The sequence below is a fragment of the Podarcis cretensis genome, assembly GCF_951804945.1.
Source record: "Podarcis cretensis genome assembly, chromosome: 4".
NCBI lineage: Eukaryota > Metazoa > Chordata > Lepidosauria > Squamata > Lacertidae > Podarcis > Podarcis cretensis.
Genome location: NC_137173.1, coordinates 30,474,340 through 30,762,697, shown reverse-complemented (window position 1 = coordinate 30,762,697; position 288,358 = coordinate 30,474,340). Strand labels below are relative to the sequence as shown.

At 42.3% G+C, this 288,358-nt stretch overlaps 1 protein-coding gene and 1 long non-coding RNA gene across 2 annotated transcripts in view; one reads left to right on the top strand and one right to left on the bottom strand.

Annotated features, from left to right (window-relative positions):
* Nucleotides 1–87,883: 87,883 nt before the first annotated feature.
* On the bottom strand, nucleotides 87,884–255,111 carry IGSF11 (immunoglobulin superfamily member 11). Its single transcript, XM_079973922.1, has 7 exons — nucleotides 254,919–255,111; nucleotides 102,769–102,932; nucleotides 98,843–99,050; nucleotides 96,260–96,415; nucleotides 93,798–93,920; nucleotides 91,834–91,984; nucleotides 87,884–90,719 (listed from the first exon to the last, which is right to left on the bottom strand). The coding sequence occupies exons 1-7, from the start codon at nucleotides 254,986–254,988 to the stop codon at nucleotides 90,278–90,280; spliced, it is 1,314 nt and encodes a 437-aa protein (XP_079830048.1). The 5' UTR covers nucleotides 254,989–255,111; the 3' UTR covers nucleotides 87,884–90,277.
* Nucleotides 255,112–280,752: 25,641 nt separating this feature from the next.
* LOC307215197 overlaps nucleotides 280,753–288,358 on the top strand; it is a 20,358-nt gene continuing 12,752 nt past the window's right edge. Inside the window, exon 1 of the long non-coding RNA XR_013838372.1 lies at nucleotides 280,753–280,838. This is a non-coding gene — a long non-coding RNA (uncharacterized lncRNA). The remainder of the gene's footprint in view (nucleotides 280,839–288,358) is intronic.

Here is a 288,358-nt window from a genome sequence, read left to right as displayed (position 1 = left end):
TATGGATGGACAAAAAGAAGAAAAGTGTAATTGGCATTAATCCTAGAGAATGCCCTGAAGGTGGAGAACTGTTTTACTCTGATATCACTAGTTATATTCTTCATTTCTATAGTATTGGGCGGGGAAGGACGGACAGATTTTGGCCTTTCAAATTTCAGCAGTGCCCAAAATTCAGCACCCCTTCCCAGCTCTCACCTTCCGTTGTGACACCCAGTGAGGTGGAACTGCTTACATTGCCCTAAATTTGCACCCAACACTACTGCAGCTTTCAAAAGACTGTTACTCAGAGTACTTTTCTCTGCCTATAATCCTAAAATGTGTGCATGGATGTGGCTGGGAAATCATTGAAGATATGTCTTTGGTAGGAAAGAGCAGGTGTCCTTCCTATCCGTTTCATTATTATTTTTCCCTGTGTTGGCTTTGCCCTTTATTCCGCACCACCTGCTTTCTGGTTTAACTTTAGGAATTTTAAAAATTAATTTTGGAGTTGGCTTCATATGTGCAGTTGGCTGAGGTTTTTGGTTCTCTTTAACCCCACCCCAATTTACATGTGACACCTATAGTGAAACAACTACAGCAAAAAACGGCAAGAAGCTGCCAAATAGGTCCTACCTTCCAAAAGCAAAATGAAACAAAAGAGCTTCCAGCACACCATGGGAGGGGGAGCCAAGTTAACAGTGCCCACTCCAAGAGATCGTTCCAAAGCTAGAGGGACATCTAAGGAGCTCCACTTCTTATGGACATCAACCTAGCCTCCAGCTTGTACCATAACTGCATCAGCACATTATGAACAGCCTGAAGCATCCTGGTTCCAGATGTGTAGTGCCAGACTATTGAACTTTAGATAGTGATGGGGGGCCTGTTGCCCTTCATATGTTGCTTGACTACATCTCCCATCATCCCTGATCACTACATTATGTTGACTGGGGCAGATGGGAGAACAAAAATAGCCCTCCTGGATTAGTCCAGAGGCACTTCTAGCCCAACACTCTATTGTCACAGCAGCCAACCAGATGCCTATAGGAAGCCTGGGAAGAGTGAAACAGTACTCTCCCCACTTGCAATTCCCAGAAACTTGTATTCATAAGCATCAATATCTGGAGGACCACTGGTTCCCTACCTTTGATTTAGAGCTTTATACATTTAAAAAAGCACTTCTAATTGGATTTGAAATCACACAGGCAGGAAAATAAGAACCTATTAAATACATTGTCAGAGCTGCCTCCAGGTCCCAGCTCACAGAGGACCAACGCTAGGCTGTAGTTATGTACAAAAGTCTTTATTGAGGTTCAGTTTCCATTTTAAAGCCGCAGCGCGCAGCTCTACGTCTCGACCTTAGACCGGCGAAGTCCCGTCTGAGTCTCCGCCCCTTCCACACCAGTTTAACACTCTCGCTTTGCTCCACCTCTTCCTAAGTTCCTTTCTCCTCTGGGCCCTCCTGCCCGCTAGGGTTTCATCCTTTCTGGACTCCTCTGACGCTGACCCTGATGATTCTTCCCCCTCCTTCCGGCGGGCTTTAGGACCTGGTTCCCTATCCGGGCTACCTTCTGTGCCGCTCGCCTGTACATTTGAACTTGGCGCGCGCGCCCAGCCTGCAACTTTCCTCTTGACCGTTCCCTCGCTCTCCGATGGAGGCGTGGCCAACCCTGACTCATCTTCTCTCGCTGGTGGTGCATATGTGGGCTCTGATACCTGGGATTCCTCCCCCCCACTACGCTCTGGTGGGGAAGCTGGTCCTGATTTCCAACTGCTGCTCTGGGAGTCCCCGCTGGCCCCTTGCTTCTGGGGTGTCCCCCTTGGGTCCCCCCTTGCCCTGCCCATCGGCGCCCCCTTCTGTGAATCTTCCGATTCGCTGGAGAGGCTCATGGAATCTATCGGGCTGCTGTCATCTTCTCCTACGCTGCCCTCGGATTGCTCCCCCTCGCTCTCCATCTCCTCTCCTCCCTGCGCTCCCGCTGAGTCCCTGACATACATATATGTCATATACAGACACTCAGGGTGATTCACAATAAGAATTTAAAATAAAATATAATTACATAATTAAAATACTAAAAAAAACCCCAAAAAATAACAATTAAAGTAAAAAAACACACCAAAAAAAACCTCCATCCGAATTTGCCATAACTTCAAAACCCACATAAAGGATTACTCAATTACAGCATTTGAAATATACTTTACCTTCCCCCTCAGCACTAAACAATTTGGTGTCTGAAGGGAAAAAATAAAAATACCTTAACCCGCCACTTGAAAGAGAACAACGTGGATGCCGGGCAAACTTCCCTGGGGAGGGAATTATGCAACAGAGGCACTGCCAATTAAAAATGGGGGGGAAATAAAAACCCACCTCACTCTATGAGCCTCCCCTCCATGCACTGAAATCATGCTTTGAATTCCATCTTATGTCAGTCCCCACAAAAAAAGCTGAGCATTCTCGGTTGCTGCTCTGGGGCTTTGGAACGCTCTCCTGCAAGCTGTTCATTTGGCTGCATCTCACATCATGTTCTAGGAGCAGATAAACATTATTTTGTGTCATTCTGCTTTTGGAAGTTGCACCCAACTTGATGGTCTTCTGCTGCTTGGAGCTTCGGTTGTATGCTTTTGTGTGCTCATTTAAAAGTTTGATACCAAGAGTTTCTTTTCACCAAGGCTGCTCCAAGACATTGTGCCCCCTTCTCCCAAATCCGTATATGGAGGACCAGAGGATTTAACAATCAATCCCTTTATCTAGGGAAATGTGGGAATACTGGTCTCCTAACAACTCTCAGCACCCTTAATAAACTTCAGCTCTCAGAATTATTCAGGGGAAGCTGGTATCATAGTGCGTCAAACATGTGGCATGACTGTGGCCTCAGCGTTGCCCTTGTATAACTCAGCAGGGATGGGGATAGAACTAGAATTAGCTGGCTCCACTTGTCATTAGCTTCCACCTACACTTGGTGTCCCTGCATTCTGCCCTACTTGTCTCAGTGGTCACCAGCCACCACTAGGGTGTATAGTTAAGAGCTCCACGTAGCTCAAGACCTTCCAAGTGTCCCTGTTTTCCAGGATTTAGAGAAGCTGTACCAGTTTCTGATTTCATCCAGGAATGTCCCACTTATCCTTAAGATGGCCCTATTTTCATCGGAGAAATATTGGAAGGTATGGAGTTATCTGACCCCCGAGCTGCCCGGAGGCAATCCTGTATAGGGAAGGTTTTTTAAAAAAAACTGTTTAATGTTTTATTATGTTTTATATATGTTGGAGTGGAAGACAGGAATGCCTGGCGTGCTCTGGTCCATGGGGTCACGAAGAGTCGGACATGACTAAATGACTAAACAAGAACAACAATATGTTTGAAGCCACCAAGAGTGGCTGTGGCAACCCAGTAAGATGTGTAGGGTATACATAGTAAAATTATCATTATGGAATGGGACGTCCCTATTTTCATCGGAGAAATCTTGGAGGGTGTGTAGCTCTGATCTCCAAACATAGAGGAATGGCCAGGGGGGTCAAAAGGAATAGCTGGGGAGGGGGTGCTATTACTATTGCTGTCCAGCATCTACTGCCTGAAGTGATGAGCAGACTTTTCCTGGTGGTAAGGCTGGCCCTACTTGAACTGTTTTGGGAGCAGTTGCTAAAAAGCCATTTGCAGATTTGGCAGTTTGCATCTGCTTTCCTGGGTGTTTAATTTTATTGCGTAGGCTGCTGCCATACTTTGGTGTCTTATAGTATGCTATCGAACTGCATTTTTGTTTTAAATGAAACTGTACATTTGTTATTTCAGTAAACATCTTGGGAAGGCTCTAGCCTTCAAAGGGAGCTTAGAAATGTCTGGAATAAATAAGACACACAGCAAAGATTAAAGAAATAAATGACAGTGCAACAAGGAATCAGGATGTGGCCCTCCTTTTGCAACAGTTTCATCATTATGTTTGCCTTTGTGTGCATTGGAAGAGGGAATGAGGAGGAGGAAAGAAACTGCAACAAGCTCTGCATATGTATCAGTCTCTCAAACTTTAGAATTAAGAAAGGAGGAAAAAGAAGGGTGAATTGCTAATGTATCAGCACTATTCCACAAACAAGGTCTGATAACTTGGAACCCCAAAACCCATGGATAAACTCAGCAGGGGAGAGATCGGCTAGCATCCCAATTCTTTGGATAGTTTCAGCAGCCAAACAACAAATCTGAGACATATGTTTGTCAGAGCAGTTTCCATTCAGTTTGCCAGGAAGGCCTCCAACTAGTAGTTTGGCAGACATTACTCTTTTTTGCCTCTCTCCTTTTTTTGTTTTTGTTTTTTTGTTAGTTATTTCTTGTTTATTCATTTCAGCGATATGCCATAACAATAAGCCACATTACAAAGATTGGCCTCTTCAGCCATTTTCCAGCTGCTTAATCCCTATGCATATATTATTCAGGAACAGAAAAGCAACAAAAGAAATCGCCCCAACCACATATGAGGTACTGCTTTGGTGTTGCTATAGAATTATTTTTGTAGTTTACATTTGCTGCTTGCCCTACCTTTGGGCATAGGTGATGCACAGTTTATGAAGGATTTATACCATAACCCTACCTTACATTGTATATTGTATTTGGGGATAAAGGACACTCTAGCCCTTAGCAGTTAACTGCACCTGTGAGTAGCAAGATTAATGTCGTTTGTTTCTGTAGGCCTTCCAAGCATATAGCTTTTGTGTCAATCCTTCCCAAGGCATCCAGAATTCTGTGTATCCCTTCAAAAGGCTTGCCAAGAGTGAGTGCAAGTTATCATTTTCACCAACACTCTAAACACACACCAGAACATCTGCAGTTCGCGAAAACTAGGCCAAAGACATTGTCCATGTATAATATATGTGTGTTTGTAACTAAAGCAGGGCCTGTTCAAGGGTTAGAAATGAGCTCAGAGTGAAGCATCGTGGGAAAAGTGGTCCCCAAGGAACATCTGCACAGATGGTGATGGGCAGCTCTGCAAGTGATGGACAACTGCCATCCTCGCAACGCATCACCTGAACCCTGCAACCTAGCTTGGTACATTATAGCACTGGTCCTGGTAACGGAAAGAAGGATTTGTGTTTCTTGCCAGATCACTTCATTTGGAATGTAAAGGTAAAGGTAAAGGTACCCCTGCCCGTACGGGCCAGTCTTGACAGACTCTGGGGTTGTGCGCCCATCTCACTTAAGAGGCCGGGGGCCAGCACTGTCCGGAGACACTTCCGGGTCACGTGGCCAGCGTGACGAAGCTGCTCTGGTGAGCTGGCACCAGCGCAGCACACGGAAATGCCGTTTACCTTCCTGCTATAAAGCGGTACCTATTTATCTACTTGCACTTAAGGGTGCTTTCGAACTGCTAGGTGGGCAGGAGCTGGGACTGAAAGACGGCAGCTCACCCCGCCACGGGGATTCGAACCGCCAACCATGCGGAATGTGTGGGTCTGCTTTTCTAACTAATACTTGTTATGTGAAAGTTTTCTCATCTGTAGAAAACTTGACTTCACCATGCCCCTTCCCTGAGACAGTGAATGGATTGCAGTAGACCTTGACAGCCAATTAACCTCAATATAGTATTTCCTGGCAGATTTCCTCTTCTTGTTGATTGGTACAAGGGATGTTTAATGAAAATAACAAAAAAGGTACTCAAAAGGTTGTCATAGTGAGCCTCCTCAAGGCATGAAGGCAAGATTTTAGCTTCTCAAGTATAGGAACAATTTTGTTAAAAAGGGGGGGGGGGTAAAAACAACTTTGTAGTGTCTTCCCTCTTCACCCAGCAATGAAGCCACAGTCATCAAAAGTTTAGCAAACATATATAGCTAACTATAGACCCTCCGACTGTCCCAATAAATCAGGGTATCCCATTTTTGGAGGCCGTATTCTCCGGGGCCATATTCTCTGCGGGTGGCGCTGTGGGTAAAATCTCAGTGCCTAGGGCTTGCCGATCTCATGGTCGGCGGTTCGAATCCCCGCGGCGGGGTGAGCTCCCATCTTTCGGTCCCAGCTCCTGCCCACCTAGCAGTTCAAAAGGACCCTTAAGTGCAAGTAGATAAATAGGTACCGCTTTATAGCGGGAAGGTAAACGGCATTTCTGTGTGCTGCGCTGGTGCTGGCTTGCCAGAGCAGCTTCGTCACGCTGGCCACGTGACCCAGAAGTGTCTCCGGACAGCGCTGGCCCCCGGCCTCTTAAGTGAGATGGGCGCACAACCTTAGAGTCGGACACGACTGGCCCATATGGGCAGGGGTACCTTTACCCTTACCTTATTCTCACGTGATAGCATGACACCCAAAAACTTGTGAGAGCATGGTGCCCCAAAGCATGCTTTCCTGCAAGCAACAGACAGCCGTTCATTGTTATTTTTTAAGTGAGGTCTTTTATTTTTAAAGAAAACCGTGTGGATTTTCTTTTTTCTTTTTAGGTAAAAGGAAGGGGTTCCCTTAGAAAACATTATCAGTTGTGGGGGCGTTTTAATGCAAAAAACATTTATTCAAAAGTTAGGATACAGTTACAAAATCAGTAAGCGTACTGATCTCAGTCACTTGGGAGCAAGCCTCTCTTGTTTCTTACACTTCAATTAAAACTCGGAGAAATCTCCTCTGGCAGGGCACAGATCAGGGAGCACAGGCACCCAGACCACTGGAGAAATGTTTAATGGGCAGAAAAACACACGTACTGCCCATGGACAACAATAAAGATCAACCCTGCAGCCACCAGAATTTGGAAGACATCTAACGCAACCTGAGAACAAAGGAGAAAAGCAAAAGCTTCTTTCTTGCAGGAGAAGAAAGCTTTTGAGAAATTGGAGGGCAGGTTTTGGCCCAGCACTCATTTTAACCATTGCTTTCCACACCTCTCATTCAAGGCTAGGCGTAACCACCAAATAGCTCTTTAGTGTGGGAGGAGGAAGGAAAGCATGGAGGGCTGTTCTTCCTTGCAGGTCCCTGCTGCTTCTTGGCTCCATGCCTCAGTGAGTAGCCCAAGCTCCCCACCTTGCTCCATATGCACAGAAAATTACCCCCATGCTGTGGCCTCTTGACAAAACCGTCAACAGCAGCTACTAATGGGCCACCTAATGGCCATTTAATGGGACTAGTAAAGCTAATAGATTTTTAAAGATAATATTCATAATAATAGCTGGAGCGAAGCCTGCTGAAGAGGCATGAGGGCTGGCAGGGCCTGCCCTCTTGGAGTGAGCTCGCTGAACCATGCCTCCACTGTGACCTGCACAGGAAGCAAACCTGCTTTGCAGACCTTGGATGGTGTAAATGGAATAATGAGGCATTGTTTCCATGCCGAATCTTTCTTCCAGAGAGTTTAGTGCCAGCTGCTGATGGCCCAGCACTGCATACAGGCTTACAGTCCCTATATATTATGGACCGTGCCTGTTTTCTTATTGCTTCCTTGGTTAATCACAATCCACATCTTCTTCTTTTTTACTTCTTATTATGCCTTGTTCAAGTTGTTCGGCTGTGAGTTTCCCAGAGGTCATACTTTGGGGTCCAGCAAAATTTCAGAGCAGGGATTAGAAACACAATAGGGGGCTCAGGCAGCAATCTTTAGCATGAGGAGTGAGGTGCTAATGAGTTTGCCTCTGTTTTCATCCATGAGATCTTGGGATAGGGGATTAACACAACAGGCAACCTTGTTGCTCTCAGACCTAGCTCCTGCGAAACAACCAGAGAAGCCAGCTGTTCCCATTCAGCTGACTCAAATAACTCAGGGGCAGAGTGAGGTGCTGCTGTGAGTGAACTTGGGTGCAGCAAGAGCATGGTCAGATTAGCTAGATACACTTCAAGGGGTTAGCTCTCCTGAAGAAACTGTGTGGCTTGGCTCTATAGCATACCCTGCAACATTTCTTCGATGAAAATAGGGACGTCCCATTCCATAATGATAATTTTACTATTTATACCCCACACATCTTATTGGGTTGGCCCAGAACTCTGGGCAGCTTCCAACATATTAAAAAAAAATTAAAAAAATTAAACATTTTTAAAACTTCCCTATACTGGATTGCCTTCAGATGGCTCTGGGGTTGGACAACTCCATCCCCTCCAACATTTCTCCAATGGAAATAGGGACATCCTAAGGAAAAGTGGGACATTCCAGGATGAAATCCGAAAACAGGGTGGTTTCTCTAAATTAGAGACATCCCTGGAAAAGAGGGGCACTTGGAGGGTCTGCTATAGCTACCAGCTCCTTGGGTACTTTCATGACACTCACCTGCTTGTTCCTTTGTATGGTACACTATAGTCAATGTACAGGTAATGCTATGACTAGTCACCGTCAGCCGTGGTTTTAACAGGGGGAGATGGTGGCTACTCGGTTGGTAACTGACTTTTTGTTTATTTCCCCCCATCATATCTACACACACATGTACACACAAATGTTATGCTCCTGTGATTCCTTGTTTTCTTAATATTGTTTTATCTTTTGTAAACTGCTTTGCAGTTTCTTTTACCATAGCTAAATAATAAATAAGTAAATGGTCTCTTTTTCAACAGAAGCACTTGGAACAAAAATATGGAAAGGCTTTGTGGTTCCAGGGGAAACAGTACAATGGCCAGGATCTCACACAAACATCACTTCTCCAGAAAACCTCCATATTCAGCACTCACATTGATTTGCTTTCACAAAGCTTACAAAGTGGTTAAATTGTGGCTGGTCTTTACTGCATATTTATTCAGATTTGTTTATATGGTGGTTATGGGGCAATGAGCATTGCATCTTTATTTGCTTGTGGGTGTTTACATGTCTTTCCATTAATCATTTGTTCATCCCGTACTTTTCATCGCATCTCCCTGTCACTTTCCAAACTTCAAAGTCCAGTTGTGTGTTTTTTTAAGGGAATTTGTTGTGCTAAATTGACAGGGATCTTTGATTGTGCAAACTCAACATTCTAGTACATGCTTGACTCCTTCCTGCCAAATACTGACAGTCTGGAGGCACCGTACACTTTCTATGTAGGATAGTCTGAAGTGATGCAGTACATTTTACCACCTCATTCTTCTACATGTACAGTGGTACCTCGGGTTAAGTACTTAATTTGTTCTGGAGGTCCGTTCTTAACCTGAGACTGTTCTTAGCCTGAAGCACCACTTTAGCTAATGGGGCCTCCTGCTGCTGCCACGCCACTGGAGCACGATTTCTGTTCTCATCCTGAAGCAAAGTTCTTAATCCAAGGTACTATTTCTGGGTTAGCGGAGTCTGTAACCTGAAGCATATGTAACCTGAGGTACCACTGTATAGGCCAAACTATTTGGATCAAGTTCTTAGGTAGCCTGGTACATATTAAGTTAGCGTTAGACAACAAGTGAGACCTACAACAAAGTGTTGTAGTATGGAGTGTTCCTGAATTAAGCTGGCTATTATCAGCATTAGCTGGAATTCTGCTCATTAATATGATGCACATTTATGTGTGTTTACCATAACATGGTGGCTTTTTTGGAGTTGAAGGTCTGACATAAAACTCTCCTTTCCTAGACAGTTAATCAATCTCATTTCTCTTGTGATTAGACCCACATTTCAGCTCACTACACCACCAATTTCTCCTCACTCAGAAGATTAATAAAGCAAGTTTGGGGAGGGCTTGGGGAAGTATAAACCAAGCTAGAAATTTGAGATATGGCTTATATCAACAATTAACGGGCTGAAGCATAATTCAATTAGAAATTAAATTGGAGGAAAAAAACCCATAATAATAAAAGGGTGATTTGCGTGTTGATTAAAGTGAAAACATGCAGTCATTAGCCTGTATTTAAATCTTATTAGCTGGGAGGTTGAGCAGTGCCTTACCATTAACCTGCCGTGTGCCTGCTGAGAGTCTGTCTTTCTCTGGCTGCTTAAATGGTTTCCATGTGCTTGAGACAGGTGCAAAGAGCCAAGATCTGTGCATGTCACAAATGAGTTAGGTAGGCAGATGCTTGGAATTGCATAATCCTCAAAACACGGCATCCCCGTAGTGTTTTGCAAACCTGATATTTATGTGTCATCTCAGTTTTGATAGGGAAATTGCAGCATGCTAAAAAAATTGCTAAAAGCCCTGCTTTTATGCACTCTGCTATGATACCATGAGTGATCAAGCTTCTACAGCCCAAAAACGACTTCAAAAATTTCCAGAGAAAGGTGCTCAGTCAAGTTGAGAGAAACCTGGCTATTGTTGCTTTTGAATCACATTTTGTAGGCCATCTCTTTGCCCCCCCATAGCCTCATGTGTATTACCTGGGCTTTCCCATTTTGTCCTCACAGCAACTATGTAAAGTCGGCTGGACTAATGGACAAGGACTAAGGAGGAGCTGAAGTAGTTCAGATTAATAGCAATGTAGAGCCACTGCCATCACATTCTTTTTTTATATATAATATTTATTAAATTTTAGTTTAACAATAAAATACATAGGTAATAACACAATCTTTTCCAAAATCCACATTTCATATTCATCTTTGGACTTCCTCACAACCCTTGTTCCTGCTTTCTAAGCTCATAAATTTTACCAGCAAATTATTAACTTGGTTTAATTCATATAATATAATTTTTCAATATTAATATCTCAAATTTTAAAATTTAACAAACTCTTATTGACACTTAATTAAAAAAATGTTACTTATCCAAAATTTATCTTTTCATCTTCCAATTAAATTTAAATTTGTATTCTTTTCAACTAGTTTGTTGAAGCCATGTTTTTGCTAATCTTACATCTTTCTTAACAATCATACAATTTACAATATTTTTGTAGATAGTCCTTGAATTTCTTCCAATCTTCCTCCACCAGTTCTTCTCCCAGGTCTCGGATTCTGCCCGTCATCTCCGCCAATTCCATATAGTCTATCAGTTGCATCTGCCATTCTTCCAGTGTGGGTAATTCTTGAGTTTTCCAGCTTTTAGCGATGAGTATCCTTGCTGCTGTTGTAGCGTACATAAAAAAGGTTCGATCTTTCTTTTGCACACTCTGACCAACAATGCCCAAGAGAAAGGCCTCTGGTTTCTTAGGGAAGGTATACTTAAATACCTTTTTCAGTTCATTATAAATCATTTCCCAGAAAACCTTCACTCTAGGGCAAGTCCACCAGAGGTGAAAGAATGTTCCTTCAGCTTCTTTACACTTCCAACATTTATTATCAGACACATGGTATATCTTTGCAAGCTTGACTGGGGTCATGTACCACCTGTAAATCATTTTCATAATATTTTCTTTCAAGGCATTACATGCCGTGAATCTCAAACCTGTGGTCCATAACTTTTCCCAGTCAGCAAACATGATGTTGTACCCTATGTCCTGTGCCCATTTTATCATGGCTGATTTGACCGTTTCATCCTGTGTGTTCCATTTTAACAGCAAATTATACATTCTTGAAAGTATCTTAGAGCTGGGTTCTAACAGTTCTGTTTCTAACTTTGATTTTTCCTCCTGGAATCCTACCTTTTTGTCCAACTTAAAAACTTCTTTAATCTGAGCATAATGTAGCCAATCTCGCACTTTATCTTTTATTTTCTCCATACTCTGCAACCTCCAGTTATCTCCATCTTTTTCTATTATTTCCCAATATTTCAGCCATTTGGCCTCCATATTGAGTTTTTTCAAGGCCTTAGCCTCCATTGGTGATAACCACCTTGGGGTCTTGTTTTCCAATAAGTCTTTATATTTCAACCAGACATTAAATACTGCTTTTCTGACAACATGGTTCTTGAAGTTCTTATGTATTTTAGCCTTTTCATACCACAGATATGCATGCCACCCAAACGCATTGTTGAATCCTTCCAAATCTAAAACATCAGTGTTCTCAAGTAGTAGCCAGTCTTTCAACCAGCAGAAAGCTGCTGATTCATAATACAAGCCACTGCCATCACATTCTGAGGGGATAATGATAGGTGAAAGCACTCTGAGAGTGGAAAGTCATCTGCACTATATGTTTAAAGCAGTATCATACTGCTATAAACAGTCATGTCTCTCCCAAAGAATCATGGGAACTGTAGTTTGTTAAGTGTGATGGGAGTTGTTGGGAGACCCCTATTCCCTTCACAGAGCTGCAATTTCTAGAGTAGTTTAACAATCAATTCCTCTTCATGTGGAGCTCTGCAACTGTAGCTCTGCTGGGAGGGAATAACAGCTTTCAGCACACTTAACAGACAACAGCTCCCAGAATTCATTGGGGAAAGCCATGACTGTTTAAAGTGGTATCATAGGGTTATGTGTGGTATCAATGTGGCACAGTAGTACTCTTGTAGAACTTAGCATCAACAGGCCAGCCCTATTATTGTTGTGGCTCTTGTTCTTCTGGATTACCTGTTTATTGAGCATTCACCCTTTGTCTGCACAATGTTTGTGGGAAGGTTAGACTACATTTGCTATGCATCGAACACTTGTTCTGATTGGTTTGTGGGGAGGTTAGATGACATTGTACTAAACACACACAAAACCACCACATTTCCCCATCACTTTCATTATCACAATAAGTCCAATTTGGGTTAGAGGAGCAGGATTTTTGCAAAGTTCCAAGTCTACTTGAATCGCACAATTTCAATTTGTCAGTATATGCAGTTTAATTCCATCTGAAAATAGTGTCCATATGAAAGCACCCTCTTTCTACCACAAGCTACTCTTGCCTTGGGAAAGCTGGTTGGAATAACTTCCCACACCCCCAAATGAGTGTACTCCCAACACCTTCATTATATTGGTCAAGTCCCCCATCAAAAGTAAGATTCTCTTTTTAGGTGTCATTATTATTATTATTATTATTATTATTATTATTATTATCATTATCATTATCATTATTTGAATTTATATACCGCCCTATACCCAGAGGTCTCAGGGTGGTTCACAGAGAAGATCAACATAAAAAACCACAATATATATAATCAAAATAAAAACAACAACCCAATGACATCCCCATGAAAAGAGCCACATTTTAAAAGGGCACCGGATGTCAATCAGATCAACCAAAGGCCTGTTTAAAAAGGAACGTTTTTGCTTGGTGCCAAAAGGTGCATAATGAAGACGCCAGGCGAACTTCCCTGGGGAGAGCATTCCACAGATGGGGAGCCACTGCAGAGAAGGCCCGTTCTCGTGTTGCCACCCTCCTGACCTCTCGAGGGGGAGGCATGCGAAGAAGGGCCTCAGAAGGCCCAGATGATCTCGGGGTCCAGATAGGTTCGTATGGAAAGAGGCGGTCCTTGAGGTATTGTAGTCCTGCGTTGTTTAAGGCTTTTTACGTCAAAACCAGCACTTTGAATTGGGCCGGAAACTCATTGGTAGCCATTGCAGTCAGACCATGATCTGTGTAATATGCTCAAACCATCTTGCTCCAGTGAGCAACCTGGCCACTAAATTCTGCACTAGCTGAACTTTCTGAACCGTATTTAGATGCAGCCCTACATATAATGCATTGCAGTAATCTAACCTTGAGGTTACCAGGGCATAGACAACAGTAGTTAGGCTATCCCTGTCCAGATAGGGGCATAGCTGGGCCACCAGCCAAAGCTGATGGAAGGCACTCCAGGCCACTGAGGCCACCTGAGCCTCGAGTGACAGCAAAGGATCCAGGAGTACCCCCAAGCTACGAACCTGCTCCTTCAGGGGAAGTGTAACCCCATCAAGAGCAGGCGACTTCTCACCCACCCAGTCTAGGGAATCATCCACTAACAGTGCCTTAGTCTTATCTGGATTGAGTTTCAGTTTGTTGGCTTTCATCCAGTCCATTACTGAGGCAAGACGCTGGTCCAGCACTTCCACTGCCTCAGCTGCAAATGAAAAGGAGAAATAGAGCTAAGTGTCACCAGCATATTTCTGACAACATACTCCAAACCTCTGGATAACCCCACCCAGCGGTTTCAAGTAGGTGTTCAACAACATGGGGGATAGGATTGAGCTTTTCAGAACCCCACACTGAAGATTTCATGGTGCTGAAAAGCACTCCCCAACTAACATTCTCTGGGAACGACCCTCCAAGTAGGCCTGGGATCACTACAAAGCGGTGCCACCCAACCCTAGTTCAGAGAGTTGCTCCATGGTCGATGGTGTCTTCTCTTGCATTCAGAAGAGTTGCCTTCCCCTATTTTACAACTGTGCAGGAGCACAGCTCAATCTGTCTCTCGATAAAGAGAGAATAATAATAGCTCTTTGTCGGCTCGTGTTCATGCCATTTGTCTCTTTTTGTTTTAATATATTCCCTCTTCCCTCCTCTGTGGAGTGTGTCCCTACACAAGAGCATTAGATCAGATTTTTAGATCAAATTATCCTTCTGCTGCATAAAACCATCTGTAATTATTCCCCTATAACCACAACTTTAAATTGCTACTGAACACAACAAACAAGCCATTTTCATGCATCTACCAAAGAAGATTAAACGGCAAGCTAATATCTGAGGCTTGCAACTTTGCACATGGATATATTATGTTAAAAACGACTTTAACTGTTTTGACTGGAATAGGATCAGTCCTTATGGTCTCAACACGAGGGTGATGGGAAATGGAATATTCTTATTTGATCCACTCTTGGGGGGGGGTGGATAATGAGAGAGATGTTGAGCTAATCTCTCTGGTACGAGATGGGCAATGGGGTCAACAGTGAGATGAGAGTGAAGCCCTGTAGTTGCAAGCTAGTTTTTAAAAAAATTAAAGGGTTTTGAGGAGCCTACATTTAGGATGTTAACTAAGATATGAGCCCTGCTTGATCAGTCCAAAGGTCCATGTAGTCCAACATCTGATGGAAAGCCCTCAACGTGAGCACAAGAGCACTCTCCCTTCATGTGATTCTCATCTGAGGCATACTGTCTCCAACAGCAGAGGGTAGAACTTAGGCATTATGGCCAGTTTCCCTATATTCACTGCTCCTGCCTTGCAGCAGCTCCCACTTCCAAGCCTTTCCTAGGACCATGGATTTCAGGGAACAGGAAAGGGAAGGCAGGCAGGAACTTCCTTTTGCAGGAGCATTCTTGCTCAGGGACCTCATTGGATGCAACCTATTATTTATTAATTATTTTATTTTACTTGAAATTATTTTACTTTGTCACCTTTGTCCTTCCTGGCTCTGTCAACCAGTGACCCAAGATTGCTCAGTGAAGGCAATCTTCACTGAGGGTGAGCGGGTGGGAAGCTCTCAAAGCAAAATGGCTGTGAGCTCCAGAGGATGCAGCCTTATATAGGATTTCCCCTCCCTTCTTCAAGGGCTCATGGGACAGTTTTTTCCCATGAAGGAGTCCAATGAACAACTCTTACTGTCAAGCAACATGAGGTTGGCTGATGAACTCTATTGAGCAACTAGCATCAAGGTTGGTGTCAGAACCTGGCATCCATAGGCAGCTGTCAGGGCCCCAGTATCTAACAAGACTCACAGATGAAGCCTGTTCTGGTATCAAAATTTTAAATGTAGTTCCGGGTTGTTGTTGTTTAATCATTTAGTCGTGTCCGACTCTTCGTGACCCCATGGACCAGAGAACGCCAGGCACTCCTGTCTTCCACTGCCTCCCGCAGTTTGGTCAAACTCATGCTGGTAGCTTTGAGTACACCGTCCAACCATCTCGTCCTCTGTCATCCCCTTCTCCTTGTGCCCTCCATCTTTCCCAGCATCAGGGTCTTTTCCAGGCAGTCTTCTCTTCTCAAAGTATTGGAGCCTCAGCTTCAGGATCTGTCCTTCCAGTGAACACTCAGGGCTGATTTCCTTAAGAATGTATAGGTTTGATCTTTTTGCAGTCCATGGGACTCTCAAGAGTCTCCTCCAGCACCATAATTCAAAAGCATCAATTCCTCAGCAATCAGCCTTCTTTATGGTCCAGCTGTCACTTTCATACATCACTACTGGGAAAACCATAGCTTTAACTATAAGGACCCTTGTCAGCAAGGTGATGTCTCTGCTTTTTAAGATGCTGTCTAGGTTTGTTATCGCTTTTCTCCCAAGAAGCTGTCGTCTGTTAATTTCATGACTGTGGGTACTGGTTCTAACTCCCAATTAATTTCTCACATTGTTCTTGACAAAGCATTGCTCTGGCATTGTGTGGGAGTTTGAAAGGGACCACAAAATGTGGAGATGGTCCTGATTGGCACCTGAAATTGATGCAACTGGCTGATAAATTGTGCCAGCCAATGGTGGTCATTGAAGTCACAAAATACCAGGAAATTTATCTCATGCTTGCTCTTTTGAAGGGAATGTGACTGATAACTAGACATGAGCTTAATCCAGGCCGTTCAGCCTTATTTAAAGGAAAACACTGCCTTGCTTTCCTTGCAGGATATAGTAAAAGCCAATTCAGAGTTTTTATCATTGTATGGTGAAATCTTCTGTCATCTACAGGGATCCAATGTGTGACTGGATCTGTAACCTTCATGGTTTCAGTAGCTGTGTAGCAGCCGCTGTGTTGAGCAGAGCTCACATAAACACTTTCAGAAAAACACAGCTCCAGGGGAGAAGTGCTCAGAGTCACCAGATGGATGGGAAAACACTGGTTTATGACTCATTCTTTATTCGTGAAATGTATACACTGCTTTTCAACTTTGTGATACCAAAGTAGTGTACAATTAAGACAATTTAATAAAAACATTTTTGTTTGAAATGAATATTTAAATAAAAACCCCAGCCTTCTTCCTCTTCCTCTTCTTCTTCTTCTTCTTCTTCTTCTTCTTAGTATTATTATTATGATAGAAGAAAAAAGAGAGCAAGAACAACAGGGAATCACAAATGTTATGAAAAAGTTTAATATTCCCCAAGGGAGAACAGAATGGAATGCCTCTTGTTGTTGTTTAGTCGTTTAGTCATGTCCGACTCTTCGTGACCCCATGGACCAGAGCACACCAGGCACTCGGGTCTTCCACTGCCTCCCACAATTTATCTCCTTCATGGATCACTGCCTTGTTGTGGCGAAGGGGCTTGAATAACTCAGAGAAGCTATGACCTATGCCGTGCAGGGCCACCCAAGACCGATAAGTCATAGTGGAGAGTTTTGACTAAAGGTGATCCACCTGGAGCAGGAACTGGCAAGCCACTCCAGTATCCCTGCCAAGAAAACTCCATGGACAAAAACAACAGGAATGGTTCTCACTTGTTAAACAAATGACCATTAAAAGGATTATTGAAAAATATTTAGCCAGGGCTAAACTTACCTGTTCGAGTTTTTGCAGTTCTTTTCAGGAAGGCAATTCCATGACCGGGGAAGCCACAATGCAAACCTAGTAGCCATCCATCGTCTTTCAGAAAGGTTTGCACAAGTGGGTTATTTAGAAGGGTCTCCTCAGATGATACTAGAGTTTGCTGTGGGAAATAAGGTCCTGGTGATGGGGGGAGGGGAGGGGTTCACTTTCTTGCATTAGATATCAATCTTCTTGGCATTTGGACTGTGGAGTTCTGCACTATAGCTACTTAAAAGTGTTCCTTTGAAAGCAATATTTCACATGAAGATGATGCGAGAAACAATGACGAAACAACGTGATGGTAGGTTTCTTTTTATTGCTACAAACGAACAAAACAACTTTTTGGACCTGAAAGGAAAAACTACTGCTATTTCATTAGAGATATAGCGTTTGTTAACTATTGATCACCTGCTGGAATTCTCTGAGGTAGGGAAAGCATGGGACGAAGAATATTTTCTCTAAATGATTCATTGCAAGGAACATAGGAACTGTACATTATTTTTTATTTGCTTGGGTTTTGCTGATAACTGTAGAAATATCTACTGTACAAACAAGAACTAGTAAATACACATAAAGGTCGTCTTTCTGGGGACGGAACCTTGTTCTGAAACCTAACTGTCCATGTTGCCCAATATTTGCCTTCTATTTACACGAGCAGAAATTGCAGTTTGTTTGTCACAAATAACAGTTTCTGGAATGGGCAGGTGTCTGTTTCCAGACCATGCTAGGTGGAAAGTATATATGTGATCACTTTGGATAAAGGGCAATATACAAATGAAAGAAATACATATTAATACAACTTAATAGCAAAGATTTTTCAAACATACGTATGCCTGCTGTGCTATCACCCTGTTATCTATGTGGTTCAGAAGAAATAATACATGGGTATGTGATCACTTAGAGTACAGAAGCGCATGGTTTCAGTTTGATGTTAGCCAGTGTGGTGTAGTGGTTAAGAGCGGTAGACTCATAATCTGGTGAACCGGGTTCATGTCTCCGCTCCTCCACATGCAGCTGCTGGGTGACCTTGGGCTAGTTACACTTCTCTGAAGTCTCTCAGCCCAACTCACCTCACAGAGTGTTTGTTGTGGCGGACGAAGGGAAAGGAGAATGTTAGCTGCTTTGAGACTCCTTCGGATAGCGATAAAGCAGGATATCAAATCCAAACTCTTCTTCTTCTTCTTACTGGTTACTTTGGCCCTTCTCTGCACCTTTTCCACATTTACAATATCTTTTTTGAAATGTGGCAACCAGAACTGCACACTATGCAGTATTCCAAATGGGGTGGCACTACAGACATATGTATATATAAGCATTGTCATACTGTATCAGTGGGTGGCGCTGTGGTCAGCTTAAGCCTCTTGAGCTTGCCGATCGGAAGGTTGGCTGTTCGAATCCCCACAACAGGGTGAGCTCCACTTGCTCTTTCCCAGCTCCTGCCAACCTAGCAGTTCTAAAGCACACCAGTGCAAGTAGATAAATTGGTACTGCTGCAGTGGGAAGGTAAATGGTGTTTCCATGCAGTCTGGCTTCCATCACGGTGTCCCGTTGCACCAGAAGCGGTTTAGTCATGCTGGCCACATGACCCGGAAAGCTGTCTGTGGACAAACGCTGGCTCCCTTAGCCTGAAGTGAGATGAGTGCCACAACCCCATAGTCGCCTTTGACTGGCTTTAACCGTCCAGGGTTCCTTTACCTTTTCAATATACCTTTATTAGTAGTCTTATTTTTGATCCCTCCAAGTTATCCCTAACATGAAGGACTTAATGGAGACAGACAGCCCATGAAGAGGAGGAAACTAATGCAATTCCTAAACTAGGGGGAGTTTGGCAGCTTTTGCAAGAGGAATCTTGCGGATTCTGAGCAAAGGGTCCGGACTCAGGATCAGAGTTAGTGGTCTCCCTTAACAACTGGCTCAGGGTCTCCTTGTCTGTAGATGCAGTAGCTTCCCCAGGTGCATCCTTTGAAGGACTTTGAAGCTGGAAAACTGTTTGCATGAAACAGCCTTAAAAAATTGATTTTTCACATAACTAGCCTCCTGATTCAATAAAAACGTCCAGCATCATTTGAAAGTTTCAGTGCAAGAATTTTAATAGGCAGACATTTCAGCTCAGCACTGAACATCTTATAAAAAAAATAAAACACTATTTATATAAGATCGGCAATGCAAAATGCATATGCACGTAAGCCTCAGTCACACTAAAACATGTGATTTGTGTATTTAAAAATATTTTCCCTCCACAATGAAGTTGCTCAAAGCATCTTAGAAATATAAAAAGAGCAGTGTTCCTATCACTGAAACATAAATGATGGAACTAAAGCAGCGAACAAAAAAACAAAATGAGGACACAAAGAGATACTCACAATTAATGTATTAAGCAGCAGCATGATCCAATCTTGCTTTAAAAGGAACGTTTTCAATTGCTGGTGGATCACAAATAAAGAGAGGGGAAAACTAACCAAATACGTGGTACCCCCATAGAGAAAGTTGCCACCAATCTTGCCTCATAAGGCTTTGGAACACAGGATGCAAGACAGGGGCAGCATCTGATCTTAAAGGGCAAGCAGAATAAGCATAAGAGATGGTTCTTCAAGTTCAGTATCTCAAGTTGTTTAGTGCTTTGTAGGTAATACCCAGCACCTTAAATTGCACTTGGAAATGTACTGGAAGCCAGTGCAGCTGATCCAATAAAGAGGGGAAGGAGCACATCATCCCAACACTTTGTCTTGATCAATCTTTCAGGGGCAGAATTTCAATCGTTATTTCAGAGATTTTTTTCCCCAAGGGCAGACCCACACAGAGTGCATTGCAGTAGTCCAGTTGAGATGTAACTAATGCATGGATGTGCACCTACAGTTTTCACCTTGCACATGATGTGGAAAGGGGTGTGTGTGTGAAAAATCCTACTTCCTTCAGTATGAAACCTAAATCTGAAGTGCTTTGTGAGCTGGCTTTTGTCCAGAGATCATCTGGAATTGTCTTGTACAATACTGTGCTTACAGAAAGAATCCTGCGCACTCATATCATCACCCTGCCAGAGGACCAGGCACTCTATGTGCGAATGTTCTGTGCATGAAAACAATGTGAGTCCAATGAGCCAGCCCAGGAGAACATTTCCTAGCACACAGACTCACTACATTTAATATACAGCCTCTGCCTCAGGCCATTTCTGAAACTGCAGAAAATTGGAAGTGAACCAGTTAGTTTTGAATTATGATTTTTACCATAATTTAATTTACATAAAAGAGCAAAAGTGTGTTTTCTATTTTCCCCATCATTACTAAACCTTACCCTTGATCCATTAGCTTGTGAATGGCATTCTTATATTTGTTTCATGAGCATTTCATTTTATACCAATGTGTTCGTTTTAGTAAACACCTTTAGTAACTATTTCGGGATATAAGATAAATTAGGCTAAATATAAAACATCCTTTCCTTCTCTGCCGTTCAAAAAATGAATGTGTCTGATAGCTATTTCAAGCAGCATATGACTGCCTTTCATTATCTAAGTATTTATTTCCTAAACAAGTTAAAAAACACAGATAAAAGAATGTGGATCTTTCAATTACTCAGCTGTGAAGGCAGATCTGAATAGATGGCTCTCTTACCCTCGCCTTTATGGGATAAGATGAACATCATAAAAAAATGAGTGTTGCTTATATTATTAGAAGCTCAACTAGGAAAATTCCAAGATACTTGTGCAAAATAAATATATAAAGGTTGTCTGTGGGGTTTGATGTGGAATGAGAAGAAGCTAACACTTTTATGGGGAAATGTACTGACCATTGAGAGACACAAGGCTTATTTGCTAAATTTTAAGCTATAATATATTGTAATTATGCCTGCTTAATAGCTGTTTAATAGAAAAGCACCCCTGGTTTGTATTTAAAAAAAAAAAAAAAAAAAAAAAAACACCACCACACACATTATAATAGATGAAGAGAGGAATGTTTCTCTCCTTCTACTGTGACTTACAAATGCAGGTCATATTATTTTCTTAAGACAGAATCGCCCAGCACTTCTTAGCATGGCACAGATGTAGAAATCGGATGTATCCAACAAGCCTAAGCCCCACCGCCATTTTAAGTATTTCATCCAATATTTTGGCTCCAAAATGTTCATTTTGCCTGAAAGAGATATACTGGTGGTTCTTGGGGTCTCAATTTTCAGCGGTGCTGTGTGCAACGCCAAAAACTGGTGCCCCACTACCGCACACCTTCAATTCTACATAATCATCAAGGAACCCCCTTTAGTGCCCCCGCGGCTCTATGCCCAGTGTAACTGAGCCAGTGCTCCCCTATATCCGCCTTTGGGTATACTAAGCAAATGCTTAATCACAAAGGGCAAGAAGGCAAGTGTAAAATGGCTGGCCTCCATTAACATAGACCATTTGAGGGCTCCCGCCCCCTATTCTGAAAGCTCCAGAATATCCACCTATCCGAATGAAGACATACCTACGTGATTTGTGTCATGAACCTGGAATTGGATTGCATGTCTTCAGGAGATGAGGGCAAGGACTCTGAAGCAGAAAGGGAAGGGCACGCAGGGTCAGCCACTAGACATGTCAACAACAAAACCTTGAACTTGGCTTTGTAGCTACTTGGTGCAACTTGTGTAAAGTTCTTTGCCACACTGACACACTCCAGCAGCTGCATTTTGCACTACCTGCAACTTCTGAATCAGCTGCAATGGTAGCGCCTCATATTGCACATCACAGTAGGATCATCATGAGTTTACCAACCATCATGAGTTTACCACCAGGGCAGGACTATCCCTGTCCAGGAATGGTCATAGTTGGCTCACCAAGGAAAGTTCCTAATGGGCATTCAGAGCCACTGAAGTCACATTAGCTCACAGTACAGGGGTGCCAACTTGAATAAAATATTGGGGGGCAGGTAACCCCTGCCCTGCATAATCAATCACAAGGTATGGTGCTCACACACCATTTGAATGGCAATGTCTTGTTAAGCAGGGCATTTTCACTTTATTTTTCTATCTCTTTTCCTTCTGGTGGGGTGTTCTGCCCGTAGTATGCTTAGTGTTAAGGTTTAGACATATTATAAGTTGTTGTAAGTTTAAGTTAAGTTTGCTGCAACTGGATTTCTTATGGACGGTGCAATCCTGAATATATTTATTTGTGACCATTATGCTCATTTGCCTTCAATAGCAGTAAAGTTCTGCTGGGTGAAATACAATTGCCTCTGGTCTATTTTTGGGGGGAATCCTGCAATGTGCTTAAGTTGTTACTCTGCTAACTATACATCAGGGTCCTGCTCTGTATCAATATTGAGTAGAATTCCATGACATGCCCAACTTGAGGGGGGGCAGCCCTCTTAAATATATTATTGGAGGAGCTAAAGAGACCTCAACACCTAGGAGCTGGCCCTGGTAATAGTGATGGATCTAGGAGTCTCCCCAGACAATGAACCTGTTTCCTTCAGAGGGAGTTCAAGCCCACCCTGAGCAGCTAGCAACCCAATTACTGGACCAGCGAACTGCCCATCCACATAAGCTCCATTTTGTCAGGATTCTGTTGTTGTTCGTGTCTTCATTACAGAAAACCCTGTTTTTAAAGGTGGTGCACCGTAACTCTTGGCTAAAGATCCTAATGTGTTCTTTGAGAATATTTGTGTACCACACATATGTAGATAAAGAAATGTGGCAACAAAAGACACACTGTTTTGTATCTAGGGCCTTCTAAGTGACACCCAGGCTAAGCAAGACTCATAAACCAATTATGTGGAATGACTGGATATACTGTGGGATTTTGTCTATTAAACAGCTATTGGGAAATTAACAATATAATCCCTTTTCTTGATTAAATAAAAAATCTGGAGAAAAATAAAACAGGACCAGCTAGAACATGTAACTGCCTGTTAATTGGGGTCTCATAAAATTGGAATATATGATCCACTTTATCTTTTAATATTGTGTAGATTACGTCAACCAATATCTACTATATTCCATTTTCCCTACAGCTTGCTTATTTAAAGCTAAGCTATTGTAAATGCAGTAAAATAAAGATTCCGTTTGTAGTGTTGGCCTTATAATTTCAGAAGTGTTAGAGCTCTGTATTGTTCAGTCCATCCATAATGCATTTTTAATATGTTAAAGTCACCACCTTCTCCCCCTAATTACTAGTAGTGTATTTGAGGGGGCAGAAATGGAGGGGGGAATTCTTTGACTTTGGGAGGGTGGTGGAGGAGGAGAATTGGGATACAAGAAGTCAGCAATTTCCATTCCAACCTGTATTCATCACAATTAGAGCTTTTCCTGTTTCATTGCGGTTCACATACCACCAAATACTATGTCATTCACCTCGTTGTCCATGCTATTTTACATAATTTAAATAAATTAATGGCATAATCAGCTCCACACCATTCATTTCAATGTAAAGAAATGCTAAAACAATATTTTAAAAGTCATTAATTATATATTGTTTGCAGATTAAAGCTGCAAAAACCACTTCCGGAACTATAGTGGGATATAGTGGAAATAGAGCGCTCATTTCCATGTTATTTACAAGCAGATTTTTTAATGGAATCAAATAACATGGAAATGAGCACTAAACTTGTGCTATATTCCTCTATAGTTCCATGAGTGGTTTTTATATCATGTGAAAGCTCAGGGTAAGAGGAAAGTGTATACCTGAAGGAGTGTCTCCACCAGCATCATTCAGCCCAGATACTGAGGTCCAGCTCTGAGGGCCTTCTGACAGTCCCCTCACTGCAAAAAGAGAGGTTACAGGGAACCAGGCAGAAGGCCTTGTCGGTAGTGGCACCCGCCCTGTGGAACGCCCTCCCACCAGACCTCAAAGAGATAACAATAATGTGACTTTCTGTAGACATCTGAAGGCAGCCCCTATTGGGAAGCTTTTAAAATTTGGTGTATTGTTTGTTCTTTCATACTCTGTTGGAAGCCACTCAGAGCGGCTGGGGCAACCTAGTCAGGTGCAGGGGCACCAACTATAGGAGGAAAGCTTCAGCCCCCTCAATATTTCTGGGCAGTGGGGTTTGCCCCCACCCCCAATATTAAGGGGATAGCCATCCCCTGCTCCCCCCAGGTGAGCACTGGTGCACCGGGCAGGGGCGGGATGCACAGAGGGCGATTTTCACCCTCCATGCTCCCTGCCGTTGACAGGCAAGCACTGGCACATCAGGTGGGCAGGATGGGGCAGATCACGTGACGCCAGGGCCCCTCAATGTGGGGGGCAAGTTGGCACCCTTGGTCAGATGGGTGGGGCACAAGTAATAAATTGTCACTGTTAGTGACTGCCGTGTGAATGCAGCCAACAACAGGAATGAATACTGATCATATTCACTTGACTGATTTCTATTCCTGAACATAAACAAACACATGAACTGCATCAGTTTCGACTTCTGTGTCCACTTCATGCAGAATCCTCTGATACCCCTAGTGGAGGAGTAGGTATTTCTGCATGCTTTCCTGGCTGTTTCTAGAAGAACCCCAGCCCAACCAAGAAGTGAAATGCTACCATGGACGAAGCTGGGTTGCTTAGCCAGTTTCAGCCTTTCTTACTTCCTCTAGGGGTTTCTGTGCATATATTGCTGCATGTCTGTGATGAGAAGACATCAGGACACTTTAGGTACAGGTACAAGTCCCAGAGGGGAAAGGAGCCCACAGAAATAACCTGTTCTGACCTCTTGTTTAAACAAGTGCAACCCAAAGCACATTAAAAAATACTCTTTAATCCTCGCAACACCCTCTGTGAGATCAATAATGGTATAATCACTTGACAGAGGGGCTAACTAGCTGAAACACTCAGCTCAAGGAGTAATTTTGCAGATCCTGACTCCTGAGGTGAATTTTGCAGATCTGTCTAATTTACCTCAGAAATCGAAACAGGACTCATCCTGAATAGACATCACTTTCTCACTACACCAATCAAGCTCCATTTTTCCCTAGGAAACAACAAGGAAAATGAGCTTCAAACAGATATGCAGTCTTACACTGGTTGCTTGGCTGAGGTATTCAGCTCAAACAAATTTTGTGGGTTTCATGAGTGGGGTAAAAACACCGCCTGAATATTATATTAATCTTCAAAGGGAAGGAGGGCTTATTTAAAGATATTTGGTGTCGCCTTCATAAGTACCAGGTGACTTTAGGTTATTTTTCCTTGATCCTTGTCTTTTTTGTTTGACAGCATGTAGTGCTTCTCTGGTCACACTGTTGCTGAATTACTGGAGCACATGGAACTAGGGGAAGTGCTTAAAAATTCATTTTGTGAATCATTCAAAAGAGTTTTTTCAGTGTTCTCCACAAAATTGAAGCAAACCCATACGTCCTGATTCTATTCTAGCTCAGTTTTTTCTGGACTTTCACATCTCTAGCAATATCTCTGTCTCTTTTTAATGTGGGATAACCAGCCTCATATAATCAACATGCTTAAGTCTAATGAATGTATGAAGGGGTTAATGTACAGAGTAATCTGTCTTGCCAGGCTTTGGGATCCTAGGTGTATATCTGTGGGTTTGGAACGGGTGCTCACTGCATGAGGAAACTGCAACGGGTCTGCCCTACTACCAGAAAGCAGCAGGAGGCAGGTAACTTCAGGTAACTATCTGACAGTCAAGATAGATCAACAACTCAGAATAGGCCAGGAATGACTAAGGTTTCAACTAGTTCCCACTCATCTGTGGAGGGAACCATACCCAGAGAGGTGAAGACAGTTTCTATTACATAACAGACTCATCCCTTAAAGAGACAAGCTGCACACACTACACCAGACAGGGACACGGGTGGCGCTGTGGTCTAAACCACTGAGCTTCTTGGGCTTGCCGATCAGAAAGTCGGCAGTTTGAATCCCCGTGACAGGATGAGCTCCCATTGCTCTGTCCCAGCTCCTGTCAACTTAGCAGTTTGAAAGCACACCTGTGCAAGTAGATAAATTGGTACTGCTGCAGTCGGAAGGTAAACGGCGTTTCTGTGTGCTCTGGTTTCCGTCACAGTGTTCTGTTGCACCAGAAGTGGTTTAGTCATGCTGGCCACATGACCCGGAAAGCTGTCTGTGGACAAACGCCGACTCCCTCAGCCTGAAAGCGAGATGAGCGCTGCAACCCCATAGTCACCTTTGACTGGACTTAACTGTCCAGGGATCCTTTACCTTTTTTTACTACACTGGACAGTTGGCAGCCATTTTCTGGCACTCCAGCATAACATAGCTTCACATATGTTTTACAGTGATGTGGTCCTTGCCTGGTAGAAACAGGATAGGCTTGATCATGAGTTTTCTGAGGGGAATTGTTGGTCGCTGTACAGTGAATGACAGGCAGAGATGAAAGATGGACCTGAGCTCTGGCGCTTGGGATATAACCTGCCCACCAGATGCATGTCATTCACTGAATATATATGATAGCATTACTAGTAATAACAAGCAGTAGAACTGAGAAGGACACAAGAGTTAGTCTTCTGCTCCCAGTTAGCAATGATTTATTCTTGGATTTTGCAGCAATGATCTATTGTATGCCCCCTTTCCCCTCCCCAAGCTGTAATTTCGTCTCCTTTAAAATTAGAGTAATTGCTCTGAACCTTTCCTTACAAATGGCTGCGAGATTTTCATTATTAATGTTTCATTATAATCAAGGGTAGCCAAAGTTTCATTAGATTCTGACTGCTAGACAGCACACCCCAACCACAGATGGAGGTTTTGTATTCCCAGTGGGACTTCTTTTATATGAAAGCATTTGGTGAGGGTCACCGTCTCTCCCCCCACCCCACCCCCAAGCAAGATTAGATGTTCACAGAATGGGGCGGGGGGGGGGGGAGGCTGTCTCACATCTGTGCCAATATGTAACAGGCTTTCGTATTATGACAGCAAAGGTGGTTTCATAAATAATAAGAACAAGCACCTGTTGTGAATAATGTCATTTGTGGGAATGTAAGCACCCTGTCGCAGGGACGCAGGTGGCGCTGTGGGTTAAAGCCTCAGCGCCTAGGACTTGCCGATCGAAAGGTCGGCGGTTCGAATCCCTGCGGCGGGGTGCGCTCCCGCTGCTCGGTCCCAGCGCCTGCCAACCTAGCAGCTCGAAAGCACCTCCGGGTGCAAGTAGATAAATAGGGACCGCTTACCAGCGGGAAGGTAAACGGCGTTTCCGTGTGCGGCTCTGGCTCTGGCTCTGGCTCTGGCTCTGGCCAGAGCAGCGATGTCACGCTGGCCACGTGACCCGGAAGTGTCTCCGGACAGCGCTGGCCCCTGGCCTCTTAAGTGAGATGGGCGCACAACCCCAGAGTCTGTCAAGACTGGCCCGTACGGGCAGGGGTACCTTTACCTTTACCTTTTTAAGCACCCTGTGGATGTTGTGTAATATGACAGAAGTAAAAGAGAAGGGGGTGCAGAAAATAAAGTAAATGTGAACAGAGAAGCTGTGGAAGTGTGCTTGTGGAACATCTGAGACTCCTAATATGGTACTCAAAAGAGAAATGAAGTTCTAAACCTTTTTCTGAATCACATCAATGTATGGTCCAAAAAAGGACTTGCAGCATGTCTCTCAACTCTCACACCTACAGTTCCCAAAGTGTGCTAACTCTGTATTTGTCTACAAGGTGACAGCAGCAGCAGCAGCAGTGATGGAGAACAGGGAGAAGGTAGCAGCTCAAGACTTGAAAACCCTCCCCCCCACCCCACTTTTCAAGAGCTATCATGTGCAGGTAAGTAAAGGCAAGGATGATTGGGAGGCGAGTAGCAAGAGGATGTTTATGTCTTCAGCTGCTTGGGTTGTCTCAGGAAATCAGATGATTTGTTTCCAGGAAGGTTTGGGATTTACAAAAAATAAAAAAATAAAAAAAAATTGGAAGCCTGCGATTTTTCACTCATCTCTGTTTATTAGTAAGGGCCATGCTAGATTTTTCAGCTTCTGGGAAATTGGAATACTATGGACCTACCTCCTAAAGAGCAATCAGCAAATCAAAATAGTCCTGCAGAGGAGAGTTCTCTAACTGAAATGATTTGGAAACCAACTTCTCTTGGGGGGAAAGCTGATTCCTTTTGGGGCAGCTAGCTCAAAAGCTAGGCTTTGTGGTACTGATGCAATCCACAGTGGTAGTCAGTTTCAGAAACAAGACTAGGTTAGAGTGGGAGTATATAGTGTATTACAGCACCACCATGTGGTTAAGTCATATATATTTATTGTGGTCATTTAAAGTAAATCGTGTTTAACTCCTTGAAGGGCAGGTGCCATAGTAATACAGTGGTACCTCGGGTTAAGAACTTAATTCGTTCCAGAGGTCCGTTCTTAACCTGAAACTGTTCTTAACCTGAGGTACCACTTTAGCTAATGGGGCCTCCCGCTGCTGCCACACAGCTGCTGTGCGATTTCTGTTCTCATCCTGAAGCAAAGTTCCTAACCTGAGGTACTGTTTCTAGGTTAGCCGAGTCTGTAACTTGAAGAGTATGTAAACTGAAGTGTCTGTAACCTGAGGTACCACTGTAAAGGAGAAGGTCCTTTATTGCAAAAGTTAAGCACAATCAAAATATTCAGTAGCTACAAAACTCTGGGAAGAGTGAAATCACAGAGGGAATGGAAGATGGATTATAAAAATGCTAAAGAGTGTGTGCAGGATTAGTTCAAGTAATTTGAATGCTGTAAAACGTGCTCAGTTGTGTTGTTGTTGCTGACGTTCTATTGGTAAGAAGTGTAGCTCAGTGGCAGAGCCACTGCTTGGAATGCAGACAGTCCCAGTTTCAATCCCTAGCGTGATGCCTCCCTTCCCATCGGAGCAGCCCCAATCCCATTCCTACTTGTGTGCAAGCAGGAGGGGGTGGGGATCCCTCAGCTGGGAAGCGAGGCTTCACACTGCCTTTTGGAGCAGCCCCATCCCAACTCCTACTTGCGTGCAAACAGGAGCGGGGCAGGGCTGGGTGGAGATCTCTCAGTTAAGCAACGGGAAGCCTCCCTTCCCAGCTGAGGGATCCCCTTAGTTGCTGGGGTCAGGGGAGGTGGAGGCAGCCAGAAGCTGCATCTTAGAGCCCCTGCACCACCATCATATGGGGACTTCCGAGCAGCTCCTGAAGCCAGCCAGAGACAACTGCTCCGGGCTGCTGAGACTGCGTTTCCCAGGGACATTAGATGAAATCCGGGGACATTCCGGGGATGGAATTTGTCCGGGGATTTATTCACAAATCCAGGGACTGTCCCCGGGAAACAGGGACATCTGGTAACCCTATGGCGAAGATTTTGCCCACCAATGGAAACTGTGGTTGAGTTTGATAGCAGTGCAGTAGCATGGGAGACTATTATTATGCTATATTATTCAATGATTGTTCATTCATTTCCTATTTATTACCCATATATCCCTCCTGACAGATACTGGCAAGTCTCCCTAGTGCTCCCTCTTGCTGCACTCGGATTCTGCTCAAGGGAGGACCTCAAATAGTATCCAAGTTCGAGCCTTGGGAGAATTTAGCAGAAATTTTAAAAGCATTCTAGTGTGCTCTGGCAGATTTGCTTGTGCAACAGGGATACATATAGGCTAGAAGAAAGGATTTGGAGAGTATAGGAGCCCTTCTTTCAGCCTTCAGAAAATGTAAGTAAGGTAGAACATTGTACCACTGAGAGTTTGGGAGGCGCAGACAGTTAGGGCCAAATGTTGCCCAAGATGCTCTAAAATGAACAGTGGTGTGTGTGTGTGTGTGTGTGTGTGTGTGTGTGTGTGTGTTACAAGCAGGGCATTTTTCAGTTGGAACTCCTCAGAACTCAGTTCTGGCACCTCTCTGGTGAGCACCATTGCCATCACAAGAGAGCAACAGAGGCATTCATTGTGAGTTCCAGCACCTCTTTTTCTAGAAAATAGCACTGGTTACATTGATATTTGCGCATGAAATGTTCCTGGAAGTTTGTGAATGTATGGGCAGATTTCTGAAGATGTAGAGTACTGAAGAGAGGTCTACATGCAGAGACCTAACCATGCGATGACTATACATCTTTGTTTTACTGTTCCAATTATCCAAGAAGTGGCCATGAGTTGCAGTGTTTGTGTGACCACCTTGGAGAAGCAGTCACCCATTCTGAACTGGCATCACCTACTCAAGATACCAGATCTATAACCTTCCATTAATTAACCAAATAACTCTTCTTTCTGTGCCCAGACTTGTTTGGGAGTCATGGGAAACAGGCCATCGTTTTGTGTTTCAGACCAGGGTATTCCTGTCCAGAACTCCTCCTTCTCTACTGCCATGATTATTAAATACTTTTTAGTTCTTATCTAGAACTGTTAAGTTGTGGGTGAACAGCGATTCTTCAAACAGCTCTTGTTTATTCACAGGCCAGAACAGGACTGAACTGAAGGGTTCGGCCAACCTGCTTATATAGAGCTCCACTAGAACGTAACAGTAACCACTTTCTGTAACTATCCAATCACTGAACGTCACTTTCAATCCCTTATTTGTATATGTGGACCTGAGTGAAAACTATCTACAATATCCCCCTGCTGGCCCAGGGTGAGAACTTCAGTACGTAACAAGAACCATCCTTCTACCAGATCACTGGGTGAGCTCCGAATCTCATAGCGTTGGTCAAGGTTCCTTAGGACTGGTTGAGAGTTAGTTAAAAGGAGAATGAAGAAGCAAAGATTATGATGGTGATACTATATTTATGAATGCCAATAGCCCAGTGCCAGGAGGGCCTAAGGATTCCCCTGCTGGGGATGACCTTTTCATCTGATACCCTCCCTTCAGGGGGCTAACCTTAGTCATTGAGCTTTCTCTGCTTGGAATTGGACTCCCTCTGTGGTTTAAAGCCCTGGAAATTATTTCAAGTGGTTGTAAGCAAATCTATTGTGTCTATCTGATGAATCCCCAGAGATAGTGCAAATGCGAGGAGGGGGGAGTCGAGGGGGAGAAGGAACCTCTCCCTGCGGAGTGGTGGAGGCCCTAACAGTGATGTTTAGATAGCTCCATGGGAAGAAAATCTTCCTCACAGCAGAATATTTTCCCCTGAAACAAAACCATGGTAGGCAATTTCCATTTTCCATTTAAAATAAATAAATGGCTCGATGCCGCTGCACTCGGCAATCCTTTTCATTGTTGTCTCCTAAAGATCCATGTCAGCTGGTAGCAAGCAGTTGGTGGCAGGGTGGTATTGCTCCATAATTAACCTCCTTCCCTGAAACATTACTGCATATAAAACAATTATATTTAACAGTCCAGAGCCCAGTTAAACCTAATTTAGAGGACAGGAATGCTGTTGATTTAACTAATTACGGGCACTCCCTGTGTACTGAATTAAGGTTGTTTTGTTTTTAATATTAGTCGGTAACTCTGTGGCTATAATATAAACCAATTATTTAATAAATTTTCCAATTAACAAGGGTATACAAAAATAACAAAGAGCCTAGAAAAACGCAGTCAAATTATTGGATGTGGAATTAGGTATACCTCAATAAAACTGACTGTATCCGGTTGGAAATCCCATCCCAGTCATTACTATGTGTTGGCTATGAGTGAGTTGTTATTGTTCAGGGTGGGTGAATCCATAACATGCCATATTTCTCTCTGCATTACTTGATCATCCATTGATCATCCAGTACCATTTGATGATAATACCAACACAAATGTCAGAAATGGATATACAGATTGGCCTTATAGTAAGTCAACTGGTCTACCTAGCCCAATGCTATCTACTCCCAACTAGCAGTAACTCAGGCAAAGGTATTTCAACTTCCTGCTTTTAAAAAGGAATGTTAAGAGATAGACAGGCCACTTGTTCATCTCCAACTTCTCACCTCGTTTTAGCTCAGCCAGAGCATGAGATTCTTAATCTGAGGGTCGTAGGTTCAAGCCCCACATTGGGCAAAAGATTCATGCTTTGCACAGGGTTGGACTAGATGACCCTTGGCATCTCTTTCAACTCTACAATTCTATGATTTAATAATTGTGCAGATTATTAAATAATAATTTGGCAGGTGCAACATCTCGTGCAGGCTGAGGAAACTGAGACCTCCCGAGGTCCAACTTTCTAGTAAGGCTGCAGCAGAATCACCCTGTTTACCCAAAGAAAGACTGGAACCTTTATGAAGTGAACACTCACAACAGCTCAACACACACACCCAGCACCCACTGTAAAAAATTTAGGGAAAGGTGCTATGGCACTTACTTAAAAAAAAAAGGTAAAGGACCCCTGGATGGTTAAGTCCAGTCAAAGGTAACTATGGGGTATGGCGCTCATCTTGCTTCAGGCTGAGGGAGACAGATTTCCAGGTCATGCGGCCAGCATGACTAAACCGCTTCTGGCGCAATGGAACACCATGATGAAAGCCACAGCGCATGGAAACGCCGTTTACCTTCCCACCACAGCAGTACCTATTTATCTACTTGCACTGGTGTGCTTTCTATAAATGTACTTACTATAGTGCCCCCTGCTGCTGCTGACACACACACCCTTCTCTGCCTGACCAAAAGGCCCAGGAGCATAACTGAGGTAGCAAGGGAAACTGGTGTTGACGAATGCTCCCAGGCTCTGGCAGAATGCTTTTTCCTATTAGAGACACTGAATGGGAGAGCAAGCCCAGGGTTTCCTGGCAGCACTCTGCCAGTATTTGTATCATTCTGGAAAGCCTTCCCCACCTCACCAAAGGTAGAACTGATATTTACAGTCCCATCAGTGGTGGGAAAAGGTGCTCCCAGGGGACATGATTATTTCCTGCCATCTTCCTCCACTATATTCTCCCAAATAAGTTACTGGGCCATGAGGGCCAAAGGAAGGAGCAGAGGTGGTACTTACTGGATCAATGCCTTTTCAAGCAAGCATTCAAACAAGGGCAGTCATTTTTATGATGGCCACCCACTACGAATGTTGGTGCCACTCTTGTATCATAGCAACTGTTTAGAAAAATCTTTGATGCATTTCCTGAATCAAAATATACACAGAGACTGTTTACAATCAAGTGATGGGCACTGGAGAGAACACCCGGTCACGTCCCTCTTCAACGAAATACAATAAAAATCTACATTTGGCAACAGTTGCTTCTGTTACAAATGAACTGCTGGAGATGAAAGCTTGTGACTTCCGTTACGCTCATTTAAGTTTACAAATAGTCTTAGCAGAATCTGGATTCAATCCATATTAATATAATGCAGGAGCTAAAACAACTATACAAGGACAGTTACCGTAAATTGAATCAGGTTGGTTTTCGAACCTGAAGTTCAACCATTGGTGTTTCCCAAGGTAGTTACATCTGTTTGCTTATAATGCTTACATTGTCTGTTTTATAGTAAGGGAAGGCAACATGTGGACAGCATTGGGGGAAGGGGCTGCTTGCTGCTGCTGAGCTGTTTTGAAACTCTGGCCACTGAATTATGCTGCAGGCTCACATCGTTTCTAGAGGCATGCCACATTTCCAGCAAGATTATGTACAACTCGTGGAATAAGAGATAGGAGAACTGCATCAGAGAAAAACCTCTCATTGGCTGATGGTACCCCGAGGGCAGGACACTGTTGCCTAGCAACCTTTCGCTGGCATCATCACGGATGCGTTGAAATCCTTCAGATGTATACCATATGCAACCATATGCATATGTCTGAGCGAAATCCACTGTCCTGGGGAATTCTGACACATGCACACCCCCAATTCGGTGCTCATTTCCTCCAAGTCCCACTTACGTTAGCCTCTTCCAGAGGAATATGCAAAACTCAGGCTAGTTCCTTACTCTCTTGCTCAGGGTTTTGCAAGCATTATTTCCCCAACACTGCACAGAGTACAACCATATCCCAGAGTCATCTGCATTCACAATGAAGGTCCGCTTGGGATCTCTAAATGCCCTCATTCAGTAGACTACCCAGAGCCCTGCTTCTACCCTCAGCAACACACATCAACCTAAACAAAGGTCACTGCTAAACCTACGCTGACCTTGTAGCTTCCTTCTCCATTACAGTTAAACTTTCGAAAATGACTATTAGTTTGCACAAAGTATAGATAGAATGGGCATAACAGTTCCTGATTTTCTTGCTGTTGCCACAGTACATCCCACTTGATAAAGGCCATTCAGAAAGTTTCAGAAGAAACTGAGCTTTGGCACTTAACACCGCAGAACACCGGTCTGGAATGACCTACATTGGCTCCCAGTACATTTCCAAGCACAATTCAAAGTGTTGGTGCTGACCTTTAAAGCCCTAAATGGCCTCAGCCCAGTATACCTGGAGGAGTGTCTCCACCCCCATCGTTCAACCCAGACACTGAGGTACAGCGCCGAGGGCCTTCTGGCAGCTTCCTCACTGCAAGAAGCGAGGTTACAGGAAACCAGGCAGAGGGCCTTCTCAGTAGTGGCACCTGCCCTGTGGAATACCCTCCCACTCTCAAGGAAATAAACAACTATCTGACTTTTAGAAGACATCTGAAGGCAGCCCAGTTTAGGGAAGTTTTTAATGTCTGATGTTTTATTGTATTTTTACTATTTTGTTGGAAGCCACCCAGAGAGGCTGGGGAAACCCAGCCAGATGGGTGGAGTATAAATAAAGTAGTAGTAGTAGTAGTAGTAGTAGTAGTAGTAGTAGTGTTTTTCCTATGGCTGGGATTGAGCCATCGCTAGGGTGCATCAGCAGCTGTGGCATGAAACCTGAAAGATGTGCTCAAGCAGTGTCTGATATTGTGCTGCGAATACACTTACCATCAGGCGCATCATTTTGATTGCAGCATTCTGCATCGTCATAGGGTACGGGTCACTGACATTTACAGGCCCACCTGCTCGCCTCAGGCACACACATACGCACCCACCCCAAAGAGACAGACAGAGAAAAAGCTTGTGCACACCTATTTTGCTTCCCCAATGGATCTGGGTAAAAATTGGATCTTGTAGAATTAATACAAGCCTTCAAACCTGCATAGAGCTAAAAGAGGAAATGGGAAATCGTGTCGCTCTTCCAGCCTCCTCCTTCACCTTCACAGGTAATCACCATCACCACCGCATGACAAAGGCAGCAGTGGGTTTGGGGTGCATCTCAGAGGCTTTGTGGGTGCCAGAGCAGATGTCAATGGTCCCATTGCACCCACAGCCACCAAGCCTGGCAACTCTTGTCTTAGGGGATGGTCTTCAGGTGCAAATTTAAGCAGCTTTGCTGAAGCTAAGCAGGAATGGGGTTAGGGGTTGCTCCAGTAAATTATTCCAAGGAACAAGCTGTCCATGGTTTAGAAAGAAATGAGGAGGGAAGCGAAGGAGTGGGAAAGATAAAGCAGAGGATGTGCTGAAGAGAAGTCGGCAAGAGAGAGGAAAACATTAATGATGGACAGAACTTGTGTGTTTAAGTGTGCATTATTTATGAGCACAATTTCAGCTGATATGCATTCCTGTCCGAGCAGAGCAAGCGAGAAGAAGGAGTGCTTGGTTATTTTTAGTGTGAATGTGTACTTGTTCCTCTAATGTTGTTAGTATCCAGATTTGAATGCCATATGTGCTTCTTGCAAACCAGCCAAAGATCTAAGCATCAGACAACTGCCACTTGAACACCACTTTTTTCCCCCCTTCTGAAATCTCTGGGGCAACATTAGTGTGGGCGGGAGACAGAGATCCCAAGAAAATACGTGCCAAATCACCATAGAGAATTGATGTTGTTCAGCATTATGGAGAAAGCATAAGGGAGTTTTGTGCGAGTAACTCAGGGTTGGTATTGACTTTCTGCCATGTGCTTCAGGACAAAAATATGCACTTGAAAGGCCATTCTCCCATTACACAATGCATGCTTCTTTGTGCAAGGCTGAATTGCTATGCAGGAAAAAGGCTGATATGGCAGAAGGAGCCCCTCTGCCAGTATAGCCTAATGGTTAATGGCTGAACTATGAACCAACCAACCCCCCTGCCAGGGCATATCCCAGTGGTAGCATATCTGCTTTGCAAGCAGAAGGTCCCGGGTTCAGTCTCCAGGAAGAGCTAGGAATGCCCCTGTCGGAAACCCTGGAGATCCTCTGCCAGACAGTGTGGACTGTCCAGAACTAGATAGACCAAGGGACTTTCTCAATATAAAGCAGTTTCCTATGCTCCTATGTTGCTGCTGCTATGGAGCTCCTAAGCAGCTGCTATCCCTTGCCAAGTTAGGAATGGGGAAATCTGTCAATTTTGATTTCTTTCACTTTCTAATTTTTTTTTAATAAGTCAGGGCTTTGCATTTTCACACCAGCTTGCATTTTTTAAAAAGTCCTCTTGAAAAATCATCAGCGTTTTAGTACAAATTTCTCTTAATATGCACATATTTGTATGCAATTTAACCTAATTTAGCCTAATATATGCATTTTTGCATATAGAGTTGCATAGAGTTCCAGAAAAACATCTACTTCTGCTTCATTGACTACGCAAAAGCATTTGACTGTGTCGACCACAGCAAACTATGGCAAGTTCTTAAAGAAATGGGAGTGCCTGATCACCTCATCTGTCTCCTGAGAAATCTCTATGTGGAACAAAAAGCTACAGTTAGAACTTGATATGGAATAACTGATTGGTTCAAAAAGAGTACAGCAAGGCTGTATATTGTCTCCCTGCTTATTTAACTTATATGAAGAATTCATCATGCAAAAGGCTAAACTGCATGAATCCCAAGCCGAAATTAAGATTGCCAGAAGAAATTTCAACAACCTTAGATATGCTGATGACACAACCTTGATGGCAGAAAGTGAGGAGGAATTAAAGAACCTTTTAATGAGGGTGAAAGAGGAGAGCATAAAATATGGTCTGAAGCTCAACATCAAAAAACTAAGATCATGGCCACTGGGTCCATCACCTCCTGGCAAATAGAAGGGGAAGAAATGGAGGCAGTGAGATATTTTACTTTCTTAGGTTCCATGATCACTGCAGATGGTGACAGCAGTCATGAAATTAAAAGACGCCTGCTTCTTGGGAGAAAAGCAATGATAAACCTAAACAGCATCTTAAAAAGCAGAGACATCACCTTGCCGAAAAAGGTCCATATAGTTAAAGCTATGGTTTTCCCAGTAGTGATGTATGGAAGTGAGAGCTGGACCATAAAGAAGCCTGATCGCCGAAGAATTGATGCTTTTGAATTATGGTGCTGGAGGAGACTCTTGAGAGTCCCATGGACTGCAAGAAGATCAAACCTATCCATTCATCAGGAAATCAGCCCTGAGTGCTCACTGGAAGGACAGATCCTGAAGCTGAGACTCCAATACTTTGGCCACCTCATGAGAAGAGAAGACTCCCTGGAAAAGACCCTGATGTTGGGAAAGATAGAGGGCACAAGGAGAAGGGGACAACAGAGGACGAGATGGTTGGACAGTGTTCTCGAAGCTACGAACATGAGCCTGACCAAACTGTGGGAGGCAGTGGAAGACAGGAGTGCCTGGCATGTTCTGGTCCATGGGGTCACAAAGAGTCAGACACAACTAAACGACTAAACAACAACAACATCATACATTTTTGCACTCGTTACTTGGTTGAAGAACTGCATTGCAACATTCAGAAATACATGAATTTTGCAGTGTGGCTGTGTTTAAGTTCATGTGAAAAGTGGAAAATTTGATTGATTTGGCTTTAAATGCAAATTTCTCCCCACATTCCAAGTCACCATCAGCAAAATGTGGGTAATAATAATACTGACCTACAGATATATAGTTGTGAGCATTACTGAGACCTGGGTTACATGGCATGGCATACTGGACTCGATGCAGCTACCCAGATACCTGTGGAAAACATATAATGCCATTGCTTCTTGTGGTGAATTTCCCTGTCACTGCCCTGCCATCTGCAAACCCTGGAGTAGGGAAACTCATGTGGTAACTAGAACGTATTTACTTCTTGCTACTCCAGAGGGCGGAAGCCAAACCACCGGTTCAAATTGAGAGAAAGGGGATTTCAATTAAACCTTCAGAAGAACTTCCTGATTTGATGGTGGAACAAACAGGTTGCCTCATAAGATGGTGGGCTCTCCTTCATTAAAGGTTTTTAAGCAGATGGCCACTTATCAGGAATGCTTTACAGTGGATTTACCAAATCAGCAGGGGTTCGGACTAAGTTATCTTTGAAATCTATTTTACTTTCATAGACCTAACTTCCCATAAGGGAATGGGGGTGGGAGGAGAACTTGACACAGCAAGTGCCCTTTTCAGCATTGTCTCTGAAGCGCAATGCGCAGCCTGGTTCTAAGGTAACATTTCTGAAACACTTTGAATATGCTAAAGCACTGTATAAATGTTAAGGGCTGAAGGTACTCTTATCTCTAGCAATATGCTTTCAAGGCTGCCCATTCATGTTCAACCATTTAATGAGTTTTCATTTCAGTAGGTAGCATTTCCCCACTAAATCAGTCCATGTGTAGAGAATGACAGTGATTGAAGAGATCATTATGCACATTCTTTGGAAATGCAACCGAATTAAAAAAGCCAAACCCAGAATTCTCTTGATCATGCAGCTCTTCAACGAATTAGTTTTTAAGAGAGCCTAGATCCTTTTGGCTGAGGACATTTCCAGCACCTAGGTTCTCATAGGACCAAGCAACATGTGATGTGGAAGACAGATCCACGATTGGATTGCATGGTGTTTTTGCTTGTAATGTAGGTGCTGATTACCTAGAAGTCAGGGAACAGTTTTGAATGGAAGCAATGGTACTGGTGGAGAGGGGGAAATTTCAATGGGGAAGATGGAGTCAACCCTTCTCCCTTTCCCAGCTCAATTTGCAACTGGTGGAAGTATCAGGCAGAGGGCCTTCTCAGTAGTGGCGCCTGCCCTGTGGAATGCCCTCCCAGCAGATGTCAAGGCAGTAAATAACTATTTTACTTTTAAAAGACAACTGAAGGCGGCCCTGTTTAGGGAAGTTTTTAATGTCTGACGCTGTATTGTTTTTAATATTCGGTTGGAAGTCACCCAGAGTGGCTGGGGAAACCCAGCCAGATGGGCGGGGTATAAATAATAAATTATTATTATTATTATTATTATTATTATTATTATTATTATTATTATCAAAGTAAAAAGAATAGCACTGAGAGATCCAATCATAAACTTCCCCGTATAACATGTGGTTTGGCCCCTATGCATTTTATGGCCACTTAACAGCATGGAGTTCCACAATGAATACATTTTGTCAGTGGGTTCAACATGCAGCTGGCTTGGAAAGTGTTTCTGTTTCTTGCCATTGAAAAAACTGTTGTGCAGATTGGCTCTGGACAGCACTGCTCTTGCTATCTAGACATTCTCTCTCCACGGTGCACTCCTCATCATAGGAGGGGAGAGTTCGTACAAACAGGGGAGATTTCACCTGTATTTAATGTCAGAAGTCTGCATAGGTCTGCAAAATGCTGCAGCTAGATATTGCAGACACTTTGAATGGAGGTGAGAGGAAATGTGCCAAAGGCATATATACACAAGGCTCCCCACAGACCTGTGCTGCAGCAATTTCTCAAATACTGTTCCCCTGACTTTTAACCCCTCTACCCCTACCCCTTCCATGGCAAGGGAAAAAGCCTCAAGCATATAGGAAGATTGGGCTGGAAAAGAGAAATAACCCTGGAGGAGGATTAATTGCTTGTTTTGGAATGAAGTAACTGAGCAAAAACGGCAACTGGAAATCTCTCCCGCCCCCTCTCTCATATACTCCCACCACATGGCATAGACAGAGAGAGAGAGAGAGAGAGAGAGAGAGAGAGAGAGAGAGAGAGATTCAACATTCTTTCTGGATGTTTTGATAAGGCCCTTTCTTGTTTCTTTTCACCCGCGAGCGAACATGATTTGATTCCCTCCCTCCACCCCCTGCTTTCCATTCCTCGTTCCCTCCCTGGTTTGAGGTGGGCATTCAGGGTTGACTTCTATCTGTTCAATTCAATCTCCCTGCCTGTTCATTTTCTACATAATTCTCCTCACACACTCTCCCTTCAGCCAAATGATTTTCTTCTTTTTCTTCTTCTAATCTACCTTGTATTTTTAAGTTGTCTTGGTATTTGTTAGGCTTCGGGCTCTAAGCCTGTTCCCTTCCCCCCTCATGTTTTTCATATCCTTCGTGTGCTTCACTTGAAAACTGGAGATAGATGCTAACATTTTACTGCTTCAATTCCAGCGTTGCTGCCTTCACATTTGGCCTTCTGCTTAGCATCCTAATTAATTAGTAACAGCTTTCAAGAAATGCACAAGGTCTCAGAAGAAGCAAGGTATGAGCTGATATAGAGCCATTGTCTGCAAGGGCCTGCTGACCACCTCAGGGATATTTCAAGGTCTTTTTTCCAAATTGCCAGCTTTCATTCATTTTCTCATAAATAGCCCTTTTAATTATGGGGGTGCAAGGGAACAAAAGATGACAGCACCATTCAGTAAGAAGCAATTTTGCTTCTACCTTCCTGTGCCCAGTCCAGTCAGTGAAAAGCAATAGCCAACAAGTTCAAGTTGCTAATTTTTTAATTGAATTTTGTATTAGCATTTTATTATGTAACCCTGTGCAGTAACCCTGTATGCTTAGATGACAGTGGGGACATAGATATTTGCTGGAGTGCAGACATTATTTGAAGGCCAGATATTTCCTTTGTCTGCCAGTCTCAGAACAGTTCCAAAGCATAGGTTTGGATGGTCAGCCATTCTCTGCAACCCATAACATGCTTTAGTCTTCATCGAAATTTTTGGATATCATGATGGGACAATGGCCCCCAGTGACACTGTCTTAACAAAACCTGTCTTGTTCCCTTTCCCCTCCAGATTGGATTTAGAAGGGACCAGATGCATTTTGGGTGTTCTCCATCAACAGAATTAAACCACTGATATGTTTGGTCTCAAATATTTTTGGATCAGCTTCTTGATCCAGCATTAATCTATCTCATTTTCCCCGTCCTAGTTTCTTCTGCCCTGTTGATCATGCTCTTCTGAATTGGTATTCTTGTCACAGGCTTTATCCCACCAGGTCTCTGAAAAGCCAACTAAATCATCATTGTTTTCATGCATGAGAACATCTAGTTCTTCCTACTCAGTTATTTTCCCAACTTCTTTTGTCGAGGTAGCTAGGCAGTATTTTAAAGCCTAGCTTCTCTCGTTCTTTAATGTCATTTCTCTTTCAGATGCAGTATCCTTTTGCATTTTCCTATTATAAACATAATTCATTCAGTTGCCTCCTTCAGAATCCAACATATAAAGACTTCTTGCACTTTGCAGGCCTAGTAAATGCTACAGAGCCAACTATTTAATACTTTCAACAAATTGGATGTTGGTGTTGCATGCAGAAAACATCTCAGAAATAGTTGTCAGGTGGGTTGAATTTCTTTTTCATCATTAATGAATATCTTCACTTCAAATAGATGTCATACTTCTAGCCTTTATGTTTACTGAAATAATGCTGAAAAATGTAAGCTCATTACAAAAATAGGACCAGGGGACCCACACACTAAAGGTCTGGCAGTCTAATATAATGGTGAAAAGAGGTGTAACCTACCCAGTTTATTTCATCATTGGGGAACTGTAGGTCTGGCGTGCTTTTGTGAAGCAGGATATGGGTTCTCATTAGATAGGTAAACACTGTTTAGAGAGTTGCATGTTAAGAGTAAAAGTCACAAACCCTTATTTGCCATTAGAAGAAGGTGGGCACTAGATGTCAAAACTTTATAGGGTGTAAGAGGATAGATCTCTGCTCCGAGAAGCTTGCAGTCTAAAATTCTGCAAACACACAAAACAACAACAGAGAAAGGGGGAGGGAAGTGGAGGCAGGAGCAAAGTCCCCCCCCCCCCCCATGTATCCTTTTTTTATTACACATTCATGATTATTTCTGGGCATTTACACACAATCCCAATACCTGCAAAAAAGAAATTAGGGTAGTCACACTATTTCATTTTCAACCAGTGCATGCATTTCATGTTGAATCCCTTTTGTCAGATGCAGGAGGAGACAGTTAATGTGAGTATATTATATTCAGTTATGGGGTATCAGAGTTTTTAGGGGCTAACCAGGCTAGGATAGCAGGCTTGTGGGTTTTTGTGGGTTTTTGGATGTCTGATGTAGATTTTTTCAATTTTGTTGTTCTGTATGGGACAATGACAATAAAGATTATCGTACAGGAAGCCGGTGTAAGAAGGAAGAAGAGGGTGAGGGAGGCAGGCACAGAAAACATCAGAATTTGATTCAGTCAGATTGTTCCCTCTCCCCGGCCAACTTCATGTTACATCATTTGCTTTAGTCTGTTAAAATCGTAATCCACCTTGGGTGCCTTGGGCAACTGGTGATGGTGTAGTGTAGTATAGGGGTGGCTGAAATAAGACAAGGCCCTCCCCCAAGTAACTGGACAAGGAAGCTTCATCTTAGGTACAATTGGTTTCCAAAACACCATGAACATGTTGAGGATGTCAGGGAAGTGTTTGAAGGATACAAATTGTCTCTGTAAACCTATAATCTAACTCGTAGCATTCCCTCTCTTGCAATAACCTTCAGTCTGCTGTCAGCCAAACTGCCCTTTTTCATCAACATAAATTTGATCCTCTTTCCTTCACTATTCTTCATTTCAACTTACTTCAGAACCCAAGGTCCCTTTAACTATTTACAACTTGTTGATGATTCTAATATGGTCAACCATGAACAAGTTATTTTTTGACTACTTTCATTTTCCACACATCTCGTATTACAGGGGTTGTTTTTTTTTAAGACTGTGGAAGAACACATTTGTCCTCTCAACAGTCTTCACTATTGGTAACAGACTAGCTACAGCTTGTGTGGTAGCAATCGTTGGGACTGGTCACATCTTAAATGTTGTTATCCATAAGAGCACAATATTGTTATCCACTCCCCCTTCTCCATACGTGCATCAGAGTCCATCACTCTGACAATCCTCAGCCCTAGATTTAAGGTAACACACAATGTGTCCAAACTTCCATCCATTATCTAGTGATTCTGTGGGGGGAAAGGCTATTTTGAAGACATTTGTTAACGCCTATACAAAGTTGAGACTTGAAACATAAAGAGCAATGAATTAATTCAGCCTTGTACTGGGGGGGGGGACTTGAAGTAATAGTCAATGCATTTTCCATGTGTCGCTTTATTATTATTATAGAGCGTAATCACACATAAATCCCCAGCGTATGCTGTACAAGTTATAAATAAGCCTCACCAAAAAAAATAATAATTTCTCAAGGTGAAACTAAGGTTATAGATATATCCCAGTGCTTGAGTGTGTTTGATTGCATAATACTTTGCAAGAACATTTGCTTTGAACAAGAAATTAGAAATTCAAGATACAGCAAGTTAAATTTTCAAACTCAGGTTTGTGAAGCTACTCTAACACTAGTTCACAATGAACCCTGAACTTTCCCTTATTAGGATGCACTTTTGGGGTGCACTTTTTAAAAAAAACAACAACTTTTAATATATGTCATTCATAACATTTCATACCTATTGGAGAACCACAGTGTTATTGTTTGGATAAGGAGGCTGTTTGTAGAGATACCAGTGAAACTTAACATTGAAATGCATTTGTTTATTTAAAAATGAAAGAACCTAGGTGTTTCCCCTTTGAATGTGCTTCAGAGTCCCTTGAAATGCCCATGGATTTCTGAGTCAGCAGACAAGTGGGAAGGGTTCGCAAAGGTGCAAAGTGTGGGGAAAACGCTAGCTTTAAACATCATCTGCAAGAAGCTATCTTGCATAAGCTATATTGGGATGAATAAGATCTATGTAGGAGCATAGTAGGGTATGAGGTTTTCATGATGAATTGTTCCCAGTGGTAGGAACTATGAGAAAACTTCCGAACGTGGCTCAGAATGTAAATCCAATATCCAACATTATTAGCACCATAGAGAGGAACTGGTTCAAAGAAGGGGGGAAAGATTAATAAGCAAATGGAAAGTCTTTCGCTTAAAAGTAGATAAACGATATGAGGGGAGGGCATGGTAAAAGGCTGATGGGACAGTGGACTCTCCTATTAACTCTCATGTGTCATCCAGAACCTATGGGCTCTGGATGGCACATGAGTGTTTCACAGGGAAGCAAAAGGAAACACAGCTCCCACAGATCCCACAATTAACCTAATGGAATGTATTGGCAAGGGAATTTGTGGCAGTCAGTAGAGGTAATTATATGGAAAGTAATTATATGGAAAAACAGGTTGTGATCAAATATCTACTGTATGAAAAACCAAAGTTTTTCCAAATGAATTCGAACTTTAATTTCTAAAATCCCTGGTAGAGGACAAGGATCCTGAGATCATGTTAAGGGTAGCCAAATTCTGTGCGATTGCCATAAAACTTAGGGAACAAGCTGTGCTATGATAATGATTAAGGTTTTAAATGATAATTTTAGGTAATATGTTAATGACAAAGTTTTCATTTATATATTTTTTAACTGTTGCTATAGCTCTATTGTCCCTATTATACCTAATTGCAAATTCAAATGTATCCCTATCGTGTTTTATAACTTCCTTGATATTGTATGTGGGCTGGAACTGGTCTGTGACCAAAATAATAAAATTCAAAGTTTGGTGAGATTGAAAAAAATAATCTTTGAACAGCATGCCACATCACTTTTGGAATTCTGCTTTCATTTTTTAAGAAGTAGCATGCCATTGGGCATGTGAGTCTTCTGTTTGTTTTTTTTAATAATTTTTTTATTAGATTTTCACATTTTACACACACACACAAAACAAAAACAAAAACAAAAACAAAACATGTATGATTTCATATTCTTACTTTCTTTACCCCCTTTCCCTGACTTCCCCCCACCCCCTCTTCATACATCCCAATTCCAATAATTAATTCAGCAAGTTCTTATCTCCCATCTTTAACATATTATTGTTATTTTGGAACTTAGCTCTTTTTACTTATCCACATTTAACTTATCCAATTCTATTATAAACATTAAATCCTTTTTCTAAGGTCGACCTAATTTCCCTTCCAAGAATTTCTCCCTTCATATATTAATTAATTATATGTCATAATGGCCAAATACAAAAAAAATTGAAATTCTATTCTCCCCTCCCTCCCTACCCCGGTTTCCATCCCTTCCCAAGCAGATGTCCCCCAAAACAGTTCCTAGCCCGGATTCCTCACATCCGAGGCCTTCAAGTCTCTGTCAGTCTCTCTCTGCCGATTTTGTTGATAACCCTTTTTGTTGGTCCTCGGGTCTCGAAGGAGTTCTGTCACAGTCACATCAAATTTTCTTCCATCCAGAATGCTTAAAAGTAGTTGCTGCAAAAGGTCAGCTGATCTCCCATATTCAAAGAGGAAGTCCCAATCATATTTCTTTATTCTTTTAAATTCCAATATTCCAGGGACTCCAGGGACTTCCTCCTTCATCTTTCTCATCTTTCGCAGATTTGTAGTCCGAAGATCTTCTTCTTTATTTCCTGACAATATAGGCTTCTGATTGGTATTTTCCTGTAATTTTTTCACTCCTTCTTTCCTCTCCACCAATTCCAAAAACACCTCTTCTGGTTCAGCTGCAGATTCTTTATCAGTCAAATCCTTTATGCATTCAGCAGAGTTGTTTGTTTTAAAGTTCAAGGTCATAAGTTCTTTATTCATAGCCGTACTCTGCTCTTGCAGGGTTCCCACGAGAAAAAACATTTTTTCTATCTCTGCCAGTAATTTTCCCTCTGCAGCCATTGTAATGTCTCTAGTTCCCCCTAGGGGGATTCCAATTACTTGATAGTCCTTTTTCCAACAGTCCGTTACTTGTTGTTTATAGCTACGTTGTTTCCAACCACCTCAATTCAAATGCAACACTTTTGCAACACTTTTAATTCAGAGAGTCATTAAATAACAAAGTTCTTACCTTTAGCCGCCCGTTTGACAGCTCCTTTGACAGCTGTCAAACTCCTTATTCTTTTTCCTCCGGCTCACACACAGGACGCTCCCGGGTTCGGGGGGGGGGGGGTTTACACAAAAACTTCCAAAATTCCTCACTTTCTCTCCAGCACAAGACTTCTTCTGTCAAATTCTTGGAAGTATCTTTTATCTGACACCAAAAACAGTACTCTCCACCTTAGTTCTCCGATCCTTGCTTTAGATCGTTTGTAGGTAGGGGGGGTGCGGACTTCCCTTTAGCACATCCCCCGGTTGTACCGAATTCAAAGGTATAAATTTTAAAGTCCAGATTCCATTCTACTCACGGGTTGTTCTTTTTCCAGTCCGAATTTTGGGGAAAAAGTCCGCGCTCTCCGGCCATGGCTGCGCTCCACTGAAGTAGCAGTCTACTCACAGCACCACGCCACTCCCCGTACCCTCTCCGTAGCCTTTAAAAAGGCTCTTCGTGGGTCGGGGAAGGCGCTTAAAGGTGCCCGCCGAGTCACCAAGTCCGCAGGCTTCCGCGCCTGCGGTTTCTAAGGGTCCCCGCGTCGCCGGCGCGGCAAGACCCGTCTTCAGCAGAGCCGATTCCCTCCGGAGCTCGGAGGGAATCCGCCATTAGCCGATCGCGCTAACCCGGAAGTCCCGGGCATGTGAGTCTTCTGTTCCAGACCTGCAAACCAGACATTCTTGGGTGCCCTAAAATAGTGATGCAATTCTTTGGATTCTCCCCCCTGCGATGCAGAATTTAAAGGGAGAGAAGGCACAGAGAGACACCACTGATTCTCTTTTGTAAATCTGTTTATAAACAACCCTCTCCTCATTGAAAGAGCAGACAAGCAATGCATTGAACAGATATCAGTGGCACAAAGGCATCTTTGAAGGACACCCTCTTCACTCGTGTATCAGTGATTTAGCAGCATAAAACACAAGGAACATGCTGGAAATTCCTCACTACAGTGTGACAAAAGATTGCCACTTCTGAAAGACAATGCATTTTCCCCCAGGGTGCTTCCTAATGGAGCGTTAAGGGTATGATAGGCTGGTTCAGTACGCCAGGCACCTTCAAATTCTGTGGAAACTGCCCATCCACACGATTGGTGCATATGGTAGCAGTGGGGGAAAGTCAGCAAAGCAAGCCATGTGGCTTTTATCTTTGCTATAGTCAAGCCAGAGGTTTCCATGCACGTATCTCTCCATCCTCCACTCAGGCAAGCAAGAGGCATTGTTGCAGTTCAAAAGCACATTCCAGTCAGGCAAAACCATGCCAAGAAAGTGTGGAGCAGGGCTGGTGTTTGGTTGGCCTGGGGATAAAGTGGGGCAGTAGCATACACAGCACAGCTGGTCTGGGTGATACCTGCAGTCCCTTCTAAATTTGTGCGGCATCTGTAAGAGGAAACCAGCCAAACCACTTCCTTTCTTAAGGTAACTGCCCTAGCTGGCCAGTTAAGTACTGCAATTTACAAATCCAAATTGCTCAGAACACATTAGTGAACCTTGTATCAGTGATGAGTTCTGAGGAAGACGCCACACAGGGGGTTAAGATGATTTTGTTATGCAAGTCCAAGGCTGAAACAGTCAAATGAAGGCTGAACAAACACAAGATTTTGTAAAAGCTCAGGAGATACGCTGGTGGTATGTGCAAGTAGGTTTTACAGATTAAAAGAGCCCAATGGGCCCTATGATATAAAATTCCAACTATTTTCTCCAGGTTTGTGCATACTGCAAGTTCTATATAACAGAAGCCTGACAAACACAAGCACAAAATTTCACTTGTTATCTCATTTTTGTGATAACAACTAATGCACAAGAATGCAGAGCACAAACCCGAAGATACAATATGTTCTAAAACAGAATGCTTCCTTAATAAGGCACTGATGTAATTGAAAGAATTCATATCTTAATGCATTCTACATTAGATCTTTGGCCCAGTGGCATACTTGCATTCTTGTGAGTGGAATTTTAAAAGGGGGCTGCGATAAGAACATACGGTATCAGAGCATTTTTATTCATTGGCATTGTATGATACAGTGAAACATATCCCATATAAAAAGGGAGCCATTCTGTGGGCTGGGCTGGAAAAGCTGTGTTTTCGTATTTCTTTCCATCTCTTCCGCTAGAAGTTAAAAAGCATGGAAAGACAGCTAATGCTGAGAGAGGGTGAAACCGCTTCAGGAAAGAATATGAATGGTAGACATTAGAATTTCATAAGCCAGGTTAACCCCGCAGGGCTGAGAGAAGCAAAAACAACATATTCTGAATAAACATGAAATGGAAATCGCACAGTGATCAAGGGAGTGTGAATTTATCTTGGAGGCTACCACATGGATGGGTGTGAGATGCCATCAAGAAAATACTGTCAGGCCTAGGGAAGAGCAAATCCTCAAAACCCTTGACCTCAGAAACATATGGCTTTACCATATGAGCTTAAGAATTGCTCCAAGGATTGCCAGTGCACTGTTATAAACACTGTATGCAGAGCCACTAAAGAAAAATGGTTACACACCAAAAACAACAACACAGAATGCTAAAACTGTACTTGTCATTTCCCCAGTGAAGATAATGAATCAGGCGTCACATAATAACCAGTACCCAGACTTCGGATGTTGTGATAGGTCGTGAGCATTTTGATCAATAGTTTCCTTGTGAATACATGTGAAGTGTTCAAAATACTTAACATCAGGACAGAGTTGAAACCATGAATTGTTTGGGGAGAACCGTTTTAGCAGTATTGATAGATCCTCACCCTTTTGACAGTTTTTCAGCAAGGCCTGTGAAAGTGTTTGCTTGTTCAATTACCTGTTGTTCTCTCTCTGAACTGCCCTCATTGGCCCTCAATGAGAAATCACATAGCCAAATCTGATTTGCCACACGATATGGCTACTTTGAGCTATTCACTTCGTGATTCCCAGTTAGCTGGACTCCTAATCCCAGGCAACTTGTGTAGCATTGCCCTCTCAGTTTGTTTCATTTCCCTTCAATTATGCAATTAACTGGGAAAATGTGATTGGTTACATGGCATCAATGGGTGGAGTGGGTTTTAGGGGAGGAAGAGTAACTCTGGTGGGTAACTACTCCTCCTGGGGTAGTTTGTCCACCTTTGCTCCCCACCCTGCACTCAGCTCTCACCTGTGGCTCCTAGAAGCTGTCAGCATGCGACAGTGGCCGTGCCCCAGGAAACAGCTTTGACTGACCAGCTAAACCCTGGATGCAAAGACAGGCTCTGGCGGATTGAGCTGATGAGACCAATAGTGGGTCCAGCGGTCAAGAAGGCAGTTTCTGCATGGGCTGTAGAGGGAAGTGAGGGGTAGATGGGGCTCATCAACTTGGGAAGGTAGCCCATCTAGGAGAAGGAAAACTCTAACTTGCGACTATGCTCATTTGTGAGAAAGGCTTTGGGAGTAAGACGATTGGTCTTTTATGCCTCCTTCCAGCAATTCCTGTAGCTATTCTGGCATCAGATCTATTGTTCTGCTTTCCTTTGAGGCTGAGAGGCTGAGAGGAGGGTCTTGTTGTCTGAGCAGCCCAGGCACACTGCCCAGGCTTCATCCCCAGAGAGCTCACTGTGAGACAGCAGTTATGAGTTACTGGTCTCTGCAGCCACAGCAGGTGCTGTGATTCTCCAACAGTTTGGCTTCACACACAGAGGTGCACTCCATTTTCTCCTGGAAAAAGACAGGTGCCAACAATATTGCATTGTGACATAATCCTGTTCCCTGTATTCAGAAACCTTTTATGAATATACAAAGCCCAGAACAAAATATCTTTCTCCAATAGTCAGTTAATCTTTGGTTCTTAATTTTTTTATGATTTTTATTTTATGGTTTTAGGTATTATTGTTGTCAACCACTGTGATTTTTTGTGAATAGTTGTACATAATTTTTTTATATAAAGAAAATAAATAAATGAAATGTAATCCATAACAGAATGGGATTGTTCATGTGGTTAATCTAAAAGAAAAAAGAAGCAATAATAAGGCTTTGAAAATTGCCCCGAACAAAGTCATAAACTTAAAGGACCATAACACTACCAGCATATTTTTCTAACCTCCAGAACAAATGATTCAAGAGTGATCTATCTGCCTGAATAAATAATCTGTTTTTGAGCCTTAATCTCGTGAGTGGTGAATAATTTGTGATGGAGTGAATATGGACAGACACCTGAGTCCATAATGACAATGGGCCAATTTTAAAAAGTGATGTACAGAGCTGATTCATTTGACTACCAGTACCAAAGTTATATACATCAGGCTCAAAAATAAAATAAAATAGACTTGTTCTGTGTAACTATACAGATTTGGAAGAAAGGAAAGTTTATGGAGAACTAGCTAAGAAGGGATATATCAGAAAGGCTATTATGGCACAACTCTTTATTCTTAACAGCGCTCATGTATATGTAATACCTGTAGATACATCTACAGTATCTCTCTTATAAACACATTCTGTGAACTGTCACAAGCTTTGGATCTTGCATAGAAGCATGGGCAAAAAACATGTAAGCTGTTCACATGTTCTCTGTTTATACCCCTTGTATAAAAATCCAAAGCTGAATTTTCTGGCAAAGAAGGGAAGGCATTCTTGTGTTCACCTCTCAAATTTCCCCAGGAGGTGTGTAATGGTGATGGCTCTAAGCATCCTCATTGTTATTCTAAAGCCAACGGCTTTATACAACAAGCCAACGGTCAAGAGCTGGAAGCCACCGGAATTGGGACTGTGTATCTTAAAAGTCTGAACTTGACTATAAACAATGTTTATTTGGTTCCAGAGTTGAAGTACAATCTGCTCAGCGTTTCGCAGATTGCCAAGAAGGGACTAAAACTGTCCTATGATGATCAACACTGCGAGATCTACAAAGATGGAGAGTTGTATCTTTCTGCCAAAGAGAAAGATGGACTGTATTTGTTGACTTTTGATCAAAGTGATTACATGGAATGTAATTCTTGTGATTCTAACATGATTTCTTTTGCAGGTGTAGCCAAGAAGAACGCCAAGCAGGTCACCTCAAGGGTCGACAGGGCATTTCAGCGGGTGTATGCTGATGTGATTGGTCCTTTAGCACCATCTAGAGGCAATGCAAAGTATTACCTAATATGTGTTGATTCTTTTACAGGTTTTGTCTGGATTTATCTTTTGGAGAGACCGAAAGAAGCCTTAGAAAGGTTTAAAGAGTTTTGTGACAAGGATAAAAATATGCATGATGCTGACATAAATTGTCTTTGCACAGATGAGAAGCCAATTTTTCTCTTACAGGATTTCCAGAGGTTCCTGAAGAAGAAAGGGATAAGACACAAAATTGCAGCTTCCGAAGAAGCTTGGAACAGATGTGTCTGTGTTAGAGTGAACAAAGAATTGCAAAAGGGAATGTATGCGCAATTGCTTAGTTCGCATCTGCCACATGAGTACTGGGCTGCGTCGCTAATGTCATATTGTTACACGTGGTTGAGAAAGGTTTCAAAAGACTTGGGATGTTCTCCTTTTGAGAAACTGTTCCACAGAAAACCTTCTGTTGCCCATTTCAAGGTTTTTGGGTCTCATGTGAGGACAGAAGCTCCGGGTGGAGTAAAGAATGCCAGAGGCATTTTTGTGGGTTATGAAAAGGGTCTCTACAGAGTAATTTTGTCTGAATCTGGTAAGGTGATTCTCACAAAATTTCTAGAGAGTGCTCCTGAACAGGAGCGAGTGATTGTTCACACATTTCCCACAGGTGATGATGATGATTCTGATGATGATGATGTTGATTTTATTGAGTTCAGTAGTACTGATGATGACAGCGATAGCTCAGACAGCTCAGTTGTCACAGTCATTGAGAAGAAATCTCACACAATGACTAGACCCTCAGAAGAGGAGGATGAACCACTGATTAAGCTTAGTACTGGTTCTTCAGAGAGTTCAGAGGCTGAACCAGAAAGCAAGGGAGAGCAGCACCTCTTACGTAGGTCTGAGAGAGCAACGAAGGGTGGTATTCAAAAGAGTTTGCCAACCAAGCTATTGCATGTGTTGCTGTTGTAAACGACCAAGGTCAAATTGAAGCTGTGTCTGAGTCAGAGACAAAGGCACAACAGAGAGTTGCTAACCAAGGTAATGCAGATGCACTCATTCCTTGGAAGTCACACAACCAGAGAGGTACATTGGTAAAACCAGTGGCGTGTAGTTCCAAGGGTGGAACTGAAACAACAGGGGAGTGTTATAAGTATAACAACTGTTTGTTTTCTTCTCTGGATGACGCTTTGCTCGCAGCACGCATTGATGCTTTAGGGGGAGTATGTTATTCTAAAGCAGCAATGCTGCAGCAAGCAAAGGCTCTAGCAGCTCAGTCAGCTGCTTGTGGCTGCAAAGCCAGACAGGAAGTATGTGACTGTTGCCATGGAAACAAAGGGGCAGTCCATTCTGTACTGAGCACCGGATGTTAGCTCAGTGTGTGTGTCATATGACCTGTACAGGATGTACATGGGTGGAGTTTGGAGTTTCTCTCTGTTTGTTGAAGAGAGCGGACATCTTTCACTGTATGACTGCTGAAGACAGGAATAAAAGCAATGTAGATACATTTCTGTCTGAGTCTGATTCCCCTCCCTGGGGATATGCAGGGAGCAGGGAGGAGGAGAAGCAGTTGGTGTGTTTTTCTCACAGCCTGAGGAAAATCGCCGGAACGGACCTCGTGTGTTTTTCCTGCCGGGAGTCGCCGGAGGGAGGTCAAAAGAATTCAGCCGGTGCCTGGAGAGATAGGCACATACCTCTGACCGAGCCTGAATTCTAACACTCATCCCCTTCAATTTCATTTGCTTGCATAGCACTTTGAAGGGAAGGTTCCGGTCTTTGCACTATTAGGTCATGTTCAGAACCCTTGGTCATATTTTGGAATCAAAATAAGTTATGATGAGGTAACATTTTTGCTCCCCATAATGCACTGAAGACTTCTGTGCAAGCATGGTGGAGGCCAGAACGGCCATTACTGAATCCACCACAAAACTTTGGTGGAACTTTGGAGTGCTACCTAGTATGTGCATTGATCCATCTTTTTCCCACAAAAAGGCTGTATCTAAAGACCTGGAGATGTTCAACAGGAGGGGACTTTGTCTTCATATCTGATTGTGGACTGGACTCATCACATTTAATGGCAAATTATCAAATCTACACTTTTCAAAACAATATGCAAAGCAAAATACAACCATTGTTGTAAATTCATACTTACCTGTATTTTGTGACGCAGTTCTCCAACCAATGTTTGCAAAAATGCATGTATTGGGTAAAAGCCTGTGTACAGATGCATGTATTCGTGAAAAATAATATACAAAACTGCATTGGGGGAAAAATGCTTGCAAGAATGTGTGCATTCATCAAAACAACAAACACAAATATGTTTATTAGCAGAAATTCTCACTAAAATGCTGGTGGATTTTCAAGAAGTTTTTTGAAAATCACAAATTGCTGCAGAAATGTGGAGAACTGGCTTTAGTATTGGGAAAAAATGGGAAACCTGGAGAATAGAAATTGACAGATCTCTCCTTCCCTGCTGGCTTGCCATGAATGGCAACAGGATGCTGCACTATATGGCCTCTGGTGCTTATGGTCTTCTGTGTGCATAAAAATATTTGCTTTGTAGAAAAGGAGAGAGGAGAGCAAAGTTTTACATATTTAAGTGGTTTCCTCTAAATAAATTAACAAGCAAACAAGAAGGAAGGAAAGTATGTGTGTGTGCTGGGGGAGCAATGGGGGGGGGGAGAATTCCTTGAAGCAGACACAGAGAAAAAGAGCCCAACCTGTTTGTTTTCCCACTAAAAAAAGTTATAACGTTGGAACATCACACTGTATTTTAAACCTTTGGAGCCTGCAGTGACAAGAGATAGAGGACATGTTCAGATGTTTCATTTTTGCCACTGGCTTTTTTCCCTATTGTTCCGTTACCTTATGATACATTTTCTGGCTCTCTTATGATCTATTTCTGACTGTGTCAATGTGATGCATATTTATGCTAAATGTAGCTTTATCTCATACATGCATTTTTGCATAAACATATTTTACTTGCCTGTTAGAAGAACATTTGCTCCTGGAAAACTGTATAATATACTGATTGTTTTGTATCTGTGATGTGCCCTCTCTCCGCTGTTCATTACACATGCTGAAAAAGCAGTACAAATATTTAGTTAACAATGAGGGAGCTCTTTGCCCATAGCCCACCAGTCACCAAAAATTTTATTGTTGATATCTTTAGATGAAATCTCATGTAGAGAATAAAGATACCAGGAACACATGCTGGATGAAATCCTACATGGCCAGACTCAACTACCGATTTATGGTGCACTGTTAAACTAATTGCTCACCTCCCCAAATAGCCCCAAACTACCTTTCCCTCCTCTATTTGTGACCATTTACAAATTAAAGATGCCCAAGAGAGCCTTAGAGAACAATATCTTGGCCTGTGAGTCGGTCGAGCATCTAATTCTCTGCTATAACCACAGTATGGCCAGCAATGAATGATAAATAAATGAATTATACATTTGAGATGATGCATGGAAATAGCATAGGAAGTGAAACTGTGACATTTCTAAGCAGACAATGGGAAAAGTCCAGCAGGTTAAACTTCCTTCTTCTATATATCTTTGTAGAAGAAGGTTGTTGCTTTTCTTGTGACAAACACTACTTCTCTGGTACACTCTGGCCATAACACCTTATTAGGGTTTAAGCACCATATTAAGTGTGGTTTTGCACTGTGACTGCATGTTTTAGCCGTTAGGTGGTGCTGAACTGGTCTGATTCGATAAGAGGTGACTTCCTTTGTTCCCATGCACAGGAACACATACACAGGACCTGTGGAAGTATGTTACATGATTCACTTCAACTGTGGAAGCCACCTTCACTGCCAGATAAAGCCCTTCTGGATCATGTTGGCTTGAACACTGAAGCCCCATAAATCACTGGACTGGGGAGAGAACTCTTGAAAACCAAGAGTGAAAGCTAAACAGAACTATTTATTTCAATGCCTCCATATTGAACTGGATTGTACCCTGGAATACCACACCTTGCTTAGTAACTGATTGTGCCCCTTTTCAGGGAAAAATAATTCCCACATACCTTGCAAGTGTCTCAGTTTTCCAGGGAAGGTCCCAGAATGACAAAAGACATCGCAGCTTCTGATTTGACCCCAGAAGGTCCCTATTTCCCGCACCGCTGCTGCTGCCATAGAGCTTGGGGAGGAGTACGAGCTGGTACTTGTTTTTATAGAATAAAATAATTTTATTTTATACAATAAAACTGGGATTAAGTTGTTTCCTCAGGAAATTGAAGGGTGTGTGTGTGTTATGTCCTGTTGGTGTGGTGCTGGTCACCTTTCTTCTGTTAGGAAATTACCTGGGGGGAACGGACGACAAAAAATGGGGAGTCAAGGAGTTTCATTTGTGGGGGAATGTGAAATGTCCCTATTTTCAGCTGAGGAATGTTGGAGGGTATGTTCCCATGCCATATTGATAAGGCCACATCCTTTGTGCTAATTAATCCAAAATAAATGGTATCTTGGGGCATCACACCCACAAATCTGCAACAGTAACTAGAAACCTTGTTCACTTAGGAATGTTTTATGTATTGCTGGTATTCCACACACACAAAAATCTGTCTAGCTCTCTAAAGTTGTCATTTCAGATTTGGGATCCTGTACACATGCTTTCTGTCAGATGACATTTCCCATCATTAATAGGAATACTGATGGCTCTGTTACTTAACAGCTGTGCTGAGATAACAAAGGAGGTTTTTTCTCCCCTATGAATGATGGAAGCACAAAGGGCCGACTCAATCAGATTGGAAGTGAGGAGGCCTTTTGAGACTATTCTTGTGGGATTCAGGGGCAGAAGTATTGTGAAGATAGAGCTATAGATTTAATTGCTGTTAATTGATGTGGTTATGTGGAGGGTATTGATGTGTTTTGTTGCTAAGTAGTGCGTTCTTTCCATGCCCCATCCTCCTTGCTGCAGCAAACTCAGAATTATCCAGCAGATATATAGGTGTTAACGTTATTCTACTTTACTTGGAGGCTGTTGAGATAATATTTTACTTATACAGCTCTCACTGCACCTCACCTGCCATTTATTTGGGACTCTTTTCCACATAAAAATAATGTAGCAGAACCGCAATACGGTCATCCGAAGACACATTCTAAACCCATTTATTTGTAGAAAATGGCAGTATTTAATTTCCCTAAAAAGAGATGGGCCCTGTGATTGGTGAACTGTAAGCCAAATTTTGTTTTGTTTGTGTTTATTGTTCTTCTGTGGAACCCCCCCCCCCCCAATAAAATACATATTTTTAAAAAAAGAAAAAAGAGATGGACTCCATATCTGAAAACTTAATCTCATAATTTGTAAACTCTTTTTAATCATTCTTTATATGTGACACCTTTCCATCACTCCCTAAAACTCCTCCCCCCCCCCAGTCCTTCCGAAGCAATCTCAGACTTCTTCATCTAGTCACTCATTGCTCCACCCTCTTCATTCCTCTATGTGTTCTAGGAGACCAGGGTGGAGGGAAGTTGGTCGCAGCAGGAGGGGGAGACTCCCAGGCTACTTCAGCAGCCTGCCCCAATCTCCAGACTCCACTTCTGTATCTGATTCTGGACTTCTCTCTGCCGCAGCCTCTCCCTGCTCACTAAACCCTGTTACCTTTTCAGCTTCCAACACCTCCTCCTCCCATTCTGCTCCTTCTTCCTGCTCTGACCACGCATTGTTGTCCCACACCAATCCCCTGGGTCTGAGCCTTCCTCCCCTGGAGTTTCACTTGGGGGTTCCTCAGCTGATGCCTTCCACCACTCCTCAGCATCCAGCCAGTCCATGACAACACATCTTGTTCCTATGGAATGAAGATATAGAGCTGGGTGGCACCGGGTAGCAGACTCCTTGGTGACTGCACTCATGGCCTCATATAAATGTTAAATACCATGAGGGGCAAGATGGAACCCCATGAGACCCACAGCTTTATTGTCATGGGGCAAATTCTATGCCCCAGAAACGGCCTTGCCGACAGAAACAGATCCACCAGGTTGCAAACATTCAACAGGCAGCCCAGGAAACCTAGAACATTTGAATGATTTTCTTCAAAATATTTAGTATTCAGAAGTTTGGGGCATTTATAGCAGGATTCAACACATAGCATGTGTATGTTGTTCAATATCGTAATCATTATAATGTTCTCACTTACAAAATTTAGTACATGCCAGAAAAGCTGTGAAATTCAGTTGCAGAGCAAGACAGCTGGCCTGCTACTGCACCAACAGAATGGCAGTAGCTAAATGCATCTTCAAAGGCGGGGGGAGGGGAGAGGCAGCAATATATTTTTTCTCTCTCTACATGAGGTTTTAAGTCTTTCCTCTGGTAATTAACACAAACATATAAAAGGCCATTTGTGTAGGAAGGAAAAAATATTATCCAAATCCCAAGCAGGCAATGGCACAATGGGGCAGAGTGGTTGGAGCCACTTTCTCATCTGCAGTCCCATCAGTCAGCCTGGAGAAGATATGGAAGGTGGGGGCAGGCAAACCACTACAGCAGCCTGGAGCTGGTAGAGCAATCAAACCCAGGGATGAAAATGACAAAGGGCTTTAAAGGTCAAAACCAGCACCTTAAACCTGACCCTATAATCCACCAGGAGCCAGTGCATCTTCTTCTGCCTTTAAGCAAACCACAGGCTAAAGAAGATTTGGAGATGGAAGACTATGCAAGTTGTCTTCTGTTTGTTGGTGAAAAGGTAGGATAAGCAGTAGTAATATACCGTATTTTTCCATGTATTGGGCGAGGTTTTTTGGCTCAAATTTCACGTCAAAAAACTGGGGTCGTCCAATACACAGATAGTGACATGGTGGAGGGGAGAAGCGGCGTGCCACCAGCCATTCGGTTGATGGGAGCGTGGCTTCCTCCTATGCCGCACCCTCCAGGGGATGTTTCCTGCCTGCAGCTGCATGGTGGAGAAAAGCTGTGCGCTGCCAGCCAGCTCTTTGGTGGGAGCGCAAATTCACCCAATGCCACTGCACAAGTGCGCGGCGGCATCGGGGGAAGTTGCGCTCCTGCAAACCTGATGGCTGGAGGGAGCGCAACTTCCCCGGTCTAGAGAGTGTTTCCTGCCCACAGCTGTGGGGGGGGGGGAGGCTCAACAACTTTGGACCATCTCCCCTCATTTTCTTAAAATTTAGTCCCCCAAAATTGGGGGGGGGTTTCCTTATACAAGGGGTGTCTTATAGACAGAAAAGTACGGTACTTAAGAATCTATTTATTTACTGAATTTATTTGGCCGCCCCATAATATAAGTCCTCTAGTTTCTCACAAAGCAAATACAACAAATAAAATACAATATAAAACATTTAAAACAGCTTAAACTTTAGAATCAATTATTTTCTATTCATTTCGGGCAATGCTGTTTTGGGCTTTCAGAAGGTGGTCACACTTCTGTAGCTGATGGGACTTTGAAAAGGGAAAGGCAAACTGTATTCCACCATGACTTGTAAGCATCTTAGAAAAAGAAAGAAAGAATCCAGCCACTTTTAAGGCAGAATAGAGGGCCGCATTTACATCTGAGGGATAATGTAGGACAGAAGAATATTATACTTCTTTGTGCTACTCTCCCAGAAAATGTGGGACAGGTAATTAGTCTATTGAGAATTATATCTAGCAAAGGAGACAGATCTATAACAACGAGCTGTAGTGACAGCAATAATTATATCATAGAAACTGTGTTTTGACCTTCTCTTTATTATTGTGTCTTCTTAATCCATCAAAAGCAAAAGGATTTAGTAGTGTAACAATTTATAGCTTATTTGTTGTTTTCAAAGTCTTCGTAGATTTGTAAAGGCAGCATTGGCTTATTAAAACCATACAAACTCATTGTTTTTGAAAAGTTTCAAGTAAAAAAAAATGAAACTTTTTTAAAGTATCAAACTTCATTAAATGATAAAATCCAGCAAGAGCCAAGGGCAAGGACAGTGGCAGGGACTCTGTTAATTTCTACAACTAACGTCATTTTAACTTGTTGGAAAGATATAGCAGTGGGTATCTGTAACACAATTTTAGTTTGAAGGTTATCCTAAGGACATGAGGCTAAATGACTGTGTGATCTTGTTCTCCAGGAACAAGACAGCAAAAGAGAGAGCACTGACTAGGGATAGGAAACCTGTAGCTCTCCAGATGTTGAGGACTCCATCTCCCATCAGTCCCAACCACTGGCGAAGGAAGAGGCGTGCGGGGGGAGCAGCACGATACTGGTGGGGTGCCATCGTGGCTGCCCCCCACCCACACTGGGAGCCACGCCCCAGGACATGCATCATACCCCTACGGGAGGCGTGCCACACCCCCCAGGACGCGTGCCAGCCCCGCCCCCGCCTGCTCTCCGCCCCCCGGTGCCAGAGCATGAAGCTCCGCCACTGGTCCCAACCAACATATTGGCCTGGGAAGATGGGAGATGTAGTCCAGTAACATTTGGAAAGGAGTTCCCCACACATGAGGTGCGCCATTGCACCTGTTACAACCCACATGTGACAGTCTGTGCCAGGGCTGAGTCTTGGGGCACTGGAGGAGTCTGAGCTAAGTGGTGCAAAGTGATAACCTGGACCTAGTGCATGCTTGAAGGTCCCGGAAGATTCCTATCCAGTCAGCCTGCTCAGCCCTTTCTCCCTTATTTCAGCTCTCAGGGATCGTCCATGATAGATGATGGAAATGCTAGCAGTGGCTATAGCATTAGGCATGGAGGGGGCTGTGCTGTGCCAGGAGATGAACTCTTAACAATCTGCAGGGTTTTAGTGAGGGCAAATTAGCTTTAAGAAATAATGGTAAAGCTCTATGTATTCAGCAACACACTACAGAAATTACTGGTAATCTGATTGACATATGTGTGAGCCTGTTTATCCTCCTTTCTCCCCTTTCTCATATCCTCATTTCTCCGGGAAATATTTCACTGAAGGAGTCACCTGAAGAGCGTCCCCATCCCCATGGCTCATTGTCCATATCCATAGGAACATAAGAAGAGCCAGCTGGATCAGGCCAATTGCCCATCTAGTCCAGTATCCTGTTCTCACAGCGGCCAACCAGATGCCTCTGGGAAACTCTCAAACAGGAACTGAGCCCAAGAGCAGCCTTCCCTCCTGCAGTTTCTAGAAACAGGTATTCAGAAACACATTGCTTTCTGGGAGTGGAGGTAGAGCCACCATGGCTAGTAACCATTGGCATCCTCCATGTATTTGTCTAATCCTTGTTTAAAGACATCCAAGTTGGTGTTCATCACTGCCTCCTACAGGAGCGAGTTCTGTACTTTATGAAGTAGTACTTTATTTTCTCCATCCTGACTTTTCCAGCATCAAGCTTCCTTGGATGTCCCTGAATTCAAGTATTATCAGAGAGAATGGAAAACATTTTTCTATCCACGTTCCCCGTGCCATGCTTGATTTTGTACACTTTGATCCTGTCATCTCTTACTTGCCATTTCCCTAAACTGAAAAACCTCAAATGCTACCTTTCCTCATAGGCATAGCTGTCAACATTTCCCTTTTTTTAAGGGAAATTCCCTTATTCCGAATAAGACTCCTCACAAGAAAAGGGAAAAGTTGACAGCTATGCTCATAGGGGAGTTGCTCAAGCCCCTTGATCATTTTGTTGCCCCTTTCTCAACCATTTCACACCGACATGCACCACCTGTTTACCTTGAATTACATGTGCCATTTTACTGCCCATTCACTTCATTTGGAGAGGATCTCTTGGAGCTCTTTGCAATCTATTTTTGTTTTTAAAAAACTCCCGAACAATTTAGCTTCCTCAGCAAATGCAGCCACCTCACTGCAGCCCCCCTAACTCTATGGGCAAAGTTAAAAGCACAAGTCCCAATACTGATCCTTGGGGGAACGCCACTTTCCACAATCTCTGTCCATTTCTCCTCATTCTTCTTCCTGCTAGTTAAGCAGTTCCTGGTCCCTGCAAAGATCATCCAATAGCACACCCAAGGCAGTTTCTAGAATCATAGAATCATAGAGTTGGAAGAGACCACAAGGGCCATCGAGTCCAACCCCCTGCCAAGCAGGAAACACCATCAGAGCACTCCTGACATATGGTTGTCAAGCCTCTGCTTAAAGATCTCCAAAGAAGGAGACTCCACCACACTCCTTGGCAGCAAATTCCACTGTCGAACAGCTCTTACTGTCAGGAAGTTCTTCCTAATGTTTAGTTCTTTCTAATGTTCTGTTGTCCCAAAAGCAGGCCTGAGGGAATATTGAAACACGACTGCACCTTTGCCCATTCTGCAACTGCAACCCATTGTCTACCTTTCTAACTTGCTATAAATAATAAAAAGTAGTAATGGAAACTTGAGCAGGATGGCTATAGGGGTTTTCTTACCCTAATAAGCCTCTTTTATACATAAAATGATGGTTGGTGAAGAAGTATCTTTTGTGAAGGTATTTCCACATGCTGCAGAACGCTCCGTTTCAAACAATTGCTTTATCCCCACGATAGTGCCTCCTTCCCAGAGACAGAGTGAGGCCAACATGAGAACAAGGCAATCATGTGGAAGCCTGCAAAGCATAGGTCCATCCCACAGTCTCTGTTTAAAGTCTCCAGATTATAATTCATTAGACACACTTTTGGATAACCTTCCACAGTGGTCGGTTCATCATTCGTACAAATTTCCCTCACTGCCAGTTTTATCCTCCCCCCGCCCTCTCCTCCCAACTGCTGCCTCTAGCCCTTGGATCGCGTATGCATTTGCAAAATTAAGGCTGTTTTATGGCTTTCTCCTTTCCCAGTCCCATCGTTTCCCTCTGGCAACTATAGCATTTGATTTGATTGTGTGGAAAAAGGGAACAGAATAAGATTAAAAAGACACAAAATGAAATTCACTTTGAACCAAAGTTATGCAGTTAACTGCTTATTCCCCCCTCGTCCTCCTACTAATGCTTTATGCATTTCTTTCTCTTCTCAGATGGAGGGGTCTGTATTCATTATCTCCTTACAGGCAGCTGTCCAGGACTCTGATCTCTCCAGGTCACTTGCAGCTTGAATCTTATGTAGTGGGGGTTAACACTGCAGTTTTGCTTCATCAGCAAAGTGGACTTAGCAAAACCCAGGTGGTAGAGATGATAAGTTTTGCACACAAGTTGTAGCTCAGCTTTCATATCACCTGAGAATTGCGAGAGCTAATTCCTTGCCCCTGTCCTTTTGCTGAACTGCAGCCTATAGAGGGTTTTTTAAAAAAACCAAAAACTTTCTTACGCTTACTCAGTATTTACCCACTTCTCCAAGAGCAATATACCCCAGGAGTAGCCAATGTTTTGCCCTCCAGATGCTCTGAACTGCAAGTCTCATCAGCCATAGTTATGATGGCCAATGGTCAGGGATGATAGTTGTAGTCCAAAAGATCTGGAGGGCACCATATTGGCTACCCCGGGGTAGAGCCTTCAACTGGGGGCATTTATTGGAGTGGATGGGAAAGGAGAGGCAAAACCTCAAACTGCTGCTCAAAATGTAGCAGTTTATTAATTTGCACAAAACATTTCAATAGCAAGCCTCCTGGTGGAAGGTAAAGGCATTAAGATAAAGTTACCAACTAGGCAGCAGAGTTATGTTTCAGGGCTGACAAAAAGAGCCCCCTTTCAGCATTGTTTGCCCAGTCACTGGAGGAAGGGGCTGCACCACCACATTGCCCCTCCCTTTCTTCTTGCTCTGCATTGGGAGGGGCACTCAACAAATGCACAGTAATGCAACACAGGAAGAAAGAATTTCCAGGCAACTGAGAAGTGCTCCTTCTCTTAACATGTTGAGCTTTCCAACACCAGAGCTGTCCAAACTGTGTGTCACGACACGTTAGTGTGTCAGCTGCAGTGTGTAGGTGTGTCATGCGAATGCTCCCCACACTCCTCCTGGGGCTGGAAAGGGGTTAGTTTAACCAAACTGAATTACTGTGTTGCAAAATGATGCATGTCTAAAAAGTGTGTCACCAACACGAAAAGTTTGGAAAGCTCTGGGCTACACAGTGGCATGAGACGATTTGACTTAGAATTAACATAAATATTCAGTTTTCCTAAGAGTGGGTTGCATGGGGTGCTCTGCTCATGCAATAGGGCTTCCGCTTCCACTCTCCCATGCAAACTCAACATCTGCTCTCATGTCCCCCAACCATCCATGGGAGAGGAGAGTCTGGGTAATTTATATTGTGGTGGAAAGGGGGGGGACTTGTGTAGCTATTGGTTACGCAACATTTTGGTGGGGAAAAGGTGTAACAAGTACTCACTTTTCCAAATTCACACTAAATGTCACCATCTTCATAGTACTGCTAAATATAGGCTGTGGTAATGTAATCACAGAATATAATCTCCAACAAAAACAGCTCCTACAATTTAGCAAATGCCACACGACTGCTGTAGCCACAGCCCTTTTTGCTAATTTTGTTTCAAGATCTTCTGTTCCATGATCTCAGTGATGACAAATCAATTTATATGGCTATTTTAAAGAAAGAAAGAAAGAAAGAAAGAAAGAAAGAAAGAAAGAAAGAGGAAAAAATGAGGACAACATAAATGACTTTTTACTGGAAATGGCACATGTTGGGCTTAAATTGTTTCTGTACATGCCACTTTCCTTCAGCAAATGGCTCTTCCTGGGCACTTTTCCTGCAACACAGCAAACATGAATCCAGAACCTTGGGTGAGGGAAAAGTAAGTTCATGCTTAAGATTAGGGGGAAAAATAAAAACTGGGAGAAACAAAAATGGACAGGTTTCCCCATGCCTACCCAACCAACATAGAATGGAACCGTTATTCATTATGTGAAAAGCTGCTGAATGGTCCAGGAGGAACAACAGAGTCACACTCCTCCCGTCTTTCCCCTGGAGAAGGTCAACAACTAGGACTGCCACAGTCCTGAACTGGCTGGAAGTGAGACTGAATTGTGCCTAGATAACACATACAAACCAGAAATATGAAGAGCAGGTCAGCCACCATTTAGTCAGCCATTTAAGCATGAAAAGGGAAATGAAAACTTTATTTTTGAAAAACCTCTTGTCATGGTTATTTAAATACCTTTATGAGCCCGCCCATAATCTGCTTAGGACTTATTTGCTTTGAAAGACTGAATTGGCAGAGAGCTAAGACAGGCTTTGTGGTTGTGGCCCAGTGTACTGAAACACATTAACTAGGCAAACCTGCCTCATCTCCTCTCTTCAGACTATAGTAGAGAGATGTAAAGCATTTTTATTTACTAGCTTTGTATTAGTTAGATGTTTCTAGTCAGGGTTGAGTGTCTTATTTCTTTGCTCCCAGTGTGGTATTTAAACATTGTGTAATTCATTTTTTAAAAAGTCATAAGGTTGGATGTGCACATAAAGCAGTTTGTATTAGATGGGTGAAATATAAGCTCTTGAACTAAATAAACAGTCCCTGAAAGAATCGGTGCAGAATAGTTCACAATGGGCTTCGGAATATTGAAGAAGTGAACTTATGCTATTCCAGACTTCAAATGCAAAGTCAAAACCTGTGCCACTTGAAGTATGCTGTGAATGTTCAGTTCAGATCATTTTAATAGCATGCTGTGTGTGATGGCTGCCACCTTCCTTGTTGCTAAAGATTGAACTGAGCTTCAGAGCTAAAAGTATGATGTAAAGAGTCTCTTAAAGTTATAGCCGTAAAAGAGACACATCAGCCATGATTCAATCAGAGAACTATATATATGATTAAAAGGCACTGTGCTGAAGGATATTATGGGGTTCCATGCATCTCTTTCTATAAACAGTGTGCTTCCAGTTGCCAGTGCTTAAATAGTTCATGCTCAGATGAGGTGTAGCTCTGAATACTAGATGTAGGGGAACGTTAACAAAGAGGAAATAGATATCACCATCCATACTGTGCCTGTGAGCTTTCTAGAGCAGGGCTTCCCCAAGTGTGGTTCATGGACCATCCACAAGCTACGTTCTGGTTGTTCACAGTGGTGACTCTGCAGAGCAGTGCAGTTACTTTGTGCAAATAATGGCATGGGCAGATGGGTGTGGCTGGGTGCAAAGAACAATGAGGGCAGAAGCTGCTCCTGCAATATCTTTTATCTGGAAATTGTTCCACTGTAAGGAGTTGGGCAACTCTGCTCCTGATAGTCTGCAGTTCACTAGTATTTACATGTTGAAGGAAATAGCTAGTGTTTCCATGTGATAAGGAAACGTCCGTTGTTTTCTGATCTGTGTGCAATTAAAATGCAGTTTATCATCATTGCCCTTCTTTCTTCCAGCTTGTGTGCATTACAAAACAGTGTTTTTGCAAGACCAGACACATCACTTAATCTCTGTGAGTTCAATGTTTGTCGTGCGTATAAGTGGGGAAAGCAAAGGTGCAAGAAGCAGTAAAAGTGGGGGCAAAGGGAATGTTTGTTTATTTAGAAACACATTCCTTAGTCTTCAACCTCTTTGAGTGACTAACATAGGTGGGGGTTTAAGTAAACAATAGCGTAATACAGGCACATCCAACTCCCAAGAGACTGTGATCTACTCCCAATATAAAATAACTGGCAGTGATCTACCCATTGTCATTGGAAGGAGGAGGAGCGTGCATTTCTTAGAAGGGATTGCCCAGAGTTGTTGAGATTTTTTTTGGGGGGGGGACAGAGTTGCTTACCTTTTTGGGGGGGGATGGCGATCTACCTGTTGATCACGGCCAACCGGTCGGACATCGCTGGCGTAATGTATTACATTCTTCATTACATTATCTTTCCATTGATATATAATTTTATGGTATTACTCAAAAATAAAGTGGTGTCATGAGCCATCAAACCTCGGAAATATACTTTCCCCAAAAGGTTTCCATAATTTTGGCCACTAGTGTATGATGGATCACACCTATCCTCATGAAACACACAGTAGCTATTAGGTGGTAACTTTCCCCCAGAAACAAACAAACAAACAAACAAACAAACAAACAAACAAACGCCCATTCCAGAGAACCGTTCGCACAGATCTCCTGAATTACACTTCAACTGTTTCCTGAATGTTCACTTGCCATTGTTTCACTTTGAAATAATCTGTCAGAGGCCCTTATTTATAGAGTGTTAGCTCATTCAAGCTAGGGATGGCCAATGTGGTAGCCATTCTAAGTTTCTTTATCTGAAGGTTTTCCACTAAGCATGACTCGTTTTTGAGGGTGCACATGCATGGGAACATATGTAAGAATTGATCAGAGAAGCCAGCAAGCAGGGGAAATGCATGACTTTTGGTGAAATTTATGACATCAGCTGCCTTCATGGTGTGACATCCAAAGGGGGGGGGGGGAGAACAACTCAGTGGAAAGCCAAGAGGAGAACTCTTTAAATATTTGAAGGCTAATAAGTTAAATGCTAATTGAGAGCCACAATGGTTTCCTCCCCAAGACAGATCACAATTAACATTTAATTTGTTATAAAACATTAAAAAATGCGAAATATCCGAGGGCAGTGAAAATGTCACCCCTTCAAAATTGTCTCTGGACAATGTGTCAAGAGATAAGAGGTCATGACAATAGTGGCAGGTGACTTGCAGAAGTAATCTTGGCAGCATTTTCCATTCAGGGCAGAACTTTGCCCATGGTTGACTAATGCATTAAAAGTGTGAAAAGAGCAGTTCGTGGTTAAATCCATCTGTTGACAGGAAGCAAACAAATCATTTCAGTATTACAGTAGCATTAGTCTGTGTCATAGGAGTAACATTCGTCCCAGCAGATCACATTTGAAAATTGGTGAATGTTCAAACTTGTTTTCTGTTCATTATTATTAAACTTATTATCTGTCCTTAACATCTGGTCCCAGGGCAAGTTACAACCATTTAAAATTCAACTTTTTAAAACAACAACAACTTACAATCGCGGGAATAAGATGGGGTGTCCTGTAAACATATCATAAATATGTGTAATGATTTCTATCTATGTATAGGGTGTTAGGGAGGGATATGTTGTGGAGGATACATTGTGCTCCTTTTGGGGTAGTTTGTCTACCTTTGCACTCATCTCTCACCTGTGACTTGACTCCTACAAGCTGTAAGCATGTGACAGTTGCCACACCTAGGGAAATAACTTCAATTGGCTGGCTAAACCTGGTGAGGGTAGCCAATGGGTGTCAAACCATTGGTGACTTAGGGACTTCCCCTACATGCAAAGACAAGCTCCAGTGGATTGAGTGGATGAGACCAGTAGTGGGCCCAATGGTCAAGAAGGCATGTGCTGTAGAGGGAAATGAGGGGCAGATGGGGTTGTCGACCTGGGAATTTACCCCATCTAGGAGGACGAAAACTCTGACCCTAAAACTCCACTACCTTGTGGCTATACTCATCTGTGAGAAAGGCTTTGGAAGTAAACCCCATGGAAAAATCTATACCCTCTGCCTTGTGGGACATCTTTGGGGCTAAGGAGTAAACCCTACACAAATCCAGAGTGGAGTCCCTAAGATGGTTGGATGGTACCTTGTACACCTCCTTCCAGCAACTTCTGTGGCCAAACTGAAGCTCTGCTTTCCTTTGAATGAGGCCACATCAATGAGGCCAAGAGAGGGGTCTTGTCATCTGGGCAGCCCGGACCTCCATGCACACTGCCTGGGCTTGCACCCTAGGGAGGACATTTCAGTGCTGAAAACACAGAAGTTTGACATCTCTTGAGACAGATAGGTGCCAACAACTGTCAGCATCGCCCTTGAGCCAGTGTCACCAACTGGACTCATGCACTTCAACCCCGACTGGGCTAGGCGAGCTGGGTAGCACTTCCAGAGACCACCAGGTCAAAGTGCTGTGGACTCACAGCTTAGAGTTGTGAGCACCGGATTCACTTCCACAATACAGTCGTCGCACAGCAGAGTATAGCAGAGTCTGGCAGTGTATACACGACTCGGAGAGCAGCTCTGTAGAATATCTCCTTTTATTCTATAATTACAACTATAATACAAAACTATATACAGAGCTAAATAGGTCTAAGCATAAATGAATGCTGCACTGAGTGTCTGCAGCTGCTCTTAGCAGCAACCTTATCTCTACACACGATCTCTAACACTCAGTCTCTCTCTCTCTCTCTGACACACTGACTGACTGACTGACTTGGTGCTGGAGCTGAATAAGTAGAAAGCAGAACACTGCTCCTCCTCTCTGGAGAATCAGCAGACTCGTCAGTAGATTCTTGGATATGGGAGGGGTGAAATCTCCTCAACAACAGTATAGCTATATTTGATATTTTGAATCACTATGAGTTTGTATTGAACTGTATTAATTGTCTGATGAATCTGTTGTGAGTGTTTGCCTTTATTTATATACTAGTGTGATTTTGATTTTATTAAAGTGGTTGTAATGTTCATTACTTTGTCATGCTATTGTTACTGTGAGGTGCTTTGAGCTCAACATTTCTTGGTGGAAAAGTGGATCCCTAACTAACAGGATCAGTGGTCAGGGATGATGGGAATTGTAGCCCAAAACATCAGGAAGGCCAAAGGTGCGGGTGCCTGTATTAAATCCTATAATGGTGGCAACTATGTAATGCAGGACCCAGATGTACCTTTGTGGGTTGGTATGTCCACAAACCAGGAGATTTCACAGAGAATGCCCTCACCTGGACCACCACTACCACCCAAAAAACTTCTGAGTGTGGTGCAACTAACAAGAGGGTCTACTCTGTTTATCTTAACACCTGAGAAGGTAAGGAAGGAGGCAGTTTACAGAAAGATTATTCATATATTTTACAATGTAGCAGAAACACAAATTAATTGAAGGAACAGAAAGCTGCAGTAAGCCATGCATGAATTTCACGGTGCTCTGTACTGAATTCGTTTTTCTCTCTCTCTCTCTTTAATGGAACAATAGGCTATTTCTAATGCATTGGTTCCACTTTGGAAACACACGATTTGTAACTCAAAAGTCCACTGAGGAATTATCATCAGGAGAATTCGAGAAGCATCGCTTACATGTGACAGAATTCAAAATATGTAAGCGTTGATTCTGGTCCCAATATATTCAGATCAAGAAGCTGGCGTTAGGACTCACCCCTTGACGAACATACTGGAGACAAAACTGACAATGGCGTGGCCATGTTTTGTGCTGTATTATACCTTTTCTAATAGCTGTATGTTTTCAGAAAAGTAATGTAAAATACTGATCAGCCCTCTGACATATAAGACTGGGGAAGGGCTGTAGTTTGCATGCCAAAAGTTCCAGGGTCAATCCTGAGTATCTCCACACAGAGCTGCGAAATACCCCAGCTTTAAACCCTGGAGAAGTGATCTCCACCTGTGTAGACAATATTGAGCTAGATGTACCAATGGTCTGTCTCTGTATAAGAAAACTTCCTGTATGCCTAATATAAGCACTTGGAAATGAAAGGGGCCGTTGCTTAGAAGAGCCTTTGTCTTGTGGGTGCATTTGGATGCTGTTAAACTTAAGAGTCAAGTGGATTTCTGCCATAAATACTTGGTGTTCACAAAAGAGTGATCACAAAAGAGTGTGTCTGTTTATTTTTAGGAATTAGGTGCATGCATATAACTGGGAAGGCTAGTGAACAATGAATTCTCCACATAGTTTACCCATGAGCTATTCCTGCTGGATTGTGTTCACAGAAACATTAAGTCTTTGAAGCAACATTTCCACATTTCCACATGGGTGCATGCAGTGCTTTCTTTTCTGGGGGAACGTAGGGGTACGTATACCCCTAAAAATTTTGTGAATCTTTTTGTGACTAAGCCACTTCTGGCGAACCAGAGCAGTGCACGGAAACGCCGTTTACCTTCCCGCTGGAGCTGTACCTATTTATCTACTTGCACTTTGACGTGCTTTCGACTGCTAGGTTGGCAGGAGCAGGGACCGAGCAATGGGAGCTCACTCCGTCGCGGGGATTCGAACTGCTGACATTCTGATCAGCAAGTCCTAGGCTCTGTGGTTTAACCCACAGCGCCACCCACGTCCCTAGACTGATAGCTATAGTCTTGTATACATTAACCTTTTTACGCTCTTTCACTCTTGTATAATGTTCCTAACCCTTCTTTTAGACGTTCTTAGCTTCTTCTGGATTCTAATAGGCTTTTATATATACTTTCTGTTTTAACTACTTTTAGTTTTTTTAAAAAGAAATTAAGATTTTAAATGATTGTACCCCTCCCTCATTATGCTGGTCTACAACCGTAATAAAGATTTGTTGTTATTTTATTTTATTTATGTGGGAGGTTCATGTGTCATGGGGAAAGGGTGGAGAATGATGTCTGTAAGCAAGTGACCTGGGAAATAGTTCTGAAACTGACCACAAGTTGGTAGTGCATAAAACTCAGAGGCTTCCAAGCACAAGCTGTGATTCTCTCCCTCTCTCTCCCCACCCCCCACCCCAGACTGTGTACAGTTTTCCACTTTGAATTGTGCTGATGGATAAGAACACTTAATACTGGGAAATGAAAAAATTCTCCATTGCCCCGGCATTAATTTGCAGGCACTCCATTTGACAAAGGCAGTGGAGCTGGGGTGGAGGGGAAGGGAGGAGTATGATACGCCAAGGAATATGGCCTTGAGTTAGAAAGCACTTTGCAGATTGCTAAGTGTTACCATAAGAGGGTGAAGAATGATTTTAAAGAGGAAGCGAGCAGCAGAATAAGTGAACTCCATAGAAATGATGAACCTATTTACAAATTAATATAATAGCCTGTTTACTAAGTACTGTCTGTACTGTCACTGCTCTGACAATAGTGAAGGGCTTTTATGTGTGGGAGTGGGTGTAAATATGAGTCGTGTTACAAAAGCCAGCTTTTGGTAAACAAATAGCAAATGATTAAGATATACATCTGTGAAACCATAACACAGTAGTAAGTAAACCACAAAACTGTCTGTCTATCTGCAGTGTCTAATATAAAAGAAAACAGTATTTTCATTAAAAAAAAACCAAACAGGGATAAACCACAATTTACAGAGGTCTTGAAGTAAGGCACCACGACCCAGAAGACCCTGTTCTTCATTACTATCCACCTCACTTCAGAAGGTGGGCATTATCTGAATAAAACTTTGGAAGAAGATCTTAAAGGTCAGGCAATATTTTAGGCACCCTGGACTCAAGCCATTTAGGTATTTAAAGGTCAAGGCCAGCACAGTGAGCTGTGTTCAGAAACACAATTGTGTTGCACATGCAAGAGCTCTTCTGTACATTCTTTATTAGTACAGTCAAACACTGGTTCCCAAACACCTCTGTTATCATACGTTTCAGCTCCCAAATGCCGAAAACCTGGAAATAAGTATTCCAGTTTTCTAACATTTTTTGGAAGCCAAACGTCCAACATGGCTTCCACTTGAGTGCAAGAGGCTCTTGCAGGTAATTGGAAGCCGCACCTCAGTTGTCGAACATTTCAAAAGCCAAACTGGCTTCCGGAATGGATTACATTCAACAACCAAAATTTGGCTGTAGTCATGGGCTTGCTGCTGAATTTTGCACCAGCCGTAATTCTGAAGCGCTCTTCAAAAGTAGTTGTACCTACTCCCTGGAACTACAACTCCCATTGTGTCCAGACAGGAGATGTTGTAATCCAACATCTGGGGACTTACTGTATTTTTCGCCCCATAGGACACACCGGCCCATAGAACGCACCAAGTTTTTTTGGGGGGGAAATAAAGAAAAAAAATTGTATTTCCCCCCCAGGCGCTTGTGGGGCCGCCCGCCTGCAGACCAGGACGCGCTGCGCCTCCCAACTGTCCCCGGAGCTTGCGGGGCAGGCAGCGGGGAGAAGCGCTCTTCTCCACGCCGCCCGCCTGCAGATCAGGTCCGGGGACAGCAGGAGGACGCGCTGCACCTCCCCGCTGTCCCCGGAGCTTGCGGGGCTGGCAGCGGGGAGAAGAGCTCTTCTCCCCTCTGCCCGCTTGCAGACCAGGTCCGGGGACAGTGGGAAGACGCGCTGCGCCTCCCCGCTATCCACAGAGCTTGCGGGGCTGGCGGCCGGGAGAAGCACGCGTCTCCCCGCCGTCAGCCTCCAAACCACATCGGGAGACAGCGGGATGGCGGCGTTCCACCTCCCCGCTGTCCCCCAACCTTGTGGGACTGGCGCTGCGGTGCGCACCAACCCCTCTCGCTCTCCAGGCTTCAGCGAAAGCCTGCATTCACCCCATAGGACGCACACGCATTTCCCCTTCATTTTTGGAGGGGAAAAAGTGCATCCTATAGGGCAAAAAATACAGTAAGTTTGTGGAAAGCTGTTCTAGAGAGATAAAAGTTACCCAGGGCCAATATTTTTTAAGGTCATTGGTGCAAACAATCCCAAATCTCACGTGTGCTTGAATTTATACTGGCATTTGCTGTAGTATTTATATCCACAGGTGCCCATAATTTGGACTCCTTTGCTTGTATTCCTCAGTGAAATATTCCTTGCAATATTTTAATGTACTTTACAGAGCTGGACCATTACAGCTGGACCATAAAGAAGGCTGGTCGCCGAAGAATTGATGCTTTTGAATTATGGTGCTGGAGGAGCCTCTTGAGAGTCCCATGGACTGCAAGAAGATCAAACGTATCCATTCTTCAGGAAATCAGCCCTGAGTGCTCACTGGAAGGACAGATCCTGAAGCTGAAACTCCAATACTTTGGCCACTTCATGAGAAGAGAAGACTCCCTGGAAAAGACCCTGATGTTGGGAAAGATGGAGGGCACAAGGAGAAGGGGACGACAGAGGACAAGATGGTTGGACAGTGTTCTCGAAGCTACAAGCATGAGTTTGACCAAACTGTGGGAGGCAGTGGAAGACAGAAGTGCCTGGCGTGCTCTGGTCCACTGGGTCACGAGGAGTTGGACACAACTAAACGACTAAACAACAACAAAACAACTTTACAGAGGGACACATGTGAGTATACATTTTTGCAATAAACCCTGCTGGAGCAGACACTGAGAATAGTACCTCTTCAGTGAGGAACAATTCCCATGTGATGTCTGTATTCCAAGGTTTCATGTGGAACAATGGAAGCACAAAATTGCCCTCCCTGCATTCTTCTAGAAGAGCACCTTTTCTGGAATTGAGCTGTTGAAAGGGCACCCCTATGCAGGGAAAAGGGGTCTCCGCACAGTTCCCATAACTTCAAATTACATCAGCTGACCTTAGTGCAATGCTACCCAGGCACTCAGCATTTCTTTTCAGGAACGAAGAATAAATATTTCCAGCAAGTGCTCTTAACAGGAGTTTGTTTGCCAAGTGATGTTACCTCCTGACTTGCTTACGAGAAAGCATCTTTGTTGTTTAAATGGGAAAGCTGCTAAAAAGAGCTTGCAATCTCTTTCTCTCTGCCTCATCTCATTCATAACCCATCATAGGGCCAGCGCAAGCTGCCTGCTAGTGACAGCTGCTCCTCCTTACCCACCCTTTTGTAGCTGGAAGTAGTACCTGCCCGTGCACCACCTTACTGGATTATTTGCCGTGAGAAGTTGACCAATATTCCATGTCACTCATGCATCTTTGCCAGATGTTCCTTTGTGAAAACCGGTACCCCTAACAGCCTGTACACTGAGCTAAACAGGCCCATAGTTTTGAGCCTCCGAGGTTCCCAACTTGACTGACTTCATAGCATTGTAACGCCTTCCTTCTCTCTGCATTCTCCCTTGGGATTAATCAGGGAAGGAGAAGGTGCAGTAATGAGAGGGAAATGTAGCACCGAAGCAAAAGCACATAACAGAAATAATGTCAGCCAACAGAAGGGTTGTAGCTCAGAGCAGAGCCAAAGGTCCCAGGTTCAATGCCTGGTGTCTCCATGTAGGTCTGGGACATTACTGGACTGAATGCACAGGAACTGTGACTCGGTATGAGGCCGCTACCTATGTGCCTAGAACTCAACGGTAGGGGAGGTGAACAACCTCACAATTCAATGGAAAAGATTTTTCCTCCTTCCCATCAAGCACTATTGCTGACATAAAGGTCTGAATGGGCTGTTCAGAAGGATGAGCGGATGAAATGTCATTAAATTCTTTGCCCAGTGAACAAAATATATAAATTGTGGCAATGCTTTGTTGTTCCTCTCTTTCAGCAGTGGGTATTAGTGTCATACAATTAATACTTAAGTGAAGTACAGAAGTGCTGGAGCACTGAGATCATGAAGTGCCCTGCTTTGATGTCTGAATGAGGAAAGTTAACAAATGAAAGCAATTGAGTAAACTTTGCTGGAGGGGCAAACTTGATTTCAAGTAATTATCCAAGCCTGATCTTGGCATTTAGATTTGCTTGAGACCCAACCTTAATCAGAAGAAAACAACTGTCTAGGGGTAATAAAGCAGAGCCAGTGTCTAATCTGTGCTGAGAAGCAGTAAGAGACATAGAGCTGGCTCCAGAGGCATCCTTTCATGAGGGGAAGGGCTCCTACTGTTCACGGGGAGGATGAAGTCAATGCCAAATTCATGCAGAAGCTAAGAAAGCTACAGTTTAAGGCATCAGGTTATGTAAAGGTAAAGGGACCCCTGACCATTAGGTCCAGTCGTGGCCGACTCTGGGGTTGCGGCGCTCATCTTGCTTTATTGGCCAAGGGAGCCGGCGTACAGCTTCCAGGTCATGTGGCCAGCATGACTAAGCCACTTCTGGCAAACCAGAGCAGCGCACGGAAACGCCATTTACCTTCCCGCCGGAGTGGTACCTATTTATCTACTTGCACTCTGACATGCTTTTGAACTGCTAGGTTGGCAGGAGCTGGGACTGAGCAACGGGAGCTCACCCCATCGCGGGGATTCGAACCAACAACCTTCTGATCGGCAAGCCCTAGGCTCTGTGGTTTAACCCACAGCGAGGGGTCTCTAAAAACTCTTTTCTACAAATTTAGAAACCAGACAACTTTATAGCTTATCATTTGTTGACATGAAGTTTTTGCAGGTGTCAAGAGTCAAGGTGGCAAGACTCATAGCTGAGTGGGAAGGCCATAGATAAGCGGTTGGAGCATCTGTTTTGTATGTAAAGATCCTGGGTTCAATTCCTGGCGTCTCCAGACATGAATGGGAGAGATTGTGGTCTGGAACCCTGGAGAGCCACTGCCAGTCAATATAGAGAGGACTGAGAAGTGAAACTATTTTGAGAGTAACATCAGGGGGAAAATAGAGCACCTCATAGAACACATATTTTTAATGGAATTTGCCGCTACACAGTAAGGTGATAGCCTTGACCCACTAGCTTATAATAAATAATAACAGTAAATTCTATTTATACCCCACCTCGCTGTCCAGAGCCGGGCTCAGGGTGGCTAACAACAGTAAAATTACAGTAAAAACATAAGGGGGGGGGACAAAACACCAATTTAAAATACAGGTTAAAATGTAATTTAAAATGCAGCCTCATCAAAACCATAAGGGGAGGGAAACATAAGGGTCAGACCCGCAGGGCCCTAGTCTCTTGTGACAGAGCATTCCACCAAGTCAGGGCCAGTACTGAAAAGACCCTGGCCCTAGTTGCGACCAATCTAACCACCTTGCAACCTGGGAACTCCAAAATGTTGTCATTTGTGGACCTTAAGGTCCTCAGCGGGGCATACCAGGAGAGGTGGTCCTGTAGGTACATGGGTCCTAGGCTTAGATGCCTTTAAAGGGGGGATTCAACAAATTTGTTGAGGATAAGACTACTGATGTCTGGTAGCCATGAAGGCTATGCTTTGCCAACACAGCTGGAGACCATGTGCTTCTCAGTACCAGTTGCTGGAAACTGCAGGAGGAGACAGTGCTCTTGTGCTCAGGTCCTGCTTGCAGCTTCTTGTGGGCATCTGGTTGGCTACTGTGAGAACATGATATGGAATTCGATGGGCCCCTGGCCTGATCCTGCAGGCCTCTGATGATGATGGCTCTATGCTACATCTAAGCTGAATGGCAGCATGCCACTAAATAGTAATAGTTTCTGGGGAGTGCTACCACTTAAAATGACTTGCTTCTGGGATCATCCCCAAGACATCTGCCTGAGCACTGCAGGAAGCAGGAATCTGGACTCCATGTACCTCCTTTGTTATTGTATTTTTATGCTCCTGTTCAGCAGCTTCTGTTCCACCCCCAAATTGGGGGGAGGGGGGGACCAATTGTTAAGTGTATGCAATACAAATGGATGGGCATCGTTACTCTTTGGAAATGCCCCCCTCTTGACCCAGAGGGACCTTCTCAAGGATCACCCAAGTGTGCAGTGCCCATGATCAGACTTCCGAGACTCTGGATTCAGTGTCATTTCAGGAGCAACAGCATCACTTCCTGAACCCGCTTCCTTTGGCCCCAGTATTACTCAGGGCCTGCTCCCCATGACGTTGACCTTGTAGCAATTCAAGGTCAGAGCTTGAAAGACTGTGATTGTGGAAAGACACCGTGCTCCCCTCTGCACAGGCAAGGGAACAGCTGAAAACCTACCGTTCAGTGGAAAGAAAGGGTTTATTGCTGTCAACCATTTTCCTTCCTTTAGAGCTTTCAACAGTGATAAGCGCTGTGAAAGATTTAGCTTAAATTAGGTTTACAAATAGCCCAGTGAATAGGGAAATGAGCTGCATATGCTGCATGTTAAAGTATCACCGCCACACAGCCTGATGCGACTGGGATTTGGAACATAGCCGGGTCCCAAAGATTAGGTGCAAAATGCTGTCAGTCAGTCAGGAGCAGGTTGGAAGTTACATCTGGCTGCTTCTTGGAGCCTGGCTGAGCACTGCATGGCGAGGGCGACCCCTAGTGGCAATCTCTAGCAGCTGGCCCTGTTCGTTCTGAGAGCTCGGGAAAAATTATGAGCTCAGACCAGAAGTCTTTTATCAACCATGGATGTAGCGTAAGTCTGACTCTGCTAGCAATGTTGGAGCAAGTTGCCAAGGACTCGGAGGACTATGAGAAAGGGTGTGCTCACTGACCACAGACTGGAGTTTAACATGTGTTAAACTCCTGGAGGAATAGTCTGTTAAAATGACAGCCCAAAGTTCTGTGTTGACTACATATATTTATTCTTCTGCCAAAGGAGACCTCAGACACAAACCTTCTATCAACAAGGTAACTTATCTCAGTCTCTGAAACAGACAGACAGAGGAAGGTGCATGGAGTTGTGCATCTATGTATACTACATTGGCTAACATTCAACTAAGATGTCTTACTTGGAGTAGAATGACAGAAATGAATGGGGCTGTCCACGGATTTTTGGGGACCTACTCTTGAATAACATTGAATCTAACCCATTATATAATATTATCAAGAACTAGAAGTCGATCAGAATAGCCATCCCATTTGCAGATGGTGGATGGAGGGGAGACTGATTCAGTTACATGAAGGGCACTGCTTGTCTTCCAAAATGATTTTTGACAGAAGAGAATTGTTATAATGGCTGTGGACGGTATCTCAACATCCTGCCCCTTTTTAATATGGACGGTGCTTACAATGATGATGGGGAAAGCTCTTACTTTCCCTCCCTTTTCCTGTCACTTTGAAAACCTGCCAGTTCCGCTCACGGCTTTGACAACCAGAGTGCCTCTGCGAAGGGTGAGAGTGTGTCCCTTCAAAAAGTACAAAAAAAGGAGAGAAGGTAATTAGACACTGCACCCAACCACCACCAAAAGTTCCCTTCTTCTCAAAATGTTTTTAAAAGGGAATCACTAATACTCTAAGCACCTTCCTGTCCCATCCCTAAGGTGCCACGGACTATGTCATGCTGCCCATTCCTTTCTCCCTGTTTTGGGATTTGACTGAATTGTCCCTACAAATCAGATGAATTTCAAATTTGGGGATGAGCCCTGAGCTTGCCCCCCAAAGGAGCCAAAGATTTGCTTGCGTTTGGGATGAACACATACAAAATCTTCAAGGGTGCTTGAGAAACACCTGCTTCGCCGACATCTTAAGCTTTATCTTCAGCATGAACAGCGTGTGATGATGAGCATCACTTTCCTGCCAATGATGCCAGAACTCTGTTTCTGAGGCTTCTTTGGGTAGGGCTGTGTTTGTCCCAGATCACATCCCCAAGCATTCAGTCAACGGTGCTCATGGTTGGCTGAATGTTCTTGACACCCCTTCTCCTCCTTCCGATGGAGAAGCCACCCAAGGCCATTCCATCTTTGCAAATGCCCTCTTCCTAGAGTTGCAACCTTTGACTGATTAATCAGTTGGTTGATTAGAAACTTTTCATTGATTAAAAAGATGCCCTGCTTAATCAGAGCACGGATATTGTTTTTAATAGGAGTACTAGCAAAAGCTACAGACGGCAACTAGGAACTTAAGAAATTCTCCAGTATCTCCCAATGTGTTCTTCTTCCCATTGTTGACATATATGCAAATTCATGGAAATGTGATTGCCCAATTGACTAAATGTCATGCAATTAAAACACCTGCTTTAAAGAAAACAACAAATTGAGTGACCAGCCCTAATTTTCTCAAAACATTAAATGTGTATAAAATGAGAAGAGGCAAGGTTCTCCACTGCCTCTCCAAAGAAATTCAAGTTATGAAGAATCATTAGAATAAATGTTAAGAGAATCTCAGAATATAGTTTAGAATGATAAAAACTGGCTAAGTAAAATAGAATGCTGCCATGTTCATTACTGAAAGAGTTATGAAGAGGCTGTTTCTAATCATTCTTGGACTATTCAGATTTTGAGGACAGAAGGATCATAGCTAAGAGCTAACAGTTCACTAATCCATACTCCTCCAACTTTTTAGAATATACTCCAGAGTGTCCCATGTGCATATTATAATCCATATTAGGGAGTATAAAAGCAAACTCAAAAGGAAGGAATTTATTCCATGTTAATTTATTCAGTCAGTCATCCAAAATTAAAGATCATCCGAATTTATTATATCCACCAGATGTCTGAACTGTTTTCACTAAGTACAGTCACTGGCCCATCAAGACAAGTTGGTACGAAATTATGTCATTGCCTGCCTACCAGAGGGACTGGACACATTCCAATTTGCTTATAAAATGAAAAGATCGACAGAGGACGCTGTGGCGATTGCCCTCCATGCCGTTCTTGCACATTTGGAGCAGTGGGGGGGTTATGCCAGACTGCTTTTTTTAGATTTCAGCTCGGCATTTAATACCATTCTACCACAACGTCTGATGTCTAAACTGGAAGATCTGGGGCTTCCGTTATCACTTTGTGGGTGGATATTGGACTTTCTGTCAGACCGCCCCCAGAGGGTTCGGTTGGGCCCTTATACTTCTAATACGCTTAAGACTAACACAGGAACACCACAGGGATGCGTACTTAGTCCGCTCCTTTATATTCTCTACATGTACGATTGTGTTGCTGCTCACCCTAGTAATAGGGTTGTCAAATTTGCAGATGACACAACCGTGATTGGGCTCATCTCTGGAAGGGAGGGTGAAACGGACTATAGAGATGAGGTGGAGCGGCTGACAGAGTGGTGCAGAGCTAACAACTTGCTCATAAATACAAGGAAGACAAAGGAGCTTGTGGTGGACTTCAGGAGACAGAAGAGCAATGTCCAGCCACTTTTGATTGATGGGGTCTGTGTGGAGAGGGTAACAACGTTCAGATTTTTGGGTATTGAATTACAAGAGGATTTGCCTTGGAGTGTCAACACAAGGGGGCTTGTGAAGAAGGCGCAGCAGAGACTGTACTTTTTGAGAATCCTAAGGAAAAACCATCTTCCGCAGAAACTGCTGCTTGCCTTCTATCACTGTGCCATTGAGAGCGTGCTCACTTATGGCTTATGTGTGTGGTACGGAAGCTGTACTACCCAGGACAGGATGGGGTTGTGCAGAGTTGTTAAGGCAGCAGAGAGCATTGTTGGCTGCCCACTCTCCACTTTAGAGCAGATTTATGACACAAGGTGCCATAGGAAGGCACTGGACATAGTAAAAGATCCATCGCATCCTGGTCACTGTCTCTTCTAGCTCCTGCCGTCGAGACGGAGATACAGGACGATGAAAACAAGAACGAGCCGTCTCAAGAACAGCTTCTTCTCCAGAGCGATCTCAGCCCTGAATGGGAAACCTGGACTTTGAAAGTCATCTAATCTCCCTTGCTGTATTATACTGTATTGTTTTAATTAGTGTTTTTATAGTTGTTTTGATTTTGTGTGGAGTGCCCTACCTGGGTGGATGGAGCAGCCAAGTAATTTTCGTTGTCCCCGAGAGGGGGCAATGACAATAAAGATATTATTATTATTATTATTATTATTATTATTATTATTATTATTATGATGTTGCGTTTTTTGGGTTGTTATTTTAAAAAATAAGGGTTATGTTTCTAACATTAGGTGAGCAATAGTTTCATTCACATAGGATGGGAATGCATTTCCTCAACTGCTGTGGCAGAATAAGCAATGCAGTAGGAGCAAAGAGATACAATCCTGGCTTTCAGTCTGTTCAGTAGTTTTCAGTCAACTCTGTTTGGTTTTCTTTGTCATCCAGAGTTTCTTGGGATTATCTTTATTACTTCAACTTCCTAGCCACTTATTTTTTAAGAGATAATGGGACATGGTCACAGAGTTTAGGTCTAGAAGAGTGCTCAGCAGTGGTGTAGCCAGAATTCTACATGCAGAATATGCCATCTTTCCCCTTCCCGGACTCCACTGGCAACATATGTAAGTGCTTCTTCAATATATTTCAGCAGATGTATTCAGCATGCTTTGATAGGGCTTCAAGGAACTTTCCATGGTGCTGAAATCATAGCACTGAGATGACACTAAACTGGCAAAAGAGAGTTGATGCCTTGAAGACAGTGCTGGCAATTATAGACCCCCCCCCCCGCAAAAAAAAAAAAATGCTTCTTGGATATCTCGTAAAAAGCAAATCTCATTACTGAGACCAACAACATTACAGTTGTGTTTTGGAACTGTACTGATTTAGCAAGTGATGTTGGTTTGTTTAGTTCAGCTTTTAAAAAGCTAGGTGATGACCAGCCAAATCTATCTAGTTTGGGTTTAATTTTCACTATATCATCATCATCATTCCATTATTTATGTGTTTTCAAATGCTATCTGAACATTGTCTCTGCTTTCTGTTCAGTTCCTTGACGGTGATCATTGCTGTGCAAACCCCCCCCCCCAAAGGGTGATAATAAAAAAAAAATTATTACTGTAGTCACTGAGTTGGGGAGCCCCTGAGCTCTGAAAGTAATTTTGCTGCAGTTTTTCTGAGCTTAAATGATCAAGCCTTTGAGATCCTGCTGAGCTAAAAATGTAGGCAGGGTTTTCCTTTTTTTTAGCAGAGGTGGGCACCATGTTTCCCCTTGCTTGGTACTGTTGGACTCCACCTCCCATCAGCCTAATCCAGCGTAGCCAATGGTCGGGGAAGATGGGAGCTGCAGTCCAGCAAACACCTGAAGGACCCCAGGTTCTCTACCCTTGATTGATATGCCAATTTTAGCCACCCTTCCTCTCCTATTAATAGTAGGGGCTTCTGCCAGTCACATGGACTGGGGGGTGCTGTTCGACTTACATAGATTTTATAGAGTGCTGTCTAAACATCACTGATAATTCCTGAAGTTCCATTATACAAATGGGTGATAATATAATGAATATTCTAGGCAATACACAACAAGTTCAGTGGCGAAGCTACGGAGCCATGGTGGCAATTTCAGCCTTCTGAAACTGGACCCACTGTAATTATTGAACCAAACACATCTTCCTATTACTACAGGATGAAAGCCCAGAAGTCACATATTCCTTCGCCAGATTTTGCGCCACCATGATAGATATTCGTCAGAGGATAGTATACGCTACAATTCAGTCCTAAATTGAAGGCCCATATTGTTAGATCCGTACTTCTGAAGCCCCACCCCATACAGCTGGTCTCTTTTAAATTTTCTTATCAGTTTTTACTCATCCATTGTTTATGCTTAATGAAGTGTTCTATGTATATGTTTTAACCTACGTTTGGTTCTTGCTCCCATTTATTTAATAATTATCCACTTAGATTCATACTGTACTGCTATTTATTTAGATGCTCTGTTTATCCTGGTCTGTGACCGTAATAAAGTAAATTCATTCATTCATGAACCGAGCACACTGTGATTAATGAACCGAAGGCAGCCGTGGCCATTAGCTTAAATGGGTCTGTTGTGAGTAGGACTATGATTCTATGACTAGCACTGAGTACCACCCTAGGATGGTTTTCACAACACTTGTCTCAGGCTGAGCAAGTGCAAGGGGTATTTGCAACTTTGCTTACCTAGAAAATGTAACATATGTTTTCTACATTCTTGTTAACTGTCAGTCACCATGTGGTTGCAGATGTGCCGCTCCTTTTCAAGTAACGTTTCTACTTAATGAACCTTTTATTATATATATATATATATATATATATATATATATATATATATGTCACATCCATATCAAATCCTGAGCATCATCAAAGGGAAAGCTTCATTCAAGTCATTAATGCAGCACAGGTCTGTCTGTAAAAATTGTATCTCTCATTGATGATTGTTCCTCTATCATGGTTGTACACTGGCAATGCATACTGACTGATGTTAAACACCACTGTCAACACACTCTGCTTCAAAGTATTGTGCAGGTTATCCAAGATATAACTAGTTTATTGCTTCTCCAATTTAACCTAACAAAGGTGGCAATGCGGAGATATCTGCCAATATCAGTTGATACAGTGCGGAGTTCTCCCAGCAGATGTCAGCCCAGAGCCGTGGAATAAACTGAATTTGTGACCCAAATCCGGAAGACAGCATAATCCTCAACAGCACCATGTGCTTCCAACATGCACAAACCTTCCTATTAATCAAAGGAAGCCCACCTGCCTCAGACAAACATGCACAGTCATGCTGAATATGGGCAATTTGCAGAGAAAGGGTGCATTCATCAGGACTACAGCATTGCAACAGGTAACCAAGAAAAACAAATGATGTCCGTTTGCAGGTTGGAGATTATTAGCTCTAAACAGAAGCCTCTTAAGCAAATGTTAGATGTAGGTTCATCTGCTTCTTTACATCTGCACACAAAAGCACCTGGTCATGCACCTGCAAATACACCCATGCAAACCTATTCTGTGCTTGGAAGGAGAGTTTGGTGTATGGAGGTTTAAGTCTGCTTTTAGTCTGGTTTTTAGACCAGTAAATGCTCTTAGTCCTGAAAGGTACATATGTATCTAAATAAATTAATGCCAGGTGTATTTGAATACCCACCAATAGTTCTCAAGAAGTGGAATCAAAGGACCATATAATGCAAGTCCCTCCCCCCCCCCTGTATGTGGTCACACATGCCAATTAAGGTCACACATGCTAATTTAATGTATACAGGGTGCAGGACTGTCAGAGATGGCATCCTTCCTATTTCTGTGTACAACCACCAACTATTCTGGCTGGTTCCAGACTGTCACTAATTTGACAGTGGGATTCAATTACATACCAGGAAATTAAAGTGGGTTTGGCCCACTTGTGCAACAAACCGCTTCCAAAAACCACTGGATATTTTGTGGTAACTGAAGTGACAGGAAAGTGTGGGAGAACAATTGCTAGGAACAATGTCCCAGCAAACAAATCAGGACCAATGCTTCATAGTGGATGTCCCAACAAACTGCATGCAAACAAATCAGATTGTCTGGAAGCAAAGGTAAAGGTAAAGTTACCCCTGACTGCCAGGTCCAGTCGTGGACGACTCTGGGGTTGCGGCGCTCATCTTGCTCTATAGGTTGAGGGAGCTGGTGTTTGTCCACAGACATGCTGGTCATGTGGCCAGCATGACTAAGCTGTTTCTGGTGAAACCAGGGCAGCGCACAGAAATGCCGTTTACCTTCCTGCTGGAGTGATACCTATTTATCTACTTGCACTTTGACATGCTTTCGAACTGCTAGGTGGGCAGGAGCTGGGACCAAACAATGGGAGCTCACCCCGTCACAGGGATTCGAACCACCGACCTTCTGATCGGCCAGCTCTAGGCTCAGTGGTTTAGACTATAGCACCACCCGTGTCCCATCTGGAAGCAAACTTGATTTCAAACCCTGGTAATGGGATAGTGTCCTTCAGAGCATCTGAGGAGGCTAGTTCAAGTGCAGGTTATGTGGCACACAAAGATCTGTCAAGTTTCTTTCCTGCAGCTTTGTTCTTTCAGGCAGCTAATTCATTCTGCCTCACTTCAGCACAAATAAGAAATAGAATTTGTGTTGAAGTTTTATTCCAATACATTCGAATCCTGCTTATAAAATTCTGATATGCATACAGAAAGCTGTTGTTTTCAATGATTCTGTCACCCACATGATGTTGCTACACACACACGATATCTATAGTCGAGAAGTTTGAATTCTTATGATATATTTTCTGTAAACTCGCCAAATTCTGTCCTAGTACTATTTTTGCCAAGGCAAAATAGACATGCAGCATATTGTACAATATCTGGTGGCTGTGCAGCTTCAACGCTACTAGTTCCATGGCGCAGAACAGCAAGCAAAGTCCCAGTGAACTGGGATTGCTATGTGTTAATTCTGCTTCAAGACTACGTTGCATGAGTGAAGAAAGATGCAGAGCCAGTATTATATTGAACAATTGAGAAAGCAATGAATGGACTATGAAAACAGACACCTAAGTTGACAACGTTCCATATAAGCAATGGCTTTCCTGTGACAATGTTTTGTTTAGGACTGGGAAACCAAAATAGAAAATGGAATGAATCCCATCAGATTTGCAACAAAGGTGCGCAAATAGCAATTAGCTTCATATGACTCAAGCAAATAAGTTAAGCAGCAGATTGGAGAAGAACAAAATAGAGTCACTGGCAAATGTGACCTGGGGTGCTGGTGGACTTGGCTGGCTTCGGGGGCGGGGGGGGGGGTGTTAAGCCATTCTCATGCTACCCAGTAGGAAAGCCAAGAAGAGGACATGACTTGGAAACCTAAACAGGTGTAAACTATATTCAAACCAATCCAAGCCTGCCTGCTTCCCAATGCTGAAAACTGCATCATGTGATCATGAATTTTTTCTTCCCCAGTCACATGATTTATAACATTTCTTTATATAGCTATTGGGGTAAGAAAGTGTCTCATTCTAAATGTTATACCCCTTGTCCAACTATTACAGTGGTACCTCGGGTTAAGTACTTAATTCGTTCCGGAGGTTCGTTCTTAACCTGAAACTGTTCTTAACCTGAAGCACCACTTTAACTAAGGGGGCCTCCTGCTGCCGGAGTACGATTTCTATTCTCACCTTGAAGCAAAGTTCTTAACCTGAAGCACTATTTCTGGGTTAGCAGAGTCTGTAACCTGAAGTGTATGCAACCTGAAGCGTATGTAACCTGAGGTACCACTGTACTAAAATACAATGAAGAGCTTGTAATTCTGCCCTCATCTTTGCCAAACGGGATTTCAGCAAACGGCTTTTTTTTTTAGCTCTTCCACAATGCAGTTCGTTGCAGGAAGCTGTATGTAAACACCACTTTCCCCCCTTTGTAAGCATGATTTGCTAAGTCCAAATCCACAAGATGACCCTAACAGCGTTGAGAACTAGAAGAATCCTCTACAAGCCCTCAGAACAAACCTCATCTAATCTCTCCTTGATGCTATTTGTATTCCACCCCCACTCCCAGCCCAGCCCAGCCCAGCCCAGCGACAGATTAAAACCTGGCCAACACATTCTCTCCCGCCCTTCCTCTGAATTGGAGCTGGCTTGAGTGGCGTATGCATGTGATTATTTAGATATTCAGTACAAGCTTGAGTTTTCATGTAGACATAACCTCATATTTTAGATTGGATGCAGCTAACCAAGACACAGGACACAGAGCCAGGCTTCACAGATAAATCAGATAAATATCCAAGATACTAGAAAATTCCCCACTCAGCATAAACTTCTATCCTTATGACAGTATTCCGTGATAAAATAATTCAAGGTAGCTGATTTTTCAGGGCTCTTTAGTGATTCCATTCACAGCATATTTGAGGGGGTCGGCCTCCCAGGGTTGATGGGCATTGCTGTTCAAATGGTGTGGGTGCGCCATGTCTTGTGATCAATGATGCAGGGTGGGGCTTACCTGTCCCCTATTTTATTCAAGTTGGCACCCCTGGATGAGTTCTATTAGGGAGAATCTTAAGGGCCAGACTGAGAGGGCTGAGGCTTGACGTTCCCCAATCTGGCACATGTTTTTGAGCACTGAATCCCTAAGAATCTCTCTCTCTCCTTCCCCTTGTATAAAGCAAATCAACATTTGAAGCACCACACGTTCCACAACCCTGCCCCATACAGATACTGCTTAAAGGAAAGTTTGGTTTTCCTTCTCCCTCTTCCTCACCCCCACCCCATTCTGGACATTAATGGTTAAAGGCATCTGTATGCATATAATTAGGGCCCAGAAGGATGGAACTGCCTCACTGGGTACCAAAGGATCTGCAGGACAGTAACAAGGAATGCTAAGTTCCCTGTCTGGGGGATGGCAACCTATTGGCATCGATTCCTGGGAGTTATTCCCTTTCCATTAATTTGTGTGAGAAAACAGGACTTGTGAAGGAATTAGATCAGCAGTGTGGAGTCTCTGGCCCACAGGCCAAATAAAGGGACCTACTTTAGCCCACAACACTGATTTCCCTAAGCCACACCCAACTTACTTATGCCTGACATCCTGTGTGGTGTCAGATGCAGGACTGGTAACAATGCAGCTGTAAAGGACCGGTTGGGACCCTTAAGAAGCACATGCTCAATGGAAATTTTGAAGGAAAGCTTGCAAAAGCTAAACTGCCACATTCATAAAATATTTGGTCTATATACTCTCCTATCATGTCTGTGTCAGCATCTGCTATGGGTGTGCAGGGACTTGGAACTGAACCAGATTTCCTAAGAAGTTTTTAATCTGGCACAGGCTGTATTGATTGCTTGATTTTGCATTGTTTTGATTGCAATGTTATTGTCCTATGTTGTGCGTCACTGGGAACACTTTAATAAAAGAGCAAGTAAGAAACATTAACATCACCACCATATTTGGATGTGCTGAGTGGCACATAGGGCTTGTTCTGCAGAGTATTATTAGTTCATCAACAGCAACATCACCCTGCATATTCAGGAAACAAATATACGTATGATTGGCAGAGTGGAGATGTCTTGCCAAGGAGTGACCAAAACTCGCAGGTGCTTTGCAAAATATTATATGCAAGACATAATATAAATAACAAATGCTCATTCTTCTGAAGCTTGGAGGTTCAGCTTGGGGGTAGAGGAGAGAATCAAGAACTACATTTTGGTGTCGTAACAGTCTGGGCACCCTAATCCAGCATTCTCCCAAACAATGGTCTGATGATGTATTATATAGATCAACTGTTCATTAGAATTCAATAATTGCTCTTCATCTCAAGACGTATTTGCCTAGCTTTACTTGCTTTTAGGAACCAAGCAGAAGTGGTTTTGTTTTTAGCAGAGAGTAATTGTGCCATTTGCCACACTGTTCTGCTGCTGCTTTTAGTTGTCTTCATTGCCTGGTATATTTCCATGCATTGGTTTGATCTCTTCCAAGCAATCTTGATGACCATTTGTTGCACAGGCAAGGTATACAGTATGTGTTGCTGGCAACTACAGGAGGGGAGTGCTCTTGTGGTCGGGTGTCGCTTGCAGGTTTCCTACAGGCATCTGGTTGGCCACTGTGTGAACAGGATGCTGGAGTAGATGGGTCAATGCCTGGTCCAGAAGGGCTATTCTTGTTCTTTGAAGTATGTAAATAAAGAAAACAGTTGAAGTACTGAGGACCAGCCTGATCCTAAACAATCCTGAAGATGTTTACCAGCTCCTGGTCAAAGCACCCTTAACAGACTCTCTTAACTTGGATGGGGCCAGGTGTACAACCCTGGGATTCTTTCATGCTGCCCTCAACCAGCTTGGGTGCTCTGCCCAACGTGAGAATGATGATGGGCAATGGATGCCTGGCTCTCCAAGGCTCACCCTGATGGTACATTGAGATTCCTCCAGAAGGCTCTCATTTGGAGAATAGGAACACAAGAAGCTGCCTTCTAGCAAACCATTGCTGTTTGTCCAGCAACTCCATGGAGTCAACCTTTGCTGCTGGCAGCAGCAAAGCCCTGATCTCAACGGATGCATTTCTGAAGAAACTTCATCCCAGAATACACATTTTTAAAATGCAGTTTGGTATGTTCTGGGAACTGAGGACTGCATTGCAAAATTTGGAAAAAGTGCAAAACCCAAAAGTTGACCACATTTCCAATCTGTATATTAGCCTAGACACAACAAAATTATCTTCCATCCCTAGTGCTGAAGCATGGGAAATAATAACAAAATGCACAGACAACCGTTTCCCCTTTTATACGAATAAAAGTTTTATTGATTTCCCCCCCCCTTTTTTTTAGACAATTAGAAAGAACAAAGAAAGAGGAGAGCGAACAGTCTCATGAAAGGTAGAACCGGGAAGGGCTTTCCGAGCACTGGAGTGTGAGCTGCCGCGGGCAGCATTCCTTGAAAACGTCCTACATTTTTCGTTGTTATAAAAGCAGAGAGTATGTGTGTCTCTGTGTAATTTTACCCCCGCCCTCTATTTTTGCATTGCTGTTTTTTTTTTAAAGCCACTCTTCCACCCCTCCCCTCCCCCCAAAACCCCCAACCTCCAAGTCTGGAAAGGAGAAACCGGCAGTGAGCACATGAGGAGACTGCTCCCTGGGAAATGTGTATAAATTCAGCAGCCCATCTGTCTGCCTGGTGTGCTCGGAAGTCAATGAAGCAAGTTGCGTATGTGTTATGGGGGAGAGGGGCTTAGAGGAGAGGAGGAGTAGAGCATGGTTTGTTTGTTTTTTTCTTTTTTAAAGCAAAGAAGGCACAGAATCTCAGCTAAGCTTCAAACCCAGTGCAACCTGAAGGACTCTCTCTGCAAGGATAGTGTGTGGGTAGAGAAGGAAATATGGCCTGGGCAGGGAGCTCTCCTAGAGGATGCCTCTGTGCCCATCTGGAAGGAAAGTATGAAGTCTGGGTGAGCCGAGTGGAAGCAGAAGAGTAGCAAGAGACCGACCTCTAGCAAACCCCATTTCCAGTGCATGTTGGAAGGTGGGAGGGAGCCTGTGAAACAAGCCACCCCCTTTCATAGTGCTGGGGTGAGATCAGAAAGACGTCTCTCTCTCCTTCTCTCTCTCATTTGTCAGTGCAGAGAAGGAAAGCCTGGTAAGAAGAGCTTCCAAGGGGAGCATTTTCCCGTTAAGGAGATCAGTGTGTCAGCAATACAAATGAGGCAGGTGTGGACAGCGGGACTCAAGTGACATGTCCCTTGGCTCTGCCTCCTCGAGGTATTAGGAAATGGCCCCCCAGCTCTAAGTCTCATCCACGGCATGAAAAGACCCTTGTTTGCTTATTATTATTTTTTTCTTTTCTAAATCCTCAGTTTGAATTAAGGCTACTGAAAATTGCAAGAGTGAAACCTGTCAAGTCGGGTGGACAGGCAGGGGCAAGGAAGCAACAGGGCCTCATGCCAGCCTGCCACAGTGAGGTGCCACGTAAGAGTCAGTCATGCCACAAGGAGGGAAAGGGGGGGCAGCGCTGCCACGAGCCTTCCTTTCTGCTGCTCCCTGCTTTCCCACACTCACTCTGTCTGTCTGTCTGTCTGTCTCTCTCTTTTTCCCTGCTCCCTTTACTATAATAAGCTCCAAAGATCCAAGAAAAGGAAGGTTAAATGTGAAGCCTCAAATGTGTGAATGTTCAACTGGCCATGCAAGCCAGACCCAAACAGCCCTTATGGGGTGGGTGGGGAGGAGACGGACCCTGCCATGCAAACGCCAAAGGCGCTGAAGCCCAGCTCTTTGCAAAATGCCAGCCACACGCCCAGAAAACACAGCACAGCCCTCGAAAAGCAACGGAGGCTTCAGCATTCCAACCACTGTTACTGCCTCCCCCCCATGAATCCCTCCTCTCAACAACAGCGAAGCAGCAGCAGCAGCACATTCTGGCGCCAAGCAGCTTGTTGGGGAACAATGCCGGACTGACTCACAACAGTTTCCATGGAGGTGACAAGGGGTTGCTGGAAGCATCCAAAAAACTAGTGCAAGGTTGGGGCCGGGTGGATGGGGAAGAGAACATCCAGTCTGGGAAAAGGAGAAAGCAGGAGGGGGTGGCAAGAACAAACTAAAGAATAAAATGTAACCCTCAAACCAATTCCCAATCTGCCCCTCCTCCCTTGTCTCGTAATTCTCTCTCTCTCTGTCCCTCTGAGACCAGCTTGGCTTGACCAGCATCTTTCCACTCCCCCCCTCCCAGCTTCATCGTCTGTTTTGAGCCAAGCAGCCAATGTGCCATCCATAAGGCTGTTGAGTAGTCCTCCCTGCTAATGGCCCATCTGCTGACTATGGGGCCCTCTGAACCCCACCTCACTCGCCATCCTTGAGGGGGCCTCATTAGGTAGATCTTAGTAAACCAAGTGTGGCATCGTCCCCCTGTGACGCCTTGTGTGCCCCTCCCTTTGGCCTTGGCACATCCAGCCACAGCTGAGGAGACCCCTGAGATCATAAAAAGGGTTGTGGGAAGCAAGGGGAGGGGACCATCACACACCAGTGGGAGTGACTGGGGTGGGGGAAAGACACAGAGGAGAGGCTTGATGTTCCCCTTCAACGCATTTCAGGGAGGAAGAGGAGGGTCTCTTGTTTTGGCCAGGTCTTCACCCCCACTCGGTGCAACAGGTTCTTGTTTTCCTCAGAACCATGCCCACTTCCTACACCAAAGAGCCGGCTCGGCTCTGCGCCGGCACCATGACCGGCACTGCACCTATCCTTTCCAGCGTTGCCTGGCTCACGGCGTAGGAGCGTGTGTGCTGCGGTCTTGGCTTGCGGCTCACTGAGCCATTGCTTCTGGCCATCTCCTGTGGGGAGGGGGCTGTATTGGTTGTCACCACCAATGTCTTGGGTGGAGGGGGGGCTGGGTGGCCTCCATTGGCATAGACAGGGCGGGCGCTGGTGCTTCCAGAGCGGGTGAAGGGCTGGCGCGCATCGTTGTTGAGGCGAGCAAAGGAGTCTGTGGCATGGTTTGCTTTGGGGTCATTCCAGTACCGGCTGTTGTAGGTGTTGGATGATGTGAGAGTGTCGTTCTCCGAGGATGAAGCATCGCCATGGAATGCTTTTGTGGATGAAGAGCATTTGGGTGGCAGATCATCCTCCCTAGGAAAACAAGAGGCCATTGTTAGCATTGTAGTTGTCCTCCATTCTAAACACACCCATCCCTGGCAGGAACAAAAACACCTTGCACTGGCGCAGCACAAGGAGAAAAGCAAATAACCCACACCATGATGCCATGTTGGCCCAATGATGTGCCCAACTTTGACATCTCCACCTTAAGTCTTACAATCCAATTTTCTGTGCCTTTATCTCAGCATCAGGCTGTTGGGCTTGAGGTCTAACAGAGTACAATGACGAATGACAAGCGACAATAGAATTGAGCAATGCTGGCCATGCACTTCTGGGTGTCTTTTTGGTTTCATTTCCCCTTATCAATGGGGTGTACGTGGGGAACCCCATAAGCACTTGCCTTTGACTCCCACTACTGATCAATTACCAGGAATTGTGTATTTGTTCACATGTCAACACTTGGCAACACCTAAGGAAGAAATTATGGACGGAGCTGGCTTTTATGCCTGTGCCAGGACTCTGGGTGGTCAAGCCACTACTAGTAATGAGAGAATCATGAAAGAAATTAGTGTACGCTAAAATATTATTCTGACAGAGGTAGGAGGAACCTTCCTTGCAGCTCAGCTGGAAAGAAACTATGGCAAAAACTCTGGTATTACTGCTTTGATCCCTATTCATTTACAAAGCCCTCAACAACTTAGGTCTAGGGTACCTCAGGCACCTCAGCCCTTATATCCCAGCTTGATCACGGAAACCATCTGCTGGAGAGCCATTGGTCATTCCCTGAGTTGGCAAGCTCATTTGACAACAGGAAACTGAGCCTTTTGTGTCATCAGCCCAGTGTTGTGGAAAACTCTGCCAACAGAGATTCTGCAGGCACCTTCTGTGCCAACTTTTAAATGCCTGCTAAAAACTTTTCCATTCTATCAGTCTTATGCAGGCAATTCAAAATATATATTTCCATAATAGTTAGCTGATTTCTTATTTTAACTCTTTTTGTATTTTTTTTATTGTGCAGCTATACGTACTTTTTTTGTAAACCACTACAATATATTCTTTAAATAAGTGGTATTTAATTTTTTGTAATAAATGAAGAAGATGACGGGGGAAAGGAAGGGACAGAGTAATATCTTGTCAAAGGCCAAACCTTATCTCATTAGGAATTTCCTCCTCCTCTTCCTCCTTGTGTTTGTTCTTCCAGTAAAAGAGTGTCACAGCCACCACGGTGATGCAGATGATGAGCACCAAGACCCCTGCAGCTGCAGCTCCAGCAATCAGGCCAAAGCTCCGGGGGTGAGCTGTGTGGGACATGGAATACATGAGAAGACGGAGTAGGGAAAAGGTATGGAGCAAGTTCAGCCAAGCCTCAGCAGGTTTTCAGCATCAGGAGAGCCCGGTTTGATATCTCTTGTATCACTCCATCACAAGCTATTGTCCAGTGTGGGACCCCAAGAGACAAGTGGGGCAGAAGCACTATCAGGATGGAGCCTACTACAGCCCATTCAAACAAGACCTCTGCTGCAGCAAGGGGTTAACGTTTTCCCAGGACCAATAATGCTCTGGAGTTTCACAGCTCAGAAATGTGGCAAGTAAGTGCAGCTCAGAGACATCTCCAGATGCTGTCTCATGCGCTCCTCAAATCTTTGTTGCAGCATGGTGGTGGTAGTGGGCAGATATTGTCCCAAATTCTTGCCCCACTGGATGCCTCTGGGCATGTACCTTCCTGAGTGCCTCCTGCTCTAGTTTTGGTGGCATGAAATGGCTCTGTTCGCTCCCAAACACGACCAAGAAGGCCTAGCACTTTTCACATGCCTGAAGGTTGGTGATAGGGTGATGGCTAAAAAAAAAAGAATGACCCCTTAGCCATATCAGAGGCCACAGCTCTGAGAACCAAACTAGCTCTTACAAAGGAGAGCTGTGATTGGGTTTAGTTTTCTTTTGCTGAAGGCAGCTGTGGGGCTTTTCCATCCATTTGGGCTGGGGCCATTGTGTAGGGGAGGGAGTCTACCCATTGTGCTGCAGCCCCATCCAATACGCACCCACACCCACCTGGAGTTGCCATTAGTTGCGAAAGGCATCATGTGCAGATGCAGTGGGCATCTGCAGGGTATCTTCTACATGGTTAATTATCAGCAGTCACCCTCGAAAGTGAAGAAAATTATATCCAGTGATAGATGGGCTCTGAGCTTCCAGTGCAGTGTGAAAAAGCACTGCACTTTCAATACAGTGGGTGGTGGGGGGGGGGGCTCTGGTTATTTTTTGAGTGGGTCCAAATACCTGGTGCAAAGCAGTAGGTTTCATTCCCAAACATGCTCTTTAAAAAGAAGAATCAAGCAGCAGGATCAACCCATTTTCTTTTGCCCTGAGCAAATTCTATTTCCTTTCCTTTTCCAGTATTTGCATCTCAAGCGCCTTAGTTTTGTCATAAGATTTAGGTGTTACTGAAGACATCTATATTTAAGAAGGCTTTCTTAATATAAGTTACCCAGTCACTTATAGAACATTTTTATATCTGTAGAAATCCTTTTGTTGTTTTTGGAATTTGTAAAGATGGTTTTATTGTTTTTAGAGTTTGCCGAAATAATGTTACTATGTTTTATCCTGCTTTTTATCCTGTACAAGACTTTGATGGCTTAATGCTATGAAGTGGTGCATAAATCTGTTAAATAAATAAAAATGAGGTATTTACAGGATTAGCATCTCTTACTCCGGACTACAAATTTCCACACATGCGACGAAGTTTCATGCATTACTAGAAGATGTGCTTCTGCTTTCCCGCTACCTGCTTCAACATAAAAAATGGGGTTCAAGGATCTCATTCATGATGGGGCAAGTGAGCCTGGGGAGAGGCTTCCAAATCTTACTACAAACAAGACTGAGGACTGCTCATTTCTCACATTACTACAGAGACTGGGAAAACAGAAGGAAGACACTCATTCTTTTGCTTTCTCCATGTCTGTGTAATGCATGGGGAGGAAGTTGGGAGGGGCAACATACTGCTCCTGTAAGAAGAACACCCTGCTTGCATCCAACATGGGACTTAACCTCTGACAGGCAATGAGACATGAGGCTGACTTGTGCAAGACAAGTCCCTCATTAAAACTGACTTACATGTAATCACTTGAACCTCAAGAGAACAAGTGCTGCTTCCGATGACATTAGAAGCCACACACTGGTAACGTCCTGATGACACAGTGCTAATATTGCGCAGAATGACTGTACCCTGAACTTGGTCTAGATGGGAAGGAAGGAAAAAACATAAATTAAATTAGAGACGTGGCATGTGGGGGGTGGAGAGAAAGACAGCCATTTCAATGCAGCCTTGAAAAGGCAAATCCAGTAAATCGTAAATTCTATGCAAGACTCTTAAGAGATAAATTAGAAAATAACCTTTAGATGAAAGCATCAGAAACAGACAAGATTAAGGTTTAAGGAGCTTACAGTGGACATTTTCTTCTTAAAGATTATTTTTTTATGTATGTGAAAGCTGAGAATAAGAGAATAAGGCAAGATAACTAGCAAGGGCCATCAACAAGCTAACGCTTGTTCTTACAAGGAACTCAAATGCAGTTGTCAACTACTCAGCTTTTTATCATTCCAGAAGGAAAAAAACATTTTCAGATCCTTAATCAAGAGCCATATCTGATTTTGAGGTCCAAAGTGTAAAACAGTGGGCTGATTTGGGTGTAGTGCTAGAGCATAGCTCAGTACAATGATCCTAGGTGAGTCTCAGGCTTGCACACTCAGCCCTCCCTTCTGATGTGACCACAAGGAGTTCGAAAACTTTTGCTTCTGCTTTAGATTAGCTACAACTTGCCATGTTATCTAAACAAAACAAAACAAAACAAAACAAAACAAAACAAAACAAACAAACAAACAAACAAACTGTGGTTAATTTTAAAATATGGTTTCTAGAAAGAAACCAGCTTCAAATCATAGTTTAAGAAGTTGGCTTGTTTCTGCAAACCATACTTAAAATTAACTGCAGTTCAGGGTTCTGATGAAACAACTGAGCTGTGGCTAATCTGAAATGGAAGTGGAAGTTTATGACCATACTAGAAGAGAAGAGGTAAGGGTTGTGTGGAATCCTGAGGCTCACTGTGACTCATCCTTATAACATTATACTATGCCTTAGTAGTTTAGTGGTATGTGTGAGCTGGACCAGTGAAACATCACATAAATCAATTAAAAACATGAAAGCAATGTAACAAAATAATATTAAACATATCAGCTAAAAGGGGCTGTGTGTGTGTGTGATTGTGGCCACTTTTACCCCCCCCCCCCACATCACTCCTTTTGACATTTTTTCAGGGTGTGTTTGCACAAAAAGGATGAAAGTTCTTACTCACTCTGAGTGATGGAAGGAAACACACTGCCCTCATTTTGAATTGGCTTTGTGATAACATCTTGTGACCCCATGTTCTTCTGATATTATCACCATAGCTACATGAAACCTGATCGTCTAGGATAACTATTCCCAGAAAGAAATAAAATCTACACCAGGACCTATTGACACAGGCAGTGAACAGCAGAAAACAGGCATGAGGACAGCTAAATATTTGAGGAAATATATCTGGAGGCTCATGAATGCTCCCCTTTTGCAACAAAAGTATTTACCTGTGAGCATTCAGCACAACCCTAGGATATAACCCTAGGATATAATGAGTTGGCAAACAGTAATGCAGGTGGCACTGGGGGAACACAATATATCAATTAAATGATTGCTTTACTATATGATGTTTTCAATATAAGATAATATTTCAGCACACCACCAAAGTGCACAATCAATACATGGTTGTTTGTGCATGATCCTATGGCTGCTTCACCCACATGCTCATATTCATTCCACACACTTTGCAAACCACTTTTTTTTTTAGCATCTGTGAACTAGCCTTCACTCACAGACTGGAGTGGAACCATCAGCAGGAATGCAAGAGATGAATATTGGGCTGGCTCATTAATTCAAATCCCTAATAGACATGAAGCATGCATCTCTAAAGTAAGGGTGGCTGAGCTGCAGCACAGTTCTGCAAGCCAACTATTATGGCACAGCATCAGACCTGCACTCAGGCCTGCCTCTTCTGCACTGCACTCCCAGCCTCAACAGGCTAGAGACAAGGCTGCACAACAATAATGGGAGTTGTGGAGACTGGTGTACCCTACAGTGGCACTGCCTCATGCTCTGGAGTGGATTTATGGCACGTTGGGCAGAAAGGTTGACCACCCCTGCTCTAAGGTATGTGTGCTTTTTTAATACTATGATTAGAATTTCCACTAGAGGGCACCCAGTACTCTAAAGGCTCAGTTGCTTTCATTATTTTGGACAGTGTATTTTCTCCCTATTCTTTATTTTTAGTGAGTTTCTGCACTTATCACAGCAACATTATCACTCCCCTCCCTGCTGTGACGTTCTTGGAACTGGTGTTTCCTGCCCTGAAACCCAGGTAGTCCATCAGCAGTTTGGGATAGACCACATAAAGTTGTGACCTTAGTGCCAGCAGAACAAGTGAAGGGAAAATTAGACCAACTCTCTTGGAAAATGCAGTTGTAGGGTGGGGGGATGCAATGATCACCTTGTGTGGCTGTCGGGGGCAGCTTGGGGGCACTGTCCAGTCTTTCCCAGTAATAGGTTGGCCGAGGGATGCCTTCTTCTGAACTGCATGTCAGCGTGATGTCACTGCCAATGTTCAAAGAGCCCTGAATTCTGCAGACTGGGGCAGATGGAGGAACTGCAGGAAGAAAAGATGGCAGAGCAACAGTTAGGTCAGGAACTGCGTTCAACAGAAAAGTGTGACCAGTCAGGACTCTAGGCCCTGGAGGAGGAGGGGTGGGAGAGAAATTCAATTCAGTTCACAACTGAAGGTGAACTTACAGATTTCACATTCCCCCCCCCCCAAAAAAAAAATATCCTTCAAAATTTGCAGCTGTATGGATTTTGTAATGTGGTTCCCCAGCCAAGTAATGTGGTCAAAAATGAAGAGTGCATATACATGCATATTTTAGGGTAAATCACATACAAAAATCCATTGTATTAGGGGAAATTGCAGAAATGTGTATATTATACAAAAGTGCATAAAAATGTTTATGGTAGGATGAATTTGAACACAACTGCTAATTTTCATGGGGACTTTATTTGGGGGTGGGGAAGTTCAAACTGATCGAGAAATGTGGAGAAATGAACTTAAGGATTGGAATAATGGAGTATGGGTAGATTTTTTTTGATTTTTTTAAAAAGAGAGAGAACAAAAAGGCAGGCTGAGAAAACAAAAGATACAGATGGCTTAAGACTAATAGGGGAAGCAACAGGCGAGGTCACCTGCTAAGGCTTTTGTAGCTAGTGAGCCAGCTTAGTCATAACTGCTGACTTAATTGTGGCCATTTTCGATTAGTGTCCTCTACGGGGAAGAACAACATCTGCAGCTCCCCACCAGCTTATACAATAAAGATATCATTAAAACTTTTTGCTTTAAGCCAATTCTGGTAGCAGAATGAAGATGGGAGGTTTCATGTTATTCCTTTTGCAAAATGATAACACAACTGTTGAGAAAAATAAGATACGATAACTTTGGAAACATCAAGTAATTTTTTCAATTAAATATTAGGGACATGATAAAAGTGAACCAGAGACATGCATTCCCTCGTTTCTCCCACTTGTATTTAACACAGCAAGTACTACAACTGCTGTCAGTACTTAAACTGGAATGAGCATGTTTTGCTCAACTGCATAGACTAAGGAATTTTGTGGAAATGGTCAGTAAGCCTCTCCTCCTGTGATGTCAAGTGGTAGTAGTAGTAGTAGTAGTAGTAGTAGTAGTAGTAATAATATCATAAATACTTCAAAATATTGGGCAGAAAGTTGATAAATAGTAGAACTGATCTGAATGTTTGGTGGATTCCAGGGTGCTGTTTTTGAAAGGATTAAGAAGAGAAATCCTTTCTGTAGGTTGGGGCCTAAAGTAATATAGTAATACAAGGTAGTGGTCTGAGGGCTGCTAGCTTACCTCTAAGGAAGTTTTTTAAAAATAATAATAATATGAAAGACACATAAAATCTACCAACTCATATTATTTTACATTTATGAAGTATACACCATAAGTCAAATTACTTTCTTCCTTCTCTATCAATGGCAATGAATTCCCCCTTTAATTGGAAACAAAGGTTTAATGAAGGGAGTAATCCCACCCTAATAAATTGTCTGTTTATGTGAGGAAAGTAAAAGTTGACTGAGGCAAAACAATAAATAAAATAAAAATCCCTAAGGCCCCAGGAACATTTTAGCCCCACTCACTTGACTCTTCTTGGTTTGCCAGGAATCAATCCAGCCCATGGACTGAAAGGCCCTACTCTACTTCATTGGGTTTACAGCCTGGTAAATTGGCCTCCAAGAGTTCCACGTAGGATGAATCACCAGTCAGCAGACCCAAGGACCCATCTGAGCACACCAGGCCCTTTAAAATCTGAGGCTCAGAGCCCAATTCTCAGTCTGTGCCACTTGTCTGAAATGTGAGGTCTCTGACAAACTCCTTCTCCTCTTTCTCCTCATTGCTGTCTTGAACCACGGCCTCTGTCTAATTTAATTTTCGGCTGGCCTCTTAACTCCACAGACCCTGATCTGCCTTCCCTGGAATTCAACCTCACTTGTTTTGGACAGTGCTCCTGTCTCCACCCTCTGGTTTGGATCTTTGCGCACGTCACTCACAGCAGACCCCTGTTAAGTGATGGCAGGAGCAGAAGCTTAAATCTAGAGAGCCAAGGTTTGCTTTATCCCCATGCTAATTAGGCTTCTTTCCCTAAAGGTCACAAAGACACAAAATAGAAATGTCTGCCCGGTGCACCTTCTCCTGTCACCATGTACTACAATGGGAAAAGCCACTTGAGGTGAAATTCTCCTCTGCAAGAATACATCCAGTGCTTTCCGATATTTGTTACAGTATGCGAAGGAGAGGGGAAGTTCCCTTGTTTCGTTTTTAGGCTTACACCCCTGAAGGTCTAATATTCCACCATCTGAAAGTAGTTTTGAACTCACAGAGCCCAACATTTTGTCCCACCTGTGCCATTATGTGGCAGACTAGCTATTTCAAATTTCAAGGAAAACCAGCCTCCTGTTTCAGGCTTTTCATGATTATCAGTGGTCTGGAATAGAGCAAAGCACATACCCAAGACGTTGAGCCCAATGACTCCAATATTCCGGCCACCTCGGTCTGGTAGATTGTTGACCAAACACTGGTAAGTCCCAGTGTCTGACAGCTGGGTATTGTTGATGAAGATGGAGGCACTGGTGGTTGGCATCGTCATTGCAAACCCCACTCGCCCATAAAACTGGGGTGCACCATCAAAAATCTGACCCCCCTGGTAAATAATAACCTGAAAAACAAAGATATGAGACTTCTCCTTAACAAAGCAATGGTTAAAAGAGGACTTGTTCACTCATTATACAGAGGCTTCAGTGTCCTGTGGTTTTAGTGCAATTAAAATACAACAATTGTGTTCTGAGGGTAAGATAAGCCATATGGAGCTCCTGGGTACTTACTACGCACTGCTTCTACTTTTGCTACCATGGAGAAGTATTTGCACAATAGATTTAAAAGATATAGGGGAAACTACAATGAAGTGTTCCCCTAAAGGGAAGAGTCAAGCCTAGTCAATTTTATATGTCTTTCTATTTAGAAGGAGGACACAAAAAGGCTTATAAGCAGGGAGGGAGTTTGCATATTTCCCTCCTCTGCATTTTGGAGTTCTGGAATACATGGTCTCATTTCCAAAGTGGAACTGATGCATTAGGAACCGTTCTCTGTTACTATTTTATATTTGCAAATTTTGTACTGAGTATTGAACATGGTCTGTTCTTTCACATTCACCCACCCACACATAAAAACGATGTGCAGAATGCATTAGGGGAAAATAAAGCGGCTTTTATGCATTTGCATCAAGATTCATTTTTGTGTGCCGTTTTACTGTTTTGCATGTGTTATTTTCCGTTTTGGTAAATCAGCACAAGAAAAAGCAGCAGTATTTACCAACATGTCTGTGTCTGTGTGTGTGTGTGTGTGTGTGTGTGTATGTGTGTATTTCAATTCAAATGTATACGTATTGATTGCTTTGGTCGCCCCGTATGATGACCTCTGTCGAGAGACAAGGGAAATGTGTCCCTGATAATTCATCTCAACCTCTCAGCAGCTTTCAGTACCATCAACCATGGTATCTTTCTGAAGCAACTGCTGAACTAGGGGTGGGTGGCACCGCCTTGCGGTGGTTCCAGTCCTACTTGGATGGTCATTCCTTGAGGGTGTTGCTTGGGGAGTGCTTTTCAGGCCTGTGGAACCTTCAATGTGGGGTTCCGCAGGGCTCAATCCTTTTTTTAAAAAAATAATAATATTTATTCAAATTTTAAAGATTACAAAGAGAAAATTAGAAAAAACAAAAAAGGAAAATACGAACAATTCGAAAAAAGAAAAAAAAGAGAAGAAAAAAAAGCTCAAACTTTTACATAACTTTCTTTCCTTTGCTTATTTCCTTGACCTCCTCACAGCTCCCTTTTTTGTATTCTAGTTCAATTAGATATTTCAGCAAATCCTTTCTAGCTTTGTTTTTATCCTAATAATTTATCTTGATATACTGTAATTTTACATTCTCGTCTTTCTCCAATTAAAAAATCAATTTTTACCTAATCCTTTATATCATTTCTGCTAAAACCACATTACTTCATTCCAACATCCTTCTAACATTCCTTAATTTTGCAATATTTCTGTAAATAAACTTTAAATTTCTTCCACTCTTCTTCCACCAACTCTTCACCTTGGTCTCGGATTCTGCCAGTCATTTCCGCCAGTTCCATATAGTCCATCACTTTCATCTGCCACCGCAGGGCTGAATCCTATCCCCCACGTTGTTCAACATCTACAGGAAACCGCTGGGTGGGGTTATCTGGAGGTTTGGAGTTTGTTGTCAGCAGTATGCTGATGACACTCGGCTCTATTTCTCCTTTACATCTGCAGCTGAGGCAGTGGAAGTGCTGGACCAGCGTCTTGCCTCAGTAATGGACTGGATGAGAGCCAACAAACTGAAACTCAATCCAGGTAAGACTGAGGCACTGCAAGTGGGTGGGAGAACGCCTGCTCTTAATGGGGTTACACTTCCTCTGAAGGAGCAGATTTGTAGCTTGGGGGCACTCCAGGATACTTGAGGCTCAGGTGGCCTCAGTGGCCAGGAGAGCCTTCCACCAGCTTTGGCTGGCGGCTAAGCTACGTCCCTATCTGGACAGGGATAACCTAACTACTGTTGTCTATACTCTGGTAACTTCAAGGTTAGATTACTGCAATGCGTTATACATATGGCTGCCTCTGAAGACAGTTCGGAAACCTCAGCTAGTGCAGAATTCAGCAGCCACGTTGCTCACATGAGCGAGACGGTTTGAGTATATTACACTGATCGTGGTCCGACTGCACTGGCTACCAATTAGGTTCTGGGCCCAAATCCAAGTGCTAGTTTTGACCTATAAAGCCTTAAACAGCTCAAGACCACAATACTTCAAGGACTGCCTCTTTCCATATGAACCTACCCGGACCTTGAGATCATCTTCTGAGGCCCTTCTTCGTGTGCCTCCTCCTTGAGAGGTCTGGAGGGTGGCAACACGAGAACGGGTCTTCACTGTAGTGGCTCTCCCTCTGCGGAATGCTCTCCCCAGGGAAGTTTGTCTGGCACCTTCATTATACACCTTTAGGCACCAAGCAAAAACGTTCCTTTTTAACTGGGTCTTTGGATGATTTGATTGACATCCTATGCCTTTTTAAAATGTGAGTTTTTTTTGGGGGGGGGCTTATATTGTTGTAGTTGCTATTTTGATTATGTATTTTGTAGTTTTATATTTTGATTTTATTCTGTAAAGCATCCTGAGACCTCTGGGTATAGGGTGGTATATAAATTCAATAATAATAATAATAATAATAATAATAATAATAATAATAATAATTAATTTCTTCATGTATTCCAGTGTATTTCAATAACAAGCATAAGCCTGAGTTTGCATTCATTTTAAAAAATGAAACAAAATGAAACAAATTGTCTATAAAATAAGGACCCTTTGTCCCACCTATCTGAAATCTGACAAGTCTGATGTAATCAAAAAAGATGCACAGGCATAGCATAACTGTTCCCTCTCTCCTCCCCCTCCCCCAGAAACCTGCTATTCCAGCAGAATTCAATATAAAGAAATGAGAAAAAACTAGATTTTCAATTGAATTTCATTTTATTTCCTACCAGTAGACTGTAGGCTGTTACTGGAAAGTATCAGAGTTAAAGGAAGTAGAAAATTAGCTGGGCGTCCCATCAAAAGCAAATAGGAATAAGGAAAATAAATAAACAAGTTCCAAATCAGTCATGAAATAGAATGAAAAGCAAATAAATGCACAACTAAACAAAAAAGAATGCAGTGACTAAATTATTCCACCACCAACCCTCTGCATGCCTTTCTCCAGATTTAGGCCCTTTCACCAATCATTCCTGTAATATATCTGATTATCTGAATACTACATCAAGTGAGTTATAAGTCTCTGCTCATGCTCTTACTTCTTAGCAACACCCAGTGGCCTGTTTGGCACCACAAGGCTCAAATCAGAAGTTCCTCATACGGAAGTTCCTCTGTCTGCTGCACTCCTACACCCTAGGGTTTGGGTAGCCAATGCTGTAGTCTCCAGAATTTCCTGGACTCCAACTCCCATTACCTCTGATCATTGGCAATGCTGGATGTGGCTGAACACAGAGAAGATATCCGAAACACCAACAGTCAATGTGTGGGTCTCAGAAACATATGCTACAGAAACTCCCCAGAGCTTCATCAGACACACTTGTAAGATGTCCATTCACACATTACAGCCAAAAAAGGGCATTTGTGGCTATAGTCTGGCTGCTTTCCACATTTTCAGAACGTAATTGGGGAAAACCAGCACAACTGATGCAGCACTAGATTGTAAACCGAAGGGCAAGTCTTCTGTTATTTGCATTGATTTATAAGCCATCTTATGAGCCTATTGTTGCGGGGTTTTTTTGGCCAACTAATTCTGTGTTTCCACCAAGAGTCTGGTACCTGTTCAGGTTGGTTGGCATTGGAGAGTGGCGTGACCATCCAAATGACGTTAAGGTTATTAAGCGCAGCACTGGTGGTAAAAGTACAGGGCAGGACCGCCGTCTGGCCCCGAGCAACTTCAACACTTCTTGTGTTCATAAACACTTCCAGGGGACTCACTAGACCTGTAAAGAAAGAGGCACCAAGGTGACATGCTGCATTTATCCAGGAGACCATTTTTCAACCTTTGCCTGCAATGACATAAATACTTAGTAGGTGCACAAATGCAAGAGTGAGCTTCCCATCTTCCCTGCTGTGACCCTGAACATCCTCACTTCCTCTCCTGTTTTCCCTCCCCTCCCCGCAATGAGGCCACTGCTTTGGCCCACTTTCCAAGACTTTCCACTGTCTGGAGCAATCCAGGACAGTCTGTGGCGCCTCTCTGGCTCTTGGTGTGCAGGAAGCAGGAGGCATATAGAAGACAAAGATTCGTATTGCTAAGCTAAATAGCAGCTGCAGGGCTACAGATGGGGATGGCGCACACAACAACTGCTTCTGACAGGTAAACGTAGGAAAGGTGGCAAGGGAGTATGGAGGAGGAACGTATGCTGAGTTTGCATCTGCTTTTGTTGGGACAGGCTGGTTCTGAGGCACAAATGAATGCAGCACCATAGAAGTGCACAAAGCAAAAGCAAAATGAAAAAAGGAACTGCTCTCAACAAGCTCCTTGTTCTAGCCATGCCTTCCACCACCGCCACCATTTGTTATTTCCAGAGTCTTTAACTAGTGCTGAGCACTTTAGAAGCTTTATAATAATTCACAACAGTTCTTGCCCACAGGCTTACAATCCACTACATTTATTTACACCCCACAACCTATTTGCATTCAGAAATATATTTATCCTAGGGAAGGGCCTTTTTGGTAGTGGCACCTGCCCTGTGAAACACCTTCCCATCAGATGTCAAACAGATAAACAACTACACAACTTTCCAAAGACCTTTGAAAGCAGTCTTGTATCAGGAAGTTTTTTATGTTTGATGTTTTGCTCTTTTTTTCAAACAAACAATTTTTATTAAACTTTTGATTTACAAAAGTACATGCCTTGTCTTTTTTCTGGTTGTAGAATCTTTTTTTACATTTGAAGTGAGTCGTTAGTGTTGTATACAGAATGAAATTGGGGAAGAAGAAGGGGGAAGCTGGGGTGGTGTGGTAACACTTGGTATATATGTGGGATTTTTATTCTCTATCTGTTCATTTATTATATTTCCTTGGAAGTGTTTTTATTATGTTGGAAGTCGGTCAGTGTGGCTGGGGCAACCCAGTCAGATGGGTGGGGTATTATTATTATTATTATCATCATCATCATCATCATCATCATCTTAGCTCAGTAGAACCTTTGCACACAGGTTCAGTCTCAGGCACCCCCAGGTAGAACGGATAATGTATCCAGTCTGAAGCCTTGAACAGCCACAGACAGTCAGTGTAAATATTGCTGAGCTAGATGATCAACTGCCGGACTCCATACAGGGCAACTTCCTATGTTCATATCTTCTGAATCCTAACAGCAGAATTCCCACTAAAAGAACCTTAAATACCTGAGGCCCAAACCAGATGAGACATCAATACCATGCAATTAGCAATAGCTTTTTAAAAAGTAAACTGAAGACATGAATGTCCTCATCCATAATGGGACAATGAGGCAGGGGTGTGTGTCAAAGGGTTAAAAGTCCCCTGCCCTCCCCTGCCAGGGTCCCAATCCAGATTAGCTCCTGTTCCTGCACCTGTAATTTATTCAAAAGCTAACCACACAATCGCTGTGTGATTAACATCTCATCTAGTTTGACCTCAAGTCTACTGATTCTCCAGCCAAGGTGTAATCACCAGCTATTTGCATAAATGTGATTAAATGGCAAACTAGGAGTGAGCAAACTTCTTTCCCATTCAGAATGAGTTGAGACACGTTGGATTATTTATCTGGACTTCTAGGTGAAATCTGAATAGTTTTAGATAGTCAAAACCACCCCCTTGCACTTATAGGTACAGTGGTACCTCACGTTACAGATGCTTCAGGTTACAAACACTTCAGGTTACAGACTCCGCTAACCCAGAAATAGTACCTCGGGTTAAGAACTTTGCTTCAGGATGAGAACAGAAATCGCGCAGCAGTGATGCGGCGGCAGCAGGAGACCCCATTAGCTAAAGTGGTGTTTCAGGTTAAGAACAGTTTCAGGTTAAGAACGGACCTCCAGAACTAATTAAGTTCTTAACCCAAGGTACCACTGTACATATTCCTCAGCCCTAAGTATTAGTGCATACCAATAACATTGTCAGGACACTCCAGTGCCTTGAAGGTTTTGTAATGGAAGCAATCTGAACAGTGTAGATCAGCCTTTCCTCACACATGTATACAACTTAATCTGTGCAGACTTCAGACTCTGCAAAAGCCCTTAACCCATCTGTGCATGTTTGGAAGAATTATTGGAACCATATTCTCCATGCCAGGCCCCAAGTAATCCTAAAATAATCATTTATGTTCAAGAGTGTTCAGGTCCTCTGTGAGTACTGACATAGATCAGGCCCTCCCAGTTGGCCCTGTGGGTCATGCTATGGGGACAGATAGATTTACACTGGATAGGCCACAGCCTTTGCCAAAGCTTCTAAATTCTGATACCCAGAGGCCTCTGCAGTGGTTCATCCTACAAGGCTACTAAGAACTGTGGGATGCTGTAGAGCTGGTCAGCCAAACTGCAGATTCTAGTACAAGCCAATCCCACCCTTGACCCCAAATACCAAAAACTGCTGCCTGTAGCTTCATATTTCACTGTTTTCTTACACAGCTTTCTTTTCTGTGTAAAAAAAGGGGGTATAAATGGCAAAATAGACACACAAGTTTATCCTGTGTGTTTATACCTTATTGATTTATTTCCTCACTTACAGTTATAAATGAACCTTTCATCCTATCGATCCTTGGGCAAGCAACAATAAAATGCCTAACTGAACCAAGGAGGCCAGTGCCACATGAAAACATTTTAAAATACTTATCAACACTTACACATCAACTCTAAAAATACATACACACACACAACATTGATGTGAAGTTGTCCTTAAAGCAATATCCATGTTACAAGTGTATACTTGCTCTCACATGTATGCAGCCGGAACTCATGTACAGTATTTATGTAACAAATGCATGTTGTACCTCCAGCAAAAGATCCTAAACCTTTCAGCAGTGCGTACATGTAAATACATGAATGCTGGCTGCACACATGAATCCAGGTACACATTTGTAACATCCAGTTAACCCACACAAGCAGTAGACTAGGCCACAGCTCATGGAAACATCTCTGGCATAACTATGACCCACAGAAGTGAATGAGGATCCCATTCAGTGCAATGAGGTTGTGCAGAAGTGCCCGGCAGTCAGTATCTTGGTAAGTGAAACTGCCCACATACAGCAGCCACCTTCCTAACCAAATCGCTTAATTAGCCGGTGCATCTCCACTTCCAAAGTTCAGTCTTGGAAACATACCAGCATGCTGCATACACACTCAGAAGAACTCTACTCACTTACATTAGCACCAGGGGAGCAATCTTGCTACGAGTAAGGGGACTAAGCTGCTAACAGCCTGACCAGAGTGGAATCCTTTTTCGTTTGTTTTGTTTTTTGAGGCTCTCTGCAACGCTTTACATTCCAGCCCTGAAGCATCAGGCAGCAAAGTTAATAATAAATGTTGCAATTCCGTTTCTCCTTTGTGTAGGAGAAATGTCTGGCAGATCATTGCTTTGGCTGGGAAACATTTTTTAAAGCCAGCAGAAGCCTTCTATTCCCAGAGCCTTCTTTTAAAGACAAACACACTCACACATAGCCCATAAGAATACCATGTGGTAAGTGAACTATTCTTCAATGTCCTCCTCTCAGGGGGTTTTTTTCCTCCCCAAAAAGATGTCCTGCTTTTACACGAAATGGTTTTGGCAACCAGACCAGGATAGTTCTTGCACAGTGGCACAAAAATTATTGGGACTTAGGTCTCATCCTTACACCAAAGGTTCAGGTAAAAAAAAAAAAAGATTAATAAAAATAACAAAGAAATATGGCCACGACTGCATGAGTGTAGTCTCTGTCTTAAGAGTCCACCACCAAAGGTATTCAGTTGCAGGCATCAATGACATTGACAGAGAAAGGACAGCCAAAGAACAAGAAGGATGTTGTCTGTGCCACAAATCCCTTCTGGCCTATGAATGAGTCAGTCTGCTACTAGGATGCCATCCGCTCCAGAAGGAGCAAAGGGGGCCCTTTCCAAGGACCAAGAAACAAAGCACCAAGGCCAGAGAAAGGGCAGTGACTGTCTTTGAGTTTTTGAAGCTGAGGCACCAGCTCCCTGGGTTGGCTGGAGAGGAATCACTGTATTTGTTATCAGTGTATCGTCTTCTATCCCAAGGTGCCAGGGCTCAGTGGGATCTCCACCAGGACAATACTGGACAGTGCAGAAGTCCAGGGCAGCTGCATCGTATCTGTCAAGGTCAGATAAATCTAAAGCGCAAAAGAAACAATTCAGAGTTCCTCTGTTATGAAGTGAAATTTGTAGTTGTGGTTCTCACCAACAGAGGCTGGATCTGCACAGATAAAAGAAATGCTACAGAAAGAAAGGTTGTAAGAGCTCTTTACTGAAAATCCCACTGGCGACTGATTATAGCTCTACAGGGCCATCTGGTGTCACATGATTATAACACAGTTATAACGATGTATTTGACTAGTGTAGCTGAGTCCAGAGTTGTAGGGTTCCTTAATCATCTATTTATTTAACCAGTTAAAAGTTTTGTGTCAACAGAGTGCAGATGGCCAACTTGGGGAAAGAAAGAAGCCAGGTCCTAGGTTGGATAAACTAAACTCTGGGAACAAAAATGTAAATCACATTTCAGTTCCGGAGTGAGAATGCTGAACAGGGAAGTGGCAGTGGTAAGGGAAGTCCTCTTCTACCAGCATCTAGCCATGACATTTCACTGGCCTTCAACTGGTAAATAACAACAGGGCATTAACAAGCACACTCCCAAGGAATGTGTTCCCTATGAACATCAGACAGTATTAGCATTTAGGCACCCTACTTAAAACCTATCTGTTCACCCAGGCTTTCCCTGAGGTAGGTCTATCTATGATGACGTATGAAGCTAATCTACTGATTTGTAATGAATTCTGTGCTTGCGTTATGAACATAGTTTTATTGTTGATTCAACGTTGATCACTGCCATGATATTTTTTCCTCATGCTGGAAAGATTCCCCCATATATGGAAGATTTCCCCATATATACATGGGGGATATATATATATATATATATATATATATATATATATATATATATGGATAGATATATATAGGCAAGGCAAGAAAGATAAACACAAACACTACTGAATCAGGTGATGACATCACACCGTGAGACAGCTCATGAGGAAACCACAGCAAGTGATAATTAATTAATGGAAAACATTTCAAGACAGAGGGATAGGAAAATGAACTTTTGCCAGAGTCTAAAATTAGTATTCATCTAGGAAAAAAAGCTTTTGGTTTATCTGCTCGTGAATGCCTGTTGGTGAATGTTTCCAAAACTTAGTTCCCAGACCTTAGCAACACCAGCCTGAACTGTTAAGATTTCTCTAACACAGAAAGGACAGCTAATGAGCAGTACAGACCTTGAAGACAATGTTAAGAAAGACTGGAGAGTGAGCAACAATACACTGTGGCATGTGCTGCTGATTGGTATGAAACACAGAGAAAGGCAAAATAATTTTTGGGATGAAGTAAGGCAGTTTCTGTAACAAAAAACCCCCAAACCTCTCAAGAACTGTCAGGTCAGGGTCTGACTTTTACTTCCTGGGCAGCTAAGACCACTAATAATAACAAGGGCACACCCAGACCTTAATTGGTGGCTTTGCTTCATTTAATTTTATTTGGATCCCAACCATCTGTACAGTTGATAGGGCATGCAAATATTTTTTGTCTCATATCACCCCCACAGAGTTTGGTAGTGCTAGGTGACAGTGACTTGCTCAGGATCATAGAGCAAGTATTTTTAAACCATGGTTAAAGTCTAAAATTCTAATCACTGCGTTACACTAGTTCTTTGCATACAACCACCAGTTCACGTGTACTTTCTCCCTGTTGCTCAATGGGATGTTGTGCAGAGCCTCTGCCTTGCATACATCAGATCCTGGTTTAATCTCCAAGAACAGATGAGAAAAAGACTCCTGTCCAAAATCATGGAAAACCACTGCCAGTCAGGGTAGACAATAATGAGCTGGATGGAACAATGGTCCAACTCAATATAAGGTAGTTTCCTATGTGCCTATGGGTGGGTCTATGGCTTGTGCTCTAAGTTACATTAACTTCTGGAAGCTCATAGAATGACAGTTTCATGTCCCCTAAAACCTTCTGGAGGGAGGACCTCTAGAACAACAGAGTGCAAGGGAACAATATGGGAGGGGGTGAAGGGATTGCCTGCAAGGAAAGGGGAATCACCCCAAATGGGTCATAAGCTAAGTTAACTTAAGAAAGTTCAAAGGAAAGTTTCCCATCACTTCTGTCCCTCAGCAGCCCCCAACAATGCACATTCCATGAAGTTTAGGAGGCCCCTCTGATCCTCCAGAGAGACTGTGGGGGTGCTCATAGGGGGAAGAAGAGGATTGCAAACTTTGCTTCCACAAACTTTCTTAAGTTAACTTATTTCAGGATCCAAGCCAAAGAGTTTGTGCACAAATCCTCAAAGGGGGAAAGGAAGTGGAAGCTGGCCAAAGCTGGTCATTTTCCATCAGGCTCAACAGAAAGGAGTTTTAAACAGGGCACCTTGTCAATTTCACCTCTTCCAATCAGTTCAGCTCCAGAGCCAGAAGCCAAAATAGAAGACAGCAATCCAGTACTACACCAGTTTTCTTGGGAGGGAAAGGACTGGAGGACGCTTACCTCTCTGAGGCATAACTCTGTTAGAGATAAGTGAGCAGCCTGGCGCTTGTCGTGAAAATCAATCAAGCCATTTCGGTGTTGAGTGGTGCTCTCAAGGAGCCTGACTGATATAACCCCTTGACATTTGCCATCCTTTCCCCCTTTCCCCAAAGGAAAAAAAAAAAAAAAAAGAATTATCACTGGAGTGGGGAGGGGGCATGGATTTGCAGCCAGAAAAGGGATCCAATGGGCTTCCTCTCCTTCAGGCAAATGACTCTGGCAGCATAATTTGCCGCTGAGGATCATGTAGCCCAGACTTCTCTTTGGTTGCAAATTACCATTGCAGCATTTTTCACACGAGATCATGGAGTTTGTATTTCAAGGTGCTGCAAGAGTCACTTCCCAGAAAAAGGAGAGATACATTAGGTCTCTGCTGTTTTTCCGCTGTCTAGAGCCCTCCACTGATCTAACACGCTTTTTGTCGGAATGCAAAACTGCAGTGTCAGTTGTTAAAGCAGGTATCTAAAGGATCTCCTCCTTTGTTTACATATTGATTTAATAAAGCAAGGAAAAGCCTTAGCTAACATAAGCATCTTTAGAAGTGTGGGGCAGGGGGGTCTGACAGAAAACAAGGGCTGTTGTTATCTTTACAACTCATTGTACATGGTTACATGCCATGTAGCGCTCTAAATAAGCAGACATACGCGACAATTAATGCTCAGAGCCACTCAAGCCTGAGAGGTTCCTCCGCATTGGAGACTGCTCTACCAACAAATGTATTGGCAGCCACATCCATTACCCACAAAGCTGCACTGCTCCCACCTGACACCCCTCTCTTGTAGTTGATAGCATACGTCTGGGCCAGGCAGAAACAAAGCAGAGTAACTGCCTGATTATCAAAGCCCCACTGACCCAGGTTGCTCTGAACTCAGCTGCTGTCTCTGTGAGCAACGATAAAAACAGCATAGCCTCCCTTCTCCGACAGCAGGAAGGAGTCTCTCCATCCTTGCTTGGAGGCCGCTTCCAGAGATAACTGGAGGCCTGTCTACCTTCCTCTCAATGCCAAACTGCCCGTGACAGAGAAGAGGAGGAATTCAGAGCTTAAGACGATAAGATAAATATGCTTAAAATAGTTGTGCCCACAAGATGGGCTTCAGTGATTCTGCTTTATTAAAAGAGTTACTTTCGGCTCCATCCTCGGCCAGCTCTGGCACTGCCCACCCAGCTGGCATGTGCACCCCCACCAGACATGTGGAGAAATGTAGCCCATGCATGCCAACAGAAAGAGTCCCCATCCTTGAGCTGAGAACAGAGGTTCCTTAACTGGAATGCACTGAAGGAAGATATTGGCACATTCTTTTGTGATGTAATGATGCTCACTAACAAGAAGTTGTTCGGATACTGTTATGTGCCTCTGGGCTTTCACTGTCAGCTCTACACAAGTATAGAGCTAGTCAATTACTAGAACAGTATCAATTGTGGGGACAAGAACCCTTTGCAACACACCACACAGACTTTTCAAGGAGGCCGAGAAATTTGCAGAGCTGCCCTCATACCACTCATTACACAGAATGTGGGATCAAAGAATCATGTTATGGTTTGAACTCCGTGAAGCAGGAGGCAGTAAAAGAGTTAAGCACCCATTCCTCATAATTCATCCTTTTCTTTTACTTTTAGCCCAACAGGCACTCTCCCAAGGTTCCCAAACTGCAACTGCATGTACACTTGCTTCTGAGTAAACTGTGCATAGGATTGGGCATCTTCTTTCTATAGAAACCAAATTGCCTCCTCCTGCAATGTTCTTCTAGTTCCAGTATGGTGTAGTAGTTAGAATTTAGGACAAGGACTGAAGAGATCCAAGTTTAAATCTCAATTCATCAAAGAAGGTCACTTCCTTACCTCGGGCCAGCCACTCTCTCTGAGCCTAACCTGCCTTACAAGGTTGCTATGAGAGTAAAATGGCAGGGGGCTGGGGTGGAAAGATGTATGCTGCCTTCAATTTTTTAAAGGAAAGGCGCAAGATAAATATTACAACAGCAGCAATGTTGTCTTCATCCATGGTTAAAAAGAAAAATTGTAAAAATGAAAAGGAAATGTTACCACACAAAATATAGCAATAAAGCAAAGGGAGCAAATTAAGTGTGTAGCTATGTAAATCTGCACACTTGCCTGGTTTATTTAAAGTGCAGAATTTGGATTTTGCTGGCCGCTCTACGTTTATTTGTCAGCCTCATTTGCTCTTGCCCTTCCCCCAGCCTAAACTGTGGTTGCATTTTAGAGGATGATATCCAAGTTGTTTTGTACTATTAGTGAGACTATAAATATAAGAAAGTACACCGATAGGACTAAAAATAGCAACTAGAATGACATTAGCTTGCGTAAAGCTAATCAATCCCCATCAATCTCTGGGGCATGCATTAATCTCCTTCTCCTTGGTATAGCATTGCACAATTAGGTACATTATGGGAGGTTTAATGCTTTTTCTCTGATGCATCTGACAGTGGCCAAGTCTAGAGACTGCTAATTTCTGAAACAGTTAGACCTTGAGGTCCCTGCATTTTCATTTGCCTGCAGAGGAATTTTGGAACAGCTGCATTAGTAAGATTCAGTGACTCTACATGCTTTGGTGCATCAAGGCTGCCAGATACGATGAGGAGCCAGTTCCTAAATACACAGTAGATGATTTCCCCTATCTATTGTACTTATTGTGATAATTCATGACAAAAAAAAAATAAGTCTGCAGCTCATTGGTAGAGCATCGTCTTTGCACGGAAAAAGTTCCAGATTAAATCCAGTCATCTCCAGGAAAGTCTGGGAAGAAACCCTACTTGAAACCCCAGAGAGCTATTTCCAGTCAGTGTAGACAATTCTGAGCTAAAGGGAACAACTGATCTGACTCAGTACAAGCTAGTTTTCTACTGTTCCCATGTCAGTCTTTCTAGCCCAACACAGGCCATGAATGATGCACTCCATGCAGATAGGCTAACTCAGATAATAAGAAGCAAAATCACTCTTGCATAGTAACATCCACAACCAAAGAGTCTGCAACAACATCATCAACATCTCCTCCACTCTGCAGATGAGCAACCTGATGCAAAGGACACCCTGTGATCCAAGCTGAGATTTGAACCCCATATGCCCAACTGCATTCTTCACTCACTCACCTTAATGACCACTACTACCTTCTCAGCCCAGCCCCAAAAGACAGAGTTATGGGAGAGAATGCAGAGCGTCAAGTAAAAATCAGTAACACAGAAGCACAGAGGGCAGAAACCTGATTAAAGTTCCTCTTTGGGATCTGCAGGCAGCAGCAACACTGCTACTGCTCATGCCACTTACTCTCAAACCTCTCCTCCCACCCCCAATTTCTCTGTTTAAATTCATTCAGCAGAGCCAAGTCAGCAAAGATTCACTGCGTTGCGGATCGGTGCCAAGTGCAGTCAGCAGCGGCGGCAGCAGCGGCAGCAGCATGCACTCCTTTGCTGACACAGCAATGCAGACCCTCTGGGGAGATGAAAACTGCCAGTATCTCTGCAGAAGGATGCATCTGCTCGCTCCCAGAATCGGAGGGTCTGCGATAGGAGCCGGGGAATCGAAACAGGTCAGGAAGGCTCTGCCGGGGGGCTTGTTCCTATTTTCTCTTTGCCGAGCCATAAAAAATACATTAATGGCCCAGCAGCCTTGTAAATGATTTATGGTCAGGAGCGTAAATTTTCTCCTCCTCCCTGAAAAAAGGTAGCATGGTGATAAACTGCCTAATAAAGCAAAACGACTCAAGGTGCAAACATAATCAATAATAGATCAGGGGGGAGCGGGGGAAGGACCCCCAAGAGGCGTTTGGAAACATAACCCATGGGGTGTGGGCAAACCGATATGGGGTTACATAGGCTGGAATCGTCTTAAGGTCTGCACATGTGTGCTGGAGTGTAAATAAGGATGACAAAAATGGCAGTGGGACAGATGGGTGAAGGGAAGAATCTGCTTTAGCACTGCTTTAGCTATGTATAGTGCTCTGAGAGCCGACACAGAGAGAAGTATCAATCAAACAAATACACTGTGGTCATTAAGATCTGGGATCTGAACGTTTGCTATCAGGATCCCAACGAGCCTGCAGATTGGGGAAGTAGAAAAGTACTTAGAATTTATTTTTTGTTGCTATATAAATAATCACCAGAGATAATATTATTAATAATAAATCAGTGTTGTATTCCTCCAGTAATAATCACAATAACAACAACAATAATAATAACACCCCCTTCGTGCTCTTCAGAGGTTTAGAAGTATTGCTCAAGGGAAACAAATCAAAATTTGATGCAGTGGCAGGCTGAGTCTCGGAGCCAGGCTCATGGAAGCAGTCTGTAACTTCTGCATGCAATTCATTTGCTGCAACCCCAAATGTAATTTGTGGACTGTAACATTGGCACTCCGGCTCACAGAGAGTACGACTGAGCCTTAAATTCTGATATTCCCTATGAAATTAGTATATTTGCTCCATCTGAACTAATTGTATCCACTCTGCCCTCCATTGAACTTTTGTTTTGTTTTGATGCTCTTTGGCTTTCTTTGGCTCTAGAAGCTGCTGATTTTTCTTGGTGCCAACTCTCTCCTTCTTAGCCCTCACTGTCCTGGCTCCCATTTGTCTCCAGTGCTGCTTTATCTAATTGGCCTCGACAATGTGATTTGGTCTGTTAGTGAACAGGTTCCTTTGGGAGGAAGGATGGCATATAAATGGAATAAATAATAAAATAGTGTACATAATGGCATTATGCAAGATGTCTTGCCATCATTAAAGGGGTGTTCACACAGTGCATTCAACAAAGGCACCCCTCTATCTTTGTACTCAATAGCTGCACATTCATACAGTTAGTCCCATGTAAACTTTAACAAGTGTAGAGCCTGTGTACACAATAGCTGAGCTGTGCAAATCAACAAGTGCACTCTTTCACACAAACATTTGCACACTTGTATGAGTTGGTTTTCGCCTGTATTAAGTGTAACATGAGAACAAGCAATATATCATTGATAAAAACACTTGCGTCACCCTGGAAAGGGGAACCTTCTTCTCTACATGAAGCTACGTTATGTCGTTTTAACTTATGTGTAATAGTGAATGAATCAGACAGTACCTTTGCCGTGAGTAGGAAGATGCTGAAGACTGAATAAAAAAAAACCTTGGAACATGCTTGAATTAGTCATGTCACCCAACTTCTCATTGACCTAGTTTGAACTACAAATTCTGCATACCCCTATAAGTACTACAGTAGCCTGAATCAGATCCCACTGCCCCCAGTTTTCCTGTGGCTCAGACTACAATCCCAAATAAAGTCACTCTCTGGATCATCACCTTGTTGTGGTGAGTGGGTTTGCACGTTCCTGTGATCCTTGTGAGCAAAGCTGTCAGGAGTCTCGTACTCCCAGCAGTGTCGCCCAAAAGGGTAAGGTCAAAGGGGCAAGCTAGACAAAGAATGATCCAAGAAGTCCTCAATGGCAGAACAGGTGGAACAAGCAGTATGCTACAATGGCTGTGAAGGCAGATGAAGGCTGCAGTACATAAAAATCTACCGGTCGTTGTGAGATTGGAATAGAGCCTTACTGTAAAGACTGTGCATTGGTCAGCGTGCACTGATCTTGACACATAAATTTATGCACAGCCATCTTCCAAAAAAAGTCTTCCCAGATAAAGTGGATTTCATAAAGTGGATGGCAGAAGCAGATTTCGGGTATGGAGTCAGAGCCTGTCATACGTCTGATAATGGGGAGCGGGGGGAGCCCATTGCTAGTGCAAATCACTTTTTCTATTCTAGAGGAAGGCTGAGAACTCAAATACAAAGGGCATCTTGTTGTAACCCCTGGGCAGAGGGGCATTTTGAATGCAGAGGAATGTTTTAACTTCATTAACCCAAATGTTTATCAGTGCCAAAGACATATCTTCCTATTAAACACCCTTTGCAAATGAATGCAATCAGAGGGATAGAGATTTTCTGCCAGGAGGACAGAAGTCAACAGCAATTAAACACAAGTAAGTGCCACTTACTGAAACAGTTACTTCAGCCTCTCTCGCTCCCTTCCACCACTTTCCAATTCATTGTTTTTGCATGGTAAATGTTATGTGGGAAACATCCTGCTAAAAACTTGAGTGGAACGTGACGATTCTCAACACCTGATACATTGCTCACCAGACAGAAATAAGATACACATAACCTTATGATTCTATGATATGCTGACTTTGTTACATAAAAAAAAAAAAAAAAATCAAAGTCTAGTCTGAAAGAGAAGGACCAAAGCTCAGTGGCACAGCATCTGCTTTGTTTGCAGAAGGTCTCAGGTTTAATCCCTGGACTCTCCAGGTAGGGTTGGGGGAGAATCCCACCTGAAACCCCGAAGAGCTGCTGCCAGTCAGTGGTCTGACTCAAGGCTGCTTCCTATATTCCTAAAGAGTGTGTGTATATTCTAAACTAATTTGCACATGGCAACAAACTGCCAAAATAAGCACAACTCCACTAGGACTTGCAATTGATTCAGAGATTTTTAGACTGCAGCCCTAGTCACAGTAGGGAGTAAGCAGAACAAACCCTGCAGAAGACTCAAAGATTTAATTTGGCCAAACTGCTGATTTAAATGGGAGCTAGATTTTAATTTGTGCTGGAAAATGTAGCTGATTTAATAAAGTCAATCATTAAAAATGGCAGCCCCATTTGCTAATTGATCCTGCGATGCCTCTTTGCACCACAGAAAGAGCAACTGATTTTCTCTAGAAAGCATGGCATGGGAGACCTCTGACCCTTTACAGGATGGAAAATGGAACAGTACCAAACTGATGGTGAATATTCTAGATCACTTAATGCAGAATAATTATCCTTCGTACCATTAACCATCCTTTCAAACCTGCTAATATATGTTTACTGTAAAGTGAGGTTTTTAATCTATGTTAGTGACTGTGAATATAGAACTAGGACATGGTGGATTAATTAATGCAGAGTATAAAAGTGTGGTCTTGTGTGTGGTGTGTGAGCCATTTACTCCTGCATCACAAGGATGCGATAACACAATCCATCATTCATAATAGTAAGAAGAGTGCAATGCATAACCCATACACCTTAGTGCTAGTCACCTTTGTTCCTGTCAGAACAAATGGGGAAGGGGGTGTAACTCAGAGGCAGAGGATTTATATAACTAGCAGCTGCATGTGCTTTTAAAGATGGGGTGTAAGAAGCCAGTCATTTCCATTCCAAGCAGCCTTTGTCACAATCTGCGCTGCTTCTGTTCCACAGCAGTTTGGTTTCCCCCCAAGTACTGTTCTTTTCGTCTCATTGTCCACTATTTAATGTAATTTATGTAAGTTACAAATTCAATGATGTAATTATTTCCACATCGTTAATTTCAATGCAAAGGCCAGTCATTTCAATGCAAATGAAACACAATTTAAATTGGCGGGGTGTGTGTGTGTGTGTGTTCATCAATTACTGTTCGCAGACTAAAAACAGCAGCAGAAGCAGCAAATATTGATTAGTATTTGCTAGATTTATTTCCTTTTGCAGACATGGGACAAATAAGCAAACACTGGCAATTCCAACTTCTGTTTCCATCTGAATTCTTGGACAATCCTAAGGGGGGCGGGTTAGATGGGTGCATGAACATAACCTGTTGAGAAAATTTGCAGATATCTGACACGCTCCACAGCTTCCATGGATATTCCAAACATGAGCTAGAAAAGAGGGAAACTCCACAGAATAAATGAACAATATTCTAAGGGGGCATGCTTTGCACACAGGTTTCAGGTTCAATCCCCAGATCTCCAAGGAAGGCTGGGAACATCCCATGTCTGAATCCCTGAAGGCTTCTGCCAGTTGGTGCAAACTAGTGATTCTCAAAGGGAGTGGTGTGCCACACGGGTGTGGCAGGAGATGATGGCAAGTGGGATGGGAAGATTCAAGGACAATCAAAGACATATTTAAACATGATGGTATGGTATGTTGTATAGTGTGGTGTGGTAGGGTAGGGTAGAGTATGGTATGGTATCAAACTATTTTTTTTGGGGGGGGGGAGATATACCACCAGCAACAGTATCCATGCCTCACTTCAAGAGCATTGGCTATTATTCTATAATTCTCCATGACATATTTTTGTGATCTGGGATTTCCAACTCTTAACAAATATGAAAGATCAGAAAAAGGAAGGCTTCTTTGTGTTGATGAGGAGAAAAAAGTTTCTATCAAATTAGAACTAATATAAATGAGATTACTAGGCAAAGGCAAGCTCACACCTCTCATTGAGTTGGTATACTTAAGGTACATATGCAACAGGCTTGTTTATCGTTATATTTTGGGAATGATTCACGTTCTTACATAGCTGCATTGCCTTATACTTTCTGGATGTCCCATGATCACATTATAAACTGGTTGTGTTCTATGTTATGAATCAATCACTGCTAGGAGTTGTTTCTTTTTGTTTTCTAGTGTATTTCTTATCAATTTAAAAATTGGTGTGGCGCGAGAGAAAAAAGTGTGAAAAGTCTGAAAGTGTGGCCCAGAGAAAAAAGGTTCAAGAACCACTGGTATAGACAATACTGAGTTAGATGGACAACTGGACTGACACAGTATTAGGCTGCTTCCTACGCTCCTAACTAAAGTGTGAAGAGTAGGAGAAACTCATTCCTGGTCCTCAAAACCAGCCCACTTTGTTTTGTCTCTGCACTTCAGATGTTGACATCCTCTCCACCGGGACACTGTACCAGGCCTCAGGTGGGACTGCTCTCTGCTCCCATTATGACTGTCTGGAAAAACCCAAGCTATCTTAGCGATGACGCAAATGCATGCTCCAGAAATAACAAGGCACCGATATGTTTAAACAAACAACTCTCTCTTCTGAATTATGCATTGTTTTATCACACCCACGTGATAGCACATATAAAAATGAATAAAATGGATTGCATACAATGGTGGCTTTGCCAGCGTTCCAAGTGGTCCCACTTGCACAAGACAGGATACTCCATTTTCTCCAATCCCCCGCCCCACCCATCACTGCACTTCATGCCATTTCTCACTCTATTCCAGAGGGTCATCAAACTTTAGAAGCTGCTTTATGGAAGGGATGGAGGACTTAAATGGAATTGTGGAGGGAAGCTCAGCAAAAATTGGGTACCCTAGCTTCCATGAGTAAATGCACTTTCTGATAAGGCATACAATTCTACAGTGATAAAGATAAAAGAACTATAAATACAAGCTATTTCATAGATGCTCCCCCTCTCATTTTCTTATAAACCATACTATTTTAATGCTGTTTCATGTACTTTAGGCATCATGGCACTATGGTGTATTTTGCATTTTAGCTTATAAACAAACAAACAAACAAACAAACAAACAAACAAACAAACCACTGGCATATAATTAGTATTCATTCTCATAGGTTAACTAATCACCATTTTTGAGTACCCCCCCCCCAACTTCCCATAAAGTAGCATGGCATTCCTTTGCCATCATGGTTTATACATCTAAACTCCATTGTTATCCTAAATGAAAACCTAGATACCATGGGCCACATTTGCCCCACTGCCACCGCCAAAGGAGTTTTGTGGCCTCAGAGACACCCTCAACTTGTCACTTAAAACACACACACACACACACCAGTTTTTTCATCTATAAGATGCCCCCATGTATAAGACGCCCCTGCTTTTTGACATTATTTTTAAAGGGAAAAAGCCTAGTCTTATACACTGAAAAATACGGTAAATGTTTATTGATAGTTGCAATGACTTCCCCACTGTGGTATCCATGACATGAAATGTTTGTAGCCCCCAAGGTCTACATTTAAAACGTTTTAACTGGCCACTTCTGCAGGGACCTTGCTGTGATTCTGTGAAGCCAAAGTATTTTGATTTTACTGAATTGAATAGTGACTAATAAATGATAAAGATGTTTTAAAACAGCACAGGGCATGCATTAAGAGCAGCCCTTCCTGTGGTCCTATCGATGAGGCAAGCTCAGTGCACAGTGACTTAGAGTCAGCACAGGGCCTTCTCTGTGGTGGCACTTGGACTGTGAAACTCCTTTTCCCTGGAGGTACAGATGCTGCCATCATTTACTTTTTAGTTGCTGGCTGAAAACTTACCTATTCAGCCAGTTATTATCTTTTTCTGGGTGCTGATTTAGTGTGTGAAAATTGTTAGCATGCTGTTTTATTGTACTGCAGTTAAATTTTATTTGTTTTATTTATTTTACTGTTTTTAATTGAGCTTTTTGCTTTACTCGTAACCCACTCTGGTATCATCGGCTAATGAAGTCGTATCCTGATACAACTCTGAATAAAATTCAAAGGAACTTTCATTAATGATGGGCAAGACATCTTTCAAGGAAGCTTGTCCACCATTACTGATATGCCCACTGAAAATCCTCAAATAGTGTGCAGTTTCCAGAAAAGGAGAATTGCAGTGCACAGTTTTGTTAAAAACTAGTGGCCTTGATGCCCTTTCACCAGGTATGAGGAACCTGTGGCGGTCTAGATGTTGCTGGACTGCAACTCTCACAATTCCTGACCTTTGTCTCTGCTGTCTGGGACTGGTGGGATTTGGAGTTAAACAACACCTGGAGGGTCACAAATTTCATTTCTAATATCTCTAACTGTGATTCAGTATATTCCTATACTATAGTTTAGATCAGGGATGTCCAACCAGTAGATCCCTGGCTGCTCCTGGTAGATCACGGGATCCTTATCATGTACAAAAAGTTATGGGGGGGAAAGCTTAAAAACTCTGTGTGCAATCCCTCCAAACAAGCTCTACAACTCTGGGCACTTCCCTCCTAAAAAAAAGCTCAACAACTCTGGGCAATCCACCCACCCCACGTATGCTCCTCCTCCCTCCAATGACAATGGGTAGATCACTGCCAGTTTTTTTTTATACAGTAGTACCTCTGGCTGCGAACAGGATCTGTTCCGGAGGCCCATTTGCAACATGAGCAGAACGGTACCTGCGTCTGCGGGTCGCGATTCGCTGCTTCTGCGCATGCACAAGCGGCGAAACCTGGAAGTAATCCTTTCTGGTACTTCTGGAAACGCGCAACCTGAAGCAAACGTAACATGCGGTATGACTGTACTGGCAATAGATCGCAGTCTCTTGGGAGTTGGACATGCCTGGTTTAAATCTACCACAATATAAATACAGGAAATACAATATAAATATAGGAAACAGTCACTTTGACATATAGTGGTACCCCGTTCGTAATAGGAAACCGCTCGTAACATGAGGCACACTTTCTCTAATGGTGACTCCTGCTGCTGCCGTGCCGCCAGAGCGCAACTTCCGCTTGCATCCCAGGGCAAAGGTCGCAACAAGGGGCATCTACTTCCGAGTTAGCGGAGTGCGTAACCCACAGCATTCATAAGGGGGACAGTACGTAACACGAGGTACCACTGTATTAAACGAACAAATTTATGCTGTGTGAATTAATTCAGCACTATCTGCTGCTTAAGTCCTGGCTGAAACTTACATCATATTCCTGCTTCACATCCATAGCCCCTGAGGTTTGCTCTCTTTTCAGCATTCCTGGTGCATCTATTCTATATTTCTCTGTCCCTTCCATCCTCAAGATTATGCAGTTCCTCCAGCTTCTTTTCCTGCTGTTGTTGTTGCTTTATTCATCCTTTACGGTTCTTCTCTATTCTTAACACATCACCTGCCTGTGACCTCAGGTTTGCCTATTTGACCAGAATTCGTGTGTTGTTTTCACAATAACAGCATGACCTGCTTGCCCACTCTCTTCCCTCCATCCAAAAATCCAGAAAAGGCCTGACATTTTTTCCAAGTCTCTTTACACACACCAGTGTAAAACCATTTTTATCATCCTCAAATTCTTAGTTTTAAGACATATTTCTCCTTAATAAGCTCCATAAATGAATAATGCTTGAACTTTCTATTTATACCTGTTATACATCTAAAAGTTATCCCAAAGGACCAGACCATTTTGTTCATATGTTTTCCTCATGACACACGACAAGCCACTAAAATGTCAACTAAATGCTTCAGAAAGTTTTAAAAGAAGGCTACATGAACAGAAGCTTAGGATGGGAACATGTGACCTCATCATACATCTTTAATACACAAAAATGCTTTCAAATATAAGAAACAGGCACAAATGTCTCAACTCATATTTGATTCTATGTATTAAAATATGGTGGTTTATTTAAAATCATTTCTTCCTTACTTTTTTGTTAATGTTCGGTCTTTAGTCAAACATTATTTGCATTGAAAGTTATCAAACCTATATTTTCAGACAAATAAGACTGGGAGCATCTCTGAGAGCTATTTCAGCAAGGCTTGGCTTGTGCTTCATGTTCTGCTTCTCCTATGTGTCTAATGAGTAACTTTTGCAGCTTTTCTGGTGAAGAGATGTGCAATTTCCTAAGGCTGGGGCAGATGGCATATATTGCCTTGTGAAGAATGGAAATGTTCCCCTTTAGACATGGCAAAGCAATGCAGGCACCAGGAAACACAAGTTAGTATGTTTCTCCTTCTTCTGTAGCCTGATGAAGGACTAATGCTAGGAGGATGCATCAAGGGAGGAGCCTGATAGGGCTGCTTTAATGGAATGGGTGAAGCTTCTGTTAAGACTGTCACTGGTGAACATTAAATGGTATCTGATAAAAACAGGCAGAAGATCTGAGTATTCCTATTCCTTTTCTGGTTTGGGAATATCTACAGCAGGGATCTCCTATCTTTTTGGAGTGCATTTGCAATCTAGAGACAAACACACACAAAAGCTGCTCTGGGAGGATACACTGGTTTGGGTTTGTAATCTTTCTCCTATCTTCTTAGATATTCAATCCCAAATCAACTAGGTCTGTTAATCTAGTATGTATGCTATATCAAAACTTGGGATTTCTACTACTATATTATCAATATGGCAAAGTTTGCCAAAAAGCAAAAGTGGGTTGTACACACAAATCTTTATTTCAAATCACCTACAAGACAGAATGTGTGGCTGTCATACAACTTTATCAGTGTATCTTCTGTGTCTTGTGTTATTTCCATAGCCATCAATAGGAATTGGGTGTGTTGAGGACCTGGGCTTGGTTAGGTCCTACATTTGGGACAAACTTAAACTTTATGGAAGGGAAGGCACCCTCCCTTCTAGCTATCCTACAAGTGGGAAACAAAAGTCCTCACTGTTGTCAAATATGGGTGACAACACATCTTACATGTGGCAAGCAGATTCTGGGACTGTGTCATGGCTCAAATAAAGGTCTGCTTGAAAGTATCAAGCACTCCGATGGCTAATCTATAATGTGGATTTACAACCAGTCCTGCTCTGCCCTGTCTTGAAGGCTTAGGGTACAAAGTGAGCTAAACAAAGGAATACATTCTAAATGAAAAAAGGAAATTGCAGTAGAACCTCTATTTCCTTAACATTTCAACTTTGGGAGGAGAGGGAGTGGGAATGGGTTTTTCAGCAAGTTTTTCTCAGTGATATTCCTCAGGGACTCCTTATGCCAATTGCCAAGTAATTAAGGAGGAGAGAACTACAGTAAGCCTTTATAACCCAAAGTAGATGCAGAAAAACAAAGGGAGCTCATTCTGCCTTTACCCATAGCTCGAAATTAAACAAACTGCAATCAGCACATGAACAATATATCTTTTTTTAAAAAAATATCTGTCTCCATTCAAACATGCGGGGGGGGGGGAGGTTAAAATGGAGATATTCCAGCTGAAGGAGATCTATGTGGTAGAATTTGTCAGGCTCTGATTCTCTGCTCCCACAGGAAAGAAGAGAAACATGGTTTCATGACCTGGCCAAGGCAGTGCCAGGGCCAAAAGAATTGGCCGTGAATCGGAGCAAAAGGTATGGGTAGTGAATTGGTTGGGGCATGGGGTTGCTTCAGAAGAGTGGCATGAAAACAAGGCAACATCTGTGCTTGCCGGGAAGGGGCCTGACTTCTTCCTGTAACTGTGTGAAATGCCAAAAGGAGCAAACAATTGAAGCTAGCTAGTGCAACAAGAAAACTGAACCAGCCAAATGACCTGCAAGCTGTGTGCTGGGCCTTAGTACCTTCTGCAAGCGTTCTAGAAATAGTGATGCTTAAATCCTTACCAAAGCAAGGGAATCCTGAGAGAGAGGAATGGCGATAAACCAGACAGTGAGGATTTGGGGGAGGTGGGGGACGCTAAGTTATCAGCAGCCTTTTCATTAACAACCCCGGGGAAAGATCTTGGGAACCTGAAGACTGACCACCATAAGATATGGTGATGGCCAGGAGCTTAGATGGCTTTTTAGAAAGGATCAGCCAAATTTCAGCAGCCACCTACAAATGGCTATTAGCCATGATAAGTAGAAGCTACAACAAACTCTTGCAGTGTGGAATGCGCCTCTTCAGGCCATCCAACCATAGCTTCCTCCAGGATAGTTCCTCTGCCTAATTTTCCATACTCCCTTCCACCAACAGCCAGGCAGCATTCTGAGCATGCTCTTTATGCCATTTTGGTTTTCCCCAGCCTTTAAGAGCCACCCTTTGTAACGTTTTCCTGAAGCCTGCTGACAACTCCATCATGGGTATAGGCTGGTTTCCATAATCCCTGACCATAGGTCATGCTGGCTCAGATGATGAGTCTCTGAGTCCAACAACATCAGGAATGCATCAGGTTGGCTACTCCTGCACCAGATGGATGTTGGATTAATCAGTCAAGGCAGTTCATATGTCCACAGCTGAAGTAGGAGGGAATGGGTCCCATCCCCTGTATGGGAAATTCTCATTTCCCATTCAAAGTGTTTTTCAGAAACAAAAATCCACCTACAGGTTTTCTTACAGCAGGACATTTAGCGTTGTCCAGCTCTGAGCCCTGAAGGGTAAACAGCTTTATTTCTCAAGTCTAGCAAAGAGTAAATTCCTTCACTGGAAACTTTGGATACATGTTAAACTTTAATGTTAAATTTGGGATTAAAAATTCATTCCAAATTCTTACATTTGGAAGGTTTGTAAATGAGTTGCATTATTAAAAATGCAGAATAGCAATGCACTGTAAGCACAAATGCATCTGCCAATCCCGTCCTGCTATGTGGTCAACAGAATGTGCCACCCTCTCAGCCAATGTGTGTAATTTGCAGAATAAATGGAAAGAAGCAGCAGGGAAAGCTTCTAAATGAGAAATCTATCTCCTTGTACATGTCAGAAACCAATGCAAATCTTATTACATTCCTTAGTCAGCACCAACCATGAGAAAGTGGGAGTGTGGAGAATATAGAATTGCAGGATCCACTGCTTTCTTATAGGACTAAAGAGCTTACATGGTGAGACATGTCTTCATGCTCCACTCCCATGAAATGTCTACAAGGAGGTTCTGATCTGAAACTATTAAATCTATGTATGAACACATGCCAGTACGATCACTGTTTTGGTCCGTTATGCCCTCCTGGATATTAACTTCACACCCTGGGATCAGCGATGGTCATGCATGCAGTCTGCATAGCCTTTTCCATTTCAAAGCTGGGAATGAGGTGCATTCCTTACTTAGGATTTTCTCCTTTACTTCTAAAATAGCATCACAAAACTAAACCGACAACTCAGAAGAAAGCCACGCAGTCTCGTTTCTTGCCAAAGCCCTGCCTTCTATGTGTTTCCCAATTAATTTAAATAGAATCATATAACTGGCAAAAGGGGACAAAATGGATATGTGGAATATTTCGCTCTGTTGAAAAGGGTGGAGAAACTCTAGCAATATGGGTAGCTGCATGGGCATATCAGAGCACCTGAACCCCTAAGAAATCTGGATTGGAGAGAGATATTACACACAGAGTAGCTTCACACGCAACACTAAGCCAAACCATAATGAACAAGTGAGGCTGAGGGTTTCCCAAAAGGAGATCGCAGCTGCTGTGTTCCTCCCCCAAGTTTCCTGCTGCAAGCTAAGGCAGTGTTTTGGCATAGTATGTTGCCTGAAACCAGCCTCATGGTTTATCTCTCCCAGACCAACCACAAGCTGCAAACCCAAGCAGCAAGACAAACACAGAGCCCAGGTTCAGGTGATATGCTATCTCAAACCACAGCTTAGTGTGCAGCAGTGCAACAGCAGCAAAATGAGCAACTGTGATCTCTTCTCCATGACCCAGCACATTAATGCATTAAGCCACACCCACCGAAAGTGGTTTGAATTTCCTTTCTCCCTGGCCTGTTTGAGGTCAGCGTCTAGTTACCTTCTGCTCCCTCTTATCACCAAAAAATATAGGGGCATGGTGCTGTGGGTTAAAGCCTCAGCGCCTAGGACTTGCTGATCGAAAGGTCGGCGGTTCGAATCCCTGCGGCGGGGTGCGCTCCCGCTGCTCGGTCCCAGCGCCTGCCAACCTAGCAGTTCGAAAGCACCTCCAGGTGCAAGTAGATAAATAGGGACCGCTTACCAGTGGGAAGGTAAACGGCGTTTCCGTGCGCGGCTCTGGCTCGCCAGAGCAGCGATGTCACGCTGGCCACGTGACCCGGAAGTGTCTCCGGACAGCGCTGGCCCCTGGCCTCTTAAGTGAGATGGGCGCACAACCCCAGAGTCTGTCAAGACTGGCCCGTACGGGCAGGGGTACCTTTACCTTTACCTTTAATCACAACACTGGTTATGACTTTCAAGTGTTTGCTGAAGATTCTTCTTTGCTGTCAGGCGTATGGAGGCAATTACCACACACGCCCCCCCACAAATTGTTGTGAATCATTCTGATTTCCTTTTAAATGAAATTGTGGTATACAAATATTTTTATAAATAAATATAGCAAGCATGTGTTGAAGGGCACTTGCTTTGGAACCCAGGCTGCATGTAGTGGTGTGCCAGTTTATTATATGCCCAGGCTGATTGCTAGTCTTGAAAAGCACATAAAGGATAAACAAACAAAAAATAGCAGAGCAGTTAAACAGCCTCGCTTAGAGTCCATCAGCTCCTCTTCCAACCTCCAAATGCAAACAAGGAATATTTGTATATTTAAAAGCGGTACTGACGTTGAACTACCACTGGAAGCAAGGGCCAGAGCATTGACTTGTGCTTTTAATTGTCTATTTCATGAACATGAGAATCTCATAAAAAGACCTTTTCTAAACTGTACAGAGCTCCAAATGGTGCCCTGGCTCATCCTTTGACAAGATTAGAGAGCAAGGAAATTCCACAAATGAGCAACAGCCCATATTGGTGACCTATGTATCACTGTTGTCAACCAGACAGTATTACAGGACCAAACAGTGACTGAACAATGCCTCTTCCTGACCCAGTCCATCTGCATGGCGGAGAGGGCGGCCAGCATGCCTACACACCCCACTCAATTCGTGTTTCTGCCCCTCTACCAATATCTCTGGAAGGATACTTACACCAAGCCTTAACGTGTCAACACAACATGTGTGGGCTCTGATGGAATGGCCAATGACTACATTTTGTCCATGAGAACAGCATATACAGTACAAGCAAGCTGTATTTGAATATTACAGATACATTTGGATGTCCAGGTAGACTGGAGGCAGGGCAGAAGCACCGAGTACCTCTCTCCATCCAGGCTGTCAAGAGGAATTATCAGAGATCAAGGACACAATCCAGCCAGGCAATGGGAGCTGGGGGACTTAGGGAGCAGAGTCAGTGAGGAGTGTGGCCTAAGAAAGAGGCATGGCCTTTGGAGAGTCCAAAACAGAAGAGAGGGGGCTGTATTTCGTACCCTGGTCCGAGGTTCCCCACCCCTGCTCTCAATTCTGTGAGGCTCTGCCTGTGGCCCAATACTTTCTTCTTTGAGGCACCATATTTTGTTTTGGCTCTCCTGACTTGTTACAGCTCTTCTTCCCCTCACTCCATCCCTTAATACTGCCAACTGAGCCATTTTGTTTGGAAATCAAAATAGCAGGCCTGCTGGCTGACCTGTGAACACATTTTTCAGTTCTATAAAATGATGATTTCCTTTTCTTATCCTACAATACCGTGAAAGGTTACATGCTGTACATCAGCCTTCACCAGCTGGGTGCCCTGCAGATGCTTTGGTCCACAACTCCCAACTGCCATAGATGTTTTATTGGATTCATCACATAATGGCAGAGAGATTCATGAGTGAGTAGATTCATCATATATGGACAGAGAGGAGTTCATGTGGGCTGGACTGATGGGAACTGTAGTCTAAAACATCTGCAAGGCACCTGGTTGCCAAAGGATGGACAACATAAAATTGACCAAGAAGCAGAAACTGTGCTACAGAGATTGTAAAGTCATAGCATAAACAACGGGAGTTTGGTGCAATCGTTAGCAAGAAGCCTACATTTCAGTGTAAACAGTGTGTTGGGCAACAAGTGCACCTGCAAAAGAATAAATTAAATATATATTTCTAGACCATTCAGAAACTAAATTATAGCTTTCTACTGGCAAGTAATCCCGTCAGGTGGGAAATCTAGCAGGAAGGAGAAAGTTTGTTCTGGCAACTCTAACAGTCAATGACAAAGTATCTTTAAGACAAAATGGAACACATGTTAAAGATAAAAACAAAATAAAAAGGGAGGCATCTTCCCCTGATTTATGCACAACAGTGCATACTATATTCCTAAAGTTTAGAATAAAACCTGCATTTAATCTCTTACTTATAAGCAAAGGATTAAAAATAATCCTTTAAAAATTTCTAAAACTTTTTTAAGGTATTCATTTAAGGTGATTTAATCTAAAAATTATGAAACACTTTTATAAAACTTTGAGGCTTATTTAAAAGAGGAGGGAAGGGCAGCAATTCCTAAAGGCTCAAAATTATAGAAGCATTTTTTAAAAAATATAAACAACTTGCACTGAGCTGGATACTAATGAAAGATTGCCTCAAAATGCATATAGCATCTTCAGGGGAGGGATTTTCCTTAAGACCTAAATTTTCTATCCATGCCTGTTGCTCTCACAATAATTATCAGATCCCCCACCTGATGCCCCCTGCATTTTAATCAGAGATGCTTTTAACACAATGCCAAGTGTGATCCTATATGCTACCTATCATAAATGAAATGCTAAATCACAGAAACAGACTTTTTTTGGAGCATCATGAGAGAGCTTTTTCAATGGTGGTTCCTGGATGATGGCATGCCCTCCCCAACAAATCTCACCTGGTGACTACATTAAGATCCTTTCACCACCAAGTTAAGTCAAGACCATTTTATTCTTCCAGGAATTTTGGCTTTTTGCCCTTGGAACAGGCAATTGTATTGGGTTTTTAATGCTGATTATACTGTTTGTGCAAGTTTTTAAGCAGAAAACTGAATGCCTGATTTTTTAGTGGTTTTAACTGAACTCTGTGTGGATCTCCCAGACAAATTTTCCAAATATATGAATGATATCACACCATCATAGCACATTTATATCACAGCGAGGGTGAGAGCAGTCTGGTCTCAACTGCTGACCACAGAGAGAACTGAAAGCCACTGGTAAATTCCACAACTTCTATCCAAGCAAGAACACCAGAAAAGGAAGAGCAGCCTGGACCCATGAAGATATAAATTCCTGGTTTCGGGTCATCTCTTTGTTGTGGTGCTGTCAAACTGATCTTCCTCCCTTACCTTCCACTCCCTTTTGTGTGTCTTTGTAGTTTTTAAGTGCAGGCGATGTGTCTTGTTTCCATTTTTGCATAGTGCTTGCCACTAGCACAATATTAAGCCTTTTAAAATTTTTGATAGATGCAAGCTGTTTGAAGATACTCCCCCCCCCCTCGAAAAGTGGAATGAAACAAGCAATGTGTATAATTCAGAGTATTTACTGCATCGAGGAGCATAGAGAAGGGCTGCACAACAAACAAGTTAACTTCCCAAAGTAAAAAAAAAAGGAGATTAAAAATAGTCAACAAGAAATTGCTGCAAGAATTTGTCCATGCTACACAGGGAACTGACAGTAACTACCAGACCTAGTAATGCTAAAATGAAACCTTATATTTATATATATTCTTTTTTATCCTGTAGGATGCCAAAATGATAACATAGCCTGGCATAAAAATTACAGCATGCAGAATCATAGCTTTTTAAGGCTGAAATGCAGCCTTCCCCGGGGGCTGAACGTGGCAACTCTATAGCAGTGGAAGAGATAAATTAAGAAATATCATATCAAATTGAAAATGGAGAACTACGAGCTGAAAGAAGCCAGACCAGAGTAATATCCTGCCTTTAGAACACACACACACATTCCATTGCATTTTTTAATAACCACAAAAGCCAAGCAATCCTTCCCCCCCCCCCACCCACCCACAGCACACCCGCTGCCTCTGATAACACAGAAGTATTGACTCCACATTTTGGGAGGCCATAGAGGGCAAGATGCCATTAGTGGCTCCTCCTCCCTCCTTGCTATCCCACTTCCCAGTGTATTCTCCCATTATTCATTATTACAAAAAGTGTGATTTCCAGGGGAAAGCGGGTTTGTTTTGCATGAGCATCAAGTCAACTTCAATTGCAGAACTTGAATTTGCCAGTATGCAACTGAATTCCACTTGAATACATAGGCAATGTGGAAGTACTCAGGGTAAACTATGGAATTTGCTCATAGCCACCAGTTTGGATGACATTAAGAGGATATTAGACAAATGCATGAAGGATAACCCTAAGAATAGCTACTAGCCATCAGGGCTGAATACTGCCTCCAGTATCAGAGGAGGAATGTCTCTGATTACCAGTTGCTGGGAACCTGAGAACAAATGGGGCAAAGTGTTTTTTGCAGTTATGTTTTGCTTGCTGGCTTCCCATAGGCATCCAGTTGGCTCCTGTGAAAACAGGATGCTGGACTAGCTGGACCTTTGCTCTGTTCCAGGGCACTCCTTATGTTCTTATGTAGAAGATGCTTAAAAACATGACGAGACCCTGCCCTCCCTCACCACACCACCTCTCCACAATATAAACGCCTCCATTAGTTATTATACATTAATTTTTCCCTGCCTTTCTACCAAGCATATTCAAGGCAGCTTACAACAGTAAAATCAATAAAACCAAATAAACAATGTAATAGCCACAACTTAAATCTAACAACACTAAGATAGACTAGGACAGTATATTAAAACAGTAGCAGCAGTAGTTTATGACGGGCTTTCCTGCACTGGCTTTTCCCAAAGGTGCACTGAGCTTTGGTGTCAGATGTGAACATTTAGAATGCGACCTCTAGTTCAAAACCTGTAAAACCCCAGAGGCATCTCCATATATCCTTGGGCAATCCACCTTCCCCCTGGCATGCACAGTAGGCTAACGACTGGGCTACTTTAAATGAGTTACAGCACTGTTGGGTTGCACAGTGTACGCTCTCACATTATGTGTGTGTTTCCCTTTGCCAGATGGAATAGATGGATGGATTCAATACGCCTGGCAGGGACAGAAGCTCGTGGGGGTTAATTAATGAGCTTTTCTGTATGCCCTGGGCACCATCATGCTAGAACATAAATGAAAATGTCACAAGATGAGCAGGGATTTGTTGTTTTGCTCTAGCAGTATGGCTAAAGATGGGTGCTCCGATAGGGGGGCCTTTTTAGAAGACACATCAGAGAAGGCAGCACAACATGGAGACAGGTACACCTTTAAAAGTTTAGGGAATTGTGGAGCAGAGAACTAATGACAGACCATGAGCAGCATCAGCATGGAGAGTGTGGCCAGATGCAAAATAAAGGGCAGGACTCTTGCACTTTTTACAGCTGTGTAGAAAAGGCAATTCTAGCAGGTGCATGGAAAGTTATATCTTCTGAAACCCTCTTTTTTGCATGACTTTTAAAGTATAGGAATCCTATCATCTTTTTCATCTTTTTGCTTAGCCTTATATTTCACCAAATAAACATACCAAAAAAAAGGTTATTTGTTACACTGGACATGTCAACCGAGCAGCCAATTCATAAACAACGTCACTCATACATTCAAAGTTGATGCATAATGGAAAGAGGCATAGCTCAATGGTAGAGCTCAAGCTTTGCATTCAAGAAGTGGCACAGATTCAATCCCTTGCATCTCCAGGTAAAACTGGAGAAAACCACTGTCTGAACCCTTGGATATCCACAGTCACTCATTTTCGCAAATTGGTCTTCAACAGCTGGGTTCCACTGGGTGACAGCACTACTATCATTCAAATATATGGCTAAAAAGTGTGTTTGGGCTAAAGGCGGGCCCCAGGTATTAAAAGGCTGAACACTGCTGGTGTAAAGGTAAAAGTAAAGGACCCCTGGATGGTTAACTCCAGTCAAAGGTGACTATGGGGTTGCGGCACTCATCTTGCTTTCAGGCCAAGGGAGCCGGCGTTTGTCCACAGACACCTTTCCGGGTCGTGTGGCCAGCATGACTAAACCGCTTCTGGCGCAATGAGACACCTTGACGGAAATGAGAACGCATGGAAACGCCGTTTACCTTCCCGCCACAGCGGTACCTGTTTATCTACTAGCACAGGCATGCTTTCAAACTGCTGGGTTGGCAGGAGCTGGGACAGAGCAAAGGGAGCTTACTCCGTTGCGGGGATTCAAACCGCCAACCTTCTAATCGGCAAGCCCAAGAGGCTCAGTGGTAGACAATACTGAACAAGGCAGATGAGTGGTCTCTGACTTGGTATAAAGCAGGATGCTATGTTTCACAGGAAACAGACATCTGGTATTAATTTTTAAAAACTTTTCTCACCTCAAGGAGCATTTCTCCCTGCTACCTCCTGTCATTTTTCTTAGGTAAAAAGCTGAACCAAAATTTTCAGCTCAGATGTGCTATATACAGAAGATGACAAATATAAATGCACGAGGATCAAGAAATTTGTCTCTGCCAATCTCAGGAACTTGATGACTTCCAGGTATACAAGCCCTGATCTTGAATCTCCCATGCACTCATTCAATCAACTGACATACAGCTTAAGGAGATTTAAAAAAACAAAACAAAACAAAACACCTTGCAACTTTAGTACCTACTTTTTAATTATTTCCTCCTGTATTCCATCTAGCCATGTTTTTGTCACTGTTTTTAGCAGGAATGGGGAGGTGCAAAAGCCAGAAAGATAACAGCAGCATTTTTTATTTTTTAAAAAAACAACAACCACACATGGAAAACTAGAATCTTTAGACACATAATGAAAACCTTTGTGTAAAGGTGTGAACTATATCCTGTTCCCAACCAAATTGGTTTAGCAATCTTGTACTAAAGCCAACTTCTTCCCTTCTTCCTTTGGTTCTCTGCCCCCCCCCCCCCCGCTTTCTCTGCAGAGTTCACGGGTTGAACTATGCTGTTTGGGGGGTCTAATGTCAAGTCTCCTGTGATGTCACTAGCAGTGCAGCTTTAGTATGCTGGGCCAATTGGAAGGCACATGCTAAAGTGAAGGTTATTATTGGCTTATTGCTGCTTCTTTCTGGGATGAAGCCAAGATGCAGGAATTTGCAAAGTTGCTTAACTCAGCGTTTCTCTTCTGGTGGAATGACATCTGTGCACAGGCAGTCTTTCTGTGCTAGGCACCTGTAGCTTCTTGTAAACATACCCTTTAATGTCCTGCAAGGTGCTTTCAAAATGCCACTTTAACCCTATCATCAAGGTGAATACAAGGGGCTGATGGGGTGTTGCAGCTCAGCAACATATGAAGGGCCACAACTTAGTCGTCCCTGCTCTAAGGGCCTCCATATTTGTCATCAGTTCCTTTCAAAAGTGAAAAATCCACTGAAGCAAAGGTGGTCTGATGTTGCCTTGACTGGATGCTAAACCTGGATAATGTAACACACCAATGCAGGCAAAAGAAGAGACTTAAACAGAATAACTCTGTCCTGCACTGAACCTTCTGTAGAGGTAAACAGTGAGGATTTAGTTTTCTGCTGCAAACTGCCTGTTGCCTAAGCACTTTCCAGGAAAACTATGATTGCATCCACTTTGCCTAAAATTGCATGCTTTTTTTGTATGTGTGTCTGTCTTTTAAATAAATATCCTAAAGCACATTTTTTAATTTCCATTTAGATCTCGGATTAATATTTTATTTGTTAATTTGCCTTTAATCTCCTTGTGCCTCATTACCCACTGACTTTCACAGCCTGGAAATAGGACAAGAAGGGCGAAGGGTAGGAACAGACGGAGAGGGTGGGAACGGACGAGAGGGAAACATGGCGAGGGCAGAGAGTATTGTTGACAGCATCTGATCCCCACGATTAATGTATTTCTAAGCAGATTAACCGAATCCCAACTGCTCTGTGCCAGGTCTCTTCCCTAAGCTTCTTGCTCCACCATGTAAACAAAAAAACAAACAAAACAAAACCCTACAAAATATATTACCCTGAACAAAAACCCAACACTGGGGATAGGTCAAAATGTCCATAGTCTATCTACATTTATAGAAGAATCAACCTGAAAAAGGAACTTGTGGCAGGAAAAACTTGCTCCCCAAATTCTATATAAACCAAAATGAAACTCCAGATTTACTAAAAACGAACAACAGCTCCACCCCCACCCACATTTTGCTGATTTTTGCCTAACTCCGTCCATAGCTGTCCGTCTCCAGAAATGGAAGGGAAATGCAGGGAGAGGAACAGAATGGCCCTAGTAGCAGCAGTGGGCAGGCAGGTCCCATGTGCATATGACAGTGAGTGACCTCATTTGGCTTTACTTATCCGTAACCCTCTCCATAGCAACAGCTAGGATGCCGTGGCAGGGGAGGGGAAAGAGCAACAGAAACAACCCGTTAAGGAATCACAGAAACAACAGCTTCCATGAAAAAATAATGAATCACTGACATGCGGAGCCTTGTGTCCTCCTCAATGAAGTATTCAGTCTGAATGCTAATAATAAAGTTATCTGTGCTTTCTATCTTTGTCACACCCCAGTGGGAGTAAGAAAAGAAAAATAGAACTGAGATATGTGTGCATGTAGCGGGGATGGGACCTAAGACCTGGGGCCCAGAAGCAACCTTCCAGTGCTCTCTATCAGGCCCTTGGGTAAGGTTACCAGATTTTTTTTCAATGTTTAGAAGAAATCTGCTTCCCTGCAATGTCCACCCATTAGCTCCAGTCCTGCCACCCATTGAGTTCTGCTGGGCAAAGCAAATGAGCTCAACTAGCAACACGGTTAGAAGGGGATAACCTACCACAAAAGCTTTAGCCCCCACCCCATTATTGTTCCAGATTGTACATTTACTTATTAATGTATAAGCAGAGACATCCCAAGATTACACAATTCTTGCCTCGGTGGTATGGATCTCAGCATCCTTTAATGCTTGCCTCAAATACAAGATAAACATTAAGCTCTCAGAAATTCTTCTGCAGTTTGGAATAGAAAACAAATTTCTGCACATACAAAGAGTGATTTTAGCCTGCATTTAATTTAGTCCAAGTCATGGACAGCAATTACTGGTCACATAAAACTAAGCAAGTGCTCTTCCAAGGTCATGTTTATGACTTCAGAGACCATTGGCCAACCCCAGTGATAGTTAAAAAGAAGTTGTGAATCCCTGGATGTTAGTTATCTGATCAACATTCTTTTAAATGTAGCAAAGGAAGGTCCACTCATCACTGCGTATAAGTGAATGCTTGTGCTTCCCTTGTTAGTGGGGTGAGAAGCGGAGAATTATATGGCTACACTTTGAAACAAAACCTAATTTACACCCATGACACTGCTGGGGGAAATGGTCCCCAATGAAAGGGGGAAGTGCAATGTTTCTGTGTGCAGACAGGCACACAGTGCCCTCCTCAGGTGCCTTGTAATGTCTTCATTCCGTTAGTAACAACAATGAGTACTTTGCTTGTATAACAAGGGTTGATCCAGCTATGGTTGTCCAGCAGTTCAATTCCAATTTGTATCTGTTTCAGGAATACCACTCACCGAGGATTGCAAATTGATCAGCCACAATTGATCTGTATGGTCAATGTTAAGGGATGACGACATAAGCCAACAACATCTGGAGAGCACCATGTTGTCTACCTCAGTCTATATTATAATTGGTACCTCATAGAGACAATTCAGACACCATGGAGGTTGCAATGGTCAACAGCTAAAAAACAAAGATTCCCACGTAGTGGTTTATATACAAGTGTAAACTATTTACCCATTGCTGCACTGTCCTATGGAGCCACAAGCTACTTTGGAGCTGCCCTTTCGGTGGAGCGGCCATAGCTAAATAGTAGTGCACACATTTTGGCCTGCATTTAATTTAGTCCAAGTCATGGACAGCAATTACTGGTGCACACAGTGACAAGTATAATAGGAGAGGGAAACTTGTGCCTGACATCTTGGAGAACCATGGCCAGCCTCAATAGACAGCAGTCAGATGAACCAATGGCTACATGGACCAATAGAATCATAGAATCATAGAGTTGGAAGAGACCACAAGGGCCATCGAGTCCAACCCCCTGCCAAGCAGGAAACACCATCAGAGCACTCCTGACATATGATTGTCAAGCCTCTGCTTAAAGACCTCCAAAGAAGGAGACTCCACCACACTCCTTGACAGCAAATTCCACTGTCGAACAGCTCTTACTGTCAGGAAGTTCTTCCTAATGTTTAGGTGGAATCTTTTTTCTTGTAGTTTGGAACCATTGCTCCGTGTCCGCTTCTCTGGAGCAGCAGAAAACAACCTTTCTCCCTCCTCTATGTGACATCCTTTTATATATTTGAACATGGCTATCATATCACCCCAATAAGTACTTATGGTCCTTGTGTGAAGGCTACCAAAACATTTCAGCTTGGAGATTGAAGAAATGAGTATTACTCCAGCAGAATTACTATGCAGTCTCATTTTGGATTATAAAAATTAATCCTTTCCCTCTCTGAGTATTATTCTCCATTACATTCCTCTCATTAAGTCTGTCTCTGAACAGGAACTGATCAAACATGCTGCCTGGTAGGGCTAGGCGATATATAGATATGTTGTCCAAAACCAGTTTGAAGTTCACATCTTGATAATTGTTTCATAATATTGGACCGGGCAATATATCACGAATCACAACATGTGTAAGAGCTAGGCGATATCTGCAGGGCCTTGTGGTGGCAGCACAATCAGTGGTGGCCTGCGAGTCCTCATGGTGGCAACAGGAGGGGGAAGCAGTAGCAGCGGCAGCCTACATGGCCTTGTGGCAGCAGAAAAAGCAGTGGCAACTTGTGAGGCAGTGACAGGAGCTGGCGGCATTAGTGGTGGCAGCCTGCGAGAACTCACAGCAGTGATGGGAGGTGGTGGCAGTAGCAGCAGTGGCTTGCGAGGCCTTGTGGCGGCAACAGAAGTTGGTGGCAGTAATGGCAGTGACCTGCAGGGCCTCACTGCAGCGACAAAATGAGACAGAAGAAACGTTTGCGGCCTGCAAGGCCTCGTGGTGGTGACGGGAGATGGCAGCAGTAGCAGCAATGGGTCATGGTGGCAATAGTAGTGGCAGCCTGCGAGGCCTCGTGGTGACCCAAGAAGTGGGGCTTGTGAGGCCTTGCCATGCTGGCAAGAAATGGTGGTGGCCTGCAAGTCCTCTTGGCGGTAGTGGGAGGCTGTGGCCAAAGCTGTAGCAGCCTGCCTCAGCAAGGTCTTGCAGGCCACCTCTGCTTTTGTCACCATCTCCTGCTGCCACCGCGACTCACAGGCTGCTGCTGCTACTGCCACCACCATGTCAGGGCCTAGCAAGCCATTGCCAATTTTGCCACCGCCGCAAGGCCTTGCAGGCCACCACTACTGCTGCCACCATGACAAGGCCTCGTAGGCTGCCACTGCCACCCACTGCCATGGCAAGGCTTCACAGGCTGATTATTGTGTCACTGCTGCCAAGCTGCCACTTCTTCTGCCCCCCCCCATTACTGATTCTGTTGCCACCAGACTGCTGCCGCTTCTGCCGCGTAGCAGGCTTGCTGGCAGACTGACAGTCCCAGATTATTTGTATTCAGTACGAATCATCACCAGACTTTGCTGAAAGTGATCATGAGGTGATTGATAATATAATCATTTATCAGTTGTGAGCCCTTAAGTAGTAGCAGTTGTCCTGTTCGCCTCTGCGTAATTCCTTCCTTATTTCAGATAATATTTCACATTATCGTGATATATCAATATATTGTGCTGTTTAGCTGGTGATACATTGCAATATTGAAAACCAGTTATCGTCCAGCCCTACTGCCTGGGAGGAATATAATGAAACCACTACCTGTTAAACACAAAGGCTGCCATCTCCTACTCTAGATTCAGAATGGCAGAAACACAAGCCACCTTTTAAATAAGAGAGCCTTAGCTTACTTCATTCTAAAGTCACTGTTGCCTAATTTTCTCCCATTATAAGGGCAAGAGTAGAGCATGAAGCAGAGGTGATGGTTGAAAACGAGCTTTACAACAAGCTGTCTGTTTCTGTGACAAATCCTCCTTGAGAAGACAACACCATGCAATACATTTGACAATAAAATTATGACATGTTTTTTGTTGTGGTGCACAGCAACCAAAGACTTGGGTTAAACAATAACTTTAAAAAAATCTCTACTAAAATTGTTGTTGGGGCGGGGAAAGAATCAAACTAAATAATTCTTCACAGAGTTAGTTAAGGCTGCAAGGGAAAGATAAGGGTAAGAAAAAGCAAGCAAGCAGATGAGCTGATGCCCTGGAGGGAATAAGAAAGGATTTGCAAATATATTTGGGGGAAAGAAATGCCAGAAAGAAGGTAGGCTCATTAATAAATTAAGATGTGGGTGAAATTAATGATTCAAAAATGGCTAAGATATAGGGCAGCTACTTTAAAAAAAAGTATAATAAGAAAAACAAAGAAGCATAGGATGGATTAGAAGAGATTGTTAAAATATTCTTTTAAAATGTTTGTTTTTATTTCTTACTGTATATTAATTTATGATGTGCCTTCCACATGAGCCTAAAGGTAATGTACATAAAAGCAACTAAAAATAGTTTTTAAAGCAGTACAAAAAACTAACAAGATAGGTTGAAAAATAACACAGAATAAACACCTCTAAGTCCTTTTCTCCCAGCTGGAAAAAGTTGTTAAAAGAAAAAAGTATTCATTTATTTCTAGAAGGTAGAAATAGTGGCCATGTGTCGAATCTCAAACAGTGGTGCTGACTGTTTCACATCATTCAGCCACCTGGTAAATAGCACTATTGGTTTCACCTTTAGTCTCCCTGTGGACCAGTGAAGTGGCTTGTAGTTCCTCTGGTTTTTTAAAAAATGGCTCTGAACTATGCTACTAGAAAAACATAAACTTTGTTGGCAGACCTAGTGTTGTGTACTAGACCTGGTAGGCTCCTGTAAGCAAGTTCTAATGAGTCCTTGATGGAAACATGAGCAGCTACACCCCTAATCCTAACCACGGGGTCAGAAGTGTGACACCCCGCACAGAGAAATCAGCTGGCTTGTTTGGTCACTGAAGCTTGTCCACTCCTCGACTCATTTGCATTTTGTATGCGGTTCAATATCTCTGGGCCTGCCAAGAGTTACAGAGCCAGCAGTGATGAATGAATGGCAAGGTTTCAAAGCCTTTCTCTGTGTAGTTCCGCCTAACGCTCTATAGCATTTATCTCTTTGCTGCTTTGTTGGTGCCTGGAGGATCTCAGATGAATTATGCTCTCTGTTACCCACCACCTCAAAGCTTGAATCTTTCTTGGAGCATCTTGGATAAATGCATTTCTTGCTTAGAGAATCCCATTGCAAGTCCTGTGGTTGTGCTGGAGACCAGCGAAGCTGGGATGGATACCATAAGCTATAAAATGACCACATTCAGCTGAAAGGCATTGTTCACAACTTGTAGAGCATAAGCACAATCCTTCACAAACATCTGCCGAGCAAATTTCTCTGAAATAAATAGGATTTGCATGAAGGCACTACTGTGCTCTTGCACACATTTCCAATTCATTTCAATGGAACTTGCTTGGCTGATTGAATTATTTTGCCCTCATTCAGTTCTGCAGACAGTGTTGTTGGTTGAGTGTACAAAAGTCTGTTACAAAAGGGACAAAACTTGGTGGGAATACATAGCTGTATGGTAAACCTGTAGTAGTAATATCACTCTATGTGTTCATTCTAAAAATTTGGGGAAAGGATGATCCTGACATTCGCATTTATGAAGATTCTTAAGACGGAACTTAAACATAAAGAAAGTATCACATTTCAGATTCAGAATAAAGAAAACTTCTAAACACATTTTCAGCGACCCTGAAGTAAGTAGAAACATATATGGGATCCTTAAAATGTGAATTAACTGGAATTCCCCCCTCTCAAAGAAAAGTCTTGTTATTTAGTATGAAGACTTGGTATGTTGAACTTATTGATGTTATTTTTACAGTAGGATTTAATGGGTCAATGTTGCTTATATGGCCCTCACTGCTGTTAATGCATGCATTGTCCCATATAGACTATAAGCAGAAGCCTTTTTACATAATTTTAGCAAGAAACTTGATGATCTATGGAAGCCAACTTTGGCTGCTCCCTAGGTTCATAAGTTTCAGCTTTGGCAGGGGTATAGAAACAAATTTTCTAAAACTGCATGTTAGCAAAAGAGTCTCCATAAGATTATAGAAAAACAAACATAACAATGAGCTGTGTTCTTGGCAATTATTATCCTATAAATCTATGTTCTATGCTAGTAAAATAATAGAGCCTATACAAACATGAAAGAAAACTAAAAACAGAAAAGGGAACTTGTGCACAGTAAAACTAGCAAAAAGAAATTAATCCTACTCCTTAAGAGTATTTTACAGCTTTTCACATGTAAATTTTATTATAAATAATAATAAAGTATAAACTCTACACTCTTTGAAAATTAAGACAGTAAATTTTGGTGGTATTTGGGTAGTAATATAAAAGTAGGTTCTGGTTATTTCCTGCACTGCAATTTTAAATCAAGGAAGTTATTCCACCAGTTTCTGAACGGATCTACGTCCAGTTTGTTTTCCTGTTTTTCTTGTGATTCCACAATGCCATTCTTTTACAATTAAATATTTAAAACTGGGTGTGTGGGGCCAAGGTACCGCTGTTTCAACACTGTATGCTGCCTCTGCTGGAAACAATAGCCTTGCAAGGACAGAGCAGCAAATGCAGCTGAGAATAGAAGCATCTAGGCTAAGCTAAACGGAAAGCAGTGAAAAGGGAAATGGGAGAACATGCTCTAATTAAAGGGGAAAGAGTCTTGTCTACCTTTGCATCAGGCCACCCTAGCACAATGTGAATGTCCACCAACACACAATAGCCTTGTGAAAGGGCCCCTCCAGACTGTTTTACTGCAGGTCTATGGGGTGTTAGGGGAGGGGTAGTACCTCTGATGGGGGCACGTTGTGCTCCTTCTGGGATAGTTTCTCCACCTTTGGTTCCCCTACACTCAGGTCTCACCTGTGGCTCCTGTCAGTGTGCAACCACACTCTGGGAACGGCTTCGACCGGCCAACTAAACCAAGTGAGGGTAGCTAATGGGTCTCACACCATTGGTGAGTTAGGGACTTGCCCTGCATGTGAAGACAGATTCCAGCAGATTGAGCAGATGAGACCAATAGTGGGTCCAATGATCAAGAAGGTGGGTTCTGCACATGCTGTAGAAGGAAGCAAGGGGAAGATGGGGATTGTCAACCTGGGAAGGCAGCTACTCTAGGAGAAGGACAACTCTGATTCCTAATCTCCGCTGCCTTGTGTGATATCTTTGGGAGAAGAAAAAGCTAAGGAGTAAACCCTATACAAATCTGGAGTGGAGTCCCTAAGATGGTTGGATGGTGACTTGTATGCCTCCTTCCAGCAACTCTTACAGCCAAGCTGGTGCCAAGCATATTGCTCTGCTTTCATCTGAACCACATCAGCAAGGTCAAGAGGGATTTTTATTTATTTTTTGTCACCTTGGCCATAACTTCAATACACACTGCCCAGGCTTGCTCCCCAGGAAGGTCACTTCAGTGCTGTTAGCACTTCACCTCCAGAGGCACACTCCATTATCTCTCAAGGCAGACAGATGCAACATGGCAACATTCTGCAACTTGTTCCTGGCACAATAATAATGAATCAGTAGCAGATTTACTCTGCTTTATTCATTGTTCTGCAGTGCTTTCCCATTGCTAGCACATTGTTGCTAACCAGAGGGGCTGCAGCACAACTAAAGTGGGACAAAAACAACAACACAGAGAATATTTCTGGTATGAAAAACTACAGGATTTCAACAGGAACATGCACTGACTAGAGATGAAGTATGATGACCACACAAACTAGTGATAATAATCCTTGACAGTTTTTAATACTGTTTCTAATTGCTCAAAGTGTGTGCTTCACATACAAAATATCGGAAATCCTCACTACACCTCTAAGGTAGGCAAGTATCTATCATTATTCCCATTCAACAGATGAGGCTGGGAGAATAAGGCTCTCCTGTGAGTTCAAGGCTAATACTTCCCAACTCATCATCCAAACCACTACACTATGCTCTTCATTTCTTAACTCTGTTTTGCAGTTTTTGATGTTTGGCTTTTTCCTCTCTTTTATATTTGATAAAAGGCTACCCCTGTGGGATTCCCTCATCTGCCTAGGCTGCATTTTTCAGCTGCTCTTGATAATCTCACGGCCATTAACACTCCATAAGAGAAGATTATAATGGTCATTAAATCTCATTATTCATTATTAATTTTAAGGCTGCACTTAGGAGGCTCCTGGGTCAGTGCCCCCATTGGCTGGGTGCTGCATAAACACCACTGAAACTAAGAGGAGTGTTTCCCCTGACTCAGCCTGTTTGCTCATAATGCTGTCTTACACTTTTATCAGTCTAGAAACCAAGGAGCAGAAGAACAGCCTGCTGAGATGCACTGTCTGCTCTTCCCTTAGATATGCATTAATTTGTGTGCTGCGTTTTTAAAGTGAACAATGCACATGGAATTCCCCATTTTAGTAATCGTTTTCAGTAAATTAATTGAAACAAATTAATTAATTAAACAATCTGTTAGGTCAATCAGTAAAAAAAAGCCTTTTGATTAATTAAAAAGCATCCCTGATTAACTGGGCAAAACATTGTTTTTCAAGTTACTCGTTTTTTAACCTGAGTACTCTTGGAAGCTGCAGATGGCAGGTACCATCTTAGAATAGCCATCAAACATAGAAAGCTGCTGGTCTTATACTGAATAAGACCACTGGTTCAACTAGCTTGGTGTGATCTACTCTAACAGGCAGCAGCTCTCCAGGACATCTGATGTGAGTCTTTCCCAGCTATAACTGGAGATGCCAGGAACTGCACCCGGGATCAGGTCCTCCGTCACTGAGTCATGGTCTCTTCCAAGGGCTCTTTCTGCACTCTCATTTCCTTCTCACACTGGAAGTGCTTAGGACCTCAGTTCCTAACAGGAACCATGCAAAGGCCACATGCAACCTTCGGTGGGTTGTCAGGGGTTGCCGGCCAGTGGACATGACCGGAGTAGCTGGCAGTGGGAAGAGCCTTGCATTCATACCCATTCAAACAGAGTTAACCCTCCCCACTGCTGTCCTCCTCGTTAAATGTGAACTCTCAGCCCACTCAATGACTTGTTTTGTGGCCTGTTTTGTAGGGAGGAAGAGCAATTTACATGGGCAGGACAGCATGTGGGTTGGGGAAATGGTGGGAAGGCAACAGAATGTGGCAGCATTGAGGGAATTCAGTGGTGGTGATGGGTGATTTGGGCAGCACAGTAGCCTTTCCATCAGTTCACACGTGGTCCATGAACAGCAGGTTGCCCGTATTTGATGTGTTCTAAAGGGTAGACTCCAACTAAAGAACCACCAAAATCCAAGTACTAGCACATTTCAGGCTAGAAGTAACCCAAGTTCTATTCCTTTGACTTCATTTTCTGCATTCAGAATGATGTTTATATTCAGGAAAGGGAACTGGGACTTCAGTATTGCCACTTGGGAACCCTTTTAGCTTGTTTTCGTAAGCTTCGTCTTTAATACTGCAATCATATCTATAGAAGTCTGCTAATAAAAAAGTCACTGAGGTCAATTGGGAATTTACTCCCAAGTAAGCAGGCATTAGAATTGCAGCCTTAGTGTTATTCATTTTTGTTTAGCATGGGGTGACTATCTGAAAATTAGCAAATGAATGCATCTTTTAAAAGTCAATATATCCAGTAAGAACTGAGAGTCAATATACCATTATAAAGAAACCCCCAAGATTGTAAGGGTCAGAATAAAATCTCAATAATGGGCATCTATTTAGCATAGGCTGCCTGTTCACTCAATTTATTCAGGATGGCCCTGACAGAATCCTCCTATTTTGCATGTTCCTTTTGGCCCATTTAGTATGATAAACTTTCCCAGGTTTTAGAAACTTTCCATCTTCTAGATGGGCAGCTTGCCTGTCACAAGCTCACTCACTCATGCATATTGATGGTGACACCCTATTCTGTGGAATTTTGCCTGAGTCTGCTGAGGAGCACGAAAACAGAGGAAATGTAAGCGTCCACATTTCATCCATGCCAAAGTTGACGACAACAATTTATTCATCACTTTACTAATAACAATGATTCAAAATTACTTACAAACACAATAAAACTAAAAGCAATTACAGTAAGCACCTAAAATAAAAACCTAAAAAGAAACAAATAATATACAACTATGCAAACAAAAGATAGGTCTAGCAGACCCTGCCCAACAGAAGAGGCCAAAAATACTTTAAAACTCTTCAAATTAAGAGCCAAAACCCAAGTAGAAAGGAAGAGCCTTAAACTAGATGAGGAGGGCACCACCAGCATGCAATCATCACGAAAGAAAGCTTATTCTCCTGTTGTCACCGTCCAGGCTTCCCATAGAGAGCTCACATGGAGAAGGGTTTTCGATGACAATTGTAGGGTCCTGGTTGGTTCATAAGGGGACTGATGGTTCTTAAGGTATTGGGTTCTGAGCCACATAAAGCTTTATCAGTCAAAACCAACACTTTGAACTAAACCCAGAAACTAACCAGTAGCAGTCGGGCCAGTGCAGTGGGCCAAGACTGCTATTATGTGCTCAGAACAGAACAGAATTCAGGAACTCACTAAGAGTTTTGTTAGGCACACACTGTCTCAAAGGGCAATGTGGGATCTGACAAAGGTAAGTGCCCACTAAAGAATGCTGAGAGTGAGGACCATCTAGCTTGTCTAAGAGCTCCCAACACAGGTGAAAATACAGGAGAGAGCAATCTCAGCCAGCACACACACTTGAGCTGTGCTCAAGAAACAGAACTAATACTCATTATTTATTACATCCCCTCCCCCTTGCTCCAAAGTGCTCTGCATGGCATGCATTGGTAGGCTGACAGATAGCAGCTTTCCCAATACCACCAAGGAAGCTTCCCGGCTATACAGGAGTTATTTGAATTCAGGTCTCCCTGAGTCCATGTTCACCTCACTAGGCCTATGCAGACATTCAATGTAGATTTTGGTTATTTTATTTCAATAATTCACACCCTGGTTTTCTTTCAAGCAAACAAAATTAGTAAACGATAGAAGCACACTTAAACAATGTACCCAATAAAACAATAAAGAACAGCAGAAAAAAATCACCAACAAAAATTAGGATCAATAAAAATAGGATGAAAAAAATGGAAACCATCACAAACTTGGGGCACAAACACGACAGCAAGGAAGGCACTACTAAAGGGCAAGTTTTTACCAGGTGCTAAGAAGCATATAATGATGGGGCCAGGCAAACCTTAATTAGTAGGGCATTCCCACAGGGTACATGCCACACAGCACAATTGCAGAGTCATTTCATGATAGTCACAGCCAGGCCCCTTCTAAGATTATTCAATAAACTTACAATTATGCAATTAGGAATGCTAGATCTACTATTTTTGGTGCATATACTTGGGAAATAATTTGGGTACTTCAGTATCTTCTTTCAGAATGACTTTAGTTGTGTTTTCTAGGAAGTTCCATTGTTTGTAACAGAACTTGCACACTATTGCCTTGGAACTGAAGCACCTGATGTTGTCAGTGTTCCTAAATGCTTAACTTTGAAGCACACGGTGGCTAAAAAGCTCCCACTTTATGCTGAGTGGAAGGTGGAGACAGGCCCTCTGTCTGCAGAGATAGTAATGGATCTTCAACCCCTGGACCACTGCAACACAGATGCCACAACATAAAAGGCCATGTCTTAGAAGAACATGGAGGAGCAACTCACATGGCACCCAGATCCCAAGCCATTCAGAACTTTATATAGGTAAAAACAGCACAACAATGGAGCACATAAAACCGAAGCTAACAGCTTACCAGCCCAGATAAAACAGCAGGATGCGTTTTGAGTAAATGAACCGGTTATTTTCTGCATGCAAAGCATGCGTTCTTCACAATATATAACAACTTCTAATCTTCTTCAGTTTATTGCATCTTTAACCCAGTCATTTATATACAAATATGCACATCTGAATGAGTTATCTATGGAGTTTGCTGTTCAAAGATTGTGTGACCATGGACTAGCTCATCTGCAAACTAACTGCATGGATACAGCCTGTTTTATTATTATTATTAAGCACACCATGTAGTCCACTCCATTTTGTTCTATCTATTAGTTTTCATGTCCTATATATTCAGCTTTGACTTTTTCAATTGTATTCTTCTATATTTAATGCAGGCTGGTGGTCAGAAGTCTTGCAGTTGCCGATGGGGTGCAGGGGTGGGAGTCATCATGAGAAACAGCACAAAACAAAATACAGGAAGTCTGGTAACATTCAAAGCTATTTATAATTATGAACCAAATCAAATTTAATGCTAAATAGACACAGAAGTAGTAATGAGACAAATATTTTTCACCCATACAAAGTCTTCGAGATATGGCGCACCATCAAGTCCCATCTCTCACGGGAGTGCTTGCAGGCCCATTCTGAAAAGTATGCAGCAACAGCCACACTAGCAGCCATGGTATCCAGCTTTTGGAGTGGCTATTGTGTTATACATAAAAGTGTAAAGGCAGCCCTCACATGACCCCAAATTCTGTATTTTTTATGCAAATGCTAAGTGCATGTTGTTGTTTTAAAATCACAAATAAAAACAAGACAGAATGGACTTAGAAAAGAAGATATACGAAAGGGAGGCAGACTGCCAGGACTTTGGTCTAGAACAGGACCAGATCCTAGATCAGTACAGAAGGTTAAACAAGAACAGATCAGAGCAACTCACATGGCAGGTCAGTCCAAGTGTTGGGCTGTGTACACACCAGACATTTAATACACTTTTAAGGCACATTCCACCACCCCAATGATCTTGGGAACTGTCGTTGATCCCCAAAGAACTACAATTCCCAGCACCCTTAGCAATTTGTTTCTAGGATTCTTTAGAAAGGGAAATGTGCTTTAATATGCATGGTGTGCACACAACCTTATTCTTTGATCTGAGCAACAAGGGAAGGCTCGTCCAGTTCAGTGGTAGCTCCAAAGCTCTGGCACTAGTGTGCTGTCCCAGGGGCACAAGAAGGGATTGTGCAAAAGGAACATCATGGGTGGTTATCCATGCCTGTCTCCCTGAGCATTTCCTAAAGAGAAGTGAGAACTTTCCCCTCCCCATTGTGAGGTGATAGATAGATGTATGCCATGTTCATTCAGTTCACAGGTGCCTGCCTCTTTCTACTCTCTACAGGTAACCCAAACGCACTGGAGGAACACTGCACAAAAAGAATATTGGTGCAGTCATGCATACAATCACATTAAGTAAACTCAAGCAAAGGCTTTGTGGGTGGAAGAAGAACCTTCAAATAGCACAGCAGTGGGGAGTACAAAAAAGAAAGAGAAAACTAAAGTGGAGGCTGAAGGTGCTTAAGAGAAGGAACTCACAATCTCCTTCAATGGCTGGCATCACATCTGTGCTTCCTGCAGTATTTGCTAATGAAATACGATTCGCCCAATGGTTCACAGAATCATAGATTTTGAAAGGACCTTGGAGGTTAACTACCCCAGCCCTAACTCCCTGCTTAGCGAAGGATTTAGTATTTAGAGATGCACTGCATGCAAAATGTAATGAGAGTGTATCCTAAACAATCCAACTGTGCTGTAACTCATTCAAAGTAGCTCAGTTTGTTAGCCTACTGTGCATGCCAGGAAGGTGGATTGTCCAAGTATACGTGGAGATGCCCTGGAGGTTTTACAGGTTTTGAACTAGTGCAGGAAAGCTCATTGTAGACTACTGCTGCTACTGTTTTAATTACTGTTCCAGTCTATCTTAGCGTTGTTGGCTCTAATCTGTGGATATTACATTGCTATTTCAACTGTGGTGTGACTTTATTACTATTGTGTGTTTACTATTGCAGACTGCCTTAGATATGTTTTGTAGAAAAGTAGGGTAAATATGAATGAATTATAACGAATGCAGGCTTCTATACTGTGAGCAGGCAGTGTGTGTGACTGGGGAGTGGGGGGGAGGACAGGACTTCTTTGGGTTTTAATCATCTTATACATAAGGAGAACCCTTCAAGTCTCACAGTGTCCAACCAGATGACTTTTGACAGAAGGATGAGGAGCTGGAATATTATGCTCTGTGACAGGCTTTCTCAATCTGGTGACCTTGCATCTCCCATCAGCCCTGATCACTGGCTATGCAGACTGGAGATGGTGGGCATTGTAGCCCAAAACAACTGGAGAACTGCAGGTTGGGGAAGTCTATGAATATGCTAGTTCTAAAATAAAAGAAATCCAGCTAGTAAATCAACATAAAATGAAATCTAATGTTGATTACAACAAATTCTAGATTGTTGTGCCCAAGGCTTCTTGAGGAAGGAAATGGTTCATTTCCTCAGGGATTAACATTATGACCTGTGCTACCTTACTGGACTGTGAGTACAGACCCATTTTAATTTCCGATTAGCATCTTGGGTTTTCAGTACCTAGGGATTAGCATTTCCACAGCTTCTCTGGTTCATAAAAGTATCAGTTACCCTCCCCCCTTTGCTCAAAAAAATCAAGGCAGATTTGACCAGATGGCACATGTTCCTGCACTCCATGTCAGGCTGAATTAATTCAGGGGAAATGAACACTCTTTCAAAATGATATTTATTCTTGATGCTACCACGTCCCAGTCGCCAAACTGTTCCTGGAGAAAACACATGAAGAAAACTGAGGATCTATGGACTCAATTACCCAAGGAAGAGAAGCAGAAATATCTTTGCCGGAGATCTTGGAAAGGGGAAAAAGTCCTTCCACGAAAAAATATTGTTTCTTTGTATAATCTTTCCTACTCAAGGATATGAACATTTGTCAGTATTATTGCAGAAGAACTCCCAAGCACATGATGCAATGTCATTAACCCCTTAATCAGGGCTGCAGCTACTGCTTCCTGTGTGTCCTTTGCCTTTTGATACTCTATGATTCTGAAATAATTTGTTTAGTATAATTGTATTGAAGCTGCTTGAACATTCTCTCTGCAGACTTCTAGCATGGAACAAATGAATTATCTCTCATTACAACACTTTCTCCCATGGAAAGTGAAAGAAGGTCACAACTCAGTAGTTCAGCATAGGCTTTGCATGTACAAGGTCAAAGTTCACTTTTTAACTTCTCCTGATTTGCTTTGTTTTAAGAGATCTTAAGCAGCAGCACTAGGGTAGACTACTGCCCAAGATATTGACAAATGATTTCAATCCTCTTCTCCATTTTACCTCTGCTGTGAAGGAGCCTCTCACAATTTTCTGTCTGGAACCTGTCAATTTCATCACTGGACTTTTGCTCACAATTCTCCAAGGTACAATGTTGCAGGTTATTCTGGACTTGCTGCTAAATAGCAAAAATGAAACTGACAGGCTTGAGTCCAGAGAACTTCATTCACTATAGAGACATTTCAAACATCTCAAGATCACTTCTCTAGTGAAAGGTGTTCACTCACTGCAGAGGTAAGTAAAACCATGCTTCAGTATTGCTCTTTGCAATATTTGTGGACACATCTCTGCACTTTTACAATATGTTGGTATCCAAGAAATCTAATTTATTCCTCCAAGCAGTGTGCCTAGGAAATGCATTCTGCTACTGATAAACTCCCCCTCCCCCAAAAACAGAAGAGAAGTAATCACACCATGGTCATTGTTCCTTCCTCACATCTACCTAAGTTGGACCTGATCAGAAAAAAAAACCACAGGACAGCAACCACCACCACCACCACTATTCCTACCACCTCTTCTCTCATACACTGCTAGCTATAGAAGACTTAAGATTTTTGTAGTCAAGATTGTGGCTCACCTTTTATATGGTGCACTAATTTGGGGTAACCACTGAAGGGAGGAACTTGATATAATTCAAAATAGGTTCTTGTGAATGATATTGGCAGTGACACATGGTACACCCAGAGCACTACTAAGGACTGAACTAGGTCTATCCTCTATAAAAGGCCGTATACACAAATCTGGGGGAAAATATAATTGCAACCAGAACAACACTTAGCCAAAATATTTATTTTATTTATTTTATTTTTTTGCTTGGGTAAAATCTGGTAGAGATCTGATGCAGAGTTATTTGAGCTCTCCAACTTCTTGTTGGTTTCTGCTCTCTTCACTGTGCAGCGAAGTGCTTGTCACGAGACAGGTGTTTACATTCCACAGTCTGTGCTGTTGGGTTTTCCCACGGGAAAGGAGACTGGATGTGACGTACACTGGTTTCCTGTTTTTCACTGTTCTCACAGTGTTCTCTTCGTGCTTTAGAGGAGAGAGGATGCTTTCTCTGCTCCGGCAGAGGCAAGATGTCTGTCTGTAATCTACCAGCTTTGAAGTGTAAATAAAGTAATATAGAGTATGTGGCACGTACTCCTCATCATTCCGCTGTGCTTGGGACACTGTAATTTCAACATTCCTGGTTATGGGCCCAGAGGTCGGATCGGAATGCAGAGGGACGGATGATTGATGAGAGGTATGTTGCTCATGCTCCGGGCAGCCTGCCAGCTTCTAATTAATGGCTTTATGGCTGGACTTTGAACTTTTATGGCCATTTTGCCGGGCACAGGCAAAGGCTATGCTGGGGAAATCGAAAGTAACTTTTAAAAGTGCTTTTGGAATAAAGCAGCTGCAGAAAACAGTGACGCAGCTTGATTTAAGGCAGCAGAGAGAAAGCACTTTTGAACTTGCCTTTGGAATGAGGCTTGAAGCAGCAGAGACGCAGCTTGTATAAAGCAGCTTGCTTTAATGCAGCAGAGATGATGCAGAAGGCTAATGCCAGAGTCATGATGGCTAGCTGCAGAAGGCTGGCTGATGCAAATGGGGAATCTGATGCCAATCAGCCACATGCTCAACTCAGAGTAGCCTGTGATACTGCCATGATTCAGAATGAAGCAGACCGCCAGGGTGATAGCTGCATGGGAAAGGGGGAGTCTTCACAGACGTCATCCCAGAGTGCAGTGGAACCACCAGATGGCACCAAAGATGTTTTTCTGTAATCTACCAGCTTTGAAGTGTAAATAAAGTAATATAGAGTATGTGGCACGTACTCCTCATCATTCCGCTGTGCTTGGGACACTGCAATTTCAACATTCCTAGTCACAAGATATTGTGTTTAGCAAAGATGCACAAAGAGATATTGAATACAAAAAAACCTAGTAAATCAGTTATTTGGTATATTAAAATTAAAACAGACCACAAAAGGCATATGTACTTGTGAGAACTAATTTTTCCCCGGTTGGACATGCTTTTACCCAGCTCAGATTCCAGACGATGTTTGCTGGGAGATATACTAGCAGACCTGCAAGAGAGCGCCTTGAGGATCTTGTACATTATATTCTATATTGCCCATTGTATGATTCACCCAGAGCCAAATTTATCTCCCCTTTTCAGACTGCCTTACAAGGTCAACCAGATGTTTTTAAAATTAAATGGCTGTTGGTAGATGTTGATAAATGCATGTTATAGGGTGGTACTATTTGCACTAGCGGCAAGAAAGATAAGGACAACCTTTTTGGATAGTGCAAGTGGCAAACCCTAGGGATGCTGACCAGAAGGAATGCTTATTTAAATTCCGGACCCTGTCGATTTGTCTTGGTCTGGTGCATGTAATGTCTTTTGTTCTGCAGTTGTGTGATTTGTGCTTATATTGTATTTTGATGGCCACTGGCTATAGACAATAAAAAAAAATGATTGATATATGACATCCAAGCATTCTCCTACCCTCAATGATTAGCACTGCCACCATGGATGAGTTCAGGTGGTAGGCCTCTTCTGAACAACATTCAATATGGTCACTCCCTCTCCCTCACTACCCAACTCCCCACAATTCTACCCACTTGTAGTGGAGGGTCTCAGAGGGCAGGAGACAATAACTAAGAAAGGCAGTCAGTTTAAAGTTTTTGTTTAAAATAATAGATCCCAGGAAGGGGTTTGGAAGGGAAACAGAATGCAGTTTAAGCATACTGCAGAAGATCTAATGCAAAAGATTCCTGTTACAAGAAATAGGAAAATGGCCAAAAAGATGAAAAGATTTGATGCTAATGGAGGCAAAAGATATTAGATTCAGAAGCAAGTGCAAGGAAGCAGATTTACTGCCATCTCTTTGATTTCTCACCTCTGTATTAGATATACAGAAGGGGAGCTGAATTCTAAAGCAGTCAATTTATACACTTGGATGTTATTACAAATATGTGGTTTGTACAAATATGCAATTCAACAGAGGCAGAATCAAGAATATCAAAATCCTTCCATCATCAAGAACCTCAAGGATTCATGGTGCCATCTGCCATCTGGAAGTAAAAGGACAATTTTCACAATGGAGAATAATTTTGTATCCAGTTTCCAAAACCTGTTACAAAAGTGCCTTTACCACCACCCCCAGGGATTTTTTTACTACGATTAAAAGGAAAGCATAAGCATTTGTATAGAAACCTACTACAGTGGTACCTCAGGTTAAGTACTTAATTCGTTCCGGAGGTCCGTACTTAACCTGAAACTGTTCTTAACCTGAAGCACCACTTTAGCTAATGGGGCCTCCTGCTGCTGCCGCGCTGCCGGAGCACAATTTCTGTTCTCATCCTGAAGCAAAGTTCTTAACCTGAGGCACTATTTATGGGTTAGCGGAGTCTGTAACCTGAAGCGTATGTAACCTGAGGTACCACTGTAATAGACACCAAAGAAGTACAGTGCTGCTAAATAGTATCCCTACCCCTAAAAATATATTCACGAACCATTAAGGAAATATAATAGGATAAAACATTCTTTACTACAATGCTCCTCAGACCATACTATTAACCTAAATGATACAGTCTGACTATCTAGGACAAATGAGAAGGGTTTTATTCTGCATGGGAATTCAGTGGTTACCAGCTTTTGTTTCAAATTGGCATCTTTCAGGAGACCTAGATCTTTGACCAGTGCAAAATATATTCTCAACCATACAATGCTTATGTCATTCCAGCAGATGATGTAAAATGTCTCCTAAAACTATTCAAAAATAGTAGGCATTGCTGGAGGCTGTCCTACATGCAGAATTTGCAATTCCCTCCTTTGTGTACCCTAGGTGCACAGAGCTTTGATAATGTAATGGGAAATGAATGTCAGGTGACAGACTACCTAAAACACCTGACGGAGCAGCTATAACCTGTTAGCCTGTGTAAACTGTGTAAAGCTTTAATGGCTTATTATGACATGCCCCAAGATCTGTCAGAGGCAGCTGATACAGATGCTCTCAAGAGAAAGATCTAAAATAGGATATATGTGACAGCTGCCCAGGCAGATTTGAAAGTTAAATACAAAACCCAGTTTTTACAGTGGTACCAATACTGTACCTAACATACCACCAGATTTTTGAAATTTATTTTTCAGATTGACATATTGTTCCTCCTGAGAAAAGCCTTCACTGGACTTCACCTTCAAATAATGCCCTGGGCCTATATTGATGGAAGGTATTCCAATACATTTGTAAATTTATGTTTGTGTATCTCTGGTCAAGAGGAAGAGGAATTTATTATCCATTATGTTTTGTACTGCCAATTGTATGAAGTCCCTGGGGGAAAAAATGTATTTTAGAACTGCATAATAGGCCTACTGCTACATTTGACGGTGGAAACGTTCTCTATCTCCTAATGGAAAGCAAATATGTCACTTGTCAGACAGCTTTATTTGCATGATATGCCTAGAACATAAAGCAATCAATTACTGCAATCTTGTCAAGGTGATTATCTTACATAAAATTGGGGGTGAGCTATGAAATAACCCAGTGTTTAAGCTTCAGCTAAGAATTATAAGGCATGCATATACTCACTGCAGTGGAGATTTATGTACTGTACAATCTATACAATTCAAAGGTATCTGCATGTGTGGTATGTATCTTGTGATGACCTACGGTTTTTAACAAATAAATGAACTTGACTTATCATCTAACCTCTTACTCAGCATTCAGAAAGAGCCCCAGTGCTGCATAACAAATACTAACATTCACACAGAAATAATATTAATGTGGATAATAATATTTGGCATCCTCTCATGGGACAATGTAATACTGAATTAATTCACAGTTCTGCAGTTCTCCCAGTTCCTAGGATGGGAAGCAATTGCACTGCACATAACTGTTATTAATTAGCCTTTCACTGCAGTTCTTCCCCTGAATGTGCTCAGTTTACATGTAAAGGGATATATTCATCCAGAGCTTGAAGGGCAATAGGACACTGAAATATCAATAGTTGAATACATTGAAAAAGAATATATCAAGGTCACCGATAGGATTCAAATGCCAGTACCCCAGCAGCAGTAGTAGTAGTAATCCCCATAAACAAAAGCTAAGATAAAAGCAGTATAACTACTTGCATACAATAACTATTTGCATAAAACTACTCAAATTTACCTCATTCAAGGATTCATTATGTCCATTTAGAGGCCCCCCACCCCAGCAATTGGGTGTTATCTCCCACCCTCTAAGCCTCTGTAATGTCTTCTGTAAATGTGTCTACTAATAAAATTGGCTTCTCTTCTTTCTATAAGCAGAGGTGTGTGTAACAGCAACATAATCCTTACAGCCCCCAATGCTGTACAGTACCACTGTGGTTTTGCTTCCTCTGTGATGGCCTCCGTGATGAGGTAACTGTGGTGTGCTATGCTTTGTTTTTATCTGGGATTTGGGAACAAAGCTGATTTGATAACCCTAGTAGATAATCTTTATCAGGAAAGGCGGGTGGGTGTAGTCTTGTTGATTTTGCTGGAGTTCTCAGAACAGTGGTGGTCTTGGGGCTTTAAAATTTCAGTGGCATTCTGTGCAATGCCAAAATATGGCGCACACACACACACGCACACCAAGCCTCTTGCCTTCCATTGTTAGTCTTAGTTGCAGCATCCCCTGTGGCACCCCCTTGGCTCTGTGCCCAGTGCTCCCCTAAATCCGCATCTGCTCAACAACAGTTGATTTCATCCAGTAGTTGATTCCATCAAAAGATCCATTGCTTTGACATGGATCCATGTACGTCATGTGGTAGTGCTGAGTGAATATTGTTTACCTGTGGTAACTGCTTTGTGATCTTCCAAAATGATCTATTTTATCCTGAATGCCATTTAACATCTAAACCAACTGCTAGGAGAGGCTATTTGGTGTGAAATGTCATCTGCATGCTGATGAGAAGGAACTCACGATTTGTCTTTCTCATATCACAGTGTAACAGTTACATTCCTAAAAACCTTTCAGAGGTCAATAGAGGACTTGATGAAGGTAATCAAACTGAAATGCAATCCAGATTGCATGGAGCTGCTAATAGTGAATGGTCAGAAAAGCCAGAAAGTTGGTGAATTATCTGTTCTAGATAGGGTCACACATATCCTCAAAGATTTAGTTCGCAGTTTGGTAGTCTCCTGGGTCCAACTTTGCTGTTGGATTCCAGAGTGGGATTATTATGATGCTTGGTTTAGACCAGCACACTAATTGCACCCCCTTCTGGATAAGAGTGTTTGAAATTTGCCAAAATCCGACTTGGAAATTAAAGAGGATGCATCAGTGTGGAGCAACGCAACCAGGAATTTCCTAGCATGTATTTCAATATACAATTTATCACACCAAAAAAACAACAGTTTTTTTTAAAAAAACTTCATTTAACTGCTTTAATAGCAAAGAGTTCTTAGATCAATGTGTAAGGGTTCCTATTGCCAGAAGCATAGATTCAATGATCTAACCTGTCTACATTCCCTATGGTATTGACTCAGCCTTTTATCTTTCTAAGGTAAATGAGCAGCACTTTGTAATGAGTGGGTGGTAGTAGCAGCACAAGCTATTGAAATGCATATTGATCTCCTTAGTTCAATTACATATCGACTTGTGCCTCCTGCTGAACAACTCTTCTCTAGCCTATGGGTATTCCCTTTGAATAGGTAATTGCTACTAGCAGTTAAAAAAATAATCCCCATTCATGTATAGATTGTACTGGCTACTGCTTTTTGGGCTCTTTATTTGCCAGGAGCTAGTGAACAAATCAGGACACTTAAGGTGAACATATTACAGGAAGCACAGGGCTGTCCCTGTAAATGTAATCCCTTTCTGCAAATCTAACCCCTTTCATAAAGTGTAGGCTCACTTAACCAGTGTCATGATGTTATTCACAATTTGCCATTCTCTATCCCCACTCCCAAGACCAGCCTGCCCATGAGGCAAGGTGAAGTGACTGTCTCAGGTGGCAGGATCCACAGGGGCAGCAGATCCCCAGGTATATCTTAAATTTTCCATTCTTTCATGGTCAGTGCATGTCACAGATTACATGAGTCGTGAGCCATAGGTGAGGTCTGTGTATTTTTGATTACAGTTTTTCAAAATGACAACAGTGAAGTGAGTTAGAGGGAAGTCCCTTCTTCCCTAGCACTGACACTATATAAATAAGCCACAATCATAATACAACCTAAAATGGTAGTAAAGCTAGTGTTCTGTTATGTAATCCTATAGTATGAAAAAACTATGTTGGATTGTCTGACAAATGATATCACTGTAACCTTGGAAGCGATTATAACCAAAAAATAGGATGGAAAAAAAGACATACACACAAAACAGCAGATGCAGCAGAGGGCAAACATCTTCATCAGGGCTTCAATGCATCAATCCTATGCTGTTACACTATGTACTTATGTTGTGTTGCTAACATTTAAAAATAAAACCTGTCTTACTGCCAAAAATATACTGGGGGTGGAACTATTCTGTGCTTGATTCTGCTCCACCTATGGTTTCTCTTAACATTATAAGGAACAATTTGGGAAATCCATTCCTCTCAATGGGTGCTCAGAGACCCAAAATGTGGCCAAATACAGATTCCCTGCATCACTGGTGCACACTGAGCCACATCTGTCCTGCCCAGCAGTGATGGAACCAAGTGTACATCTATCTCTAAAAAGAACTCATGCCCCTAGTGCTACCCAAGCGGCTTGTTTTAAATAAAAAAAGAACTCAGCAAACTGACTGTTTCCTTTGCCAAACTGATGTGATAGTTCAAGGTCACCTGAATCCCTACTATAGAGGCTGTGTCCATGCAGGAAAGGGAGGGGAGGAAGGCAAAGAGAGAAGAGTTTGCTCCATTAGAAACAGTACAGAAATCCAGAGATAAAAAAGAAAAATCCATGCAACTCTTTCAAGATAGAATCATAGAACTGGAGTTGGAACAGATCCCAAGGATCACCAACCCAACCCCTTGCAATGCAGGAATCAAAACAAAGCAAGAAGATTTACTAAGGGTTTCACAAGTATTCCCAAACTTTCCCACAATGATTCCACATACAAGTGTAAGCACACAAGTGTGCACAATAACCCAGATGTTACATGTGAAATACTTTTGACTACAGCTACATAAGCATGCTTTCAGAAAAGCAAAGCATAGAATTTGCAGATACTTTTATTATAGGTGTTGGCATAAGCAATTAAACCACACCAGTGACAACTATTTTAAGTATAGTGCTGTACTCTTACCACAATATTCCAATCGTACCAGAGATAGTATATTTATACCTGCTACAGCATACTGGTCATGCATAGGGTAAGTTTAAAGGGACAGTCAAATTTCATCACCATTTTCATCAGCGTTGAAAGGCACCTGACTTTTAGGGATTTTTTTGGGTAGTGGTGGGACTGTGGGATAGCTGCAGTAGTGGGCAGAAATGTTCACTTATTCAGGAAACTTCATTTCATTGCTGCCGGTGATATCAATACATAACCAAATCTGAGCCGCCCCATAATAGTGTGACAACATTATGCTTACTACGTGATCCTTGATGAGCTAGGATCACCAATATTACAAGTCTCGTCATCACTGTCCTCATTCCGTATCAACTCTGTGTGCCTTCTGTGACACTGGTTACCATCTGTGACATTAGCACGCAGCCAAATTTCATTGGCTGTTTAGCATTCTATTATCGGCAACAAGGCAACGGGGGGGGGGGAGGGAATTGTGAGGTCGGCAAAGTTCACCAGAGCAGGGTTTGAAAAGGAGCTTCAGAGCTCCTTACAAGCCTGCCTCAAAGGAAGCAATCATCCTGAATGCTTTGGATTTGATGTGAGAAGGATCCCTAGCTTGGTTCCCACCCTGCCATCCCGATCAGCTCACTCTCTTGCCCCCAAATGCACCCTCCCTATACTTTACTTACCCATAAGCAAAGATAATTTTTACTTAACGTTAACAAGATAAAACATAAAAACAAGATAATTGGGTCATTACACACACATAAATTAAGGAAGCAGAGGCCCTTAGAAAGACCCCTCAAGTCCCAAAGGCCATTGTTCTTTACAACCTGGTTTGCTGCTTCCAGCATCTCATGGATCTGAAATCTGAGAAATGAGAAAACCTCCCTCCTCACCACATCGTCCCTGTTTGCCCATAAGAGGGTAGGACCTAGCAGAAAGGGGTGCTTTTTCTTCCAAGACCCTCAGATTACTTTTGGAAAGAACCCTTTTCTTCCCCCATTTTTCATGATCTTTTTCTTTCTTTCCCATTTCTAGGTCAATCTGAAGATAGTGCAGGCATTCACCAATCTCCACTAAAAATATAGTTTAGAATTTCTGGAAGGAAAGTACTTAATGTCAGGTGGAACATACATGCTTGCACTTCCCACAGTGACTGGCGCAGAAATACCACAAACACCTTGCTTTGATGCTCACATAATTTCCACTTTACCCATAAGCTTTAACTAAAGGTGGCAGCGTGTGTGTCGGGGTGGTGGTGGAGTGCGTCTTTTCATAAGAGTAACAGGATGGTTAAAAGACAATAACTAGTCTATGTTAACTGGACCTGAACATGTGCTCTAAAGAGAATAACATGTGGGTAGCAATTTATAACAACATTGGCACTAATTCATCAAAGCTGGTATTTAACAGGCAATGCTTTGAGATCCACCTCAGTTAAGTTCGGGTACGTGCAGTGTGACTAAATGGAAAATAAAGGGTTATATTCATTATATGCAGCAGTCACATCCTTCTTTTAATTATTAGCCTTGTAATTGGTATTGACTTTAACAGACTGATGACAGTCTTATGATGAGCCATTCCCAGCTCAGCTCCCTACCCATCTGCCCTGAGGTCAGGAACAAAGTGAACTCCATTATGTGGAACCAACTCCCCCGCCTGTACCAATCTCATTTCTGGACCACGTCGAGGTCATAATAGACAAGAAAACTACAGAAACAGAATCCTGCCACCCGTATTCCCATAGCTTTCAACAACAAAAAAGCAAACCAATGAACACAATCCACAAAACAGTTGTTGATGGTAACCCAGACATCCTGGATTTGGTAACCAAATCAGCACATGCGCTATTATTATTTTGCTTTTAATCATTTTGCCCCAATTCAGTCCAAACTTGATAGCACCAAGCCTTTTGATGGAGTGTAATTCAGCAGTTTCGCGTTACAGTCTCCTTTTACATTTCCTCTGCGCCTCCCCCCCCCCATAAGTATGGAAACTTTAAGGTCATTTGCAGAGTGTTCTGGGAGGCTGAAATGCCCCCCTGCTAGTTTTTGAAATTGCCATTTCAATATTGACACAAGACTCTGTTGATTTTGCTGCCACACATGGGGGAATCTATCAGACCTTGGACAGAGACGAACATACACTAGCTAAGGAGAGGGAGCTGATGTGAGGTGTCTGCGTACGTGTGAAGGAACTAAAGGGGCAATTTGGAGACACAGGCAGATACAAAGAGACATAAACTAAAGCCTGAAAGCATCTTGTTGGGCAAGATGTCCTTCCCCAGAGAGCTGATGGAAGAAAGCAGATCCAATGGGCTGTTGTTGTTAAGTTGGGCTATACTAGGCCAGGCCTACAAATTCACCATGCCCAGCCATTTATGATAGTATATCCACACAGTACAGCAGCCATGAAGGATCAAAATGGATGACATTATGCCATCTCTGTGTCTCTGCTTGGACATCTGTACACTGTTGGTTGCGGTCAGACTAATGAAGATCTTGGCATCATGATTAGAGTAACAGAAAAACAGTAATAAATCCAGAATAAAGGTGACAGCATGACATGTTTTGAAAAACCAATGCTGGAGTGTGCCAAAGTGCCCTGCTTTGGGGGCCCAGTTACTCACTTTTCCCCTTCACAGAAAATATTATGGTAATTCATAGTCTATGACAACTAAGGTCTGCCCATACAGATAATGGAATTAATGGGAAAGGCTACCCCCACCCCAATCCAGTTGCTAATCAATATAAAAGGCAAATTCTTTTTCTTTTCTTTTTTGTTAGTTCTTCTTGGGGTTATACAGTCCCACTCCCTTCTTTCCTGCTACTTGCTTTCTGCATTGTTTTACACACTTTGCTCAAACTGAGGACTACGGAGCCTACCCTACTGCCCTAAATTGGTAACTATGAATTTTATTGATGTGCAAGAAAACTTAGAATCATATGTTAATTTGATGGGCTGGAGGGAATTAGGAGATTATTTTATTTACTGTGACTCTTTGCTTTGTCAGTGCTATTTATTAGTACATATGCACATACTATAATATCTAATTGCTTTAAGTTGCTTTAAATTCAATCATATATAAGTTGCTTTGTTTTGAAATATTCTACCTTATCTTGGGTTATTTCCTATAAATTCAGTATAATCTGTTTTATTTTCTACGTAAGTTCTATTGACTTTCATAATTCCATTTCTTAACATTTAATAATACCATTAAGCTTTGTACACTAGTAAACCAAGTGATTTGTTTCAGTTACAATTTTCTGTATGTTTTTATTGTGCAAGCCTTACTCCCTGTTCCACAAGGTTGCTGCTGAGCAAACTCAAACCTTGATTGGAATCCAATGGATGTTAGTGCATTGACTAGGATTTGGCACAATATGTGCTGGTGTTGACTGGATCTCCACATTAACAGAGGTTTGTGCACATGCACACATTGCTTATCTCCACTACTTGTATATTTGGAAATAAACCAAATGCTGCAAGACTGCCAGAAATCTCCAGTGTTCTTTCCTTTAAAAGATGACAAATCCAGGTGGCCCCTGCCACTGGAACTTCTCATCACAACAGTAATCTGTCCCAGAAGCACCCTAACATCACTTAATAATGTTTAAGAATCAGGAAGTGAACATCATAAAAACACTAATTACAGATTCTTCAGAAGATGTTTCATTCAGTTTCATTGAACAGAACGATAAAAAGTAGTGATCTCCCCATCTTCTACCCCCAGTTTCCCAGCCAGTGTTCAAAAGCAGAAGGGAAATTAGTCCTTAAAATCAGAGTTTGTAATTTTGAAAAGACTGCATGTTAATTACACTGGGAAAAGAGATGCAGACTAATATGCAATTTTGCTTTTGCTTCCAGAAACATTAAGAAATAAATCCTTTTCAATAAGATCATATGGTTGTAAGTTACCCAAAGATCATATAAAATTGTTGTTGTTGTTGTTGTTGTTGTTAATTTGAGATAAGACAGAAGCTTTGAGATGAGACACAACCCTCCATGCACCAACATATATTCATCCCACATATAAAGTTAAGGTACAGCACTGAAGTTCCAACTGAATCCATTCTTATGCATTTGAAAATATTGATTTCTGCTTGCAGATGTTCATGCCATATTAAACCAATTTCCAAGGTACCACAATACTCTTTGATTTTCGATCAGGATTACTAACATGTCCCTAGCTGAGAAAAGCTGTGAACAAGGAGCCAAAATGCCTGTACAATTCATGGTGTGGAGTGCCTTCCATCAGCTTTGGCTGGTGGCCCAGCTGTACCCCTATCTGGACAGGGATAGGCTAACTACTGTTGTCTATGATCTGGTAACTTCTAGGTTAGATTACTGCAACATCTTATATGTAGGGCTGCCTCTGAAGACGGTTTGGAAACTTCAGTTGGTGCAGAAGTCGGCAGCCAGATAGCAACTGGGGCAAAACAGTTTGAACATATTACATTGATCCTGGCCTAACTGCACTGGCTGCTAATTCACTTCTGGGCCCAATTGAAATTGGTGGATTTGATCTATAAAGCCTTAAACAGCTCAGAACCACAATACCTCAAGGACTGCTTCTCCCCATATGAAGCAACTCAGATCATGCAACCATAATCTGAGGCTTTTCATTGTGTGTCTCCTCACAAGAGGTCTGGAGGATGGTAACACAAGAATGAGCCTCTACTGTAGTGGCTCCCCGCTTGTGGAATGCTATTCCCAGGGAGCCAAGCAAAAATGTCTCTCTATAACCAGGCCTTTGATGAATTAACATTCTATGGCCTTTTAAATGTGTTTGTGGGAGGAGATTTACTGGATTTTGTATTTCTATGTTATGAACCACCCTGTGATCTTCAGATGAAGGGTGGATGAAGGGCAGTATGCTTATTTAATAAATAATATAGTGTTTTATGTGATGCGGGTGGCGCTGTGATCTAAAACACTGAGCCCAGGGCTTCCCGATTGGAAGGTCAGCAGTTCAAATCCCCGCGACGGGGTGAGCTCCCATTGCTCAGTCCTAGCTCCTGCCAACCTAGCGGTTTGAAAGCACTTCAAAGTGCAAGTAGATAAATAGGTACCGCTCCGGCAGAAAGGTAAACGGCATTTCCGTGCACTGCTCTGGTTTCGCCAGAAGCAGCTTAGTCATGCTGGCCACATGACCCGGAAAAACGTCGGCTCCCTTGGCCAGTAAACTGAGATGAGCGCCGCAACCCCAGAGTCGTTCATGACTGGACTTAACTGTCAGGGGTCCTTTACATCTTCTTTTTTTAATATAGTGTTTTGCCTCATAGCCCTGAATGCTCTTAATTCACTGATGAGCAGATAAGGCACTAAAAACAATTAACCAAAAAACCCCCAACAGTTTGGCTTTAAAGGAAACTAATTTTGGTTGCTAAGTGACTACAATAACTTTTACCTATCATATCATGTGTAAACACCCACGCATAGGCAAGGGAGGAAATTGCCGGCTTTGGGCATTTGGAGTCTAAACAATATGATTGTTCTATATTTGTAGGGAATTTTAATGGTGATTCCAGTAGAAGCTTAATGCTATAGCAGTCAATAATTTGTGAAACCCCTGGCCTAAAGAAAGAAAATGGGAACACTCTGGCTGCTTTCAAGAGATCAGAACATCATCTGAATGTGTAATAATTTAGGAGTATGGTGTTACAAATATTCCGATGACAGCCAGCTCTCTCTCCCACCCTCCCTAGTAACATCAGATCCAGGAGCAGCTGCTTTGGTTCTTAAGCAGTGCTTGGGAGACACAGTGAGGATGGATGATGAGAGTTAACAGGCTGAAACTGAAACCCACAACGCAGAATTGGTGGTTACTGCAGTTGAGCAGACATCTATTGATGGAGTCTGCCCTGCAGCAGTCAATAAAGTTCGCAGCCCAGTAACTGTGCTTGACACTACCCTATTTCTAAACACATAAGATATGGCAAAAGCCAAGTCTGCATTTTATCACCTTTCCAACTTGCATTCAGTAATTGTAGCTTTTCCTGGAAAGACAGAATATGATGGCAACGTTGATCAGTGACTGAGCCCTATAACAGTCAGCATGTTTTTCTACCCCCCTTCCCCAAGCTTGACTGTTGTAGGCTGATCTACACAGGTCTGCTTTTGAAGAGGCTCCAAGACTGTGAGATTGCTCAACATCAGTTCTGTCTGATCTGCACTAGCCACTTCCTGTGCCCTCATTTGTTTGCCTTACAGGTATATCATCAGCCTGTGCAAGGATGAGAGTTACCTTTGCAAAAATAATTCATCCTCTAGAACTCCCTGCTTAGCAAAGCCAGCATATGTTTGACATTCCTAAGCTTTATGGAAAAGTGTTTTGTTTGCTTGTTTCAAAAACCATTTAATCTGCCAACATTTTAAAACTACATCCATTAACAACAGTGTTGCCTGGTTGTCTCTTCAACATTCTTCCTGGTATGCCTGTTTCAGACTTTAATTCTATTTCCCTTTCTTCTTTGATTCCATCAGCCTCTAACCACTCTGCAGCTTCACAGAAGGAGAGGGCATTCAAGACTCATTCCATCAGCCTATCTGAGCCAATTGCCACCCAGTAGCCCGCCTCCTCTCGCATCAGGCTCTATCAGTAGCCAGTCACTCTGCAGGGAAATGAGGGAGAATACCTCTACCATGGGCCTCCTTTGACCCATTCATGTGTTATGTTTCTTTGCTAACATTCTTGGTTTCCTTTCTTTTTTAAGCAGGAAAATAACATGTGCTTTTGTAATAAGCTTTGCTTATTTTGCATGATGGTAATGGTGGTGGTGATTTGAAGGTTGTGATAGGGGAACCAGGGGCGTCTTACCCATAGAGACTAGTGGCGCGGGGTGCCAGGGTGCTAAGTTTTGAAGGGTGCCAGGGAAGAGGCGGAGGCTGGACACGACACCTCCTGCCATCAGCTTTCTGCCCTCGCCCACCTCCGCCATGCTGTGGCCACCACAGCACAAAGTGGCCAGCTGAGCCAGGAGGCGCCACGGCCAGCCTCTGCCTCTTCTCCACTGGAGCTGTCCTCCAGCCGCTGCCCATCTCCTCCAGCCCTGCCGGCAGCACCGTCCTCCCTAAAAACCTCTGGGAAATTGGGGGGGGGGGGGGGGCGGAGGGAGCTTTGCACCACAGCACCAGATAAGCTTAAGACAGCCCTGAGGGGAACATTTAAAAAGTACTGTATGACGTGATCCCAAGGCTTTTCATCTACAGCAGAATGAGAAAGTCAAGTAGCTGTAGTTGCAGAAAGGCTTGTTCTCTAGGCAGGATCTGACTGTAGCAAATGAGAACCAGGGTGGGGAGTGATGGACTCCATTAACTTTCCCTACCTTCTCTGTTGCACTGAATTGCAAACAAGGAATTGCAAACAAGGAATCAATCATACCAAATAAACTAAAATAGCGGGATCCTGAAAATCTCAAAAAGCAGTTTGCTGAAGGAGTGAGACCAGTTATCCCACCTGTTCTCTCTACTTGAAATGATCTTCACATTGACTGAAGACAAATGACTATCAAATGCTCTTGGGTCATTTTTTTCCATTTGTACTGCTCAGAGAACTCGCCAGCTCATGCATGCTAGTCTGACATGGATCCCCACCTTTACTATTGCCAGAGTCAAAGCGTCTTTGAAATGCGAAAGATGTGGGCTAAGTAGGAGAGAGTAATCCAACACTGCTCCTCAGAATAGACATATCCTCCACTTTTGTAACTGTATCCCTGTGAGACTGAGGATGGAGGCACCAAACTTGTCATATCTTTAAAAGAGGAACATCTCAAGACTCCAAAGCTTAACTCTGTCTGAGAACCAACTGCTGAAGGAACTCTTTCCCCATCAAGAATAATCAGTGACAGACCTCATAAAACTCTGCAACAGGTGGGGAAGCAAGTAGCACACGAGAGCCGCATTTTGTTGGGTTATTTATACACAGAACAGACACAGTTGCATAAAACAGGTACCGCAGAAGGGGAGGCATGAAGGACAAGTTGAAAGAATAAGGCTATGCCAATGAAGAAGGAATGAAGTGAGGGGAAAGTGGTGGGCGTGCGGGTGTTTGTGTGTACAAATATAGGGCTGTGAGATGGCTGGCTGATTACTTTGGTGCGTATGCCCTGAAGCAAAGTCTGACTACAATCCTGGATTTTACAAAAGAATGTTAGTATCTCTTTATAGGAGTTAATGGTTAGAATATGTTGTTTTGATGCAGAGATCTCTCTGGAATGTTTGGAATGGAAAAGCCACCAGTGTCTTGAAAATGGGGTGGGAGTATATATGTCTTTGTGGAGCAGCAAAATAATTTTTCTTGTAGCAAAGAGACAGAAGCAGAGGGAGAATTCTGAACTAAAGCCAATTGGAGTGCTAAGAGTCGCTCTCTCTCTCTGTCTCTGGAGATTTGATGGGAGCTACCAGATCTGCTGCCTTATGCTAAGTCAGACCACTGGTCCACCTAGCTTAGTATTGTGTACATTGACGGGCAGCGGCTCTGGACAGTTTCAGACTGAGGTCTTTCCTAAGTTTTACCTGGAAATGCTGGGGATTGAACCTGGGACCTTCTGCATGCAAAACAAATGTTTTACCCATGAGCTATGACCCTGTGCACCAACATACATGTGCCCCTCTTTGCAATTAAAGGGGTCAGTGTAGCACAGAGAAAGGAAACTGGAGAGAGAGTGATTAACTTCTTCTCACCCCACTACATCTTTTCTCCTAATTGCTCCCCAAGCCACTTCCTTCTCGGAGGTTCTTAATGCATGAGTGCCAGGGTAAATCCGTACTTGGAAACACCACAGGTGGGAAAGAGCTTGTGGAGATTATCTGAGTGGAGAAATAACACACTTGGTAAAAAAAATATGTTGCCAAAATGCAGAAAAAGGAAAACAAGCAATGAAAGTGAAGAAGCGAGGGAGGAAGTTAAGGACTACTAAATGAACAGGAAAGAAAAACAACAACACTATTACTTCTTCTAAATTATTTTTTCTTAATTTTTAAAATAAAAGGATACAAATAAACATAACGGTACAGTTTACAGAAGTGGCAGCAACACAGCAGGTTAGCTAATAAGTGTACGATTGGGCCTCTTAGCAGTGAGAAGACTGGATAGGACGATCACATCTTATTTGGTTCCAAGGGTTCCACATAGACACAAAAATTTTATTACTAAAACTCTTGGAACCGCTTTTGTGCGCATCCCAGGGCTTCCAGAGCCAGCATGCCAAGAGGGCCTTGTCCTGCCAAGCAAAGCAGAGAAGCTTTGCTTGCATTTAACTTGTGGGATAGGGTATCAACCAGCGGCCTTCACCCACTTATGGTTGTATCCACACAAGTTAAATGCTCATAAGATGCAATCTTACTGTACAGTATTGGTTGGCTCAAACCTTCCCAGGAGCTTTACCCCAAGACGGACATATGGTGACATGCTTGAAGTGCACTCCCATTTCTTGTTCCTGTGCAATGGACAGTAACTTACCTCTTCACTGTCCAGCAAAATGTCCAGGAACACAGGATGCTGCTTTATAGCAAGTCAGGAAAGTGCTAACTCAGCATTGTCTGTGCTGACTGGAAACAATTTGCCAGGGAATGAGAGAAGACATTCCCAGCTCTACCTGGAAATGGCTGTGGGCAGGATTCCTGCATTGCAGGGCATATGACTAGATGACCCTCGGGATTCTTTCCAGCTCTACAATTCTCTGATTCTAAATATTGACTTGTAAGTCAACCTTGTTTATTATCAGAGCTCTAGGAGGTAACTTTCTGATATGCATCAGAGGACCATGAGAAAATATTTCAAATTAGCCATAACCATTTATACTCCTGCACCGGAGATTTCCCATTTTCTTCTTTATTTTTGTAATCTACAGAATTGACCGTTTAGAAATAAAATGGTCCCTTCTTGCTTTGACCCCTTGCAACCCCTAATTAAGGCATCAGTTTTTCAGCGTCACTATTTCTGTGTGACTGAGCTGAGTTATTTAAGACTTTGCAAGGCTAAAGCTGCACTTTTAAAATCAACTTTACTAGACAAGGCATTTCTAGTTCAGACCACACGAGAATAAATTACAGGGTGATTTGCATAAATCTATCACAATGCACTACTATGCTTTGGTGAACGGGTCACAGAGCAAAGAGGCGGCAATGCCTCACTACACCAAGGGAGCCTGCAGAGGCTCTGAAGATATTGTTTCGGAGAGGAATGAGGGCAGAAGATGAGTTGTAGAATGGAATGAGCCACTGCACTGAAGAACATTTAAAGAATGCTCTCTAAAATTTGGTATGAGATCCAATTTCAGATAAACTGAAAAAAGTACAAAGACTAACCAATTATGGTAGTATAAGCTTTTGTGGGGCAGATCCCATTTTAGCATGCATCTGACAAATTGTGCTTTGTCCCACAAAAGCTCGTGCCATAAATGTGTTAAGTTTTTTAACGGTGCTGCAGGAATCACCATTGTTTTTACCTAGAGAGCTTAGGCAAGTAGCCCAAACCAACATACAGTTGCAACCCTATGCATGTTTACTCGAAAGCAAGTTTAATATGATTTACTCTCACAACACTGCTGCAGCCATAAAAAGATACAAAAGCACTTACACAAGAAAACTGTATATATCTATAAAAACCTATCTAAAAGATTCATAAAAGCTGCATTGCAATAAGGACTTCTACAGCTAAAAACTTCCAAGTGTCCCAGACCCACTTGCAGATGTAATTAGCCACAACTGCCAACAGCATAGTCATGCTGCTCCTGCTCATTCCCAGCAATGGATACGATGAGTAGAGGTGGGCATGTGCAGGATTATGGTAGCTGCAGAATGCTGCATAGATTTTTGTAACATTACTTAATGCTGAGAGAAGAGCCTGTTGGCGAACGTGGGTAGCTGTGTTACACAGGGCCAGAATATTTGTCCACCCAGCCCAACTTTCGCTGTTACAATATGACTGGCTCATTCTTTCAGCTGGAGATGCCAGGGATTGCATCTGGGATCTCCTGCATACAAAGTTTGTGATTTAAAGTGAAGCTATGGTCCTTCCCAAAATCTCTTTTTAGTCAGTATAAACATTTGCTGGACATCGAAGTAATTATATTTTATCTGGAAAATCACTGGCCAAAATGTTCAGTAATCACAATTAATAATATAAATTTGATTGCTTTTGTTTCATTTATACCCCTTTATCTTCCAAGGAGTTTAGTGTGGGACCCGTGGCTCCCATCTCCTCTAATTTCCATAGGTCTACTCTGAGTAGAACTAACGTTGGATACAACCCACTGTCTCTCTATAGCAGGACTTTTCCATCGTTAAGCAAATGCTCCCTCTATGACCTCCTCCTCACACAGTACTGATGGCTTGAAATCAGCCTAAACAGTAGTAGCAGAATTCCTGAATAAAAGCAATAGTGAGAGGCCAGGGAAAATGTGGCAGTGCCACATTTAGATAGACTGCTGAGGATACATCACTTATATCATCTACTATTTCCTGGTTTTGTTTTGTTAGTTTTTATAGTTTATTTTAAAACTGTTGTTTTAAAACATCTAAACCGCAGAGCATCAGTAGTCACAAGTTTCATTTTGTTTTATTCATTTATAACATTTTATATACCAGCTTATCGGCTATAACTCTACAACTGTTTTACTTCACCCCCAGAGGTGCACTCTTTCACTGTCTCCTGAGATGCCAACCAATCACATACCAACTTCATTGTCCATCCTCCCTTCTTCACAGCTAGTGAATCAATCAGTATTCCTCATTTCTCTTCCAGTGTATCTTCCCCCGCCCTTGCTTCTGTAATCACCTGGCATTCTCCTCAAAACTGACATCAGTTGTGGTGGCCCTTCCTGCAAACAGGTGAGGGCTTGGTAAATAGTGCTTTTCATTTCCTACTTTACTGCAGCTGCAATCGTTCCCCTCTTATATACTCCAAGTTTTGTTTCCCCTTCCCCTCAATTTAATGCTTGAGGTAAGGAAGGGTAAAACTAATAAAGATTTCCAGGCTGTGAATCATGATGCTCTCTTACAAGTAAGTATCATGGAGCATAGGCTTCCTTTTGAGTAAAGGTGATGAGGTTTCTAAGCAGAGGTTGGGTGGTCATCTGTCATGGCTGCTTTAGCTGAGATTCCTGCATTGCAGGGGGTTAGACTAGATGACCCTTGGGATCCCTTCCAACTGTATAATTCTATGATTCTATGACCAAGCTTCTAAAGCTGCACCTCTGCCACTGTGGGGATTACTTCTGAGTAAACCTGCACAGGCTCAGCTGCAAGTTGTGGGGAGGGGAAGCAAATCTGTAATTATGTCTGGTAGGAAAAAGATGGAGGAGAAGGGGAAACGCTGACAGGTTTTAGGAGTTTTTGTATATAACTGAGATCGGATCTGTGGAAAGCTTTTGAGTACAGGGCGTTTTGGCCATTCCCCACCCCTTTAAACAGAAGACTTGCTTTGTGCAGCCAATCACACACCCCACAAATCCCTAAGTAAATCCCCACTTCTGTTCCACAGGCATCCATTGTATTGATTTTCAATTGCATTTTTATTGCTTCTTTTATTTCTTGTATATTTGTATTACAATCCGAATTTCACAGAATTCAAACTGTGAAATACTGCACAATAAAACACAATACAAATAAAAGGGAGGAATAAAAAGACAATTAAAAATCATACAGCTTCTAGCACAGCACATTAATATTGCTCCAACAGGCAAGAAAATCATTAATTGGCCCACCAGAACCGTCAGCAATTTTCAAGTGGTCCATGAAAAAGAAAAGGTTTGTGAACCACTGCTGTAAAGCATATGCCCGCATTCCTTTTACAGCAAACTCTCAGCCAAAAATTTATTCCTTAAATAGGCCAGTAATTAACTGCTACCATAAGCAATAATTTAGAGGAAGGGTGGTTTTTTAAAAAAATCTGAACAAGAAAGGCCATTCACTTGCAGAAATTAATGCCAATAGTTGGTTGGGTGTGGGTGTGTGGAATTCCACTCAACAATGACCAAAATGTTTTTTTATTTATCAGAGACAAAAAAGGGGGTAGGGTGGCAATAAATGGAAAAAAGGGAAGAATAAAGCAAAGATCTTGAAACCTAAAAAAAAATGTGCCTAAAGGCTCAGGAAGATGCTCTATTTGTACTAAAGGAAAGGAAAGGAAAAGGAAATGTGCATAGAGTGTTTATGAATCAATGAAAACAGTTGCTTTATGGAAAAGGTTTATTTTAAAAAAAAACACTAAAGTGCTGCATTTCTGCGAGCAAAATAAGTAGGATGCTACAGGAACATAAAGTATATCTGATAAGGTGCATACTTAAAGGGTAAAGTGATGATGTGGAAAGAAGCTTTTAAAGACGTCAATATATTTATTTTACTGGATTTTCTTTTAAAAGTGCCTGAACATCCCCCCTCCCTGAAATGCTGCATATGTTGAGCCCGTGGTGGATTTATTCCCATTTCAAAAAGTTTTATTCTGGGAAAGGAACATTGTTCAGGCAATCCCAGTAGTTGTCTGATGATGTAGTGAATCACTGAGATATTCCTAAACTAGTCATCAACAGAATAAACTAGACATACACAATTTCTGTGTGTATAGACTTGGAACTTCCCCAATTGCATGGAATGAAGGGAGCAGGGTCTAATTTTAACAGCATAAAGGTCTTAAACAGGTGAAGACCACAGAACATTTCCCCATTTGAAGTGCATCTAGCAGCAGTTTCTTTCTGAAAGTGCATCTCTCCTCATCTGAGCATGGATGCTGCAACTGACCTTTCCTGACAGGAATACACTTTGAAAGAGGCTGTGGAGAGGTGGTCTGTGGGTGTGGGGAGGGTTATGCATTTCACATTCAAGTGCATAACCTGGTAATTTGCATTTCAGGTTGCCTCCTGCCCCCTTGCTACATGACTGGGACAGTTACTTGGAAACACACATGACCACCACTGTTACATATATTTTGGCCCTAGGATAATTCTGCCCATGGCTACTGAAATACATCAAACCCCATTGATCTGAACTTATAATTTGCCCAATCATGTACAAACACAGTGATTTTAAAATTTTGCTGCAATTCGTCTCAGGAGCAAAAGATGAGAGGTGGAATATTAATACTTCAAATAAATAAACAGCAGCATTCCAAATCTTACTCCACCTCGTACCTCACCCTCCCCACCCACACCAGCCAAAACAGAGGATGTGTAAAGCATGGTGATGAAAGTATATTAAAGCAAGATGATCTGGATATGTGCCTTTGGAACCACTACATTCATCACATTCCCTCTGAAAGATTCCTCCCGCAAACTGCAGCTCTTTAACAGGCCCAGCCCTGTGCCTAATGCAGCAAGCTGGATCTTAATTCTGTGGGCAAGATGCCTGGATGCTGTGATGCACCAGTGAAAATTCTGCTGCAGCACCAGATAAATTTTAAAAAGGGAGGTTTTTATTGCATTAAATATGAATGTGAATCATGCGTTCCTGAGAGTCACTCATGTTATTTATTTTTTATATTGCACCCAATTTATGTCCTTGCCATCCTCGCATTTTCACAGTTTGCAGAGTACTATAATTCTACGCCATGAAACCTGCAAAAGACAGCTGTGTGAGAGAGGGGCACAGTCAGTTTAGGGCTGTGGAATGTACACTACTTACATTATACTTGGCCTTTCCACGTGAAATAAACAGAGATCAAGCATTTAATTTATCAACCCACCCCACCCTCTTTCTGGTGCTGACATTCCTTTAAATAAAAAATTACGCTTCCCAGAGAAGTTAATTAAACAACAAGCAAGATGGTTTAGACCTCCATCCACCCAAGCGCAGCTGGATAGAGCAAAACCCCAAACACTGTATGGAAAGGTCAATGGGATTTGATGTTAGATGCAATCACCATTTCTGTCATCATCTCGTAAACTGAGTGATGTAAGCGTAAGTGCGGGAAGAGGAAGTGGGGAGACTGCAATGTGCAGGACATGTTTTGTTTGTTTATTTTTTTAGGTTTTGCCCAGAGACAAGTCATAACATAGAGATAGCCTTCTGACTTGCAAACAGAGGTCTGGTGTGACTTCAGTGCACTTTAAATGCTCTGGTTTAATCCAGGTACTGAAATAAATACTGGTAGCAGAAATAATCAGGGCGTTTTTACACGAAAAAGGACCATGATCTACCTGACGCCCCCCACCCCCATCCCTTTAACTAAAGTGCAATATTATCTACCAGCAAGAACAAATTTGCATAGGAATGCCCCAGATAAAACGTACAGGTGACAAGAGCTAGCTGTAACAGTGGCACCTTGGAGCAAGGGTTTTTGGATCAGTTTAGTTTGACATCGTATTTCCTGTCAACATTGTTTTTTGGAAAGCCCACAAGCCAGGCTTCTCTCCACCCTAACAGTCACCATGCAGCAAGTGGTATTCATCTGAACACAGTCATCCTATTTTTCCATCTTGTCTAATGGCATGATAGAACCTTTCTGCTTGAATGTCTAGTGAATTCTACAGTGGTGCATTATTGTATTTGGCCCCTTTCCCATCATGTTTCCTTTTTAGGTTATTTGGCATGGAAAGCCACTTAGGCAGTTCTGTAGTCCATCCTCTGTGAACAGTGCTTGCTGATGGCACTTCAATTTGGGAAAGTTTGGAACCCTCAACCCCAATTGCAGCTTATTCCACCTCTTCTTGCACTCTCAACTCCACCTTGGTTCCTTCTCTTTTTCCCGAGCATGTTAAATCCCTGGCCCCAGAGAAACCAAGCAAGCGCTGCTGTCTAAATGCTTGCAAAGCCAGAAGCTCTTTATGAGTTCCGACATGTAGCCCAGCGGTATTGCATGGCCAGAAGCGGGATTCTTCTGCTTTCTGTTTCAGTGTATTAGGCTCCTGAATGGCAGTCTGTTGAGGTAGCAGGCCAGGCCAACTGTCAGTACAGTACACAGAAAAGCTGGTTTCACGTGCTTTCCTTCTGCTGAATGCTTTGCTGGGGGGAATCATTGCCTCAAGTTTCCAGCTTTGTCAGTACAACTCCACTCAAGTCTCCTTAACACACTTCTAGTCGGAAGTGTGAGAGGCTCTTGTCACAGCAAGGAAACATCTCCTTTTTCTTCCATTTCCTGGAAAATCCAGAGTCCTTTGAACAGTGGTGCTTGAGCAGACCATGCAAATTGTGGAAAGGAGGCTACTGTTAAAACAGTGGCCTCGAAAGAGGGTAGTGTCAGTCACTCGGCCAGAAATGTGAAGCAAGTGGGAAGTCTTGCGAGCAGTAGTGGTGTCTGCAGGCATTACCATATGGCACTGTTCCCCCAGGGTGTTTGGGAACTGACTTTGCAACTGCTTCATGGGAGCCAGAGTGCACTGTGGCATGAAGCCTGTGCCACAGTGGGGGAGGCAGATGGCATGCCAATGTGATACCTGCAGTCCCACACAATGTCATACTGTTCCTCTTTGGATGGATTTTCCTTATGCTCACGGTACGATGGAGTGCTGCATTTTCAGGAAGGGGGAAGGATTTCTTCCTCAGGCCTGATTCTGGATGTGTACGTTGTTTGTGTCAACATCTTCCCTCTATGGATTTGTGGACCATATACCATTAGCTGTAGGAGTTTGGTTTCTTTGCAATGGTATTTCTGAATTATATAAACTCACCCACCTGTGTTAACTTACTAACCTGGGGCCAGAAGCTTTGATGTACTAGAGTGGACTGTCAAACAGATTTTACCATCACAAAGGTCTTCCTGGGGTTTATTCGGAATATCCTTTCTTGCAACTTGAAGCCATTTGTTTGGGTCCTACCCGCCAGAGCAAGGAGAAAACTAGTTTGCTTCATCGTCTATGTGGCAACCCTTTAGATATTTGAAGATGGCTATCATATCTCTTCTCAGTCGCTTCTTATCCAGGCTAAACACAGGGGCAGACTTCAGTAATCTTTCATAAGGCAATCTGTGCAAGATCAATATTTGGTGCCTCAAAATGGATTTTCTCAGTTGTGCTCCCCCTCAACTCAGGGCCCTGTGTGTGAGAAACACCCACAATGCCCTAAACCTGGTGCTGCTAAACATACCCAATTCCCTCATTTAATTGCAACTCTCACTGGACCTTGGGAATACACAACCTTGGTTGGATTTCAAAAATCCTTCTATAAAGGAATTTCTGCAACTCCTGTGACTAATCATTTACATGCAGGCATCTCTTATGTCAACTCGCAGTATGAAGATGATCAGGGTTGACTGCTCTAGCAGGTCTGTATAAGAAAATCAAAACCCTTTTCAACCAGGAAAAATGGATAACAACAGTTGGGGGCATGGAGGATACATGCACAGATTTTTGCAGCAGAAGGAATTGAGCTGTTTACCTCTGTCTCAACTAGTAAATTTTAAGCACAATATCACAGGGTTTACACAGGTTGTTACACTGGCCCTTGTTTCATGCCTCATTTCAGCACTGATGCAGTTAATGCAAACTTAAAAGCAGTTAACCTCTTATCTGTGTGGGCACGACCAGTGTTGTTTCTAATATGTGTACATTGCCTAGCAAATTTTGCAATAATAATGATAATGATAATGATAATGATAATGATAATGATGATGATGAAAATAATGAAAAATTCCATCAGATGGCAAACTCAAATGACTGAGTGCCAACAGAACTGGAGCCAAAGCATGACAACTGCAAAACAAGACAAAGATATAACCATGCATGGAGGGGTGCCGAAGTACAAAACATTTTTAAATCCAACGCCCGCCACACAGAGAAGGGAAGTACTAAGCACACTGCTACTGTTTTCAGTGGTGGCTACATATACAGTGCAACATTTCATCTATGACTTCTACTACATTCATTTGTGGTAAATAATTCAGTGGTGTTATGATAAAGGTACTTCCCCCGCCAGAGGAAATTAAAGATCCCGTTGATCCAGTGGGTATTACTCTGGTGATTTCTTGCCAATGGCATTTTGTATAAGAATGCAATGACATGTGTTGAATAAAGGCAAACTGTTTATGCTCATGTACTTGCTACTGGGAAATAATCAGGTAAAATAGCAAAATGCTTCCTGTCTGGGTTGTCAACATTACAAAACACACAAGACATATGAAGTAACGTTTAATAACATACCCCAGGGTAAAGCTTCAATTGATTTGCTTGTTGTGCTAACCATCAAGAAATTCCAGCCCCTGGTGTCCCAAACCAGAACAAATTTTCTCCACCCTTTACCAAGCGGGACAAGGTCTCTTTGAAGTGCTCCTTTTCATGTTTCCAGATAGCTATACCCCTTTCTGGGATACTTCCCTCCATTGCAAGCCCCACCCCTTGCCCTAATTCTCAGTGTTCTGTGGTTGATTAAATAATCTATGGCCTTTTGAAAGCATTTGTGGGAGGGAGCTATTGGTTCTTACTTGTTATTATGATATGCATTTTGTGTTTTCAGTTTGTATTTTTATGCTGTAAACTGTCCTGTGATATTCTGATAAAGGGGGTATATAGGAATGGGGACCTTTGGCTCTCCAGATGTTCTCAGACCCCACCTACTATTAGCCCCAAGCTACCATTTCTAATGGTCAGGGATAATGGGAGCTGTAGTCTAACAAACAAATGGAGGCGTACAGGTTCCCCACCCCTATATTTCACTATTAACACATTCACTGAACCTCCAACCACATGAACAGTAGTTGGAGTCCCTTTAATGCAGAGGTACTGTTTCAGAAATAATTCAGTACAGTATTCTAAGTTCTAACCCAATTATTAAATAAGTGCAAAGATCAGCCTTTCTAATGCTAAGTTAAGAAGTACCAAATATAGGATATGTTATATTAATATAACTTAAAACAGACTAATATGAATGTCACCACTGCCCCCTCATTTCCCTAGGTACCTTGGAGCCCTTGAGGTGACATTTAGCATTGCCTGGGAATAACCTTAGGGCATGTGCAAACCACTAGAACTCTTGCTGCTGGTGCAGACAGACACTCACGTAAGTACATCAGGTATGAGGCCAGTGTAATTATGATGGTGCTGCTGCCAATGTCTGCTACAGACCTGCAGCTCCACTCAAAAGCACTGCCGACGCAAGTGGCCAGCATGCCATCTAGAAAACCACAGAAGTCAGCAGAAAGGGCACCAGCATGGGAAGCCACTCAAGGCAGCTTGCCCATGGCTCCCCAGAGTATGGCCTAGGAAGAACAGTGAGAATGACTTGCCTGATTCATAATATGATATGCATTTTTTTTGTCCTCTACTAAATGTCATTGCCACAAAACCAATTCAGAATAAGCACAAGAAGCACTGTGCTCACCTGGAATTGACATTATGAAATTGGCATCACATCATTGCGTAAGTGACCAATAACCAACTGGAATCAGGAAGTGAAGGAGAAAATGGGGCTGAACAAATTAACAGATAAGGGTGTGTGTGTGTCATTTTATGTTCTTATTAATTGCCATTCAGTGGATCAATATAAGAAAATTCATTTTTGTATTACAAGTGAGAAAACATTTGGTCCAATTGTAATTAGATTTTTAATTGGAAGGAAATTCTGCACATCGTGCACCCTGGAGAGGGTGGGGGGTGGCATTACTGTCTAGACTCTGTAGATAACTGTATATAGAAGATGGTTTGATCCAACAGCTTTTTAAAAACAGGAACAACAACCACAACGCCTAGTTATGTTGTTGTCACTGAGTTGGTTATATCCCAGATCTAAGCTAAAGACTTGGGGAGGGGGGAAACCTAACCTTCAAAATGTTCTTGATCATTTGCCTCTGACATCCAGTTACTGGAATCAAAGTGAAAGGGGATATTGTTCCCTCATAAAATAATAACCAAGTTGGCATATTTAAATAGGCACCATGGCATGTGAAAAACATGAGCTAAGAACTACATATATTTCAAAGAATGAGGAGGAATGCCAAAATGGCTCTAATAAGACTTCTGAATGAAGTTATTATTCATTGCATTCCCAAAAAGAATCAAGTCATGAAAGAATAGGTTGGAATGGAATCTTAGTGAATCAGTGTTCTGTGACTACTGAGCATGCTCAGTCCTCACTGAGTTTCTTTGTTCTTCCAAAATTTGTTGCAGTTCTGCAAGTCTCAGGGGTTCCCCTTCCCCAAGCATGTTGATATCTCCCCTCTTGCTTTCTCAGTGGGTCTGTTGGCATTCAGCAGTTGAGCTCATTATTAGAAGATTGAAACGGAGCTTGGTTGCCACTAAAACACCAATTCAGAGGTCCACTGCAGAGGATGGCAAGTGGTGACCAGTTAAGTCAAGCTATTAAGAAACTTTTGAGCCCCTACGGCCCTCAGCCAGTGCCCAACTTTGCCCACCATTGGCACTTTAACATGCATATGCTATTTAACATGCATATATATGGAACCACCATCCTTCCCATTGGTTCCATATGCATGTTAAACAAACTGAAGCAGACCAAAGATTAAAGGCCATAGTGTGGAGAAAATATCACACACACCCATGCCACTCTCTAGGACCAGTCTTCCAGGAAGGACTGAGGCCACCATATCACTGTACCTCCCAAGCACAGATAACCGACTTCACATACTGTTATATTGACTCCATAACAAATATTAGACTGCAGCCTGCTTTGGTTTGGCCCATTACAGAAGCTAAATTTGGAGCAAGACTTCTACAACATTAGAAGCAGAAGTTTAAAGGCCTCCTCATTGCTAGGCTATTTCATTCTCTCCCTGCCCCAGTCCTGCACCTTGCATTCTCTCTGGCACCTCTTCTCAGGCAGAAAAAGGCCATCATGTTACCAACATAATTAAAAATGGCATGCGAGGCAGCTTGGGTGAAAATCTCCCCCATTAATTTTTCATCTTTCCTCAGGCAACTCTGCCTATGGATCTGCACTAGGCATTAAGGAAGACTTGTCGACTAAAAACCATTAACATCTTCCTCCTGGGCCTTGTGTCCTGTGTGCACACTCAGCATCGTTTCTGCCATGTTGCTCTACTAGAGTGACCTCTGTGGGAAGCAGCTTCACCAGCACACCATGCAGCAGCTCAAAGCAAATTGCTCTGCTCCCATACGGGGCGGTCTCTCAGAGGAGCCATGCATGACGTAGGAGCAAGTCCCTTGGAGCGCAGCCATTAAGTGCAGCACAGTGGCTGCTTTAAACGACTCAGGAGTTTAGGGAAAGAGTTCATCCGAACTAACTTCCTCTTCCATCCCGCAAAGCAATCAATTTAATCAAAGGCGCCAAAGCTGCATGTGACAGCACCATGCTGTATATTCCAATCCTGCTTAATGGAGTGCACAGAGTTCAGATTAGAAATCCAATCCCTTCTAATGGGTATCTCAAGAAGTTATCCAACCACTAGGCTTTAATTTTTCCTGACCATGCTCTTCCTTCTTATTCAAGGCAATATTATCAAGATGATTAATCCTCCTCACTTCCTCTCTGCACCCAAATCCTTCCTGCTCTCATCTTCTAATCTTTAACACTGTCATATCACATCTTTGCTCAAACATTGAGGGGGGAGAGAGATACAACACTTTCCAAAGGAGATTTCATTCTGAATTAGAAATTCAGAAACATACACACAAATAAGCTTGATGCCACTGCTCTTCCACTCACATTCATAACTCAAAACATTGAAATACTAAATCCTTCCATGGCACTTACTTGCTGCAGTTTTAAGCACACTTGTTTGCAGGTATTTTCAATTAAAAACAGTGGTACCTTGGTTGTCAAATGACTTGGCTTCCGAACAAATTGGCTCCCGAACGCCGCAAACCCAGAAGTAAGTGTTCTGATTTGCAAACTTTTTTTGGAAGTTGAACAACCAATGTGGCTTCCACGGCTTCTCATTGAGTGCAGGAAGCCACACCTTGGTTTTCAAACGGTTCTGGGAGTCGAACGGACTCCCGGAATGGATTTAGTTTGACAACCAAGGTACCACTGTAGCTCAAACTGTAGGCTGAGCTAAACTGTTCAGATAAAGCTCCTAGCTTAGGTTCCCAAGGACTTCAGAGGTGGCAGCAGTATAATCAAATGCTTGTTCATACGCACACTAAAGTTTTAGATAAAATCATGTCAGGTGAAAGATCTGTGTAAAGAGCTGGAGAAATCAAGTGAAGAGTGGAGAACGTTGGACTAGGGAGATGCAGTCCATTAGGATCTCATTCCCTTGAGTCAGTGATCCCCAGCTCCTCATATATGAAATGAATTTTATAACATAAATAAATAATGAAAGTAATATAGTAATATAGAAAGTAATATAGCCCCATTTCTCCAATGGACATCATTGGAACACACATGACACCTCTACATTGCAAAAGCCAAACATGTCTAAGGGTGGTCAGTCTCTGGACAAGTGACCATTTGGGAACCACATGGGTTCTATGACAAAAGACAGGCAGAACACAAATATGAAAAAATAAGCAACACATAGTATCTGACACAGTTCAGAGGGACAATGAGCCCTATTTAAAGGACTGCTGAGAAGGTACAATAATTACTGGAAGGCATTCTGCCAGTGTTATAAAATTATAAATAGCAGTACGTGGGCAAGATTGTGAACGAGTTTCTATGTCTGAGCGCACACATTTAAATACTGTGTTCCTGTACATTTTGAAGATGTGAGTGTCACCTCCAAGATTGTGCATCTGGTTGTTGAAAGTAGCATGAGAAATGGTCTTGTCTTAAAAACAGTGCCTGTGTGTATATGACTTAGTCACTAAGTGGCTCTAGTCTGGGGCCATTTTCAATCTTAAAACACTCTTATACCACTTTAACTGTCACAGCTCCCCCAAAGAATCCTGGAAACTGTAGTTTGCTAAGGTTGCTGAGGGTTGTTAAGAGATCCCCTATTTCCCTCACAAAGCTACAATTCCCTAAGTGGTTTAACAGTCAAGCCTTCCTCCCAGGGAACTATGGGAATTGTAGCTCTGTGAGGATAATAGAGGTATCTGGATACATACATTTGTTCTTATTATTGAGTTCTCATCTTTCCATAAAATAAAAAAGTTTGCCTTCTATGGTGTATATTTCTAGCTTATCAAACTGTTCCAGACTTTTTGAACAGTCCAATATTGTATTTCTTAGCAGATGCCAACCACTCTACTCTCATATATGCAAAGGAGACCTATATTAACTCAATAAATATTCAAATAATAGAACAGAAATATGCATGAGTGCTCAGGCTGCAGTGCACTTTGCAAATAATGATGAGCCAAAGGTGTGGCTTGCCAAAAAAAGAAGGATGGGAAAAGGTATCATTAAATAACCTTATGAGCTGTTTAATAGTCTGTAATGTATTGGGGTTATATTCGTACCGCAATAAAAGTTCCCATTAGCACCAAGTAGTATAGTAAAATATTAATGTAGATGGAAGAAATAGATAACCTTGTTCTCCAGCTGTAGCTTCATGAATAGTCCTGCTTTACTCTTTCTTTGCAATATGAATTAAGCCCAAAGAAAGGCATTATATTGAAAGTGTGGCAGTTACATTTTTGATTCTAGGCACATCTGTGTTACAATTACTTCCCATTAATTGCAATCAAATCTACTATGCAATTTGTTTGCCCTCTCATTGTCTTTATCCCTTGACATACATTTTAATCAGATCATTTTCTTCGTGACTAACATGATGCCTTTGTTTGTAAGGCATCAACTTATCTTCCCTCCTTGCAAATACCCACTCAACTACTTTGTAAGCAACATCAAATTTATTTGACACAATAACCTTGCTATGACCAGCTTAAGAGCTCAGCCACACATGACACAACCTCCTCCAGCACTGTAACTACTACATATGTTAGTGCCACCTGCTGAAGCAGTTGTGTGACTGTTGATCATGCACGCTCTATATGGATCGGCTTTCTGCATGCCACTGTGATCAATGAGTCCATGCAGCAATATACAGAAAGCTGGATCCTCTCAGAAGTCATGCAGGCGGAATCAACAGTCACATCTGTCTCAGTGGCAGATACCGGCAGGCAAGTCTTAGTTGAGTGCCTTGTATTCCAAATTCCATTCAGCACTGTAAAAGTAATAGAATGGAAAATGGCTCTCTCTGGTAGTCAGTTTCTTTCCACAGGTGGGCATATTTTGCAAAGCCTAATATTGTAGTCTTCCCTCGATGTGCTCTAGAATCGAATTTTTGAGGGCTTCATTCTCACAGGTACAAATTGTAACTGTGTGTGACTTCCCTGTTAGAAGACACGTGTACAATGTTGGAGGGGCAAAAATAGTAAATTGAGCGCCAATATCATTTACCTTTTAAAATTTATTTGAACTTCAGTGCTCAGGCCCAATATTCCTCCTGCCTCCACTGTCTGGGTATCCAAAGTCTATTTTAGTTCTCCTTCTCAAGTGTTTGCTAAGCAATACATTTTGATTCGGAAGAACATCTTGGATACAGGGCACTTCAATAAAAGCTATGATAAATTACAAAGGAAAGGAACAGTGCCTCGGTAACTAGAATGAAAATGGATCTGCTGACTGCTAGCCTAGTACCAAGGAAAAATGAACAGAGGGAAAGGCCAATTAACTGGTTTGCTGAAATGCAAGCTGAACGCTTCAGATAGCTCTTGCGCATTTAAGTTCAGTTAATTGATTTCTGATTACCTTCCAAGACGATAGGCTGGAGAGGAAAGGATGGTCCTATAAATTAAAGTGCAGTATTGGAAATAAAGCACATAGTGGTAGAAAATAAGCATCCCCGTATTTTATCCTAGATTCTGCCCCAGCCATCTACAGAATGGATACCTCAACCATGTGTAAAGCTGCCAAAACCTGACCAGGCACATCTGCGCCTTTAATAATCACTTTAGGCCAGAGAGTTCAGCAGGTTGTCTTTGAAGCGTTTGAAATTTATTCCAAGTTACACAATTGCAGTAAAAGATTGCAGCATGTCACTTGGGAAACATGGGCATTGATTTAGGGAAGGAATTTATCACTTCTGGGATTCAAGAGGCTATTTGTTACTGGTTAACTTATTTACTGTTTCTGATTCTAACACAGCCCATCACGAAAGTTCAGTGTGGAATTCAGAATATTTAAGGGTATACCACAGCTCATACTTAATTAAAATAAGTTCTAACTTGGGATGGAGGGGGGAAATGCATCCTTTAGCATTTTCAAAGGTGACTTGTACAGTTTAGAGAATACGACCCTAGGTCACTGGCAGAGCATTTCTTTTGCATGCTGAAGACACCAGGCTGACTATCCAGGCAGGGCTGGGAAAGACTAGGAACAGAAACTCTAGAAAGCCAAAGCAAGTCAATATAAACAATACCGAGCAAGAAGTACAATGGTTTGATTCAGTATAAGACAGCTTCCTATGTCCCCATGTAGTGTTGAGAGAGACTGAGAGAGAGAGAGAGAGAGAGAGAGAGAGAGAGAGTTAGAGTTTTCTGATTCCAGAAGTAACAAGGAAAGCCTATATATCAATGGAAGCAAGTGTGTCATAAGTCTGCCAGACTTTGAGACAATGCACTCTAGCACATGCTGCAGTACATGTGCAGTACACACAATGTGGTCGTCATGGTTTGGCCTCTTGTAAACCAAGGAGCCTTCCTTGCTGTACTGTATTTTGCTGGTATTCCCTTTGGTACTGACTTTTGACGGTTGCCTGAACTTACCTCTGGATTGTGTTAAGGACTTGGACTAATCCTCAGTGCTCTTCCTTGGTTTGTTTTGGACACCGATGCACCATCATCCCAACTCTCATTGGCGACTTGTTCTGTGTTCGAGGCTTATACCTCCCTGGACTGGAATCCTAGTCCCTGAGAGCATCCACTGGAGCACGGCATCTACGTTATGTAATCACATCACATCTAGTTTGGTCCTGAGTTTGGAGAGAGCAGTACTGGACATGAAGGAAGAACTGAGGCCTAACCTTAAACCTCAGCCAGGCCTAAAAGCCTCTTTGTTAGTCTTATTCAGGTATGCCACAAACTCATCCTGCCCATTCCAATTGTGACACAGGATTGCCACATACAGTGGTACCTCGGGTTAAGAAATTAATTCGTTCTGGAGGTCCGTTCTTAACCTGAAACTGTTCTTAACTTGAGGTACCACTTTGTTCTTAACCTGAGGTGCTGCTGGAGCATTTCTGTTCTTATGCTGAAGCAAAGTTCTTAACCCGAAGTACTATTTCTGGGTTAGCGGAGTCTGTAACCTGAAGTGTCCGTAACCTGAAGCATCTGTAACCCGAGGTACCACTGTATTGGCCACATCTGCTGAATGGTACTGCAGATAATGTTTCAAATTTACCCTAAAACTCGCACCTGTAAATATTTAATACAAATTTAACAGTGTTTCCAACTTGGCTCCCCATTTTTATTTCCATTGAGGAAAAAGGGCTCTCAAAACCTAATGTTTGGAGACAAAAACTGAACTATAAGAACAGTGTTTCTCAAACTGGGGTCTCCAGTTGTTGTTATACCACAACTCCCATCATCCCTAGCTAGCAGGACCAGTGGTCAGAGATGATGGGGGTTGTAGTCCAACAACAGCTGGCAATTCAAGTTTGAGAAACACTGCATAAGAATCCTAACATTCATTTAAAAAATGACACTTCTCCCATGTGTTGAGGGGGGTCGGAGAGGGAATGAAAATGGAACTCAAGTTTACCCTGACTATTCATAAACTGGAAAGCAAGCAAGCAAGAAGGGACTTTAAAATGTTTCCATTTATGCTTATCTTAAAGTATGCTTTTAATTTTTGAAGCTGTGGGATTATCGTCCACCATGAATCAAGCACATGGCAATGTGGAATGCAGAAAGGGCTCTTGGGTACCAATCCTCTCATCTTTGCAAACACTTTTTAAATTAAAGTGCCACCCTGAGGCATAATATTTTCCACTCTCCAGGCATTAGCCACATATTTTATGCACGGAAAATATATTAAAAGCACTGTACTTTGCTTTTCTTAATTTTTTCTTGGTTTCCTCCCTCAACAGCTTTGTAAAACAATTAAACCTACAGTCTATGGAGATGCATGGAGAAACATATCATGAGCACAGCAGCACTATCAGGATTGGGTTTGGAAAGGCAAGCACCAAAAGAGGAGGCAGAAGAAACAGATGCATAAATATAGGATGGGGGATACCTGGCTTACTAGCAGTACATGTGAAAAGGATCTAGGGGTCTTGGTGGACCACAAGCTTAACATGAGTCAGCAGTGGGATGCAGCAGCAAAAAAAAGTGAATGCTATTCTAGGTTGCATCAACAGAAGTATAGTGTCACAACCAAGGGAAGTAATAGTAGCACTCTCTTCTGCCTTGGTCAGACCACACCTGGGATACTGTTCTGAGTGCCACAATTTAAGAAGGATGTTAACAAGCTGGAATGTATGCAGAGGTGGGCAACTAGGATGATCAAGGGTCTATGAGCCAAGCCTTATGAGGAATGGTTGATAGAGCTAGGTATGTTTAGCCTGGAAAAGAGGAGACTGAGAGGAGATATGATAGTCATCTTCAAATATCTAAAGGGCTGTCACTTGGAAGATGATGCAAGCTTGTTTTCTCCTGCTCTAGAAGGTAGGACTTGAACCAATGGTTTCAAGTTACAAAATAGGTGATTCCGACTAAACATATGGAAAAACTTTCTGATAGTAAGAGCTGTTCAACAATGGAACAGTCTCCCTCGGGAGGCTGTGGACTCTTCTTCCCTGGAGGTTTATAAGCAGAGGCTGGATGGCCATCTGTCATGGAAGTTTTAGCTGAGATTCCAGCATCGCATGGGAGTTGGACTAGATAACCATTGGGTCCCTTCCAACTCTAAGATTCTATGATCAGTTAGCAATGGAACCAAAAACAGGGAATGCCCCTCTTCTTAATTTAAACCTAGGTGGTGCCCAATTTCTGGTGCAAGACTTCGCTACAGTGTATTTATATGAGGTGCTGTAGAAAACAATGTTACGCTGTTTACATTCAGTGATAGGCACGTGTCATTAAGTCTATTGTGGCATATTTATGCATACACATTTGATTGGAGCATTTCAAAGACTGAACTTGTTTGTTTAAATAGCTTTTATGGAAGAAAATACTGCAGACAGACACATGAACCAAAGTGAGAGAACAATTATTCTGAATTGCTATATATGCAAAACAAACTGACAAATTTTAAAGTATTATGATTATTATTTATTAATAATTAATTTTGTATGGTGCCATTTATCTGATTTCAGGGTGGCTCACAATATAAAAATACAAGTATCAAGTCAGCAAAATCCACTGTGCAATTCTTGAACTTTTAAAGAACAACAAAAAAGGAATTTACCAATAAAATTGGACTAGAGCATTAATTTAGGAAGCAGTATAGGACCCCTGTTAGTTAAGGGCATACATTGCTGCACTGTGACACACCTTTAGAGTACCTTGATACAAATTCTCTGCTAAGTCTGTCCTTCTTGTCCCTCTGAAATGCAGTGAAGGCTAAAATTCCATGGTTGTTAATTGGGAGCAAGAAGCATTGATTTCAGCAGAACTTGCTTCTAAGCAAATATGGATAAGGTCAAATTGTAATTGCAAGAGTCGAGCAAACATCTAAGATAGAATCTACTCAAGATTTGGCTTTATGGTTTCTTTAAAAGCTCACATATTTTTCTCATTTTCATCTGAATCAGGTATGAGCTTGGTGATTGACATTCTCAGTGAAAAATATATGTGAGCTTACCCCAACTAAGTCCACTGTTAGAATTGTTTGAAGCAGCACAGATGTATGCTGCCACACATTAGAGGGTAAGATGCTAAGTCCATACAACACAGGGAAAGGTGGGATATGTAAAAGGTGTAAACCATAAAAATAACACAGCGAGATGAAAGCATGTCCAGATGCATGCTGGCACAGATTGAACCATTATCTCATTATGCCCTTATGGTTGCAAAGAGACTTATGCTACAAAGTTGGAAGGATAATCACCCACCATCTATTACTCAATGGTATGAAGATCTAAGTGTCCTTTCAACAGTGTAGCTTATATCCTTCTAGCGGTGCAGCAATAGAACTGCTAACACATTTGCAAAGCTAAGCACGGTTCAGTGTGGTTTCAAATTGTATGGGGGACCATGTGTTGAGATTCCTGCATTACAAGGGGGTTGAACTAGATGACTCTTGGGGTCCCTTCCAACTCTACAATTCTATGATCTACACTTATTATCATCTATTAACAGCTGTTTGGCCATATGAAGTGTTTATATTGAGATGTGTGTGTTTACATTAGGGTTTGATGGATTATTCTTAATGTTAATGCCTGTTAATATTATTTCTTTTTTCTTATAGTTGCAATAAAAAGACATAATAAATTAAAAAATCTAATTTCTCCCAGAGAAAACTCACATAGCATGGTGTTTCCCTTGGCTAGCAACACCATTTTACATCTATGCAAGACTACCGGTATTTTACATGCTCAGCAATAGTCCAAGTGCTGCAGTATTCCTTCCTTTCCAAAAAGGAAAAAAAAGAAAAAGAAAGAAAAGAAGCATCACTGCATCACAGCCTCTGATCTGGCCTCAGGGTATCTTGCGATGAGTCTTCACTCTCTGGTACATTTCCAAGAGTTTCAGTTTCAATGCTGTCACTTTCTTCTTGCCATGTTTGAAGCACACTAGTAGCACTGCTGACAATCAAATAAATAAAAAATGACGAAAGGCTGGGAATAGCTAAGCCAATATTTGCAACAGTTGCTTTTTTCCCTTTCTTTCAGTCTCCTGTGAGTTTGGTTATAGCCGGTCTGTATCAACAGACATAGCTACAAATTACATTCCGTATTCCTAACAGATTCCAAAATTATTTGGAATGGGGAGGATGGAGGGAGAGGGGGATAAATTGGGAGCACAAGTGAAAGAGGAGGGGAACCAATTGCAAGTCATATACAAAGATACAAGTTGCAGATAAAGGCAAAACTTGAGTAGCATTAGTCCCATTTACCTGCAACTACAGACTGATCTTATGCATATTTGCTTGGAAGAAAATATCACTGAAACCATTAGAACTTTATTCCCAAGCAAGCAGCTTCCACTGCTTTTCAGAGGGTCTGAATAACACACATTGCATGACATGTCATATGCGTACACATGATTCTCCACGAAGGGCAAAGTGAACCCTTTTCCTATTCCTGGATTATTTAGCTTGAGTTTCTATGAAGGTTCATAGCCACACCAAGGAAGAGAAAAACCATTGGTCTTTAAACAGCCACACAAAGGGTTTAGTAGTGTATACTATAATACATAGTAGTGTATACTAAAGTAGTGTTGTAGCATTCATTTTCAGGGTGTCTCCATCTTTAACAGGATTCAAGCTCACTTTACTGGCCCTCAACTAGGCTATCACTGCCTTCATCCACTGATCCACACTTGCACGGCATCTCCTGATTAAGACAGAATGCAAAGATATAGCTTGAAGTTATCGGCATTGTGACACCACAGTCCAAAACCCCAGATGACTGCACTCAGCAGTTTCATGTGGATATTAAATATTGTGGGAGATATGAGGGAGGCTAATAGGACGCCACAGCACAGCTGCTATGGGGCTGAGCCAATGTCTCTCACTACAACTCTCTGGAAGACAACCTATACATTGGAGTGGAACCATTGCAATACAGTGTCTCCCATTCCACAGGCCTGCTCCAAGAGGATATCATAGTCAATGGTATTGAACATCACTGAGAGGTCAAGGAGAATCAATATGGTACAGCTCCCATTAAAGGTCATAAATCAGGACGGCCAAGGTTGTTTCAGTACCATCCCCAGGCATGAAGCAAGACAAAAATAGGTCTACATAATTTGCTTCATCTAGGAATGTCTGCAGCTGGTTGGCCAACCCCCTCTCAACCATCTAGGCCAGGAAAAAGGATATACATAACTGGCCAGTAGCTATAGAAAACCTCAGTCAAGGGGACCTTACCTGCATGATCCCTTCTTTCAGTGAGGTATTCTCAGCTCCCTGGACTCACTCAGCCAATCCCACCCTACAAGATTCCACAACCCAAGACAGGCAATGATACAGAGGGTAGGTGGTCACCCTAATTTCTGCCAAGTTCACTACCCTAATCCTCACGCCACAATGACTGAAACCGCAGACTAGGGGAGAAAGGCTTTTTACTGGCAACCAGGAATCCAGGCTGCCCTAGACTTGCATATACTAATAATGAACTTCTTTTCAGAATGGTGGGCCCTTATGTGGTTAAAACAGTACCATTTACACAAAAGGCAGCTAATCAAGCAAGCATGAGAAAGTTTAAAATAGATTGAGAGATTTTTTTAAAACCTAAAGGGAGGGGGTGACCCCCAGTGAACTCAGTGAGCATGGAAAGCATTCAGACTGGCAGGGTGGATGGAGGAAATAGAGGATAAAGATAAGCACTGCAACATTTTATTGCAGCTTCTTCTGTAAAGTTCAAACATAACACAATTCTTCAGAGGCAATCCAATGCATTTTATCAGTCACTATAACTTATGTACTTCTAGACTATTAAGTACATATCTCCATATTCTATTAATAACAACAAATAAGACACTTTCTATTATATGAAAACAGCAAATATATTGTATCTCTAGAATCCCCCACCCAATAATAAATTTCTAATCTTTTGGTCAATCTAGATAAACTGTTAAGCACAGGGTTGATAATTTTATAAGCAAAAAGCAAGATGTAAGAGCCAACCACATGCTTAAGGCCACCGATTGATGTTTTTCACCTCCATAATTGATATTTTATTTGATGTTATTAGACTTTGATTTTATGCTGTATTTTTACTTATTCTACTACTTTGTTTTTAAGTGAGCTGCCTTGAATTCATGTTGGGAAAGAGGAACCAATAAATCAATAATAAAAAGGGGGGAAGGTTTCAATTTAGGATTAACAATTCTAGCACACTGAAATATAATTCCTATTATTAACTACATTTAATTTATTTAATGTTCTACACCAGTGTTGTGTTATTTTCTTACATAGTATACCAAATGTGCTGTATACTTTATAGAGTAACAAAGACAGGTTTCGGGACTGAGACATTAACAGACTTCGAGCAATGAAGTAGGTCAATATAATGGGAATCCTAATAAAAGACCTAGGAGACCCACAATAGATTTGTCCTATATGGATTGAATATATTGGATGCAGCAGCTAATTTTGGCTAGAAAGCTTTGTATAGTTTGGCCAAGTTGTCTTAATGGGCCCAGAAATATCCTAGCACACTAGAATCACCATATGGTTTGAAACATTTAGTGTCTTTTTGGGGAAACATTTATTTGGAGTTTATTTACATCCCATTCCCTGTCAAAAATAAACTCCATAAAGACATTTGGGGCAAAAAAATGGCAATGTGAATCTGTTAGCTGCAAGCACCTCCGATTTATAATAAGGTAAAATTACTGCAGGGGCATGAAAGCAGAGTCACTTCATGTTACTCTAATGGAAACAGCAATTGCTGCCCCAGGTAAGAGAATGCGCAAAATGTAGCCACCATGTCACAGTTATACCATTATGACACGTTACACCAAGGCCTTCAGACATCCAAAGGATAAAAGTGGAATCTATCACTCCATCAGAACAGAGAGAGAGAGAGCACCCATGTGGGCAAAATCAAAGGAAAACATATATAGAGGGAAGGGGCAGAGGCGACAATGAAATATATAAATTACACACACTGTTCCAACTCCCAAGGGCTTATTTCAACATAGGAAATGCATTAAATTCCAAGTATTAATGAGAAAAGATTTTACAACAGTAACTCTCTTGCAGCAAACAGTGTTTTCTACTAGTCAGAAAAGTCTGCCAGCTGTCCAACTACAGTGAAATGAGAAAGAGAAGGGCATTGGGTTTAAAGGGCAATAGGAAACCCTCTTACAAAACATCAGTTATCCCAAATTCCTTATAAAGTTCTCAAACAGTTATTTATATTCCAGCATTTAAATCATCCCGCCTACTTAGTCATTCTCATGTTTATGTGAATAATTTGGATGTCATCACAAGACACTCAGCTTGCAGGGTTTCACTGAACTAAGAGAAAGTTTTTGGCAGGGGATACACAAACTGTCATTTGACAGCAGAAGGTTAAAACAGAAATGAGGCTGCCCATTCAAGATTCAAGGCCTGGCAGGACAGCAAAAGCCATCTTGGCAGACACCAATAGCAGCAATAACCCTGTAACAAACATCCAGCAACCTTAAACTTTCACTGTTGTCAACATACCACACATAGTGGCCTAAAAATGTCTCTGGATAAACACCCAGAATGAAACAAAAGGTGGGGGTAACTTTATTCACATTATATAAAGGTCCCCTGAAACAGTCTGCTCAGATTCTTGCCAACACCTGGGTGCTCACTAAGTGCCACATAGTCTCTAATTTAAATTAGAAAGGGAACTGTGAGGCATTTTTTATCTCAGATGTGTCCCATCAATCTAATTGAATTAAATTTTGGTATTTTGTCTTCAAGTTTCCCACTGCATAAGTCATTATCATTTGTGAATCTATCTATCTATCTATCTATCTATCTATCTATCTATCTATCTATTCCAAAATTACACAGCTTAACTGCTTGAGTAAAAGGATAATCTCTCTCAGCTGTTAGAAGCATTGCTTTGGAGCCAAGATGTGTAGTCTCTAAAGACCACAAGTGGCAAGGGGTATGGGTGTATGTCCCACACTGAAGTGGACACCTGCTGCAGTTCAAAACCAGCTCTGGAAGAAGATCAATTTACGACAGTGTAGACTTCCAAAAATACCAGGAACAGTTCCTGGATTTTTCTATCCACTCCCTGCATGAAACTTCAGAGAGCTTGTATGATCCTACCAACCAACACTCAAGGTGGCAAATCTGCAGCCAGACTGTAATAAAACTGCTACAGTATGATAATGTAAAATCAGATTAAATTAACAGAGCTATTCCAGGGTCAGAAAGTTATCCATTACTGAAGCATTATTTAATGTTCGCTAAATTTCTTCCAACTTAAATGTGCTGCTTTCACAATCCATTCTGCTGATCAAGACAACCTGTCTCTCTGCTAAAATAACATTAGAGATATATTTTTATTATTATTTTAAAAATGTAAATTCTATTGGCCTTAAGAGAGGATCTAAGGACAGAAAGAGATTTTGGGTGATGCAGCTGAACTGAATCAGTGCATCCAAATCACAGAGAATCAAAGCACATCCCACAATGATCCTCTTTAGATCTGCACAGCATGGATGCCTTTTCACCTTTTGGTGTGGGAAGTGGATTTAGGGAAGCGTAGCCAGTTGGGTTACACTGGGCATGGAGCCTCAGGGACGCCCCAACTAGGAATTTAGATGCAGCAATGTATCATTCTCAGTGCCTGCTTAATACATGTGCTTTATTTCTTTTTAGCTACTGGTCAGCTTTTGAATATTTGTTAACATCTACTTGTTATCAATAATTTAAATGATTTCTTTTGTATTTTTGTAAACCACTAAAAGGCTTGGCTTTCTTTTACAATGAAGTACTATATATGTTTTCTTAAATAAATAAAAAATATTTCAGATTTTTATTGCTATAAAGCACTGTGTTTTAAAAGTATTTGCTGTTGTTGCTGTTTTATACCTTGCAACAATGTCAGCAATATTTTCAACACGGTTAACATGTTTTTGGAGAAAGGGGTTTCCTTCACAGGGTACAGGCACTTTTAACTAGTTACAACAAAAATCATCCAGTGTGCAGAACTGGCAAGCTCAGTGAAAAAAACAGAAGAGCCACAAATGGTCTAAAACATAAGACAACCCCTATGTCCAAATCTTTAGCAAAGAATTTTAAATATATGTATTAATAAACTGCCAATCAATAGCTAGCTTTCTGTGATCTCTTGGTATATGATGTTTGCATATATCAGGGCTTTTCTGTTATAGGGGGAGCACCATATAGGAAATAATGTACAACCTTCAGATGAGCCATAGCTTGCTACAATGGTAAACACATCTATTTTTTGTTTCATGCACACACTTACGGTTCTAAAGTTAACTGCAGAGGTGATAATTACATATGATGAACTACAAAAAGGTAGCATATTACTTCCTAATTTTTAGAAAAATCCTTTTTATGCAGGAATTTCAGCATCACTTGCCCTTAAGCGGTCATATTAAGCAAAATTCCTAATAAGAGTTCTCTTTTATTTTAATCCTGAACTGCATAAAAAGTTTTTATTCTCACCAATTATCCTCTGACATTATTGACTACACACTTCAAATCATATGCACACACTTATGTTCTCTCTTTAAACAACACTAAGCTAACAATACAAACCCAATGATTTATTTTTGTCTTAAAACTTAACTCAGTCTCCTTTGTCCCCTTTAATAATTGATTTTGTTCACTGAATCTTTTCCAACATGTCAATCATTTGGAATTAAATGCTGCCAGGATATGAATGTAACTAAATTGCCCACACTACACTAATTTCAGGATTAGATTTGTTTGACAAAAAGCCATGATTTGTTAACCTAAGCTGATCCATTTTTAAAATTTCTTTTTACAGGAATGCCAATTCTCTCACTCGAACATCCAGCAGACAGTTTGTTTTCTTTGATAAAGGAATGAAGCTGATTAAGTCTCCTATGCAAATAAGTTCGTTAGGATCCTTGTCTGAAAAATATTTCTATGCAATAAATGTGGGGCAGTTTTAATATACGGGATGAATTATTATATAATTAATAAATATTATTTATTAGTTTATATGCAGTTTAAGGCTAATATACACTACTAAGTGATTTACAAAGTATAAATATCCATAATTAAGATACACAATGAAATGTGAAACAAGGCTGCCATTTAAAAAAGCTTCCAGGTTTGAGAGATCTTACTATACCCAGACAGAACTAAATTTACGTCAAAGAACAGAGAGGCAGTTGGTGGTTACAAGCACACTTCTTGAAACTTCTTTCATTTGTAAATATAACAAGGAACAGAAAAAAAGAAGGGAAGTTGAGAAAGAGAGAAATAATAACAATAAACAGAAATATATCAATCTGATAATAATAGACCACCTTTAGTTCACAGTGTAGGTGCAATAACTATCAGTACATGAATCTTAAATTTAAAAATATGAGTTAATATAAGCCCTCCAGGTGTCTTAATATGTATGCACATGAAACTGATGCCTATAAGAAATATGCTGGAATGCAGCCAGGGCAGTGAGATCCTTAGACCATTGTGCAATAGATGATGGAGATTTCCTTTTCCAGGCTCAAAGTATAAGTCTGTTAGCTACCATAAGGGCTCACAAAATCCACTTTTGTTGTCATAACTACACTTGATCTCCCTTGCATGTGCACACACACAAACACACTAATGGAACCTCTCAGTTATATATAAGGGTGTAAAAAGGGAATGATTTCATTTCTGACCTGCTTGCATCACCATCTGTTTCTGTTCCACTACAGTTCAGTTGCCACCAAACACTAGATTATCTCACTGTCCACTATTTAACGTAACTTACATAACCAGTTGTTGTTGTTGTTGTTTATTACATTTATATACCACCCTTCATCCAGAGATCAGAGAATAGGCAAGGACATAATTTAAATAACTTGCATTCCTTTCATTTCAATGTAAAGGAAATGTCAAAACAAAGTAAATAAAATCAATATGTGCATATGCTTTGTGGACTTAAAAACAGTAACAACATGAACACTGGTCATATTTGACTGATTTCGGTCCTGACCACAAATACATGAACTGCAGCAATTCCACTTCTTTCCATGCTTTTCTCAGAATTCTAAATATCCCTAGTTGCATATGAACACCTAAAAATGTCAGAATAATGGCTGAACAAAATAAGCCTTCTTTGTAGCAACATCCATCACTACCTCATCTCTTCCCAAGCAACTTTCTCAAACTATCCTGTATTATGAATGACCTTGGTATTGCCTTCACCAAGGTCCATAAAAGGGGGAGGGGGATATAAGAACTTTTGTTGGCCTGCCTGCTTTTGGAAATAAATAATAGTGTTTTGTCTCTGGGTTTGAATAGCAGACAGTTTATCAGGGGTCACTACAACAGAAAAATATGAAGCAGCCTTGCCCTGACTCAAACTATGTTTGTCTGCTTATTATTTCACTTTCTAGCTTGCCCTTCATCAAATTAATGATCCCAGGGCAACTTACAATATAGAACACAGTAAGAATAAAATGCAGCACACATTAAAAAAAAAACAACCAACCACAATTAAAACAGCACAAACTTATTAACAAAGCAAAAAAGACAGCTTAATTTGCGGCTAGTCTATGGGACCATCTAGTCCAATGCTGCCTTCTCAAGAGTGGCAAATGGCTTTCTGGGGTGTCAGTTTAAGGTTTTTCCCAGGTCAGCCACCTGAGATCCTTTTACAAATGAAGATATGAAGACAAGAGTACAGCCACTAGGATGATGTGGTGTCTGGAAACCAGGTTGTGGTTGTGGTAACATCCTGCACTATACATCCTGCATTGAGTAGGGGGTTGATCTAGATGGCCAACAACAATCTACATAAGAAACATCACTGCTACCCTTGAGCTCTAGCCCTTTTCACATATATTCACACAGAACGCAGAAGCAGGCACTAGTTGGGCTGCAGGCCAACAGATGTTTTTCCTATTACTCCTCATCCCATGACAACTATACAAAGGCAGAGGAAGAATAACATGATTAAGGAAGAAGTCATAGGCAACATATAGGCCTGCCCATTAGATGAAAAGTACAGAAGCATACAAACACGTAAAAGGAATAGACATCAGGGAGTAAGGCTCCCTATTACATTTTGCACACCACATGTACAGTAGATGAGATTCCTTTACCTCACTAAAAGGGGAGGATATGCAGACAGAATACATTTTATACAAGCACACAAGAATGTGTTCCAAGGAAGCTGCAGGAGAGGTTATGATGCCAGGGTAATTGGCAGGATTGGGAGAGGCAGGCAGGCAGAATGACCTTGCACAAAAAGCACATAAGGAGAAGGAGTTATGACTCCTTGATTTTATTCCCAATTTGGCTATTAAATCATGCCTGGAAAGCCAGGCGTGGCTTGTTAGAATTCCAATATCTTTTATTTTAAAGTCAAAGTCATTTCCTAACTCTCAAGACTACAGAATTATAGAAAGAAAGGAAGGAAGGAAGGAAGAAGGAAGGAAGGAAGGAAGGAAGAAGAAAGAAAACCGGATTTGAATCTGTGCTCAGCCATGTTTACTTGATGACATTGAGCTAATCACCTCTCCCAAAGCTAACCTACCTTGTCAAGGTGGTTTGAGACTAAGGTGGGATAATACCCCCTTGTATATGCTTCCCTGAGCTTCCTGAAGAAAGGGTAAGATACAAATGTGCTAAGTTTGGCATAGACTAATCAGGGGCATACCTAGGTGTTTGCCAGGTTGGCCCCCCCACCCGGCCTGGAGGGGCACAAAAATCACTCTGGCTCGGAATGGCTAGAAGCTCATCTGTCCAACTGATGGACTGATGGGGGAGGAGAGGAGGAGGGGAGGAGGAGCAGAGCAGAGCAGACCTGACCCCAATGGCCAAGGATAAAGCCATTGGTGGAGTGTGAAAGGTGATGACAAGCAAGCTTTTTGAGTTTCTGGTCCATGGTTTCTACCAGCTTCGGAGGTGGCAATACAGCTCCCTGCCAAGGACACAAGGGAGCCCAGGTACACCTTCCCTGGAGACTTGACCATACTTGAGCTATCAGAAATTCACCTTAGAAATGAAGTGATCAGGAAAACTTCGGGTGACCATTTCCACAAACAGGTGTGTATAATAACACATGGATGGGAAACTATGTGTGCACTATTAGGGCTGTTACTCTGGTTGGGATTTGAACTCTCATCTACTTAGTCCTAGCCCAGCACTGAACAACTCCCTCACATTGGTTCAGAGACATAGTACCTGCCTCTAAAACTGCAAGAAGCATCCTCACTTTTTCCCCAGTTGGTAAAAGGAGTTTCACTTAAAGCCCTGGATCTAGACACTGTAGGATCTACAAGAGTCTGCTGTTTTCTGCTGTTGTGTTTTTTAAAACACCACCACCACACATTTAAATGTCAAACATGATTTTGAAAGAAAAGCTTGGGTGTATGATGTCATATGAGTGAGAAATGCTCAAATAAAGACACAAGTTAAGGATCAACTTGGAAAGTCTTTTGTGTGCAAACAGTTTTTAAATGATTCCAAGAAGAAAATGAACTCATCCTATTCCGATCTGGCAATATAAGCTGTGCTTGTGAGCTGCAACCCCTCTAGAGTAAATTGAACTGCCAAGGATGGTAAGAAGGCTTTCTGTTCAGAAGATAAGATGTGCATATCCACAGTAGTTTATTGGATAAAATAAAAGTTTCACTACTTCTTCCTTGTATCATCAAAGCTATAAAGCAGCAAGCAGGACTGCATATGGTGCTCACACAGAAGTGTGGCTGCACACGACCAAATTAAATTAATATCCCATAAAGGAGAATCCATGGGAGAAAATTAAAAGTTCTACAATTCAGACCAAAATGATACTTCCCAGCAACACAGTTGGCTCTTAATTCTACTTAATTGTGGAACAGATTCAATATCTGCAATCAAGTAAGCTCTGTAGAGCTGACAGCCAGGAAAATGAAAGAGATGGAAAACAAAATGTAGTTTAAAAACTTGCATCAGATGTCCACATTCCAGGGGCAACCAAAAGGAATGCACACCTCACTTTATCAACAAAAAAGGACACAAGAAGATGATGTGAAGAGGAAAAACACACACACACACACACACACACACACACAGTCACTGCAGGAAGGAAAATCCCAGTTGTCCACACTGTTTAGTGATGCAAGAGTTCAACCTAAGGTACTAAGGGGAAAGTGGGGGATGGGGTGATAGATTCAAGAGAGCCACAGAAACCAGACCTGACCTGGATTCAATCCAGCCCCTTCCAGTGACAATTTCTAATCCATCAAATGAAGGATTATGGAAGTTAGAGGAGACAGATGGTGTTGTAAAAACAGGGGTGTCTTATTGCTTGGCTCTTTCTAGTTTTCCTGAGGTTATAACCAGGATTTCAGAAAGCTCCTCCATTTTAAGCCCATGCTCATCAAAGATGGGGAAGGGGGCTGAAGCAATTCCTATGGTTCAATGATAAGAAAGCTTAGCACTTTTATAAGTTTGGGGGAAGGGAAAGTAGGCTGTAGGCCGAGACCCTTCTAACCCCTAGATCCAGCAAGTGTTACAATATAACCCGGCTAGCTTCCTGGTGAAGTGACTGCCTGGGTGATGGGCCACTAGGGGAAATAAAGGAAAGAGGCTCTGTGTGAGATGGCAAATGGGTACAGCCCCTCCCACAACTTGCAAATAGTTAGAAGGATAAAGCCAGAATTGAGAGTTTTGTCAGTGATTTGAGCTAGAGGAAAAAGCAGCAACTGGAGAGTCAGAGCAATGTTTGATTTCTGCTTCAATCCAAGACTACGGCTCTGGGAGAAACAAGGTCCTCTTGGGGTGTCAATGCTGAGAACTCTTCCATTGTAGGCTCAGGTTGTATATATGTGTAAATAAACCACATATCATAAAGACACCACAAACTTCGCTATGCCTCATTCCCAAAAAGAACCACTGGGTAAGTGACTGGAACCCCTGGAATCTTGCACCACTCAGAGATTGGGGTGGCATGCAACAGTACTGACCACAGAATGTGTGCAGAAAAAGCTTGACAGGTGGGAATTTTGTCATGGGGATCAGAATGGTATGGAGGAAAATGAAATGTGGAAAACATACAGGCACCCATGAAGTCTTCCAAGTTGCCAACAGCCTTTTTGAACTGTAATGTGTCCAGCTTTCCAAATGGTACTGTAATCACTGCTGAGTAAAGGAATTCCACTCACGTCATGAACAGTATGAACGAATTGTAGTCACCAAATGACCTGAGATGCAAAGTCAGGTCAGCAGGGATCTGAGATGAAAAGGCAGGTTGGGGTGGTCGGGAGGGGAAGGGAGAATGTAATGAAGGGTATTCAAGAGAAGGGCCAGTTCACATAACCTGCGGGCATATGGTGAATGGCAACTTTGAGGCAAATTACAAATGCTCAGTGTGCAGTAAAACAGTTGCCTGACTGCTTCAGTGCACAACCAGGCTCCCAATAATTGCTCGCGGTCAGATGGCCACTCTGCCATTCATTGGAAGCTCATCTAGAAAAATCTGTTGTTGCCATGTGCCTGGGGTCATGTGAATGGGCTCTACAACAGAGACAGAACATTCCATGCAGGGGAAATGCTACGAAGTCCTCTCCATGGGGTTTCTACCATAGAAGTACACAATGTTTCCAGATTTTAAAAGTGTTGCAAATGTTTTTAGGGAAAGCGGGGGGGGGGGGGGACTAGTGATTTGTATCAAAATTCCACCAGCAACAAAAAATACTAATACCTGTTGGAATGTATTTGCTATTTAAAAATAGAAAACAAGTCTAATACTTTTTAAAAAGTCACTAAATGTGTCTCAGCTCAAAGGTTTTATGTGTGTGTTTGTGTGTCTTATAGAAACTATAAACATCCCCTCAAAGATGTTTACAGGCATCAGTAACCAAAGATTTGTCATCAGTCTCACCTATTGTGCAGACAACTCTTTTAGCCCAATGCTTTGCAACTTTAGATATGTACTTTCTTTAAAAAACATTATTCACATGTGAGACTATCAAAGAGAATGAAAGAGTCACTGAAGCAGCAGAGGTTTAAGCATCTGCCCTTTGCTTCCTAAGAATATGCCACAATCACAATTTATAAAAAGTAGCATTATTGCCATCATTATTCTTTCTGTATAAATCATGGATTAGAAAATTATTTTGATTATCCACAAGGGCAGTGGGTGGGAACAATGCATTATGCTGTCTAATTCTCCGTTCTATCTGGAAGTATATACCAACTTTGGGTTTCCTAAGGGTCTTTTGTTGTGTTGATGCCTTGGCATGGCAGGAATAAACAAATAAAAAAGACAAAAGATGGTAGGATTTCAATGGTTTTAAAAGCAGCTTCCTTGACCCACAGAGAATTTCAGCTCATGTGGAGTAAAAGATGGGGAAGGGGATGATAGCCCACCATTATGACATACTCACATAAGAACCACCAGCAAAAAAATTGATTACAGTTTCAGTGATAGATGCTAATCCACAAGCCTGTCAACTTCCGAACAGCAAACATCTTTCTGCATTACCCACTGAGACCTGAAAACCAGCCAAAGACATTAGTCATGCCAGTTCATCTTTAAGGAGCAGTTTCTGGTAGTGAATTCAATTGAGAGAAAAATAAAAAGCTTGGCTTTCAACCTATCAGTCTCCTTGTTGTCCTATTTTGTTACACTTCTTTAGCACTCATGTCCTTCTGAAATCCAAAACCTGAAACGAAACCCTACAGAATGCTTGAGGTAGTGAGTAGAGTCCTAGACTCTTACAGCCTGCAAAGGATCAGTATTTACCGTATTTTTCGCTCTATAACACGCATCTGACCATAACACGCACGTAGTTTTTAGAGAAGGAAAACAAGAAAAAAATATTCTGAACGAAACAGTGGGTGCATGATTTTTATGGTTCATGCTGTGGCCACAGACATGTGATCTGATGGTGAGTTTGGGGTAGCCCAGTGCAAAAATCCTGAGGATCCATGTGGATCCGTGCTTTGTAACCACGTTTTAAGTGGGGAGGGAAGGAAAAGCACTCAAGGGACAAGGAGCACGTGTGGAGAAGGAGCTTTTCGGCGAGCTGAGCGGGGAGGAGGGAGGGAAAGAGCACTGTTGGTTTAAAGGTATACTTAAGGTACTTGCCCTGTGCCTGGGTTTTTTTTCCATTTAACAGTTTGCAGCCTTTTCCTTCTGCTCCTTGTTTTGAGGCAGAATAGATTTGAGCAAGTGATGAGGACTTGGATTGCAGGGGATTCACCATTAGCTGTGTAAAAGCGCTCCTCCTTGTAGCCTGAGTGATAAGCAGCCACCAGCAGCAATAGAGTGGAGCACAAAAAAGCGGTAGGGGCACTAGGACCCAGACAATGCTCGAATCTATCCTGCCTGAAAACAAGCTGCTCCCTCCCAGCGGATCAGCTGAGACTCGGGGATTTGCGAAGTTTTCCCCTCTCCCTCATCCCCAGCCTTTTTTTTTTAACTTCCTGGTTTTCACTGCGTGGCTCAGAGCTCGAGGTTGGTTTTATTTTGCTGCTGGTTGCTTAAATTTTATCTTTCCTGCCGTCCCTCTGCAGCCTCATTGCTCTGTGTAGAGAGCGCACGGACCTTTGCTAGCGTCTGTCCCTCCTCCCGTGTAAGTGGCTGCTGCCCGCTTTGCTGCCATGGCTCTCCTTCCCTCCCTCCTCCCCGGCTCCAGGTCGCTTTAAAGCAAGCAAAGCGAGAGCCTCCTAGAGTGTGTAAGCTGCTCCCGCTTTGCTTGACTGACGGCAGCCATGGCTCCGATCCGTGCATTCGCTCCTTAACACGCACAGGCATTTTCCCTTACTTTCTAGGAGCAAAAAAGTGCGTGTTTTGGAGCGAAAACTACGGTAGCTATGAAGCATACTGGATATCCTTGGCTCATCCTAACTTACCTTACAGGGCAGTTGGGAAGATAAAATATCCAATGTCATGAGATTCATGGAGGGAAACAACTGTGACAGATAATATTTTGTTAACTAAAACTATGAGACAGCCTACCCAGGGCTGCAAAACATGCAATGCAATCTTAGCATGTTTACTCCATAAATTAAAATGGGTTCGGCCAGCGTTGTTAAGGCTACAGCCTTACAGTGCAATCTTGGGCACTAGGAGTGGCTCTCACTGAGTTAAATGGGGCTTGCTCCCTGGTAAGTGGATTTAACATTGCAGCTTTGGTCAAAATTGTAATAATTTAGAAAACTTTGATTAGGTAAGAAGATACCCATTTAAAGGTAGAGGTTCTTGGTGTGTGTGTGTGTGTGTGTTCACAGAAGTACTAACGAAAGCTAGTGATAACAGATACTATTTTAGGAGATGCTTTCTCCCCTCCCACTCAGGAAGGAATGATGTTGCCTGCTGCAGAGTATGTATATGCATCACTTAAAGACAAATTCGTAGTTATTTTCCTTCAGACCATTGTTTTATTCTTATGCTAACCCTAAGCCAGGCATCCCCAAATTCAGCCCTCCAGATGTTTTGGGACCACTGGTCATGTTAGCTAGGGATGATGGGAGTTGTAGTCCCAAAACATCTGGGTGGCCGAGTTAGGGGATGCCTGCCCTAAGCAGTCAAAAATCCAGTGACCCAGAGCTAAATAAACAATGTTGCTGGTACCATCTTCACCATCATCAAATACAACACAGTTATTTTGTCAGCCTTGTCAGCCTTGAGCCTGCATTTCAAAGCTTCTGCACAATGCAAAGAAAAGAGAATCTCAAAAAGTTGACCCCACAATTCCACTGCCCAAAAATGCTGAAGCCATGTATCCATGGCACAGGAGGTGGGGAATCCAGCAGAAGGAACTGTATACCATTTCTATTAGGACCAATTAAAACTCACAAATCAGTAAGCAATATGCAACCATCTGAAGATGGTGAGTGAAGATGGTGATTGAGAAAGCTGTTTGCAGACTAATTAAATTAGCCTCTATGTGCCAAGTGCAAAACCCTAAGGTTGTACCAAAGCACAAGGGGACGAAAAGCAATGACCATTATCACTTTGCATCATTTAAATTAATCTCCAGCTGTGGTAATGCAAAGATTACCATGTTGATGTTCTTTTAAACTTCTGTCCTTTACCTTAGAAGGACTTGTGTGTTCTGATCAGTTTCAGAGACAGATCAGAATACATACTGGCTTGTGTTTTCAAAGGAAGGGCCACCATCACTTCTTTGCCACAGAATACTTTGGTTACAACCTGGAATTATTTGCAATTTGCACAAAACAGTATGTGGTATACTCCTAAACCTGCCTACTCAGAAATAAGTCCCACTGAGCTCAAGAGAGCTTTCTCCCTTGCAAGTGTCCTTAGGATTACAACCTTAACTGGTGGTGTGCAAAAAATCACCATCTTAAGTTTGACACATATTGCACCTTGCCCTTTATCAGCCATTTTTAAAATCTATTCTGCTCTCTGCCCCTTTTGATATCCAGCATAAGGATAAATTTTGTAAAATTCTAAAGCTAAAATTTCTCAATAAAATGCACTATTGCACTGCTGCCATATGCATCCTTTAAAAAAAAAAAATACAAGTTTAAGATTTTTATGCCTTAAAAAGGACTTTGAGATTAATGACACACTCATGTGACTTGGCATCCCTGCAAAACGCCTTGCTGGGAGGGATTCTGCGTATCCCCAAGCAAGCTGCTCTAATTGGACAAGGAGTGAAGCAATATGTAGACAGCAGATGGGCTGTGGTTAAATCTGATTGAGAGGAGACTATTTGCTCTAACCCTACTAGATTTGAGACTTATTCCTGGCAACAAGAAGGATAAAAAAAATCCCACACATTTAAATTTCAGTGTTCCATATTAATTCACCCAAGATTTTCTTCTCTGTGCTCTTCATTAGATGGTAGCTCCCAGAGCCCCAAAGGTTGCACTCATTAAGGATAACACTTTGCATACCCAGTTGTAGGAGATCCAAAACTGAAGTTATTCCCCTTTGGTGACAAATTGTCACAGTGATCACTTGGCTTTTAAATGTAAAGTTCAGACTGGCAAGCATTTTCCTTGGAATCTGTAAATTGTATTCACACCTTGGAAGGCCAGGGCTGCAGGTAAGGAATGTCGCAGCTTCTGAGAGTGTTAATTAGAGCCAATTATAACCCAACTGACCCGCCCTGGAACAGAAATGTCTTGCCTCTTTGCTGTTCTTATAGGACATAGATTTTATTTTCATTGTTTACGAAGAGCCACCCTTTTCCTCAAGAACTCCCTCTACCACACTACAATTTCAAGCAAAACTGAGGAAAGCATAGGTTTTCCCAATTACAAAATTGATTTGGGAAATAAAACAGAAATGGGATCGCTAGGAACATTTAACTGAGCTGTACTTCAGTTTTAAATTATCAGGCTTTCAACTTTCAATTTCCATTGTAAACTGTATTTTGCATTAGCAATTTGTAAGAACATAAAAGAGCCTATGGGATCAAGCCAATTGCCCATCTAGTCCAGCGTCTTGTTCTCATAGTAGCAAACCAGATGCAATGTGGCAAACCCTCCAGCAACTCCCAAGCATTTTGGATCCGAGCAACTCCCAAGCATTTTGGAGTGCTTTGACCCTCTTAACTTTGCTTTTCAACTTGCTTTTTACCAATCTGCTAACTGCTTAGGCGCCAAGCCTCAAGCCTATCTCAAAATAGTTCATAACAGGATCTTTGTTATCCTCTAGCTTACATGTTTACAGACATTATTATTTGGAATAAGAGTATCTATTTAACTGGATTTCACACATGGAGCTCATCCCGTCTCGGTTCAATCAACTACAGCCAATTTTTTTGCAGCAGAAGTAGGTCTACTCTCAAAGGCATCTACAACACTGAAATCCATCACTGATCCTAGAACCCTTCAAATTAGCTTGTTCAGGGAGAATAGCTGATATGGTAATATGGAGCATGATGCGGGTGGTGCTGTGGGTTAAACCACAGAGCCTAGGTCTTGCCGACCAGAAGGTCGGCGGTTCGAATCCCCGCAACAGGATGAGCTCCCATTGCTTGGTCCTTGCTCCTGCCAGCCTAGCAGTTTGAAAGCACATCAAGTGCAAGTAGATAAATAGGTACCGCTCTGGCGGGAAGGTAAACGGCGTTTCCGTGCGCTGCTATGGTTCGCCAGAAGCGGCTTAGTCATGCAGGCCACATGACCTGGAAGCTGTACACCAATAAAGCGAGATGAGCACTGCAACCCCAGAGTCGGTCACGACTGGAACTAATGATCAGGGGTCCCTTTACTTTTAACATGCAGCATAAGCTATGTCAACAAATTGATTTAAGGTCCAAGGGCTGACAAATAGCGGCCTGAAGGGCACACTAAATCCCCACCCTGACTTTCCTTGACCACCAGCATCACATTCTCCCAATGTCGGACTGGGAGCATATGGTTCTGCACCATTTTTACCCGGAATATGTTCTTCTCATAACCTTAATCAGGCAGGGCAACCAGTAGCACCAGTACACCACACCTTGCCAATCCAGCAAGGGATTGGAATGGCAGCATATGTGGCACAGCTTGAAATACAGCAAGGGTGGGGAACCCTGAGGGTGGTAACCAAATGCAACCCTCCAAATTTCTTTACCAGGTCCTTAGAACTCTCTCCACACCCCTCACTGGCCTACTTTGCACACCAAGTGCTTTTGCTTGGCTGGAATGTGTTATTAAACTCCAGTAATGCCTCTTGCTTTAGAGGAAAGTGAGGAATATGCGACTGTGTGAGGAAACTAGCTTACTGAACAAAAGTAAAATTTGCATTTCTTACTCTGCTCACTACTAGCTTGTGACCCCAATTAGGAATGCAACCCTCGGTATGAAAAAGTTCTCCCACCCCTGCCTTACAGATACTTCTTCCTTGGGAAAATAGAGTCACCTCAGAGACCCTTGCCATGTTACAGGCAGGCTGCTTGGGTAATCTTGGGCACCTGCCAGGCGGAATCAGCATTTAATGTCCTTTTGTGTGCATTTGCTCCGAGACCAGCATCAACTTTGTTAAAAAGCAAAACAAAATCTGTTTTCAGTCTCACAGGTGCACTCTCCTTGGAAAATGAGAAGAAACCTCGGAAAAGTCCAGAATTATCTCTCCTTTTCCAAACAAGGGGTACCTACAATTGCTGCAGGTCTGAGCCTACCCCATCACCCAACATCTAGAGATGGTTAAGACAGGCAGATTATCCTTGACTCCTGAAAGTGACAATTCAAATCAACAGAGACACTCCATTCCACTCAAAGTTCCTTATTGCAAACAAAGCTGAAGTTAAAAATAAATAAATAAAAGAAGTTCTAGCTAAACTGAGGATGGCAGCTGCAAGATGCTATCAATAGTATTCAGGAGTATCTAGAAAGCCTTTCTCCTTGTGGCCGGAGTTAGAGTCTTATGTTACCTCTTAAAGAATAGCTAATCTCTGTCTCCCACAGGGACTACCCCGGGGGATTAACCAACACTTGCTTGCTAATGACATAAGGCTGTGTAAGGCAGGCAGGCACTGACCCAGCACACAGGATGCCAGTAAAGTTATTACTTCAGGGAGAGAAGAGGCTATGAATAACAGGCTGAAGGCACTGTATAGTGTTTGTGCATCGACTCATTTATCTACACCTGACTTCAAGGCTAGCATGCCAGCCCAGTATTTAACACCTCTGTTGAAGAAATAAAACCTACACATGTGATTGGAACTTTCACATCACATTTGGCCCACAGGGAACACATTACCTGGACAACTATACAAAGGCATTTGGCAGAGCCAAAAACACAGTTTCTTGAAATCATGTGTGCTCTTCCTCCATCTCTAGTTAATGCAGTAGCTGCCAACCACCATACTTGGATATTCAGTTAGAAGCTCTACAACACAATGTTGCCACCTATAACTGAAGCTGCTTGTGATAACTAATGTGCACAGAAATAGAACTTTTTTATAGTTTCACATGCAACAACTTGCAATGCAATGACAGAATGGATTTTAAACAGCAAATTCTGCAATGATCTATACAGAGGCAGAAAACATATCCATACCTAGCAATCAGTACTTGTATCATTCACACTCAGGACACTCCTAAATCTATATAAACATATGCACTAACTGGCCAGGAGAGCAGCAGCACAAGCTACTTTAGGTTACATGGCCCTGTCTGAGCCAAATTGGATTCATCAACACAACACAATCCAATTGGCTCAGAGGGGGTGATGTTGCTGGAAATAGTTTTGTCCTATTGCCCTCTTAGCTGATAAATGGCTTTTAGCAAGCCCATCCCACAGAGCTGTTTCCACATGTTGAGTAAGGCTGCAGAGCTCTCAGACCTGGAGCTCTTCAGATAATTCTTACCTCCCCACTTAGCCTGGCACTTCAGGAGGGTAAATCTGTAAACCTCAGCTTCTCATTTTCCCCAGTCATAAAATCAGTTCTCCACATTTCCACACTTCCATAAAATCATCATGAAAATTCTCAATTTTAGTGCAATTTTTCCTAATATACACATTTGTGTGCAATTCTGCGCAATGCACACAATTTAGCAAGGCAATTTTCCCTGATATGATGCATTTGTGCATTTTATTTTCACAAAAATACTTATTTTTATGTGGCCTTTACCCTAGTATATTCATTTCTATACACATTTGGTTGGAGGGTTGCAACTCAATATTCAGGGAAGTCCAAATTTTGAAGGATAGCTCCTTTTGCTTTGTGCAAAAAGGAAAGTGTGAATCAGGTAGGTTAACCTTTAATTACAAACGCCATCAAAACTCTCTTCCATCTCTACTGGCACCTCAGGGAGTCACTAGGTACCCCAACACAACAGTGTCCTGTCCTCTTTTGCATCCAGCCACCCTAGATGTAGCCAAATCACCAATTCTTCTCTCCTTCCCTCCTCTTTGCTGCTTTCCCTTGGCTTCACCTAAATCTTTCAAGTTTGCAGTACATTTACCAACTTCTTTCTTTTCTTCTGTTTTCATCAGAACTGTGCTCAACAGGTCACTCTTCGAAGTTACAGGAGTGATACTAGACTGCTACAAACCTGCATATCAGCTGAGGATACAGCAGGTGCTTTTAAAGTGCAGTGAAACTATGCAAGCTTCCACCACATTTATCAAAGTGCCTCCAGATCTCATGCCAGAACAGCAGGAACACTTATAAATAATGAGCAACGTCCCTCTGAATCTCCCCACATTTTAATAAATAAATACAGTGCACAGACTTTTTTTAAAAAAAAATCTTAACTACTGCAAGCATTTTTTTGTTTCCATTTTCTGAAACAGAAAAACAAAAAAGCAATTCTTACATCTCCTATTCTGAGGCTTTTAAAATTAGGATGAGCACCCTGCCAGGCTTCCTAAAGTGCAGAAGCATCTAGAATGGAAGCCAGAATTTTGCACAGGCATCATGTGCAGTCAATCCAATGCTCCTAATTATAAGTTTGCACATTTGCCCTCCTGCAGTCACTGTGTAGTTGATTTTCTCTTTTATGATAGTTATTTTCAAATTCTTTTTCTGCTTCCAGTTTTGAACTGAGATTCACCTAACAGGCTCAACAACAATTAGCCTGTCACATTTAATCTTTTATTCTTTTCTGACATGTACCTCTTGTAGGTGATGAAAAGGCTCTATTGCTAGCATATGTCAAAGCTTCTAACAACCAGACAACTCTAATAAACTACCTATAACATTTGTATTTAGAGTGTATTTGTATTTTAGGGTGGCATACTTAGGATTTTCCATTTTAATATTCACAATCATCCTGTGAAATAGGTTAGACTGAAAGAGAGTGAGGCTGTACACTTACCTCGGGTGAATCTCATTGATATGCATAGGATTATGGTATGAATTTACACAAACCGATGCAGTTATCTTCACAGATCAGGAACTGGTCTACCTCATTCTAGGCCAATACTCTATGCACTGAACAACAATAGTGTTTGCAAAGTACACAACTTGGTTGTGCTGAAGACAGCCAAGGTAGATCTAAAATTATATATTCCATGATACATTTTTAGGGGGGCCAATTGAGGAAGAGTTCTGCAAAATCCCAAACACTAAGGAGACTGGTGGAGTCTCATCCTAAACTGGTGGAAAAAGTTGTCCTTTTACTACCATCCGTGTCCAATATTGACAGAATTGTATTCCTGGTTGCTGTTCCACAATCCATACAACTCCCCTCCCTTTTTGGAAATCCATTAAAGCCTGAACATTTTCCTCCCTGAGGTTGTATGTCCTTCCTTTTAAGAGTATCTATGGGTGTATATTCTTTTATATATTCTACATAGAATCTTTTTACTACAGGTCCCAGAAGTACCTGTACAAGCTCACTATCAATATATGAGTGACAGTACACAATGGCACAATTTTGCTATCTATTTATCATGCCACAAATTCTGCCACGATTATGAGCTGCTCCCAAGAAAGTCTGATCTGTTTTAGTACTTTCCAGGTATTTTATCCAATTAATAATTTGTGTAAACACAGTTTTCTGTAGCATCTTGAAATCTGGTTTGAACTAAATGTCTGCAAACATTTGTAGCATATAGCCACAAACAGTTCAGTCATAAATCCAATCTCTGCAATGTTTTAAAGATAATTTTCTGAATATTCAAGTTTAAAATTGATAAGTCATTCACATATTTAATTCTCTGCTCTCCAATAAATAAATAAATTCAAAGTCAGATTCAATTTTAGATAAAAACAGACTATAACAACAACAACAACAACAACAACAACAACAACAACAACAACATTACCAAATAAAATCAAAATTAAGAACAAAAAATCTAAAACAGCCCGGGAAAATGAAGAGGGGTTTAATCTGACACCAAGGTAGAATCGACACACATATTAAAAAATGCTGTGAATTTTTTTAAAAAAAAAGTTTTGAAAAACACATTGAATTTTGCATAGCTCACTGTCATCATCTAGTGTCACATTTGTATATTGCACTTTACAACACATTTAAACCATTTTATTTGCAGCTGTGTAGCTGGGTCCCAAAAGGAGGAAAACAAAAGAAGGTACATTTTATTCTGGACTTGAAAGGCCAGAGCACCACTAAAGAAAAGGCTCTCTCACTCTCTTCACCACCATCTATTTCATCTCCAATGGCATTGGAACAGAAAAGGTTGTTTGAGATATGATTTTAAGGCACAAGTAAGCCCATGCAGAACAAGGCAATCTCTGAGGAACCCAGCTCCTAACTTATTTTGTTACTGTTGGGATTTCATTCTCTCCACTGCTGATGTGTGATTGTTTTCATCACATGTCTGTGTTGACATTCCATACTACTGGAGTCCTGAGAATGGAAGTTCAGGTACACTGTTCCGTTACTGTTGTACTTTTGCTTTTTCTGCTCTCTCTCGGAGAAGGAGAGAGCAGCCATGTTTCCTTTGTTCTGTAACACTTGAGCTTGTACATAATAAATTAGCTTAGATTCCAAACCTCTATGCCTAGTTTCTGCTTGGACTCTGCTACAGTATTGTGTGCACATACTTTCGGATATGTGTCGCAGAAGCGCATTGGGACAGAGAAGTGATGGATCATCCCAAGGGGCACTTAAGGGGGAAGAACACAGCTGCCTGGCGTTTCCCCAAGTTGGTTATGAAGCCTAGTGTGATACACCAACTGTTACAAAAACCACTGTGCAGGAACACAAACTTCTCTAAAGTGTTGCATTTTATATTGGATCTTTGCCTTTGTTTGCCTGCCAGCTGAACCTCTGGACTGAGATCTGGCATCAAATGCCCTACAAAAGTGGTTCTCTAAAGCATCATCTATGAGATGAAGGCCAGCTATGTGTAAGCAGTTTGCACACAAACACATGAATTTGTATTTTCTGTTGTTTAAACAAATGTAATAATCTTATGCATTTTGTACCCTGACCCTGTATCCATTGGGATGAATGGAGGGCTATGAGTAACCACCATTTTTCTTCTGAACACAAGATCATAAACCATTTTTGCTATTTTGTTGGGAGCCATCCAAAGTGGCTGGAGCAACCCTGTTTGATGGGTGGCATATAAATAATAAAATCATCATCATCATCATCATCATCATCATCACTAAGGTCCTGGATGTTATTTTTAACCTTCAAAAGACTAAAGTCAGCACTATGTCCTCCAGATGAAGCTGGGCTAGCTCCTTTCATTCCTGACCATGCTGGCTGTGGCTGATAAGATCAGCTGAAGCTATCAATATGTGTTGGAAGCTTCAGGTTGGCTACTCCTGACCAAAACAGACCTCAAGATACTGTTATGAGTTGGGGGTAAAGATGGGAAGGCCTGGGGGAAAAAACCTGAAAAATTGGGGGGGGGGGGGGGGTTTTGTTTTTTTCCCCAAAACCATTTTTTGCGGGGGGGGGGGGGTTGATATAGTTTGAATATTCCACACACTTTTTTTTTCAATTTTTCCAGAAAAAAACAGCTTTGGGGGGGGGAAGGGGGGGACACCCCCCCAATTTTCCCAGTTTTTTTTTCCAGGTCTTGGCATCTCTAGTTGGGGAGTGGGGGAGTAGGCTGTGTGCAGAGACCCTTCTAACCTCTGGATCCAGGAAGCATTAAAATATAATCCAGGCTAGTTTCCTGGTGAGGTGATTGCCTCAGTGATGGGCCATTAAGGGAAACAAAGGAAAGGGGCTCTGTGTAAGACTGCAAATGGGTGGGTCCCCTACCCCAACTCACAAATAGTTAAAAGGACAAAGCCAGAGTTGAGAGTTGCAGTGATGTGATCTAGAGGAAGAAGCAACAAGCTGGAGAGAGTGTCAGAACAATGTCTGCTTTCTATTTGAATCCAAGGATGCGGCTATTAGAGAAACAAGACCCTTTGGGGATATTACTGCTGTGAACCCCTCCACTGTAGGCTCCAGTTATATATAGGTGTAAATAAAACATACATCATAAAGACACCTCAGTCTCCACTATGCCTCATTTCAAAAGAAAACACGAAGCCTGGAACCCCTGGAGTCTTACACTGCCAGGAGATTGGAGTGGCATGCAATAATATATTAGGACCGCATCTTCCATACACCCTATTGTGATCACTGGGATCAACCAAAAATACCCTCTTAATGGTACCAACTCTGTGGCCTTCCTGTTTGAACATGTGAATGCAGCTGTACACTGCCTTAGTGTTTCCCCACTCTAAAACTCAACAAAATTCAACCTTTCATCAAGCCTTTTTTATGGTGAATATGCGGCATGTCCTTGACCCTTTACATGAAAATAATGTCACAGATTTACTATACTCTGGACATTGTATTTGTGCAATTCTTCTCCATACCTCAAAAAATTGAGCAAAGATTGTACAAAATTGCCATGAGCATGGAGTGCCAACAACATGGTAACATTCTGTGATTGGAGTGGGAGGAGAAAGTCACACCTATTATTCAGCATGTGAATGCCAGAATGTATAAACGAGGCTAAGTCTTAAAATTCTTTAAAAACACTGTGATGTCTATATGCCTCGAAAAGGGTGGGGTATAAGGGTTAAGCCAGCAGAAAGACAAATATGTCTAATGGCATTCTTATGCAATTGAATTTTATTTCATTTAATGAGATTTTGAGCTATGTTTGTGGTCAATTTGTAAATGGATTGCATACTGAGAAGCCTCCTTTCACCTTCTGCAATACCTAAAAACTTGCTAGTCATCCCTACAGGCAGAACTATGGGTAGACTGATCTATACATATTTACAGAAATAAGAAAATTATTATTTATGATACCAAGTGCACTCATTTATTACTCTGTGTGTGTGTGTGTTCTGTTTCTCAAAAAAAACCCCACGTCTAATAAACTCACATCATAGTAAAGATAAGGGTTGTATCCAGCTAAGTTGTTCTGTTAGTACAAGAACTTCCATTTGTTCAGCAAGACTTCCTCTCCCTCTCATCTCTCTGCGCACACCCCATAAATGTGTTCTGGGTTTTCCCCAACCCTCCACAGCAGATTTGTGAAGGGGAGGTGCAGGGAGAGAAGAGGGAAAGAAATCTCATTTTACAGGAAGACGTCCTTGCACTATCAGAATGATTTAGGTGGACACAACCCAAAATGTTTTAATTTCTGGTTCCAGTGAGTTCCCTTCCTCTTTCACATTTTTATTTCCAGAACTACATTCCTTAAACTCAGTTCAAACGTCCAGTTGTGAAGAAAGTAAGCAAGTTTTCTGATGTCAACAAAATGACATTATAACGCAGAAAATGAACAGCACAACACTCAAGACAACCTGTTCCAAACAGCAAATACCTAGAAATTACTAGAGGGTCTGTCAACCTATATTCATAGTTGGCTGCAGTAAGGACATTTCTTCTCTATGATCCAAGTCTGGAAACACGCAAGTCTTACATTCAGAAATGGCTAGCAGCTTACAACATGGTCAGGAGTTAAATCCCAAGTCTTCTCTTCCCAGTCTCTCTCTCTCTCTCTCTCTCTCTCTCTCTCTCTCTCTGTGTGTGTGTGTGTGTGTGTGTGTGTGTCTTTCCTTTGCCTCACATGGGCTCAGTGGTAAAAGACTGACGCATACCTTAGAGTGCAGTGAGGGTGGTGACATTGTGGACAATCTGCTGCTGAAATTGCAGAGAAAGACACAGTTGTATGCCTGACAACAAAAGCTAATAGAAAAAGCTGCTTTCAGTACAGATGCTGGGAGACAGGCAGTACGAATGCATTTTTCTCCCTCTTGTTAAGAAGGGGCGGGGAGGGGACATAATGAATTATCTGCAGTTTTGTATACAACCTGAGGCCTCACTGCAGGTTCGGAGGAAGAGTCTTAGATGTGCTGAATCCTCTAGTCATTAAACACTTTAGCTGTATGCTCACATTTCATTCAAACTTGTAGCTAATGACCCCTTAAGCACTTTTCAAAATGACCCCTCTTTCCTATTTTATTGGCTCAATGATGATAAGTTGCTAGGGCAATCCTCTGCGGTATGTAGGTCGTGTGTGTTTGTGAATGTGTGTGTGAGAAAGAGAGAGAATGATGCATAGTGCATATAATGATGGGTACATGAAAAGATATGCAGAAAAGGCACAAATCCAAAATGATGGAAATGAGACATAAAAACAGCACAACATGAAAAAGGAGAAGAAAGCACCAACTAACCTAAGTACGTATCACACACATTGCAGCACATAAAGACACTGGCAAAACCAGAGGACAAAGCTATGAAGATCCAAAAAGACCACATGAAAAGCCAGCTGCAAGCCTGTAAAAGGCCCTGTGACAAGCCAGAAGGCTGTAAAGCTGACACTGTTTGGGGGAGAGTGCTAAAACAGTGCAATGGGGTATGTTTAACAGAAGCAAACTTTCCCCTCCCCTTGAAAACCACACACCCTTGCCCACACCATGTGTACAGAAAAGCACTGAATAAAATGCACTGATAAAAGACTGCTACGTCAGAGCTGGCTGAACATTTAGTCCATGAACAGTGGGCTCCTTGTCCGCTGGCCTGGACTGCAGGGGAAGTGTTAGCAAAAAAAAAAGTCAGCTATTGAAATGGAAATCAAAGTCTTATGAAGAGAAAAGGACAAACACCATTTTCTTAGATGTTTTGCTAGAAGATCAGGACAATCTTAAATGAGGGCATGAGAGAAATTTGAAATGGGCAGAGCAGAGTTAAGTGGGAGGATGGAGGCATGCTTATTTCTTTCCGCCATGTTTTTAGCCAGTACTGGTTCATGAATCCTTCTGAAAAAAGCATTATTTAAATTATTTCTGCCCTGCCCTGCCTTCAAATAAACCCCACAGTGTAACATTTTAAGGATACAGAATCATGTTGCTTCTTTTATTCCATTGCTAGCAACCCTATCCTAAGCACCTTTGCCCAGTAGTGGCTTGTGTGCTGGTATACAGCCACCCTCCTAGCACTGGTGGTACTGTACGTAGTTTACCTGGGTGGTACTTCAGTTGGCAAGGCACACTGGCAGGAGCACTTGATCGGCTCGCTGATGTGCCCCCCCCAGCGCAGTCCAGCCCTGTTCACGTAAGCTTTCAGGTAAACTGTCATAGTATAAGAGTATCTATACTGCTGTCTCTGCACACCTATAAGGATTATATGCAAATAACATAATTTGTCTAAGAGGCCAGCAAGGTGTGGGCACATTTAGTATAACTTGGCTGAGGACCGATCTGTATGCATATTTATGATGTACTGGGAGTCCAAACAAGTTGACTTCTTGAACTGCATTCATTAATTATGAACATTCCAGAAGTTGTTTACACACAGTGGCTTAATTCACATATTAAGCAAAACTAAGCTTTCTGCCAAACATACCTTAGAACCCAAACTATAATATAAGCATCTAAGGAACAGCCAAAGCAAGGCTTAATAGCCAATTGTCTGCTTTCATTTCCACTGTGTTCTCAGCTTCATGTTCATACATTTACTGTCTCATCTCCACAGTGCAACCATTTATAAAGGTTGAGATAAAGCTACAACTATCAATTCAGACACATACCAAACCAAAGTTTATGCAGACCTATTGCAAACCATTGTTTCCCATTCTGATTTGCTAGTCAAGTACAAACCATGGCTTATATATACACACATCATATCTAACCACAGTAAAGGTCCTTAGCCCTTATTTGGCACAATGCCTGAATTGAGCCAATTGCTCGCTATAGCCAAAATATTGTCAATTTCTGTATAAAGTTCAAGATGCTGATTTAAAGCACCCAAGGGAGCACTTGCTCATGTGTGTACTTTCCCATATCTTTTGGCCCTTGAAATGTTGTGAGACCCCATTTCCCATTACCCTTGGACATCATGGCCAGCGGTCGGCAATGATAGAAATTTCCAACAACATCTGGAGGGTCACAGGTTCACCATGCCTGATCCTGCAGGACCGTTTTTGTGATGGTGCCTTCTCTGCAGAACACTATCCCAGCAAAAGCTTACCAAGGTAATTCTACTGGTGCCTTTACAAGTACAGTGAACAATTCTATGAGGCAAATGGAAATGAGAAACTGCAGAGTTATTCCTGTCTGATGCTACCATTCTATTAAAACACAGCTGTCAGGGACTCAGCGGGAGCGCAGGGAGGAGAGGAGATGGAAAGCGAGGGGGAGCAATCCGAGGGCAGCGTAGGAGAATATGACAGCAGCCCGATAGATTCCATGAGCCTCTCCAGCGAATCGGAAGATTCACAGAAGGGGGCGCCGATGGGCAGGGCAAGGGGCGACCCAAGGGGGACACCCCAGAAGCAAGGGGCCAGCGGGGACTCCCAGAGCAGCAGTTGGAAATCAGGAACAGCTTCCCCACCAGAGCGTAGTGGGGGGGAGGAGTCCCAGGTGTCAGAGCCCACATATGCACCACCAGCGAGAGAAGATGAGTCAGGGTTGACCACGCCTCCATCGGAGAGCGAGTTAACGGTTAAGAGGAAAGTTGCAGGCTGAGCGCGCGCGCCAAGTTCAAAGGTACAGGAGAGCGGCACAGAAGGTAGCCCGGATAGGGAACCAGGTCCTAAAGCCCGCCGGAAGGAGGGGCAAGAATCGTCAGGGTCAGCGTCAGAGGAGTCCAGGAAGGATGAGACCCTAGCGGGCAGGAGGGCCCAGAGGAGAAAGGAACTTAGGAAGAGGTGGAGCAAAGCGAGAGTCTTAAACTGGTGTGGTGGGGGAGGAGACTCAGACGGGACTTCGCCGGTCTAAGGTCGGGACGTAGAGCTGCACGCTGCGGCTTTAAAATGGAGACTGAATCTCAATAAAGACTTTTGTACATAACTACAGCCTAGCGTTGGTCCTCTGTGAGCTGGGACCTGGAGGCAGCTCTGACAACAGCTAACATTTTTTTAAACAAGGTTGAACGGTTTTTGCATCCGTCTGCTAGATTTAGACATAAGATGTGTGTTTTATTATGATATGGTTCTAAAATCCAATCTAGTAACCTAAGCCACCATGAGGGCTCTGAAGCCAATTTGGCAAGACATAAATTTGAAAAATAAATGAAATGCTCAGGACTGAGTGAAAGCAGGATGTGCTGAGTCACAACTGGGAGATGTGTTGAAGCATTAACAAGGCCAGAATTCAAAAACTGTGTACAGCAAAGTATTGTATGTTAGGCATCTGCTCTGCATTCAGAAAGGTCCAGGTTCTACCCCCAAGGCTGAGAAGGAAGGCACCTGCTTAAAACCTTGGAGTGGAGACATGCCGCTAGTCAGTGTTGACAATACTAGATGAATCAATGGTCTGACTCTATGTAAGGTAGTGCCCTATGTTTGGGAGGGGAATAAATAAACTGTATTGATTTTACTAGGTAAGGAAAAGATTTGAGTGGTCTTTATTGAAGAAGAAGATTCTAGTGTTGACCAAAACTAATCTCTGCTCAATTTGGATCTGTCTCTAATTACAGCAGGAGCTTTCTTAAGAAAAAATCTGCTGTCCTGGCTTGTAATGTTAAGCATGCATGCTGATGTTGCCAAGCACATGTGCCTTTTTCACACTGCCCACAGGGATTTATACTTTCAGCCATGGCAGAAAACCGCTTGGAAATTTACCAGCACAACTGAGAAGACAGGATTTTAGATCTAGACAACCACCTCTTCAACCTCTTGTAAGAAACAACAGAAAGAACTAAACTGAGACACTTACTGACTCTAGGTAAATGAACAGGCTGAATGATAAATCTGGACTTCCTTAAAATTTTCTTTGTTTTCAAAACCTTTAGGAACTGCTAGGAAATGGAATTATCAGTGGAACAGAAATCTCCATAACAGAGTATAAGACTGAAGCTCATATGCTACCTGAGCATAATGTAGAGCAGGAGTGTGGAAGGTTCAACCTTCCAGATGGAGTTGAGCTCCAACCTGTGGAGGCTACAGAGGAACAAAGGTTCCTCATCCCTGATGAAGGGAAACAGTGGGTTCCCCTGTTCAAATGAAGCAGGGATAAGAGAAAAGAACAAACCCGTGACATACCGGTAAGCTTACTGTAGAGCTTCCTTTTATTTAGCACAATGAATAAACCAAGCCTGAAAATCATATTGGAGTTCAGATGATATTCTCAGACTTGGGTTAAAAGAGGACAGTTAAATGGGAGTAGCTTTCTGGGAATAATCTGGGATTTTTCTTCCTCTTGTTGTCATGGCAGACAGACACAAGCCATAAAGGTCTTGAGGAACAAAATACAATACAACAAAAATTGCTCCTTCAAGTAGAATTTCCCGGTGCCATATTGCTTTGCATTGCAACAAACAACAAAGTTCTCTTGGCAGAATAAAAACTTCCTCGTTACCTCACTTTGATCTTCATTACTGAAAAAAGGATCTCCCTGACATTTATATTTGGCTCTCTGACATGCCTGTACTAATAGGCTGAACAGAAGACAATGGCAAGCAGAGAAAGAGAGAGAGAGAAGAGCCTTCTGGGCTAGGAATCTGGCAGCTGCTCATTCAGCTCCCTGTTCTAGGTGACAAAGTATCTTTGAGTCCTTGTGATAAAGGGAAACAGCCAGATGTCAAATATTTTCCAAGGTTAGGAGAACTAGAGGCATCAAGTATGTTTGTTCCTAGAAGAAAGTTTCCAAGTTACATGTTCAGACCTAGAAAGAAATGCAAACCCATTTCAGCTGTACTCAAGACCACAAGCTAGTTTTATATTACACAAAATATTCAAAGTAGGATTAGGCAAATTTATTTAACCTAAGGTTCCATTCCATTACTTTGCAAATTTATTTATTTATTTTAAATTCTGCTCAAAGTACATATTTAAAATGTGTGTTGCCTCTCAAAACAAATGTTCACATGTGTATTCTGATACATTTATTGCCGAGAAATGTGCCATGATATTCAAAAATCTGGTGAACATAACTAAGTTTGAATATGCAATCTAGTCTGAGGGTGCAAATGAAGCTATTTTGTACAGGAAGTAGCAACAAGTTGCTCAAGTAACACTTGCTCAAAGCACACCTTCCCCCAAACTCACTCCTTGGCAATAAACCCTTAACTAAAGATCTCAGAAATGTAGACCAATTTTTTAATTCTCACATGGCAGATGGGCTCTGGGGCACTGAGGATCATAGAATTGCAGAGATGGAAGAGATTCTGAGGGTCATCTAGTCCAACCCCCTGCAATGCAGGAATCTCAACTAAAGCATCCATGACAGATGGTCTTCCAAAAAAACCTCCAAGGAAGGAAAGTCCACCACCTCTCATGGGAGTCCATTCCACTGTCCAACAGTTCTTAGTGTCAGAAAGTTATTTCTGCTATTTAGTCAGACTTTCCATTCTTGTAATTTGAAGTCACTGGTTCAGGTCCTACCCTCTGGTGAAGGAGAAAACAAGCTTGTGCCGGCTTCCATGTAACAGCCCCTTAGATATTTGAAGATGGCTATCATATACAGTGGTGCCTCGCAAGACGAAAAGAATCCGTTCCGCTATTCTCTTCGTCTAGCGGTTTTTTCGTCTTGCGAAGCAAGCCCATTGACGGCTTAGCAGATTAGCGCTATTAGCGGTTTAGCGGCTTTTAGCGGCTTATCAGCTTAGCGGATAAGCGGCTTAGTGGCTTAGAAAAAGGGGGGGAGGGGGAAAAGTCGGAAAAACTCGCAAGACATTTCGTCTTGCGAAGCAAGCCCATAGGGAAATTTGTTTTGCGAAGCGCCTCCAAAACGGAAAACCCTTTCGTCTAGCGGGTTTTTCGTCTTGCGAGGCATTCGTCTTGCGGGACACCACTGTAACCTCTCAGTCTCTTCTTTCCCAGGCTAAACATACCCAACTCTCTCAACCTTGGTTTCCAGACCCTTGATCATCCTGCTCACCCTCTTCTGCACACATTCCACCTTCTTATACTGTGGTGCCCAGAACTGGATAAAGGATTCCAGGTGTAGTCTGACCAAAATAGAAACCTCCTGGATTTCAAGCCTGATTTGAGTACTGATTTCCACTGGCTTCCTCTCTAAGGTCATATATGTGATCTCCTCATGTAGTCAGGGATAAAGCAGAATCTATTAAGTCTCACCAGTGCTCTGTATTAATTCAGAGTATGATCTAGAACACCCCCAAATTTCTTTAACAGCTACACTCCCAAAATGCAGGGATGGGTATTGGTGGGCAAGCTGTCTTCCAGGGAAGAATATACATAGCATAGCGATTTTTGCATTCAGGAACTGCTGTTAAGCTTCTGATGGACCTCAAAGCTACCTGAACACAATCTGAAAACTGCTAATCATAGAGAACACGGTAGAGTTCTTAGTTGCAACCATTTTATTTCCAGAGAATTTAGACTTTTCTTATTATTTTTACAGCTGGAATAAGCTGAACTGCATGTGCACAAGCTCCCACCCGCGACCATGCCCCCCGCTGGCATTGACTGGCCAGATATGCCACAGCTGGGAGTTGGCACAAGGGGAGCATCAAACCCCCACCCCCAAGCCACATCACCACAAGGGCCCAGATGCCTGGCCACAATGCTGGCCACCACAAAAGGTGAGCGGTTTTTCTAACAGAACTAGAAATCAATCATTGGATAGGTGTATTGATTGCTGTTGCATGTGGGTTAGAATTAAGGTTCTTTTGGTTCTATTAATGTCAAGAGAACACCATGGCAAAAGCTGTCATGGACTCCAATTGGTCTATTTATATTTGGTTTCTCCTAGAGAAACACATTTTCATTTTTTGCTTTCAACAGCTCTCTTAAATTGTTTTCCATTTTCATTCAAGACCTGGATTAAGACAAACACCACTCAGAGGGCAAGCACACCCAGGCTGAGTTCAGCTCCCACCATGTACAGGGTAATCCTTTAGTGATGGTGGCTGTTTTAAATGATGTCTCTGTTACATTAGATAACTTCCATAGTATTACACAGTTCTACAAAGGGGCGACGGGGGGGGGGGGGGAGGTAAAATTATTTTCAAGGAAGGAACAACAGTGGGCCTCTGTTCATTGCATCTTATGATTGCTTACTCATCCAGAAAGAACTGACAGTGGGTTAAACTGCACTGCGCTGAAATCCCCAGTAAAAAGACCTTTGTCTGTTTTCATGCTCCCGTAAATTAGCAATTTTTCCCATCTTAACTTCAGAAAATTGAGTGATCATCTCCTAGTAGAGGTCTTTCAACATTTCTAACAGCTTTTAAATTTTGAGGCTTAAAAAAAAACTAAATAAAAGAAGACCAAGGAAGTAAATCAATTTCCTACTTAATTGTATTTGTTTCTATTTATATAACAAAATTTATATACAAAAACCTGTTAAGAGTTTACAGAAAATATTTTAAAATCAAATGTTAGAAACAAGTCAACATATAATTTATTAGAATATAAATAAAATCATGTGCTAAAATTACTATTAAATAACTTGTCTGGAAAGGAAAACTTTGGCAAATGTTACCTAGTTTCTTAGATTATCTAGCACAGACAATGTAATAGCCTCCAGATGTTGTTTGCGTACATCTTCCATCATTCCTGATAATTGGCTATGCTGGCCAGTTATGGCAGAGGTTGTGGACCAACAACATCCGGAGGGCATCACATTGATTACTCGATCTAGTTAAATTAAAACCCAATTCAACCAACCTTTACTTGAAGGATTCCACAGACATATCTACTCATTTCTGAACTCTCAAGAGGTCCCATACTATCTTATTTCCTAGCTTACCTAAAAAAAAGCCATAAACTATTACAGGCAGAGGTGAGGAGAATAGTAATTACAGAAACCTCCCCAAAAAGAAAGAAAGCTCCCTTCCTACTACTGCCTTAGATGCCTTGTTTTGTTAGGATTCAAAAAACCCACAAAATTTAGGTCCAATAAGAAATACATAAAACAATCTATTAAAAACTTAAGCCACGTCTCAAGGCTGTATTGCCAACGTGAGACAGGGGAAGAGAATCACTGTACTCCGGCAATAGCTGCCGGAATCCCAGTGCCTGAGCCACCACATTCCGCTCGGGTAACCTGAAGGCCAACATTGCTTTTTTGAGCAGGGAGTTTGCCTGCTGCCTCTCCCTTAGCTGGAGGGCAGAGAGACACTGTGACCTCATCCATACTGTTGACCCAGCACCGCTCATGGCCCCAGCACATGCCAATTGCTTTCTTCTAAGCCGCCCTCTGGTGGCTGGCGGACACACAGCAGCTTGGAGCCCTGCAAGCACAGCCCTGGGCTGCGCTGCTTGCACACCATGCTCTGGGGCGCCTGGACTTAGGCATCACTTTGGGCTCTGGCATGCCACCCCCAAGGTAAGTGCCACCCAGTGCAATCCGCCCTCCCTCCTCCCCCAGCTACGCAACTGTACTCGGGTATATCTTTTTTTACTTCTTTTGTGTATAATGCTGCTGTTTTACTCTTAAAGGGTGACTGTCATTGTAAGAAATGGATAAGCTATAATATAATTTTACTTAAGGATTAATAAGAACAATGAGTTGCTTACTTTTCATAGACGTTACCCAGCCACTGGTAAGTGGAGCTCAGCTTTCGTTTATTTTTCCAGCTTATTAGTCAGAATATAAAAGGAGGAGTTACATCACTGGAAATCTCACACTTTGACAAGTTAGGATATAATAAGAAACAACAAAGGGATTTTGCTTCTATCAGGTGACAAAGAGGAAGACTGAATTTTTAAAATGTGTTAGAACAGCTGGGGTATCCCAATCCCACCAGAAATGTGGGACTCAATATCTACAAAACATTCTGTTCTGAAGCAATGGTTTTAAGTTAAAAGAAAGGAGATTCCAACTGAACATCAGGAATAACTTTCAGACAGTAGGAGCTGTTCAATAGTGGAACGGACTCCCACAAGAGGTGGTGGACTCTGCTTTCTTGGAGGTTTTCATGCAGAGGTTGGCATGAAATAGTTTTTAACTATTGTGTGATCCATTATAACCTGCATACTGTTACTTAGAAATTTGTTAGATGTATTTTGCAATGTTTTAAAATACTTAAAAAAAAAGCTAGGCCCTTTTGGTGCTGTTCTCCTCATGTGTAACTATCCTGTTAACAGACTAGGTCAGTAACTAGCAGGGAACCACCAACTAGGTCTCATATAAAGAAAAGGTGCAACAATATCTCAGTAAGGCATCTTAGACTTAACTGTGTGGTGGAGGCTTTTGTGGTTGAGGCAAAACAGGATGGACAAGGAAGGGCAGGAACAACACTGCTTTAGAGGCAATGAACAGTAACAGTGAACTACACAATGCAGAAACAATACTCTTATTACTTGTAAGTACATGCACCAGCTAGAAACCCAAAGAGAATGAAGAAGTATCTTATGTGTGCTGCTGGTGAAATAAACTCTAGATCCCTCTTCTGTAAAAAGGCTTTGCCACAAAATGTGTATCTGGGAGCTAAACTGGGAGCTATCAAAAGATAAATAGGCATCAACAATGCAGCCGCAGAACAACTTCGGCCCCAAAAATTAATCCTTCCAATCCCTTTGGAAGGCAAGTAACTAATTATCTCCATTTTACAGATTAGAAAACTAAAGCAGGGGGCTGAATAGCATGTCACTGAGGGAAAAATTAAGTAGTAGAGGGAGGATAATAACTTACGCTCCTCAGACATGGCTCCATATACTAGGCTGCACCTCTCTTATTCTTCCATTGACACCCAGCTCATCTTTTTTTCTACTCTCTTAGTTTTGTGCATGAACGAACATGCACCTGGAAATATTTATTAAGGCCAGTCTCAAAGCAAGTAAGCTTGGAGAAATCCACAGCAAAATAGACTGCAAATAAACCAACACATCCTCCAACTGAGAGGATTCTATATCCCCATTCAATGTCATGCACCCCTCTGGCAAAAGGAAAAAGCGGGGAGATCCAAAATTTACCCAAGCTCACATACTGTGCAACTTCTTTCGCTGCCTTGCAACTAGGGATGGGCAAATCTGTCAATTTCAGTTTCTCTCGATTTCTCATTTACCCAATTTTAAATTCAGTTCTCTGCATTCCACATCAGTTGGGAGGGGACGAAGTCCTAAGGAAAGTCATCAGCATTTTAGTGTGAATTTTTCCTAATATACACATTTTTGGAAAGTCATCTTCACTAATATATTTTTGATGTTACTGTATACACATTTTTTAACACACTGCTTGGCTGCACTGCAAAATTTCATAGGTTGGCTGTGTTTCATTTTGTGTGTTATTTCGGATAGGGTGATTTAAGTAAGTTTGCCTTTTGATGCAAACTGAATCAAATTCCTCCCCCATCCCAAGTTGCGACACACTGAAGGAAAGATGAAGAGACAAAAGTTAATGCGAACAGCTCTACAGCAGTCATCCACCCACCAGTAGTACCTAAAAAATAAAAAATAAACTGCTTTGAAACAGTGTATTATCTGCAATACACATAAAAATGAGAGAGGAGGGAAATTGGGCAGGCCCAAATGCTAACAACAGGTGGGTTCAGAGCTGGCAGTGGGCAGGGCCAAAGCAGCAGGACACCCCTTTTTTATACCACTTGCTTTTCTCTGCCTCCCCTTCATAATCCATCTTACTGCCTCACACACTCAAACCCTCATGCCGCCATCCATTCACACAAGCATGCACCCCACGAATCCATTAATTTCCTCTTTCCATTCACCACCCATCACACACCCATTCTCTTTCATAGATATACACACGCACCGTTCATCCACCTTCCATTCATTCTTTTTCATACACACCATCAATCCATATATTTTTAATTTCATGGAACAATGGAACAATATTCCCACAGTGCAGTGGTAGGAAATATTGTGTGTGTGTGTATTATTATTATGTGATATATATATATATATATATATATATATATATAGTGTGTATGTTAGTTTCGTATCTCACCCTCCCAAAGGAATCCCAGAGTACCTAACAATAAAGGATAATACAAATGATGCAAAGAATGAAGAAAAAGCATTGATTAAAATTAGCCTCTTCCTGGGCAGTACTAGGACTGGAAAAGGTATGAAAGAGGGTTTTCCCCATCCATTCTGTGTTCCCTTCTTCCTGGGAGACTCTACTCTAAAAAGTAGAAGAGACTGTTTTGACTGTTATTACCTTTACTGCTTATTTACTGTGCCGTGCATGCATGAGTATGTATGTGAAATGGTTAGGGTTAAAATGATAGCTTTTTCTTTCTTTCTGTTTTGCACACACGCAGACACACACAGTCAAGAAAAGCCCCATCTGGAGAGAAGCAGCCTTTATCCTCTGCTTGACATAAGCTTTATAATGAAGAGAGAGCACAAGACTGAGGGGAGAGGGAGCATGCAAGAGATGGACAGACAGACATCAGTCTGAGCTACAGATTAGATGCTTGTCAGCAGCCGACTTCTATTTGCTCTCGTTAGCACTGTCCTAGCATGCGCTAACACCACCCCCTCGGGTAATTTAAATTTATTTTAAAAAGGCACGTATTTCTATATTTAGGAGGTTAGGATAATCGGGGTGGAAGAGCCCATCTGTTTGACGTTCGCTCCAGCTGCTGTGGATGCGGAAATTTGTGTATTATTTCTTCCCCTTGCTTGTTTTGTCTTGTCCTGTTTGACTGTGGCAGAAGCAAGGCAAACTCAACCTACAGCAAAACCAATACATAAGAAGCAGGTTTTGAAAGAGCCCAGGTTCCCACAGGACTTCTGGCCAAACTCATTTGCTCAGGTCACAAATGGGATTTTAAAAACACAATACCATACAAAGACAGCTGTGCTTACAGTCCTGGGCTGCTGGAGGCAACTGAGGAAGCAGGCCAATATCATTAACCTGCTCCACGGTGCCATATTCTGATGCTAACAGAAAGACAACAGACACCCATGCCTCTTTTTAGGAATGACTCCTCTTTAGTAGGGGACCGACCAGTGTTAAAGGTATTGCTCTCCTTGCTTGTTTCCTCAGAGGACACCCAAAACTATTCTTTTTTAAAAAAATATGAGATTTAAAATGTCACCTCTCTTCTCATGCAGACCATTCCCATTGTCCATCCTCAGAGCTAGCATACAGTCACCTTGTCCTTAACCTTTAGTTAGTTCTATACTGGCCAACTACAATACCCTTTGCATAGAGCTGCCACTGAAGATGGCTTGGAAACATCAACCAGTGTAACATGTTTCATCACTTTTGTGCCAGTTGCACTTCTGAGCCCAACTGAAAGTACTGTTTTCAGCATTTAAGGTCCTGAATGATTTAGGACCAGGTTACCTTAAGGACCATCTGCACACTGCTCATAATCTATTATCTCATCTGATATTATCCTTGTGTGCCTGCTGCTGAAATTGGTTAGGTCAGCAAGCACACAAGCCCTTATCAGTGGTGGCCCCTGAATTGCAGAACTCTCACCCAGTTAACATTGGCCCCTTCAGTTCTGGCATTCAAGATAGCCTTAGAAGCACCCATTTTTACAATTGCCTTCAACTTAAGAGAATTGTTGTGTTCTAATTCAGTATCTCCCAAAAGTTTTACTTTAAATTCAGATTTCTCAACATTTGGAAATGAAGTTCTTCAGCCTAGTATTGTACACCATATTCTTAAACTATAATGTCACTTCAAAATTACCAGTGTAATCCAGCTGGCTGACAATTTAAGCATATCCCTGCCTTTCTAGCCCAGCATTCTGTTTTGTACTAAGGAAAACCAGGCATCTCCCAAAATCCAACATTCAGGTTGTGAGCCAACATGTTAGGTGGCTCATAAGCTAAGGGTTGGGAGTAAAGGGAGGGGGCACGACCAAAATTCTGAGAAACACAATTAAAAACTGAAAAGCAGAACTATTTACAATCAGCTATTTACAAGCCTATTCTGATAGATCCTTACTTTATAATACCCTAGTAATTCCCTAACTGGGACGCGGGTGGTGCTGTTGATTAAACCACAGAGCCTAGGGCTTGCCGATCGATCAAAAGGTCGGCGGTTTGAATCCCCATGACGTGGTGAGCTCCCGTTGCTCAGTCCCAGCTCCTCCCCACCTAGCAGTTCGAAAGCACGTCAAAGTGCAAGTAGATAAATAGGTACCGCTCCGGCGAGAAGGTAAACGGCATTTCCGTGCACTGCTCCGGTTCGCCAGAAGTGGCTTAGTCATGCTGGCCACATGACCCGAAAGCTGTAAGCCAGCTCCCTCGGCCAATAAAGCGAGATGAGCACCACAACCCCAGAGTCGGTCACGACTGGACCTAATGGTCAGGGATCCCTTTACCCTTACCTTTAATTCTGTAACTAGGTACATTTCTAGTGTCACTACGTGGCCTCTGGGGCTGACACTGTTCTGATAAGTTCCTTCTTACTGCAGTGAGTTCCCAAATGGGACCCAAGTTCCCCATTTCTGCAATCAAACCAATCTAGGTTTATTTTAGTACATCAATCTGCCTCTCCAAGCTACCATACATTCTCGCCAATAACAGAAACTGTGATACCTTACAAAAAGAGCTGTGTATCTCTAGGGTTATGAGGTCTGCAAAACTGCTATTCTTGTAACAATACAGGCAGTTAAATGAACAGGGACACACAACCTACCTGATGCACCAAAAACACTAGAGTGCTCATATTTATCTTATAATCAGACCTGCAAAATTAAGCCATCTGCTGGGGAATGATTGCGCAGGCAGGACGTTCATGCACAGTATGCATTGCAACAGGAGCCTATTAATCTGATTACGGAATGCATTTATTACCCAATTAAATAATGCCAATGCAGCATACAATGAAGTTAATGGTCAAATTGCTGTCAGAATCATCAGTGGAAAATCAGGCCATCGCTCTATTAACAATAAACTAGCAGTTCGGCATAGCACCTTCTTGTGCCAGTGCTTGAAGCAAAACCTAATAAAGTTAAACATTATGGCAATAAGGCACTGAGGTGTCCACAAATGAAGCTCAACACCTTATCAGTTTCAGCTAATAGGTTATTCTGCCACACACCCCACATTAAAGCAAGGATGGGGAACTGCTGACCTCCATATTTTTCAATCTGACTGTGGCCTCACCTCTATCAACTCTGGTCCCACCGCAGTTCCAGCACTCTGCCAAGGAGTTACAGCAGTTGTGAAAACCTCCCCTCTGATTCCCTTCCTCAGCAACTCTATTTTTCTCGTTCCACAATCCAGCTACTGTTGCAAAGATAGTAAGAAAGATCTGGGGCTTTTGGATCTTTTGCTGGGGGCAGGGGGGATGAGAATCAAGCAAGGCTTCTATTGAGGCAATGTGTTTTGCCTCATTGAAGATAACTTGTCGATTCTGTTCAGTGTTGATATAACCCCTTCCCTATTTTCATTCTTGCACATTCAAAATTCACAGCAACAAGGGTTTTATCCAGGTCTTTATTGGTTGGGCATATATGGATTCTATCTATAGCATTCTATCTGTGCCAGTCACACTATGTGGAGATGCTGCAACACTCCACCTACTTTTGGATTTCAGTCTCACCACTTCTGACTCCACTGCCACCCACCATCAGTACCAGCTCCCCTGATAGAAAAGAGCTCTTGACAGAAGAGCTCACAATCCAGAACTTTCTCCTCAGCAGAGAAATGCTCCAGTACGTTTTCTCAAATTCAGCTACACACAGCCATTAGGGCTCCCATGATGCACCCACCAGAACTCGAAAGCTGATATGGGAACAAATAATGTTCATGGTACCAGCACTAGCCTAATAAGTTACAACACAATACTGACCATGTCTGCTCAGAGGTCCAACAGAATTCAAAGGTACATGCTCCCAGGTAAGTAGAGTTAGAATTGCATCAACTCTCTTCTCTCCAAGTAATGCTCAGAAATTGAGTCAATTGACATTTAAACTTTGGTTACAGATCCAAGGGAAGTGGAATCTCAAACAGTCTTTAATCCGAGGGTAGTCTACTTATTCTTAACATCGAGGGAGTTTTGCACTATGAGTACTTTTGTGGCCACATAATTTTGAGCCTTCTGCAACTGCTCTCATACCACTCCTTTATTAATCCATAGTCAAGCTTGTAACCAGGCAGCACCAGCACTCTGGAACTGCCTGACTATTGACATTAGGCAGGCGCCTTCATTATACTTCATTATACACTTATAAACATGAACAGACACATGTTTTGGTTACATTTGCTATAAAATATGTTTTGAAATTTGCTAAATGCATGAATGTGCTTGTTTTTAAATATTTTATACAGCTTTTCCTTTTCATTTTTAATTGTATCACTGTATCAATGATGTGTTTGATATCCTGGGCTCCTTTGAGAGGAAGAGGGAGCCATAAACCTACCCGGAACCCTGAAATAATCATCTGGCGGTCTTCTTTGTGTGCTTCCTCCATGAGAGTTCCAGAGGATGGCAACATGAGAACAGGTCTTTTCTGGACTAGTTCCGCATTTGTGGAATGCTCTCCCAAGGGAGGTTCAGCAGGCGTCTTCATTATACACCTTTTGACACGATGCAGAAACGTTTCTGTTCAACAGGCCTTTGGCTAATTAACATCTTATACCCCCTTTAAATATGTTTGTGGGAGGGGGTTACTGGTTTGTGCTTTATCTTTCTTGTTTATATCATGCATTTTGTGTTTTTATATTGTATTTTTGCATTGTGAACTGCCCTGGGATATATGGATGAAGGGCAGTATACAAATTTAATAAATAAATAAATAAATAAATAAATTTTAATTTTTAAAAACAAGAATAAAAGACAACTTAGAACCATCCAGGCAAGCTATCTTGATCAGTTGTACTATAGCTAAAGAACCAGAGTAAGGCATAAAAACAAGGAGAATGGAAATGCTTTTTTAATTTTTAATGTATTTAATGCATTTCTATACCATCTTTCAAGAATAAAATTCTTCTCAATGCAGTTCACATAAAGTACAATAAAATACAATATTACCATTTAAAACTTCTCAATAAAACAAGCCCATATTATTAAAACCAACAATCCAATATAAAAAAGACAGCAAAATACAACTAGTTTGGTAACGTAAAAGTGTTTTTAATGGCCTTATGGGGAAATATCCAGGGATACACTAAACATCGAAGTTAATAATACACAAATATATTTTCAGAATGTTAAACACACACGTCCATCTAGGAAGTGCTTTCAACGTCCAATGTTCTCACTGTGCTTTTAAAATGAGCCTTTATCTGATCCAAACAAGTGCTAGCTTTATTGCCGCAATGAAAAGAAACAAGGAAGAGCAAAGCAGTGGAAGGTGATGTGACTAAACAGAAGCAACAGAAGAGCAAGAAAGAACAATTGCACCAATGATGGTGCAACACGCTGCCCCACCATTCTAGCCCTTGGGGACAAAGGGGATTGGAGCATAGGTGTGTGAGCACAGTATATTTTAGGTGCAGCCAACATGGCAACCTTCAAAAGTTGTTAGAGTACACCTACCATAATGCAAACAAGCCCGTGAGAGACAGACAGACAGACAGACAGACAGATCCAACTGATCTTAATTTATCATTCACTGCAACATTTCTCTTTAAATTCCCTTCTCTTCAAAAACACAATCAACAGGAACAGGAAAAAGATTTTAACTTTCCAAATCCCTGACCAGTGAGCTATACTCACAGGAGCTGATGGGAGCTGAAATCCAGCAATATCTGAAGGGCACCACACTGACTACCCCTGGTGTACTGGAAACTTTGAATCTTTCAATAAAAGTCAGTTAGTTGAAGGGAGAAAAACATGCCCCTTGCCCAAAACATGCTGACCCCAAGGTTCAGAGCTGGGGGAAGCATGCCTTCATCAACAGGATTACAAACCTCCAATTTTATATACGGTACAAAAAATCTCAATAAATTAAAGGGGTCATCTGTAATTAAAGAGCAATGAAGAAGTACAGTTCTAACAAACTTGAATACATATTTTTATTTTTAAGTTCCTGCAAGCCGAATTCTGGAAATCTGCAAGTTACTGCACACCTATATAATAGAAAAACTTCCAACAATAGATCAGAATTGTTTCAAACTGTTTTAAGAGTTGAATTTGTCCTGTTCTTTTTTTGTTCAATATCAAGGCACAGAGAAAAGGAATGGGAATGCACAGAAACGTAATTCAGTGTATAGCAGCAATACAGTAAATGACACTTTAGGACACACCATTAAACTTGCGGAGGCTCCCACACGCTTACAGCAAGCATCAGCAATTGCTTTTCAGATGCCTGCTGCCTGCAGCCACCAATAAGCTATTATTAAATCTGCAGGGGTTTTTTTTAAAAAAAAATTGTTATGAAATGGCCAGCCACCTAATGTGTAGTATCTATTCTGGAATATCAGTAAACTTGATTGATCTACTATTCGCTCTAGCAGTAACATTGCTTGCAAGATACCACAAGCAGTACATTAAAAAACAAACAAACACCAGTAACACATTCACATCAAGGCAGCCAAAGGAAGGAATAGGCAAGGTGCTTAAAGACACAACTCATGCAATTGGTTGGGATCAGAAACATTAAGGAATATACAATGCATTTTTTCTATAAATGTTATTCACAACCAGCATTACAGTTGTGACAGATGCATACTGACATATACAGCAAGAAAGAGGATTCTGACTAAACATTAAAAAGAAATCCAGGATAATACAAGCTGTTCAACAATGGAATCTACTGTCTCAGGAGATGGTGCTCTCACCTTCATTGGAACAATTTTGAGCAGAGGATTCCCTGCAAAAACCAGAATGCGCAAACAAATGATAAATCAAAAACAGGCCGACACCTTCAAAATAGCAGAGAACAACCTCACTAGATTCATGGAACCAGAACACAGGAAAATCCAAAAGAACAGTCCGTGCAATTCCTTGCATTGCTTTTCCGGACTGCTAAATCATATTTGCATAAAAAAAGCAGGGAAACTTTTAACAAACAAAAAATTAACAGAAAGTATTGAAGTTCTCTAGGCTACAACACAGAACATTAGAAGAAACTAGAGAAAACACAACAGTCCATACTTCCAGCATTATCCCACAATCTATCACTAACCATGAAAATGTAAGGCAGATGGAGTATCCCTCCATACCTGTGCATCTATGATGCAAGATATATTTGCCTAGTATGGCCAATCTGAGTAACAACACATCCAACTTAATACTAGAAGTGCAAGCCAGGGCTGCATTTGGACTGGGATCTATTGGGCTACAAAGGATTAAAGCCACTTTCTGTAAAGAAATCTAGCCCATCCCCATTTTGTTAATAAAACAAACTTTCAGTAACAGCACAGTCCTTTTATGGTTTTATGAAGGAAGCATTCACAGGAAGCAGAAAAGATCCCTTTCACAGGAAACAGAAAAGGTTTGCCATTTAATTCAGAGGCACTCTCAGAAAATTATAGTATTGATGGGGCTTCACGCTATGCTTAAACCTGTCCTGCGCATCTATAAAATGTACATATCTTTAATTACACAGAATTATGGGGCTGGAAGAGGCACTAAAATAATCTAATCTAATCCTTGGCAGATTTAGCACACCCAAACTAACGCTAGCAAATTAATCCACTCAGTAGAAGACTGCACCAATGACTAAACTGTATTAAAGTGACCCATAAAAACAGAACATAAATTGAAAGGCAATGAGAGATGGAAATTTGCTACCTTAGGAGCCGTGCAACAGTAGTTGGCCTATCCCACCAATCCCAAAACAATCCAGCTCAAAATTACCATTGCAGTGTTACCTCCCAGTTAGTAATATTTATCCTTTGCCCTGTTATAAAGTTCTATTTCTTTAAATATGTATAAAGGTAACATAGAATCAACTAAACATTAATTTGCTTGATATGTATATTTGTAATCAATGGGTTTTCCTAGCAGTTTGGACTAGAAACTAGTTCTGGGCCTGCATGATTTGGGTTCAGACATTCACCTTAGCCATGGAGTAATTTGACAGTCTTACAGTGAAACCTATTTATGAACAGTCTACTCAGAGATGGATACCCAAAGTTGGCCAACCAGAGTGGAGCAAAGTAGTGATCAAGCTGATGAGCAGGGAGTTCAATCCTGTGTTCTGCAGTGTTTGGTTGTGCCAGTTGAGTTCCCTGTGGTTAACTCACTTGGAACACAAACTGAGCTCGACTGAACACCCTGCCCATCAGCTGATGCACAGGAAGATTAACCTTCATTTCTAGCCACAGGATTCAGCTGTGTCTCTACTAGGCCCCACTTGACATGACATATAACAGCAGGTGTGGGACAAGTGGGCATGATTTTGGGAAAACAGGCTTGATGGCCAAATGGAAAGGCCCATGGGGCCAAATCTGCAACCCCTAGAGCTTCAAACCTGGGAGGTAAAGCCAAGATACAAGTGGCTTTGGCACGTTCAAGGAGGGTGAGTATGTATTATGTACCTTTCATCAGACCACTGGAAAAGTGTCAACCACTTAACATCCTGAAGCACGTCTAATCCCAAGACAACAAAAAACTTCCATAGGAATCTACACTTCTACCTGGTAGTATGTTCATCAAGAAGCTTAACGGCAAGAATGGAGGAACCTGTTGCCTTATACAGGTTTCTACACTTAGTTTCAGGCAACTCCATACAAGACTGCCCATATATTTCAGGATATCTCCAACCTTCTGAAGAGACCTTTGAGAAGAAAGAAGGGAACAGGAAAATTGGTTGCACAAGCTGACTTCCACTTGCCACAAGCATTTGATACAACCCATAAGCCATACCAGAATGCACACCTAGCCCACTATCAAGAGACCCATAGGACTTAGCCATCCCTGCAATGGTGAGCATTTGGATGTGTCCAAGCAGCTGCCCCTCTGCCACATATAAGAGATTTACAAAAGCAACTTGTGATAAGGCCGAGGGTCTGCTGTTCCAAGTTAAAAAAACCCAGTGAGCATATAGTGCCTTTGGGAAATGCCAAAAGCAGCTCTCAAGAATTATGAATATGACAAAATACCTCTCCTATTTCTAAATAAGCTTTGATTAATAAGTTCTTCCCTTGAAAGATATTTTAAACAGCAAATAGGAAGCATATTAACATCTGGAGTCTTGTGCCTAAAGAAAAATAGATGAAACAAACATCTATTTATTCACTGGATAATTTTGCAGAACTATTCTAATATTGGTCCAACTCTGCTCTTCTTAAAATAAAATATGAAAGTTCATTGCTATTTCCAAGAACTTGTACATCACCTACAAAAGACACACATTCACTGTTGCGGTCAAGAAAAAGTATTTTACATATGAACGAAAGTCGAGCAGTACTCTATAAATTAAGCCCAACCCAAACAAAGCACTACTGTTTTATTTCTCTAAATTAAGTGTAATTAATAAAGTGTAATAAGTGTCTATCACAAAGGCTGGCAGATCTATCCTAAGGCTAGTAGGTATCAGCTAAATTGGCAAGTCCTGGCACTTCTGTTAAGAGTGACTTGGCATTGATATAGTACACACTTGTTGGTTGTTTTACATATATATCCTGCACTGACAGTCTAAATTAGATTTAATACAGCAAGGAATTATGTTAAAACTCAAGGCGTGGTGGTGAAGAGGAAGGGGAGAGTAAGAGAAACTATGTACTTCACGTAGCCAATTTATTCCGTTGGCTCATTTTCAGGAGTTTCCTCTTTGGTCCCAGATCTCTGTGCCACAGACTTAAATTATCAAAATGGGTTAGACAGCCAGGTCCTCCTAATATTATTGGACTCCAACTCCCATAATCCCTTGGTGACAACTAAAAATTTAGCTAGACCTGGGCCAGGATCCACAGCAAATGCTTGTCTCCCGCCTTTCCATGAACAGTAAAAGAAGCAACTGCAAGGCTAGCACAAGCAGTACAGTGGTACCTTGGGTTACGAAGTTAATTCGTTCCGGAGGTCCGTTCTTAACCCGAAACCATTCTTAACCTGAGGCACGCTTTCGCTAATGGGGCCTCCTGCTGCCGCCATGCCACCGCTGCACGATTTTCGTTCTCATCCTGGGGCAAAGTTCTCAACCCGAGATACTACTTCCAGGTTAGCAGAGTTTATAACCCAAAGTGTTTGTAACCTGAAGCGTTTGTAACCCGAAGCGTTTGTAACCTGAGGTACCACTGTACAGACCACAAAACCAGCGCTTTCAGACACCCATCTGCAGGGAGTCCCAGGGTGCAAGTCATCCACTTTTCTTTAGAATGCTTCCCATATAACAGTATTTGTAAGAACTACATTGCATCATTTAGCAACTCTTCTAAAAAATATGCATTTGGGAGGGGAAAATCAATAATAATCCAGTAAATACTACCTTTACAATCAGAAGAGGAATGACTTAGCATTTATTTACTATTAATTTATTAAACTTGCACTCCAAAGCCACAGTTCTCTTAAGTTTGCAGGAAATTTTTTTAGGAACAAGTCAATAAAAACAATAAACAATAAAAATCAATAGTAAAAACCAAAAATAAACATGACAAGGATTTAAAACAGCAGTTCTTCAGTTTAAAGCCAACTCAGTTAAAATCTTCTTGAAATAAGGCCTATTTTTCAACCTGCTTCTCAAAGGCCAGAAGAGGGGATGCCCTGAGAGCATCTTTGGGCAGTGTTTTCCATAACTGCTGTGCCATGACAAAAAAGTTACAGGTCTTTATAGCAGGATTAGCAAATGTGCTGCCTTCTAGATTTGTTGGGACTACAACTCCCATCATCCCTGACCATTGGTCATGCCAGCTGGGATTGGTGGGAGTTGTAGTCCAACATCATCTGGCAGGCACCACAGTGGCTACCCAAGTCTGAGAACCACCCACTATACTTAAGCAGTTGTAGATGAACTTCTTTGGATTATCTCAAGGTACAGAGGGGGACACATTATTTCAGAACAAGACCTAAACTACATATGACTTTAAGAATCAAGATGAAAACCCTGCATTTAGCCCAGAAACTGGCATTGGACCCCAGTAAAACTTCTCTTTTTCAATGCAGTCATTTCACTGCTGTGTTCGAGGGGATGTGAGGAGAATGGATCTCTTTTGCATTTGTGGAAGGAATGTACCGATATAAAGAGATATTCAGATCAAATCTTCTCCATGGGCTCTAACATCACAGGACAGCTTCTCATTCCAGACCTGGGAGACACCCTCCTGTTACCTGAAAGTAATTTAAATCCCTCAGTCTGTTTTAGAGAGGTAATGACACTGATACTAGCAGTGAGGATATGGAGGTCATGCTTCACTGGAAAGAGTAGGGAGAGCAACTCACAAAAAGATGGATGGACTGGGTATAGTCTGTTGTGCTTTTAAAATGCAAGAGAAGTCAGGGGCACTTCAAAGGAGGAGGATTATGAAAAAGTGTGGTTTCCCATTTCAGGTTATGTTAACAGAAACTTGCATGTCAGCCCCTAGTCTCTAATTTTCACTATGGAGAGCGAAGCAACATCACAGAGTGTTAATTGGATGGCATGCTTTGACTTCTCTCATGTCATTATTCCTACTTTACATCAAAGAATGTAGTCTACAACAGCTTGTATGTTTCTTGGTTTTACTCTATTCTGTAATTTTGTATTTGTCATATTTAAAACAATAAAAACTAATTATGAAAAAAACACCGTTTGTGTCTTCAAAAAAATTAGGGGTGGGTGTACTGCCAGTGCATATCCCACAACTTCATGCTGAAATAGTTTAACTAAAATATTCTGCTTTAGTTTTTTGTCCTGCTTCTGTTACGCTATACAGTGGTACCTCTAGTTACAAACTTAATTCATTCCAGAGGTCCATTCTTAACCTGAAACTGTTCTTAACTAGAGGCGTGCTTTCGGATTGTATGCTAATGCACTATTTTTGCTAATGCACTACTGTTGCATCAGTGGGGTGTTGCAGGCTACACCACACACACACAGTTGGGAGGGGGCCTTCAGATTTTACCAGATGCTCGCGTTCCAGATTCTGCAAGGTTCTTGGAGCTATCCAAGGTCCTGCAATTCCCGATGCTACATCCTACCTGCTTTATTGGGCATCCATTATACACCAGGGGCTTTAATTCAGACACAGTAGGGCCATAGCACTACATAGCATCCAGGCACTATGCTAGGTAAAGCCTCTACCTTATGTGTCAACCTCAGAGAGCAGGTGGTCAGAGTTCCTTCCTCTAATGTTGATCTAAGTATTCAGATAAATTCATATAAGAAGGCAGTCCCTAAGGCTATTCCCATTTTGCAGATGGGAATTGAGGCTGATCACTGCTTTGAAATAAATATCTTAAGTATGGTTGTCCCTAATAGCAACACTTATAATTAACACATCTAGTTTTGGCTTCTTAAAAGTTAACACCTATGTCTGAGTATATCAGAGCCTGCTGGGACCAAATGGACAGAACCGGCTGTTACAGTACCATCCACTTTCAAGCCAGGAGGATACCAACTTCCCCACGAAGTGTGAAATGCCTGGGAGCACCAGTCTGCATGCTTAGAGAGCCATTAACACTGCAACAATTGCCCTGTATTTACAGAAATTACTCAGCTAGGAAGTGGTGCCTAGCACAGTAGGTAGAAAATGCAGGCCCCATTTAATGTATAGCTTTTAAAAGACAGTTAAGTGTAGGGCAGAGATAAGATACCACTGTTTTAAGAAACAACCACAGTGTTTTCATCCATCTTACTCATCTTTTATCAGCCAGATACACAATTAGTTATCAGAAGTAATATGTAAAAGACTATGCGAAGCTCAGCTTCGCTATTTGTTTGTGAATGCTGCTTTGTCTGTAATGAGAACACCTGGGGATGTGTGTAAGCATGTGTAATGTAGTGTTATCATGCTGAAAACTGACCCAGTTTGAAGATGGACAAAATTTCACCAGAGGTGGAACAAGACATTTTTGAGCCTGAGGCAGACAATACAAATTGTGTTCCTTTGAGGGGCAAAATAAAACATGACTGACAATTTACTGCCTATTAACAGTACCCCCAAAATCTGGCACCGAGGCTAATTTACTAGAAAATACAAAAAAAGCAGACTAATTCATAAATAATGCTTAGCTGCAGATGTCCAATTCTTACCAACAGAAGGTTGTTGTTTTTCTTAAGAAAAAGGAGGAGTGCAGCAGAGGGAGGGGGAGACAGAATTCAGATAACTCACATAACCGGTTGGAGGAGCCAACTGTCCAGCTTCTCACACATAGAGTGCAGGGAGGTGCAGGCAACAAAATGCAAGATATGCTATTAACAACATAAACCAAAGAGTGCAGCAAAAAGAAGACAACTCACAGGGTGGGCATGGCCTGAATACTAGACAAACAGAATTTTTTAAATATACATGCATTTAGTCCTGGAACATCACACATTATATTTTGAAAACACCTCGCTCTTGAACCCACATTAGAGGTGGGAGGAGACATGACTAGAGGGACAAATTAAAGCTAAAATCAAACAAGCCTAGTTTAAGTGACTTAATTTCTGTTGAAAACTGCAGGTCAAGTTTTTTCAGTGACATGAAAAACTAATTACAATCATTAGTTAACAGAGAACCATCTGTATACCCAACAATGCCAATTTGGTACCTGCTATGGGAGTCCACTCCATCTTACAAGGAGTGAATCAAAATCTGGACCAAGTTGTAACAGGAAGGTATATTTTGTCCTGCCTACTTCGCTGAAAATGTCTCCAGCTCAGTTCACTGTACATCACCCATTTCAGAGCAAAGGCTGTGATTTTCATCCTCACTCGGAATAGACAAGGGGAAGGAAGCAATGCTGTGAATTTTCTGCCCTGTTTGCAAACACATCTCCACCCCACAAAAAGTCAAAAGAGAAAATAATTTGCCAAACCAACCACAGAAGCAGGGAGGGATAGGAGCTGGTACAAAACAGCCAACATGTAAAGATGTACAGTAAAGGAGTTTCAGGAAATAATGAAGTCCCTGGACCCACTCCCCCTGTTTACCCTGAAAATTTTCACAGACAAAAAAAGTCAGCACAGATCTGTCCAGAATTAATCTAAGTGAATGAGGTTCATAATAGCATGAAATTTATTGTTTGCTCCCAGAAGGACAACTTGCATTATAAAGAGAAATCTCACATCAAGACATATGCTACCTTGAGCTACATAATATGAAAAAGAGGAGAGCTGCAGCTAAAACAAGGCATTTGATAACCATGCTACAAAATGTACAAGGAAAAAGATGCACATTTTACACCCCAAAACCTGAATTCAAGTTTGGCACACCAACTGAGTGTGTTGTTGTTAGAAGAGTCATTGCTTTTATGAATTGGTTTGGTTGTAAGTACATCATCATTCCTCATGCCACAGAATTCAGCCCAAGTTCAGGTAGCAGGAGAGAGAATGATTTAGTTTACCACGATAGCAAAACCAAGAACCAAGGCCTCATTATTTATTGTCCTTCCACCATCTCTCTCTCTCTTGCTCCACACTCAAATGTTAATATTGCCAATCCTTATATCATGGTAGAAAGGAGAGACCAAAGTTAAGATGGCATATAAAAAACTAGACAACTTTGCTCCATCGGAGGCAAGCAAAAGCCTCCATTCTGCTGCAGTCACTTGGCAAGCACACACCTCACTGACTCAGCAAGCATCCAGCACCTCTTGTCAATTACATCAAGTTACTGCTGATGCTATAAGGGCTGTTTCAACTAAGATGCAGCAAGGGAACATGGATATAGGGAGCCTGAACCCCCCACTCTTGCCCAGAGAGTTCAGCATTCCAAATCAGGTTTCTTGCACACTGCAGGAGCTGTTTGCATCTATCAAAGGTTGCATGAAATATATTTGCATTTAAATATAAAAGACAAAACTTCAGACTGATTGGTGAAAATCAGGTACTATAAATACCAAGGTAGTTTTTGTTGTTGTTGTTGTTTAAATATGATTACACAGAGAGTAGAATATTAAGTGAACAACAATTCACAAGAAAATAGGTGCACCATGTATCAAAAAATCACACAAGCAATATTGCTGCTAATATGGCATGTAAGTTAGCATCATCCAACTAAACAAGAGGAAAATCATTTGCATCATGGGCAAACAGCATGGTGATGGGAGATCCTGATTATGGATGAGTCCTGTAAGAAAGGCCAGAGGCATACCAGCTGTTTCAAGGGCAGAGCAAGGGACTGCCCTTGACAAACCAACAGACAAAGACTTGGGCTATTTTGTTCCTCCTGACAGTGAGCCAAGGTCTCCTTGGTCTATTCTGGTCATGAGATTCTGACAGCAGCCCCACAAATCATCTGTACACTTCTGATACATCCTCCCTCTAATCCAGAACCAGCAGAAATTTAACCCTCATGTTAACAAGGCAGAAGATGACTAAAGTATCATCCAAAGAGCTAATAAAAGTGATTGTTCACACTGCAGAACATCCCATTTCACTGATCGGTAATGGTTTGGGTGCCAAGGGAACCAATACATCTGAAGAAGTGGGCAGAGGTGGGGCAAGAAGCACCGTATTTCATGGCACTTTTGGATGAGCATTCCAAGTGCAAGAGGAAAATGAAAATAAGATGGAAGAAAACCTTAACTCTGAAGAAATGGGGAGGGGGATTCCAAGCTCAACACATGCCAGCATTTTGAAAGATATAATTTTCTAGTTACATTTAGTATATTAAAGTCATTTCTATAAATATCTTACAGCACAATCCTAGAGATGGGGGCAAAATTTGGTTTAGTCCACATTTAAAGGTAAGCCTATCCAATTTACACTTTCTGAAACAATACACAAACCAAAACACAGATATACTTCAAAATGTCATGCTTCTCCAAATTTTTCAATGCAATTCTCCAGCTAAGTAATGTGGGACTATAGGGTAAAGTATACATGAAAGTGCATATATTAATGAGGGACAATTGCTTCCAAGAATGTATATATTCAGATAAATTCACACAAAAATGTTGACAAAACTTTCGTGAGGCGTTTTTTAAAAAGCATTCACAAATTGATATGGAAATATGGAGAACTTAACATAAGATTGGCAAAATGATGAATCAAGAAAAAGCAAAACTGACAGATTCCCCCATCCCTAAACCTAACCCTGTCTACTCAGAAATACATCCTACTGAATGCAATGGATCTTACTCCCAGGTAAGCAGGATTAGGGTTATAGCCTAATTCATTCTTTCTATGAGAGGCTCGCATTAATATTCCAAGCTCCTGGGTGGTAAGTGTGGGGCCTGTCCAAAGCTTTACTCAAAGACAGATTCCAAGACCAAGCTCAATAATCTGATTCATTAAGGCCACAATACTTTTCAGCTGTTCCCCTTCCTCTGCCTTGTCACAGGCCATAAGAACCACAAAACAGTGTTAGAAACTGAGATATGAAAGCTAGGAGCTAAATGGCACTTTAAACCTAGGATTATGGGCGCAACAACAGAATGTCTAGGTATGCTTTTTTATAACAAGAATACAAAGCTGAAAATGAATGTACTGCAGCTAAAATATTATGTTCATTTTTCACATGGTCTACTCATTCCCCTTTCCACCCACCCCCCTAATATTCTTAAGAGGATCTCTTCTCCAGTCTTCAGAGAGTAGCTGTAAGTGGGGAGGCAGAAAAAATTCCTCCGTTCCTTCCACTCTGTAGTTTTAATCTGAAATCTTAGGCACAGTACTGCACCCAGAGCTCAGAAACTGCTTGCGCTAATGAAATTCCCTGTCTCGAAATGCGCCTAGAACAATGGGAGTTTCGAACACAAGCTTTATTTCCACATCAGCGAAGTTAATTGTTTCCAGTTGCAGGAATTGTTATGAACAACTATAAACATTACACTGAACAAGACGCAGGAATATTGCAGTAAACACATAAAGTAGCTAAGATAAACACCACCTCCTCTGCAACAAGCAGTGTGTAAACTCACCAACTGCAGTTCTTTACTGAATACACTTGATAGATTCCCTTTCCCTAACAAGCAGTTTCAACATTTACACTGTAAGCTTTACCAAAGCCATAAAAAACCCTCACACAAACATTTACATCCCTACAGAGGGTTGTTGTTTTTTTTCATCCTAAAGGATCCCTAAATGCCTGGTAAACCATATCCAGAAATGCAGCTTTGTTTTACAGAACCTGGCACATAACTCTGTATTAAACAATTCTGTATATAAGAATCAGGATCCAGCCTTAATGAATAGAATTCAAGTTCTTTTTTTCACGTGCTGAACTTGCCAATAAAAATCAATGGGGCTTATGCCACAAAGTGTTTTATAGTCATTACTGATTATATTCCATTTTCCCAGATAACCAAGAAAAAAAAACCTCAAGATTATAAAGAACCACACCATGCACATTTCTTGGTTGCACATAGCTTTTTTTCTCGACTTCTGTTAAAACATATAATGGATTCAAAGCTACTCCTGAAATGCAGTAAAGGGAGACTAGTGGGGCTGAGGGGACCTTCTCTATCTTTTACTCCTGTTGGTTTTCCCACTAATATTATCCATAAGCGTTTTCCTCTTCCAGTGAAGAAAAGGACAAACACACCCAGTATTTGAAACCACAGGTGAAAAAGCAGCTGAGGAAGCAATTTTCAGCAGAATTAGGTGAGGTGAGGTGAAGCCATTTGCTTCAGGCAGCAGATCTCACCCCGCCCTGACACCAAAACAGCCTCATTGCCCTCACCACTGCACCCTCAATGTTGCACCCTTTCTGCTGCTGTTGCATTATTGCGGCAGCACGGGAGTAGCTGCAGATGAGAGTATAGTTGCAATGACAGGGCTGGCAGTAGCGGGGGGGACAACAATGGGGGCAACGAGTGGTGGGGACCTGGATCTGTGGTGTGGATGGTCAGGGCCTTTTGCGCACAGCACTAAAATGTCTCTGGCTGGCCCTGCTGGAGCAGAAAACATTAACTCATCCCCAAAAAGCCACATCTTCTACAGCAGACAACAATCTCCAGTTGCATTTTCTAAGTATGTGGGTCAAACTATGTGCAACTTAACACTACGTTTAAATCAACTTTGAGTGAGCTAGGCATGCCAGAAGTCCTAACCAAGATCTTAAGCACTATAGAGTACCAATGAAACAAGCAAGAGTAGCCTTTGCCAGCCTGGTGCCATCCAAATGCTTTGGACTATAATTCCCATTTGCTATGCTGGTTGCGAGTGATGGGAGCTGTAGACCAAAAAAATTGTACCAGGTTGAAATGCAGCTGAAAGGTTTTGGGTGCTCTTTTCAAGAAACACAGCCTAAATCCAAAATAAGTGAACTTCAAGGGAATGTGAGAGCACTATGAATCTTGGGGGGGGGGGGGTGTCTTCCATAAATAGTATTTGGCAGCATCTATGAATTTGGTTTTCCCAAAATTCTTATTAGTCCAAAAAGAACAAAAGTCCTGAGTTAATATAGCCTGATGTAATTCCTTTTCTTTCAGTGGGTATACTCTAATATAAATGGTTTGAAGATCATGAAATCAACTACCGTACACATTACATTTATTTTAAAAAAACAGAAAGAGAATAATTAATGATGTGATCATCAATACTCCCTGGAAGTTAGAGAAATAAAAGATGCAATTATGAACCGGGACAGTGCAGGAAAGCAAAATGATCTTCCCACATTTGTCTGTACACTGAGCATTCTGGGAAAGTGTTACACTCCAGATCTATTACTTCTTTCAGTTAATAAAACAGTACCAGAGGATTAAGGTGTCACAGGAAGAAGGGATGATGCAAACTTATGATCTGAGACTACAACTTGCAAAGATTTACTCAAATGTGCACTGTAATGCACCACTGCTCCACAAGACTGCTGTGAAAATTGCTCTCGGTGTACAAAATAAAATTAAGTTCCAACGTATTTTTTGTAGGCTTAATAAATGTTTGACCACACAGGCACCAGAGCAGGATGCTGCTGCTTGTGGGAATGCGAACAACTACAAACACAGTGTTAACAACAACAAAACCACTCTCTCACTTATAGCAGATACTAAATCAGAGTACTAAATGTTAGCAGATATTTCAAAAGGTTGCTGGAACTTACAGTTCATTAAGCCCTATTTGGTTAAAACATAAAGTGCTTGAAATGGTAATCTAAGCTATAGTTTTAGATGTATTCAAAAATAAATTAATTGGACAAACCAGCATTAAAACGTGGATGCTCATAAGGCATTGCACAGGAATGCAGCTTGGCCTCTTGGTTTTACATCTTTTCAAGCTCTGATTGAAAGGAGTTTCTAGATCTTGTGGATGTGGGGGAATGGGGTGAATCCAAAAATGTGACAACTCTTTGTTATCTAAAGACAGGGAATAACCAAGAATATTATCAGATTTTGCCAAACAAAGGAGTGGAAGTTGGTAGTCCCAAGGTTCTTGGTCCCACCAGCTCTCAGCTACTGATTTCACCCTTGCCGTGCAATATAACAACAGCAGCCTAAAGAGATGGCCACCAATTTGGATTGGAGGTACAGTGGAACCTCGGGTTAATAACTTAATTCGTTCTGGAGGTCCGTTCTTAACCTGAAACTGTTCTTAACCTGAGGTACCACTTTAGCTAATGGGGCCTCCTGCTGCCACTGCACTGCCAGAGCACACTTTCTGTTCTCATCCTAAAGCAAAGTTCTTAACCCGAGGTACTATTTCTGGGTTAGCTGAGTCTGTAACCTGAAACGTCTGTAACCTGAAGTGTCTGTAACCCGAGGTACCACTGTACTGGACAAAGAAGAGAGCTATCAATGGCTTCTGGCCATGATGGCTATGCTCTACCTCCACAGTTGGAGGCAGCAATGCTTCCAAAAACCAGTTGCTGGACAACATGGGAGGGGAGAGTACTCATGTGTTCATGTTTCACTCGCTGGTTTCCCACAGGCATCTGGGTGGCCACTGTGAGAACAGGAAGCTGGACTAGATGGGCCACTGGCATGATCCAGCAGGCTATTCTTATGTTCTTATAAGATAACAGTTTAGGCATATCATGAACCCATCATTAAAGTGTAAGAGTAGAAAGAAGCTGCATCTTAGAAAGGGTGCAAAACTACTGCCCTATAGCATGTTCCTAAGCATCTTTGCTCAAAAGTAAAACCCTCTTAGTTCCAAGGGACTTACTCCTTGTAAGTCTGTTTAGAGCTGCAACAGCTCTAGTCTGCAAAGTTATAAAACAAGTTATGGATAAACGAGGCTGGCACCTTGGTTCTACAACACATTTACTTGCAAGCGAATCCCATTGATTTCTCTGAAATTTACTTTGAAATAAGTACATTTAGGATTGCAGCCAAAGACTCTTGGATAAAAATAGCAAGGAGGCTGCACTCATACCAGTGCAAAAATAAAGAGTTTTACCAGTGATGTGCCAAAACAGAAGTGTATGGTTAAATATTACATATTCAGCACACAATAAAAAATTAATGAGCACAGGGGTATATACAAATGTTTTCTGCATTAGGATTTGGAGTAAGCTAATTTTATTTTATTGATCTGAAGAGGCAGGAAGCAATAGAGTCATAAAATAAAATGCCAATAATTATATCTAGAATAATTCTACATGCTTTCCTTAAAGGGATGTTCCCAGTTTGAAAACACTGACATGGAGTATTTCTCCACATCTGCCTGAACCACTTGGGTGTCACCAGTTCAAGTACCTCTAAGATCTACACCAAATAACAACTTTAAACTGCAGCAGGGGATCCAGATAGCACTACTGACCAAGTGCACAACCAGAATGTTGTATTTATAGCCCCCACTTTGGACTCCACAACTCAATTTGTGCTTCATGAGGTACAAGGGATCCTGCAGCGCCTCTTCTTATCCAACACGTCAAAGCTGTTGCAGTAGGAAAATACAGATTATTCCAGAGCATAGAAGGTCAAAGGACTAAAACGTCAATTCCTATAAACACAGTAATCCCACAACGTCTCCCTTTATGGAAATGTTGATTTAACAAAGCAAGGGATCCAGGCAACACGAAGGCAGATTAAATCAAATGTGTATGGTAATGACAATTTGAAGAAGTTTAACACACACAAAGGATCTGATGTTGCAAAGATTTTGGCACATGTTTATCTTTCCACTCCTATGCAATCTCACTGAAATATTACAGGAAGAAAGTCAAAGTCAAAAGTATGCAGAAGTTAGAACTGAAAGATACAAACTTCACTGCTTTTGAGCCACTCAAGGCAAGTCTTTACCTTATCATGGACTATTTACTACCAAATCTGTGCAGTGCCATAGCAGCAAGAGTAGAAAAAATAATATATTGTCAGAAATATGAACATAAAAGGAAAAGCAACAGGAAAAAAATCAGAAGTAATGGGGATGGGGCAGAGACGTTTTCTCCCGATATAGGATGCAATCCTACCTAGGAGTAAGCACCACCAAATTCAATGTGGCTTGCTTCTGTGTATGTATGTCCAGTATTGCACTGCTTCATATTTAGATGGGCTCAGAATATCTCTTCATTTTGTCCATTATTTTAAAAGGATTTAAATTGCTCTCAACATTGAAAAGTCAATGACCAATGAAAATGAATGCTTAAAGCAAGAACCTAAGTATTTATTTATTTTTAGGATACATATTACACTACTCTGTGTCCAGGGCAGCTGTCTACCAGCTGCATCTGGTATGCAGGCTGAGACCCTACCTGCCCACGGACTGTCTCACCAGAGTGGTGCAAGCTCCTGCTATCTCCCGCTTAGTCTACTGCAATGCACTCTATGTGGTAACTCAGAAACTAGAACTAATCCAGAATGCGGCAGCTAGATTGGTGACTGGCAATGGCCACCAAGACCATATAACACTGGTCCTAAGAGACCTACATTGGCTCTCAGTACATTTCCGAGCACAACTCAAGGCATTGGTGCTGACCTTTAAAGTCCTAAACAACCTCGGCCCGGTATACGTGAAGGAGCGTCTCCATCCCCATTTTCAATCCGGACACTGAGATCCAGCTCCAATGGCCTTCTGGTGGTTCCCTCACTGAAGAAATGAGGTTACAGGGAACCAAACAGAGTGCCTTCTCGGTAGTATCACCTGCCCTGTGGAACGTCCTCCCATCGGATGTCTAGGAAATAAACAACTATCGCCCTCCCATCAGATATCAAGGAAATAAACAACTTTCTGACTTTTAGAAGACACCTGAAGGCAGCTCTATATCGAGAAATAGTTAATGTCTGATGTTTTACCATTTTTTCTATATGCTGTAAGGGGGTATAAATAATAAAATATATTAAAGAAATAGCAGTGTTCAAGAGTTCCCGAAACAAACACATAGCACACGCACCCATGTCTTCAATTCTAGCCCAAAATTCCTTTCAACATGTACACACACACACACACACACACATACACACACACACACACACACACACACACACACACACACTTTAATACCTATATTTTATCTTTGTTTTTAATTACAGTTTTATGTATATTCTTTTTAGTTGATTTATAGGTATTAGTTGTGTTTTATCTATAATTTTATTTGAACACTGCTTGGGGAGCCTTTTTAATCAAGTCGTATTGGGTAGTTCCATAGAAATGTCAACCTATAGACTCAGTTTTCATTTTCATATGTAGTTAACATGTTCTATATAATTTCAAAGATAATTTTCCCACGTTTCATTAATTGGCAACTGTTTTTCAAAATGGCATTTTACAAGTGAGTAAAACAACCACATGCAAGAAGTGTCACATACAAGATGACCCAGAATTTCTCTGATTTTTTCCCTAAAGTGCAGTTAAAGACCTCTCCAAGAAAACAGAGAACAAGCTAATGAGCCTTTAGTGTACTTACAGTTTTGCTGACAATAAATTTTATAGAATCATAGAATTGTGGAGTTGGAAGGAACCACAAGGGTCATCTAGTCCATTCCCTTGCAATGCAGGAATATGCAGGTGGCCTGTATGGGGATCAAACCCGCTACACTTTATAACCAACTGAACTAATGGATGATGTTAGGAGCAAAATCAGATTCAGACAGTAAAACCTATGCTGCTTGAGTGTGTTACATTTGTTACAAAAGCACATGCCTTTCCCCGCTCAACAAAATCCAAGAAAAGTTATTGAGGTTGCAAGAATGTTACATTAGTTACATATTTCAATACACAATAAAAAGGAAGTATTTAAACTACTACTTGATAATTTTTGTAGGAAAGATCAAGGCAGCTAACCAACTGTTTAATGGTAATTGATGCTCAATACTATTAGCTGAAACACAAAATATTATGTAAAGAAGCTTATAAATGTTACACTGGTCACCACAGAATGGTCAGCTTGCTTGTACTATCACATTTTCATGGGGGGAATATATAAAGCTAAAGTAGATATGAGAGATCACCAGCAGCTCTGAGGTATTTAACATAAATTGTGTTTAATAGCACAGTAGACAACTCTACTGACTGAAAGTAAAACATCATGAGAAAACAATAGTCTTTGGCACAGAACTAAGAAACTGTATTTCTCAGAAAGGAAGAACATGATGTTCCCATTTTCAGATTGCCACAATGATGAGCACCAGTGGTGATGCCCACACTGAACCACACCAGCTATGTTCATTCACTCATATATAGTTCTTACCTATAAACGAGCTCTCAAGAAAACATTTACCACTTTCCAATTTACAAAAGCAAATTACTACAGTGGAACCTCGACTTATGTACGGCTCTACTTACGTACAATTCCAGTTACGACCTTCAGTAGATGCTTTGACTTATGAACTTTCCGCTAGATACGAACAGAGGCCTTGCCAGCAGCCCGGAGCTCACCCGGCCGGCTGCAGAGCAGCTCTGAGGCCTCTGCTGCCAGGGAGAGGGCCCCCATCCCACCTTCAAAGTTGTGGACGAGGTGCCGTCTGCAAGAGGCACAGCAGGGCGCACTGCAACCCCAAACCCCGCCAAGGAACTAACCCGAGAAAGTCCAGAGAAGAACCTGGCCTGGCAAGAAAAAAAAAGTGACCCTGGCCAAACTGAATCAGCTCTTTATTGACCCTTGCCCCACCCCCAGCTTATAGCCAGGTAAGCCCACCCACCCACAGTGCACGTAAGAAAAAAAAATGTTAATTTTTTTCATCTACAATACTGTCTTATTTATTTTATAGTACAGTACATTGATTATTGCCTTTGTTTTATGGATCTATGGTCTCGTTAGACAGTAAAATCTGTGTTAAATTGCTTTTTTAGGGGGTGTTTTTCATTGTCTAAAACGGATCAATTCACTTTTCCATTACTTTCTATGGAAAAGTGTACCTCTACTTATGGACATTTCTAGTAATGACCGGACCTCCGGAACAGATTATGGTTGTAAGCAGGTTCCACTGTACGTAAATACTTTGGAGCAACAATGACAACAGAAATGTCAAACGCAACAACTTTATTGCTCTTCAAAGGCATGAGCAGGCATTTAAAAGCAAAGAAAGCTAGCTTATCACTCCGATGAACTCCAAATATGTTGTGTGTGCAATTCTCCTTGAAAGAAACTGTTTACAAGCACTCTTGAATACTGTATTTTAAAAAGTATAATAGTAGCATCCTGACAAATAGATGAGTCACCAGAAAAAGTGGCTAAATATCCCCTAAGGGGTACCAGGGGGAATATTGCTTATTTGCCATAAGATGTAAAATGTTCTCTAGTGATTAAGACTTGGACCATGGAGCCAAGAATATGCCATCTACTCATTCTACTGCAAGCCCGAACTGCTGAGTACCCCTACTTCTGTTGCATAATATGGATGCAAGCTATTTTACCTCTCCTCCAAGAGACCTTGCAAACAGTACCCTGTGTTACAAAGATTTGAACATTTGTACTCTATACCACTAAAGGGACTGGGGCACAATGTAATCACCTTTTCTGCCAATCAGTGAGGAATTAGGCAATGCAAGGGAGATGGAATACTCTATAGCTCAGACAATGCATAGTACGTTTTGGCTGGCCTCATGTCTCAGCCAATACATAAAGTAAATTAAAGGCTGTCATTCCTACATTGCGGCTTTCAGTGTAGACATAGCTGATCACCCAACAAGACTAGTCAATTGCAACTCAACACTATCCCAGATTAAAGTCACAATGTTGAACAAGTTCTCACATATGGATCATTCCACATCAAATCTCCTGGTGTCATGTGCTCTCACGACTCAGATTTTCTTCAAAAAAAAGTTTATGTGTAGATACCTATGAGATAACCTCAAATTATTTTTTAAAGATTTTTTTTGGTCCAAAATTTGGCTCAGGAGAATTTTTTTTTAATTTTGATTTTCACGCGATTTAGGCTAATGCAATTTCTGTGTCAGTTTTGAAAAAACCTCCTGTTTCGCTTATTTTTCAACCAATTGGGTTTGTTTTGGTATCAAAACAAAGCTAATTGTGGTCCCTTTCAAAATAAGGTATAAAAATGGTATTAAGTGCCACAGAAAAGGGTCATCGACCATTCAAAGTCAATTTTTGTCATTTTATTCCCAGTAGGTTCAATAGGCCATAGCGCGCAAACCACAACTAACAAGTTTCATACTTTTTTTGTAGAATGGGAGATGGTGTAAGGGCTGGGAACAACCTTGGTGGGATATTCACAGCAGAAAGAACCACAGGTGAACAGAGAAAATAAAGATCACTGGGAGGCCTGCTCAGAAACATTTCACGTGGACTGTACTGTATATCTTTTGAAAGCATATGTCACTGCTATGTATATCAAGCATATACTATGAGTAAATAAATAATGTTTGTTTCAAAAATAAGCTTATTACAAAAAAAGCTGATATGGTATTTGAATGGAGGTTTTTTTTTTATGTCTGCTTCCCACATCCACCCCTCTGGAAGAGGCAAAGGAGATTTTTTTTTTAAGTCCATACATTAACTACTCAGTACATACATTTGTTAAAAGCTAGATGGTGTCATACTCTCCAAGCAATTGTGTCCATTTGTCCAAACTATCATTGCTTAACAGAGAACAGATCTAAATAGTCTCTACAGATGCATCAGAAGCCTAGATCTGGCATGCTGATTCTGCCGTCATTCTGAATGCATTGGTTTATAATTAGAAAATCTTGGACAAAAAAAACTGAGAACATGTAATTATTTTTGCTACTGATATAGGCATTGAGAGAGTGGCTTACACAGACAAAAGGAAGTATAAATCTGTTTTGCTGCACTGTGATGAATAACTGTTGAAAAGGCTTTGATACAAGTGAAGAGGGAAATGCTGCTTCCTTTTAAAATAGATGGTACAAATACCAACCAATGGACAATGCAATCCTGAAATCAATGCCAAGTCCCATCTATTTGAGTAAGACCTGCAGCACTTCGAGGCTCTGGTACACCATGTAAGCCTTCCAATGTCAAGATGAAAACTGTTCTGATTCTCACCATATTTAACAGTGCTTCCCTTCTGTCATTCAGCCTTTGCTCTTCTCTAGTTCATAAATAGATCCATGACAGTCTACAGCTCTTGTCAGGAAGCTTTGGGTAACTTCCCTTCCTACAAGAAACAAGAAAATTCTGTTCCATGGTGTACTGGGAGCAGTACAGTACTTCCCTCCCTGCTGTTGCTCCTTCTGTACAATATACTTTTAGTACAACAGTTTAGTACACAGTTGTTGTCCATTTACTGCCCTGTGTCCAGCAGTCTTCTTTAAAGGATGCCCTTCTGGGCACACTGAATTTCCCACCAGCGAATGAACTGTGCTTCGTACCTAGGGAAACTGTTGCATGTTCCGCTGCTCAAATAGCTAAGTCACTGGTACTGTAGTTGCCCTGTGCAATCAATGCCTTCAAACAAGTTATTACTGATGGTCACCAAACCTGGATAGCCTTAAATTATGAATTTTAGACAAATTCATAAGGAAATGGCTACCAGTCATGATGATTACCCTTGAGGTTGGTCAAGAGGCTGCAACTAGTGCAGAATGTGGTGGCTAGGCTGCTGCTGGCAGCAAACTACCTTCACTATATAGCACCTTGTTTTCACGATTTGCACTGACTACCAATCCATCAATGGGCTAAGCTTAAGGTTTTGGTACTTACATATAAAGTTCAGGGCTAGGTTACTTGAAATACCACCTTATCCCTTATATATCCAGTAGTTAACTGCATTCTGAACCAGAGTTTTGCCTCCAACTTCCAAAAATATCAGAAGCCTGTTCCACAGTAACTTGGAGCAGGGCTTTCAGGGTGGCTGCCCCCTTGTTGGAACAGCATTCCTGTTTAGATACAACACATGTCCACTGTCTGTTCTTTTCTGGAGAATACTGAAGAATTTTGTTGTTTCAACAAGCTCTTCTAGCGGGATGAAAAAATTTATTTGCCTTGGGTTTAAAAAAAAATATAAAACGAACACCTATTTTTTGTTGTTTGGGGTACTGTTTTAAAACTATGATCAGTTGTTTTTATGTTCTATCTATAAAGCACCTTGAGACACATGCAAAAGGTGATTCATAAATTCATAAATAATTATAATTATATTTATCAGCTCATGTATCAGAGGCAGTATGCCTCTGAATACAAGCTGCTGGGGATCATGAATGGGAGATGAGTATTGCTTTCATGCCTATGGAAACCCCTACTTGGTTGTGAGAAGAGGATGCTGGACTGGATCTTAAGCTGTACTTATCCCACAGGGTCTGGGATGAGTGACACATCTTTCCTTCCTTACAAGTAATTCTTGGCTTTGAAGAACAATGTGTGCTGAAGGTAGCTGTGCATATTCTGTGCAACCCCAGTGTTAAAACTCCACTTCCAGTGCTGATATTTAAAAAGTCTAAAGCACACATAACCTTACACGTCCTTTCCACTGGCCTCACTGCTCCATCATTTCAGGATTATTATTTTTTATGCCATTATGGGAAAGTGTCCTTCTACAGTACAAAGCCAAATTAGAGTGCTCCCTAGCCCATTTACCAAAAAAAGTGAAAACAAGAGAATGGCCATCCCCTTCACACCACCACCCATTATGTGGGAAGTGGATAAAAAATTTCAGGTCCTAAATTGGGGCTTATGAGGACGTCACACTAATCATGCATGGTAGTTTGAGCACAATTCTTCTGTTTCTACAGAAAGGCCTACCTTTCACTGGTCTACAGAGGGATAAATCCTGTGGCGACAGAAGAGTTGTTTCTAATGCTTGGAAAATTAGGAAAGAGCATGCAGTACTGCAGACAACCACCCACACATTTCCTAAGAGTCAGGGGTAGCCAACACAGTGCACTTCAACTGGTGTTGGGACTACAACTCTAATCATAAATGACCACTTGGCTATGCTAACTGAAGTTGAAAGACAGCGGCAGTCCAACAAATGAAGGGTGTCTCTGGAGCTACCCTTGGCTCTTCTAAAACCATTTTTCAATGGACTCAACGGATGCTGAAGAGTCATAGGCCAACCAGCCAAATAAATAAGTCTATGAAAGTTACTAGCCTCCTTACAGACTGAACATAATTGAAAATTGAAATTTCACTTTATTTACTGGGGCTAATCTGTGGAATGAGGAGGGGCACTACCAACCCTAACACTGCCAGCCACATCACAAACATAGTTGGGCACCAGGAAGGAAGTGAAATAATGGGAGTGAAGCAGCCAATCCAGTTCTGACAGTGGCCTTTCATGTCTCATCACCTATGGCTCCCAGGCAAGTGCTTAAATACAAGGCTGTTGTGGACCAACTCACTTATCATTCTGTCCAATTTCAGAACAAGCCTTGGGCTGACAAATACATGCAGCACTTGCAAGGACTGAACAGCTAAGGGTGCTCAAATAGCAAGGGGGACAAAATGGGGTGAAATGGGTGGCAATGAAGCATTATACACACTGCATGCCAAGACTAGGGGCTGTGTACACACTATATACATTTAAAGCACATTTAAAACACATTCATTCCCACAAATAATTCTGGACAATGTAGTTTACTGCAAGCAGGATTACAATCCCGATAATGCTTAACCAACTACAGTGCCCAGAATTATTTGAGGGAAATAATGTGTTTAGAATATGTTTTAAATGTATAGTGCGTGTACAGCCAGGAAAGCTCAGCAGAGGTTCAACATTAGACACACTTTTTCCAAGGCTGTAAAACCAAGCACAACTGTTTAAGGAAATCCCAAAACTGATAACAAGCACAAGGGAGTGCTGCAGACCCGAATTAAGGGAGCATTGGCAAAGGCACAAAACCAATTGCAGTGCAGCTGGTGGAGTTCTGCATCTGGATCATAGCAGCAGGGGTCTCAGTCCTTCACTCTCAAGCTTCAGCAGCACAACAGTCCCCTGCCAACGCACCACACGCTGTGGTAACCAAATCACATAATCCAAGAAGAAGAGGAGAGGAGAAGAAGAAGAGGAGTCACAAATACCTTGCTTACTAAAATACCCACAATGTGATTTGAAAAACTACACCACAGTAAGATGCGTCTCTTCCTTTTAAATCACTAAAAGTATCAAGGAGTGGTAAAAGTTCAGCACTTCACACATAACTATGAGCATGGCGACTCTTACTTAATAGTTGCATGTAGTCAAACCAGCACAATAGCAAAACTGATCCCTGCATTCCTGTAAAGTTCTAAAAAGAAAAACAAACAATTCTTAACTCCCATCAGTAAACAGTTGGCATGAGATAGTGCTGAAATGTAGGTAACTCTGTGACTCCCAGTTCTTCCCTGCATTTGTAAACTGCACAACAGTAAGTATCACACTCTGACCCTAAGCATGATCACCTGCAAGAAACTCCCATTCGAATCATTTAGTTGCTTCCAAGTATGTTTAGAGTTTAATCCATGCACAGTTCAACTCTATGGAAATGATACTTCCTATCCAAAGTGAAACGCATCGTTTTGTCACACACAAATGTTAATATTGCTAAAAGAAATCTGTTAGCACATCTTAGTGAGGTATTCATGGTTCACATTTCTGACCCCAATGACTTCAACTGTGTTAAAAAAAAATAGAACAAACGGTCAGAGACACTTAATCTTTTCTATCTCATCAGAATACAAGAATTGCTACCCATAATTAACAGACCAAAACTTATTTTTTTAAGTTTTAAGACACTAGGATTATAATATCCAAGTACTTACAGTTGAAACAGATTACACAGAAATAGTTACTCTACTATCGTATAAAAACTGTTTTTGAATGTGTGTTTCAAAGACTATTTTGTTGTATTAAAACAGAAACAATTAGCATAAAAGCAGTAAATAATCTGGATAAACTATTAAATCAGATCAAATGCAGGTATCCTGGGCTGCAGTCTTATTTGAGAATAACCCCAAGTGAACTTAAATTCTATAGCATGTTGGTTTGGGCTGCCTGAGAGGGCTTTATACACTTTTCAGTGCTCCTGTCCTTCTGAACAAGAAAGTTCTCCTAAAACAAACTTCCCCGCATGCTTTCAGAAGAACCAGTGTTCAAGTCAATACCTTGAAAATTAAAGGAACTTCACCACAGTGAAGTCCAGCATTAAGAAGGTAGCACTAAAAATGAAGTATCTGTACTGTAGAATAATGAAGTGACTAAGGCTGTGGGGAGCATTGCTTGGTTTTTAAAGATTACTGCATGTTCTATACAGCTGGGATAGTGGACCTCTGGATCATAACCCCCCCTTCGAAAAAAGAGACACAGTAAAACTACGCTTTAATATTAAATACTGTTATTTTGACTGTGTGTGTTTCACAAAAAACACTATTTTGTACATAAACAACCAGCCCAACACGCTTCTTAAAACGAAACAGAAAACACACCCTATCCACGCCGGGTGGAAATAAGCTCTCAGCCAACCTTTATACTTCTGCATCACAAAAAGAGAAGAAGAGAAACATTACAGGAGAAAGTAACGGCTTTCCCAGCTCCTTATAATAAAACCACTTCTACAGCTACAGTCCCTTGAAAGGTCGCTGGATCAGAGCGGACTCTCTCTCTCTCTCTCTCTCTCTCTCTCTCTCTCTCTCTCACACACACACACAAACACACACACACAAAACCCCTTTTAAAATCCGTATACATTATTCTCCCTTTCAACGCTCTGCAGAGGAGAAACAGGCAAGGCAAGGGGAGCGGTTCTGATTATTCTGCAAAAGCATCGAGGCGCTTAAGGCGGCACTGGTAAGGAGGACGAAACCCTCCTCGCACACTTACTCCGCACTCTCCGGGACTTTACAGCAACTTGCTTGGTTCAGCAAAATAAAAAAGCCGCCTTCCCCGAGAAGCGCCCGGCTCCTGGGCTGGGGCTCCTGACGCCGCCGCTCCGCCCGACCCCCGCAGCACCAAAGTTGCGAGTTCGAATCTGGCGCAGGGAAGGGACGAAGGAAGGAGGCTGCATGCTTTTCTTCAACCCCCCCCCCCCGCCCGCCCCGTCCAGGCACCCCCGCTTACCTCTCAGAGACAGCAGCGCCGCCAAAGGGGCCACCCAAAGCCCCCAGCCCGACGAGCCCTTGCAAGTCATGCCGGGCGCGGAGAGAGCAGCTGGCGAGGGCACCTCGGTCAGCGGCCGACGGCGCTTCCTCGGCTGGCAGGCAGCTCTCCTAGCGGGCGCCCCCCGAGGGGCTCCAGGTGCCTCGCCGCTCCGCAGCCCGGCCAAGCGGAGCTCCGAGCCGGGGCGGCTCCCGCTGCAGCAGCGAGCCGCTCCGGCTCCTCCCGCTGCAGCAGCTGCCGCCGCCGCCGCCGCTGTCCCGGGACCGCCCGCCCGCTCTCGCACCACCGCCTGCTCCCCGGGAGGCTCTGGCGCTCCGGAGCCCCGGCAGCCCGGGGACGCAGCCAGGCTCGCAGCCGGCCCGAGAGCGCAGCCTGGCGGCCCCGCCGAGCTCCTGCGGCGCCGGAGGACGACGACGAGGAGGCGACGGTGGTGGAGGAGGAGGAGGAGGAGGAGAAACGGCAGCGGCGGCAGCTTGCCTTTGGCCGCGCCACACGCACTCGCCGCCGCCCCCGCCAGCCTGGCTCGGGCTGCCCCGGGTGGGGCGGCGGGAAGGTGGGGAGGAGGAGGAGGGGGGGGGGAAGCGCCCGGCCCGCTCGGCCTCAGGCGCCTGAGGGGGAACCGGCGAGCGACGCTCGTTTTCGCGCGCGCCAAAAAAAAAAAAAGGCGGGCTTCTGGAGCCGCGCGCGGGCCGGAAAGTTTGGGTCCATCAACGTTCTTCCTGGGGAGACTTACCAGCGGCTCAGGAAACGGGCTGAGGTGGGTTGGCGGATGCGGGGGGAGGGGGGGCCGCCGACGCGCCACCTAAAATGGAAGAGGGCGGTTTTTTCTTTTTCTTTTGAACGGCCTCGCACGTGCGAGGGAAAACTGCTGAAGTTGGGGAACGAGGCTGCTTCGACCGACGGGGTGTTTGGGGGGAAAGGAAAGGTGGTCGGAACTGCGCCCCCCCCCCACACACACACACGGGACCCTCGGCGACGGCGGAGCGCCGCTCGGGGATCACGTGCAGCGCTTGCCCGGAGTTGCACCTGCATTCTCCTCCCGGTGACATTGCAAAAAAAAAAGAGCACGCCGGGGCATTGCTACAGCGGGGGGGGGGGGGGTTGTGTGCGGAGCTCCTCTTGAGGGACCTTTGGACTTACCGAAAGCAGTTTTAGATGTGTGGGGAAGGAGGGGGGCGAGTTCCGAGAGAGATCAAAGTATGCATTTAAAAATAATAACTTTTTTTAAAAATCACCCAAATCGGCCATTCGCATCTCTGCAGAGCGTTGCCTGAGCTGCACGGAACCCGGGCAGAAGAAATGCATTCATTCTCACTTCAGAGACATTCTTGCAGAAGGGCTTGGAGTCACTCGTGCTTCCACTACTCACAGCTCTGGGTAGTAGCCAAAGCCTCAGAATGGAGATTGCAAGGTTACAAGTCTGATTCCCGTATGGGACAGCTGCATATTTCTGCATTGCAGGGGGCTTGGACTAGAGTCACTGAGGGTTCCTTCAAACTCTACAATTCTATGGTTCTAGGTACTCTGGAGCTGAGTGCAAGCAAGACAGAAGTAAGGAAAGGTGGTCTGGTGACAGTTTGGACATGTGATTTTGAAGGAGGAAAGTTTCTCCCTGCCACTCAACCTCATAGCAGAGCACTCCTAAGCATAGGAAACTGTCCATATAGCTCAGTACTGACGACACTGACTGGCAGCATCTGACTAGGGTTTCAGACAGGGAGTTTGTCCCAGCACAACCTGGAAATGCCAGGGATTAAACCTAAGACCTTTCCCTTTACTGAGCTGTAGCTCTTCCCCTGGAATTCCAGGTTCCAGCACAGGGCAGGAGCACTTTTCTCCCATGAGAAAGGTGAAAAAATGCATGTTTGTTGTTTTATTTGTCCCACATGGGACACCTTGTGGTGATGTCCTCCACTCATCGCCTGGAGGCCACTATCAGGCTGCTCTTGAAGGCCCTTGGAAGCTTCAGCTTGGATCGTATTACATCATTGCTCCAGCATCTGCATTGGCTTCCCGTATACATTTTGAGCACAATTCAAAGTGCAGATAAAGCTTTTTTGTGGCTGAGGCACAATATATCTTGACTCATCTCCCATGTTCTTTCTCAGCCCTGAAGATGAATCCAGGGTGTCCTCAGTTGACAACCTCCAATGCATTGGGTGCAGGCAGCAATGGAATGAAGACATGTGCTCTTTCTAGGTGGCTACACCATAATCTTAGGAATGCATAAGTGTTGGTGCATCCTTGAGAAGCAATAGTCCATCTTATACATCACAAATCCTAATGCCTCTGGGCTAATGGTGATGTCAAAAACCCACCAGAATAAAACAGAAGCACTGATACTATCGCTGAAGGAAAGTTGTGCAGGAGAAAATCAGTGGAGCTGGAAACTGCTTTAGTAGGCCTTTTGTTGTGTATCTTCACAAAGATGTGCTGATTGCTATCAATAGCTGGCTTTCTTCATGACTTGGGGGCACCTCCAGGATTGTCAGGTTTTTTTGTGCTTGAGGGATTCAAATGCCTACCAGAAAAGTTAAGTTTGCACAATTTAAGTGCTCTGTTACCTAGTGCAACAATTCCACTTTTAAAAGGAAATTGACTTTTTGTGGTTAGGAAATGCATTGAAAAGTGTGGAATGAACAAATGGTTAAAGGGAAGATGTGTAAACACCCCACAAGCAAATCAGAACAAATGCAGGATGAATGTTGCCTAATCCTCTTTGAAGGCCATCTAGGTTGGTGGGCATCAGTGCCTTTTGTGGGAGCAAATTCCAAGTTTAACTAGGCGCTTCATGAATAAGTATTTTCTTTTGCCTGTCCTGAACCTTCCAACATTCTGCTTCACTGGATATCCACAAGGGAGAAAAACTTTACCTACTTTCTCCAAACCATGTATAATTTTATACCCTTTTAAATGTTGCCTCTTATTCATCTTTTCCCTAAACTGAAAAGCCTTTCCACAATGCTGTGGCCACTTTTCCTCAAATGTGAGTTTCTCCATTCCCTCGATCATTCTGGTTGCCCTTTTCTGAACCTTTTCCAACTCTACAATATCCTTTTTGAGGTGAGGCAACCAGACGCAGTATTCCAGACGTGGTTTTCCCATAGTTTTGTATGGGAGCATTATGATATCGGCCATTTCCATTTCAGTTTCCTAATGATCCCTAGCATGGCATTTGCCTTCTTCACAGCTGCAGTACACGGAGTCGACATTTTCATGGAGCTATCTACTACCACCCCATGGGATTGTTCACCACCAGTTCACTGCTCATGAGCATATATGTGAAATGAAGATGATTAATTTTTTTTGCCCCAGTTTGCGTCACTTTACACTTGTCTAAACTGAATTGCATTTGTCATTTTACCGCCCGTTCACTCACGTTTGGATAGGTCCTTTTGCAGCTCTTCACAATCTCTCTTAGCTTTACCAACCCCAAACAGTTTAGTGTCATCAGCAAACTTGGCCACCTCACCTCCCTTAACTCTAAAATTGCTTATGAACAAGTTAAAAAGTGCAGGTCCCTGAGGGACTCAACTTTGAACATTCATAGACTGATAGAATTGTAAAGTTGGAAGGGACCTGAAAGGTCATCTAATTCAACCACGTGTCATGCAATGCAGTCCATCTGGATAAGTGTCCATTGATTCAAATCAGCAGTTTCACATTTGAGTTCTTTGAGAACTCTCAGGTAGATGTGATCTGGATTCAGTGATTTATCCTCACAGGAAAAAAAGTAAGCGAGGGGAAGAGTAGGCAGGGGGCAGAGGTGTTGGTGACAGTGAAGCAACCCTCACTTGTATTTAAGATAAAAATGGAGGGAAGGCAAAACAGAAAAGGGGGGGGGACACCAGGCTGGGGGGGATGAATTCACCTGGTCCAGGGCCTCCTCAAACCTGACGACAACTCTGCCTCAGAGTCTGATTCCTCTGCAACTCTCCACATCCTGGCTTCTAGCTTTCTGCCCTATTGAATTGGTCTAAAATCTTTTTTGCTTGCCAGCTTTCCTTCTTCTATGCACTATTTGGACTCCCTCTTCCAAATCTCTTAAGCTAACCAACCGCTGGGAGAGATCATCAGGGGGTTTGGGCTGGGTGTCCATCAATATGCGGATGATACCCAGCTCTACCTCTCTTTCAAATCAGAACCAGTGAAGGGGGTGAAGGTCCTGTCTGGAGGCGGTTGGAGGATGGATGGCAGCTAACAGATTGAGATTGAATCCTGACAAGACAGAAGTACTGTTTTGGGGGGACAGTAGGCAGGCAGGTGTGAAGGACTCCCTGGTCCTGAATGGGGTAACTGTGCCCCTGAAGGAGCAAGTGCACAGCCTGGGAGTCATTTTGGACTCACAGCTGTCCATGGAGGCACAGGTCAATTCTGTGTCCACGGCCGCTGTCTACCAGCTCCATCTGGTATGCAGACTGAGACCCTACCTGCTCGCAGACTGTCTCGCCAGAGTGGTGCATGCTCTAGTTGTCTCCCGCTTAGACTACTACAATGTTCTCTACATGGGGCTACCTTTGAAGGTGACCCGGAAACTACAACTAATCCAGAACGCGGCAGCTAGGCTTGTGACTGGAAGCGGCCTCTGAGACCACATAACACCCATCTTGAAAGACCTACATTGGCTCCCAGTACGTTTCTGGGCACAATTCAAAGTGTTTGTGCTGACCTTTAAAGCCCTAAACGTCCTCGGTCCAGTATACCTGAAGGAGCGTCTCCACCCCTCATCGTTCTGCCTGGACACTGAGGTCCAGCACCGAGGGCCTTCTAGCGGTTCCCTCACTGTGAGAAACCAAGTTACAGGGAACCAGGAGAGGGCCTTCTTGGTAGTAGCACCGCACTGTGGAACGCCCTCCCACCAGATGTCAAAGAACAACAACTACCAGACTTTTAGAAGACATCTGAAGGCAACCCTGTTTAGGGAAGCTTTTAATGTTTGACAGACTACAGTACTGTATTTTAATATTTTGTTGGAAGCCACTCAGAGTGGCTGGGGAAACCCAGCCAGATGGGTGGGTTATAAATAAGTTGTTGTTGTTATACCAAAATGGTAGCAGAGTTCTCGACTAAAAATAGCAGTGTATTAAGACTACCTAGCACAAATGCTTCCCCCATACTTTCTCCCAATTTAGTGATCATTATATGTAAATATCATAATACATAGAACATGGACAAATTGGTTGTGGGGGCGGAATTGCCAATTGATTGCTTTTATTTTAGCAGTCTGCTGGTAGATATTACAATGCATAGCAAGTTCAGGCAACATGAATTAAGTGCCCAGGAAACGTTATGCATCAAACGTTTCATTTCTCCAGAAGGACAAGATAGCTTCTGGGTCTGTGTAGATAAGAGCACCATACATTTCAGCAGAAGGCATGCAGCTTCATCATTCAAATACCACTTTGTCTCTATGCTCTTGGTCTGCAGGATAAAGCTCTTGCACCCAAATAGTTGGGTACTGGATGCACACTGCCAGAATTTATTTTATCAACTTTCCAGTATATAAGGTCAGTTTGGATGAAAAATAAGCTATGAGGACTTCTTCTATTTTGCTAGCCAGGTAATTTCATGGTGGGATTCTGACTTACAAGTAAATCCTATGCATTTTGATTTGGAGCTTATTACAAGTGTGCATGATACTGCAACCTCAAAAGGGAAAATCATGCTCTTGAGGACTGTGTGTATGTAGAAAACATAGGGGGTGATCGAACATAACTAGTCCCCAGTCCACTTCCAAATTTATTTCTGTGCCAATCTGTTAATTTCCATGTACCCTGAATATTACGATTTCTTACCATTTCTGTGCAATCTGTGTTTTTTATAACCACGCTTAATGCTTGGAGGCTTTCCTTGTAATTGCAGTTTAAGCTTTCCTCCTCTTATTTCAGTTTACTGCCCTACTTGCCCCCTACCTTCCGGATTGTGGTCTTCTGCAGCCCCTTACTCTCTAGTCATAGTTCTCTAAGCTTTCAACTCAGAAGGTCTGAGGCAACTGGGGATCTGATTCATCTTGCATATTGATGGGTCTTTCCACTCTACCTCTTAATCTCAGAACTGCATATTTATCTATTTCTGAACTGAATATATTCCAAGAGTTTTCTAAGAGGTGGATGTATGTTGACTGGATCACTATCTTAAGCCATCTTATTTTTTATTTTATTTTTTCTGAGCTAGTTCTCTCCACCTCTGTTTCAACTTGGTGTCTCTCTGCCAGTTTTGTTTATTCTTCTCTGCCCAGAGTCCTACACTTTTAGCAGCTGAATAGCAGCCATGTAATACAAAGTCTGCACATGTGCATTTTTATGTAGGAAAAAGCTTCACTTTTTGAATTTGTTGTTCAGGAAAGTTTTTTTATGTTTGATGTCATATTGTGCTTTAATTTGTTGGAAGCCACCGAGAGTGGCTGGGGGAACCCAGTCAGATGGGTGGCATATAAATAATAAATTATTGTTATTTAGTATTTCCATTATGCTGCTGTTAAAGTCACATCTTTCTACTTGCACAATATCTAGTTGAACAATTCTGATCAAAATGGCTTCCCATTATTGTTCAGTATTCCGATTTTTAAAAAAATCAAAAATAATATAATAAAACGTAAAATTAAATAAATATAATAAAGAAATAAGTAAGTAGAAGGTGTATTAATTCCTCTCTCTCAACACAGTTCTCTGGGTAATGAGCAGATTATTTAAAACAAGGTTTAAAATACACATCTCTCTCTGTTGGTTAAAGCACAAACTTTATGCACACTTAATTGAAGGTCGTGTAGCACCCTGCTTGTGGTTAACGCTTAGCTGGAATGAAATATTCAACGCAGCAATAGAGAAATTAAAATAATAATTTATTTGTCAGACAAATAAATGAGAGGCACAGTGGTATATGGTTACCAAGCTCTGGCCTGCCCTCCTGCCGTTATGGCCAGCACTTATATTTCCTTAATCCAGCCCCCTTGCTCCTCCTGTGGCTGCCTCTGTCCAATCAGCCTGGTTGAAATTCCTATTGGCTGTTTGCTAGAACCAGTCACAAAAGATACACCCATTTCCTCTTGCCCTTTTATGGGAAACAAAAAGCTATATATTCTTCTATCTATAAATGACAAATAAGTAGTAATATATCTTACATGTGTCTCAACAAGGAACCTTAATTACCAGCTCACCTCTTGCCCTCCTTGCCCTATTGCCCTCCAAAACAAATGGTTAATCTTAAATTTTTATCTTAAACAGATGTCAAGGATCTTGAGTTCACATCATCATTGAAAGATCTCCTTCTCTTGGAGGTCTTTAAACAAAGGCCTGACAACCATATGTGTGCTCTAATGATGTTTCCTGCTTGGCAGGGGGGCTGGGCTGATGGCTGATGGCCCCTGTGATCTCTTCCAACTATATGAAATAAGAATCTAGCATAAGGATTTAACATTTCTTAGCTTCTAATTCCTTTGCATAATTACATTTAAGCCAATATATTTAATACATAACATAGATAGCTTTTTAGAAGAATAAACCTTTTCAAAGTAAAAAAGGAAGGAACAGTTTCCAGCCTCAAAATAAGATAGGAAGAAACCTATCTTCTCCAGCCAAGCCAGTTGCCTTTTTCACTGCTCTTGACCTTTCAACCTTAGGAAAATATGGCTCAAGTTTAATGGGAGGCACATGGTTTTATTTTACTATTTATCAACTCTTAATTATGTTTATCTCTTTTTTTATCTTCTGTAATATGTAGGGTCAGTGTAACCTTGGCTGTCAGCCTGTAATTCCCTTTTTACAACTTTGAGAATTGTTTTCTGCTATAAATCAGGGGGCCCCCTTGTCCAGGAGAATAAACATCTTGCCAAGGTTCTTAGGCAGCTGGTCTTCTGCCTGGCATGAACATTTGAAAATCTTTAAGCTCATTTTAAAATACAGGCCCTGATCAAAAATATAAGCTTTGGTAAAAATGCAGGCTTATGATTAGATGCCTCAGTCGCTCATATTTCTTCTTTTTATTGTGTTTTTATGTACCATTGTATATATTGTTGGACACACTGTTATTTTCTATGAGTTTTCAACATACACACATTCTTTAAAATATAAATAAACAAAGGGATTGGTGTAGCTTTAAGTAAACATTTCAGGATAAGAGGAAAGGGCTGTAGCTTTGCATAGAGAAAAGATCACATGTTGTATCTATCTGCAGGCCACAAAAGTAAAATAAATTTTCTTCTCTCTTGCCCACCTTCAGTAAATTATTGTGAATGACTTAACTATGCTCTATGTATTATTATAACAAAGTGAGTGAAGCATTTGTGCTAGTTACTGTAAAATCAAATTTTTTGCATAGCAGGCAAAGACTGGATTCTTGGTTGTTACTATTGGTTGTTACTATTGTTCCTATAGGCATCTAGTAAGTCAAATACTTTTATTTGACTTACTAGATGCCTGCCATAAAAGTCTCCAAGCGACTTACAAAAAGGCTACAACCCAAAGGGCAAACATTTCAGTAAAACCCTTTTCAGTCAAACCATTTGAAAAGCTCCACCCAGAAAAACACAAAAATAACAAAAGAAAACAAAAATCAGCAGCAAGATCATTTCACCATATCTGACGGGGTTCATCCCCCTTTTTTATTATCATTTTTCATCCCACTCTGCATCCATTTAAAGACTCTGAGACTGTGTCACAAATATCATTAATAAGGCAGTCCCTGAGCTTAGGTTTACAATCTTAGTTGCAGTGACCAACTGGAACAGAGTGATATTCATAGTTTAGAATACCAAACGTTGACCAAGGAAGCTTAGCATTGCGGGTGTCTTTTATGGCTCCTTTTTGTTAACAGAGTCACTGGATTTGAAAAGCCCACCGTCATCATTTTGTAGCCCTGTCTCTTTTTCTGCTCCTTTGGATGTGGCAGCCATTTTGTGTAATGCTGTACCCCCATTGGAGCCATTTTGTGACCGTCACCTATAGCACTTTATCAAAATTCCAAATGTGCCCAGTGGCCCCAAAAGGCTGGCAGCCCCTGGTCTAACCTCTGCATTGGGTTTGTGGAGGGAAATCAGGATGAGTGCTCAGTATAACAGATCCTCTAGCGAAGCCCTAAACCCAAGAGAAATGATGGTGAGTAACTCTGGCATAGTCTTCTTTCTGTGAGCCCAGTTTCCCTACAATGCCTGATGATGATAGTTTCTTACTGAAATGGAGGGTGTAAATCCTTGTATATAAAGAAAAGGAGATAAGTGATAAAACCCAAAGCAGAGACTTGGCAGCTGTAAATCTCTCTTTCATGTTTTTAATGAGAACGGGTGTGAGATAATGAAGCCTAGTGACTAATCGTGCTGGTGAGATTGTGCATCCATTCTATATTTAGCAAACACACAAGGTGAAAGATTCCATAATTATCACTTGCATTAGCCTTTCTTGGTAAGTAAGAGTGTTTTAATGCCTGAGGGATTTTTTTGTTCTTTCTTGTTTTTGAGGTTTGTTTGTTTGCTGTATTGGTTGAAGGAAGACCCTTTCCAGGATTAGTGCCACCTTTTTCTGAAATGTTGTATAAAAACAAGCTAGAGATCCATCTGTTCCAGGAACTTTTACTTTATCAGGTGCCAAGCCCAGAATTGCCTTTTCTTCTATCTCCTAAACCAATATTGGGTTACCCACTGTCAGATCACAATTTATTAAAGGTGACAGTATTTGTGGTTTGATCAAAATCAGTTTCATCCTAGCGTCCTCCTGAGGTATAAAGTAAATGATAAAATTTACTGAACTGATCATTAATAACCTCAGTCTGCTGAAACCAAGTTATCTCACAGTGCTATTGAAGAAATGAAGTTGGCAGCCTGCTTTGCTTTAATTCTATTTAGGGAGCATTATGGCAGAACATCAGAAATACATCCATTTAATTACCTCTGCATTTCCCCCCCAGAACAAAATCTTTAGAAGACTTCACTGTGCTTAGCTGAGTCTGCTGTATGCAGAGATGTGCTTGTCCAGTAAACTGTGGAAGTCCCATCAATTATCATCCCAGGCACTTTATATCATGTTTATCTTGCCATAATTTACTGAAAAGGAGAGGTCTGCAGCCAAAGCTGTGGCTGATTATTTCAAATCGCTATGTGAGTTTCAGCCATCTTTGCCCCTTCTGTTATTGGCCATTTTCATACTTTCAGACTTCTCTTTTCCTCTAAAGGCTGAATATTTACAGTGATGTTTACTGTGTGAATACAGTTGAGGTGCATGCTCATTGTTATGTAAAGACCAGCCATAGGAAAGCCTGATCAGCCTCAGGACATCGTACATTGTACTGAGCGAGGGCTTTGGTCCATCTCAGTATTGTTTACACCAGTGGTGGCCAAACTTGGCCCTCCAGCTGTTCTGGGACTACAGTTCCTATCATCCCTGACCACTGTTCCCAAAACATCTGGAGGACCAAGTGTAGCCACCAGTGGTCTACACTAACTGGCTGTGGCTCTCCAAGCTTTCAGACAAGGTTCTCCCCCTGTCCTATCTGCAGTTGCCAAGAACCAGCGGCATAGTTAGCCGCTTGGGAACCTGCGGTGGTGCATATACCCTGAGCCCATGCCAGGGGGGCAAGGTGCTGTGGGATGGGACAGGGTGTGGCAGAATCCCAGTGCCCAAGCCACATTCCACTCCAGTGCCCTACAGGCCTGCGTTGCTTTTCCAAGCAGCACAGAGCCTGCAGGGAGTCCATTCCAGGCAGCGAGGAGTTTGTAACCGCCCAAGCCACCGCGTCACTCCCAGGAAAGGCTCAGGCGCACAGCAGGTCCCGTGGTAAGTGCCACCCACACAGTGCAGTGCACACACGCACCAGCTACGTCTCTGCCAAGGACTGAACCATAGAATCAGAGACTTATAGAGTTGGAAGTGCCCACGAGGGCCATTTACTCCAAGCCCCTACAATGCAGAAATCCTTTTGCCCAACGTGGGACTCAAGCTCACAGCCCTGACACTGAGAATCTCATGCTCTACCACCTGAGCTACCTGTTGGGCTGGAAGTTAATTCTGGTGACAAAACAGCAGCTTCCCATGCACCTGAGGGCAGCAGCCTAGCTTTGGGGGCTCTGTTCTCCAACACCTCATCACCTGCTGCTACCTGAGGCAGCTGCCTCACTGCCAGCCGTGTTGTGGTCCTTACAATTCATGCTGCTATTTGCCTCTGTACTACTTCCAACCTCCCACTTCTTGGTTACCTCTGTTTCCCTTGCCTCACAATTTTCTCAAGACCTTCCATCCTCCCTTTATGCATTTGTATTTTATCTCCATCATCCCTGAGGCCCTCTGCTAGTCCTGCACCTTCACAGGATCTGGCTGCCATCTAGAGGCCTGTCTCCTTGCTCTGCCTCCACTGTGGCAATAGGGCAGCTCAGCCAAATCACTATCAGAGGTTTCATTTTCATCACCACCTTCACACATCTCAAACTCTTCCCACCATTCAGAGTGCAAGAAGTGTTCCTTTCCGCCATGTCTGCAGGGACTAGAGGAGATCAACTGAAGCTTGCCAGGAGATAACTCTGAAACAAGGAACAGGGAAGCTTTTAAGAGCAAAAGTGACACTATTCAGAAAGCGGACCTCAATTTTGCACCTCTGTTTTTCTGAGAAGGGCTGAGATAGTTGTTTTGCTCATAAATCTGAATGAGAATATAAAGTTATAGAGAAGAGTCGGTGGAAGAAGATTGGAAGAAATTTAAAGATTATCTACAGAAATATTGTAAAATTAAGGAATGTTAGAAAGATGTTGGAATGAAGTTACATGGCTTTAGCAGAAATGTTATAAAGAATTAAGTACAATAGATTGTAATTGGATTAAAGGAAAAAAATAATGTTAGAATTTGTTAAGTTAAATGATAGGACAGAAAATTGAGTAAGATGGAAAGGATTTGCTGAAACAATTAATTGAAGTGGAATATAAAAAAAAGGGAGGTGTGAGGAGGTCGCTGAAACAAGTAAAAGAAAGTTAATAACATTGAAAGTATTGGATGTGTGTTTTTTTCTTTTTCTTTTTTTTTAAATTGATTTTGTTTTATTTTTGTTATGTATATGTAATATTTTTGTCTTTGTATTGTATTGTATGGTTTTGTTATGTTTAATTCTTTTTCTTTTTTCTTTCTGTAACTTTCAAAACTTTAATAAATATTATTTTTAAAAAAGAGAGAGAATATAAAGTTATATTGAGGAAAACAAAGGATGTACACTTGCGTTTGGCGTCACAAGGGTATGCAGAGTGTTATTTTGTCTCTATGATAAGGTGCCTTTTTAGACAGTATTGCTAACCAGGGTGTACTGATCTTGCCTCCCCCTTTCCCTTACACTTTAAAATGTCGAGAAGCGAATGCCAGCACATAAAGCAACGGATTTATGTTTGCATTCCTTTATACTGCAAGTAATAATGGCTGTGCTGCTAGAAATATCTTGCTCATGGCAGGATTCAATCATTTCAGAGCCAGCAGGTGGAGATGCCTTGGCGCAAGACATGCACCATGCTTTTTTTGTTAGGGTACGTGAGATGCACCAGAGGCAAAGCGAATGTGGAAGATGCACGTCTGCCGAAGCTGAGAGCACAAGGACTTGGCAGAGAAATGAAGTAGGGATGAGGAAGAAGGCAAAGCAAAGCACCTCCCTCCCCCACCCCAGTAGAGGGAAAGAAAACACTGGTGATGCCAACTCACAATTACTTGGGCTTTGGGTTAATATTCCAGTAACCAAAGACATATATAAGGACCACCCCAGGCACAATCGCACCAGATGAAAAAGTGCCTGGTGCAAAAAAGGGCAACCTTACAGAGAAGGAAGAAATGAAGGCGCCTTTCAGATTAGTAGGGTGGTTGCCCTCATTCTACATCCCCACTGACATTTGAAGTCCCAACAGAGGTCCCAACTCCTCTCAGCGGGGAGTTCCTGCCCCATTTAATATCATTTCATCCCTGCAGGAGAATTAGGAAGCTGCCTTAGACAGAAGAAGAGAGTGGCCACAGTATTGCTTCTGAATGCCAATTACAGTACAGTGGACGCTCAGGTTGCGAACGTGATCCGTGCGGGATGCACGTTCGCAACCTACAGCGGCGCATCTGCGCATGCACGCATTGCGATTCGGCGCTTCTGCACATGCGTGACCGCCGAAACCCGGAAGTAACCCGTTCTGGTACTTCTGGGTTTCGGCGGTCCGTAACCCAAAAAAAATGCAACCTGAAGTGTCTGTAACCCAAGGTATGACTGTACTGGGAATTACAAGTGGGAAGAGCACTATTTTGCTCAGTTCCTGCTTGCAGGCTTCCTATGGGCATTTGGTTGGCCACTGTGAGAACAGGATGCTGGAGCAGATGGGACTTTGGTCTGGCCCAGTGAAGCCCTCTATATGCTATTACGGCCGCTGACCCATCTAATGCAGCACTGCATACAGTGAATCACAGTTGGCTTCCAGAAGCTGTGCATTCAGAAGCATTATGACCTCTTCCCCACTCTCTTCCCCCAAGCTTATAGTGAATGCGACATGAATGTCTCGTATCAAATGTAACTGATCTGTAGAAAAGACTTTACAACCTGAAAAAGAGAGACAACACACATGTAAACCAAGAAAACCTTTAATAAAAAATATTTTTAAAAAAGAACAAGAAGCATTATCACCTCTGACCATGGAGGCACAACATAGCCATCATCATGGCTAGCAGCCCTTGAAAGCCTTGTCCTTCATGAGTTTATCCAGACCTCTTTTAAAGCCACCCAAGTTTGTGGCTATCAGTGTGTCCTGTGGGAGCCACTTCCATTCATTCATTCATTCATTCATTCATTCATTCATTCAGTGTACCACCCTTCATCCATAGATCTTAGGGCAGCTCACAATGCAAAAATACAAAATAAAAACACAAAATACCTAATAAAAATAAGAACAAATTCCCCCATGTGCACACACAAACCAATAAAGCCCACTCCCACCACCCACTCCCACAAATGCTCTGTACAAAGAAGTAGTTTTATTCATTTTTTGTAAATCTTCCATATCGTGAAATGGTATGTGAAACAGGCTTCGGAAGTCTGAGACTGTAGCAGTGTTTTCACCTACCCTGCCAAAACTGTATGAAAGTTCCCCAAAGGCCAAACTTGTCTCTGATGTAACTCCACTGAAATACTTGCATTTTATATACTGAACTCAGACTTAATTCAAAAGACTTAATAGAAGATAAACATTTCTGGCTGTGTTCAAAATCTTCCCAGAGGACTCCCTAAGCAGAATTGCCAGTGTTGGCTGTGAGATGGGAGAAGCTGTCCCTGAGATCGTGGTGAGTCTTCTTCCTCGTCTGAATTTATTACAATCCATCATGTAAATCAAAATGAACAAGGACCATTAATCCCGAGGTTATTTCTGACACAGTGTGGCCTGTTTTTTGTTTATTGACACCACCAGCCACAAGCATTCTGTCCGAGACAATATAGTTCACTGTGTCTGCGCATTTGCTTATTCAATGTGATGGAAGATCCACTTTTTACATTTATATTTCATAGCCACAGGGCATATTTTTTTTGAGTGCTGTCATTCCTCACTGACATAAGAGAACATTTATGGAAAATTTAAGCAGAAATAATGACTTTGGTGCTATAACCTCATTTTTGACACCAGGATTAGCTCCCAAAGTGGCTAACAATAAAAACCCACACAAAGCTGGAACAGAATTGCAATATCCTGGGTGGGGTGCAGGGGGAGTCTCGACTGGCTCTTTGCCATTGATGATGCAGACTGAATTCTGTGTTCTTTCCTCTTGGAGGAGGAGGCAGAAGGAGCTGCTGATAGCAAAATAGCCTTTAACAGCAGTATGCAAGGCAGAAATTCAGCAGGTAATGCTTCCAGCATTGATGCATCAAAAAGGCTGAGAGATTACACTCTGGTGAATTTCTGTCACTCATAGAGCTATTGAAAGCACAAAAACCATGGGCAGGTAAGGTGCAGCTAAGTAAAGAAGCCACCCTTTCTTCCTGACAGGGTTCTTAGAATTGTAGAGGGGACCCCAAAGGTCATCTAATCCAATCTCCTGAAATACAAAGGTGTGCACAGATGTGCACTGCGTCTTAAACAGATGCGCGAAAGGGATAAATGTAACAAGCATGACCTTTCCCAGTATGGAAATGCAATGACAGTTCCACTGGTTGAATTTCAGCCTGCGTAAGTGAGAAGCAGCCCATAGGGCTCTTATTATAAGGGTGTGTAAAAAGTTGATGGGAGGGGATGACATGATGGAGATTTATTTAAAAAAATACAGTGGTACCTCGGGTTACATACGCTTCAGGTTACAGACTCCACTAACCCAGAAATAGTACCGTGGGTTAAGAACTTTGCTTCAGGATGAGAACAGAAATTGCATGCCGGTGGTGCAGCAGCAGGAGGAGGCCCCATTAGCTAAAGTGGTGCTTCAGGTTAAGAACAGTTTCAGGTTAAGAACGGAGCTCCGGAATTAATTAAGTTCTTAACCCGAGGTACCACTGTATATACACAGCATGGACAGAGAGCACTGAGAAAATGTGTTTCTTCTTCTATGATAATACTAAGACCCAAGGATTGCCCAATGAATAAATAAATAAAATTAATGTACCACATTTATATCCCACCCTTTTCTCCAAAGAGTTCTCCCACTCCTCACATCAGCCCTGCAACTTGCTTTTAACTTTTCATGATTATACTGTGTGTTTGTTTGTTTCTGTGTTGTATACAGTGGTATATGAATATTGTTTATAAATAAATAAGTTCATGCTCAATAAACAGCTTTTCTGGCTGAATGAGCCCCTATAGTTTATAGAGCCAGATCTAAATGTAGCATTACATTTTAAGGGAAGATAAGAATGTGTTTAGGTTTTGAAAGTTTACTAACTCAAGCCATGGTTAAATCATCCATTGATCTGCTTTTTTACTATTTTCTCTAAAATCTGTGATCCTTTAAAGTCAGGGGTGGCAAACATCCCATCCAGTTGTTGAGACTGCAATTCCCTTACCTTTCCTGCCCCGACCTGGCCACAGTGATCCATGCGACGGTCATCTCCAGGCTTGACTACTGTAATTCGCTCTACGCGGGGCTGCCCTTGAAGCTGTCCCAGAAACTCCAGCGGGTGCAGAATGCTGCAGCAAGGCTCCTCACGGGGTCTCTGCCATGGGAGCATATTCACCCAGTGCTTTTCAAGCTGCACTGGCTCCTGGTGGAGTACAGGGTCAGATTTAAGGTGCTGCTTTTGACCTTTAAAGCCCTTCATGGCCTAGGACCCTCGTACCTACAGGACCGCCTCTCCCGGTATGCCCCACGGAGAGCCTCAAGGTCCATAAATAGCAACACCCTAGTGGTCCCGGGCCCTAAGGAAGTTAGATTGGCTTCAACCAGAGCCAGGGCCTCTTTTCAACTCTGGCTCCGGTCTGGTGGAACGCTCTGCCTCATGAGACCAGGGCCCTGCAGGATCTGATTTCTTTCCGCAGGGCCTGTAAGACAGAGTTGTTCCGCCTGGCCTTTGGCTTGGAGCCAATTTGATTCCCTCCCTCTCTTTTTTCTCCTCCTGCAATGAGGCTACATTTTAATATTTTAATGTTTCAGTATTTTAATGCTGTATTTTAATTTTGTTTTTAAGTTGTAATCATTCAACTTGTTTTTATTAGTGCTTGTAAGCCGCTCTGAGCCTGGCCTTGGCTGGGAAGGGTGGGGTATAAATAAAAATTATTATTATTATTATTATCACCCACAGCCAGCATGACCAATGGCCAGGAATGATGGGAGTTGCAGTCTGACAACATCTAGAAGATAACCAGGTTAGCCACCCCTGTTTCAATTGAATTTCTAATAGTGAAAGCTAGAACCTTACATTGAGCCATGCCATCTTCCTTGTGTGGCTCCAGTACACAGCGGCTCAAAATGCCTGAATGTGGCTTTTGAACGCCTCCTTTCAGAGTCCCTTGTGGTATATGTTTTGGTCTAACTGCACTGAGAATATTTTTTTTGGGGGGGGAATCTCCAAATGCTCATTTGAATTTATCTCAGTTTAATTCATGAACTTCCCCAGGCTAGAGTCAGCCCCAGGGATTATCTTGGAGATCACATTCTGGACCATAGTAATTTGTTGCAGACATAAGGAGCAGAGGGATAAGATGCACTTTAGAGAAACAGAATAGATACCAATGGGATGGACAGATGTGATAAAGGGCAAGGCTGCAGTTAAAAAAAGAAAGTTGAGTAGAAGAAAGAATTTTCGGCGGTGGGTGCTGAACTGCTGTAATGCAACCATCTTCCCTGAGACAGCACCCTGTTTTTGACTATAACTCCAACAATTGTGCTGGCTGGTGGGAATTGTAGTCTGACACATCTGGAGGGCACTGGGGTTGGGGAAGAAAATAACATCATGGGAGTCAGAAAGGATGACAGGAAGGTAAGACCAAACAAACCCTATTAATATCTGCAGGTGTTTAATCGTTGTCCTTGTGGTGCAACATGCCTCTAATAATAATATTGGGAGTGACATAGTAGCATAGGCTTTTTAATCTTTGTACACAGCTTAGAAAATTGTGGAATTGTGGGAAACCCGCATGTTTACCATTGGTTTAGCACCAAATGTATCCAAAGTAGAGAGAGAGGATAAGTGTCCCATTTTTAGACCCAAAGGGGTGTACATGGATAACTCTCCCATACTCATCCAGGCCCAGCTTATCCTTTTTATCAAGCAAACTGCCTGGCTATTGATCCATAAGGCCATCAGATTCTCCACCACCACCAATAGCCAGGGAATAGCTGGCTCTTCACTAACTGTTCTGAATGGGAGAAACTGTTGGAGTAGGTGCATACCTTCACCTGCCCCATTCATGGATGATGCAATCAAGCTCTGTGTGCAAAGAGCATTGCTGTGCCATCTGTCTCCACCTATGCTCAGCTTGTATTTGAAAATACGCTCAAATATCACAGAAATGCCATAAGCTTCCCCTGATTTCTCCTCCCAAAGGAAAACAAATAAAGGTAAGTGTTGCTGCTGGTTTTTGCAGCGGGATTTGCAGCATAATCCTGAAAGAACAAAACGCCGCAGCAGGGAGGCTAGTATCTACAACTAGTTCCAGCTTGATTGCAATATATTTCTGTGACTGTAGTACGTTCATGACCTGCATCATGATCTCTGTTTGACACCCATAGTCTTGTATGCAGGATACTTTTTTTAGAAAAGCTCGTTTCATATTTCATTCCCAGCTGCCCTCCAAATAGCCAGTAAGTTGTCCTTTGTTTAAGCTCAGAAAAAGACACTGACACCAGAGGGATCCATTCTTGAATGCCACGCTGATGGCTTCTCCTTGACACAGACAACCCAGTGTTGTCATTCTCAGCGACACAATTGTCTGTGAGGTGGCCTACCCCAGATATTCTCACCCAATGACAGGAGGAGCAAAGGAAGGAACCAATCTTTAGCTGTTGCCTGAAAGTAGTGGATTATTATGCAAAGATGACATAACAAGCATTATAATAACTTAGGTTATTGTTGAGGAAATTGTTTTAGGGCTTATCCACACTTTTTGCACTGCTCTTTCCAGGAAGAGGTCCACATCCGAGCGTGTTTTGTCCGAGCATGTTGTGTTGTTGCTGTTGTTTTGTGTCCCCACCCATCCCCAGCTTTCCTTGTGAAACCGGCTCTGCAAAGCTGAATTGGAGCAAACATCCAATTGAGCTTTCCGGGGATTGACGTTTCCTCCTATTGAGCTTTAAAGAGCGGGTTTTTGCAGGGCAAGTTCCAGGGCAAAAAAAGGAGACTCTCAGACATGATACTTTAAATCACAACCTATGCCTGGAAAGAGCGGAGGAAAGCTCAGGGCCAGTTTGGGGTGCAGGGTTTAACTTTAGAGCAGTGCAGGTGGCTTCCCTGCATAGGGTGCTGAGCTGAGGGGGCACAAAATTGATAAGACCCATAACTGAGAAGATCCATTTGGGGGCACCAAATTTTGGGCTCACTCAGGGTGCCATATTAAAAACATCCACCCCTGAGTACTAGCATCAGTCAAAACTCTCCACATAAGAAATCGCTGCTTTCAAGCACTAGCTTAAGGTTGATTTCTTTGCTCTGCTACCATTTTTAGTGGTGCCCACATTCTCTCCTGCCTCAAGATTAGGGAATAGACAAATCCATCAATTTAGGTGTTTCTTATCTCTCCCCAGTCTTAAATTCAGTTTACTTTGGTTCTGCATGAGTTTGTGAAGTTATTTTATTTTATTTTATTTTTAAAAAAGGTCCTCATAAGAATTCATCAGCATACCATCACACATTTTTCCCAATACACACATCTTTACATGCAATTTTTCATAATACACACAATTTTGCAAGCCATTTCCTTTAGCATCTTCCCCATTTTTGTATTAGGACAGCTAGGTGAACAGCAACAGAAGAACACAATAATGATGGGAGTGAAAAGGTCCTTAACACTTTCCCTTCTGGCCATTTGTCACTTCAAAAAAATGGTTTAGGTTTATAGCCAAACCTGCATGTGGAGTTCCATCATGCAACAGGACTTTGCTTTGCTTTGCTTTGCTCTCCTCTCCTTTTATGCCCTCAAAACTGCTCTGAAGTGCCCTCTAACTTCAGGAAAAGATTCTGATGCAAGGGGGACTGCAGAGAAGAAGAGGGGGGGAGTTCTACTGCACAAGCAGAAGTCTGCTGCACTAGCAGAATAACAGCCTTGGATACAGCTCCTGGGGGTCCCCATCTATTTGTCCCCACATGTAGAAAAGCAGCTTGGGAAAGATAACTGGGCTGAGATGTGTCTGGGCAGAAAGGGGTTAAGTAGCCTTCCTCTGCCATTCAGTTCTTTGATCAGACTGGCAGGCTGCTGAGATGACTTTTGATATGTTAAAGAATAAAAAGCAGAGAAAAGTAACACAGAACATTGTGTAATACCTAATTTGGCCCTGAGCAACCTATCTGGAGTTGTTTTTTTATCACTTCCAGAATTGCAGCCACTAAAGCATTTTACTTAATGAGCACACAAATCTAAATAACTTTTATTTATTTTCTTTTAAAAGTCGTTATCTAATATTAATTGCTTCTGAAATGGTTTTCTTTTTTTACTTTGTTTGCAAAATGCTTAGAGTACATAGGGGAAGGCTACCAATAAAGCAGACACGGATATAAAGTAGAACAGGAAGATACAGAAGAATTGGAGCAAGAGTAAAAGACATGAAGCACAAGGCCAGATCCTGCTCTGACTATATCAATGATGGGGATAAAGGGCTCAACTTCTGCTACTTCAGGGAACATAACATCTGAATTAATAGAGGCTATTAAAGGTAAAGGTAAAGGGACCCCTGACCATTGGGTCCAGTAGTGACCGACTCTGGGGTTGCGGCGCTCATCTCGCTTTATTGGCAGAGGGAGCAGGCGTACAACTTCCAGGTCATGTGGCCAGCATGACTAAGCCACTTCTGGCGAACCAGAGCAGTGCATGGAAACGCCGTTTACCTTCCCACTGGAGCTGTACCTATTTATCTACTTGCACTTTGATGTGCTTTTGAACTGCTAGGTTGGCAGGAGCAGGGACCGAGCAACGGGAGCTCACCCTGTCGCGGGGATTCAAACCGCCGACCTTCTGATTGGCAAAGTCTAGGCTCTGTTGTTTAACCCACAGCGCCACCCGCATCCCTTACAGAGGATATTACTATTTATTAAATTTATTGGTCACTTTTTTATACCAAGGTAACTGAAAGCAACTTGCAGTATACAGTGGTACCTCGGGTTAAGTACTTAATTCGTTCCGGAGGTCCGCACTTAACCCGAAACTGTTCTTAACCTGAAGCACCACTTTAGCTAATAGGGCCTCCTGCTGCTGCCGCACCGCCGGAGCACAATTTCTGTTCTCATCCTGAAGCAAAGTTCTTAACCTGAAGCACTATTTCTGGGTTAGCGGAGTCTGTAACCTGAAGCGTATGTAACCCAAGGTACCACTGTATAAACAAAGGCACGCATTGGGACCAGCATAAAAGAAGAAAACCAAAGGACAATCCTATTTTTAAAGGCAGGGTTAAAATGGTCCACCCATTCGAGTCTACAGATAACGTGGAGCTAAAGTCCTGGTGGGGAAAAAAATTATTATTTTTTGCCTGGCGCCTAAAGCTATGGAGTAATGGCATCAAGAGATTCGCCCTGAGGATAGCATTCCACAAACAAAACTAGGATAACCTACCTGGGAAGAGCATTCCACAAGTTCAGCAAAAGATTCCTGCATTGCAGGGGGTTAGACTAGACAACCTTTGTGGACCCTTCCAACTCTACAATTCTATGATAAATTTGCCCATCCCTACCCATCAGCCGCAGCCAGCACGGTCAATGGTCAAGGATGCCAGGAGTTACAGTCCATCAATATCTAGAGCACACTATGCTGGGTACCCCTGGGCTAAGCTTTAATATCCAAATATTGGCAGTGAGGTAGAAGTCTTCAAAGCCAGTGGACAGCCTTTAACATAGAGAGCATAAAGTGTGATAGGAATACTGGAGATGCTTGGCACAAAAATGGAAGCAAGAAAAATTACCGAGGAAAAAAGAATGGTGGATGAAACTGATGGACTAAGCAGAACTGGATAAATTAACAGGAAGGATTCGAAACCTGCAGGACCAGAGATTCTTAGAAGACTGGAGTAAATATACAAATTATTTGAAAAGCAATTGTAATGAACAGATTATGCTAGTAGGACTGCAAGAAGTTTTGTAAGGAGAATTATCTGAAATATTGCAAGAAAGACTATGAGGAGAATTATTAGTTAATGATAATTAAGAGTAATAGAGAAATTAAGAAATGCAAAATAAGTGGTAAAGAATGGAAAATCATCAGAGGTGTTGACAGAAGTCTAAAATATTGTATAAGATAAGAAGTTATGTTATATGATTGTTGGAAATGATGTGTGTGTGTGTGTGTGTGTGTGTGTGTATGGAATACTGGAGATGCACCAGTTCCCCCACATGGCAGAGAAAGGAAGATAAGCAAGATAGGCTGGCTGTTCATACTCAGAAGACAAATGTATTCTAACAGGACCTCCTCCAATGTGCTGCATCATAGCACAGACACATCATCTGTGAGTAATATTGCGACCTCACATTAATTAATCAAACATTCACTCCACGCCTGTTTAGAGATGGAAATATAAAACACCAAATATGTTTGCCTGCACACCAACATTTTAACATGAAGGGAAAACACCACAGTTGTGCTGGAGTATATTTAGTCATTTTAACAAGTAGGGGAAGTGTCCAAATTATTCCACCCCCCCAACCGCCTTCAGTTTCTCTGTACTTCTTTAGAGGTTTTGTTGTTGCTGAATTTCCCCTGGATGATTCCACACGCACATCCACCAAACACACACTCTCTCTCTCACACTTGTCTATCTCTGGCAATGAAGAATATTCTATCCTACTGAAACTGCAGGGGGAAGCAGAATATAATTACCCAAGTGGGAATTAAGCCAGGATCTCAGCACGAATACCTCCATGCTTTCAAAGAAGGGGAATGTTATAAATCAGGATGCCTGATTTATGCTTCTTTGAAAAGATGTCAGGTCCTGTTGTGTAGTGCATAGCATGCGGGGAAGCAGCCCAGCCCAGCTACGGAAGGAAATGCATATTGCTTTGCTTGCTCCCCTATGTGTGAAGGCAAGACTGGCTCCAGGTTTGAGAAGCCCCCTTGGACACTGATTGCCCCTCCTTGACATCAGTGGGCCCTTTCCAGCAAGTGCAGCAACTGGAGCAATGCTTTGTCCAGCAGCTGACCACCAGGCACTTTTAAACTTCCCAAAATGCACTATGGGAAATGCAAAAGGGTTGGAAGCTTCCTGGACCAAATCGCTGCTGTCAGCAATTTAGGAGATGACAACCAGGGGGTCTCAGCATCAGTGCACTTAGGTCTTGCCAAGGCACTGGGGCCTCAGCAGCTGCCTGTGCATGTTGGGTACCACTGCTAGGAAAGCATCTTGGGAGGAGAAGGTATGTGGGAGAAGGCGCACAGAACAGGTGTCAAGGTGCATACAACATTGATGGTCACGGGGAATAACGTGGAAGATTACGTGTTGCTGTGGACAAAAAGGCCAAGTGTATAACAGCTTGGCCAGACGCTGTGAGCAGCTCTACATAAACCTTGACTTCAGACAAGTTCTGCAGGTGAGGATCCATGGATCTAGAAGCTTGAACTGGAGCTTCATGTGCAGTAAGCAGAAGAGACTGCTCTGTTGACCAGGCACGAGCAAAAGGCCAAGCCTGGATGGTCCAAAGACTTCATGATGCAAGGGTTGCATGCGGCTATTCTAGCAAGGGGAACCGCTTTCAGCCCAAGGGCCACATTCAGTGTGAGGCAACATTCCAGGGGCCACATGCCAATAGTGGGCAGGGCCAGAGACAAAAGTGATCATAGGAATGAATTCACAGTTTACCTTTGTAACAATAGGCTACTTTCCACATGCTGCTGTCTCTACCTTCCATCCAGTCAAGCACATATCTTTAACAGAGTTCAAAGGCACATTGCAACGAGGCAAAAGCACCCAGAGGGCCTGAGGGGTGTGGCCTGGGGAGAGGAGGGTCCCCAGGCCCAGAGAGAGCAGCCCAGAGAGCAACATTTGGCTCCCACCCCTGCTACACAACAGTTTATATAACACAGAGGAGGGCAGGGAAGGCAACACACCTTTGCCAGCAGCACCAGGCAGCAAATCTGAAGACCCATGCATAGAGAAAGTTGGCAAATGCATACCGTGTTGTGGAGACCACCCAGTATATCACTGAACATCATCTAAAGCCTCACAGGTTGCTGTGCTCTTCCTTTTTTCTTGGCTAGGACTCCAGTTCAGTCGAACACTTTGAAGGATGTGCTTAAATAACTAGCTGAATCAGTGTTTAAATGCTGCATATGTAATAACTTTACAGAAGAGCTGTAAACATTTATTTCCTAGCTCTGCTCTGTCACTGCCTCTATTAGTAGCATTTCTCCATTTACCTCCCCGCAAGTTTCCTAGCAACATCCTTACATCCACATTAACACCTATTAGATCCATAACGGATACCTTTAAAATAATCAGCCAGTGTGAAATGCTGCAAAGGCTTGGCTCCTGTGCTAGATTTTCAGGTGATCTCCTAGCTGAAGACAATAAAATGTTTCTCATGTGGCAAGGGAATACAGCTGCCATCCCATGACTCCCCCCTTCTATTGTCATTCTCTTGATAACATGGGAATAATGAAATATTGTATTTTCTGTCTGTGTGTGAAAGCGAGTTACACTCTGCACTTGGAAAGAAATCAAAATGTTTTATTATAAATGACAAATGGATCATATCATTCCAAAAGCTATAACAATAGCTGGTGCTGGTGAGTGTCACTCGACAGAGGCCACTTTCATACACAGAGATATCAGCACAAAGTGAGACACTGGTGTGCACCAGCTGATCATGCTGATCAAATTGTTTTCTCCACACCACCATGTGGCAACAGTTATCTGATCTGCTTGTTAAGAAAACCCAGCACAACCACTGTACCCAGACAGTAACCTTAGGAAATGTCCAAAAGCGGGTCTCCATGTGGCAGTCATACCCTATGGCAGCGGTTCTCAACCTGTGGGTCCCCAGATGTTGTTGGACTACAACTCCCATCATCCCTGAGCTCTGGCCTTGCTAGCTAGGGGTGATGGGAGTTGTAGTTCAACAACATCTGGGGACCCACAGGTTGAGAAAGGCTGCCCTATGGAGTGGGTTATTATACTAAGCATAAGTTCCAATGTAATGACCATACAACGGCTTGGCAGTTGGTTCTTCCTGGACCCTGACCTATGTGCTCTTTCCTCCCTTGCTTCCTGATCCCCAGCAAATTATTTGTTATTACCCCGAAACTGAACAAACTACACCCAAATGGAATAACTGCAATTAGAAACCCATTTCAGCTCAATGAATGAAGAGACCAGGAGGTTTGTGGGGAGGGCTTCAGCAACCCACACCTCAACCTCACCCTCTCCCTGACACCAGTGTAACGTGTTACTGAATGCCAAAGCCACTTGTCCTGACAAAAGTCACTCACCATGGCAGCTTCCTTGGGTGCAGCAGGCACAAGAGTTGTAGGCATCAGGGGATGGCACAAGTTGGTATGTGCAATGCTAAGGTGGGAGCAGTCAGTGCAGCAATGCTCCTTGCTCATGCATTGATTTGATGCATGAACATTTCTTCTAAATAAGGTTAACATGGTCTCCAAATATAGTTTAAGGACTGCTCCTGAAATATCATGGTACCAGGCAAAAAGTTCAGCAATGAGTCCCAAAGCCCTTTAAAACAAACTGTTTACTAGAAAAAAGTAACTCTCATGAGGAATCCTCAGATTCAGAGGCTTCCTACAACAGTACTGGAGCCTGTATCTCATCCCCTGAAAAACATATTCCCTGGGTATCCAATGACAGTATGGCAGAGTCTTCAGAGGATGACAAAAGATCTGAGGAGATTTCCCCAAAGGAGCCCCTACAATTTGAAACCCCACTGCAACTTGAAAGAAAACAGTTGCAAGAAATGGCACTGTCTGTTTAACTGGCCATGGTGGGGAAGGAGCCATTTTGACTTCCTAGCCCAGACTACAAACCTCCGCCAGCTGCTTCAAGACCCTCTGAGACAACTTTCCTTCCCCAGTTGCAAGCTGCTATCCATGGTACTGAACCACCGCCTTTGTCCAAGGTCCTGATCTTGCTTTCCCTTTGCTTCCAGTCTACTCCAGAACTCTGAGCCTATTGATCTCCATCTTGCTTGCGTCATCACATTCCTTTGGTGGTGAGCATCACAATGGATCAGCAATCCTGAAAACTATGCCAGGGGTGGGGTCCTCCTTTACTTCCTGGTTCACAGAAAACCAGGATCCCAAGCTTCCCCATGCACCTCAAGCCACTTTGACAGGTAGGTCTACCTGTCAATCACTGGTTGCCACCATAATATCCGTTCACTAATTTTCCCTTTGCAGCATAGCTTGAGTTCAACCTGGGCTTCAAAAGAAAGATCACTGCTGAAACAAGGTTTGCAGCCACTTCCCATCAGTTTACCTGTGGTGACTTCAAGTGTAATTGAAAAACTTCAGAGTGAATCTGATCTGAGTGCAAGGAACAATTAGGAGCATGCTTCAAGGCTTCCCATCATTCCTTTATAGCCACACACCTCCCCATCATATATGTGAGGCAAGCTGGAATAGCTGGGGGGAAATGGCCTGGTGAGCCAAATTAGGGCCTGGTTGGGCCTACTTGAGCCTGTGGGGTAATTAAGTCTGTGAACCAGAGGTCCCCCACCACTGCTCCATGTTCATATACATGCTTTTTTCTGTGGCAGAAGAGAATGACTACCAGCAATATGCTCAGTGAAAAGGAAGCAAGAGAGCAGCTTTTTGAGCTTTGAAATGTTTGTCTCCAATTGCTGCTTCCACCTACCCATAAACACAGATACCAAGAGGCCTCATAATTGCCGAAACCTATTATCATCCTACTCATTAAGAATCCCCAGCAAGTAACACTGTAAATAAGTTAAAACCCAGAAATGAGCAGGCAATGCTCACTTAAGTTAACTCAATAAATCAATATTATTTCAGCAAGTATTTGAAATGGTGGGTTTTTTTGTGACAGGACAGAGAAGCAAGTCAAAGGAGCCCAATGGGATATTTTACCTCGCTCTCTCGCTCTGTGTGTGTGTGTGTTTCTCACTTTTCCATTGATTAAAAAACACACAAATAGCAAAGGGAAGAGAGTTTTGAGAGGCAGATAGAGAAGCCTGGAGGGCCACATTTAGCCCCCAGGCCAGGTTCTGCACCACTGTCCAAAATAAACTCAATTGAAAACTGGGCCCCATTCTGAATTCCCGGTGATCTAACCAGGAGCATGACAGATTCTGTTTGACTGATAATATTTTTATGCCGCTTTTCATTCAAGTGAATCCCAAAGCATCTTACAAACAATAAATAGTAATAATATGATAGAACATAATAGAACATCACAAACATAGCATAAATCATAGAAAATAATTAAAAAATCATTGGTGAAACAATACATCCTATGAAACATGGTTAACAAAGAAAAAGGTAAGAAAAAGCTAAAAATCACAATTAAAGCAAAAGTCATATTATTAACAAATCAATTCATAATCTATAAAACAATATTAACAAAATAGCAAGCAGAAATGAACTAGTCACTGTTAATATCACACACACTCTCCATACTCCCATGACTCATAATATTTCATTCAATTCTGCTCACTAACATACATATATCACATACTGCCTGTGGCAGCAACTTCTAGCATCCTCTGTGATGCTCCCAGGCCTTGCCTTGGTGGCAAGGAGGGCTTTCAGCACCTTAAGATTCCATTCCGTCATTGGGAACGAAGGGATATGCAGTTCTCACAAGCCCCAGTGTCCTGGGTGCAGTTAAATCTTCAGGCCCCACCACTACTATAACCACCTGCAGCCCCTGAGCAAGAACCTCCAGAGACTGAGCTCTCCAGGAGCAACAGCACAAAGGAGTCAGACTTGCTCCATGATAATTCCCAAGTTGGGCACACCACCTGGATTCTGCACCCTATGTACAAAACATGAGGACGCACCGCTGTCCTCAGACTCTTCTAGAGTGCTGAAGAACCCCGAGGGAGCATTTCCCAACCAGCTCATCTATACTACTGTCTTCATCTCCAAGAAGGAGCCAGCAACTGCAGAAAAAAATGCAGGCTCTTTAAGACAGCCAGATACAGCATTTGGGAGTGGGATGGACTATCCTGGCGAGGCTAACAAAAATCCTGGCAGTTACTGTAGACTAGTGATGGGATAATGTGTATCCTACCTTGGCCATATGATTGTTATCCATGGTCCTGAATGTATACCAGGAAACTGGATCAGTACTTGCAGAATTGTCCATGGTGCTGAACCTTCCCCACTTCAAATTAGCTGTGGCTCCCTGTGTTATCTCTAACCCTCTCACCTGAGCTGTTGCCTCCTTGGGATGATGTATTCTGCTGCTATCCCTTGCTTCTGGCATATTGAAAGTGGGGACGGATGGCAAAGAGTGGAGAGCCACAGGCCAAAAATATCCATTAAGGACCACATCCACCCAGCTATGAAATCTGTGTCTGATTTCACATAGAACTAGAACCAGAGCCATGAAATGCATTTCAGATTCTTTCCCATCACTGATTGCTTTTTCATCTCTGGGGGTGTTCTTAAAAGGAAATGTGAGACAACTTACAATTTATTGATTTATTTTAAAAGTTACTGTACAGTGTCCTCTTTAAGGTTATCTTTGCCTTAGCAGACTATGATGAGCACACCAGAACCTAGACTGCCTTAAAAAAAATAAAACACAACCTTAGCTCACAGCCCCATCCATTTAATTTGTTGGCATTGATTAAAATGGTCTGCAATGATTAATCAACCCGGGCTTTCAGTGACTGACCTGCTGATTAAACTTATTAAAACCTGCTGTTCTAACATTACCAGCCACTAAAATTATCAATGAGCCATTTTCATGCATCATCAGTGTAGCTCCCATCCACTTCCTTCACAGAACCTGATCCCTGGTCAATCTTCTTAACTTTCTATACCTGGTTCATCACAAGAAGCAGAGCTCCTTTCAGCAGAGGTCAGGCATGTCCCCGCCCAGTTGAACTGCTGGCCGCTAGTGAAAACTGCCCCCCCCCCCCCCGCAGGCATCATTTCTAATTTTCTAGTTAATTTTTAACTGATTTCATCTCTATTGCATTTCTCAAGCTTAGAGATAATTGTAATTCAGTGCTATATAAATTGTAGAAATAATTAATTAAATGGAAAATAATTGTTTTCCCAGAAATGCCTTTGCAGCTTATAAAATTATGCCAAAGCTTAAAGACTAAAGAAGGGAAATACTATGGGGTTAAGTTTACTAAAGAGTAGATTATGGTTGAACTTTTAGGGACACACTTTTTTTCAAAAAATGAATAGATTACATTCCACTTATTATATGAAGTCCATTCAAAACAGCCTACAACAATAGTGTGTGTGTGTATACTAAATCTGAGAACAAAGCAGATTCACAAGAATAAAACAGATTCCCTTATGGGATGGTGAGAGCAGCTCAAAAATGGAACCAATTACTTAAATGGGTGGTGGGCTTTTCATCGCCCATGGCCTTCAAGCAGAGGCTTGCCTACCCTCTGGTGGGGATGATCTGACCTCCAGATTGCTTGCATTGGGTAGTGGCTGGGACTAGCTGACCTACAAGACCCCCGTCAACATTGATTCCATGATTCTAGAAATCTCACATCATCTTTCATTGCCATTTCATTCTATAGCAGTTTTTGGTATACAGAAAGCCTTACTATGACTGACTCATCTGTTCTCGCAACATGAGGCAAGGTGGCTAGACTTGCAGCTACTGCATTGTGCAAAGATGCCGAGAGAGCGTCGTAGCTGAACAGGTATTTGAAAAGGGGTCACCAAGCCCGCCCACCCCTCCTGTCCACTTCTACTGGCCTTATGGCAGCAGCTCAACTAGGATTATTACCTGCAGCCTCCCTCTGACGTTGAAGAGCTTTGACTTTCCTGCATGGGAACTAATAGCATCTATTTAATCTGATTTCCAGGGTGAGTCAGCAGCACGACACTGCATCCCAGCAGACAGCGTTAGCATCTGACCCCTATGTCACAAACACTTAAGACCCATAACATAGCCTTGCTTGTGCTCCAATCTGACAAGCAGCTGTCTGGCCTTGTGCACTCTTGCATGAAGATTCAGATTTCTGTTCCTTTAAATACTCCACCATTTAGGTGTCTTACCATTATACACAAGATCACTATTTAATTATTGTTACAAAGAAATTCATATGGAATCACGTTTGCTCTCAAGCCCTAGACTCACAATGATAAAGATGGGTACACCCAGTGCTTTTTTTAAGGAAAAAAGGTGCCAGTACTCAGAATGAAGTTGTTTCAGTAAGTGCCACATTTTTCACATGGGGGGGGGGGAGGAAAAGGTAGCTGGTACTGCGTACCCTGGAGTAGCCCCAGAAAAAAGCACTGGACACTGTCATGGAATTCTGCTCAATATTGATCCAGAGCAGAAGTCCAACATATACTTAGCAGAGTAACAACTTAAACACATTGCAGGATTCCCCCCAAAATAGACCAGAGGCAATTGTATGCTTTACTGCTACTGAAGGCAAATGAGCATAATGGTCACAAACCCAATATATTCAGGATTGGCACTGTCCATAAGAAATCCAGTTGCAGCAGATCTAACTTAAACTTACAATAACTTATACAGTAGTACCTCGGGTTACAGACACTTCAGATTACAGACGCTTCAGGTTACAGTCTCCGCTAACCCAGAAAGAGTACCTCAGGTTAAGAACTTTGCTTCAGGGTGAGAACAGAAATTGCACAGAGGCAGCGGGAGGCCCCATTAGCTAAAGTGGTACCTCAGGTTAAGAACAGTTTCAGGTTAAGAAAGGACCGCCAGAATGAATTAAGTTCTTAACCCGAGGTACCACTGTTTTGTTTTGTTTTTTGTTTCTCTTTGTAACCTTTAAAATTTGAATAAATATCATTTAAAAAAACAAAACAAAATCCATATTAGTTTCCTATTTTTGGTGTGGAAAAGGAGAAGGGTGTTGTCTCTTTCTTACCTTAAAATAATTAAGAGGTGGCCAAGTGATACGTATTCTTGTTTTGTATACAAGTTCCCAAAGGCATCATAATGCGATGCCATCTAGAAACCCAGCCAGATGGGCGGGGTATAAATAATAAATTATTATTATTATTATTATTACTATAGAGTTCTGAAAAGCTTGGGGTTTTGTTTGTTATTTGTTTTCTTAAAGCAGAGCAATGAGAGATTTAAAAAAACATCCTAAAATGAAACCTTTTCTTTAAAAAATAAAATAAAATAATCCCTCAATGTTGCACTTGAATAAGTAGATAAATAAGTAGATAAAATTCCAGAGTTCTTCAGTGGTCTGCAGGCAACATTTTGAACAGCCTCTCTTCTTGCAAAGCCCATGTACCCAGAGAATCACAGTGATACAGGAAAACACAGAGCTCTAAGTGCAGAAACAATAGCCTTTGTGATGGGTGGGAGGAATTGATGGTGCATTTGAACTCAGGGAATGGAGGAAAGTACAGTGGTACCTCAGGTTAAGTACTTAATTCGTTCCAGAGGTCAGCACTTAACCTGAAACTGTTTTTAACCTGAAGCACCACTTTAGCTAATGGGGCCTCCTGCTGCTGCCGCGCCGCCGGAGCACAATTTCTGTTCTCATCCTGAAGCAAAGTACTTAACCTGAGGTAATATTTCTGGGTTAGCAGAGTCTGTGACCTGAAGCGTATGTAACCTGAAGCGTATGTAACCTGAGGTACCACTGTATCCTGAATCATTCTGCTTCACCTATTTCTCCTCCCACATATTCCTAGTAAATATATCAAATCAATCATTTGCACTTGATCAGAGTATAGTAGGGCTTCTTCTGCCAAGAAAAAAAAATGAATAGCCCTTATATCACACAATTAAACTGAAATAACATTGTAAGAATATTCTGCCCATTTCCAACATCCAAGCCTTGACTGATTCAGCATATCTGCTTCTGCACTGAGTAGCAGCAGCAGCGAAATATTATGAGACAACAATTTGAAACTGAAATACCTGATGTTACTAGGAAATGAGCACATTTATCTGCATGGCAGATTTGAAAAAAATTCTCCTGCAGTGGCGTTCAAGCCATATGTGTAGTAATTAGGCATACGCTAAAGCAAAAATTCAAAAACTTACAATAACTTATACAGTAGTACCTCGGGTTACAGACACTTCAGATTACAGACGCTTCAGGTTACAGTCTCCGCTAACCCAGAAAGAGTACCTCAGGTTAAGAACTTTGCTTCAGGGTGAGAACAGAAATTGCACAGAGGCAGCGGGAGGCCCCATTAGCTAAAGTGGTACCTCAGGTTAAGAACAGTTTCAGGTTAAGAAAGGACCGCCAGAATGAATTAAGTTCTTAACCCGAGGTACCACTGTTTTGTTTTGTTTTTTGTTTCTCTTTGTAACCTTTAAAATTTGAATAAATATCATTTAAAAAAACAAAACAAAATCCATATTAGTTTCCTATTTTTGGTGTGGAAAAGGAGAAGGGTGTTGTCTCTTTCTTACCTTAAAATAATTAAGAGGTGGCCAAGTGATACGTATTCTTGTTTTGTATACAAGTTCCCAAAGGCATCATAATGCGATGCCATCTAGAAACCCAGCCAGATGGGCGGGGTATAAATAATAAATTATTATTATTATTATTATTACTATAGAGTTCTGAAAAGCTTGGGGTTTTGTTTGTTATTTGTTTTCTTAAAGCAGAGCAATGAGAGATTTAAAAAAACATCCTAAAATGAAACCTTTTCTTTAAAAAATAAAATAAAATAATCCCTCAATGTTGCACTTGAATAAGTAGATAAATAAGTAGATAAAATTCCAGAGTTCTTCAGTGGTCTGCAGGCAACATTTTGAACAGCCTCTCTTCTTGCAAAGCCCATGTACCCAGAGAATCACAGTGATACAGGAAAACACAGAGCTCTAAGTGCAGAAACAATAGCCTTTGTGATGGGTGGGAGGAATTGATGGTGCATTTGAACTCAGGGAATGGAGGAAAGTACAGTGGTACCTCAGGTTAAGTACTTAATTCGTTCCAGAGGTCAGCACTTAACCTGAAACTGTTTTTAACCTGAAGCACCACTTTAGCTAATGGGGCCTCCTGCTGCTGCCGCGCCGCCGGAGCACAATTTCTGTTCTCATCCTGAAGCAAAGTACTTAACCTGAGGTAATATTTCTGGGTTAGCAGAGTCTGTGACCTGAAGCGTATGTAACCTGAAGCGTATGTAACCTGAGGTACCACTGTATCCTGAATCATTCTGCTTCACCTATTTCTCCTCCCACATATTCCTAGTAAATATATCAAATCAATCATTTGCACTTGATCAGAGTATAGTAGGGCTTCTTCTGCCAAGAAAAAAAAATGAATAGCCCTTATATCACACAATTAAACTGAAATAACATTGTAAGAATATTCTGCCCATTTCCAACATCCAAGCCTTGACTGATTCAGCATATCTGCTTCTGCACTGAGTAGCAGCAGCAGCGAAATATTATGAGACAACAATTTGAAACTGAAATACCTGATGTTACTAGGAAATGAGCACATTTATCTGCATGGCAGATTTGAAAAAAATTCTCCTGCAGTGGCGTTCAAGCCATATGTGTAGTAATTAGGCATACGCTAAAGCAAAAATTCAAGGCTGTTTTCAAAATTAACTGTAAGAACAATATTGATGCATCTTATACAGTTCTTGTATGTTCTCCTTATGTTCTGTGGCACTGGCGTCCTTGAAACAAAGAGCTTCCTTGCCGAAAGGATCTACTGATGCCATGCTTAAG

Bases quoted from the DNA above. Each gene is read 5' to 3' on its own strand.
- IGSF11 (XM_079973922.1), bottom strand. From the start codon at position 254,988: ATGACTTGCAAGGGCTCGTCGGGCTGGGGGCTTTGGGTGGCCCCTTTG. The intron at 96,416-98,842 runs GTATGTGCTTTG...TTCTTCCTGCAG, and splicing joins CATTGGGCTCAACGTCTTGG to TTCCTCCATCTGCCCCAGTC. The intron at 90,720-91,833 runs GTTTGGCCTTTG...TTGTTTTCCTAG, and splicing joins GAAATTCCTAATGAGATAAG to GGAGGATGATCTGCCACCCA.